This window comes from Clarias gariepinus, chromosome 10 (assembly GCF_024256425.1).
Source record: "Clarias gariepinus isolate MV-2021 ecotype Netherlands chromosome 10, CGAR_prim_01v2, whole genome shotgun sequence".
NCBI lineage: Eukaryota > Metazoa > Chordata > Actinopteri > Siluriformes > Clariidae > Clarias > Clarias gariepinus.
Genome location: NC_071109.1, coordinates 30,173,688 through 30,462,045, shown reverse-complemented (window position 1 = coordinate 30,462,045; position 288,358 = coordinate 30,173,688). Strand labels below are relative to the sequence as shown.

General features: G+C 39.1%; 7 protein-coding genes across 12 annotated transcripts in view; 2 read left to right on the top strand and 5 right to left on the bottom strand.

The window, feature by feature from the left end:
• The window catches only part of si:ch211-266k8.4 (carabin), a 61,049-nt gene extending 15,247 nt beyond the window's left edge, over positions 1-45,802 (top strand). The window contains exons 11-16 of the mRNA XM_053505211.1: positions 14,933-15,025; positions 18,371-18,465; positions 20,946-21,029; positions 23,573-23,670; positions 29,152-29,361; positions 44,958-45,802. Coding sequence (XP_053361186.1) covers positions 14,933-15,025; positions 18,371-18,465; positions 20,946-21,029; positions 23,573-23,670; positions 29,152-29,361; positions 44,958-45,045 — 668 coding nt within the window. The 3' untranslated portion in view covers positions 45,046-45,802. The remainder of the gene's footprint in view (positions 1-14,932; positions 15,026-18,370; positions 18,466-20,945; positions 21,030-23,572; positions 23,671-29,151; positions 29,362-44,957) is intronic.
• Positions 45,803-67,834: 22,032 nt separating this feature from the next.
• rassf10a (Ras association domain family member 10a) lies at positions 67,835-69,450 on the bottom strand. Its single transcript, XM_053505083.1, has one exon. It carries the CDS (start codon positions 69,305-69,307, stop codon positions 68,009-68,011), a length of 1,299 nt encoding a protein of 432 aa, XP_053361058.1. The 5' UTR covers positions 69,308-69,450; the 3' UTR covers positions 67,835-68,008.
• A 6,226-nt stretch (positions 69,451-75,676) lies between these two features.
• Positions 75,677-129,328, bottom strand: tead1a (TEA domain family member 1a). Of its 3 annotated transcripts, XM_053506076.1 has the most exons (13): positions 129,142-129,328; positions 128,652-128,805; positions 108,332-108,584; positions 90,584-90,648; positions 90,363-90,425; positions 87,507-87,641; positions 85,084-85,124; positions 84,198-84,253; positions 83,969-84,093; positions 81,542-81,715; positions 78,348-78,488; positions 77,834-77,986; positions 75,677-76,757 (listed from the first exon to the last, which is right to left on the bottom strand). In XM_053506076.1, the coding sequence occupies exons 3-13, from the start codon at positions 108,531-108,533 to the stop codon at positions 76,644-76,646; spliced, it is 1,269 nt and encodes a 422-aa protein (XP_053362051.1). In that variant the 5' UTR covers positions 108,534-108,584; positions 128,652-128,805; positions 129,142-129,328; the 3' UTR covers positions 75,677-76,643. The 3 variants fall into 3 exon arrangements, with proteins under 3 accessions (XP_053362051.1, XP_053362053.1, XP_053362052.1); XM_053506078.1 differs by lacking the exon at positions 87,507-87,641 and having other exon boundaries at positions 129,142-129,326; XM_053506077.1 differs by lacking the exon at positions 129,142-129,328 and having other exon boundaries at positions 128,652-129,106.
• A 13,952-nt stretch (positions 129,329-143,280) lies between these two features.
• On the bottom strand, positions 143,281-158,296 carry parvaa (parvin, alpha a). Its single transcript, XM_053506338.1, has 13 exons — positions 157,984-158,296; positions 152,875-152,964; positions 152,407-152,477; positions 151,438-151,540; positions 150,302-150,442; positions 150,092-150,207; positions 148,605-148,663; positions 148,262-148,281; positions 147,148-147,209; positions 147,000-147,068; positions 146,276-146,377; positions 145,068-145,140; positions 143,281-143,894 (listed from the first exon to the last, which is right to left on the bottom strand). The coding sequence occupies exons 1-13, from the start codon at positions 158,111-158,113 to the stop codon at positions 143,818-143,820; spliced, it is 1,113 nt and encodes a 370-aa protein (XP_053362313.1). The 5' UTR covers positions 158,114-158,296; the 3' UTR covers positions 143,281-143,817.
• A 2,780-nt stretch (positions 158,297-161,076) lies between these two features.
• mical2b (microtubule associated monooxygenase, calponin and LIM domain containing 2b) lies at positions 161,077-225,545 on the bottom strand. Of its 4 annotated transcripts, none has more exons than XM_053505408.1 (37): positions 225,374-225,545; positions 212,001-212,367; positions 204,685-204,892; positions 204,004-204,120; positions 202,781-202,882; positions 200,301-200,456; positions 199,830-199,930; positions 198,370-198,627; positions 197,991-198,106; positions 194,767-194,893; positions 194,579-194,669; positions 192,831-192,978; positions 191,238-191,437; positions 190,352-190,449; positions 189,959-190,024; positions 189,730-189,858; positions 187,953-188,072; positions 187,444-187,818; positions 186,984-187,082; positions 185,661-185,783; positions 185,143-185,244; positions 183,354-183,458; positions 183,040-183,072; positions 181,400-181,580; positions 180,442-180,506; positions 180,235-180,313; positions 174,081-174,201; positions 172,985-173,061; positions 172,429-172,497; positions 171,750-171,850; positions 169,603-170,434; positions 169,416-169,501; positions 167,010-167,096; positions 166,818-166,911; positions 164,176-164,275; positions 163,532-163,605; positions 161,077-162,258 (listed from the first exon to the last, which is right to left on the bottom strand). In XM_053505408.1, exons 2-37 carry the CDS (start codon positions 212,262-212,264, stop codon positions 162,074-162,076), a joined length of 5,289 nt encoding a protein of 1,762 aa, XP_053361383.1. In that variant the 5' UTR covers positions 212,265-212,367; positions 225,374-225,545; the 3' UTR covers positions 161,077-162,073. The 4 variants fall into 4 exon arrangements, with proteins under 4 accessions (XP_053361383.1, XP_053361384.1, XP_053361385.1 ...); XM_053505409.1 differs by lacking the exon at positions 225,374-225,545 and adding an exon at positions 216,394-216,537; XM_053505410.1 differs by lacking the exons at positions 183,040-183,072; positions 183,354-183,458; positions 185,143-185,244; ... (2 more) ...; positions 187,444-187,818; positions 187,953-188,072 and having other exon boundaries at positions 161,079-162,258.
• Positions 225,546-228,819: 3,274 nt separating this feature from the next.
• dkk3b (dickkopf WNT signaling pathway inhibitor 3b) lies at positions 228,820-242,398 on the top strand. Its single transcript, XM_053505143.1, has 7 exons — positions 228,820-229,055; positions 230,261-230,341; positions 232,729-232,806; positions 239,865-239,957; positions 240,069-240,213; positions 240,828-240,978; positions 241,579-242,398. Exons 1-7 carry the CDS (start codon positions 228,867-228,869, stop codon positions 241,634-241,636), a joined length of 795 nt encoding a protein of 264 aa, XP_053361118.1. The 5' UTR covers positions 228,820-228,866; the 3' UTR covers positions 241,637-242,398.
• A 1,509-nt stretch (positions 242,399-243,907) lies between these two features.
• On the bottom strand, positions 243,908-277,911 carry far1 (fatty acyl CoA reductase 1). The gene is made up of 12 exons (XM_053505919.1): positions 277,771-277,911; positions 266,654-266,868; positions 265,183-265,358; positions 264,400-264,579; positions 263,711-263,888; positions 263,581-263,625; positions 262,408-262,535; positions 262,012-262,079; positions 257,308-257,479; positions 251,841-251,970; positions 250,690-250,817; positions 243,908-246,420 (listed from the first exon to the last, which is right to left on the bottom strand). The coding sequence occupies exons 2-12, from the start codon at positions 266,840-266,842 to the stop codon at positions 246,258-246,260; spliced, it is 1,557 nt and encodes a 518-aa protein (XP_053361894.1). The 5' UTR covers positions 266,843-266,868; positions 277,771-277,911; the 3' UTR covers positions 243,908-246,257.
• Between the last annotated feature and the right edge of the window lie 10,447 nt (positions 277,912-288,358).

Sequence of the window (288,358 nt, the reverse complement as noted above, 5' to 3'; positions counted from 1 at the left end):
AAAAAATTAAATTAAACTAGGAAAAATAGAACTAAAAATAAAAATAGAAATATGATGTACATAAAAATAGAAATATACTGTACAAATTGAAATATACTGTACTGGGTGTGCAAATATGCATAGAACAAAGTGTCTTTGTGCAGAGGTTATTAAAGTGTCTTTGTGCAATGGTCCAGGATGTAAACGTAAACATGTAGTGTATATATGAAGGAAGGTGTGCGTGTAATTGTCCATAGTGTCCATGGATGTAAAAAGATTGATTGATTTGATCAATTTTGAAAAGATTGTGTTAGTTCTGCATAGTGGTGTGGTTTAGATTTTCTTCCTAACAAGCACATGTTCAATCAGCCTAAACGTCTCAAGTCTTTTTTTTTCTTCTCTTTTTTCTCCTGTGCCAAGAAATCATTAGCAGCTGAATTTAGTTGCGCATTTTAGATGCACTTTATTACACATTTGGGTTTATAGCTGAAATGTTAATGTCTTTAATGCTAATAAACTGGAGCTAGACTTGCAAGACTAACTCATATGTAACACATTATAAACAGCATTGATTTATTTAATTTTTAAAAACTGATCTGTAATAATGAGTGATTTGTAGTTAGGAAGATTTTTTTTATTTAAAAAGTAATTGTTTAATAATGTTTAATAATAAAAAGTCAACTGAAACACCTCCTATCATTTACTTATAAGTTACTTTGTTTGCTGTAACACGTTTAATAAGTTTAAGGACAGAAACTGTGATAAACTCACTCCAAAACATCAAATACTGTATACATATAAAAAAAGTGATTTTAAAAGTGTAATATTACAGTTTTTGATAGATAAAAAATTTACAGTATTTGGAATAAATAAGGCTAGCTTGCATGATTGCGTGACGAGGGGTGTTCAAGTCAAACCAGGACTCTTGCTATCTAGAATAACAGAATGCAGTTATGAGAGTTAAAACCTCCCTTTTATTTCTCTATATAATCCCCTGTTACACTAAGGCACTTATCCCAGTTTCTCACTAGTGCTTGGATACCATCAAGGTAGAAAGTTTCTCAGTACGTCGCAGCCATGATCGGACTGCCTGTCTGAAACGCTGGCCTCCCAGGAACTCCTTTAATGGCCCAAACATGTGGAAATGGCTTGGAGCGAAGTCAGGACTGTACGGGGAATGTGTCAATAACTCCAAACCGAGTTCTTGTAATGTACAAGTGGTGTTGGTGAATGATTGTGTGTACAGTTCACACGGACAGATGCGTCTCTTCCCCAAGTTGGGGGACAAGTTCTTTATAAAAGTCCTTTATCTTAGGAGCTGTTTTAAGGGCCAAGATGTTTCGTGAATCATTTTAAATCTTTACTAAGATTTAGTCCTACATTTAAGGGAAAATTCTAATAAAATGTCATAATTCTAAGATAATTAGAATTTCATCACTGAGAGCAACTTTTAAACTTAAGAAGCTTTGTGAACACGAGCCCAGGTGAATGTTCATATGAACATCATTCATGGACGTACGGCCTTCTTTAACACGCTTGCACCGTTCACATGTTTTACTGTGACTACGAGTCTCATTACCATACTGTGCTTGGTCTTCTTTAAATGTCGATCAGTTTTGTGCCTTCATTCCCCATAAATGTCATCACAATTCGAGATCAATATTCTAGATCACCTGATATGGTTGTGACACTCCTGTCCCCTCTATTTCTTCTGCTTGTCCTATCGATCGTTTTTTTGTTCTCTTACTGCAGATTATTTTTCGGTTTGTTTTTATGCAGTCAGCGTTTCATTCCTGTGCCGCTCCAGTGCACACTGCTTCGTCTTGTCCCTCTTTTGTAATAAGATACAATCAGAATGTTCGGACTCGTATTTCTGGCATCAGGTGGATATGTTTCTGCAGCGTCTACTGTCAATCTGGAAGATATTTCCTTATGGCATCGCCCTCAGAACTGCTTATTCACGCTGAAATTATCTGCCGTCATCCACCTTTTTGTTGCTTGGTGTATGATGGATCAAAATCCGGGAAATATCTGGGCTTGCTCTTACATTTATTTATATTTGCATATATATATATATATTTTTATAAGGTTACCATTTTCTCAATTTCTTCTTTTTTTTGTATTAAAGATAATTTTTTTTATTAAATACACAGTATTTCCAAAATGAAAAGAGAATAGCATTTGCAAGGTGCAAGTTGCAATGTAACCAGAGCTTTAGGCCTAAACTTAGGGCTACAAAAACGTCATTTTTTTAAACATCATTAGAAGCAAAGTTTTAATTTCCTACTCGCTACGAAAAAAACAGATAACCGTAATTTATTTGTTATTCTCAACCTGACACGTCCATCACTCTGGAATAGGGTCAGTCTGGACTCATCAGGTCACATGACTTTTTTTCTTCTTTTTTTCCATCGCTCCATGGTCCAATTTTTATGCTCCCTAACAAATTCAAGCCTTTTTTCTGATGAGTCTCACTGAAAAATGATTTTCTTTTGAGCACACAGCTGTTTAGTCCCAGTCCTGTAAGTTCCCATCCCACAATGTCAGGAAATACTCTTACAGTACTTTCACTATTAAACAAAGCTCTGTTTTTTTTGCTGCAAAACAAGGACGTGTTTTTTTTTACGATCATCTTATCCCTCCAGGATTTGATACTGTGTTGAAGGGTTCATTTCCCAGTTCCAGTTATTTTAAATCTTCTTACTGTAGTTGTTTTGTTTTGTTTTTTTTTTTGCCCCATAATTTGACCATTCTGAAAAGTGAATTTGATTTGGCCAATTATTATTATTATTATTATTATTATTATTTAATAATTTTTGGCTTTCTCCATACATTTTAAAATGTAATCTATTTATTTATTTAATTTTTTTATTTTGCTGTGAATTTGTTTTTAAAGGCCTACAAGATGAAATAATTTGAAGTCGTTCAAATCCTCGTAATCCTATTAGGATTAAAAAAGTTGCACAAAACTAATCTATACTTTTTAACACGAGAAATTTCATTTCTTTAGATGAGCTGTAAGGACGAGGTCATTAAGCCACACGGCCGACATAATTCCACATTTTAAATTCTCAACGATTCTTAATCTCTCAATTATGCGACATCACATCATATTTTCCTTTTATTCTGTAAAGCTGCTTTGCAACAATGACCGTAGTTAAAAGCGCTATATAAATGAAATGGAACATGACTTTATCACCCATGAGTTGGCTACACAGTAACTAACTTCTGCAAACTTTCTGCAAACTATCAGTTTATCACCCGAGTACCTACAACACCTTATGATTGGCTGTTGAGTTGAACAGCTATGATTCCACTCGAACCCCTTTTTAATTTACGAAGACTTGCTGTTTTTGTGGTCATGAACTAAATAATAGGCAATAATAACTGAATAAAAGGCCACCTACAGTATTTCCAGAGTTTTTCCTTCCTGTCATGGCAGGTCACCTGTTTACAAGGACCTGAATCTCCCTATTGTGTTCATCCTTTTTTATTCGCATATTAAAATCCGGATGGTGCATGGTGTCATGTCATATATACTATATCTCAGCATACAGTAAGTATATGACTGAAACTGAAAATCGCTTCATCCTCCCTATTTAAGCACATTACTGTACATTCTGTACATTGTTGGCGGGGCAAAAAAGTGTCCTACAACCCTACCTAGTGCACTACGTGTCAGTTTATCTGGAAGCTGAGTCACTAAACTTCTTTCTTGTTCATTTAAAAACATTCCACTACTCATCCAATTAGCTTCTTCATTCTAACAAGGAAGAAGTCAGATTCCAGGTAACTTCACCTTCTCGGTATTTGCGGTGAGCCGCGACAAACTCTGACGGACTTCTTGACTATGTCCCTAGGATGTCCTACAATCTCAAGATCACACGAGTTTGGGATTAAATTCGGGAATGTGTAAAAAAAAAAATCCCTTTAGTCACCAGTCTCCACGGTTATTGTGATGTTCAGACTGATCTGTTGCTGCTATTCTGAGAGCTGATTTGGATCCCTGACACCGTGAGATTTGCATTTAGGTCTCGCCAAGATCTTATCACAGAGTCTAGCCAGAATCGAGTTACGTACTTTATCTGTGTGTTTTTGCATAACCTTTAGCACATGGCTTTTCCTAAGTACGTTCTCCTCACAGACGTCTGTAGCAGTTTGATGTAAGATTGCACTTGTAAAGCAGCAGTCCGGCTCATTGGGAGTCTTTTAATGTGATTTTTAGTTTTATTAGTTAATCTAAGAAGATAAGATCTTCTTACTTTTGAAGCATGGGTGGAAAGTGAGATGTTCGATTGCAAAATGTGTAAATAATTTGCATAGCCGTCTGGTTAAGATACTGGTTCCTATTACTGCACTGACGGAGTAACATAAGACTGAACGTAATATTAGGAAATAAGAGAACATGAAATGTTGCAGAGTTTAGATCAAAATCGAGAAACATTTTCCTTTTTCTTACCTTTTTTTTGGTCTGTATATAAACATTAATACTGTAATAATTAGTGAATGAAAAACATCCATCACTATCTTAAATACCTGCATTGATGATGATTAAAGAGATAAAAGGTTAAAGCTGATCAGCTTTAAAGTAATTTAATAAGTAATAATCTTACGCCTTTTTTTCCTTCAAGTCGTACTTCTGTATGTCGTCAGCTGAGTCCACGCTCTTTTCTGTAATCGGAGAGTGAATCACAGATGAGAAAACTCCGTGCTTATCCAATCTACTTTTTTACGACTACAAATCCTACAATAACTGAAACGAAAAAGATATCATCGAAAGAGTTTAAACCAATGTAAAGACTTAAACATGTATATAGATGATGCACTACGTGACCAAAAGCATAAGGACACGTAACCATCACACTCTTATGTGCTTCTTCCACCAACTGTTGCCAACAAGACAAAAGCACAAAATTATTTAGAAAGTCTTTGTATGTTCTGGCATTGCAATTTTCCCTTCGCTGGAACTAAGAGGCACAAACCTGTTCCAGCATGACGATGCTTCCGTGCACAAAGCTCCTGTGCACATCAGCGCCTGAGCTTATTACTGCTCCTGTAGCTGAACGAACACAAAATCCCAATCCATGCCACGAGATATAGTGGAAAGCTTCTTCTTAGAAGAGTCGAGCTTATTAGAACAGCGAAGGGAAGAATACATATGAAATGGGATTGGGTGTTTAACAAGGATGTATAGGTGTAGTATTTATGTGTCCACAAAATTTTGGACCAAAACAGTGTCCACAAAAAAGTTATGTAAAGTGGTTTTTGTAATCTTTAAAAAGAAGTTAATTTTCTAGAAAATATCTTAATAATTAGAGCAATGCAGAAATTAGGAAAACTAATTAAAGGTCATGTTACACAGACCAAAGGAGGTGTCCTCAAACTTTTGGACCAAATGAGGGGTTGTGTCTGCAAACGTTTGGCCAAAAAAGCGATTTGTCCGCAATTTTTGCCCCAACGGGGGGGGGGTCCGCAAACTTTGGGACCTGTGTGTGTCCCCGCAAACTTTTGGCCAAAAAAAGCTGTTTGTCCGCATACTTTTGGCCCAAAAGGGGGGTGCCTGCAAAGACCAATCAAATAATTTTCCAGACCTTCAATTGGTTTTCCAAATTCCTGCATTGCTCTAATGATTAAGCTGTTTTCTAGAAAATGAATTTCTTCTTTTCAAAGATTATAAACAATACATTTGGTATGACTACATTTAGTAAGCAGGTCAGTGGTTTAGGTTGTTCTATCGATCAGAAGATCACAGGTTCAAACCTCCAAGCTACCACTGTTGGGCCCTTATCACTCAACTGCTCAGATGTATAATATAAAGGCCGGTAAAATACATAAATATAAAAGGAGATAAAATACAAGTCACTCTGGATATGCCGTTAATGTAAATATGTCCACGGTTCCAGTTCAATACTGAAGACGTCTCAAGGTTGGTCGCCAGGCCTACATTTCTTGAAGAACATGTGAAGTGTGATTGCTCCACAGCAAAAGAGGGCGTTGATCATTTGTTTCCGTAAGGGGAAAAAAGGTAATTAAAAGAAAAAAAATGATCAAAAAGGCAGAAGTGGGCCAAAAAAAAAAAAAAGGATGATGATTAAAGAACATCACAAATCACATAAAAAATGTCAATAAAATAAATGGAAATAAAGATTGACCCATAAAACCAGCATTTATTAAATATTGTTGTTATTGTGACCACCATGGATCATATCAAATGAATGCATCATACATCAAAGCTGGACTTTTGATTAACAGAACACAGTTATAAGAGTTAAAACTCCCTTTATTTCTCTATAGAATCCCCTGTTACACTTATGCAAAGTGTAAAAAGGTTTTCTCAGTACGCCAGAGCCATGATCAGACTGCCTGCTTCACCTTTGAATGCACCTCGTAATACTCGTGCTCGTTGTGTATTTCTGTCACACATGGTTATTGGGTTCGTCGGGTTTACTGATAGCGCTGCTCATGCTTATACCCTTTAAGTGCATTTAGTTCAGTGATAAAGCAGCACTTAGGCAACATACGATAACAAATCTCAAACAACAAAGCTTCCGCTAACACAACCGACATTAAAGTTACAACATGTGTGTTATCCGTGCACACTGATGTTAAACACACTCCTCTTTAATGGGCCTAAATTACACGCTGCTCTCGCCATACGTTGTAGTGAAGGCCGTTAACTAAACCTATGTAGTACTGTTTATAGTTTGTAGTTGAATGCTTCAATTGAATCTACTGCATAGTGTTCGATTCCCGCCTCGGGTCTGTGTGCGTGGAGAGTAGACATGTAGAGTAGACTAACTGGCGTTTGCAAATTGGTAATAGGGTGTGTCGCCTGAGTCCCCTGGGATACGCTCCAGGCTACCTGTGACCCTGTACTGGATAAGTGGTATAGAGAGTGAGTGAGAGAGAGAGAGAAAGCACCACACCACACCCCCCAAGTGGTATAAACCCTGCTTAGAGATATTTTGGACGCATTTGTCTTGATTTTTCTTGGTCCAGATCATAAGGAAGGTGGTTACATGGGCATTTTCTGTGCATTTTCCTAAACCAATTCAATAAATAAGCTCTCAATTGTCATTTTAATAGTCATGGAAATGCTGATACAGTTGCCCTGCGGTATACAAATTTAATCTGTTCCGCAGGTGCATCTTCGTATTGCGAAAAGCATTTTCCCATAGGGAATAATGTAAATGCAGATAATCCGTTCCAGCCACCCAAAAATATTACGAATATTACCAATGTCTAACACTATAATCATATTTTGGCATATTTTGGCATAATATCTGGCACGGTCTGGTCTGTCTATTTTCCATGACTGTATTTATCCTTATCTCCTGCCACATGAACTCCTGCTACACTCTTATCTGCTTCCATGTATTCCAGGATCTCCGGTCTTTTCTTTAACTTCTCTAAAGTGCAACCAGTTTTACAATCATCTCCGAACATTTTGTAAGATATAAGAAAGATTCTCTAATCTTGCTCCATTTTGAAATAGCTTGTTGTATTGTAATAGCCGGGTCTCGTCTGATCCCCAACTTCTGCTCACTCAATGGGGGCAAAGACCACACGATCATAACACACTGCAAATCTAGACTGGCACGGTGGATTAGCTCACATGAGTCTCTTTTAAACTTAGATGCTGAATTGTTAAGGCGGTGCTCACCCTCTAACCTGCTGCGTGTATCTCAGATGAACTCGATAACTCTTTTATGTTTTATCTTTGCCTCTTGGCCTGAGAGTCCACTTCCAGATTAACCGTCTGTGAAAGCAAGATTGAGCCCCATACAAATTAGAGTCATTTAATAGACAATTGAGTTGATTTGAAGGCACTGGAACATGGACGTGCTCCAGGAAAAAAAGAGAGAGTTTAGAAGCCACAGCTTTGATGTTGATGGCCTACTGATTGTAAGAGATCAGTCACTCAGGTTTAAGTAAGTTCACTCAGGGAAATTTTGGTTCCATGAACAGTTTTAAACTTACTGAGATTCACTGGAGCTCAACTTCATTCTTGCTCATCTGCCCATTCGGTGCTAAACGAAGCTCTATTGTCTTTAAGTAAAAAGGTGCAAAACTTTTTAAATCAGGGTTTTCCCTTAAAACCGAACGTGTTAGAAACTCTTTACTCTCTCATGAAATGCTCCACATCTTACCTGAATTGGTTCTACTTTCAAATCCCTAAGAACAATTTCTTTCTATTTGCTCTTTCTTCTTCTTCTTCTTCTTCGCTCTGGGCTTAATCATGCATGATTGCAGGGTCTACTCGTTTGCTAATCTGTCTTCATTTGACCTGAGCATGGGTGTCCTTATCTTCATTGGTCTTCATGCTGGTCGAGCCGTCGCTTCTTTGGCCATCCTAAGGGCTGAAAGTCAGCTCGGTTTTGGCTCTCAAATTTTCGTTGCTTCGGATGACGTTTCTGTATTATCTTAGTCTTGCTTCCTGCATCTTTTTCTTAATTAGCACACTTCATATTTATCTGTGAACATCTACATTCATAGTGTGGTGCCTTATCACCTGCTCATGTTTCAGTGTTGTCGGTCAGTAATATGGTCTGGAGTGAGCAACTGGGCGCACAACTGTTTTGTAGATCTGTTTTGAGGCGATTGGGCATCCAGCGGTCTCGAGGGCCCCTGTAACTCGTTGCCATTTCATCCATGGAGCCTCTCGCTCGGGCATTGGAAGGAACATCACCATCTGTGCTGATGATGCCAATCCGATACTTGATTGAAAGTGCGATATTTGCGAAAGACAAAGACGCTTTATATTTTTTGCAAAAGCTGTGGTTCATTTTTTTATGGAATTAAGGAAACTGTTTTAGATCATTTAATGCTTAAATGTTGTCATAAATAATTTAAAAACTGTAAATTAATTCATCGAAACAACCAACAAAAAAAAATCTAATTAAGATGTTGTTTATGCTGGTTAAATTATGCTTCAGTTAAGGCAATAAGATGAACATTGGTTTATGCATTTGTTATTTATTAAAATTTTGTTATTTATAAAGTATATATATATATTAGCAGTTTGTAAGTAAATTAAAGATGGTTTGTAGTATTCTGTAGGTGGTTTGCGTCTCTTCGTAAGGGCTCAACAAGTCTAAAGATGTGCCGAATGTTGGAGCTTTGAGCCGTCACTAATGGAGAAATTGTTAAAACCTTTCATACATGGGTGGAACGAATTTGCTAAAACTAATTTTTGCTAAACAGAAATAACCAAATAAATAAAACCTGCGCTCTAAACTACTAAATAGAACCCGCTAATAGACACCACACCGTGTACAGTATGTCGAGGTTTATTAAAGAAGTGTGCGGCAGATTCATAGCTTTTATAATAACGGGTGTAAGTTTATAGGCTCTCCTTAAATCTCTGGCACAAGTTCACCTCACAGTCAGAGGAGATTACTGTAGGTCAGAGCATTCAGTATCTGATGGGTAGCCAATTCAGAGGTGATGTAAAACATGTGCAAAACAAAGGCGAGCGACCAAGAACAAAGTTACAATTCAGCACGCTCAGTTTAACTGGAGGGGAAAACGGGCTTTGATGACGGTGTATGTGAAAAGGACTGAGCCGTGTGGGTGTGTGTTCGCATGCTTGGCAGCTTGACCCACAAATCTGCTGGATGTGCACACACCGTGTGATGATGGGGCGGTATCGCACTCAACGTCTGTTTGGCAAGCGGTCAGTGGCTGAGTGTGCATGAGGCAGCATATTGGGAGCGCAGCTGATAATGCGTCCTTGATTTGTTTGAAGAACACACACACACACACACATACACGTGGGTGACCCAGCCAAAGGCTGTGTTTCTGGGGCAGAAATTATTAGCATCAGCGGCAGTGTGTGTAGTTTCTGAGCTCGGCGTTGCCTGACCTCTGAGTCATGTGAGTGTGTGTATGTGTGTGTCATCAATTTAACTCATTTCTGAAATTACAGGGTTTAACTAAACAGCAGGGTCTGACTTCAAACAGAATGAGCCATGGGGAGGGGGGGGGGTTCTCCTGTCCAGAAGAACGATGCCATTTACAGAGGCAGTAAATGCAGCAGATGCCAGCTGCTGTAAAAAAGAGTAAGAAGGGCGTACTGACGGTCGCACATGCTCTGCAGTGAAACACCAGTTTTGCACAATTAACGAGTTCTTCTTAAAAAAACAAACAAACCAAAAAAAACACAAACCATCTAACCCTCACTTACAATTTTGCCTAAGAACACTGGCATGAATAAAGAATGGTACAAAACATCCTCCAAGAGCAACCTCTCCCAACCATCCAAGAACATTTTGGTGACAAACAAGGTCACCAAAGCATGATGGAGCACCTCGCCATAGAGCATAAGTTGTGACTAAGTGGCTCAGGGAACAATACATAAAAATTTGGGGTCCATGGTCAGGAAACTCCCCAGAGATGAATCCCATTGAGATCTTGTGGTCAATCATCAGACAAAACCCCACAAATTCTGACAAACTCAAAGCATCGATTATGTAAGAATGGGATGCGGCCCAGAAGGTGATTGACAGCATGCCAGGGCAAATTGCAGAGGTCTTAAAAAGAAGGGTCAACACTGCAAATATTGACTCTCTGCATAAACTTAATGTAATTGTTAACAAAATCCTTAGACCCTTACAGTCGGACAAAAATGTATTTAGTCAGCCACCAATTGTGCAAGCTCTCCCACTTAAAAAGATGAGAGAGGCCTGTAATTTTCATCATAGGTATACCTCAAGTATGAGAGAGAAAATAATAAAAGAAAATCCAGAAAATCGCATTTTTTAAAGAATTTATTTACAAATTATGGTGGACAGTAAGTATTTGGTCAATAACAAAATTTCATCTCAATACTTTATATACCCTTTGTTGGCATTGACGAAGGTCAAACGCTTTCTGGTAGTCTTCACAAGGTTTTCACACACTGTTGCTGGAATTTTGGCCCATTCTTGTTGATGTTTTGGGGCTGTCGCTGGGCAACACGGACTTTAAACTCCCTCCAAAGATTTTCTATGGGGTTGAGATCTGGAGACTGGCTAGGCCACTCCAGGACCTTGAAAGTCTTCTTACGAAGCCACTTCTTTGTTGCCCGGATGGTGTGTGTTTGGGATTATTATCATGCTGAAACACCCAGCCATGTTTCATCTTCAATGCCCTTGCTGATGGAAGGAGGTTTTCACTCAAAATCTCACGATACATGGCCCCATTCATTCCTTCCTTTACACAGATCAGTCGTCCTGGTCGATTTGCAGAAAAACAGCCCCAAAGCATGATGTTTCCACCCCCATGCTTCACAGTAGGTATGGTGTTCTTTGGATGCAACTTAGCATTCTTTTTCCTTCAAACATGACAAGTTGAGTTTATACTATTTTGGTTTTATCTGACCATATGGCATCCTCCCAATCCTCTTCTGGATCATTCAAATGCTCTCTAGCACACTTCAGACATGTACTGGCTTAAGCAGGGGGACACGTCTGTCCCTGCAGGAGGTGAGTCCCTGGTGGCGCAGTGTGTTACTGATGGTAGCCTTTGTTACTTTAGTCCCAGCTCTCTGCAAGTCATTCACTAGGTCCCCCGTGTGGTTCTGGGATTTTTGCTCACAGTTCACTTGTGATCATTTTGATCCCACAGGGTGAGATCTTGCCTGGACCCCAGATCAAGGGAGATTATCAGTGGTCTTGTATGTCTTCCATTTTCTAATAATTGTTCCCACAGTTGATTTCTTCACACCAAGCTGCTTACCTATTGCAGATTCAGTCTTCCCAGCCTGGTGCAGGTCTACAATTTTGTATCTGGTGTCCTTTGACAGATCTTTGGTCTTGGCCATAGTGGAGTTTGGAGTGTGACTGTTTGAGGTTGTGGACAGGCGTCTTTTATACTGATAACAGATGCCATTAATACAGGTAATGAGTTGTGGACAGAGGAACCTCTTAAAGAAGTTGGTACAGGTCTGTGAGAAACAGAAATCTTGCTTGTTTGTAGGTGACATCTGTGACATCTCTCTGTCTATCCTGCATCTGTTCAATGTTGTCCAATAAATCTGACACAATAACCTGTTTTTGGTTTGAAACCGTATCGCAAAAAAAAAATCTTCAGTGTCATGACCGGATTACGGGCTCATTTCTGATCCTCCGTGATTACAGCGGCACAGGCGCGGGGGAACGTTTAGCATCAGTCGCTAATCTGTCCTGACTCCAGATGTCACTGTTAGGAGCGTGCTGCTTTAGTGCATTAGCCTCTATTTCCACCAACAAACCACGAAACGCCATAACTGTCCTCTAAATTACTGATTTCAGGCTCAAATCCTGGTTTAACAGGCAGAAACTCTACCGTATGTCCTCACGGTGACCCCTTTCAATGTACAGATGGTCGTCATCTCCTTGTACAATGAACAGAAAGGCTTTCTGCGTGTTGATAAATCAGGTATGAGGCTGTCAGGAGAAAATACAAAGAGGAAAGTCTTTTTTCGGGAACGACTTTGTCGCGAACGTGACAGGGTGAGGCATTACGCCCTTCAGCGCACTCGCAAGGGGCGTGTCCGTGCCTGCGATCTGTTTGAGGTCGATTTGAGACGGATTGCTGATTTATGGCTTCCCTTTAATCAAGGCTTTACTGTTCGACTCTGCAGACCTTTAATGTTGACTTATGTCATTTGCTTAATTCGTGCTCAGATCAATCATTGTGAAATGACATCATTACCCTGTTATTCTTCTCTAAACTGTAAATCTGTGGGTGTTTTTTTTTATTTTTATTTTTTTTTTTATTGTAAGTGCCTGTCTGATTTTGAAATATGGGTCAAATATGCCCCTTGTTAAAGCTGCATAGGTTAGAATTTCGGCTACAAAACTATAAAACATTACTCATCTTGTTTTACTCTAAATTTATCTTTAATAACATACAAGAAAATACTGCATTCAACTAACACTAATCTCTAAAACTAAACTCTGTATATTCCCATCCCATTTACAGTATTTCATACATATATTAGATTTCTGTATTAATTGTGCAATATTTACCCGTGTTCTTGGGTCATATTAAGTGTGCAGTGAGATAATCAAAAGTTTACAGTGCAATTTATAAGTAAGTAAAACTTACTGTTTTAGGACTTTTTTTATTTTATTTACGGTATTACTTTTTCCTTATTTATTACTTTTTCCTTTCTACTGGATAACAACCATGAGCAACTGTAACCAACAATAAGCAATTTCCCCTCTTGAATCTTGAATCTTATCAGGGTTAAAAGAAAAAAAAAAAAAAAAACACTATGCAATATTATTCGGCTTCTCTTCAACAAAACACAAATATGTAATATTTAAAAATATATGTTTTTTTTTATCTGCATTGTACTGTAGCTAAAACAAAATTATAAATTCACTTAATCCAAAGTTACGACTTTCAACTTCTGAAATTAGCCAAATTTGAGAAATAAAATATTACTAAGGCTTGTTTCTAAGCAGCATCAAATGTTCCTTGAAGGTTTTCTTCTTCACCAAGCTGCTGAGCACAACATCTACTAAGCATTCATAGGAACTCCTAAAGCCCCAGTGAGACCTGTCTGTACATAAGGATTTAGCAGGTACAGCTTTAATTATAACTGACCTCTAAAAACTGATCATAAAAAATGAACAAAATGGGCATGACTGCAGAATGACATAAAGAATGAGAGACGTATCATAACCCTGGTGGTATAAAAAAAAATGAATGTGGTACAAGGACATAGAGAATTAACATTGGAGGATATAAATTATGGACATAAAACCATATCATATTTCCATAAGGAAAAAAAAAAACATTGACACGGACTAAATTTATTTTATTGTTATCTATACTATAAATAAAAGGTTTTGTTTGTACAGTACAATGGACAGAAGTCGCTCAATGATATCTTTAAGTTGCACACACCAGAAACAAGTCTGTATGTATGTCTGTCTGTCCATGGACAAAATATATAAAAACTTTGGCAGTTCTTGGGTATTTGCCTGAAGTTAAACCTGTAACACAATAAATTAAATCCAAATATTGTGTACAAGGGAAGTTATAAGCAGTTATGTGCCAGATTGTAAACTGCAAGTTTTGACATTGCGCTGTGCATCTCTCAAACTGTGGACGCGTCTTAAATCGACCGCTGGACAGAATTTATTAAAACTGTTGCAGTACTTGGATATCTGCCTGAAGTTTAATCTGCACCGTAAGTGAAATCAAAAGGTTGAATAAAAGCGATGTTATGAACAGATATGTTTTGATTTCTAATAATCTACTTTAAAATAAGCTACTAATGCGCTTCTTGCTCAATGTAAACAAAGACCTGCACCAATTAGAAAAGCCAAACTGAATATACAGTATTTACTTTGATTAGTTCATAGTTTTCACGTTCGTTGAAATAACAGCGCTTAAGTGGTATAAGTGAATTGAAACGTGCTGGAGTCGTTTTGTGACGAAACCTAAAAATCTTTATCCGATCAAATTTTTGTTAGATTTCTCATGATTCACTCACCAATTACCCAACAGGGAGTGTATTTGGCTGACGAGGAAAGAAGTACAACTTGGTGTAAATAAGGTGTAAGGTACTGAACCTTACAAAATTCTATTTCTTTGTGTTAATAAATCAGCCAGATAAAGACAGAGAGACCTGTACAGTACGTGGGCTTCTACTTAAAATAATATAACCTCACGATATAATAATAATAATAATAATAATATATTATATATATAATAACAATAATAATTTAGCCTTTAATTTTAAACTCCTTCTGCAATCTCTTTTACCGTCAACGATGAGTACTTACGCTTGTTAAAAAAAATCAATAAATGTGAGATATTGTTACATTTTAGATTAGTGGAAAAAACTAAAAAAAAAAAAATTAAGCTGTCTAATCTAGCTCTGGATTGCCATGTCTAATACACAAAGTAATCCTTATTGAAATGGATATTCTGTCTATTTTATTAACACGTGTTCTATTTGTAACTTCATTTTCAGAGGAACACTGCGAGAACAGTGCTGTGTCTCTCGGTGGTGAAGGAAACAAAGAGCAGAGAGCTGACGAGGACAGGAACGAACCTCCTGGAAAAGGTCAGACTGCTGATTTATGAGACACGTTTCCACGACACAAAAGTGAATTAATAATGAGCACGGTGAAATACGCTAAACCACCACGTCGAGGCATCGCCTGGATTCTGTTAAGGGACTGAAGAAAACATCTGGGAGATAAATTAAGAGTGCTGGCGACCAGCCCGGAAACCGATAACAAAGAAGTCTATAATACACTCGGCTTATGGGCTTAGGTGTGTCACGCCACCGTTCACACTCGGAGCTTTCCTCCACACAGAAATACCTCCGCATTTCAGCTTCCTCCTTCCTTGTCTGGTTTATTCATACACGGTATAGAAGAGATGATGGGAGATGGGGAGGAAATCAATTCAGTTATGTCTTGTGGTTCTTTTGTGTTGAAAATCCATGTATCAGGCCTATAGTGAGGATGCTTTAACATCTCAAAAAAGATGATTTTGCAGAGCGTCGACAGTGTGGGCAGAAGTGTGCGGACGTGCATCGTCACGCATGATCACGTCGCCCTTGGATATCAGTCCTTTGCGTTTATTCCCGAGTTCAGGCTTCAGCTCTTCAATAAGCGTCTCGCTGTAACGAGCACTGGTAATGTTCCAATACTTCTGGTCCCTGAGAATCGCAGAAAACTGTCCAAGCGTTGATGGATTTTCCAGCTGTTGGTTGTGTTTTGAACTTTTTCCTAGCCTGTAATGGAGGATGTTTCTGTTCCGTTTACTCTGCCTTTTGCTCTGAGGCTCGTAGTGATGAATCGAGGTCTCGTCACCAGTAATGATTCTCTTTAAGAAACTTTCATCGTCCTTAGAGTATCTAAACTAGAATTTATTTTGCAGATATCCAAACTCTTCCGTTTTTGCACTTCCGGGAGTTGTTTCAGCATCAGGTACAGCCTCAGACCACAAAAAAAAACAAAAACTGATGTAACACACCTGCACAGCGGTGCCTGGGGAGACGGGAAGGGTCAGGGGTTAGCTTAGTGGTTAAGGCTTTGGACTATCCAGAAGGTTTCAGGTTTAAACCCCACCCCGACGTTATCCCTGATCGTTCTTAACCTTCACCTGCTCAGATGTACTGTATAATGAGATAAATAAAAGGAAAGTCACTCTGGATGAGGCCAAATGCCGTAAATGTAAATGAGACAGTGGCCTTGTTAGACTAGACTAGTTTTATATTTATTTATTAATTTTTTTATATAACTAAAGTGCAAATCATTTTTTTACTCGTAAACCTCTCTCTATACCTGTGTGCTATTAGGGCAATGAGAAATTCAGGAAAACAGGAACTTTTAGGCGTTTTAGTGAACAGGAAGTCCACAACTGTTGACTGAAAACTGCTCGACTGCAATGCAATTCAACTCTTTAACTAAAACAATTGACGAGACTACAGTTATGAGCCGTTATACTATAGCGAAACTATTTCACCTTTAAATGTGCTCCATTACATATATAAAAGTGACTCGACTGTACCCAGGCCAGAGTTCTGCAGAGGCTTTGAAATGAAACACGGCCCGTATTTCCTTGTCTAGTCGACTTGTTTACTCGCGGGAGGAGATCGGATCGGTGTTTGAAGTCTGTCGAGGTTTGGCATCACATGACTCTGTCTTTGAATAGCATGCAGGCACCATGTGCAGGAACAGCGGCGATCAAGTTCACACTGCTGAAACAGGACCCGTGTGATTTATTTAATTATTTATTTATTTTTTAATGCCTGGATAATTTCAGGTTGAGTGTAAAATCTGGCATATTGATGAGTGGGAGAAGAGACATGTCCCTGTAAAAATAATACCTGGTATCCTTGATACAGTACCTGACAGCTGTGGTCTTATTCAGGATGACTCTTAGGACGCCTTTAACTATATGGTACCAGGGGGCTCTCACAATCGTATGATGGAGATAAAATGATTTAATGGAGCTCTGGTTTTAATACTCTAGATCTCAACCCAAATTCTGATGTAAAAACATTTTTAAAAAGCAGCTTTAAGATTTTTTTTTTCTTTTCTTTAAAGTCGCCATCAGATACAATGTTATCAGGATACCTACAGTAGGTGTTGATTCCATTGATATTGCGATTCTGTAAGTATCACGGTTTTATAAATATCCCGATTTGATATTAAGTTTTATTTTTTGATTTTGTTGCAACTTTAGGATGTTAACCCTTCAAAAAATAAATATATATTGTCATAACTTAAAACTTTTTATTTAAAAACCAAGTGCAGCATTTAAACAATACAAACTAACTTCAAATGCAAGAGTTTAACATTTACCTTCAAATTAAATTAAAAATGCAAGCTACACTGTTACTGAGCAGCACATACTGTATGTCTTTCATACGCCTTAATTATTATTTCTGAACAGACGTAGCAAATGAGTCACTTCTACCACACGGGATGTCGAAGTAGTAATAGTTTAGAGTGCGCCACCTGTAGGTTGATAAAGCAACCGTGATCTTTTACTGCCTCAAATGACTTTAAAGTCACATGCTGCTTCTAACATGGGTGTTTTAAGACTAATTAGTGCATGTGGTGTTTTGAGACTGGTCTAAGCATGTTTAAGGAGAGTGTTCACTCACACAATTTTGAGAAAAAGGAAAATTGTGGGTTTTTATTGCACAAAACTTTGAATAATATTATGCAATAAAAATGTGCTTTTGTTGGAATCTCGTGCATTTGGCACAGACTCGGTTATGTCCAACGTGATTCGTCATGGCTAATCCGGTTAAAAAAAAAAAAAACCAGCCAATTCTGGTCACTGGCTGATCGACTGCATCTCTATTATAAATGCAATAAGTCAAGTGTGATTTTGGAGTCAGTGTGGCGATATATGACTCGGCACATGAAAGAATCACAATTTATAACTGAATCAATTATTTTTCTCCATCTCTAATATTTAATATCAAATTGGCTTTGAATCAGGTTTTGTAATTGCCAAAAAAAATTAATCACTGTGATGTAATATAATTTATGTTGTGAAATGTATATCCTGATATTGATGTTATCATTTCACTGTTCCCATCCGTACACTGATCATAAATCTGTCAGACTTTTGAGCAATAAAACCTTAAGATTTAATAATAAGGATAACATACGAGATAAGAGTGCACGGAAAATAACCTGTAGAGAGAAATAAACACGCGTATATCTAAAGAGAAATCTGAGAGCGTTACTCGTTTAACAGGTTTAAAAACACACAGCGTCTAAACATATATTTAGGCAGGTCGTATAGTTTTATGGAGTCGACACTTTTAAACAGTCTGTATGATTCATCTGTTTGTCTGGAATATTGAATTCCAGCTGTGTATTTCTCAACTCTCTCTCTCTCTCTCTCTCTCTCTCTCTCTTTCTGTTGATTTTCCCAGAGGCTGTAGGCTCAAGTGGGAGAAATGTGTTTGCACGCATGCTGAAAGCGGCACAGCGCTACCTGGCAGAGACGACCAAGCAGAACACCGCCAAGGTACCAACATGCGTTAATAATAATAATGAGAAATCCGCTCCAAGAGGAGACCTTGGTAAAACCCCTGGAAGTCCCAGAATGCAACGCAGTTACAGTATAAGACAATGTTGTTAGAACTCGGCTAGTTAGTAAACTATGAGACTACAGGTGTGGAAGTGAAGAGGACGGGATTAGATGCTGGTATATGGAGTAGATGGATGATGAAGTAAGGCAGGTGGAGAGACTAAACGACTAAATCTCTGCCGTATCGCTGCTTTAACTAGGGCTAAATTCCATTGGCACTACCACCAGAACTGGGATGGCAGGGTTCGAAAGGTCCCAGGTTCAAAGCCCACCACTACCAAGTTGCCACTGTAGGGCCTATGAGCAAGGCCCTTAACCCTCACCTGCTCAGATGTGTAATGAGAGAGAAATACTGTATAAGTCGCTCCGGTTACGGGCATCTGCCAAATGCCAATTATATAAATGTAAATATAGAACTGCATTGTGGGATGTGATGTTGGAACCTGTTGAACAAACTGGAGAGAAATGTTGACCTTTAAGTTGAAATCCTGTGATGTCATTTTTGATGTCTGTGGATTATTATTATTTTTTAAAATAGAACTTATGCTCCATTAAATTTAAAATAAATAAATAAAGAAAATATCCACAGATGCAAGCACAGCTCCGAATCAACTGTCATGGACTGAAACTCTTGTTAAAATAGAATTGTAATTGTGGTGTGTTTGTAGTGTGTGTGGTGTTTCGGAAAAGCTTTTCCAGATGCATCCTGGATTGCAGTGATTCATATACATCAAACACACACTGACAAACCACATGAAAGCGGGAATCAGGTGCACTGATGACGAGCTTTGAGGCAAACATTCTGGATATTTTATCAGTTAAAACTGCACCCAGATAAATCTTGGAATTAAAATATGATTAATTTTCCTGATGAACTGAATTACTTACAACTTACAAATTCTGGAAAATCCCAGCCAGTAGCTTCAGTTAGAAGCTATTAAAATGGGGGGAAAAATAATCTCCATGATTTTACCCATGGCATGGTTGCTGGCGTCAGATGGACTGGTTTGACTATTGCACTATGGGTCAAAAGTTTAAATCCTGATTGTTATTAATTTCTACACTGTAAAACAATACCAAAGGTGTCAAAAATATATAATAATCTTCTTTGAACAGTTGATGTTGATATTGAGATGTATCTGCTACTTCTGCTCTGTAAAGCTTCATAACGCCTCTAATCTGAGGTGCTGTTTGTTAATTGGTGATTTCTGAGGCTGGTGACTCTAAATGAACTTCTCCTCTGCAGCAGAGCTTTTCAAAGTTTTGGTCTTGCTTTCCTGGGAAGGTCTTCATGAGAGAGACTTTTATCATGGAGCTTTTACAAAGGGTTTTGCAAACGCACTTCCAGAACATTTGACCTTCGTGTCTTAAAATGAACAGCTGACTGTTGTTGTCATTTCATAGTTTTGAAATCTCCAGTATTGTTCTGGAATGTAGAAAATACATCACTGAACAAAAAAAAAAGAACAAAAAAAGAAAAAACATAATTATAAGGTGTGTCCAAACTTTTGACTGGCACTGTATGTGTGTATGTGTGTGTGTGTGTATGTGTATGTGTGTGTATATATATATATATATATATATATATATATATATATACTGTATATACATACAGTACAGCACTAGTCTCCTAGAGGTAGACACGCAACAGTTTCTCATTATACTGTTATGACTGATTGGTTTACTTATACAGTTTTTGTCAAAAAATTGGATTATCATGGATTTGTTTATGTAATTCAAAAAACAGCAGCTTAAATATTCTGGATTCACAGTGAAGCTGTGAGGAGTGAGGCTGGAGTCAGTGTATAAAGAGCCACCATGCACAGACATCTTCATGAAATGGGCTACAACTGTTACATTCTAGATCAGCCAGTTCTGAACCAGACACAGCGTCAGCTAAGGAGAAAAAGAGCGGGACTTCTGCTCACTGGTCCAAAGTCCCCTTTTTTTTTTGGGGATGTAAGAAAGTTTTGCATTTCATTTGGAAATAAAGCCCTTAGTGTCTACAGGAAGAGTGGAGAGAAACCAAATCCAAGTTTCTTAAAGTCCAGTGTGAAGTTTCTGTGATCATTTGTGGGCGTGTCATCTCCTGGTGTTGATCAACTGTGGGTGTACAGTATGTAATGATTCTAGATATGACAGGTTGATATTTTTAATTAAATTACAAAAAAAAAAAAAACGTCCACATTCTTCTTTTTTTTTTTTTAACGTACTTTCTCACTTACATACTGTACTGTGCATACTTACTGAAATATTCTTTAGACTTGATATTTAAGGTAATAAAAACAAATATCTAATGTTCCCCAATGTGTCTAACACAGCATGAAATATGATTCATTATAAAAGTGTTTAATCACAAATAATAAATAATACACAGATATCCTACACTTACTCACTTGTCGCTTGCACACCCTCAGGCCAGGGCCTCTCCTGGAAAAAGCAGCCCGGCTGTAGCTCGCCTGCTGAGGAAGAGATCGTCTACTTCCTTCAGCCTGACACGGGTATCATTACTTTATTCTTATTTAATCATCATTATTTTATCATCCTGTTTCTCTAAAGCCCAGATACTCTTCAGTATTTTTAATAAAGTACCTCTTATACAGTAAACGACAAGTTCTGGTTATCCCAGTGAATTAATATTGCCAAAGTTACCAGGAAACAAAACTATATTTGTGATTTTATAAATATTAGACAAGCAGGAACAGTATAAAGGTGTGTAGAATTAAACATAAATTTAATTTTAAAAATCTCATTTATGTAATGTATAATTTATTCTGCTATTGATATTTATTTTAATTAAAATGTAATAATTTTTATTAATTTTTTTACCTGCTTAACTTGCAGCCCAGACATGGTTCCAGTGCTACTGTATAAAGTGTCTCACCTACTGTAGCACAGATTATATTATTTATAACACTTAATTTTTATAATTCACAATCATGATCCATGCTTCATTTTTTGTAAATATGTATACAGTTCTATTTTTATATATATAAAAAAAAACACATTTGCTAAATACAGTTTCATGCCCTTTTATGTCCGTAGTGTCTGTTACTTTTGAATTCAAATCTTTTAACGGTCTTAACTGTCATTCTTATGAAACTTGGTCCATTTAGATTTCACATGAAAAGTCCTGAACAAGATAACAACAAACCTGAAAAAAGTAGAAAGATATTCCAACTTGAATTTGACATGGTTACGGACACTACAGATTTTTTGCTTTTTAAGCTTTTAACAAGAACCAATTTAAGCAACAATTTTTACAAGTCATATAACTTCTAGAAGCTTACGCCAATTTTAGTATCAATAGTCATGATTGAAATGATTATTGTTCGAAGCGAGACAACATAATGCAAAAAAAAAATGGCCATTTTTTCCAAAACATCTGAATTTACAGTAGCAATTTGAAATTTTTAGGGAAGCAAATCGGTCACTTCCACGTTGCAGACACATTTTCTGTATTTTATATAGAGAGATTTTCATGTTTTGATATTAAGTTTGTTAAATTTCTTAATAATTGGCACTGCTCATGCAGTATGCATTATGATCCTGCTTGATTGCAATGATTATCCCTTTTGTGTTACAATACAAACAATGATAATTGGTTTACAGTTGAGGCGGATCTTGTTGAAGGGCTTGTACAGTCTCTCACTTTGGATTCATGTTTTAATAAAAGTAATAATAATAGTAATAATAATATCAGAGTGACATTAATATCTAATCTTGGACTTTTTTGATGTTTAATGTTTTAAATGTTTTTAGCAAAGCGTTGGTCTCCATGTTTTTAATCATTAGCGCGTTATTGGATTTTAGCAGACCGTCAAATGCAGTCTGTCCTGTAAAAACAAGTCTTTTGAGCTCTTTGCGTGGGTGAGCGTTACAGTATAAGCGCCTGGGCTGTATTTACTGCTAATTGTGCTGAAAAAAAAAACACAGTGCATTTGTAACATTTTTAAAATACCATACAGCTGCCAATAAGGACACCCTGCTCATTCATGCAGTTATCTAAGCAAACATCAAAGTGTGTAGAACAAAAATAATAATGTGATGAGTGACCGTGGCATAGACTTTTTCTTCCAGCCAAGATGCTTTAAGCATTTCATAAACATCGTCTCCTGGAATTTCTTACCAAAACAGGTTCGGAGCTTTACACGGAATAGCGTGAAAAATGTAATCAAATGGAAAAAAAATACAAAAATACTGGTGCAAAGGCCTTCAGATGATAAGGGGGTAGTCAGGGAAGGGTGCAGTAATTCAAACCATCACTCTTTACAATCATCCTGAGCAGAAGAGCATCTCAAACCTACTGTGTCACTGTAGTGCCCGATGTGTCTTGTGCCCGATGTGTCTTGGCTGATAGGAATGAATCCTGATGTGGTCTTCTGCCTTGTTGTGCTTTTCTGCTCATCACGGGTGTAAAGAGTCATTATTTGTGTTTTCATAGATTTCCTGTCAGCTTAACGCTTTTTATGCCGTTTAGAAAAATGGGAGGGTTCCGTCAGGAAGGACATCCGGTATAAAACCCGTGCCAGTGTGTGTACGCATCAGGTGGTCCGCTGTGGTCTTTTATGGTTAAAGGAAAGTTTAAAAGAGAATTAGGAAGCCTTTGTATTTTATGAAGGCTCTGGTAACTCCTGTACAGTATATTTGATTATTTTTAGTGTTCCTATACATGCAAAAAGAAAATCAATTTAACAAATTTTATAAAATATTGTTTTATTACCATTAGCATTATCATCTGGTTTCATTGAAAGGAAATAAGCGATATTTTATGTGTGGTGCTGCTTATACAGCTGTAACAACTGCCCTTAGACTTTCATCATTATTATGAGTTAATAAAGGTTTCTCTTTTTTTTTTTTTTTTTTTTTTAGAAGAAGAAATCCATTCTTTTATAATAATGTTTTATAATAAAACACACTGGAAATAAAATAAACAGAAATTGGGTTGGAGTATTCCTTTAAGCTGATGTCACTTAATACAGCAGATTAATGTGTATTTGTGTATAATGGATCTGATGATTAATGTCTACTTATTGTGTTTCAGAGAAGGAAGAGTCAAAGCAGGCAATCCCAGAATGCAACTGTGGCTAAAACAGAACTGTTTAATTTCCAGGATGCTGATGGCAATGGCAAAGAGGACAGGTGTGTGTATGTGCACTTATATGATTGTACTGTATTATGAATTGGATAAATACAGTGTAGGATTAATGAGTGCATAGGAATTTTATTTCTTTATCTGGATAGTGTCTGTGTGTGTGTGTGTGTGCGCGCGTTGCTGATTCAAATAAGTATACGATATAGAATTTAAATAGGTTTAAAAAGTCAGATGGACAAGTTTGTTTAAAATATAATAATAAAAATAAAAGATCCCCTCTAAGCTCTAATAAAAAAAAAAAAATGTTTTTGTGCCTTTCTTGTTCATTACTCGTTTGTTTATGAAATCATTTTCAAGTTAATATGTTTAAATGTTACAATAATGATAATTTTAAAAAAGGTGGTTTGTGTGTGTGTGTGTGTGTGTGAGTATAAAAAATTTCACGTTTCACCAGTGCTTGTATACAATCAAGCTAGAACATTTTCTCGGTACGCCGGAGCCGTGATCAAACTTCCTGCTTCATAATTGGAAACGCCGGCCTCCCAGGAAATCCTTAAATGACCAAACATGTTGAAATGTCTTGGAGCTAGGCTATTGCTTGATCAAGTCCTGGTTTGACTTGAACACCTCTCGTTTTTGTGTGAATTTTTCGTGTGTCTGTATTTAGGTGAAAGGAATGGATATATATATATATATATAAAAAAAAACAGAGAACACCCTGACATTAGTTGCTCACACCCCATTTAAACGGGTCATTGTGTTAATGAAGAGATGCCAGTAATGACTGCACCACCTGTGCCCCGGCACCATAATCATTAATAATCGCCTGTGCAGAGCCTCCAGCTCCACAACAGGCCCGACTCCTCTCATACCTGCGGGTTTGGATGCGGATGTGTTACACATCTGTCGTTAATCAAGTCTGTGCCTATTTAATTTGTTTTTTAGTTTCAGTAACTGGTCTGATTTATTTCTTTTTAACCGAAAGGCCTGAAGCAAGTACTCAGGCTAGTCACGAGCTGTGGGAATTAGCCGAGAGGGAGACACTCCTCCGGTTCTGCACGGTGTGTGTTTGTTTGTGTGTGTTTTTGCCCTGCGCTGGAAAATCGAGTTCATGCAACATCCAAATGCCGTTTGTCTTTTACACCCTTTGTCGTACAGTATGGTAGTGAAATGCGTCATGGGCGAACACGCCTTTTAGGAGCGTGCATGTTTTGGAAGAATTTATTTATAGCTGTTCCAAGTGACCTCAGTGTTAATAGTCAGCTTTAGTGCAGGTGTCAAAGGTGTTGACATGTCTGGTGTTTTAGAGGGAATTAAAGTCTGGTGAGGAAAAAAAAAAAGGAAAAATAGTGTTTTGAATTACAAATGACAAAGTGCAAAGTAAAGTTCTTTAACTGTACAAAAGATTAAATCAGTACGTGTTTTATATAGAACTGATGTGTTTTGTATGAGCAAATAGTTACTAACTGATTCGAGATCTCAGGAAGATGCTGCATTGACTCAAGAAATCATTCTATATAACCGCCGTGAAAAGAAAAGCATCACAAAACACGCAACAGGCTAAATTTTTAGCCGAATTCTCTACAACATCAGCAATCTAAATGCTTCAGCATACCAAGACATCTTGGGCAATGCTATGGTACGCTTCCAACTTTGTGGCAACAGGTTGGTGAAGGTCGTTTTCTATTCCAACATGACTGAGCCCCAGTGCACAAAGCAAGAACTATAAAGACATGGTTTGATGAGGTCGGTGTGGAAGAACTTGACTGGCCCTAACACAGGTCCCTGTGACCTCAACCCCATCGACCACCTTTTGGATGAACTGGAACGGAGATTGTGAGCCAGGCCTTCTCGTTCAAAATCAGTGCCTGACCTCATAAATGCTCTACAGGATGAATGGGCACAAACTCCCACAGAAACGCTCCAGAATCTTGTGGATGGCCTTCCAAGGAGAGTGGACGCTGTTACTGTATAGCTGCAAAAGGGGGACCGACTCCATATTGAAGTATATGAATTTGGAAACAATGTCATTGCAGGGTATTGGCCTGCAATACATTTGTCCATATAGTATGGCTAACTAACTTTTCTTTTTCTAATCTAATTTGTGCAGCCGCCAGTGGCTGAGTTAGATTAGCTAACGTTTGTGGAAAATTTGTTTTATGGTTTGAGAAGATAACTACTGAGAAGATAACAATGTTATCTGAATGAAGTTTGATGAAGTCAAGCTAGTTTATTATCAGCTAGCTAGTTGAATAGCTATTTGTGATAGTTGTAGGCCACGGCTTAAATCGTCTTTAGGCTTTAGAGGGAAATTGAAACCTCTTGTTGGAAGACGTATCAGTATCACATGCACTTGGGACCAGCGAGTCACTAGTTTTGTTATTCATGGTTGCCCCTGGGGACATGTAGGAACAGTTCTGTGGGAAAAACAAACAAACAAACTATTTACAGTATTGACTTTTAGTTTTAGTGTTTACACTGACCGGCCACTTCATTGGGTACACCTTGCTAGTACTGGATTGGAGCCCAGTCTGAACCATTGATGCATGGCAGGATGGATCCATGCTTTCATGTTGTTTACGGCAATTTCTGACCCTACCGTCCAAATGTCACAGCTGAAATCGAGACTTACAGTATCAGACCAGCAAGGGTTTTTTCAATCTTTTGTTGTCCAGTTCTGATCAGCTGATGCAAATTGTAGCCTCGGTTTTCTGTTCTTAGCTGACAGGAGCAGCAGCTGGTTTGGTCTTCTGCTGCTGTAGCACATTTGCCTCAAAGTGTGACGTGTGGCATCAACAAACATTAGTAAGGCTTTTTCAATCATTTTCAACTAACATTTACAATTTCACTCCTTTTAATCTACAGTTTTAACAAATTAATTTTATTTTAATAATTAAAAAACATTTTCAATTTACAATTATACTAATCTTCCCTTTTTCAATTTACAATTTCAACAATTTCATTTTTTCTTTTAATAATTTTAAACAAACATTTTAATTTACAATTTCAACAATTTCATTTTTTCTTTTAATAATTTTAAACAAACATTTTAATTTACAATTTCACTTTTTTCAATTTACAATTTCAACAATTATAATTTCTAATAATACATTTTTAGAATTATACCTTTAGCACTACATTTTACATTTAAATTTTTAATTCTTAAAAAAACATTTTCAACAAACATAATTAAGGCATTGTCATGCAGAAAACTGCCCTTACTGGATACTTTCACTTTTCCAGATCATTTTCTATAAACCATAGCTGTGGTTGTTTGGGAAATCCCAGCAGGTCAGCAGTTTCATAAACACTCAGACCAGCCCATCTCGCACCAACAACCATGCCAGGTTCAAAGTCACTTAAATCACCTTTCTCTCCCATTCTGATGCTCGGTTTGACCTGTAGCAGATGATCTTGACCAGGTCTACATGAGTAAATGCATTGCGTTGCTGCCATGTGATTGGCTCATTAGATGTCAACAAGCAGTTGAACAGGTGTACCTAATGAAGTGGCCGGTGAGTGTATGTTCATACCTAATCCGCTTCATGGTGACTTGTGACATACCTCAATGCTGTAACTGTGAACTGCTCTTAGACCTAATGAACAACCTTCCTAACATAACAGTACTGTATTAGCCTGGTACATTAAATCTATAGATTTTTGTTCAACACCGTTATTAAATATCCTACACAGATGAGATCTAAATTTTAAATGAAACATCCTTTTAAATAGTTGTTTTTGGTCTTTAAAAACCGCCTCACGGCTGCCTGTTGAATTCCCGTCAGTTTGTTTTTGTGTGTTGATTCACATTTTGAGCAGTGTTGGGGAAACTCTGTGAGCAGGGGCTGATGGGAAATCGCTAAATACCGGTCATTCCCCACTACTCTCACGTTAGTGCCAAGCAGCTGAAAGCACAGCATTGAGGTGGGGGGTCTCCAAGGGTCACCCGAGGTCACTGCGGGGTCAGCGTGAGAATTATCCTCATTAGAAAAAATACGACTTTGTGTGAGAGCGTTGTTCTTCGTCTCTCAGCAGTAAGCTGTCTAACTGGTGGAGAGACGTTCGGTGTTGAACAAATGCATGAATTGAGAGTCATTACATCTGAAACACAGCCAACCACGCAAGCTCGTCATAGATCATTACATAATCATCTAATTGCAGTTATTTATGTTTTATTTAAGCATGAGTTTGAGTCCTAGTGTGTTTCTTCATACAGTATAATTCTTTTTTTATTTAATTGCTTTTATAACACAGTAGGTATTTAGTGTCATTGTAACGTAGGCTATTTCTATTGTTACGTCCAGATTTAAACACTTGGGCTTTGTTCACATTACCAGCCTGAAGTGACTCAAATCCATTTTATTTTAACTCGATGTGACACACATCAAATTTTTTTTATGGCTTTCTGAATGCACAAATTTGATGAATTTTGAAATTGGATTGAGTCAATTTTCTATTTGTTCCTAGATCAGGTACGTATATACACGGCCATGCAACTTGCATAAGAACAAGCAAAATTCTTGCGACTTTTTGCCTCTTTTAACCTTTTTGTGCATGGGTGAGACGCTAGCTCAAATCATCAATCGCACCAACAGTAGCAGTGCCAGCAACAGCTAAATAGAGGCTTTTTCTACTTCTGGACCTAAACAAATATAGCTGACTAGCTTTTTGTGCTCCTCCAGAGCAAAACCCAAGCATACTTTGTCTAAAATTGCAACAAAAAAAATAAATTGAATTGAGCTTGTAATATGACTGCAGCCTTAGAGGTGCACCATCAATGAAATTGATTATTTTCCAATTACAGCATGCCTCAAAGTATTGTATTGCTCTTATTAAAGGAATCTGCAAACAGTAACACAATTAATTTATTAAAAAAGTGACACATTGTGCAAACATCGGGAAAATAAAGTTAGTCACGACTTGTAATGGCAGCTATAAACAAGGAAAACAATCCCCTTACCAGAGGACAAAAAAAATGAATGAATTAATTAAGAAAAATTTAAAGAAATGGTTCTACTTCCAAATCGCTGACACTGGAGACTCCTTCCAGAGAAAGCTTCTTCATACTTAAAAACTTAAAAAACAAGTAAAATGTCTTAATATAGACAGACATGACTACTATCTAGGCTAGTCCAACCAGAATAGACCAACCAGAATAGAAAATTCCAAAGTGCTCTGGTTTTCCACAATTCAACAGATGTGTGTGCTTTTCTCTCAAAACTGACTATTTGTCTCTGCCGCACTTATTTAGAAGTTAGTGTGAATATGGCGGCGATGTGACTGACATCATGTTGTGAAATACTTTAGTAAGTCAGTGCACATGGGTCAAGGGTCAGTGCGTCTCTGATGTCAGGGGTCAACTAACTGAATGCCACTCCGGGATATAACATTTTGTATTTTAGGCAGTGATACCTGCAGGTGCTTCATGAAGAGAAAGAGAGAACCATTAATTGTATTAGAACATGTATGGAAAGTTGTGTTGTTTGGGAAAATGTCGCTGATAATCTGCTCGTGCTTGTTCTCTGCAGTTCCCCGATGCCCCTCCGGAGGCTGCGTTCGGGCCCCGTGGGTCGAGCGGCACGCAGACGCAGCGGTAACCGGTCCACCCGGGTTAAATCTCTCCAGTACCAAAGTCGCAGAGGGACATCTCAGGGTCTCGCCAGCTCCGTCCCAGACTCCCCCTGCTGTAAACCCGGCCACATCGAGGCGAGAGTGGAACGCCGGGAATCCCCAGACAGGTAAGTGGAGATGTACGCGGCTTAAAGAATTAGGAAGGTCAATAGTTGCATAAACGTTGCATTCAGTCTGTGGTTTAGTGTTAAAGCTCCAGTCACTCTTCATGAGCATCATTTGCCGGTATTTAGGCTTTACCCAAGGCTCAAACACTCAGGGTGGCCTCTTTAATAGTAGCTGCTGTTGTCAGCAGGACTTAAACATCGCCTTAGGCACTTTAAGTTCTCATTGTCTTGGGCTACGTGTCGTCCATGCTGAAGGCTGGGTTGCCGGAATAATTAAAGTTTAATTTCAGCCTCCTAATTCTACACATTTATCAGGAATAATTGTATTAGTCTGTTTTTGTGGAGTCTCCTGATTTTATTCTGTTAAATCAAACCCTTTGATCTTTGAGGATTAGATGTTCATTGTAGTACAAATGTCAGGGCTGCGACCCCGAGCCTCCGAAGTTCACCTGAGCTTCAACACTTTTAGACCTGCAGGACTTTTTCACTCGTATGTGAATTAAAAATATCATCATGAACCAGTTAGGAGAGACTGTTGGCTAACAGAGGCAATTAACTCCACCACACTACAATGAACCTTTTGATTATTATTCTGTATGAGATTTTCTGATCAGCAGTTTGTCCATTAGCAACCACGATGCTGGATGAAAATTTATTTATACATTACTGTGCAAAAGTTTTAGAAAAAGCTGTAGATTAACGATGGCTTCACAAAAAACAAATTATAATTCTAGTACCGTAAATGCTTTAAAGGCCCTTTAGTCTGAGGTAATGTAATGTAATGTAATGGATAAAACATGGAATTGGTGCTAAAAAGTTTCACCTAGGTAAAAAAGTGAATTTTCAGAAACGATCATGTAAAACTATTTTTCATAATACTTAATGCTTCTTTTTAAGAAAATCTGCTAAAAATCCAGATAGAATCTGGATATTTATAAAATTGTGGCACAGAATCGTATCCGCACGTGGGATCGTATCATATTGAGGGATTTCTAGTGAGTCTCATCTCTAGTAAATATGTTGACAGATGCCAGTTAGCTGTACATTATGAAGCCTGTTCATGTCAGCCCTGATTTAAGACAAATCTCAAACTAATATAAATACTAAGTAGTAAATGAGCGTGATGCACTTAAGTAAACAAGTGAAGCTAATAATAAAATTCGGCTTATATACCAAAGTGGAAAAAAATTATTTCCTTGTTAAATCAGTGATTGAGAAATGTTTCCTGGTTGTGTTTCAGATCAAAATAGAAAAGTGTGATTTGCTTACGCATACCGACTTTCATGATTCCTTGCGCATGAATCAACGGTTTAAATTCATCTGCAGTTAAAATGAAAACGTGAGTCATTAACGAGATAAAGATTTGCAGCTTTACATTTGTTTCTCTGGAGTTGTGTTTATTTACGGTTCTAATGAACGAGCTTTCATTTCCACTATCCGCCCTGGTGTGTGCACGCACACATTCTGTACATACAGTGTACACACACACACACACACACACACACACACACGCGACACACACGGGGGTGGAAAAGCTTGTAGGTGTGGAGGAAAGATTAAAGAAGCCCTGCTTTCTGTTTATGACAGCAGTCATGTAAAAAAAAAATAGATTGTGTTTAAAGCATTAGTATCCTCCGCCTGTCCCGAGAGGCCTCATCCCTGACATTTACACGCATACACACACACACATTTGGTGCAGCTTGGAAACACTTGGTTTTGTACTAAATACTCGCAGGAGCCGTTATGCAGGTGTTGGAGGATTATGTGAATTTTTAACATTTACGTTTTGAGCTTGTTTGTATTATTTTTGAAGCCAACATAGTTATGGTTTACTGTGTCTCATTTTACTGAGTTTCGTGCGGGAAGAAAGAATTGCAAAAGTGCGGGTCTCTTTGATGTTGGGCCAGCTTAACCTACAGTATTGTGCACAAGTCTTGAGCCAGCCCCTGTTTTTTCATATTAAAGTTAATTAAATTATGTATATTTAAATAAAAATAAAAATAAAAAAAGTTTTACTGTGACGGGCTGCAAAGTGTCTGTCTGTTTATGTAACAGCCTCAGCAGCGACCTCATTTCCCCCCCTCATCTGTTTCAACCACTCAGCATTCAGCATCAGCAGTATACTAATCACTGGCCTGATTAATCATCTGTCATCGTCTGAACTGTGTAAATGTTTTACTGCGGCTAAGAGTCTCATCCAGAAATCTAACTATTTATTTACAATTAAAATTTAATTTAATTAAATTACAATTTAAGTCCCAGTTTGACTTGAACGTCCCTTGTATTATTATTATTATTATTATTATTATAGGCTTTATATATACCTGTACCTAGGCCGTACCTAGAGACACCGAGTCATGTACAGTATTAAAATTTTTTCCCCCACAAGATTTCTTGATGGCTAAGATATCTAAACTATTTGTAGTGAGATGTAACATTAGATATTACTTCGATGTTGGTTTGACGCAGAACATTCTAAACCCACTAAACAAGTTGTGCAGTAGTACAGTGTACAGTGTCTCGTAGATTTTAAAATGATTCAACAGTTGCGTGTGTAAAGGTTAGAATGTTAAAAATGTAAAAATGCTATGTGGTTGCTACGCTAACCCAGTTGGTTGTTAGGATGTTGCTATTTGGTTGAGAAGAATGGTTGGTTAAGAAGCCAATTCACTATCCGGGAAAACATTTTCGATTTATGTTTTAATAAAAAAAGAAAAAAGAAATGAAACAATGCAATCTGGAGCGTTGCTATGGAGCCATTTTGGTGACATCTGTAAAAAAAAAAAAAAAAAAAAACATATTTCTGGCCACGACTTACTAAGGCTTGGAAACGGCTATTATATTATTATATACTATTTTGTTAAAAACACATAGGAACGACTTAAAAATACACGAGAATGACATAATAAAACACATGTCCGAGAGATCTGTATACACTTATTATTTAAGACCAAACCTATTTTTGATTACACATTTATGACTAAATGTTCAACATTTTTTCATGGCCGCCCTAATTAAGCCTACGGTACGTGTAGATTCTAGTAAAGACATCATTTTCCACAATTTCTCCCACACATGCTCCAACCCTGCAAATGTTTAAAAATAACAATGAAGAAGAAGACAAAGTGGACAGTGAAGGTGGGTTTTACTTTTTCGCGTCAAATATAAAATTTATTATTGTTGACAAGGAGTTAAAATGTAAGTTAAAACCACAAACTGTGGTACACTTAGCAGAAATTTACACAGCTTACATTTGTTCTAAAATTGCTAATTCAAATGCTAGCTGTGGGTGGTTTAGCATGTGGATTAGCATATCTAGGTAACTAACACTTGTGAGGTTTTTATGGTAAAAATCAGTCAGCTGGCTACAGTATTATTATTATTATTATTATTATTAATATTATTATTATGCTTTTTTTGTAAATAGTAAGTTAATGTTACTGCATGATCAGTTTTTGAAAACCAGTCGTTTTATCACAGAGTGTTCAGTATTTAACAGTAATTTCCAGAACATGTAACTTTAGACACATTGTTAATTATATTCTATAAATAAAGACCAATTTGTTTGTTTGTGTTAAGGTTATCTTGGTAATTATATACATTTTACATTAACTGGGTTCTTTTCAGAAGCATGCCACCTCAGGAGACCAAGAATGCAGGAGAATGTTCCGGAATCTCCATCAGCACCACATCATCAGTTTGTATTTGATCTTTGTCAGGTTGGGTGACATTTTGTATCATTTAGTGTCTTAATTTGTCAGATTTTGCTGGTGTCTGTTAGTGTGAATTGTAAATTAATTACACTGTATGCTGTCAACTGAGGATTTTTGATATGTTTAATAAAACTATAATATTTCTCATTTGTTTCATGTATCTCATTTATATCTGATTATGATCTTGTATATGGCTCATTTGCTTCTTCTTCAAATGCAGTTCTGTTTCTCATGTACATCTCAGATTTCTCAAATGTTTCTCAAAAGTATGTCTCGCTTTTTGTCCCAGTTATGTCTCTTTGTTTTCTCCTAAGTGGGGTTTAGGAGAAATAGAAAAGACAAAGTCGAGCTCGTAATGAGACAGCTCGATTCAATCTCATGAGACAAGAAAAAGCTCATTCTGAGCAACAACATTTTGCTATGGGAAAGCCAGGTTAAAGATCCCAACGCTGCATGTTAATCTTATCATCATTCATAGTTTCTGATTCATGTCTTTAGTATGTTGTTGTTGTCTTTCACACAAATTCAGTGGTCTTTTCCGTGGTTCTTGTCTTAACACCTGAACTACAATCTTAGTTCCAGATAAAAAAATAGTGGTCTGACTAGATATTCCAGCATTCCTGCTGCAGGAAGAGGAAAGGTGGTACTGTGTGTGTTTATCATGAACAGACAGGTCATGAACATGTGTGTGTGTGTGTGTGTGTAACTCGAGCTGAATGAACTGCAAGCGCTCTCAGTGTTTCAGCGGGTGCACATTGCACTCGTTTTTTGTGGTTTGTGGTTCGTCACTTTAAAATAGTTGAAGATCTTTCTTCGACAGCTCGTATCAGGCGTACAGGGTTCCATCGGAACAGGCGTTATGTACATAAAATAAACCTCAGGTGTAGGTTACAAAGTCAACAAAAATCTTATACATTATCTGCCTGGGATTTTTTTCCCCATGTGTAGGTAATTCTTGTTTTTAAACCTCGTACTAGTTCGTTAAATATATATTATGCAAAACAATGTATTTCCATTAGCCAGAATTTTTAAATTAATTATTACTGCTGTTATTTTTAATCTACTGTACTTAATCACAGTCATGCCATGTGATTAATCACGATTAATCAGTTTTAAAATAAAGTTTACATACTGTACGAAGTTCAACCACTGCAAATTGACATTGAATTCAACTAGTTGTATATATTTTTTTTTATTAGATTCATAGATGTGAAGGATAGTTATTGATCCTAAAGTAAATTTTAAACAGCCAGTATCGAGGCTAGCAACATATTAGACAATAGACAAGTACGTAGTTACAATACAAATCGTCAAGGTCAATCCTGTGGTGGAAAAACCTAATTAAACAAGTTGAATATTAATCCTGTTTCTACAACTTTGTGTTAATTTCAAGCTTAAAACTATCTTAATGTTGTTGTACTTATTTATATTAAATTTAATCTTGAAGCTAGTAAATGCACTATATCCATAAAAGAATATATTAGTCTTGTATTTTATAAAATATTCTCCTAATTAGGAAATATTAAGCTATTTTAATGCTCCTTTATTCAAGATAGTTTCACTTGTCCGGTCATTTTTTTTTTCACAGTGAAAGTTTACGGGGGAAAAAACCTTGTTTTGCACTTTTTAACAATAGGTACAGTATGGTGACTAAGCAGCATTAGAAAAATCCCTGTCTGGCTCAGTTACAATTTGTCAGATAAATCATATGATGATTTTCAAAGGTATCTCTATGATACAGGAGATGCGTCATGATATAAAGATGTGCTAACAAGAACCCGGCAAAACAACACCGCTGTATTAAATATGCCTTTTAATGCATTCTCCTCTGACCTCTGGCATCAACTAGGCATTTTCACTTGGAGGACTGCCCTCACTGGATATTTTCTTTTTCTCAGACTTTTCTCTGTAAACCCTAGACATGGTTGTCTGAAAAATCTGAGTAGATCAGCAAATTTGAAAATACCAAGACCAGCACATCTGGTTCCAACAACCATGCCAGTTCAAAGTCACTGTGGCCGGTGAGTGTATACAGGTCAAGCCCGAGATTATTTATACCCCCGGCAAATTCTGACCGAGTTACATTTATTCAACCAGCAAGTTTTTTTTTCTAGATTAGAAATGACGCATGAGTCTCACTTTTTGTTCAAATGTAAATAAAAGCTGAGATATACCTATATATTTTTTTACCATGATGCTTTTTATACATCATCTTATTATCTTTTGGGTGAAGACTGTAATTTTCCGGTCAACCAAAAAAACTTTGCTTGTTCAATAAATAAAAGTAAGTTTAAGTCAGAATTTGCAAGGGGTTTGAATAATTTCGGGTTGACTGTATATATTCTATTTTTGAAATAAATTAAAAAAAAATAATAATAATAATGTTAATAACTGCTCCCCTAACAAAGAAACTGTATTTTAATTTAATTTGTAAATATAGCTAATTTTACGTCATTATCTTTGAGTAAAAATGTTAAAGCCTGTAAAAGTTTATATTTTCAAGTATTTGAATTAGGAACCCACGTATCATAGTTTATAATCAGTGCTTAGCGACTAGTGTAACTCCTGTACTTAGTGCATATCTGGCAACCCTACCAGAACCAGGGTACGTACTGCATTTAAACCACTTTGTATTAAGCGCCTGCATGCTTGCACATCCTTTGTGTGTGTATAAAAAGCAATAGCGAGCATAAGGGTGCGCAGAGAGGTGACGGTCCTGCATGTCTCTTATTCTCCCGCATCCAGACGGAAGTCGTCATGATAAAGCTGGTGTTTAGTCAGTCATTTACTCAGTCAACTCTCAACCAGAACAACACACAGGAACCCACAGAAATCATCCTGAGAGCAGACAGACAGACAGAACTTTTTCCCCAGGGAATCATCAACACTTCACTCTCACACACCACACAACTCCAATAGCGCTGATTTATTTATTACACTGGTCTGAATTTCCCAGCATTTCCCATCTGTTCTTTTTTTTTTTCCTCCCTCCATGATTCGCTACTATATGGATATGTGTTAGGGCTGTGTATTTAGAACCTGGTATTTAGTAATTTAATATGAAGCTTCAGTAGGTAAGGACTGTAATCTGATCTTACTTTAAAATGGATATCACCAATCGTTAAAGACGTGGTGATTTTTTTTTCTTCACGCTTTAGGCCATGAGTATAATGTAGCTTAGTTTCATTCATAAAAGACACCCAAAGGCCTTACATAATAACAGTTCATGTATGTGTTCCAAATAATATTAAAAAAGCATTCTGTCAAATAAAGGTGAAAGTAGAACTATACTTCCATTCACAGAGGGCTAAGGCTGCTAGGCAACGTCCAGCAATTTATATATAACAACTTAAGAAGCCATTACAAGACAGGTCTTGTAGGCAGTTACAAGAAAAAGAAAACGCAGGTCACGAAACGCAGTCAATGCAGAGTGGTTGCGGGTTGGTTGGTTGGTTGGTTGCCGGTTGATTGGTTGCAGGTTGGGTGGATGGGTTGGTTGAGTGGGTGGGTTGGTTGCATCGTAGTTGGTTGCGTGTTGGTTAGTTGCATGTTGCTTGTTTGGATGGTTGCAGGTTGATTGGTTGTGTGTTGATTGGTTGGTTAGTTGTGTGTTGGTTGGTCGCATGTAGATTGGTTGGTTGCGGATTGGTTGCATGTTGATTGGTTGGTTGGTTCATGTTGATATGTTGGTTGGTTGCATGTTGATTGGTTGGTTGCGGGTTGGTTGCATGTTAATTAGTTGGTTGCATGTTGGTTGCGTTTTGGTAGGTTGGTTGCGTGTTGGCTAGTTTGTGTGTTGGTTGGTTGCATGTTGGGTGGATGAGAAGAGAAATGCAATTTAATTCATAACATTTGTATCATGTGCTTTTTCTGGATTTTTGGTATTCTGTCTTAATCCTTTACCATAAACCTATGATAAAAATTATAGACCCTTCATTTCTTTGTAAGTGGGCAAACTTAGAAAATCTGTAGGGGATCAAATACTTCTTTCCCCCAACTTATGTTGATTGATTGTTTGCATGTTATGTGTTGGTAGGTTGGTTGCGTGTTGGTTATTTGTTTGCGTGTTGGTTGGTTGCATGTTGATTGGTCGGTTGGTTGCGTGTTGGTTGGTCGCATGTAGATTGGTTGGTTGGTTGCGGGTTGGTTACATGTTGATAGGTTGGTTGCGTGTTGGCTGGTTGCATGTTGATTGGTTGGTTGGTTGGGTGTTGGTTGGTTGGGTTGAGGGTTGGCTGGTTGGGTTGCAGGTTGGTTAATGGCATGTTGATTGGTTGCATATTTGACTGGTTGTGTGTTGGTTAGTTTTGTTAGATGTTGATTGGTTGTGTGTTGGTTGGTTGGTTGATGGCATGTTTGTTGGTTGCGTGTTGGTTGGTCGCATGTAGATTGGTTGGTTGGTTGCGGGTTGGTTACATGTTGATAGGTTGGTTGCGTGTTGGCTGGTTGCATGTTGATTGGTTGGTTCGTTGTGTGTTGGTTGGGTTGAGGGTTGGTTGGTTGGGTTGAGGGTTGGTTGCATGTTGACCAAGGGTGTTGGTTGGTTTTGTTGGATGTTGATTGTTTGTGTGTTGGGTGGTTGGTTGATGGCATGTTTGTTGGGTGGTTGGTTGCATGTTAATTGGTTGCGGGTTGGTTGGTTGGTTGGTTCCGTGTTGGTGGGTTGGTTGGTGAAATATCATGTTAAACTTTGGGACTGATAAAATTCATTTGATGAGCGATAATGAACCGAAGCAATAAAGTTTAGTGAATCACCACCTCATCCACCTTCTCCTGATCATCCTCATCAACATTAAGTTAAATATGTAATAAAAAAAGTAAAAAGGTCCCAGAGTTAATGCATGACTATAGGATATGGGGACAGAGAAATGGTACACAATGAAAAAGTGGTAAAATTTTTTTTGACCAAGTAGCTCACAGTTTGGGGTTTAAAAAAAAAATTCAGAAACTGAGGCAGCAAGCCCCTCCTCCTTCTCCACATCATTATCGTCATAGTTAAATGTAGTTAAAAAGAATAATTTCCTAGTGTGAAAGCAGGCTAATGGGAAACACAAATAATAATCATTAGTCAAGTCAAATGAACTGGTCATTGTGTTCTCCAGTTACATGTTTCCTAGGAACCCTATTGAATTTGGTGGTAGCTAACATAATGTAATAGTTCATGGTGAACCAGCTACTGTATCTTGCTAAGCAAATTAATACACACTATAGAAAATAAACACTTTCGCAATCTTGATGTAGCATGTCATGTGTACACCTTGGCACAAGGTTTGGCATGGACCAGGCATGGTTTATGCTTACATTTCACATATATAAATTCTTAATTTGTCTAACTGTGACATAAAACAGGAGAGTTATAGGACAGTCACAGGTTCGTCAGCATTTCCTGATACCTGTGCCTTCCTCATTCTGAACAGTTCATCTGTCATGCGTAGTTAAATCACTGTAGTAAAAATGTTCTCGATCGATGAGCGTTTTGAAGAGCATTTAAGTATACACACACAACCTTGTTTTTTTTTTTGTTTTGTTTTTTTGCTTAAACATAAGGTTGCTCGTCCCGGGGACCTACGCTAGTGATGTGTCCACTTCTGCTAGATGAAATTACTGACCTTATTGTGTCTTGCACTAAAAAAAAAAAGTACTTTAGTTGAATCCTGCATAATTCAGCTAAACTATGAAGTTTGATTCTTGTTTATAACTTGCAGGAAGTCACACCAAGTCCTAAACCACAGCGTCAGCCTTGTTGGGAACAAAAAGCGGAAGACAAAGAGGATTAAGGACATTTTGGTAGTGGGTTTCTTTAATGTTTTTATCCGGACTTCTTTATTTATATCCAGGCTTTACCTTGTCTGACTCCATCAGTCGGAGGTAAAAAGTAGAAAAGCTTATCACGGATCAGCTCTAGTAAAGCTACACTAAAGTGTGTTGTTATAAGCCGTTGTTTCTCCTGTTGAGGATTAAAGCATTTTTCACGAACTTTGTCCCATTCCTGAGGCTCCTTACCCACCCACGTGGGTAGAGCAAATGTTTCTCACTGAATTTTTCTCACACAATCATTGTGCTGACCTGAGTTTCTTTAAAGAAATGCGCAGCTGCAGCCCCTTCCTAAATTTCTGCATCTCCGGCGTGGTGAAATCTCACCCGGCTCTCCCGTGATCTTTAGAGCTTTTTACTTCATCAGATACAGTGGAGCAAAAATACACTGAGAACTGGACATGATTGTTCTTTAAAAGGCTCTCAAGCTGTTCGAGTCACTGATTTTGAAATCAAATGTCGCTAGTTTGTTTGTTTCGGCGGTCGCTAACCGTTTTAAATTCGTAGCTTAAAGGTTTTTTTTTTTCTCTAAACAGGTTAAAATTAAGGATCATCATTACAAAGTAACACTCTTATTTCAACACACTGTGGATTTGTTGCGTCTAAAAACACATGAAATCGGCCTAAAAAGTTTCGCAATTCTCTTGTGCATTATTATTACTCACTTAAATTACTACCTCGGCATATGAATTTAAACCGTTTCTGAAGGTGAAATTTCGTATTGTGAAACGCATTTTCCCATAGGAAATAATGTAAAAGCAGATAATCCGTTCCAGCCACCCAAAAGTATTACCAATATTACCAACTTCCAACACTGTAATCATATTTTTGCATATATAAAAACAATCAAAACATTTACATGTAAATAAAATAAAATATGAAATTAATAGTCATTAAACCTCAGTTAACTTTAATTTATGATTCCTCTTGGCACCGGCTGCTTTAAAAAACAAACTGAAAGCGACTCCCTTTTCTTTTTGCTACCGTCCTTGCTAACATTCTTGCGACCCATGGTGCTATATCTTCACTGAATTTTGCACAAAATGCAAAAAACCCACAAATTTTTTTTTAACTGGCTTTGCTTGGCTTTCCACTGATGCTAACAGGTTTTGTACGGCTCCCGGACGTAAGCGCAACTTACCTGGCTTTCAGTCCAACATGGTTCGGTCACTGGTATGCTGAAAATGTTTCATATGCCGAGTCAAATTTCTTGCAAAATTTCAGTTCTTAAGGCGAAAATTCTTAATGCGTAAGTTCATATGTTGTGTTCTGAAGATTTCTCCTGTTTCAGCATGCAATACAAGCTATCCACTGTTAGCATAGATAGACTCAAAAACAAGTTTAACAGATAACTTAACAGTAGTGACACGTACAGCTTCGGGATTTGATGTCGAGTCCTGAATCGCCAGACTTTTGCAAAACACATGAACTTCTATACAAAGGCTATGGAAACATTACATCGTAAATACAGCATAAATAAATGGTGGTCTCTGCTGCTGCACTCAGAATGAAATAAAATGGATCGGCAATTTTTCCTTAGGAGTTTTGTAAACCTCACAGATAACAGACGATTCTGAAGAATGAGAATTTTGAATGAAAGTTGTGCAAACTTAAACAAGACAAAATGGACAGGATGTGTTATCCTCCCGCAGTAGAGACCCATGAAATTGAATTCTGCGTAATAGCCCCCTCTTTAAATGTCTGTGAATAGCCTGTGTTTGTGTGTGTGTGTGTGTGTGTGTGTGTGTGTGTGTGTGTGTTTGAGCTACGTGTAGCTTCATGTCTTCAGCATAAAGCATGGTACTTTTTGTACATTTTTGTACAAAGCTCTTTAAGTACTAATGTGTTGATAAAGCTCCAATTCTGTGCTTTGTGATTCACAAATTACACGTTTCCACATGTGCAATTACGATTATTACAGTTATCTTCTATTTGTATTATTGTTCGTAGTGCTACTCCATATGCAACACATAATACTATAATACTATAGTGCTGGACTATTCCTAAAGCTGTACTGTAATTATTGATTATGCTGGCATTATGTTTGGTTATGTACAAGTACCGAAGCTCTAAATCAAGAATCTTTTCCCCATATTTTTAAATTTACACATACTATGATCAGACACGATGCTCATTTTATGATCAGATTTAACTGTATGCAACAAGTGAAGTCCAGTTCATGTGTGAAAATGGTTCCTCATTCTGATGCCGTGCCATCGGGGGAGATGTGTTAACCTGGTCATTCAGTACGTCATTCAGGTCGTCAGCTGACTTCATTTTATTGCCACATAACGTTGGTGAGTCTCGACCTGAGCAACTCGAGTAACCCCAGATCATAACACTGTCTCCAGAGGCTTGTACAGTGGACACCGTGCATGATGGGTTCATCGCTTCATGTGCTTCCCTTCTTACCCCGACGCGCCCATCACTCTGGAATTGGCTCAGTCTTGCCTCATTAGACCACATGAACCTTTATCATTGCTCCAAAGTCCAATCTTTATTCTCGCTAGCAAACTGAAAACTTTTAATATGACGATTCTTAACTCCATTCCAGTCATTTCAAATTTGCTTCCTTTGCTTAATGCAGGTTGCAAAAACATGATCCTTCTGAAGCTGCCAAAATATGATGAAATCAGATGAGTGATCAGTGGGAAATCGGTCTACGGTGATTACTCTACCGTAAATAGATTTATTGCAGCGTAAATGTACTGTTAAGTGAGCTACAAACTCAATGCTTTTTGATTATTTAACCAAACACAAGTTGCCATTTATATTATACTAATGAGTGAAAAATGCGGCGGTGTTAAGGCTTTGAGTTATTGATCGGTTATTGATGTCCGCATGTCTGGACTACATATTAACTTAAACACATCTCCTGTTAAACTGAACTTCCAGCCTCCTAACACACAGTATGATGGTTTCACCTGTTGAGTCTGGTTCCTCTCAAGGTTTTGTCCTATTACCATCTCACAAACGTACATTAAATAGTTCTTTTGATTGTGTAAAGCTGCTTTGCGATAATGTCGATTGTTAAAAGCGCTATAGTAATTAAATCTTATTTAACTGAAGCGGTTCGTGCCCCAGCTCCCCCAGGTTGAGCCCTCGATCAAGGCCCTTAACTCTTCAGTATAATGATTGACTCCGTGCGGTCCCTGACCCCGGCTTACTTACAAAAAGCTGTGATATGCGAAGAATGAAGAATCCCACTCTGCAGTAATGTACATGTAATGAATAAAGGCTGAACGTAACTTAAAAGTACTTAAATATTAAAAGATCTATATATTTGGAGTCACAACGGATGAGGAGCTGCGCACCGTGAGAGAGAGAGAGAGAGAGAGAGAGAGAGAGACGGAGAGTGTGAGAAAAGTCAGCCAGAAAGAGGTATAATATAATGTCACTTCTGTTTTCGCTCATCTGTGCCCACTTCAGTGCCAGATTAGCATGCTTTCTGTCAAACAACATTAACCTTCCTCTGATCCCATTTCCATCAACCCTCCTTAATAATCCCCCCCTCCCTCCCCCTCCTGTTTATTCGCCAGGCCAGGACGCTGTCACTCAGGATTAGCTCTCGGCGCAGCTCTAAGCGCCGGGCCTCTCTTTACCCACAGCCTGTCTGGAGCTGATGTCTCCACACGGCTCAGGCTTTTCTCTTTTTTTTTTTTTGGACGGATTGTTTTTCAGAAATAAAGCTGTGATTGAGTGTTAGGAGCATCTTACCACGCTAGCATAGAACTTGAATTCAGGATGCATGAAGTCTTTAAGCTGATCTCCGGCACACAATCACAGTGTATGGGACAGCTGGCAGACCTACACACACACAAACACACACACGCATACTGCAGATCCAGGTGTTGCAGAGCCGGAACAAAGCATGTTTTAATCTGAGAGCTGGTATAATACATATGTTCTTTATACCTCAGTGCCTTCCAATTGCTCTATTCAGTGCTGATTGGTCAAAAGGTGTTGATTTAATTCTCTACACGAGTTCAAGCTGCAATGAAAATAATGTTTATATTAATATGAAGGTTCTAAATTGTTGCTATGGTAACGTTTTACACGGAAACCGGTACAGAGGACGTTTCACATAATTTAATGTTTTAATACAGTGAAGTTTTTTGTAAGAAGTTGTTTATATACAGTTAGATTTAAGGAAGGAGTCTCCAGTTCCAGGAAAATCACCAGATCAGGACTTCAGCAGGTCGCTCTGGTTTAACAGTTCCAGGTGAAAACAGTGACTTGTTTTTTGCATCAGGCCACATCACCCGATCAAACGTTGATTATTTTTCCTGAACAACACACCCACAGGATGTGGCATGCTGGTTTAGTGGTCCGGGTTCGACTCCCGCCTCGGGGTCTGCGTGTGTGGAGTTTGTATGCTCTCCCCGTCCTTGCTGGGTTTCCTCCGAGTATTCCGGTTTCCTCTCACAGTCCAAAGACATGCAGATTAGACTAATTGGCATTCACAAATTGCCCGTAGTGTGTGAATGTGTGTGTGTGTGTGTGCATTGGGATGAACTGGCATCCCCACAAGTGTTTTATTCCTTAAATAAATCCATCAACACTAAAAACTCTATTTGATTGAGACATTAAAGGTGAAAAGAGTAATTATTAAACACAGTAGCTCTCACAACCCATCTTTGCCAGATCATATTCTTTGATTTAAAATGTATATTTCATTGACCTTTTTTTTCCTCCCCATAAGTGTGAAACTCATGTATACTGATCACTGAATTAACTGTACATGCATTTGCATACCTAATAAAACCAAAAATCTAGTTTTTGGATAAGGTTAGCATTTTTTTTTTCTTTCATTATTAAGGTGCTCTCGAGACATTTACAAAAGTGATTTGTTAAAAACGTTTTTTTTTTTTGCTCTCAGAATGCAGGCTTTTAGGCGCATGAATGAACGAATCTGAGACGTTATATTGGCTTTTTGTGTGTGTGTGTGTGTGTGTGTGTGAACCTGCTGCATTAGCACAATGGTGTATCCTGTGGTTACATTAATATTTATTATTTTGAAAGAGAGCGAAAGTGAAGCCAACAGCGGAAGAGAAGGGGAGGCCTGTGGAAGGAACACTCGCGTTAGCGGAAGCCTTCAGAGAGAGTTTACTGCTTTTACTGCTCACTCGCTATTGTTTAAAACGAGTCGAGTCACCAATCAAAACACATTTTACGTCTGTTTAGAAGGACCTTAAACCCTGAAAACATGTAGCTGCGGAAGAAACCCTGCAGAAGTTCTAGCTTTGTCTTGGCAATGCTGATCTGATTTAATTTTCTTTCATGTTTTAAATGGGAAAAGATTATAAGAGGAAACAAGTTTTTTGTTTTTAGAGGTTTAAGTACCCAGGGTTCGGGTTCGATTCCTGCCTTGGGGTCTGTGTGCATGGAGTTTGCATGTTCTCCCTGTGCTTGGTGAGTTTCCTCCATGTGCTCTGGTTTCCTCCCAAAGACGTGTAGATTCAGGACGTTCCCAAATTGCCCATTGTGTGTGAAATGAGAGTGTGAGTGTGTGCCCTGCAATGGATTGGCACCCTGTTCAGGATGTACCCTAAGTCTTCTGGGATACGCTCCAGGTCCACCTGCGACAGGATAAAGCGTATAGAGGATAAGTGACAGAGCGCGTGAGTGAGACTTAAGTGCTCAAGCTCCTTTACTTAAGTAAAGCTACAATAATTACTTAATGACTTTTGTAGAAGGAAGATCCATGAAGATAATCACCTGCATACAGAGCTCGTACATAAGCATAATAAATATGTTTATTCTGGGGAAAGAACTTCAGATTAAAACAATTATTATTATTATTAATATATAATTATTAGCTCAGTGGTTAAGGTGGTGGACTACGGTTCGGAAGGTGTCAGGTTCAAACCCTTGAGCAAGCCCCATAACCCTAAACTGCTCAGATGTATAATGAGATAAAAATGTCAGTCGCTCTGGATAAGGGGTGGATAAAATCTGTGCTTGTAAGTTCAGACTTGTGTAGTTAGCACCCGTATCTCATGCTGTACACTATCTAATGATCTAGTGTCTCCATGGTGAACAGTATTCTTCTGTCTTCTTTCCCTCTAGGATCCCATCTCCAGGACGCACTCCACTGACCGAACTTATCGCTGGGACCAGTCCAAACACTGAGATACGCGAGTCTCAGATGATCTGAGGGACGTACTCTAAATGGATGAGTTTTAATCACCTCTGAGTGAGCACTAAACCGAGTGATGCTGGATTTTAAACCCTTGATCCGGGTCTGTTTATGGAGCACCAGGGAATCTAAAAGTAATGTTTTACACAGTTATATGAAGTTGCACACTGTTATAATCACTACAGTATATAATGGTACACACACACACACAAACTAAATGTTAATCTGAACACTTGATCCTAATAGCATCTGTAAGTTTTATGTCACTTGTTGGTTTAATGGTTTTATAATCATCTTTGGAATTAATAAACGATAAACAGACCACTTTATGATTCATAAAAAGTTCAGGAATGTCTGGATTTAAACACGTTTCAAACATTCAGTTTAAAAAAAACATGAATTTAATCACAGATAAAGTGTGTTAGCGTTTTTTTGCATATAAAAGTTTTTTCCTGACAGACTGTATTTCGTTTTTTAAATGACTAACATGCTTTGAGTTTTTAGGATAAGACTAGCAAACAAGAATTGTTCTTAGCCAGCTTATGACAGGTATTAGTTACCTTCTAATGATTCTAATCCATCTCATGTATGACTAATAGTTATGGGCAATGAAGTAATAATTTTCTTTAAGTTTATAATTTGTATAACAGTGTTTCAACTTGAACCTTTCATGCAGTATCATTAAAAATAAAAGTAAAGAAACAGGGCTCGGACTTTTCTTCTACCTGTGAACATTAGGACGTTTGGATGGTGATGAACATGTGACAATATTCTAGCATTTCTTAGGGGAAAAAGGGAAGTTTGATATTTTTTGTAAATGTGAATATCAAAAAGAAACTTTTTTATAACGTTAAACTGGGTATTTCCTGGAAAATGAAGTTACGGTTAATTATGATTAAAATGTTATATATTTTTAAAGTATTGTGTAATTTCTTAATGATAAATTATTTTACCTCCTCTGTTTTTGAATAGTGACATGCAACACTTTGCTTAACCAAAAATCTAGGAATAATAATAATAAAATGTAAACACAATTTTTAAGGACAGATATATAGAAAACACTTACTCTTCTTTACCGCTTTATCCTGTATTCAGAGTTGTGAGAGCCGTGGAGCATATCGCTGGAGGCTTAGGGCATTAGGCAGGGTACACCATGGACAGGGTGCCAATCCATCGCAGGGCACACACACACACATTTACCCACTACGGGCAATTTGGGAACACAAATTAGCCTAACTTGCATATTTTTGGACTGGGGGAGGAAACTGGAGTACCCGGAGGAAACCCACCAAGCACGGGGAGAGAACATGCAAACTTCATGAACACAGAGACGGCAATCGAGTCTGGCGAGGAATCGAACCTGGACCCTGGAGGTGCAAGACGACAGTGTTAACCACTACACCACCGTGCTGCCATATAGAGAACAATTGTGCTTTATTCTTAGCTTCAGGTCTGAACCGGATGTCTCTTCAGTTCAGAGTCTGGAACACTATTAAGAACTGTTAAGAATAGAACAGAACATCAGAAAACGGTTATAAGAGTAAAAACTATCTTTATTTCTCTATATAATCCCCTGCTACACAAAGGCACGTATAGCAATGTTTCACTACTGCTTGGATACCATCAAGGTAGAAAGCGCTCTGAAACCCCGGCCTCCCAGGAACTCCCTTAATAACCCAAACACATGGAAATGGCTTGGAGCGAGGTCAGGACAGTACAGGCGATGTGGCAATTATTCCCAGCTGAGTTCCTGTTATGTGCAAGTGGGATTAGTGAAAGATACAGTGTGTGTACACTTCCCACAGACAGATGTGTCTCTTATACAAGCTCCACAAAGGATCACGGCAGTGGGTTCCGAGCCACCTCGGCCGGGATCGTCATTTACAGACGTACTGCATTCTTTAAAACGTTCGCACCATTCAAATGTTTTCCTGCAGCTAAGAGTCTCATCACCGTACTGTGCTTGAATTTCTCTGTAGCAGAAGAGCACTACTGGAAGCACATGTTTTATTAACGTGTGTACAAGAGAGAGAGAGGGAGTGTACCAAGAGTCGAGGCACTGTAATTACCAGCGGTAAAGGTTACACGCAAACATGCACGAGCTACATTCATTAAAATCGGCAGAGGAGCCGGTTTGTGTTCTTCACCCACCGTTTCTCCTCTTATCTCATCAGGTAGAGACGTTTATCTGTCTCAGCATGTTGATTCGTTTTTGCTTGATTTCCTGTTCACTTTGCTTTCTTTCCCACAGTGGGAGATGGAGAAGAAAATAAAAAGGTTGAGATGCTACAGAGCTGTCCTGCTTTTTAATTTATGAATCATTTCTGAGATCAGCTTCACTTTCTCTCTCTGTTTTCAAATCATGCAGTACTGTACTGTATATTTCAGTAATGACTTACACAGTATAGGTGTTTACTTACAGGTGTGTGTGTGTGTGTGTGTGTGTGGCATTTTTTCGCGTGCTGCGTTTAGCCACGGTACACAAAACACCCTGCTGTTAATTACTTTAGCTACATGTGTGAAATGGTGGTCATTAGCTGAAGTAGAGCTGACCACGTAAAGCCTTGTACCTGATCGGCGCTAAATCAGAGCTAGCCATGCTCACTCGCTAGCTTACTGATTATTGTTAATCATTTAACCTTACCTCCCTTTTTTCAAACTTAGTTTTGTTTTTTTTAATTACTTTTACTTTTTCCCTCCTTGTGTTACAATGTCTTGCAAAAGTTTTGACACCCCTTGAACTTTTCCACATTTTGTCATGTTACGACCACTAACGTAAATGGGTTTTTTTATGTGGTAGACTAACACAGAGTGGCACATAATTGTGAGGTGGAAGGAAAATAATTTAAAAAAATGATGAATAAAAATCTAAAAAGTGTGCATTAGTATTCAGCCCCCTTTACCCTACTAACTAAAATCTAGTGAAATCAATTGCCTGAGTGTACAGTAATTGTCCTCAATTATGGACTTTGTGTTGGTCCATAACATAAAATCCCAATAAAATACATTTATGTTTGAGGTTTTAATGTAACAAAATGTTGAAAAAGTTCAAGGGGTGTGAATACTTTTGCACACGGTCCCATATGGAAACCTGAAATCATTATTAGTCAATAGGAGTGAAAAACAGTCATGTTGTTGTGCAGGAAAATCACTTTCGGAGACTTTTTGCCGAGTTGAAATCTGTATGTCTGACTGTTGTAAAGGCGCTGAAACTGGAGACTCCTTCCATAAACGCTAAATCTCCTTACAGTCAACTTTAACACATCATCAGTTAAATGAATTTTAAATCTGTGTATGATCGCACTGTTAATTTATAAACCAAGCGGGGACCTGTGCACATTATAGAATATATAAACATGAACATATTTAAATCTGTAAATTATTGTTAACTTAAAAAGCTGGAGCTTCTGTCAGCTGTGATTATAGAAAATTAATCAAAATGAAGAATTTGACAACAATTTAGGATAATCTTGCACGCGATTGTACTCGTGCCTCAGAAAGTTCTGTAGTCCAATTGTTGCTGTTCAGTCCCAGTCCTGAGAGAGTGTGTGTGTGTGTGTGTGTGTGTGGAAATAAGAATTTAAGTGAGCTCTGATCGTGCTCATTCATAATTTTTTTCCTTGATGCAGGCCAATACCTAGGTTAGGGTTGGGGTTAGGGTTTCCAGCACTGCTCTGGTTCCTAACGCTCTTTGGTTGATGTTTGACCCAAATGTCTAATGTAGCAGCACAGCGTTAACATTTGTTTGTGTGTGTGTGTGTCACAGTCACATTGCTTTAGGCTGTTGTTTAGACTGAAGTTTTTTTTTTGTTTTTTTGTTTTTTTCATTTGTAGCCCAGTGTGTTCAATCCCAGCCAAAGTCATTTTTTTTTGTGATTCACAATTTTTTTTTATCTAAAATAATTCTACGTATGTTTTTTTTTTAAGAAAACAATGAATCACCAAAATAAGAAAGAAAAAAAAAGTCAGGTGTAATGAGAAAGAAACCGCAAGTGTTTATGTCTAAAACTCAGGCTAGGTGGCTGTTGCACGAGTTCCTGCCTGGGAGTTGAATGACTTATCTGTTGCACTTTCCATGTCAGAGGTCGGGTTTTTTTCCCCGAGTTCCTAAGAACAATAGATTGCAGCATTTACAGTAGTTTCAATAATTATTAATAATTATACAGTGGGGTCGGGATGTCTAACAGCAAGAGTGAGAATGCTATTATTATTATTATTATTATTATTATAAGATAATTATTATTATCTTATTTACTGTAACATCATTTTAATGTCATTAATCATTTCAGTGGTTAAGGTATTGGACTACGGTTCGGAAGATCCCAGGTTCAAACTCCGCAACCCCCAAAGCGCCACTGTTGGGCCCTTGAGCGCGGCCCTTAACCCTCAACTGCTCAGATGTGTAATGAGATAAAAATGTAAGTCGCTCTGATAAAAATAAGAGCGTCAGCCAAATACCTTAATGTAAATGAAAATATTGACCTTAAAATTGAACAAATACACTTACATTTACAAATAGACCAAGAAATAATGCAGAAACTGTATATTTAGTGCTTAATTGTTTATTATATGTTAAACGGATAAATAAATAAATAACGCTAGTCACTTTTTTCCCCCAGGTGTGTCATGCGCATGGTTGGCGTGTCTTCGCCCCTGACTGATCTGCCCGTGTGCCATCCTCCCTCTGCACATCAGCCATTAGTGTAGTGACCTATTAAGCTCAGGAATGCTTTGAGCGAATTCGTCAGACCTGGTAACGGTTCAGAGACTCTAGTTCACGATCAAAGCCGCTCATGCGCTGGGGCCCGGAGAGAGGCTCGTACAGCCCTCCAGGTAACGAGGGAGGGGGGGGAAGAGAGTTCAGACGGGACGTGACGGGATGGCTCGCTGACGTCAGACGCCCAGGTTAACTTTTTAGACCTCCTGAACTTTCTAACTCGTGTTAATCAGTGTCAGCGCACCACTCCTATGGCTGAGTGAATGAACTCAAGGTTGTTGTTTGTTTTTGAACTCTGGATCGGCTTCTCAAAGCAGCCAGGTGTTCATCCTGCACCCATGAGGCCGTGTTGAGAGATCCGCGTGTCGTGCTTTTCAGTGAAGCTTTTATTGTCAAGGGATTTGAGCGACATCCAAGCGGTGTACAGCGTGTCACATGTGGAAATGGCCGACATACAAGTTCCAGCTTGACCGTCTTTAAGAGAAATGCAGCGTTGCGAGATGTGCCATGTGTACAAATGATGTTTCCTTTCTTGTTTTTCTGCCCTTTTTTTTTTTTTTTTTCAAATTCCATCTCCTGCATTCAAACTGAAACTGAGGGTGAAACATTAGCTCACTGTGTTGTTCTCTGGACCTTTTCCAGACAGGACTGCTGTTTCCCAGCACTGCTCTTGTTCCTAACGCTCTTTGGTTGATGTTTGACCCAAATGTCTAATGTAGCAGCACAGCGTTAACATTTGTTTATGTGCGTGTGTGTGTGTGTGTGTCTGTGTGTCACAGTCACATTGCTTTAGGCTGTTGTTCAGACTGAAAACTGTTTTTTTTTTTTTTTTTTTTTTTTTATTTTTTCCTGAGATCATTTCTGGCCCAGTGTGTGCAATCCCAGCTAAAGTCTTATATATATATAATCAAATATTTCTACATATGTTTTTTGAAGAAAACACTGAATCACCAAAAAAAAAGAAAGAAAAAAACGTCTGGATCACACAGACAAACGTTTAACAAACTGGGTCACATTTCATCAAATTCTCTTAGGGTGGTCCAAGTTGTTGGGTTCATTTCCTTAAAACATTTTTTTTTAGTAACACAGCTGTGCTGAATCATGATGTATAGGGCTATAAATAATTATACAGCAATACTCTAGTGCTATTAGAGTAGCACTAGAGTATTAAATGCTTAATGTTTTTATATGTATAAAAATATTAGAAATTAAAAGCAAAAATCAACCAAAAATAATCTTAATTATCGTAATACACAATAACTCATAATCTGTATATGAAAACGTAAAAACATTATTTGCAGACTTTTAAAAAAAGTGTAAAAAAAAAAAAAAACATTACTGTGCGAAAGTCTTAGGCACCATATTATTATTATTAGTACAAATTTTGTTATTTATTATGTCTGAATTATTACGTACAAAACCATTCACCATTTCCAAACATTACTTAACAGAATTATTCATAAATAACATCACAGAATTATATTTGCATACCTGTAAAGAAAGCAACGTTGTACTGTACATGACAGACCAGTTTTCACATAGGATGAAAGAAAAGACAAAATCTAAGCCTAATGTACACTCCTGGGTTTTGAATAAAAATAGAGAGGAGCGAGTGTGACAAAGTTACCAGAAGTAACTCATATCCTCCAGCACGCTCAGTAAAACCTAACAGCTGTTTTACTTACAGTACAGTGCAGAAAAAAAATTATTTATATATATATATATATATATATATATATATATACAATTTAAATCCTTAAATTTGCAAAGATGCATTTGAAAACATTTCTACAGAAAAAAAAAAAAAACCTCTTTAAAGAGCACTAAGGGGTAATAAAAAAAAACTGTCAATATTTAATGTGGAAACTCTTTGCTTGAAAACAATCAGTAGTGTTCGATCCAGATTTGTTCAATTTTATGAAAGATTTCACTGGAGAGCTCTGCATAACCACACACTCTTCTGTCTCTCTAAAACAATACATGATGGTAATTTAGCATTCACAGATATGTCAGTGTTTTCACGTCCATCATATATGAGGTTCGAGTGAACAGATTCTCAGAAAAATGAAAAAAAATCCCTACGTTTGTGTCTGGCGTAATCACAAGTCAAGCACAGATGCAGGGAGTAGGGAAGTGTTTCTGTTCCTGTTAGTCTGAGCGTGGATGGCACAAACATCTGGTGAGAGAGAGGTAGAGAGAAATATATTTTTTTCTTTTTCATCACCAGCTCCATAAACAAAGAAAGAAAGAGAGAGTGTGTGTGTGTTTACACCAGGTGTTAACGCTCCTTGATGGTACCTGTATAATTGATACGGTGGTTAGAATGAGACACGGGATGAAAAAGTTCTAAGACACAAAATCATGCAGATTAAACACCTGAGGATGTGCTGTTGGAGAAAAAAGATCGGTGTCAAGGTGCCGTGATGTGACCCGATGCAAAGCAAATTCTGTAGGCGGCATGGTGGCATAGGGGTTAGCACTGTGGCCTCGCACCGCCAGTGTCTGGGTTCGATTCCCACCTTGGGACTGTGTGCATAAAGTTTGCATGCTTGGTAGGTTTCCTCCCACAGTCCAAAAACATGCAGATGAAGCTAATTGGCAATAATAAGTGTGTGTGTGTGCCCTGCGATGGATTGTATCCCTACTCATGACCTATGTTTCCTGGGATAGGCTCCAGGCCCCCATGCGACCCTTAATACAGGATAAAGCAGTTACACTGTAGATGATGAGGGTGAACATTCAGTAGCTCTGCCTGGAATTTCCTTTGGAATCGATTAAGTATCTCTCTATTTATCTATTTCAAGTCCTCTCATCAGGTCACTCACTCACCAGCATCTCTTTATTCCCTTTCTTGATGTTAACACATGACAGAAACCCTAAAGCAAACCCCAAATCCTGATTAGAGCTTTACATAGAGTGCTATAAAGTGCTGACACTGGAGACTCCTTCCTTAAACGTCTAATGTTTATCTCCTATCCTTATACAAACACAAGCAACGAAGCCACAAATAATGTTTGAGGATAATAATCATACAAAATTATCAGTGTGCATTGTGCAAGAGGAAATTCGAGTGAAATAAATATGCAAAAAAAAAGTAAGTAGCTTTATAATAAAATCTGTTTATTTTTTTTTTCTTCTTTCTTTTCAGATTGGAACAGACCCAGGTTTAAGCCTGGAACTGACAATCTGTAGGAGATGTCCGATGTACAAAGAGACAAAGTATATTGTTAATCAGTCTGAGAGTGAACTGACCTCAAGACAAATACGTAGTTAGGAAGCATGAAATCTTCTTTTCTACTGTTATCAGAATCTCCAGATGTCTTCAAGCTCGAGAAGAACAACGCTCTTGTTCTATGCAATTGGACGGAGTTAAACAGTTCTCGCTCAAGCATGTGAGAAATGTTGGTGCATGCGTTTTATTTACGAATATGAGTGTTTACAGTATTACAGTATTTACTTCCTGCAGGTCTGTGTGGAGTAATGTGGCGTACAGTGATATTAACAGTGTGTGTGTGTGTTCTCTTCACTATCGTTAATCTTGGTGGAAGAGCTTGCATTGTGGGAACGGAGTTCAGGGCAGGAAGGGGCAGAGGAGCCATCTGCTTCCTGAGATTCGAGCAGGGATGTGGGACAGAGGCGTGCTGTGAAAATGAACATCCGCCATGTGCGTGCGTGTGTGTGTATGTATACTGTATGTGTGTGTGTGCCAGATTTCCTGAGAAAGATAGCACAGTGTGAGTGGTTTGTAGCTGTGTGATGTGTGATTACACCTGGATACCTGTGTATTTTTAAACCTGTTTGTTTCAGTTGGGTTTTCCACTACAACTGAATAAACTTTTTGTTTTTTATGCGTTACCTCTGATTGACAGCGTTGTACATCTTTCACCATGACCTGTTGCTTTGCTTGAAGTAAGAGTGCTCATATGATACCACTATGTCATATCATCTTTCTTCTCTGATACGCCTCCTCCACGTTAGTCTATCAAGTATGTACTTGTGTACAGTCTATGCACTATATGGTCAAAAGTATTTGGCCAAACCTGCAATGACATTGTATCCAAATAAATAACCAGTACTTTAATATGGAGTTTTTCCCCCTTCTGCAGCTGTAACAGCTTCCACTCTTTTTGGAAAACTGTTGAATTCCAGTTCATCCCAAAGGGTGCTCGATGGGGTTGAGGTCAGGGTTCTGTGTTAGGGCCGGTCAAGTTCTTCCACAATGAACTATTCAAACCTTGTTTTTATAGACAGTCAATTTGAGGTAGAAAACAAAGTTGGAAGCTTAGCATTGTCCAAAATGTATGACCAATCAGAATCAAGAACGCACTATAAGTTCAATAACATTAAATTCATCACACTTTTCATGATCATGCATCATGCTTAAAGATATAACTAAAGGGGGTGTGGCCTAATTTTGGTGTTGATTTATTGCAGTGCTGATTGAAGTCTCGCGGCGTCGAGTGGTACACGCTTCTCTAACGTGTGCTGCTGAACATGCTGTTCTGCGCAGCTGTTCTGACTCGCTCTGCACAGAACCTGTTTGGTCGCTCTTTGCTTTAACTACATGTGACACACACGTTCTACCAATTCTCTGCTTGTGGGTGTACAACTTTGTTTGCACAATTATTATACCACTCAGTCACAGTTTTTCCCCTTACATGAGGTACTGACAGCCGATTTCTGAACCTGTAAAATATTAAAACTGCTGCGGTGAGACTCAACTTTTGTCCTCTTTGCAGTGAAACTGAGATTATAATTATAATTTTTAAGCAAGCGTGTTTATGCAGTTAAGTTTCTACTTGAGAAAGCTCCATTGCAGGTTTCTGAGAGTTTTCCTAAAGGTCCACTTGTAGTGCAATTGCAGGACCAGAAGCATCCGGCATATTTAAGACTGCTCTCACCTCATATTTCACATCTCATATCATCTTCTCATATCTCATCTCATCCTATATCTCATTTCATATCACCTCACACTGCACCTAATTTCATCTTATCTCAAATAACATCTCACATCTCATTTCATCCTATATCTTACTGTATGTGATTTCATATCTGATCTCATATTATCTCCCATTATCTCATATTTAATCTCTCATTTCTCATTAAGTCATCATAAGTCCCATTTCACCTTACATTCAATCTCTGTTTCATATCTTGTGTCTCATCTTGGCTCATATCATAAATCATGCCTCATGTCATCTCACTCATTTCATCTTACATCTTACATTTCATATCTCATTTCGCCTCATCTCACCTTGTCTCATCTTATGTATTTTCTCTCATCTCAAATAATCACCTCATATTTCATGTCAAATCTAATCTCATGTATCATGTCGTATTTAATCTCTTGTCACATTTCATTTATCATCTCATAGCTCATATCTCACATCTCGTTTCATCATGTTATCTCATATAATATCTCATGTCACCTCCTTTGTCATGTCATATTTAATGTAATGTCACTTTTAATCCTATCTCATTTCATCTCATGTCTTATCTCATATGTCATTATATCACATTTCATATCTCATGTCCCAAATCATATCTCTTCATATCTCTCATCACATTTTGTACCTCATTTCTCCTTTGTCATGTCATATTTAATGTAATGTCACTTTTAATCTTATCTCATTTCATCTCATGTCCCATTTCATATCTCATATCTCATCTCATATTTACTTAAATCTCATCTCATATCTCGTCTCATATCACATCTCATGTTTCATCTCATACTGCATCTCCTCATATCTCATGTCTCATCTCATATGTCATCATATCACATTTCATATCTCATGTCTCAAATCATATCTCTCATCACATTTTGTACCTCATTTCTCCTTTGTCATGTCATATTTAATGTAATGTCACTTTTAATCTTCTCATTTCATCTAATGTCTCATCTCATATTTACTTACAGTAAATCTCATCTCATATCATTTTGTCCCATCTCAAATCTCCTCATATCTTATTTCATATCACATTTCGTATCTTATGTCTCATCTCATACTATATCTCCTGATACCTTGCCTCATATCCCATTTTATATCTCATGTCTCATCTCATATGTCTTCATATCACATCTCATGCCTCATCCCATATCTCCTCATATCTCATCTCTCTGCTCATATCTCATATTCCAATCTGCTGCTTCAGCTGCACACACTCCACTTGTGCTGAGGTTAATCTCAACAGCACGGAAAGTCTCAGGACTTTTGCTAGTCTCTTCGCTGCCTACCGGAGTTTGTTAGAGATTACCTTTGGTGCGCCTCCAGCATTTCTTTTGAAGCAATTTTAGAATCCACCAACCCTTTTTAAGATCCGCCCAAAATTATTTCCCAACACACACCATTGTGTAAGATGTGTGTTTTTGTGTTTCCTTCCAATGTATCTGAAACTATTTGTTTAACAAAATGTTTTCCTGATCAATGGTATTTCCAAAATTCGTATATTTTTATTATATTATAATCAGGGCTAAAGTAAAGTCCCACCAGTATACTGTATTTGTATCTATACTGTACATTGCTGTAAAATATCTTCGGAAACAAGTGTGTACAGTAATTCTGCACAATTTGGCCATAGTTACATTTTTTTTTTCAGTTTTGTGTATATGATTTCTGAACCTTCTCTTTACCTTGCTTAGCAATCGAGTGTCAATCATTTTATTTTTGATCACTGTAAACGTCTTAAGCACTTCTTGTCTTTGTCCAATATTCTCTGACTGGCAGGACGGGATTCTTGTTTGACAGCGCTGATATGAATCATAACAGTTTTGTCAGCTGGTCTCAGTATTTTGTTTTGTTTTGTGGAAACGAGATGAAGCTACGGAATTAGCTCACGGCTGCCTGTCAGCGTTTCATCTGCTATACTGTATATGAGAAATATGAATAGAGTTATGGGTGTGAATAGTGACTGAGAGCGATACTTTAGCATTGCCTTTGACAGCTACAATATGGAGTCTGACGGTCAGAAGGTGTTTCTCCAACAGTAGCTCTATCGATAGTTCTAGTTTTGTGGTCTTCTTGAAATATTGTTCCCTTTCTCTAGTAAGAGAGGACTTGTACGGTGGACACGCAACATAAGGAGACTAAAAAAAATTATTTGTGTAAATTCTATTTGAGAAGATATTTATTTAAAAGTGTGGAAGGAGTCTCCAGCGTCAGCTCTCTGTAGCGCTCTGTGGACGTGAGAGGCTTCAGTGCAGAGTAACATGCTCCCTGGTTTTTGATGTTTTTGTCTAAAAACATAAAAAATCCATTGTGACCTCATATGGCAAGAGACCCGCCCTCATCTCGATGCTATTCTCTCTTATGCCATTCTCTAGGCGCCATTTTGAAAAGCTACTTTAAATAATGCTAGGCTAGCAGCTAACTGATAACCTTCATCTTCTTCCTTGTTGTTCATTGAATCCAGTAGGTTGCATTACACATTATAGAGATTACTTTTATTAGCCTATTTTTTAAGGCATTTGGCGGACAACCTTATCCAGAGCGACTTACATTTTTGTGCTGGCATTTGAACCTGAAACCTTCCAAACCATAGTCCAATGCCTTAACCACTGAGCTACCCCTTCGGCACTTGTCTTTCTTTTTTAAAGACTATAATATGTGACTTAATTAATTATTGTCAAATTACTGACTTCTGCAATTGAGCATGCATGAAAGCATTTTTGTATCTCCAAAAGTTTGTAACTTAAATGTAAAAGTCTTATGCAAAGTTTTTTTTTTTTTAGGGAAAAAAGAATATAATATGTGACCTTTTATAAATGAGAATAAAATTTACTTATGAGAACATAATTTTAAGTATTTAGTAGTTTTATTGGCAATTTCTTGCCAGTTTTCCTGTAGATAACTCATTCATTAGATGGTTATATTTAGCGTTTTGGTGGATGCAAACTTTGGGACTGAGTTTGCCCCGATTGTGGTGTTTTCCCCTCTGGTTAGGATCAGAGGTTGTGTAGAGAGTAACAGTTCCCATGTCAGCATGGAGCTGTGTACAGGAACACGCCGCCTCCCCGAGTCCATTTGTCTTTGGCTGAGCAGGAAAGGTCAAGGCAGCGAGCCAGATATGTTTGCTCTGGTCAATGTATAACTCACACTGTTAGATTCCAGTCACTCCTCACAAATCACTGCTCCGAGGAATCTACAGTCTAGCTGAACGGGACCGCAATATATATGAAGTTGCACCTCTTTCTCTCTCTCTCTCTCTCTGTCTACCTCTCTGTATCTCTGTAACACAACTCATCAGTCAGCTCCAGCTCCATGTTTAGCCAGTGTTAGTGTCTGGACATAAACTGTGTGAACTGGTAACCATTAGATTAGTGCTCCGTCTTGCTTCATTTATTCTAACTCTGTCAGTCTCGTCACAATCCATTAAGCCTTATAGTCATTTTCTGCTCATGTGAAGTAATAAATCAGCCAGGACACACTTCCTTCCTGACACTAGTACAAGAGCTACGATATTAATGATGAGGCTGAGAGCTAACAGTTACAAGTGGTGGGCAAAAGTACTAAAACAAAAATGGAAGTCAATGTTTTAATATAGTTCTCAAATAAAAATGAAAAAATAATAATAATGATAAACACGATCATTAAAGTAATTAGGTATTTTATGCAATGGAACTGCTAAACAACAATCGATATTTACTATAAAATCCTTTATTCTGCAGAACCGGGTGGTCAAAAAGACGTCTACAGGCATTTCTTGACTCTTGACCAACTCTTGACCATTGTCCACAGTCCCGGGACCTTGCTCCAGATTGTCCCATACTGTAAACACCAGGCTATCAGGATTCTTAACTTAAATGGAGAAGCTGAGCGATATAATACATACAGTACACACCATGTTTTAGAGGAATGGCTGCACTAGGACACCTTAGACTATTTAATGTACATTGTGAGAAGTTTAATGTACAATATGTTGATCATTTGCAATACCACATATACACATACACACACTCACTTATGCATTTACATACATGCATACATACACGTGTGCTCATATATACACATATCAATACAAGTTGACCGGCTTTTCTCATCCAAAGCTTTTCATTGTACTGTTGGCCCTGTGTTTCCATGCATATGACACTAAACTAAGCTAAACTTTTTTTTTTTTTACAAAATTTTCAGTTAATCCGCACAACTAATTCAAAACTAATCTTAATACATTTATGTTCCCATGCATCTTGGAACCTCTGCGGTCCAAATAGGGGCCAGTGGTGACCATTATATTTATTTCCATTTTTACGACCGTGGTGGGACCTCCGGTCAGCATTCATGCACGTATTCACACACTACAGGCAATTTGGAAACACCAATTAGCATGTCTATGGCCTGTGGAAGGAAACTGGAATACCCACCGAAACCCACCAATCACGGGGAGATCATGCACACTCCATGCACACAGACCCTGAGGTGGTAATCGAATCCAGAACCTGAAGGTGCAAAGCGACATCGCTTACCACGAAGCTACCATGCCGCAACTTTTGGCCCCCATTGTAGCTAAAACATTCCTGGCATAACCACCTTGAGCCTGAATCAGTTTCTTGACCAACATCAGATTCAATTTTGTTTGTCGTTTACATTTTCAGCATTTGGCAGATGCTGTTATCCAGAGCAACTTTTATCTCATTATACATCTGAGCAGTGGAGGGTTAAGGGCCTTGCTCGAGGGCCCAACAGGGACAACTTGGTGGTCATGGGGTTTGAACCTGGGACCTTCCTGAACCGTATTCCAATGCCTTGACCACTGAGCTACTCCTGACCCATAAGTACTGTATGTCCAAAAGTATGTGGACGCATGACCATCACCCTTTTACAGTATAAGCAGTTTGGACAATTTAATTACAAAATCATAGGCTTTAACAGAGAGAGACACTTCTTCTCTGAGAAGGTTTTCCACCAGGTTGTCGAGCGTGGTTGTGTGAGATTTGTGTTCATTCAGCTACAAGAGTATTATTGGGAACAGGTGCCGGTTTTGGGATGTCTGAGGATCCAGTTCATCCCAGAGGTTTTTGATATATTTATATATGCTGTATGACGATGCAAACGTGTGTCTGCATGAATTGTGTGTGAGTGGGTGTGTGCATCTGTGTTTGTGCATATGCATAAGTCAATGCATTATGTATGTATGTATGTGTGTGTGTGTGTGTGTGTGTTGAGCTGTGTCTACATGAGTACATATTACCCTAAGTCTGTGCTGTGTGAGCATCTGTGAGACAGTTCACATGTACAGAGGCTACACACACACACGCACACGCACGCACACACACGCACGCACAGATGTAGAAGCCTGGAGATCATTAATCCTAATCATTAACCCTGAGCAGAGGCTGTACACCTGAGCAGAACTCTATTTACTCCTCTAATCCCGGCTTTTGTTTAAAAAACTCTTAGGAAGGAATTGTACTTTCACAGGAATGTGTCTGGGATTAGTCGTTTTGTTAACAGTGGGATTACTGCTGCAGGAAGCGGGGAGACAAAGTAATTAGCTACAACACACAGAAGAACAGGTCTCGCTGCTATACACACACACACACACACACACACACACACGCGCGTGTGCATGCACTGAGCTGTAGGGTTTCGTTTGAACAGTGCATCGAACACACCTTGCTCTAGAGTACACATGCTAGGCTAATTACTTACTAACATCACACAGTATTTGAATGAAGAGTCTTAAACATTCAATGGGAGAAGGTTTTTTTGGTTCTTACATGTACAAATGATTAGATTAGATGCAACTTCATTGTCTTTGAGCTTGCATGTATAAAGCCAATAAAATGCAATGGAAATACCGTGGAAAGGGTTGCGGAACATATTCAGATATGAGGGTTAAATCCACGGCCGGGTCACAAATCTGTTGGGATTCATTCACTCACTCGTTCATCGTCTCTACCACTTTATCCTGTAGACAGGATCACGGTGGGCCTGGAGTCTTTCCCAAAAGACTTGGACAGGGTGCCAATCCATTGAAGAGCACTAATCTGCCTAATCTGTCTTTGGACTGTGGAAGGAAAACCAGAGTACCCGGAGGAAACCCACCAAGCACGCGGAGAACGTGCAAACTTCATGCAAACAAACCCCGGCCCACCGTGGCACCTGAATAGGGCTCATGTCAGTCACGTTTTAGCCCCTCCCCTAAAGTGCTCCTTCACGCCGCCTTTATCTTAGTCTTAATCAGCAAGCGCACAGTACAGCCGGATAATTCTCCCATGACCATAAAGTCATTCTGTGTGTTCCAAAGAAGCACAGTTAAAGCTAAATCACTAACACTAGGCGCTGACGGATTCGACTTTTTAAATTTCAAATGTGGGCATAAGGGTTTTATAAACTGACGTACACTATATGGACAAAAGTCTTTTGCCAAACATGCAATGACAGTGTATCCAAATACATACACTTCAATACTGTATGGAGTCGGCCCTCATTCCGCAGCTATAACAGCTTCCACTCTTCTTAGAAAGCTGTCCACATAATTTTGGAGTGTTTCTGTGGGAATTCGCTCCTATTCATTTCCGCAGAGCGTTTATGAGGTCAGGCACTGATGTTGGACGAGAAGGCCTGGCTTACAATCTCCGTTCCGGTTCATCCCAAAGGGTGCTCAAAAGAGGTTGAGGTCAGGGCTCTGTGTTAGGGCCAATCAAGTTCTTCCACACCATTTACATTACTTATTACATTACTTATCCAGAGCGACTTACATTTTAATCTGGTTATACTGTACATCCGAGCAGCTGAGGGTTAAGGGCCTTGCTCGAGGGCCCAACAGTGGTTGTCGTGGGTTTTTTGGAATCTGGGATCTTCTGAACCGTAGTCCTATGCCTTAACCACTGAGCTACCTCTGACATCAAACTATGTCTTTATAGTCCGTGCTTTGTGGGACTGGGCCTAGAGTCCTGTCCAATTTTGCATTACTTTCAGTACAGCCCTTGTGTAATATTTAATGTTTAACTGTCCTTTTCCCTATACAGTACATAAAAATAAATAATTATTTGATTTCTTACATAAAGTGCTTCAAAGTCACACAATGGCAGTCACCACTTGTGGCTAATGCTAACTCTACTATAATTACATCATTGAGTTTTGTGTGGGGGATTTAACTCCACCCACTTAACCACTACACCTGATTTTAGGTTTGCACAAAACTTAATTAGATTTCTTTTAATTCAAATGCATTAAAAATTCTTTAGGATAGTCAGTAAGAGATGGAGGTGTAGCTACTTTTAAATGAATCGATTAAGGTCAAACTTACCTTAATGAATAGATGACGTGAGGAATAAAACCCTATTAGAGGAAAATAATCAACAGTGAAGTGGCTTAGCACTGTCGCCTTCACCTGCAGGGTTCGATTCCCGTCTCGGGTCTGTTTTTACGTTTGCATGTTGCATGCAGATTATGTAGATCACGTGTGTGAGCATGTGTGCGATGTGCTGGATTGGCACCTCATCCAGGGTGTACCCTGCCTCGTACCCTAATTCTCCTGATTCTCCTAGGATAGGCGACCCTGTATACAGAATAAGGCAGTATAGATAATGAGAGAGTGAGTGAGCACAACTCAGTGTTTTATTTATTTTATTTTTTTTTACAGTAGGGCAATTAATAAATAGGAAGAAATATCATTAAATGTTGTCCATTTTTAATTATAATTAATGTGAGATCGCTTCTGTTATCGCTTTACATTAAGTAGCCATAAATAGGCATTCTTATTCTTATTCTAAGGAACATATTAGAAACAGCATATTAATATAAACTCGTCGCACTCAGAACTCTCCGAGCAATCCGGGCTGCTGTTATCGAGAACGAATCAACACATTCTGACCAATCAGAATCAAGAATTTAACAGCAATAAAAAAAACAATAGGTTAGCAGGATCTTTCCGCGCTGCATGAACTGTAGCCGACTGAGATTTGGACAAATAAAAACCACCATCTTTGCGGTGGGTTTAATCCGGATGTTTAGTCAGTTTTAAACCGTAAGACCACACAAGCTTCATTATTTCTGTGAGATTAAAAAGGAAACCCAAACACACACACACACACACACACACACACACACACAGACATGCACACACAGCTCATTCATCACCATAATGATATTTGTGTTTAGGGAGACCTCACAGTAAATTGGTGCTCTTCATAAACTCTGTGTTGAATCTTTAAAGTAGCTCGGATAACATAATTTAACGACTTAATTCTTGGCAGGTTCATTACACACACACATACATAATCCACTCGAAAGTACACGTATTTGGAGGTTATGATCAAAGTCGCATCGCTCACAAAGCCTTTAAAGTGGCTACACGATGCTGAATAATGAAACAGCACTAACGACAGATAATACGTTCGTTTTGGACGAGCCCGCTGAGTCAGAGTCGCTGCTTCATTAGAGGAAGTGATGCGTGTATGAGCAACGTCCAAATGATGACATACTGATGGGAAACACAAACACTATCAAATAAGATCAAAGCCTTGATCAGGTTAATAGCTGGGTCCAATCGTGTGTTCCGAGTTCGAAGATTGGTGAGGATTAGGGGTTCAATTTGCAAAGATCTTATAAAGGCCAGTGTGGAATGATTCATCTGGGGGGTATATAAGGCTATATGAGAGGTGTTCGAGTCAAACCAAGACTTTTAATTGTGCAGAATAACAGAACACGGTTATGAGAATAAAAGCTCCCTTTATTTCTCTATATAATCCTCTGCTAACTAATGTACTAATACTATTTTTGCTTTAATACCATCAAGGTAGAACGTTTTCTCAGTAGGCCAGACTTGCCTGATTCACATCTGAAACGCTGGCCTCCCAGGAACTCCTTTGATAGCCTAAACATGTTCATGCTGCTAAAAGTCTCATCACCGTACTGTCCTTAAAGTCTTCTGTAAATGAAATTTCATCACAAGTCCCAGTTTGACTTGAACGCGCCTAATACATAAAGTTTTCCGATACCAATTCTAAAGCTTCATAATGGTTTTAAGACTAAAAAAATTTAATAAGCTAAAGATAGCCTTCATATAAACATCACTTTAAATACAAGAACAATAAAAAAAAAAGATTAAAAATAAAATCAGGTTTCTTTATACATATATAATATATATATATATATTTTTTTATTGATTAGAATTTTCAGCTAATAATATCGGACTAAATGAGTTATTGGATGATTGGCTAAGAATTTTTATGCATATGCACTAATATATTTTATAGCCATTACTGGCCACTTTATTAGGAACACTTGCTCTTTTTGCTTTTTTTTTTTTTTAATCTAAACGTCAAATCACGTGGCAGCGGCACGGTGCATCGGATCATGCGGATACAAACAGTACAGGGCTTCAGTTAACGTTCACATCGAAATGGACTGAATGATGGGGAAAATGTGATCTCTGTGACTTTATGGTTGTTCATTCAAGGTTGGATGGTTTGATTATGTACTTCAGTAACTGCTGATGTCCTGGAATTTTCACCCACAACACAATATGGTGGGGAAAAAAACAAAAAAAACATAGTGAGTAAGTGAGTGACAGTATTTTTTGATGAGGGATATTAAAGGAAAACGGTCAGACACGAGAATGTATATACAGTATGTACATTATGTAATATAATCACTCTTTGCAACCGTGATGCGCAGAAAAGCATCTCAGCATTGCACATGACATCAAACTGTAAGGTGAAAGAGCTACAAGAGCTGAAGATCACATCAGGTTCCTCACCATGCCAGCCAAGAACAGGAATCTGGTGCTATCATGAATGCAGACCCACCCAAACTCCATCTGTACCGGTGAGTAGCACCAGATCCCTCGTTCTTGACTGACTGGAGAGGAACCTGACGTGACCTTCTGCTCTTGTGTCCCATCCACCTGAAGCTCTCACCCTTGTCTCTGCATGACTTGTTTGTTTTTTTTCTTGTTCCCACGTGATCGTCTGATAAGATAACTGTGCGAACGTGCAGGTGCCCAGCGCGTACAGGTGGAATAACGCTTACGACTTGATGTTGTGACCTGGCGAGCTGCCGTGCGACTCCGATGCTGATCTTAATTTGTTTGTCAGAAGGCGTGACGAGAAAATGAGAAGGCATTAAGGGGATTAAAGACGTCGTGCTGCGTCGCATTCCTGAGTGTCTGCAACCGAGATCATATTCTCTGCGTTCGGGAAAACCTGCACAAAGGTGCTCTTTCGCAGTGTTAATTCATCACGCATCACTTCCTGTCTCGCTGCTTTCGTAGGCATGGGTTACAACAAGGGTTTCTAACAGACACTATAGACACGAAACAGAAAACACGACTCTGGGTTTCGCTCTGAATGTCATTTTTAATTCCACAACGTGACAAACAGACATCTCACACAGACGTCCTGTGCAGTCGTTTTGTGTGTGTGTGTGTGTGTGTGTGTTTTTTTTTCATAGAATAAATAAGCCTAATTTATTGACTCAGACATTACGAGAGTCTTCACCATGTCTCTCTCTCTCTCTCTGTAGATCATACACACACAGGAAACAGTGAGTTACACATCAGCCTATTAGAACTAAGCTCTTAGGACACTGGACATGATCTTAGTCTCGTTAGTTAATAAGCTATTTGGCAGGTAGCACAAGAGTAACTGTGGTTTCCCTGGGAGGTGAGCTGTGTTAGCAGTTTAACAGTACACACACATATACACGGTACACATTTCACACGGGATTCTCTCGTGTCGTCAGATAATAGCGCGTACAAACCATCCGTTTTCCTGCAGGAGCGTTTCAGGAACTGGGAAACATTTTCCATTGAACATTCGTGCACTTGACACCAGAGGAACCAGTGTCCTGGGTCAGAGTTTCCAGGATGTTTGCTCGACTAAACAGAGTGATGTACAGTAAGCGATTAGATCACAGGGGGGTTGGGTGTAAACAGCAACGTTTCTGCACTGCTTTTGATTAAAAAAAAAAAAAAACATTAACCAGGTCATACGGAAAAGCTTTGATCCAAAAAGTGCTTGTTATTTCACCAGATCCTACAAATGCTAAAGTAAAACGGGAACTCATAAACTACTGTTTAGTAGAAATGGGAGAAAAAAATGTATTTAGTGATTTATCGTGATGAAATTGATTGATTCTTTGGCTATTTATGTATCGGCACATAGACTCCTAATTATTATTATTATTTTACAATTTTTTTCTATTTTAAAAATCATTTAAACTTCTATTTTAAGTTTGCATTTAAGATGGTTGCCATTCTTCTATAATCCTACAGGTGGCGTGCTCTAACCTATTCACACTTTGGCATTCAGCACTGCATTCTTTGTTGCATCCTAAGTTAGTTTAAAATAGGAACAAATTGAATTTGGATTATTATAATATTGCGACAGTTGTAGAATGGCAATACAGATGGAATCAGAACCTAGGTATCGTGATAACATCGTATCGGCCGATCCCCGGTGAATCAAATCCCTACCGTTTAGTTCTCAGTGGAAATGTGAACCAGGTTTTATATTCGTTCCAGGAAACTTTTCTGTACCTCCCGGTCAAAGCAGATGCAAAGCTACACTAACATCACTGTTGTATTCCCAACACCCCTGAAAGCAAAGCAAGATCACTTTACATGCTTGTTACTTTACATGTTTACATGACAGTGTTTATCATCCTGTTTAGCTACAACTGATTAAATCAGAGGTGGTTTGGCATGAAAAATCCTACACTACATCCATGTCGACATCTACAAGAGCTTCTATCTAAGCACTGGTTTGTTGTTTCATGGTTACTTTAGTGTGTTAATACGGTGAAGCGGGAACTCGTCTGGGAACCGCATAGTCCTGAAAAAAGTGTCTAATTTCCCCTGTGTAGTGCACCTATATAGGGAGTAGGGAATAGGGAATCAGCCATGGTTACATTCCTCCCCTGAGCACCAACTGATCAGTAGTGATGGGTAAGAAAACTAAATCGGTTCTTTCAAACAAAGTGAATCGAACTACATCCTTCTGATTTGCCTGATGCTCCCGAAGCTAATGTTTGTTACAGTATATAGTTAGCAGTCTGTTGGATAGTGTTTCAGTTAAATGCTAGTATAAATAATACAATAGTATTAGAAAGCACTACATTGTAGTATATGCTAGAATTTCAGCCTCTAGATTTAAAATGTTACTTTTAATGTAACTGTCTATAGAGTGGTGTTAGTGTATACAGTACTGTATGATATCTAGTGTATACGCATATTTCATAATTTAGCAATCTGGTTTAATTCCTTAAACTTTTTAAATTTTACATTATTTAGTTTTTAGCTATATTTTTATATTTTGCTTCATAGTAACATACTCTGGCATGTGCATTTATATTTATATTTTCTCAGACATTTCATACTGATTTCCCTCATTTTCTTTTGATTCTGGAAAGCTGCTTTGCAACAATGCCCATTATTTTTTTTTATTAAAAGCCCTATATAAATTGAATTAAATCGTGTGTAATGCTCTCAATCCTTACCTTTATACCCTGGCAAAATCATCATTATCATCATCATCATTATTATTATTAATTAATATACTCTGCTGATGATGACTTTGATGTAATTTCTTTGATGTAACTTTAATGTTTTCGTGATGCAGTTATGAATGTGCATGTTCAACCTCTCTGGAATTGTCCCAAACTTTAAGTAGTCTAGATCCATAGCTGTCAATTTAAGGTCTGTGTTTAATTGATTGATTGATTGATTGATTGATTGATTTTTATAGAAGTAAAAACAACAACCAACCATTATTAACATCATCACAGTTAACCTTTAAATAAAGTCACCTGAAACTATTTTAACTACTAAAACTAGGTTCTGTTAGGATAAACATGGACTTTTGTACATTCTTTGATCTACTGTGCTGTACATTTTTAAATAACAATCCTAATTGTGCTATAATGTTACCGGGTCTAACTGGTGTTTAACAACTACATTGCTTTGCTTCTTCGCATACAACTGCGGGTGAATTTCATGTTTTATGACAGGTAACGTCTTCGACTTTGTAGAGTTCATCTAAGCCCTTGAGTCAGAAGTAGATATGAGTGTTGGTTATTAAGAAGATCTAACTCCAAAGCAACTCCTACACGCTTGGCGCCCATGCCTTCTAAACAAGTTTATCTAACTTTTTGGTTCTGATTTGTTTAATTTTCTCAACAACAACAAACAAATTAAACCGACTCTTTGATGACACACTCCTACCCATCAGTACTGTTCATCTGGAATCTGAGACCCCTTCTACCTCACTCCTCACTGGGCCTCCTGCCCCTGGACTCTTGTCCTTCTCCACAGCCTCAGCGCTCAAACCAGCGACTCACACACTGCTGCGTTATCCGAGTCCTGGCTGTGCATGGAGCTCAGTCCAGTGTCCGAGTCATCATCGTTGCCACTCGGGTTAGATTTCGAAAGTCCCCGCGCCCTCTCCACCCAGCAGTCACTGTGATCCGCAGAAGGAGGAGGAGGTGGTGGTTGTGATACTGGAAGTGGAGTCTGCGCGTCGTCCGCGAACACAGCGTCTCCATCTCCTGCGTCTTCATCGCACGAGTCCACTCTGTCCAGTAAACCCCTCAGCTCGTGTTCTTTGGCCTCCCACAGTGCCAGACTGGCCTCCAGCTCGCTCTGCACCGCCTCCAGGTCGCTGTTCAAACGCAGCCCGATGTACGAGCTCGTGTCCAGCTGCGTCCTGATCCTCTCCTCCTGCAGACGCGCGTCTTTCTCCGGCGCGGCGCTCTTCTCCTCTCCTTCCACCTCCTCCTCCTCCTCCTCTTTCTCCTCGGAGTCTCCTTCTCGGCGCCGCGTCATCCACCGCATGTCGAGCTCGTGCTGGATTTGCCCGGTGAGTCTCTCCACGAGCGCGTGATGCTCGGTGAGCTGCTCGTGCAGCCGGATCACTTGGTCGCACCGCGCCATCGCGTCCGCGTCCATCGGCTCCGGTGGCGCGCTCGCGCTCTCGCTCGCGCTGTCCACCAGGTAAGTGTCCTGCACGTAGTTGATCCCGTGCCGCCTCATGCGGTCCGAGTGCACCCTGGCCTCGTGCGTCTCGATCTCGCCGTCCAGCTCCCGGATGCGCTGCGTCTGCTGGCGGATGGTGTGGTCCTGCGAGAGCACGAGGTGCACCAGGCTCTCCATCCTCTCCGCGTGCTCGTCCGTGCACGGCTCCTCTTTCGTCCTGGTCTTGATCTTTTCTAGCTTGCGGAACGCCTTCCGGACCACGCGGCGCCGTTTCTCCTCGGACGGCGCGACGGCCACCGGCGGCACCGGGTCGCATTTCTCCCTGCTGGCGATGACGCGCGCCTCGGCGCTGCGCGGCCCGCTCCCCGGCAACGACGCGTCGCTCCTGACCAGCACGAAGCGCACGTTGTCCTGCTCGCGGCCCCACGCCGTCCACAGCCGCAGGATTTTCGTCCGGTTCGGCAGCACGCGCTCGAACCCGCGCCACTTCTCCACGATGCAGTAGGAGTGCGCGGAGCGCGCGAGCGCCGGAGAGCTCCGGTCCTCCAGCAGCACGCGCACCACATCCGCGCAGCTCGTGCGCCTCGTCACCCCCGACACCAGCTTCTCCTCCCGGCACACCCACACCGAGATCTTACCCTCCTCCATGCCTGAGCCACACTCTCAGCTCTCACTTCCACACCATCGTCCTAAATCCATTAGTTTGGGAAATCCCAAGTAATATTCCAAAGTGTGTGTGTGTGTGTGTGTGTGTGTGTGTGTTTATCTCCACTGCGTCCTGCGTCCTGTCATCCTGCGCCCTGCCACTAACACTGAACCTCTGCCTTAAACCACACTCTGTTACACGCGCACATCTAGGTCACGTGACACAACATTTCCCTCTCTCTCTCTCTCTCACACACACACACCCATCACTAAGCTTACTCACCGACTCCAACCACAACCTGTTCAAGTTTTTATAGGAAACACGTCAGCACACGTTCATCATCCTGCCACTCTCACTTTTTTTTAAGAAAGAACTATGACGTCATAGTGTGCCAGGGCTTCCCCAGAGTACATTACTGCTATACTGATTTAATGATGATCTGATACCATTTGCTGTGATTGTGTGTTATTAGTTACCTTGTGATTGTGTATTGCATGTGTAATGTGTTACAGACTTCTAACTTTCTGTATAAAGTCTGATCTAAAGCTGAGTAACTTGTTCAAGCACAAATCATTATACTGAATTTAATAGCAATAAGAAAACAAACAAACATCAAACTGCTCTTAAAACTTTGCTAAAATACTTTCTGTTTAAAATACAGTCATAAAGTGTCCATCGATAAAAACTTTGATGTTTTTTATTACATAAAAAAACTAATAAAATATGTTTTTGTTATCCCGAAACACTACTTCTATTATTACTACTAACTTGAAGAATTACTGCACAGTCTCCTTTGTTTACTCTTTTTATTTTTGCACACACGTCAGATTCCTTATTGACCATACATAAAACTAAATGTATTTTTAACTTTTAATTCTAAATGATATTGTTACATTGTATGAGCTAAACAGGTGCAAAAAAAAATACATAATTTATCAAATAAAGCAAATATTTATTTTAAAAAGATGTATAACATGGCTAACAGTTCAATTTCTCCTCCTTTGTCTTCTCCTCCTTCTTCTCCTATTACTACTGTACTATAAATTTTTAAAAAAGTGTTATTTTGGCTCTGTTTTGTATGCTTATAATGCAAAATGGATCTGAAATTACCCACTCATAATTTTCCTTCAAACCTTTAATCGTTTTTTATGCAACTCTATATACAATTTTTTATTGATTGATTGATTGATATAGTCTGGATATAGTTTTTGTTTGTTTGTTGTTTTAAAAGTTTGTTTAAATTAGTTCTGTAAATTCCACAAGCAAAACAAATGCACAGAACAGCAATTTAGTCATATGTTAAGCGACAAATTTAAAAAAACTTATTTCTTATTGTTATTAATGTTAAGTTAAATTATTTAATTATTTAATAATGGCCAATATCTTAAGAATTTATCTGAAGATTTATTGAGCTCACATTTGCATAACACATACCCAGGTTTGAACATAGATTCATGATATTTACATCATATTAAGCACATATGCAACAGCTGGTAGAAGATATTTTTCTTTTTTTATTACACCACAGCACCATCTTGTGGTGACACGTAGGTACTGTATTACTGTCTGATGTTGGCTATATGAAAAATAGGTCATGTTAAATAAGATATAAATGATAAATGTGTATGTTATTAATAGTAAATAAAAAAAACTAATGACCCAAATGTTTTCTTATGTTTAAAAGGATACTAAATGTTTGCATCAGATTTGCATTTATTTACAAAAAAAGACTTAAATTATATCGCAAGATCTTAGGAAAGCATATTGTGGCATACTGTACTTTACTATCTAATAACGATATATGCTGTCTGGACAAAGTTTTTTAATAATTATTTTTTGTCTGTTTGTTTATTGCTGTACAGCATAGGCAGGTTTCTAGCACTATGTGCATTCTGGCTTTATACAGCAGCCTTACTGTATTTTTTGCAGTGTAAAGTTACTGTTTTAATGTTTCAGTAGTATAAGGTTTGCCCTGAAGCAATGTGGTATACACCTTTACATTCACCTGTGCAATGCGGACAGTTCAGCTGCCTGACTAACAAAAAATAAATAAAAAATCATAAATTTCAAGCATTAAAAAAATTCAGTAAAGGCAAAATGTTGCTAAATGAAAACTTAGAATCTCTTTACAGCTGTACAGTTTCCATACAGCAGGGGCTCTCACACTTTGTGTACCATTTTTCCCTTAAAAATCCACACATCTGGATATAATAGATTTATTTCATGGACATTTAAAAGAGTAATAACCATGAAAATAGATAATACTTTAATATTGACGGTGGTAACATATTTCGTGTATACTTTACTTGGGAAGTTTTATTAGAGGATACTTTTTACTTTTACTCCACCACATCGTACGGTAAATATATGTACTTGTACTTTCTGCATGGCGTTATGTTAAATAAGTTAATACAAGCCCCATATTTTTGATTGTTGTTGTTGGCCTTTTAGTTGCTCCCGGCAAGGGGTCGCCACAGCGGAATACCCAGTCCACACAACAACCTGGCATTTTATACCGAATGCCCTTTCTGGCGCAACCCTCCGATTTATCCGGGCTTGGGACCGGCACTGCGCCGAGTTTGCCTAGGTTCCAAAGACTCAGTTTTTAGATGTAAGACTTTAAACATTTACAATTGGGATATTTTGAAAATGTGGAAATTTCATTTGCTGCGTTTGTAATCGTTTGCTATTGTGGCAATAAACAAATAAATCAATTAATTAATCAATTAAAAAAATAATAACAAAAAAAAATCATAGTGTCTAAAAAGTGCTGCTTGATCAAGTTTAATCATGATGGTGCGTCAAATGGAAACTTCTTTATTTTTTAAATCTTATGCTGTTTGTTGTAAATTTAAATTAAAAACTTTATCTACAAACTCTATTTTATTTAAAGAAAGCATTCCAGGACAAAACAAATGTCTGAACAAAAACAGTCTGATTTCTAAATTAACCTTTGTGTGACACTTTTTCATTTCAGTTGAATGTAATTTCGCGCTCAGTGACATTCTCTGGACGAGAAACTGAATCAATTTACGTTGTTTTTTCAGGCTGATGATCTTAGCATTAATGTTACAATCCCAAATCTATTACAGTTATAGAGTAGTATATCTTTGATTTCCCTCTGAATGACATTTTACAAAAACAAGTTTAAATCATTTAACATCTTGTTCTGCTGCTTTGTGCCAAGGAAGATCTCAGTGAATGTTAAAGCTCATAGTGTCTCTTTAAATGTTGTAGATCTAAATGTAGATAAAGCTGAGTGGATGAGATTCATTCAGATACAGATAACTTCAAGCTGTGGTTAGCTGTGGCGTTCCAATTCATTTTTGGTGGACGGAGGACGAGCATGGGTAAGCATGGGGACAAGCACTAAGTTAATACCTCAAACAAACACAGCTTACTACATGAATGCACCTTTCATGCATTAATTACTTATAAGCATAAACTGTTTATTCAGACATTTTTTGATCATGTTTAGGAAAAAATGATAACATAAAGAAAGGTAGAGAAAGATCTTTTAATGAAAAAGAAAAAAATATTTTAATGTCCAAAACCAGTTAATAGTTATTTCTAATATTGACATGTAAAAAATATGATTTATGAATATAAAAATTATGTAATGGTGTGTGTGTGTTTGAGAGATAGACAGAGCTTGTGTAGCAGGAACTCAAGCCTGATCCTGGGATCCCCCTCATCCCCACCCATGACCGCAGTGTGTGTTTGTGCAGGAGGAAAAGTCTAAAATGTCCAGGACAGAGAGGATTCAGAGAAAAACAGTACCCAAAATGATCACTAGGGGGTGCTTCTTCCATTTCATTTCTAAGGGTTAATTTGCCACAGTAAAGATTTAAACTTATCACTTAACGTGATGGTCGGCGTCAAAACAAGAAGTGCATGCGTGATACGTGATACTTAGTACTCGTAAACCAAGACTTGCTCATTTTTTAAAGTCAAAATTTATTAAAAATCTTTGCTTGTCTTGCGGAACACTCGCAAACCGCGTTACTCGTAATCCGAGGTGTCACTGTATTATACTTTATTCATTCCTTGTAGCATGAACAATATGGTGAAAATTCAGTCTGATTACAAAAACACTACTAGAAAACATGCTGTATAAAGTAAACTTATTAAATTCTCTCATAAACACCACTCGGCCTTTTTGTCATTTGGGATTCTAATAACCTTTACATTTTATTTATTAAAAAGCAGCTGAATAACTAAGCAGCTTATATTTATGTTTATGCATGTACTGCAGTTTCTTCTGTTTAACATCTACTTTTAGTGTCTACTTTTTTTTTTTCTTAAAAATAAAAATCACTGGATCAAGGACGAGACTAATGCTCGTTATCCCTAACAAAGTTTGTTTGTCTTTAATTCTGCATCGTCATTTCCTTTCTTCTCTTCTCAGAGCCTCACTCCAGTGACACACGGAAATTATGTGACCAAAGGAAATAAGCTTCAGGAGAAATCAAGGACGAACGGAACGGATGCTGAGTTTGAGCTCACTCACCGAAGCATCATGACGACGAACACTTACTGACTGTGTAAAATATTTGTATACAGACGACCCACTGTAATGATACAGCAAATAAATATCATATAAAACATGACTGTACATGCGTACCAAGGATGTTAATTAATAATCATTAATTATGTGATGTAATTGGTGTAAATAATTGAACTGATTAGAATGTGTAAACAGATAATTGTTTTGCATAATATTTCTCTAGTGCACGTAGCTGTTGTACAGCACTGTACACCACAAGAGGGCGCACTTGCAGCTCAGGTGATGTACAATATTAGACACAATATAGATATTTTCCCCATATTTCCCATTAATTCCTGAAGCACTGTGCAGATAAAATGTGACAAAATGTTTCCTTATAAACTATTAATAGATTTTTAGATTAACACTTTAACTGTTGGTTAAGAAAAATGAATCATAGTGTTTAAATCATTTTTCTTTTTCTTTAAATCTTACACATTGAGTTTGATTTAGCCGAGCCATTGTTTGTAATGTCGTACTACGTACAAATTCTGATTAATACATTAGCTCATATCATATGATTCATTGTGTAAACATGTTTCCAGTACAGTATCTCCTCCTTCGTAAGAACTGCTCCTTAAACATGGACTTTAATCAGGTTCTGCTTTACAAGCTGACTGGTGTGCGGTTCGGGACTTGAGCAGGAATCACCTGTGGGGTGAAGACACAGACTCGTTTGTGTGTGTGTGTGTGTGTGTGTATTGCTGTGATAACTGAAGAACTGAGAGTGACTGGTCACATGATCCAAACAGGCCAATCAGCCCATTAGCTTCATATAACACCTAATAATCCGGAACCGTGTAATTCATGTGTCGAGTTAAAGATAAATTTAAGATGAGTGGATGATGAGTGGATGAATGGATGAGTGGATGATGAATGGATGAGTGGATGATAAGTGGATGAATGGATGATGAGTGGATGAATGGATGATAAGTGGATGAATGGATAATGAATGGATGATGAGTGGATGATAAATGCATGATGAGTGGATGATGAGTGGATAAATGGATGATGAGTGGATGATGAGTGGATGATAAGTGGATGATAAGTGGATGAATGGATGATGAGTGGATGAATGATGGATGATGTGTGGATGAATGGATGAGTGGATGATGTGTGGATGATAAGTGGATGAATGGATGAGTGGATGAATGATGGATGATGTGTGGATGATAAGTGGATGAATGGATGATGAGTGGATGATGAGTGGATGATAAGTGGATGAATGGATGATGAGTGGATGAATGGATGATGAGTGGATGAATGGATGATGAGTGGATGATGAATGGATGATGAGTGGATAAATGGATGATGAGTGGATGATAAGTGGATGAATGGATGATGAGTGGAGGAGGCTCAGGTAACTGAAGCAGGTTAAAAGTCTGGTTCTGGTTCTGTAGTCAATCTAACAATCATTTGTGGTTGCGCTGATATCGGACCAGGTTTTAGACTGGATTCAGGATATTTGCTGATCTAATCCTCTGATTAATGTTTTATGATGATAAAAATAATGATGATGATGATGATGATGGACAGCAGACATGCGAAATGACCCAAAGGTATCATCAGTGATTTTACAGCTACAGTATTAAACCTTAACCTCAACATGATAGCCTCCAAAGGTCACACCCAAAACACACACACACACACACACAATTTTTCTCTCTCTCTCCCTTTTACATACACACACTCACTTTTTCTTTCTCTCTCTCACAAACACACTCGCGCTCTCTTTCTCTCTCACACACACACACACACATTTATTCTCAAACACACACACAAAATGATTGACAGGGACACAAAGACGCCAGGTTGTGGTATTTTGGACAGTTTAGTCCATATTAACTGTTTTGTTTTTTTTTTAATAAGTGTTTTCTTCATGTTACAGATGTAGGGGCGTCACAGAGACCAGAGTTTCTCCTCTGATCAGATATTTTTTATTAATGACAGCTAACAGAATTTGAAAAAAAAAAAAACCATCAAATATTACAAAGAATAAAAATCACACTCTTTAAAGCACGTGGCCATCAGACCCGACTCGACATTAAACGCTTACGTGGATTTTTGGCTCATCTATAAAACAACTTTGTTGTTATTCAAGTGAAAAAAACATTTAAAAAAATGAAAAATAAAAGGGACTTAGCAGGCTTATATTCCTAAATAGTTAATAATCGTTAAAAAAAAAGCCGACCTTCGTTGGATTAAAGTGTGTGTTGGACGTCGGAAAATACAAAATCCATTTTCCACATCCAGATCTCTTCAGTGTTAACTTCAGACTAAACAGGACTACGATTCATTTAAGGAAAACTAAATGAGACACTGTCCTTTAAGAATAAGGAGTAAAATTTGTTTTGTACTAAAAATATTTTTTTGTACACAATATTCTTCAGTTACATTAAAAAAGGATATCGGTATTCGATGAAAAAGTAACAAAACGTACCTCCGTTTCATTGTCACTCCCTGCACCCGTGCAGATCGAGAAAATACAGAACATTTAAGAAAAAAAAACAAAAAAAAACCCGATTGGAGTCATTAGAGGCAGCGTCCAGCTGTGCCCGAGTGAAGCGGAGGGTTTGTAACGCACAGAGGCTCAGCCGCTTCAGAGTTACGAGATCATCACCGAGTGGAAAGAGTCTCTGAGCCGCTCAGGACATCGGGTCCATGAGGACACAGGAAGTGATGCGCTCGGGCTCTCTCTGACCAGCAGGGCAGCAGCTCAGTGTCTTTAGTGTGTGTGTGTGTGTGTGTGTAAGAGAAAAGAAAGAGGGACAAAGAGAAGTGATCATCGCGTCTCATTCTTTGACCAGTCTGTAGATGTGATGCTGAGCTCCGTGCTCGCTGTTGGACACCTCGAACACACACGCCATGCACAGCAGCGTCTCCTGAGTTTCTCTGTTCGACACCACCTGCAGGACACACACCAACAGCAATACATCAACACACACACACATTCTGTTTTTAAATCAAACATCCAGGCTTCAATTCTATACTGGCGCCTTCGATACTGACGCCTCCGTCTCTCAACTGCTCAGACGCTGCTGATTTATTCTCCATAACAGCATTTATACTGTACCATCACACTCGCCCTAACATCATCGCCTCCATAGCAACTAAGAGAACTGGACACTGGACACGAGTAATGATACCTGATAAATTCTAATCATAAATACGATTCCAGCAGAACAGACTGATAAAAACAAATAATTCTAACCTGTAGTAGGAACACGCTTAATTCTAATAAAAAAAATATAAAATGTTGCATGATTTATTAAAACATAAAAGGTTTTTAATTCTTTTTAGTAAAAAAATTATTTATAAGAGTTCATTCAAACATTTATTTTAAGTTTGTTTTAGAATTTATTACAATCTTTTTTTCTACTTTTCTCTGTAAAGTTGTTTATTATACTGTATATATATATATAAATATATATATATTTTTTTTTTTTTTTTTTTTTTTTTCTTCTTCTTCCCTCCCCATAATGTATCATTACTTTACTTTTCGAAGTGTACGAAGGAGTGAACATGAGAATGAGAGTGAGGATGAGTGTGAGAAGGAGTGGAAGGATGAGAAATAAGTTGAGAGTCAGGATGAGAGTGAAAGGCCAGGGGTAGCTCAGTGGTTAAGGCATTGGACTACGGTTCGGAAGATCCCAGGTTCAAACCCCACAACCACCAAGTTGCCACTGTTGGGCCCTTGAGCAAGGCCTCTTAATTCTCAACTGCTCTGGATAAGAGCGTCTGCCAAATGCCTAAATGTAAATGAAAGTAAGAATGATGACGAGGATCAGAGTGAGAATGAGAACGAAGAAGATAAGAACGGGATGAGAGTAGGGTTGAGAGTGGGGATGAGGATGAAAATGTGCGTGAGAATGAGGACGATGAGAGTAAGACTGAGTGAGAGTGAGGATTAGAGTGAAGATGAGGATGAAGAAGATACAAATGAGGATAAGAGTGATGATCAGAGTGAGGATGTGGACGTTACCAGTAGGATGGTGAAGTTCTCTAACACGCTGTTCATCATGTACTTCTCAGGCAGGTGCTTGAGCTTGTGGATGAAGTTGATCATGTATTCGCACATGGGCGAGCGGTTTATTTTGTACACGAACCGGCCATTCTCGAAGCGCGCGTACTCCGTCTGTAGGGGAAAGACAAAGAGACAGAGAGAGGGGAATGATTGCAAAGGAAAAACTTGATGAGTGCTGGACAAGAAGAAGAAGAGTAACAAAAACGCCAAATATGAACACGTTTTTGGCGCATATGCTGAACAGACTAAATTTGTTTGCACTAGACTACAAGTTTGTACTTTAAAGATTTCCATAACACTAGAATTATATATATATTTTTTTTATGGAATATAATAATTTAAGTTACATTTATTACGTCTTCATGTTTCAATAATCCTCAATAATTAAACGCCCATGATCAGATGTTCTCCAACCTAGAAGAGTTATTTTGAGAGTCATACACCATCCACGTTAGAAATAAACGTCTCTCACCTCCACTTTCTCTACCACCTGCTTCCCGAACGAACACACTTTAGTAGAGCAGGTGATGGTCATGTTATCTGGACTCTCGTACTGACTGGTCACGCCGTAGAACGAACCCGAATCCTCCTGGACGTTACAGTTCAGATCCGCCTGCGGAGATCAAACACAGGGTCATGGAGGTGTTCCAATAAGTTATCTAGAGCTTACTGAACAGAAACATCTTCCTTTTGTTTAAACTAAACAAAATAGACAAATATATTGTAAAATAAAGGTGTCTGTGGTACAACCTCTATAAGTTTTTTTTACACCCGTAAATATGGTGGGAAAAAAAAAAACACACTCTTGTATGCAAACTGTGGCAGCTTTTACAACTCGAACCTTCTGACTCAATCATCCCGATTATATGGATAAATTATTGCTAACAAAGGATGAACCTGAAGGCGTCCATGTTTTAGCTTGAACGCGCTGTAATTTCAAGTCTCGACTTCCCGCCTTGAGGCGAAGTCGAACCCAGTGTTAGACGTTTCTTCCGCATGTAATGAGTGTGAATCTCCAGAGAGAGGAGCCAGAAAGCAAGAAAACCATCAAAGAACACAAAGGGAAAAAAAAAGAACAAGACAGGAGAGATAGAGACGTGTTCGTGTTCATGTGTGTGTGTGTGTGTGTGTGTGTGTGTGTGCGCGCACATGTCAGTCTCCAGGTCCCTCATCTGTAGCACCTGTGGCCCAGAAAGCCAGGTGTTTAAACAGAGTGTGTGTATACGGCCTACAGTGTGACGCCGGCAGCTCTATACACAAACACACACACACACACACACACACACAAGCTGAGTACGTACTGTTTGCACACCAACAATTCCCTGATACAGTTTGTAATTTCATTACAATAGTTTAAAAAAAGGAGGTACAACAGAAAGTACATGGACTTGTATAGAACTGTAACATACGATGGATGTGCTGTTATACAGCACAAGATGGTAAATGTGTCCTAGAACATTTTAAACTGTTATACTGGACTGTAGAATTCTCCATGCTAAATGATCAAAAGATGTTGATTAAAAAAAATGTATAAATAAAATAAAAAAAAATAAATAAATAGCTAAACATTTATGGAAGGAGTCTCCAGTGTCAGTATGATTTCTGACACAGCTTTGTGGCTTCTCAGGAAAAGGATAAATTGCATATATATATATATATATATATATATATATATATATATATATATAATTTTTTAAATAAAAAATAATTAATTTAAAAAAACCATTAAAATAAATAAATAAATAAATAAATATGCAACCTATCCTTATATATATATATATAACTTTTTTTTTTATGGTTTTTTAAATTAATTATTTTTTTATTTAAAAAATTATTAATTAAAATATATATATATTTATTAGTGTGGTGGAAATAATAATAATAATAACAATAATGATAATAATAATAATAATAATAATAATAATAACAAAAATAATTATAATAATAAGTATAATAATAATAACAATAATGATAATAATAATAATAATAATAATAATAATAATAATAAATACATTAAATAAATATATTAATAAATTAATAAACAGAGAAAGACACAGGTAGGAATAACTGGTTTATCAGACATTCCTCAACAATACTTGTAACTATAAATGGATTTTTAAAAAGTATGTTGTCGCCCTCATAATGATAAAAAGCTGTTTGTGTTTTTCTTTTCCTTTTTTTTTTATTGCTGTGGCATACGAGAAATAGAAAACACTTTGTTGCATACCATTACAGAAAAAAAAAAAAACTTTCGAGCAGTAAGAGTAACTTGAGAGAAACTGTAGTTGATTACTTTCCATTAACGGACACACAGAGCTCCCTACTGTAAGACACCGAATGGAATCCACTGATCAGCCATAACATTAAAACCACCTGGGCACCCTGATAAGTTAAAGGGTAGCTAATAGGTTCAATTCAATTTTCAAACTCAATTTATTTGAAATAAATTCATCTAACAACTGTCACTTCGCAAAGCAGCTTCACACCATCAAAAGAAATTATGGAAGTTTGTATGAAATGTGAATGTGTATGAATCAGATTGTCCCTGATGAGCAACCCGAGGGCGACAGCGGTGAGGAAAAACCCCCTGAGATGGCAATAGTTAGAGAGGAACCAGACTCAACAGGGAACCCGTCCACAGCTTTTACTCTTCAAGACATAGACTCTGTCAGACCTTTGAAAGTGTCTTGTGCTATCTCGTACCAAGTCGTTAGCAGCAGATCCTTTAAATCCTGTAAGTGGCGACATGGAGCCTCCATGGATCTGATTTGTTAGTCCAGGACATCCCATAGACGCTTGATCAGCTTGAGATCTGGGGACTTTGTAGACTTTTCTGTCATGTTCCTTAAAACATTTCTAAACAAGGTTTTGCAGTGTGTCAGGGCACAAAATCCAGCTGAAACACGCCAATGCCTGCATCAAATACAGTTTCCATGTACTTGGTAGGTAGATGGCATGTGTCAAAGTAACATCCACATGAATACCACAACCGAAGGATTGACAGCAGAGCAGTGCCCAAAGCATCACACTGTCTTCACTGGTTTCGCTTCTTTCAGGTAGATAATATGAAGGTGTGCCTCTATCGAGGTGTGCCAGATACCAGTGAACACCTCAAACGGTCTTGTGGAGGTCTTGCCTCAATGGGTCAGAGCTGTTTTGGTGGCACCCAGTGGAGGTGGGAGCTAGAGCCGTCACCACGCCTCCTTCGAGGGCATAGAGTTCCAGGGAGCCAGACTCTTCTAGCAGAAGAGGCAGAAAAAGCAAGCTTCTGGTTGTGGATGAGATGAGGAGATACAGTAAGACATGGAGAGCAAGCAACTCATGAAGAAGGTTCAGGAGTGTCAGCGAGATGTCCCTGAGCACTGCCTCACCACCAGGAGATGTTCTAGGCTAGGGGGGGGATTTTGAGAGATGGTCCCCAGCTGATGACCAAGTAGGAACTGGTGACGGTGCAGCAGGTTTAGTGCCAGGTAGGATGGAGAGCTACGTGTACCTGTACAAGCAAATCTGTACAATATGGCAGATCAGTGCGTCAAATAATCTACTAATGACTAGAGTTATGATGCCTGTGATTAGTACTGACTTTTAAATTGTAAAGAAAGATTGTAAAGAGTTTTGAATCAGACTGTTTAGTGCTAACATGCATAACACCATTACTAGACTCACCCAGAACTTGACTAAGAAGAAGGCATTCTGTGGTCCTTTCCCAAAAAGCTCCTTCAGTCCTCCTTTCTTCTCGGGAAACTTATCGTAAATCTGGCGGATGTCCACCGATTCCAGCAGCGGGTCGCTGTACGAGTAGCTCGTCTGGCCGATGTGTACAAAAAGGTGTTTGTTGTACTGCAGAGAAGAAATACACTGCTCTCAGACTCGCATCGTGGACCATATTACTGTCAGTTAATTAATTAAGTGTTATTGCAGGGTCATAATGTTACATAAATGATCAGTGCCTTTATAGCAGGTTATTGATCATTAATATTTTATTATGATAAATAATATCACATTAAAATTGTCTGAGAAATCATGAGCAGTTTCGATTTATTATTATTATTATTTTTAATCGCTACAAACAGAAATGGCATTTTCATCAAGGTGAAAATTTGATAAGTTTTTACGTTAATAGTTTAAAATTTATTTTTTATTTATTTATTTATGATTTTTATTTAAATAAAAAAAATTAAGTTAAAATGGTAAAAATGCAACTATATATATATATATATATTTTTTTTTATTATTATTTATTCATTTTTTTTATTAAATTAAACATGCTTTCATTTCAAACTTTCATTTAAATACTTATTTTTTTATATTTTGTAAAAATAACCAAGCTTGATGTTCTGTTTTTTGGACTAAAATTACCATGTTGTGAGAATTAATGTGGTCCGAACATCATATTTCAAAACACAATATGAAGTAATTATCTACCGCTTCTGTTTTTTTTTTTTTTTTTTTTTCAATCCTATATTCAGATAAAATGATTCTGCAGGCAGCGATTACGCCTCGGCTTTGACTCCATGTATTCAGACTGAAATGTATTGTTGTAACGTGACAACTGAATCGTGAATACAAATCATTTTTATTTTTCTTCTGCGCGCGTTAGATGAATAGCTGCTGTCTCAGAAGATCAGAGTGGAAAAAAAAATGGGTCATAGACGCGCTGCCAAAGTGACGGATCACTCAGGTCTGCTGCGGGAGAAGGAGGAGAATGAACAGTACTCGCGGCACAGAAACACAAAGCTTGTCGATACACTAGAATCCATGCTGCAGTCATGTGATAGTATACTTAAAGCACTGCGCAGTCAAATTTATGACCTTATTACAGCAGTTAGTGCTGTTCCACCAATTTGATTGGACCAGTGGCGTTCCCAGGGTGCTTTTATTTATTATGAGTGCACAGAGATGTCACACTGCTTGTATGGGTCAGGGGTAGCTCAGTGTTCAAGATGTTGGACTACTGATCACAAGATCACAGGTTTAAACCCCAGGACCACCAAGTTACCACTGTTGGGCCCTTAAGCAAGGCCCCTAACTCTCACCTGCTAAGATGTAAAATTATCTAAAACGTAAATCGCTCTGGATAACGACGTCTGCCAAATGCGGTAATGTAAATACAAATCACTCGATTAGAGTTCACCATGGAAAACTCGAAGTCTAGCAACAGTCCTACTCAAAGCCAACCTGGCAAACACTTTTTAAACAACTTTTGACCTATAATAAAAAAGCACATTTTAATAATATTAATAAAGCACAGTTTCCCTACATCAACCTCCGGTTCTGAAAAATGAAACCAACCTAGACGTAGGGTAGGCTATGGCATAGTTAAAGCTATGGATTACTGGGTTACTGATCAAACCCCAGCACCACCAAGTTGCCACTGTTGGGCCCTTGAGCAGGGCCCTTAACCCTATCTGCTCCAGGGGTGCTGCATCCTGGCCGACCCTGTGCTCTGACCGCAGCTTCTTAACTTTGCTGTAAGGTAAATGTGACAACTAATTGAATTATTATTATTATTATTATTATTATTGTCAAAATGTGCAGTTCCATGAATGGACACTGGGGGCAGGCTTCAAAAGCAAGTCTATCTCCAAAAGATCATGTTAAAATGCACAATTGTTGTAGTTTATGGTACCACGAGAGTGAATGGTATGGGTGACCGCGTTCAATCATATGCAAAGTAACGTTAGCGCAAAAATGAACATTAGCCACCTAAACTAAAGCGAAGCTCACTAGCTTTTGCTAACTGAGGTTTGTAAAAATGTTTCAATCAAAAACCAGGCTCTGTTTGCTCCACCCAGTTGCCTATTCATGCATAAACCAGGGTTCAGACGGAGTGATGTCCTGCTCTCCAGAGAACCTATTGAGGCTTTGTCCAGTTCTTTCTATACAGTCCATGAGCAAGCACAATATGTTATACTGTAGCTAGCACATGGACTGGGAGTGGGCATGGCTTCTTAAGAATCTATTTCTAAAACTTAAAACGTTTGGCCATCCTGTGTTCAAAATATTATTGTACTCGATATTAATCACTTGTTAACGGAAATGTTTAAATGCGTGACTTGTCATCCATTAAAGCAACCTTGCGAGTGAACGTACAGACTCTGGGTCTCTCTCCTGTTCCAGGAACGAGGAGAACTCGGTGAGTCTCAGTTTGCTCGTGCCGATGGAGCGTCCCTGCCACGCCGGCGGAGTGGCCGCAGGAGCTCTCGGAGGCTCGTAACCTGTAAGACAGAAACACAAAAACTGGTAAGCATCCATCATCATCATCCTTTTTGAGACACTGATTTACAGTGTGATGGATTATTAAATGTTTGTTGAAGTCTACCTGATAAAGCTGTGGCAGCCTGAATGGGGTAGGCCTGCTGCGAGAACGGCTTAATGCTGTGGAAAGAGACGACACGGCGGTCAGTACGTCTTCACCTTCGACTGAATTACGCTCTGAATAGGGAATCATCACTAATCGTTTGTAGTGGGTTTTTTTTATTTTTTTTTTATAAATTTAGTCCTGTCCAATTCTTTTTCCCCCGTTTTTCTCCCCAATCTAGTCGTGGCCAATTCCTCCCCGTCACTAGGGGGCTCCCACACACAGCAAGGCTACTACAACCACTCAGTCGGGAGGACGAAAGCTATCCCGTGTTTCCTCCGAACCACGTGACGCGAGCCGACCGCATCTTTTCGAACTGCTCGCTCACGCACCGTTAGGGGCGGAGTAACACACTCGGAGGAAAGCGCTAGCCGCTCCTTCTGCATGCGCGAGCTCACAGACGCCCCTGATTGGCTGTAGCGCCGTGACTAATGTGGGAGCACAAGTACCTCTCGTCCCTCCCCCCAGCTCTCTCTGTGCCTCCGGCTATGAGAGGAAAACAGCATCACCCGGGGTTCGAACCAGCGATCTCCGGATGATAGGGCGAGCGCTTTACCACTGCGCCACTCGGAGGCATCGTTTGTAGTGTTAAGCATTAACCTTAAAAAGTGATTATAAAATGTGAATAACATTTAACCACAGGGTTCAAATCTGGTCAGGTGGTGGTTTATTTTGTTTTAGAATTTATCATTATACATCAGTATGAAGCTTGGAATCTCCAAGGCTAAGGCTCACCAATATGTCGCGAGTGGCCCGAAATTCAATCCACATAATCTACGTACGCGCCTGTTCTGATTTAAGAAGACACATGATGTTCTGCGGGTTAAGATTTAAGGTCTCTACTCACTCTTGTGAGGATCCAGGATGGCCCGTCGGCAGCTGCCAAAACTACAAGCGGAACAAACAAACATAAAAAAACAAAAAAAAAACAGTCTCAATAAACAAAGCAGCAGAACAAAACCTGGCTCTGCTCTCAAAGCAGACGTGCCGTTATTTATCATGTGGATTCTCAGTGGAAGTACAGGGCTGGAGTGTAGACGCTTTGTGCTGCTGGGCTTCTGGGCAGAACTTTAAACGAAATACTGGAGTGTTAGTCAACCGAATCTCTCTTCATTGCATCTGTAGTGTATATGTGATTACCACAGACACAAATTTTAGCACGATTCTCAGAGGGGGAGAAAACAAACCAAAAACCTCTTCACTCCAAACTCAGTTATATCGGAAGTGAGAGAGCAGATGTAGAAAATATTATGAAATCTTGCTACGAGGATATGTTTCAAAGTGCATACTTTAGGAGATACTGTTTTAGAAATTGGTAGATCACTGGAAAGCTTCAGAGCTGTAGAATCAGAAACAGGGATCTAATCATTGCCAGTGACCTCAAATGACCAAACACAGATCACAGACTATTGCTCTCAAAGACCAATGAAAGATGACTATTCTGAATGACCAATCACATATCGCCACTGTTCACTTTGACCAAACAATGACCATTAATATGGAAAATGACCAATTGCTGATCAGATTTCCCCCCCAAATACCAATCACAGATCACTATTGCTCTCACAGATCAATCACTTATCGCCATTTCCAATGACCAATCATTCATAATCACTGATCACCCCCCCAAAGACCAAACACGAATCACTATTGCTCCCAGTGACCAACTGCTGATCATTATTGCTCTTAATGACCAATCACTGATCAACACTTTTCCCAATGACCAATCACTATCACCATTGTTCCCAATAACCAATCACTGATCACTATTGTTCCAAATGACCAATCCCTGATCACCAATCACTGATGACCACTGTTCCAAATGACCAATCACTGATCAACACTTTTCCCAATGACCAATCACTATCACCATTGTTCCCAATAACCAATCACTGATCACTATTGTTCCAAATGACCAATCCCTGATCACCACTGTTCCAAATGACCAATCCCTGATCACCACTGTTCCAAATGACCAATCACTGATCACCATTGTTGCAAATGACCAATCACTGATCACCATTGTTGCAAATGACCAATCACTGATCACCATTGTTCCAAATAACCAATCACTGATCACCATTGTTCCCAATGACCAATCACTGATCACCACTGTTCCAAATGACCAATCACTGATCACCACTGTTCCAAATGACCAATCACTGATCACCACTGTTCCAAATGACCAATCACTGATCACCATTGTTGCAAATGACCAATCACTGATCACCATTGTTGCAAATGACCAATCACTGATCACCATTGTTCCAAATAACCAATCACTGATCACCATTGTTCCCAATGACCAATCACTGATTACCACTGTTCCCAATGACCAATTACTGATCACCATTGTTCCCAATGACCAATCACTAACCACCACTGTTCCCAATAACCATTAACTGATCACCACTGTTCCCAATAACCAATCACTGATCACCAATGTTCCCAATAACCAATCACCACTGTTCCAAATAACCAATCACTGATCACCATTGTTCCCAATGACCAATCACTGATCACCATTGTTCCAAATAACCAATCACTGATCACCATTGTTTTAAATAACCGATCACTGATCACCATTGATCCCAATAACCATTAACTGATCACCAATGTTCCCAATAACCAATCACTGATCACCACTGTTCCATATAACCAATCACTGATCACCATTAATCCCAATAACCAATCACTGATCACCAATGTTCCAAATGACCAATCACTGATCACCACTGTTCCAAATGACCAATCACTGATCACCATTGTTCCATATAACCAATCACTGATCACCATTGTTCCCAATGACCAACCACTGATTAGGAGTGTTTCCAAAGACCAATCATTGATCACCTCTGCTCTCAAAGACCAAGTACTGACTACTGTTGCTCCCAGTGTCTAATCACTGATACCACTATCTCTAAAAGACCAATCACTACTGCACCCAATGACTGATAACTGACCATCATTTACAACAACTCATCACTGTCACCACTGGCCCCAAGGACCCAACTGATCCCAACTAGTCACCAATTTTCACTAAATGAATTCAATAACTGCTCTTAGATATCAGTTACAACCCTTTTATTAGTTCTTATCGAATTACATTGAAACGCTTGTGAAATTCCATGCATGGACATGAAGCTGAAACAATGGTGGAGTATTGCCCAGAAAACACAGCAGCACAGAGCTTCTTTAAATTCTTGTCCACCGTGTTAACATTTTAAGATGTTCTTATGAAGGTGTTTAGCGTGTTTTGGTGCCTTTTACCCCCGGCGCTGCAGTGAAGTTGGGCTGAGGGAGGCCTGCCAGACCCAGCTTGCTCTGAATGGCCGTGGCTGACACGATCTGAGCAGACGACATGGCTGCCATGCTCTGGAGCGCTTTGTCCTTCACACTTTGATCCTACAGCAGCATAGGAAAAAGGCTTCAGCCAGACCAAGCAAGCGTGTTTGTGTGCGTTTGTGTATGTAATGCCGTGAGGGGTGCAGCAGAAACAGCTATCGACAGAACACACACGCCGCATGCAGAGACAGGAAAGGGAGCGGGCATGCGTTCAATTCACCAGAGGGCCAACTCAGCACAATTTCATACTGTTCCCAATAACATCTCTGCTCTGTCTCCAAAAATACAACCCGTGAAGGATTTTTATATATGAATAAAGACAGTTCTAGTCGTGTTGGAGGATCGCTGCACTGAGTAATACAGAACAGATCTGAACCGCTGAAATGGATTTCAAATGCGGAGAAAAGAAAAAACCCAGCCGTGCTCAGACAGAGGCATGCACCCTAAACCATTACAAAGAGAAAATTCAGCCATTCATGCGTTCCTCTTTATTCAGCTGTAAATGCCTGACAGTGGATGGTTAAGGCCAGAGGTACTTTAGTCCATTATCGGTGAAACTGAGTGCAGCCTGGTGTGTTATACAGACATTAAAGCACAGCGCAGACAGCTGGAGCACATCACGGCCATCAGGAGAAAACCTCAAAACTCACTTTTTTATTTAATTTTTTTAAAACAAAAGATAGGTACTATTGCTGTTTTGTTTCTGTTTTGACTACAGTCAGTGAACTTCTCATAGTAAATCTGTTATACTTTAATTCCTGACAATAATAAGTAAAGAATAAAGCAGGATTATATGAAAATAATTACAAACAGGATGCTGTGACGTGGAGTTGGGTCACTTTTATTGCATCACTGTCTGGTACTGGACTGAGCATCACTAATATGTGGAACAACTATTTATATATAAATTTAGAAACAATACTGGTGTTATAAAAATTCTACCGCCATCAGAGTTAAGCTCCGCAGTTGTCTTGTGTCTGATGTGAATTTTTTACCATGTTCAAGGTCCAAGGTGGTGAATGAGACGCCTACGTGCTCAGCTTTTCTTCAATCTAGTGAGCTAGACCGTCCATTTGACTTTTTTTCCAATTTTTGCGCCTTTGTGATTTTCTATTTGATTCACCAGCACTAATGTTTATTATCTGATTTGTCTTAGTTTTAAAGCATTACAATCTCGTAGAAGTAGTAAGAAGTAATAAACACTGAAGTGCTGTGTTGTTGATGGTTTAATTGTCATGCCCCGTACAAAATGATAAACTTTTTTTTCCCCCTGCCAGTCATTTACTCCACCCTCCAGCCCAGTAGGTGGCGGCATTGCACCAACTGCGCAAAAACTCTGAAGAAGAAGTGCTAATCTCACAAAACAAAACTATTTTATTTAAGTACTTTGTGGAAGATTCAATCATGTTGTGTTATATTTTCGATTTTCGACAGTTTAAAGATTTTGAGTTTACCTAAATAATTTTACAATTGTGAACTGATTCAGAATTGAAAATTGTTCCGTCAATTCACAAAGCACACATTTCTTTTAAATTTATTGTCAAATTTAGTGTTAAATTGGTCAACACCCAGAGTGGCTGAATTCCCCCGTTTGATAAACTACAGGCCACGTCCAGACTGTTCCTTAAGATAATTAAGATAAACCTTCTTCATATTCCACTAATAAACGCTTCAACAAACCTGGTGGATTACTACTACTACTAATAAAATATATATATTATAATAATAATAATAATAACCGATATAGGTATACAAATAAACACATTGTTAACTTAAACAAATATACGTTTTTTTTCAATTTCGTTGCAAGACTTTAAATAACTAAAAATTATTTGTAGTTATTATAATACTAACGTACTCGCATGTACTTTAATTTATATGGGTATCGCAGCTACTATTTCTTATATTATATTACTAACAGTATTTTAATATTCCCTCTTTTTTGCACTTTGTAGGTTTGGTGCTATACAAAGGGCTGGGATTCCCCAGGGATCGCCCGATACGATATTATCACGATACCTAGTTGCCGATTCCATCTGTATTGCGATTCTGCAAGTAACCCGATTTTTATAATGATCCTAATTCAACATAATTTTATTACAATTTTAAACTAACTTAGGATGCAACACAGGATGCTGTGCCGCGCGCCAACGTCTAAAAAGTTTAGAGCAAGAATAGCAACGAATTCAAACATGTATAACTTTAAAGATTCGTTAAAAAAAATTATTTTGGAGTCAACATTCCGATATATAAATCGCCACTCGAAAGGATCAAAATAAATCACTATAAATTATCATTACTATTATTATTGATTGCTTTTAATAGTAGTAGTAGTCTGCACATCATAAATATATTTTCAATATTTCCTTCGTCCTAAGTCTGACTGAAGTGTAAAATAAAATGAGGTTTTCAGCTACTGATGATTTGGAAACGTCTATCTAAAAGCATTTCCTCTTCCTGCAAAGATTCCCTGAGCAACTTTCCTTCTTTCTTTCTTTCTTTCTTTCTTTCTAATTGGACCGAATTCGAGCACACGGCTGTCCTCGTGTTTTACAAACGGGCTTTGACGCGGTAAGCAGTGTTCGGGTTAAAACAATCCATTGAGTGTGTTCTCACAAAGAGCGGCTCCCTCCAAAACAAACACACTGTTATACAGGGCAGGAAGGAAGCAGAGGACAGACAAACATGCAGGAGAAAAGAGGTTAGAGCCGGCTGAGTGCATTCTGAGCAGCACACGTGGGGGCACACACACACACACACAATAGATGGAGATACACACACCTTAAGTTTAGTGTGAAGCTCTCTGGATTTCCGTCGAGCCAGAACCTGAATGTGACTGGAAACCTGGACACACACACACACACACACACACACACATGAGCAGCTGGATGTCGTTTCGATTTGTATATTTAGAGAACCTGGACTTAAATGCGTTTTTTTTTTTTTTTCCGACATTAACCAATTTATTTTTTGGTGTTAATTCCTTGAAGAAGCGAACCAACCTGTTTCCTCGTCCGTGTCTTCCCGGTCCTCAGTTTGATGTACCTGGCTATCAGTTCATTCCGACCTAAAAAAAAAAAAAAAAACAGAGAGAAAGAGGAAAAAAAAACAACATCAGCGAGAGCTAAGTGTAAAGTTGTGAGTTGTGTGTACAGCTTCCCTGACTACACGTCTGAAAGAAATCAGAGTTAAAAGCGTCTCTCGTCTCTCACACCATCAGGACTGGTATATTCTCAAAGTCCGACGGCTTAGAAACAGACGATCATCATTTAAAAACCGCTTCATGACACAGCAGCTAAAAAACCCAGCCTCTACAATTAAAAAAATAAAAAAATAAATAGAATAAAATCAAAACAACAACTTGTACTATATGGTGAGTCAAAATTTATCCGCACTCTGGCTGTAGAATTTGTTTTGATTAACGTTTAGGAAAGACAAATACATGTGCTTTTCAATACACTTTTAACACACTTGGTTCTGGTTCAGTATTGTTTCCATAGTAACAGGTAATTCACAGAGGTCTACACGATAAAAAAAAAAAAAAAACAGTAGACAAAACACTAAAAATGTGTTTAACAGTTGTGTAAGGAGTCTCCAGTTTCAGTACTTAAGAACAGTCGGCATATTTTTCCGCCATGGGGAAAGTCTTCAGGACACTGCAGTCTAATGTGTAAGAAGCTACCGCATACGTCCTGTATCATGGATGTTCCTTAATAATATCTATCTGTATAAACAAAAGAAGAGGTTTTGTCTGTGCATCGGTCAAAAATCACTCCATCAATGATATCTGTACGTTTTATATATTGGAGGACTCATAACTGAAAATTGTCTGTCTGTCTGTCTGCCTGTCTGTCTGTCTGTCTGTCTGTCTGTCTGCCTGTCTGCCTGCCTGTCTGCCTGCCTGTCTGTCTGTCTGTCTGTCTATCTGTCTGCCTATCTGTCTGTCTGCCTGTCTATATGTCTGTCTGTCTATATGTCTCTGCCTGTCTATATGTCTGTCTGTCTGCCTATATGCGTCTGTCTGCCTGTCTATATGTCTGTCTGCCTGTCTGTCTGCCTGCCTGCCTGTCTGCCTGCCTGCCTGCCTGTCTGCCTGCCTGCCTGCCTGCCTGCCGAGACAGATTTTGTCACAGCATCACGCAAAACTGGCTACACAGTTTTTAATGAAACTTTGCCAGTCCTTAAGTATTTGCCCAAAATTAAACCTGAGCCATAAATGGAATAAGTTATAAGCAGTTATGTGCCAGATTACATCACAGCAACCGGCACTTTTTGGGAAGAATGTATGTAGAAGAAACAGAAACAATGCTAACGCACCCGAAAGCTGGCAAAATCCTCAAAACACACACACACACACAACGTGACTCATCATGGCTTGCTCCATAAAAAAAATAAAATAAAAAAAAAGGCACGTACACTATGAAAACTGGACCTTGCGCCATGAATTAAATAAAAATGTTAAGTAGAGGGAAAGTTACGAGCAGTTAAATGCCAGATGCTGATCAGATTATTCTTAGCTTTAACATTTTAACTATTTCTACTCTTAAACTCTTGAACTGAACCACCCACACACACACTTGCAAAGAGAAATCCATCACAGGAACAACTCCATAGTCTCACTGCGAGTATAAAGACTCCCAATCAGGAGCTTTTCCTCTTTACTGTCAGTTAGTGCAACCCAGAAACTCTCTATTCGTTCTTACACACACACACACACACACTCTGTGTACACATAACGTCACAATACGGGTATTCATGTGTGGCCTGCACGCAGATCAAAGGGCCACCCAATGGCCGGCTGTAAGCATGCTTACTACTGCATAATTCATTCTTTTCAGACGCTTAAAAACAGCCTCAGCTGGACTTGGCACGACCGCGGAATAACTTACACACACAGTGAGAGAGAGAGAGAGAGAGAGAGAGAGAGAGAGAGAAAGAGGGTGAGAGGAGAGGGTGAGCTGGAAGTGCATACGAGAGAGAGAGAAAGGAAGAGAGAGAAAGGAAGAGAGAGAGAAAGGAAGAGAGAGAGAGAGAGCAGTTAAAAGAGTGCCATGTTCACCAAGAGAAAAGAAAAAGGCCAAACGCACATCATCAGATCCTCACTCGCATCATTGACTCACCGTGCAGAGAAAGTGTTTCAGCATGCAAGCGTTACTTTGGTTCATTAAATAATAAAAAAAAAAAAAAAAAAAAAACACACACACACCCTTTATGTGGTTACGTTTTTAAACAAATACTGTAAAAGTTTTCTGATGTTTCTCCACATCGTGTGCATCTCAATCCCCCCCAAGATCTAACATTTCTCCAACATCTTTTCTTTCTTTTCTTTTTTTTTTAAACGTAAAATCGTTTTAACATTTCGTTATAATTCTAATACCTTTGATTACGAACATACAGTAATTCGTTCCGGAAGTGGACTTTCAAAGCGGAGCAGAGCGTATTTCAAAACACTCGTAAATCAAATCGTATTTTCCCATAAGAAATAATGGAAACCCAAATTATTCGTTCCACAGCCCCGCAAAAAATACATAAAAATAAAATAAAAATGAAACAATTTAACCTGCACTTTACCTTTAACAAAAAAGTAAAAATCCCGACAGGTAAGTGTTTCCGTTTGTGCACGCAGGCGCTTTGTTTGTGTGTGTGTGTGTGTGTGTGTGTGTGTGTGTGTGTGTGTGTGTGTGTGAGAGAAGAAGCTAAAGTAAGGAGCCCTCCCCCTCTTCCCCTTTCTCATCTTACACGGTTACCCTTCCTCAACTCTTTTCACACACACATGCACACAGCAAGACTTGTTCGTTTTACAAGTCAAAATTTATCTAAAATCTTTTCTCGTCCTGCGGAACACTCGCAAACCGCGTTACTCGCAATCCGAGGTTTCACTGCACCAACCCATTATAGGAAAATAACAAAACAAGCCACTATTCAGATTTTTAAATCGCACCCAGTTACTCGGTGGCTCTTATTCAAATTCACTCTTATCAGCTTTTAAATTTAGCTTAAGGTTATTTAATGTCACTTATAAAGATGATAAGGATACTTTATTCAAAACAAGTGAGGTTTCCTTCTGCTTTCATACCCCTGAAACGGAAGATGAGCAAAAAGGAACAGCAATAAATATATCAAATCACTTTAAAGGTCCCACATTTGATCAATTCTTGATAATCCAGATCTCAGAGCTCCTCCTCAGCAACCACAAGTGAATGCCTAAACATGACTAAAAGTGAATTGTTTGCATAAAATGTGCCTTTAGTCATCTATTTATAACTACATTTATTTCAATGGAATGTCTTTCATTCCATGAATCCTTAGCCCGTGTCCTTCATGGCCGACTCATAAAAGTATTACGCAGAACCATAAAATAGAGTTATTAATCATAACCTGTGATAATACATACGTGATAATACATGATAATACATAAAAAAAAAACACTTGAACGACCCATCATTCATAGTGTCCACTGTTTCTATCTATCCATCTATCTATCTATCAGATTGTAAAGGAGTGGTTCTGGGAGGATGAGGAATCATTTTCACACATAAACTGACCACCACAGTGTGTACCGTAATCCAAACTAAAGGCGATTAAATGCAACCTTTTTTCCTTTGAGCCAGACAGTGTATGATTTTTTTTTTTTCCTTTTCTAAAACACATTGAAAATTTCAGATATACAACAAGACCAATAACTAAAACAAACCCTCTTCCCTCTTTAAAAGGAAATGTAGAGCTGCGGTGTATGAGGTATACACTACGGGTAAATATTATGACAAGAAACACTGGGTTTAAACACCATAAGTGTGTTACAGTGATATGTTTACACTCTGTAAATAACGGGCAGAGTTTTCGAAACGATTATTTTTATTTATTTTTTTTCCCCACACACCAGCGTCACATCCAGACAGATGAGTTGGGCGAGTTACTGGAACCTGCCGAGGGTCGAGATGACTCAGAAACCTGCTGCGATGCCAAACCCGTGCTAAGCACTTCACACATCTGGATGCAAGAAACCGAGGCACAGGGGAGTTCCACAGAAACAAAAGCCAGTGAAGGAGAGCGCCGTGAAACCGCTGGAACGGACTGGAGTTCATTTATGCTTGGGATTTGGCCGACGCGCTCATCAAATGTAGGGTGACCTGCATTTATCTTCTTATACGTTTGAGCAGGTGAGGGTTGAGGGTCACGCTCAAGTGCACCTTCTTGATGCCGGAGTTTGAACCTCATTCCAGTCTCTTAACCACTGAGCGACCCGCTCACCCTGAAAGTGCACGGTGAGAGAGTAAAGAGCCACAGGGCGAGACCGTGAAGGTGAAAGGAGGTCATCAGGAGGCGAAGCTCACGCTGATCAGAGCCTCAGACTGACCCTGAATGACCCGCAACTTACGCACGCAGTAATAGCCTGGAGGCTTGTACGACTTCATTCGGGCGAAGAACGTCTTTAACTGAATACATTTTTGCTTAACCTTTGCACATAAACGGATTTCAATTCTCTGAGCAACTTTTTCTCTTTCATGTGTAGCATTTGTAGTTTTTTTTTTTTTTTCAGCAGTCTCAAAACACATCTAAAGACCATTAATGGAAAAAACGTTCTTTTTACCATACGCTTTAGACTGTTGTCTGGAAACAACAAAATTTCGTTATTTCCTTTCTTTATTTAATTTTTGTTCTTTTTTTTTCTTTTTGATGTAGATAAACAGCAAAACAGAGTAACATGGTCCTTTCATCAGCCCCGTTTACACGGACAATATTTCTTCAGTCTAATCGAAATCATTCTGATGAGAGATTCCAACTTGGTTGTTTACATGGACGCTGATCTAATAAGATGTGTGTTTACATGCTCGAAGCTTTTAATCAGAATAAACTTCCCATTTTTTTTTCTCGGGGACATGAGCGAAGTTGTTCTACTCTCTGGGAAGCGTTAATCTGCTGGAAATAGAGGAAAAGAAGCAGATTTATTTCCCCAACTTTGAGCCTCTCATCTTTTCTTTAAAAAAATAATAACAATTAAAGTGTTTAAATGATGCGCTTTTATTCCAATTGGCCTATCATTAATCCCTTTAGAAAAAGGGAAAATTAGGTTACATGTAAAGTCATCTATTCATAACCATGGGGATGCAAAGTTTTGCACTTGAACACAGGTCCTATAATAATTTTTTAATTTTTTTTAATAAATAATACATTTTTTAATTTCTGCGCTATGATTGGCTACAAGAATTCTGCCTCAGCTACGATTGGTTAGATGCTTAACTATGTGTAAAATGTAAGCCAATCAATTCTTCCTCAACCAGAGACCCAGCGGGGAAAAAATCTAAACTAAACACAGGTGAGAGAGAACAAGCCATTTGTTCTCACTGAGTTTACTCATCAGGAATGGAAGCAAAATTTCCCTCCAGAAACTCATCACGTAATATATGCACAGAAGTGGTATATTTATTTGATCAGATCAAGTGTTTACATGGCTAATACATGCAAGTCCCCAACATATGAACAATTTCAACAAATGAACAAATATTTCTCCAGGTACTAGGATTCTAACACAATTGACTAAACACAGGATAAAACCATGATCTTGTCCTTGTTCTTTAAAATCGGGTCGATTCATGTTAAAAGAACAAGTCTTTTTTTTAACCTCGCTACATTCTCTCAATTATTTTCACTTTTTCCTCCATCATTATTTCTCGGCGCTTCTTAGAAGTACCAGCTTCATTGCAGCTGCTTTTACGCTTGCTTCCGAACATCGTGGGATTGTACTGCACTTGCAGATTAATGTACGCAGAACATATGATCTAACTTTCACGACTGAATATGCACAGACGAATGCAAAGGTTCGTAACTTGACCGTTCATATGTAGGGAACTTACTGTACTGTATTTACCTACTGAACTAATTATCAAGCTTTAACACACACACACACACACACACCTCAATATCAATTGAAAATTCATTCCAATCCGGCTGGATCGGTTCAGACTGCTGTTCTGGGAAAAGAGTTTAAATTATGCATTTTGATTTAGTTTAGCCTATTATTATTATTACTACAATTATTATTGGATAATAATAAAAACCCGATTGTGCTTCATCATAGCAGGACGTGATCTTTCTAATGAACTAACAACTAATAAAAGTTTTAGTAATCTGAAAAAAAATGAAACAATAAAAAAAAAAGAAGAAGAAAAAAACCTAACAGCTACAAATCAGGTATGAAATACAACATGTGCTTGTGGTGATTCATGACTCCATTCCGTCTTTAGTTCTGAACAGCGGATATTATATTTTCCGCCCTACTAAAGGGACATGACTGTGTAATTCCACTTCGCTTCATTTACACACACAAACCGCAGATAATTTCCTCGTTTTATTCCTCCGTTTAAAAACTTTACTCCCCTCATTAACTTTGGCCTCTATGCATTTTCCTAATTACCGCTCACAAACCTCTTATAAGTCTTAATCAACGCAGTCACGATCTCCACAATCGCATCGGAATTCACAATTAATTGTGCGGCTTTAAACTCGCATCTCCTGCATTACCATCAGAAAGACTTTGACGTGGTCAGATTAAAACGTGATGTGCAGTTGGCAAATCCTAGCCTGAGGACACACTGATAACATCTACCTGTTGATGAGCCGTGCAAATGGTCCCAAGCGAGAGAAAGTTTGAAATGCCACATGGTTTTAAAAGTAAAAGGTCACGATCTAAAAGCAGATGGTGGTGTGAACAATCGCCCTGCGAACATCTCCACTCCCACTGCAGGTGTTTCCCTCCGAGCGGGACTGAGGGGCGAGGACTGCCAGATAAAGCCCTTTTACACACACACACACACACACACACACACACACTCTTGCATCTGATTAGTGCTAAGCAGCTGTCCTTTGTGAGTGCTGGAGCCAGTAACATGATGACTCCCCTCCGTCCGCCGGCCACCATAATCAGCCAGATGGCACGAAAGCGTGACGGAAAAGTCCTCGGTGATCCAGCGAAATCCAAAAAATCCCACAATGTTCGAAACTTCCGCATTTTACGCAGACACGTTAGAGAATTGTAGTATTTTCCGAGGCTATTATATAATGGATGACCCTGCGCTCTGACCCCAGGCTACTAAAATAGTGATGGGTCGTTTGTGAACGATTCGTTCTTTTTAAACAAATCTTACACGTGACTCAGAAGAACGAGTAGTCTCAGGGAGTAAATCGTTCTTTTTGCACAAAGCATCGCAAGATCTCCGTAGGTTATGTACAGGAAACAGAATTAAGTAGTTACCTTTAAGTCTTTTGGTCCGAATCGTTTGTTCTTTTGTCACGTGACTCCCAGAGACGCTATGCAGTGCAGTACACAGGAAACAGAATTGAACGCTTCTTCTCAATGAGTCTTCAAGTCCTAGACGTTTGTCCTTTTTGTCACGTGACAGCCATAGACACTATGCAGTGCAATAGATTCAAAAGAACGAAAGATTCAGACCAGAAGATATGAGAGGTGAGCTACTCTTTCTGTTTATTATAATATGTCCTTAGCTGCTTTGTAATATTTATATTACTGGAACTATAGCCAAAATTTGTGTATGTAGACGTGTTGGGGGTCTGTTTATTAAAAATGTAATATTTTATTTTATTTCAGATCAAAAGAACGAAATGAACTAAATGACTCCAAAAAAAGATTTATTCATCTTGATAAACTGAAATGATTTAAACTTCCCATCACTTCTACTAACAATAAGCTGGGATAAGTGAAGAATAAAGAATTTCACTGTGCAGTGATGTATATCTGAAGAATAAAGGCAGATTTTTAGAACTTTAAATCTGGACAATGTTAACACCAGGAGAAAAAAACAAAATAAATCATCAATCAGGCTAGTTATGGTGAGGGGCAGAGACTAGTTTTAATAGTCATGCCACCTAGGTACTGGACCACAACAGCCTCCACCAGTAAAGCACCAGTTTCCTCCACAATGGGTAATTTTCCCCTAATTTAATCTCGACCAATCCCAACCCACCAGCCAGCTCTCCTCCAATCACACTTCCACATAAGGAGATCGCAGAGACCCACGATTGGCTGGTGTTGTGATTGACAGGGGGGGAGAGTACAGTATGTCCCTCCCACCTAGAGATCATGACCAAGTTCACGGTAGCAGTGTCGGGATTCAAACCTTTCAAGGGTTCTTTACCTTTTATTATAATTGTTCACGGACTAATAGCACTGTGGGTTTAAACCTCCAGGGTCTGAGTTCGATTCCCGCCTTCAGGTCTGTGTGTGCTTGGTGGGTTTCCTCAAGATTCTCCGGTTTCTTCCCACAGTCTAAAGACATGCAGATTAGACTAACTGGCATTTCCAAGTGTGCGAGTGTGTGTGCGCTTGAGCCACGTGGTTAATCAACACCCTGTCCAAGGTGTACCCCACCTAAGTCCCTGAGTCCCCTGGGATAGGCTCCCGGCCTCCGTATACAGGTTAAGTGCTATAGAAAGTGAGTGAGAGAGAGTGAGATATAACATGTTAGATTATGGTTTCACAAACATGCTGATCTAGTCTGGAGAGAATGTGAGTTCAACGCCCCTGCCTCAGAGAGAAACAGAAAAAAACTCTAATGCATCGGTGGACGATTGTGAAAAACAAAAACACGCAAAAAAATAATCCCATGTTTTGTTTCCTGGAAATTTGATTAAACAGTAGCCAAGACAATGTAATAATATACAGCCAGATAGCTGATAGCTAGAATAATATATAACCACCCACTTAGGGGGCAACCCGCTCATTAACTGCTCTGCTTATCTAAAAAAAAAAAAAAAAAAAGATGCTGAAGTTGCATATCGTTGTCTTATGTGGAAACTTGTATGAGTCACCATATGACGATATCAACTTCACCATGCAGGAAAGTCCACGCATGGTCAGTCAGGTTCTTGAACAAGATTGATTAGGTTCACTTCCTGTGCGTGTGTGTGTGTGTGTGTGTGTGTGTCCTTAGATGGCACTCTCGGTGGAAAGATCACACCAGCACGCTGGAAAACCCGAGGACGACTCTGTGCCGATTGTGTGTGTTTTCGCGGAGGTATGGCTGTAAAGCTTCTAAAAAGAGATTATAATGAAAGACTGAAGGGTGAACATTACAAGACCCGAGGGCATGAACCCTATTTAAGGAGGAGGGCATAAAACCTAAAAGCCCCTGGTATCAGGAACTATGTGAACCACAAAGTGCTAAGATTAAAAAAGATACGAAAAATTATGGTTATTGGGGTACGTCCTCCATCTTTTATGTCTCTGTCTGGAGGGAAAGGTGCTGTAAATCTGGATCCAGAGCAGAGAAAACGCTTTGTGTGTGTGTGTGTGTGGTCCTGTTATTTGACCACTGTGCCTAAAATGAAAGAAAACAGGGCTGTTAAATGGAATAGAGGCCGAACTGAGAGTCGGCCATTTGCGAGTCATCGACACGTAATAAAGACAGAGAAGTTTCAGATATTAGTTTCGAGTTCAGTCAGCAGCCCGCAACGCAGACGTCCACATCCAGCTGCTGGTGGGCGTGAAGAGGAGGGGAGCAGTCTCGCATCTGATCACCCCGGCCTTCTGTTATTACTGTACTGCTGATCAGACCCACAGATAGACGCGTGCTTTCGAAAGTCAGCAGTTGTCTTGCAACACTCGCACTTTGTTCTTCCAACAAACAATCAAACAACAACAACAACAACACACTTCTGAAGAATCAGTCACGGAAACTGATCTTAGTTTTCCCATGAGAGATCAAATCCTCAGAAAGATGTAGCACAACCCACGAGAAATATTGGTCTCTACCAGAGTCGACTTTACCGAAATCCAACACTGTAAAAACCACGAGTTGAGATGGCAATGTGTGAATGTTAGGGACGGGTTGACCAGGGGACAATCGATACCATATCAAGGTGTCGATTCGATCCGTATTACAGTTTTATAAGTATCACGATATTATATGTATGGTTGCCATTTTGTGTGTGTGAATAGTTTAGAGAGCACCACCTGTAGGATTATAGAGGAATTGCAGCATTTCAGCACCTTAAATTTAAATGCAAACGTATAGATAAATAAACAATATTTCTAAGAATTGGCACACAAAACAGTCACTGCCCATTTTATATATATATATACACACTGTATATAACTCTTCTTCCCATCTCTAGTGATTTTATTGCTCCAACAGGAGGACAGCATGGGGTAACGCAAGGCTCCTGAGACACCTGCAGAACATAAAGACGCTAATGCAAATGAAGCATGCTAGAACATCGAACATATCTTCACGGCTCACTCTGAAAAAGTAAGTGCTTCCACGAGCCTGTTTTTTAGCGCAAATTTTCTACAATGTTAACAAAAGCTAGTAAAGTTCTTTAATCACAAAGTCGTTACTAGAGAATTGTCGCTTTCACCTGGTACTGAAGTCAGCCAAAATTGTTGTGATTTGTTGCATTTGTTTTAAAGTTATATAACATAATAGTGATTTAGAATCTTAGAAATTTATAAAAAATTTTACAGAAGTGTCATATTGCTTATCATTAGTGTCCTTTTTAAATTTAAACATATTTTTAATATATATTTTGTTAATATTATTTTATTGCTAAAATTTATAAAAGTTACCTAAATAAAAAATATATATATATGAATAATAAATTCAATTTAGCACTTGTGGAGTTTGATTTATTGTAAAACTATTTTTACAATAAATAAATTGCAAAGAAATAAAGAAATAATAAAAAAGTGTATAATATTAATAATATATTAATTTTATTTTTTATATACTGATATAACATTAAAAGGAAAGAAAAAAATGTTTTCTTTCTGGGTAAATATTGTATTTAAATTTGACAATTAAATCAACTGTATCTAGCCTATCGACAAATTTTTTTATACGATATGAATACATCCATGATGTCTCTAAATTTATCACAATAACAATATTATATTGTCAATATATCAGCCCTAGAATCTTTACTTCGATATAAAACTGCTATCTAAAATCAATAAATAAAGTAAATTTCCATAGGTTATTTGTTTTCAATATCTCTGTCCTTTAAAAACAGCTGGCAGAAGTGACCTAAAATGAACAACTGTTATTTTAAATAAATAAATAAATAAATAGTAAATAAATAAATAAAATAAATGAAAGAATAGCAAAATAAAAAGACACAAGAGAGTCTGGACAAACCCAGCACTCTGTAAGTTCTTCCTCTATAAGAAACCTGACATTTACAGGACATCCAGATTCAGAGAATATGTCTTGGAGAGTTTAAAAAAAAAAAGAAGAAGAAGAAAGAAAGAAAAAAGGATCCACGAAAAAAAACTCTCACCCCCCACCTGACCCCATTTTCTATAACACAAAAGAATCAAAAGCCAGGCATATATAAGAACACAAATATATTGAATATACAGTACATAGGGTCTGCAGTGATGGCTTCGGAGGCCTTTGTGAAAAGTGAAGACTTCTTCAACTTTAGAGAAACGGCGGTCTCTGGGGCACAATACGGCCCTCATCAAAAAGCAATTCAGCACGCATTCTAGAAAGCACTTTCTCCCATTCTGTCCTGCCCAGTGAGACTCCCGCTTTAATTCAGCACTTCAAAAAGAAGAAGGGAAAAAGGGCCTGGTGCATTTTTCCTGCCAGAGGAAAATAACTTAATCTTAAAATGCTCTATTTACCCTGTCTTCACAAAGCATACATAAAAAGTCTGTTATTTCTCTTACTTTATATTTAAAATGGAAAGAAGTCATTTTGTATTGAAAAAAAAAACTATAAAGAATAAAATCATACACAGCCTGACCACCATTCGGGTTTAAATAAGTGGACACGTAAGAGCTTTTAATTAGATAATTGCCGCTGTGTTTAATTGATGAGTTTCAGCTGCAACAATCCTTTTAACCCGAACTGACGCAGTGAGGAGCTTCTTATCGCCTAAACGACTACATCAGAAGTTGTATTCCACCGTCATGGAAAAAATATCGATGTGTTTCTGAAACGTAAAGTGTGAAATGATGATCAGGGGAACAAAATATAATAAAACCAAAAACAATCCTAAAAAAATAAAAATTACATTAAAAATCTATGTTTAATAGATGAAAAAAATGGCCATGTTTAATGATGAAAGTAAGAGCATTTCCATTCTGGGCGTCCATAAGAAAACCACTTTTTAATGAAACTGATCAGAAAAAAAATGCTTCAGTGCTTGTTGGGAAACATAAAGATTGAATTTGGAGCGATGGAAAGTCACTTGAACTTTCAGCCTGAAGCACATGAAGCGATGCACCCATCATGCATCGTGTCCACTGTACCAGCCTCTCTGGAGACGCAAGATTTTTGTTTCTAGTGATTTAGAAGCACATTAACAGACGGGTTAACTTATAAATCCAGGATTGGTCCATGCTTGATCACAGTTAGAGGCTTCGTCTATCCACTCGAGACAATCAGCCAGAACTCCCTTTCTTGTCCACGCCCTGTGTGAACCTGCTCACCCTCTGACGAGGCTCAGGTTTATTCCCAACCACATAATACAGAACGTTAAGCCCGACATTCATACACACGCACACACACACACACAACTCTCGACAGCTACACTGTCCTAGTTTCTCAAAATATTTCTTGCTCATCGATTCGAAGATGCTCTGGTTCGCGAGATTTAACAATGAATATTGATGGAACTCTCCGGCTCGCTGAAACGACGTGTCGCTCACGTTCTGAAGTGAAACATCGCTCGCCTCTGACCTCAGGGACTCTTATCCATACATTTAGAATTGATCACCGCCATTAAGTCTTAGGACACCTTCACACAAAGCACGATTGATTGAAACAACTGCCTAAAGCAGTGCTCTCGCGTACCTTGCTGCTTTTTCTGCCATGTCTATGTAGGTCAGAAGATGAGATCAGCGCCTGCTACGCGCACACAGAGATTCCAGAGCTGACAGACGGCACTGATGACAGAGGTCTACATCTGCTTTCTGGTACGACTTGCTTCCTTATCTGATTCGTACCCTGCACCGTGCTCGACTCCACCTCTTCCTGCACGCTCGGACATGGATCCTGACCTTAGGGTCAAGTGTTCTCAGAAACGATACGGGGTCCCTAATGTAAAAACGCCCTTACTCATCTTCAGAGTATTTCATAGGGTCAGGTCAAAACATCTGGATGAACTGTTTTTTTTTTTTTTTAAACACACCCTTTTTTCTTTACACACCCTGTCCTGGATCTCATTTCTTTGTAATTATTAAAAAATAGACTTTTTTCGAAAAATAATTGTTTTGATGTCCTGACTCATTTCCGTCCTCCAAGAGGTATAGTAAAGGTACAGGGGTGTTCAAATCAAAGCAGGACTTAAAAAAACTGCCTTTACTTCTCCATATAATCCACTGCTACAGTACGCTAATGCACTTACAGTATAACAGTGTTTCACTAGTGCATGATCAGACTGCCTGCTTCATGTCTGAAACCCTGGCCTCCCAGGAACTCCTTTAGAAACCCAAACCTGTTGAAATGGCTTGGAGTGAGGTCAGGAATGTACGGGGGGGGGGGGGTGGCGATAACGCCCAGCCGAGTTCCTGTAACCCGCGAGTGGTGCTAGTGTCACGATTCCGTGTACAGTTCACACGGACAGATGCGTCTCTTTCTTCAGAAATTTGGCGATGAGTTATCCGTTGTTTTCGAGGATCAGATGTGCCACTCGCTGAAAGTTCTCGGGACGTGATCGTCATTACCGCCTTGTTTAAAATGTTTGCGCTGTTTCTATGTTTTTTTTCGTGCTTAAGAGTCTAAGGCGCTAGGGGCGCTCCTGTAAGTTTTCTGTAAACGTCATTTAGTTTTACATCTTCATTGAGCAAAAATTTCATCACGGGCTAGCCTTGTACAGAATAAACAAACGGCTGTTATAATAGAAGAGAACGCATGTTTCTTTAGTATGACTGTAACCTGATCATTGACTAAAATCTCCATTATGCTTTAGTTCCACCCAATAAAACTGAACGCACAGTCCAGCTGATCCCCGACTCGCATTCTGCAATCCTTTTTTTTTTTTTAAACAGGATCTGTCGTGGCCCGGTTGAGGCTCCTTTGAGGGCGGTTCAGTTTATTGATTGGAAGATTAAATCAGTCCTTTATCGGCCTCAGTAGGAGACTGTCAAATCTAATTAAAGCATGTGCTCTCTCTGCCCGGGTTAATCACTCAGGAAAACAAGACGGCGCTAGTTTCCGATAGTAAAGTCGACAAAAAGAAATGCGCTTGCCCCCCCCCGACGTGGGCGGAAAAATCCTCTTGACGCGCGTTCCCGACTCGAAGACAAAAGGCTGCATGCGGGTTACAGGAATAGAGGAAAGCAGCAGGCAGGGCACGGAATGAGGAGAAAAGAAAAGCAAGACGGAAAGAACGAACTCTGCATTTGTGAGTGACGTTCGCGGTTAGCTAAGGTTACAGGCTGTGAGGGTCTGGAGCTGGCATGACTCTGGGCCTGACGCCGTATCAGGTACACGGAGAGACAAGCTCGACCCCTCAGGTATAAGTGAGAAGCCTCACTACAGCAGGGTATGATGGGGAAGAAAAAAAACCCCAAACAAATAACCAACAACAACAACGAAAAAAAAACCCTACACACAGTTTTGAAGTGAGAGCCAGTTGCTATAGCGATGGTCGCTAATTATGCGCGCTGGAAGGAAGGGCACTTATGAGCATGAGCTCCACTGTGGAGGAGTACAAACACAAACCCGGGCCTTCGCCCAAGACCCAGCGCTGAAGGGAACTGTGATATCCCCAGATTAAGATAAGAAGTAGTATTAAAAAAAAAAAAAAAAAGAGAGAAGAGAGATGAGAAGAGAAGAGAGCCGGACATTTTGGAAACTTGTTCCCCTTTGTTCGTCACCATCGGATCGAAACGTTCATGATTTTCTCAGGCTCCAGGCGTCCGACTCCGCTGCCTCGGATGTGTTTCTTCAGTTCAAAAACACATGCTTCAACTTACAGACGCCTTGATAATTAGCAGACGTCTCGAAAGCGGATGTGTTGGAAGATGAAAAACGCAACTTTTCAGAGCCGTGAGTCCCCGGGATATAAACTGTGAACTGCTGTCTTACACTGCAGCTGTTTTCTGCACTCGGATGGAATATTTTAAAGACGCGTCAAAAAAAAAAAAAAAAAAACGTTACCTGCAACATAAAATAAACAGTTCTCGTACTTGGTTGGATTCAGGATCTGAACAGGGCTAGAGTCGGACCTCTCTGATCAGCGGCCCGTAGCTCAAGCCTGTCCTGGGAACACTGGGACACAGATCTTTGTTTAATTAATCGAGAAACTGAAATGAGGAATAAATAAAAAAAATAAAAAAAAAACAATAAAACTGACTCTACTACACCAACTATAGACCCTCCAGACTCCATCAGCCAATCAGGTGCTGCCTTTATCCCTCCAACACTACACACCGATCAGACCAGGTTTTGGTGACGCATTTAATGTCGAGACTTTTCCACACTGAGTTATTTTCTATCATTTGTCAACGGTTTAACTCGGACCAGGATAAAATCCAGACTTCCACAAACTTTCCAGAGTAAAGCCGAGGCTCTTTGCTCAGCGTTCCGCAGAAGTGTGCAGCTTCCAACATCGCATCACCGAGATGGAGAGAAAGAAAGAAAGAAAAAAAAGGAAGGAAACAAATAATAGAACATAACACATAAACGTCAAATATATAGGACAAGTCAAACCGAGACTTTCTGATCAATTTCTCATTTCTCACAGTACGGCGACGAGACTCTCATTTGAAAACATTTTAAAGAAGACCCCTCCATTCGTAAGTGCCGATCCCGACCGAGGTGGCCTTGAAAATCGATGGATCACTTTCGACCAACTTGCAGAAGAAGCGCATCAGTCTGTGGGAACTGAAGACATAATCATTCACCAACACCACTTGCACGTTTTAGGAACTCTTAGGAAAACTTTTAGGAGTTATCGCCACATCCCCCGTACAGTCCTGACCTCGCTCGAAACCATTTCCACATGTTTGGGCCAACATTAAAGGAGTTCCTGGGAGGCCGGCGTTTCAGACGTGAATTAATCATGGCTCAGGCATACTGTAAAAACTTTCGACCTTGATGGTGTCCAAGCACTAGTGAAACACTGGGATAAGTGCATTTGTGTAGCAGGAGATTATATAGTGAAATAAAGGACGTTTTGAATCTCGTAACTGTCTGTTCTGTACAATCCAAAGTCCTGGTTTGACTTGAACACACATTGTAAATGTATACACACACACTCATACAAATATACAGTTGTGTGTGTGTGTGTGTGTGTGTGTGAGGAAAGAGATATCAGGGGTAATAGCAGCTTTCCCTCTTTCCATGACATCATCCGGGTGGGAGCTGAGGAGGAGAGAAGGAAGCGCAGCTGCTGCGAGTCGTACGACCATCTGCTCCTCCTCACTAATGGTTCACACGCGCTTTACACAGCACGCACACACACACACACCGGGACAGCACACGCTCCAAACACACCGCTCACCGAGACACAGTCATGGCCACTCGAGAGCAGACGCAGGCATCGGCTCAGTGCTGATCTGGCATCAGGTTCCCTTTCATATGCTAAAGAATGCAGTTGTGTGGAAAAAGAAGGGATCTAATCTCCATCAGGAGTCCCACAGGGAGAGAGGGAGAGAGAGAGAGAGAGAGAGAGAGAGATCACCACATCTCTCTCTCCTGCTCTTTTCCCTTTATGTATTCCTTCTCTCCGTCCCTTGCACACTCACTCTCTCTCCCCTACTTTCCTTCACTCTCACTCGTCTGCACTCTTTTTTTCTTCAATCTATCCCTCTTCCCCCTGACTTTCTCCATCCATCACTACTTCTCTGTTCGTTCTTTTCCTCCTCCATCCAGTCTCCCTCTCACTGTCCGTCTCTCCTTCACATTCACCCTCACTTTTGCTCTCTCGCAGCCTCGCACTCCGTCTCCCCTCACTTTCACTTTCTTTCTCGCATCCTCCCTCCATCTCTCTCTCTCTCCATGTTTTTCTCACTCTCTTCAACACTTTGTCTGTCTGCCTCTCTCCCCTTTTCTTCTTCCCATAATCTGTCAGCGTAAGAGGCGTGGCCTTGCCACCTGTCAGTCTTGGTGCAGGAGGCGTGGCCTTGGCACCTGTTACCCTGGGATACTCGGGACATTTCTATTTCATTTTTGCACCTTTTTGCACATTTATGGTTGTTAGAATTTACTTTGATGCATATTTGCACACTCCCCGGACATTTCTATTTAAATTCTATTTCAATTTCCACAACAGTTTCTATATTTCCCATATTTGTACTGTACAGCCAAATCATCTATATTGTTTTTCTATATTTTATTTTTATTTTATTCCATAATTTATGTCTTATTTATAATACATTTTTTTAAGGGTCACAGGTGATTGACCCTAAAAAATTTCTTTTTGTGTGACTAAGGTATATATATATATTTTTTTTTTTCTTACTCTTTTCCTTTCCTTCTGTAAATAACTGTAAGCAATTGTAACCAAGTATGAGCAATTTCCCCTTTTGAGTCTTGAAATTACATTGTAACATATTGAATCAAAATTGTAACTGGCATCAAAGAACCGAATATTACGCAACATCATATCGTCTGAAACACCAGAGCCATTTCTGCCATCACTTGCTTTTCTCTCTCCCTCATCCTCTCTTTCCCTTAAATCCAACATGATGAATTGATCATCAGGTGCCTCGGCTTACCCGACTGTAGCTCCAAAACAGAAAGCAGCTAAATCCAGCAAAAGGAGACCGGACGGAGACTCACCGTACATCTTGCCTTCGTCCGAGAGGATGATCTTGCGGCGGCCGCAGGGCGGGTAGATGGCCAGCGCCTCCTGGAAGCTCTGCTCAATGTCGGGGCTCCACACGCCCTCGGCGTCGTTGTCGGTGGGCTTTTCGTTCGTGTCGCTCATCCTGTCCACATCCTCCCCTCCGCTCTCACTGCCGCTCCAGCTGCCTGCGTCCATCGAGGCGTCTGGGACCCGCAACCGAGTCTGGCCGACGACTGACACGCGAACCTGAGAGAAGAACCATATCAATAAATTATTAAAATTTTAATTAAATGACGCACAGATTTATCAGTCAAAACTGTTATTTCATCATCAATAATAAAAAAAAAAAATGATAAAGATGAAAACTATCAGTAGTTAAAATGTACAGAAAAGAGTTTTTATATTATTATTTAAAATGATATATAATAATATGGAGTATTAATATATAATAATATGGAGTATTAATGGAAAAGCAAAGTATGTGAGACAAAAGGAGAAAAGGAAGAAGCAGGATGCAGAGTCTGGATTCATCATAATAAAAGCAACTTTTGGCTCTCAAATACTGCAATGTAAAAACTCTGATGTTATTAGCAAGTAAATTTTTTTACTTGGAAGAGCGAGAGGCTATGGGGTTAAAGCTGAAATGCTTTAAAAATGTAAAGGCTACGAAATTAGCAATTAAAATGACATTTTCAGATAATGCACTGGGTTTCCAAGTCCAAAACCATGCATCATGTGTACTGATTTAGGTTCCTCATTGGTTCCTCAGTTTCTGTTTTAGTCCTGCCTCTTGGAGGTGTTCCATGATGTTCCAACCCTTGATTAGCACACTGTTTGCTTCCCTCATTAACTGCAAGGTTTCTATCATACTTTATTGTTTTCTAGTTCTTGAAAGATTACTAGACCGAACCACAGCGCAAAAATAACACCCGGATTTGACGCTGTGGGTTTAACATACTGCTCCAAGGCTCCTAAATCCAGAGGTGGAACTCTACCCCTGGCACAGGGACCAAATACCAAAACCTCCGTCTTTTTATCATTAAAATAGTAAAGTAGCCCTTCTTCTGTTTTAACAGGAGATAAACCTGACTTTGATCTGCATAGCAGTGAAAGGAGATGCCATGTTTTCTTAGGCTATAGCCAAGCGACAACAAATACAAAGAAAAAAGAAAGGGTCCAAGGACAGACCCCTGTGGGACCCCATAAGTCAGGACTGCGCAGGGGATTCAGCCATGTTAAGTACAATTCCAAATGGCAGTTAGCAAGTCTACGCTATGATCTAGGTTAGATCGTGCACCCTATGCCGTACCCTATGGCGTAATCCCAATGTGCATCGCCCCAGAAATGTAACTACAAAACCACATCAAGGCAGAACACAACAACTGTGATTGGTGCAGCTTTTTTTTCTACGCTTTCATTTCTTAATTGAGTCAAACGTCGTATCCTAGAACGATCGCTGTCTCAGACGTCTTCTCTAATTTCTGTGTTGCAGCAATTTTAGCTAAAGTAACTGTTGTTCAAAATCCGTCAGCTCCAACTCCAACATGATCAGATTAGCTTCACTCGGCATTGTTAATAGTACATGAAAACTTATCAGAGAGTTAGGGTGAGGGGTAGCAGCATGGTTAAGGTGGTAGACTGCTGAGACTGTAGAAGGTCCCAGGTTCAAACCCGCCCCCATCACCAAGTTGGTACTGGTTGGCCCTTAAGCAAAGCCCTTACCTCTCAGATCAATAATGAGATAAAAACATAAGTCCCTTTGAATGGTGTCTGCCAAATGTCAAAAACATAAAAGGTGAAGAAACTGGTTTGGCGGTGGACGCAGACACACCAGCGCACGAGTACACTGTAAATGCTCAGCCACCTACATACATGTAACTCAGCCGTTAGTTTTGACACCCGTTGCAAAGTTTATGCACTGATTCCATGACATGCAGGTTCCACCATTAGATGTTATAATGTTTTTCTCCCCCCACAATAACAGAAGAAGACAATACTTGGAGCGCAACTGTTTATGATGCACAATAATGAAATTAAAGTATGTCATAACGATAACGCCCAGCTGAACAGTGGAAACAACAGTAAGTATTCATCCACGTTCAACTTTCAACCCTTCTGAAACTAAGCCCTGGTTCTCCTTTGTTCATCTTCAATACATCTGAGCAAATCTTAACGTAATCTTAGAGCTAATTGAGGAGTGGCGGTGTACACAGTAAAGCTGCAAATTCCACAATTAGTGTGTTAAATCAAATCCTTTATAATAAATCCTGACATAAAACCAAGGGTTGATCCAGAGGGCAGTTGTTGTTGTTGTTGTTGGTGAATGATTATGTCTTCAGTTCCCACAGACTGATGCGCTTCTTCTGCAAGTTGGTCGAAAGTTATCCATCGATTTTCAAGGATCGAGCTTTCCCACTTGCTGAATGTTCGTGGGAACAACTACAGTGGGCTCCGAGCCACCTCGGTCGGGATCGGCACTTTTAGGAATGGAGCGGTCTTCTTTAAAATGTTTTCAAATGTGTTACTGTGGCTAAGAGTCTCATCACTGTACTGCGCTTAAAGTCTTCTGTAAATGTCAAGTCTCGGTTTGACTCGAAAGAAAACAAGTATAGTGTACAAGAGGTCAGTGAACTTTTAATCTTGCTGCATGCTGGAGTTGCTACATATTAAAGACTTGTAAAAATATATATCAGTGACGAGAAGCATTTACTGTGGATAAACAAGTAAAAACCACTTTCAGTCATTTAGATCATGCATTACAGTACGTACAGCACAGAATCCTGGTGCGATTTGTTCAGCGAGAATCGAACATCATATTTTTCTCATTCAAATCCAAATTCAACTGTGAGATTGAAAGCAAACGTGTGTCTCAGCTTTGTTAAGTGAGAAAGTTCTGTATGAATTCCACATGGCGATAAACCTTGACATTTACACACATCCTGTTTGAAAAGATGTTTCTCTTTAGAACGTCGAGCTAAATGACGAGCCAAACTGGAAGAATAAACAGATCTGACAAGCAGAAAGTACCAAGGACCTGTACACAATCCCAGAGCGTAGACTCTCCCACGTCTGGACACATTCTTTAAAAAGAATACTGACGTTAACAAATAAAAAAAAAAAAAGACACTAAAGTTCATAGCTGACTACTGGCACTAAGAATTCCAGTGGAAACGGTGCAGCCTTTTGAAGAGCTCTGTGTGTTTCCTGTGGTTCTACAAGTGTGTGTGTGTGTGCCTGATTTGTCTTTGCTGTAATTATTGCTTTCTGTACAGTACGAACTTGGGAATAAGCAGGAAAACACGAGTGTGCTCCAAACCGCTGAGCTGAAGTGTGTATCATCTTCTTGACTAGAAGATGAACTCAGATGATAATCACTTCCAGCACAACGCTCTGTGTGTGTGTGTGTGTTGTGGCTTTTGGCCAGGACCCTTAGCATGATGTTGAGTTTTCCAGCAGATGTGGAAGAAGAATCATCCAGATGCGTCAAACAAAAAGAAGAAGAAGAAAAAAAAGTGTTGTTTTGACAAACAGAAAAACTTTCCAGTTTGCCTTACAAACATGCCGTTCCGGGGTGTTTATAAACTGTAGAAATGTTAACTAGGAGCTCTGCTGTCATCACGCTTCTCCCGTAATGAATTCAACAAGACGCACACGATGCCCAATCGGGACTGTGTGAGCGCGACAGAATTATGAAGTGCGCCGTGATTGTCATCAGGTTTATTTCAGTGGAAGATCAGTAGGTGCACCTGGGAGACGAGGCAGACTCCGTGTCCCTGTGTTTTGGTTTAACATACAGCATTATCGGATGTGTCATGGTTGCGCCCAAACACTAACTCATAATACAAGATGTATCCTGCCAATAATTCAACAAGATGAATCTGAGTTGAAGCAGAGGTGAGGCAAAAGTGACTGAATTTATGTGACACACAAATGCAAGAATATGTATAGGGTACATCATCACTGGGGACTGGCACTGCAGTGTGATTGGTGATTGTTGCATTGGAAGTGAAGGTTAGTGGAAGTGATATTAGGATGAAAGAACTATGGCCAGGTGGCTTACAGTAGTACTGCGAGAAAAACAATGCTGTCCTGTTGGTTATAGTGGCATTAACGGTGAAAGCTGGAGTCTGATTGGTGGCATTAATGGTGAAAGCTACAGTGTGATTGGTTACGGTGGTATTAAAGGTTGAAGCAGCATGGTTCACATACTTGCTTGCATACTATTTGCAGATTTAGAAGATTATAGGCTTTGTCCACAAGCCAGTCAGAGCCAAGACCTGATTGGCTACACTGGCACAGAGGAAGCATGACTGGTTACAGTGTTAGTGGTGGACAGAACTGCAGTTCAAGTGGTTCCAGTGGCATTAGTGGTGAAACTAGACAAAATTATTTACCAAGGGTGTATGTAGAAGGCATTTCTGTCAGACACCATGCATAACTATATAATCGCCATACTGCCGTATACTTGTCCTATCATCCATAATTTAAGCTGAGGAGCACCCCGATATTTTACCCTATGCGAGGGAAGCATCTTCTGCATATTTTAGGCAAAGCAAGTATAACTACGGTGACTGAGAAATGCAAAACAAATAACAAAACAACAAATCAGAAAACAAACATTCTGTCAAACCGAAAAACTTAGGTGTGGGTTTGCGAATGGAATTCTTACCGCTGATCTCGAGTGGCAGATGTCTCATCCAATCAGCGATAAGAATTTAATTCACATTCATAATAACTATACCTACCTACCTTGTCCGCTTTGACTGAATTGTTGTTGTTTTTTCTGATTTCGTATTTTGTTTCTGGATATGTTATTTGGCTTTCAAATTTATTTTGTTTTCAGTTTAGTCTTTTTTTTTTTTCAGTTTAGTCATTTTGTTTTTGAATTCATTTTGTTTTCAAATTTGTTATTTTGTTAAAAAAATTATTTTGTTTTTAAATTTGTTATTGTTTTCAGTTTAGTTTTTTCATTTTCAGTTCAGTTATTTTGCTTTAGAATTCATTTAGTTTTTTAGTTTTGTCATTTTGTTTTGGAATTTGTTATTTTGTTTTTAAATTTTAGTTTTTTCGAATTTGTCATTTTGTTACAAAATTTTTCATTTTGTTTTCGAATTTGTCATTTTGTTTTCGTTCTGTTTTGTTATTTAGTTTTCGTTCAATTTTGTTATTTTGTTTTTGTTTTTCGTTATTTCGCTTTTCACATCTCGGCCACCATATATAACCCCCCTCTAGCGATGCAAAGAGAAGATCTGACATAGTCACAGGCATGAAAGATGGATCACGCAAGTACAGAAACGTTAATTACAGCGCCTGGTCCGGCCGTCATCCTCGTGCGTATCCGATACCTGGATAGTGGAGGTGATCAACGTCATGTTCTAGCACGAAGCACGTTTCAAGCCTTAGTGTTAATTTACACAATATGATTTTAATCCAGGTCAAAAACAGGCCTTTCAAGTTGGCGAAAAGCCCTTCGATTTAAGACGAGAGGTTTATCAGAGGCCCAGCCTTGACTGTAGATCTGAGATGAACAGGATCTCTCTGTCTGACAAGGAAAGTACAGGAGACTACGAGTGCTTGTAGGGCTTAATATAATAAACATGTTTTGTGAGAAAACACAGCTGTAAAGCGACTGAAATTAAACAGCTGCTCTAAGAGGTGTGTTTTTAACTGGTGTGGATGCGAGATGATTAAAGAGAGGCCTACGATGATGGCTTAATCTAGACGAGACAGCTGTAAATACACTTCACACCCTGTAATTTACCACAGTTCACACTTCAAAAGAAAGAAAACAAAAAGACAACAAGGAGAAAAAAAAACAGAAAAATGAGCGAATAAAATAAAAAATAAGTAAAAATCTAAACATTAATCACATGATTTTGATTACATGGTTTTTCTTTGATGTGGAAAAAGTAGAATTTTTATTTTTTAAACGCTCATGTAAGTATCTTCTTGATGCAATGATGCTTCTTCAAAACCTGGTCCAAAACAAGCGCGATATCTCTCCTTCTGAGTGGAACTGTTGTGTCTAAAACCTGAAACTCGGATTTTCCCGTCTGTTTAACCAGCAAACAATTTGCCTGCAAACAAATCGCTCTGCCACGCTGAACCGTGAGAAATCCGCTGAATCCGTCCAACAGCAAATCCCGCCGTTTGGTTACGAGTCCAAACGAGTAAGTGTGCATGATTCTGAGCTCAGGCGTCGAGCACACACTCGGCTGCTCTCCCGCTGCTGACTGAAGCCAGGACGTGGAGCCGGGTGCTGGTTCGGTGTGTGTGTGTGTGTGTGTGTGCTGGGGAGCACAGGGTGTACTGAGCAGCAGATGGACGACAGAGATTAGTCATGCAGCAGTGTACTGCACTTGCACTTCACTTCAGCTTCCAGGAGATGATTTCTTTGGCCAAGCGAGGGCAATTCGGCCCAAACAGGGAGGCGCGTGGACACTCCGGGCAGCTGCTCTGCTCCCGCTGGCCGCTGCTGCTGCTGCCGCGTGCATTTGTGTGTGAAGCCTAAGGCCAGGACGGTGCCAGGCAGCTGTAATTAAATGTAATGATATGCATTTATGCAGTGTGTGTTGAGATCGTGGTTACGCTGTCAGCATTTCTCACTGTCCGAGTGCCACAGCGTGTTTACCTTAAAGAACTTTACAGGGTATCAGGCTTACTGGGTATAACATTTACTGGTTATCAGACCAGACAAATGCACATGACAACTATCCATGTCTGTGTTCAAAACTTCTTCTTAAAAAGTAAATCACGTCCTCGGTAAAGTTTCATTCTAATGCAGTGACGACGCTGATATTAAAATCGTAGCCAGCCATCTACACTTTCTACTGAATACTAAAACCTCAAGGCTGATCTTGGGCTAATTAGAAAGTGGTCGTGGATGCAGGCTCCCCAGGGTTTTAATTAACATGAACCTGCATTAATAAAGCTCCCAGTGCATCATGGGACTAAACTCACGGACAGAACAGAACGTCAGGTACTGACTCTGTTCGAGGAGGAACTCAAGTCAGGAAAACTAACTAACAAAATCGAACAAACAAAAAAAAAACTAAATGCAACTTATAAAAAAAAAATTACAAACAAAACCAAACAATTTTTTTTTAAATAAAAAACCACAATTAACTACCTAAAGCGAAATAAACAAATTAGTTCAAGATTCTGGCAAACAAAAAGCTTATACTAAATCAAATAAAAACAAAAACCAATAGGTTTTCAAACTAAATTAAATAAACCAACTTAACTAAGACTTAAAATTAATTATAGTTACAAACAAAATAAATAAACTTAAATAAGCAAACAATCTAAGTAACAAAAATTTTAACTAGCAAAATAAAAATAAAAAAAACATTACTTTTTTTTTTATTCTGAAACAAATTACACTATTAAATTATAACAAGTACAAACTTAAACAACCTGACAAAAAACTAGCGGACAAACAAAATAAGAAGCTATTTTGAATTTTTTTTTGTTGTTGTTGTTCAAAACAATCCAAAAAACAAAAAACTAAAAATATTAATGCAGTTTATTTCATCAATTTTGCTGAACAATACAGAAGAAATTTAAATAAAATTTAATGGGAGAATATTGTTTTTGTTGTGTGTGTGTGTGTGTGTGTGTGAGATTATCCACGCACGTTCTCTTTGCCGCTTAATGAGAATTTACATAGTACACAGGCTGCATTACACACAGCGTGTTCAGACATCCATGTTTCATCAGTGAGGAAGGAAAGACAGATGCAAATGTAATTACTGTACATGTCTCACCGCCGTCTCCTGGTCTTAAACAAACACGTTAATCCTGTTAGCCGTGTTCTCGGTACATTGTTAGGAACGTTTCACTCCTCGCCATGAATATTTGATTAACTGGCGCTGCGCTGCATTAGCGGGAGAACATCCCGAGCCTTCTGGATCGGCCCCGTGCTGCGCTCGGCAGACTGCGGGAGCAGGAAGTCTCTCCATCTCACTTCATTACCAAATTAAGTCATAATCGAGCGACCGAGCTCTCCGTCCACGCGTTAGCCGCAATCTTCTATTCGCGCAAATCCCACCGAGACAAAAACAAACAGCGCAGGTTTCAGCGTGACCTCGTGCTGCCGCGGCTTTAATCAGCCATGAGGGATCAGACAGCGGCTTCGTGTACACAGAGCTCGGAAACGCTTTACGGTTCAATTGTATGATGGTCCATGAAATGTTCCAAAATTTAAGGATTAAAAGATTAAGCAACGTGCATTTTTTCCTCTATGAAACTACAAGCATAAAACATTGCTACAAATATTGAATATTGCTAACAAAATGCACTACAAGTTAAAAAAAAAAAACTTAAAATAAATTAATGTGTTTATAATTTCCTGCCCTCGAAAATGGACTGAACATTTAGACACAAAGTGGGCTTTGAAAAGATCGACTGAAACATCATAACCTCAGCTGCAGAAACAGAGCTCCAAAGTCGGCTAAACTGTCCGATCGCCTCCGGTCTTTTTTTTTTTTTACTAAGGTTCTCAAGAGCAACTTTTAACTTGATTGCATAACAAACAAAAAATACTAAAACTTATAATTAAACAATAATTAACCTAAATGACTAAACAACTAGCAAATAAAATAAAACAAACTAACAAACAGGTCAACTGATAAAACCAAAGTATCAAAGTTTTACTCGCAGTAAAAAACAAAAATAAATAAATAAATAAATAAAATCTCACCAACAAAGCAACAAAGAAAAGCTACAGTAAATTAAAGCAAATAAAATAAAAACAGTAAACTAAATCGAAGTAACAAACCAAAACAAAATACATCTCATCTTCTATACCGCTTTATCCTGTATTCAGGGTCGCGGGGACCTGGAGCCTATCCCGGGAGACTTAGGGCATGAGGCAGGGTACACCCTGGGCAGGGTGCCAATCCATCGCAGGGCACACACACTCATTACGGGTAATTTGGGAACGCCTGTAGGAGAAACCGGAGTACCTGGAGGAAACCCACCAAGCACGGGGAGAACATGCAAACTCCATGCACACAGAGACGGGAATCGACCCCGGACCCTGGAGGTGCAAGACGACAGAGCTAACCACTGCTTTACTCAAATAAAAAGTGCATTAAACATCACAAAGCTAACGGTCTAAAAAAATATTTTAAATAAATCCTTGTCTGTCTGTAAATGATGGCAGAATGGCATGGGCGATTATTTACTGCAGTGGTACCACAGGCATGACGCGCTCACACTCAGCGCTATTAGTCTCAGTATAAGACGACCATCAGGAAGCAAAATTTAATCAAGGATGACCTAAAAATCCCTTTTAAGCTTTGAGAGAAAGGCTTTCGCTTTTCATCGGAGCGGCGTTCTGTTCCGAATGTCTCGCCAGCATTTGCCTACATGACACCATTTCCTTTTATCTGTCAAAACTACGTTAGAGAAATAAATCACCACAAGCACGCACTCTTTAGAAAAATTTACAGACGAGTCAGTACAGTTACTATTCGAACCTCAACTGTCTGGAATGTTCTGCTGGCGGACCTTGGACTTATTGGAGTTATTTTTGCGCACACATACAGTACATACACCGATCAGCCACATCATTACGACAACGCGGCTACTACTGAGCAGGTCCCCTGTTTTACCACCAAAACATTGATGACGTGTGTGTTCTGACATCTTTCTAATCGCAACCCGCATTAACATTTCCATTAATTTTATTTATTCCTTTTATTTCAATTTTTATGTTCCCATAACATTAGCTTCAAAGAGAAAACGTTCACTTTCCGCTTATGATATCCCACCCATTTCCAGGTGCTATTGTAGCAAGATATCGTCACTGTAGCTACTGTTAATCTGTTCCATTCACTGTGGACGGAGCACAAGAGAGTACAGTCCTCTGAAGTTTAGCCTTCAGCTCGTCAATAAGCGTCTCACTGTAACGAGCACTGTTGAGTGTTGAACCTTTTTCCTGATGGCGTTCCAATACTTCTGGCCCCCGAGAATCCCAGAAAACTTTAAGCGCTGATGAATTTTCCAGCTGATGGTTGACTTTTGATCTTTTTCTCAGTCGGTGATGGAGGATGTTTCCGTTCTATACTCTGTCGTTTACTCTCAGGCTCGTGGTGATGAATCCGTGTCTCGTCACCAGTAATGATTCTCTTTAGGAAACTTTCCCCTTCCTTAGAGTTGCTGCAGCACCTGGCACATCCTCAGGCCACGTAGCTGTGTATTTTTATCTGCGGTTTTGGCCTTTCACATCCACATGCAAAAACAGTTCTGGTCGTTAAAAAACTGAGCTTTTGGAAAACTCCATCCAAAGTGAAGATTTTCCAGAACTCGCGATTTCGGCTTGTTGTGACGTCACCTTGTGTGCCGATGATGTCCCTTTGTGTCCGTCTCCTTGATTTGACGGCAGCTTTGTTTAGGAGGATATTATGTGCAATGGCCAACTTACATAAACCAGTGATGTGTTAATGTTGCTTACTGGACAGCGATGGCGGTTTTGGACATGACCCCATCGGACTTCTACATGGCGAAACCGGTAATGATGTTTTGTCTAGGCTTCTGATTGGCTTTACAGTTTTTATGTGGACAAAGACATTTTTAACACATAGGTCATGTGGACAGAATTATTAAAAAAAACAAAAACAACAACATTAGAAAAATTTCTGTTTTTAAAAATACCTGGCTACGTGTGGAGATGGCCTCAATCCACAAAAAACTAATTACTGAAACACTGCAAATCACAAGTACGGCATTCCATTTTTGCTGGCTCCACAGTTACAATCAAACTGATGTAACATGTTCACACCACGCGCACAGTAATAATGCAAAGTTTGGATCATTTAAGTGACTGAAAATCTTAGAAAATAAATTGTTACAATGTCAATAAACAGACCCCCAACACATCTACAATCACAAATTTTACATTTACATTTACATTTAGGCATTTGTCAGACGCTCTTATCCAGAGCGACTTACTTTTTTTTTTTCATTACACATCTGAGCATTTAAGGGTTAAGGGCCTTGCTCAAGGGCCCAACAGTGGCAACTTGGTGGTTGTGGGGTTTGAACCTGGGATCTTCCGAACCGTAGTCCAATGCCTTAACCACTGAGCTACCCCTGACCCTGAATTTTGGCTATACTGTAGTTCCAGTAATAAAAAAAATATTACAATGCAGCTGAAAACATATTATGATAATCAGAATGAGCAGCTCATCTCTCATATCTTCTTGTCCCAATTTTTCGTTCTTTTGTCATGTGACTCCCATAGACGCTATGCAGTGCATTACACCGGAAACCGAATTGAGCGGTTCTTCTCATGAGTCTTCTAGTCCGACTCGTTCGTTCTTTTGAATCTATTGCACTGCATAGCGTCTATGGGAGTCATGTGACCAAAGAATGAATGACTCGGACTAGAAGACTCATTAGGAAGAACCGCTCAATTCGGTTTCCTGTGTAATAGGGCTGTAGCTATCGAATATTTTAGTAATCAAGTATTCTACCAAAAATGTAATCAAGTAATCGAGTAATCGGATAAAATGTACTTGTGCTTAATTAACAGCAATGTAAAATATATAAGAGAAACAAAGGTTTGCTTTTATTTAAAAAAAAAATTCATCAAAAACTAAAAAAAAAAAAATAACTAAGGCACACACGAAAAATAAATAATTATACAAAAACACAAAAAGTTGTCCAACTTTAATTTGAGAACTAAAAGTTTCTAAACTTACAGCTCAGGCACAATTGTGCTGTGACACACCAAACAAATAATTGCGCAAAAACATAACGCAAGCTTTTAAAATTAATTAAAAGACGCTTCGAGGCAGAAGATTTTGCCTCAATCATTTTTTGTAATCGAATTATTCGAGTTACTCGATTTAGACCTACTGTGTAATAAGAGTCATAACAATGAACGATTTGGACCAAAACGTGCCAAACGGACCAAAAAGACTCAAGAGGTAACTACTCATTTCTGTCTTACTGCACATAACTTATGCAGGTTTTGCGATGCTTTGTGCATGCACGTCCAGTAGCCAAAGAATAAATCACTCTCAGAGACGACTCATTCTTCTGAGTCATGTTAAAGAGTCGTTCAAAAGGAATGAACGACCCATCACTAGTAGACAGCAGTGACTAAGGAGCCAGTAGGCTTGAACAGAAAGCGCTGATAAGACAGTGCGGCTTTAGTTTCAATATAACTGGAGTGCTGATAATGTTCGACTCGCCCTCTGATTTTGATGTACAGTATGGTCTAACCCTAGTTTTAGAAATGATACTTTTAAATGCTGGATCAGCTCTGTTACACTGTGCTTACTGAAACCAAAAACTTCTCAAAAGTCTCTTCTGGCAAATGATTTTTAAAAAAAACTCTCACATGTTCCGTGCATTCCTAAAGCATGGAACGTAATGGAATTCCTGGCTCCATCTACACATTCCTCTCCTCCTGACGTCTCTTAAACCCCAAACACCACTCATTCCATTCCTTTCAAATGAAATGCGCTCCAGCTCTCCCGAGCGAAGCACCCGCAGACTTGATTCAGCCGCTTTCATTTCAGCGAGTGCGGTGTGAGAGCTACGCTGCCAGAGACCCTACACAAAGTGCACTTCCTAGGCATTGTACACACACACAATCCCGAAGGAGAGCCACTTCCTCCGCTCTATTGTGAAGCCGGCGTATCCCACGAGCGCCGTGCCCGCGTTCTGTCGAGTCAGGGCGAGGGGGTTACTGTTGCTCGGCCTGTAGCTCCGTCGTACAGTTCCTCCTCCAGGAAGCGGAGGGGACGCTGCGCAAAAATAAACATGACCTCCGGAGAAGCAGAAGCGGCAGCATGCTCCATGGCTTGTAAAAAGTGTTCGAACAAACAGAGGAGTAAAAGGAGAAATCTGGCTGTGGTGTCTGTGTGGGAGGGGCATACGCTTACTTTCCTGTGACTCTGGCCAATCGTAGGCGTGCAAGAGCTCATGTATCTGGAAGATGGTGGATGGAAAGTTTGAGGAGGAAGGAAGGATGTGAGGTATGGATAGATTCTAAAGTAACAATAAAAGTATGAACCGTCAGGTTAAAGAAGATCCCGTCATTGGAGGAACTACTGGATATGAGATTTCCACATCTTCAATAAAGCTATCAGTATTAGTAAAGATCCGTCTCAACCTGGTACAATTATGTTCTGCAATAAAGTGTAATACGTCATTCAATGTGCAATATGGGTATAAAGTTGATTTGTGTTATTTGTGTTAAGTTGTAATATGTGTATCTTGTGTAATTTGTATAAATCACCTAATTTCATTGGACACGCCCCATGCTATATACTGTAGATATTCTGTTCTATCCGTCAAACTGTCAAAACAAAAATGGTGCAAATGAAAAAGTGCTTCCTTACATCATACTCCTCCTCATTGGTTGGATGTTGGTGGTCAAAACTCAAATCATATTACACCCATCCTGAAAACTCATCAATAATCTGGGTAACAGTCACGAATCATCAGAGATTCCGTTATTTCTGATGGGGAAATTCGCTTTGATATACGAGTGTTTTGATGTACAAGCATGCGGCCAGAACAAATTATGCCCGCAATCCAAGTTCTTTACAGAGCAGAAGTAGCAGAAACATCTCACCATTAACTGTTCAAAGGAGATTAATGCATTTTTTTGCTGCCTTTAGCATTCCTTTACAATGTAGAAAGAAATAAAAATATTTATACATATATATAAATATAAATGTGTGTGTGTGTGTGTGTGTGTGTATGCATATATACGTGTAAACATACACAAAGCCTAGTGGGGAGTGTCAGCCTTTTCATTCGTGAGCTTGTGAATGAAGTGTGTGTGTGTGGTGTGTGTGGTGTGTGTGTGTGTGTGTGTGTACAGTTGTGCCGAGAGCACAAAGGCCGTGTCATGGCTGCGTTGAGCTCAGAGAGGAAATCGTTGAGTGTGTGATTACTCTGGCGGTTAGCTGGAACACTAAGGCTGAGGTTTACTGTGTCTGGGGAACTGAGTCAGACTCTCTCTCTCTCTCTCTCTCTCTCTCTCTCTCTCACACACACACACAAACACACACACACAAACACACTTTGAAACTCGAGCTCAGAGGTTTTTCCTTTCAGCTGGAAACAGACCTCCGGCTGAGGAGAAGATAAAAAAAAAAAAAAAGAAATAAAAAAAAAAAAACGCTATTGAGAGGAAAGACATTAAATCTCGCTCTGCTACTTGACGTTAACTCTGACTAACGCTGATGTCACACACACACACACACACACACACACACACACACACACACACACACCTCAATATCTTTGCTTTCACCTCCCTCTCTTTTTTAATCACACACTCCTCTTTTAACTCTCTCTCTTTCTGTTTCAGTGTTTCTCTCACACACACACACACACACACACCCTTTTGCTCTTGCTCTGTCCTAGTTAGATGTTAGCTAAGCTACAAACTCACCCTCTCTCATTGACATGTAGCAGATCGAACGTCAGGACAGAAGTGACGCTCTGATAAACGATCCGTTCTCTTTATTCGTCATCAAACAGATTAATAATCAATAAGATTTTTAAGTCACGTGACATTAAGAGATGAGCAGAAGCCACGTTCTGATAGGGAGGGGGGGGGGGGGGGGGGGGGTTATGGGGTGAGTCCCCTCCCTTAAGCTGTGTGTGTGTGTGTGTGAGTGTGTGTGAGTGTGTGAGTGAGTGTGTGTGTGAGTGAGTGTGTGTGTGAGTGAGTGTGTGTGTGAGTGAGTGTGTGTGTGAGTGAGTGTGTGAGTGAGTGTGTATCTCATTACTCTGACTAAGAACAAGAGAATAACAGCTGCTGTAACATAAGTGCTGACAGAAGCAGACAACTCCAACACTACAGATCCTGCAGAGGTGAAGTGTGTGTGTGTGTGTGTGTGTGTGTGTGTGTGTGTGGAGTGTGTGTGTGTGTGTGTGTGTGTGGAGTGTGTGTGTGTGTGTGTGTGGAGTGTGTGTGTGTGTGTGTGTGTGTGTGTGTGTGTGTGGAGTGTGTGTGTGTGTGTGTGTGTGTGTGTGTGTGTGTGTGTAGTGTGTGTGTGTGTGTGTGTAGTGTGTGTGTGTGTGTGTGTAGTGTGTGTGTGTGTGTGTGTGTGTGTGTGTGTGTGTGGAGTGTGTGGAGTGTGTGTGGAGTGTGTGTGTATGTGTGTGTGTATGTGTGTGTGTATGTGTGTGTGTGTGTGTGTGTGTGTGTGGACTGTTGTACTGTGTGTGGAGTGTATGTGTGTATCTCAACTGAATGTTTGTAAATGTCTATTTGTAGTGTCAGAATACGTGTGTGTGTGTGTGTGTGTGTGTACACACAGTGTTGGGTTATGAGTGTGTGCACATGTTTCAAATGTCATTATGTGTGTGAACATCTTTTGTGTGTGTGCGTGTGTGCGTATATGTCTGTGTTACTGTGCATGTGCAAGTGTGTGTGTGCGTGTGTGCGTGTGCGCGTGTGAGCATATAGAGATGAGTTTTGTTTGAGTGTGTGTGTGTGTGTGTGTGTGTGTAGGGTGGGGTCATGAGTGTGTGTGTCTTTGGAATGTGTGTGTATAACTGTCTAGTTTGTGAGTTATGAGTGTCTAGTGTGTCAATGTGCATTGTAGGCATGTAAGTGTGTGTGTGTGTGTGTGTGTGTGTGTGTGTGTGTAGTTGTCAGGCTGCAGCCTCTTTGTCACTGTGAGCATGGCGTGGGCCTCCTGTAGCTCGGGGCCGCTCAGCGCACACTATTGTTCCTAATCTCCGTGAACAAAGACGGCCACCCATGGCCCTGCCACACACACACACACACACACACACACACACACACACACACAGAGCTATTGTCATGCTGACAAACGGCCAGCCTAAATTTCATATGAATCTTCTCTCTCTCTCTCCTTGCTCTGTACCTTGTTTGCTGTGTGTGTGTGTGTGTTATCTCGCGTGTAATTAATGATTCTCTTGCTACATTGTTTCTATTCTCATATGAAACGTCTTTGTTTTTCATCTAAGATGTGACGACTCGAGTCCGAATCTGTACAGCGCTACTTCAGCGCTAATCCCAAGTGAGGCTCGAACCCTGCGGCTGCGGCGACGAGGGCGGTGCAGACTCCATGCACCTGTTGCTTTAAAGTGGCTGTGTTTTATGTGTGTGTGTGTGTGTGTGTGTGTACACGCATGTGTGTATTAACGGCTGGTGGACTTTTTCATTTGGATTTCATCTGAAGTTCAGCATCAAACGGTAACAGACACTTTGCTTAACCACACGGCCTTCAGACATCCTCCGGCTTCTCACTTCACACACACACACACACACTTTATAAAGATCTGTTTCGGTACTGTTACTGTAACAAACACAGTCGGCGTCTTACAGATAAGTTTAAAAGAAATGCAGAGTCGGATATCGAAAAGAGAAGAGTGTAAAAGCACAAACCTGATCCGATCCGGTTACAGCTGGTCTGGAAAGCGACAGGTCATGTGTGTTAGGAATTAGTCGGGAATTTATTATACTTTTACTTTATTATATTATAGTAATTTTGTGCAAGAAAGAATTAGAGACGACGCTTGGAAAAAGATTGGAAACGTTTTCAAGTAACTGGATCGGAATTTCTTCTAAGACACAATTTTTAAAACTTTATTTATGATGTCATTTTTTGTGTGATAGATTTTTCATCTTTCTTAAGCGCCTCCCCAAGAATAGTACAAAAAAAAATAATTAATTCCCATTAAGAATTCAATTGATTAAGAATGTATTAACTGATAATGTTGGTTTTGCATAATATTTCTCAGTAGCTCAAGTGCCTGTAAACTTGTAGGCCACAAGAGGGCGCACTTCTATGTCATGCGTTGCTGAAGCAATTGTACAGACAGTCAAGAGGAGCATCATCGATTTGGCTAGTGCAAGACCGCCACCTGCTGGACTGGTGTCTGGAGATGACGATTATAAATTATCGCTTTGTACGAGACACAAGTGACACAGTGTTTATTAGATCTTTTAAGTAACGTTTATTACAACAAACGCTGTAAGAATTACAGCTAATTAAATTGAATCGACAGTGTACCTACGATCCACACCTCTGTTTGACAGTGTAGGGATGGGATCACCAGCGACCAGCTGATACGATATTATCAAGGTGAAGATTCGATTTGTATTAGAATTTTATAAATATATTTTTTTTTTAACTAAAACCACACAGGATGCTGAGATACTAGCCAATGTGTGAATAGTTAGGAGTGCACCACCTGTAGGTTTATAGAGGAACTGTAACATTTTACATTATCAAAAGCAAGAATGTATAAATAATTTTTAAAAATCATGATAAATACATTTACAATCGGTGTTACGACATACAAAAGAGTCATGATGCATAACTGAATCGATCTTAAGTGGTTTTTTTTTTAATTATTATTATTTGTTATGGCTGATCAGTGTAGAGTTCTAGTACGCAGGATGTTTCTACCTTGATGTAAAAGCAGGATGAAAATGATTAGGGAATGTCTTTGTTTCAATGCTACTCACATAGACAGATAATTAAATCTACTCCATATTAAATAAACACTGATGTTATCGATAAATCCACATCAATTACTCTTTTGGCTAGTATTAATATTCCTAAGAGATTAGATTTAGCAAACTGATCTGATCTGAACCAGGACTTATATTCAATCAGCCGTGGTGTGAAACTCAAATCTGATGCCTTTAACGCTAAGTGGTCAGGACAAATGGGTCAGGTCTGTGGGTGAGGGGTGAAAAAAAAAAAAAAAAAAAAAAAAACCCGCTTGGAGAAAATTTAAGCTTAATATTGCAATATTACACAAAAGCGGTGTTAGATCCTTGGGTTCGACTGGACAGGAGGCAGGAGGTGACGACACGGGCACATCACGTATAGGGATTTTCTAATCGTGTACAGTATACTGTATCTGCTGATGTATGAAAAGATTAAACTTTAATATTCAAGTGAGCCGTCTCCATTTTTTATTATAAGCACTGTTTTGTCAGAGGAATAAAACACCAGGACGTGCTGTTACAGCAAAAATAAACTACTTAAAGCACACAGACGTATCTGTTACACACAAATTATATGTTAAAGGGTATACTCGTACAAATAGTTAAAAATTTCCTTTTTTTTACCCCACAGCTGTTAAATAAAAGCAACGAAACCTGTTTTTCAGGAACATCTTTCAAGTGACACTCCTCTATTTTAGACATGCGGTTAGCTAAAACACTGACCGTTCCACGTTGTACATCGTGTGCATAATACATTGCCGTGTTGCCCATTAAATATCGCGGCTTACGGTATTTGAATGCTTGGCTTATGGTTTGCGTGCTCGACATACACTTGTGCAATTGGTATCTGTCTAAAGCAAGTCTCTGGAAAGGATTTCCATGCCGCGCTTTCTGCGAGTCTTTAATCACAAGATCTGAGATAATTCTGCACAGGTACAGACTCTGTCAGAAATTTCCAAACTGCTCTTTGGGTTTTCAAAAGTGACTTGTCCTGCCTTTCCACACACACACACAAAGATGTTAAAGAGAAATAAACCATCATGGAACTGATAAGCTAAATTACCAGATAGCATCGAGTCACACCATCTGGCACTTGCACTCCTGACGCCTGTTGCTGGCGTGACAATATGCCAGGGTGCCACACACACGCACACACACAGAACAAACAAGTCTCTTCTCCGATCGGGGAACAGTACGCTGAACACACACACACACACACACATCGGCGTCGTTTAGCCTACAGGTGCGTTTGACACTAAACCAGATGTCAGTGGTAGAATAGAGCCGGCTGTGGAGCGATTCAGACCCTCAAAGCTCAACAATGAGGCCCCCTTTTCCCCCTCTTCTTTCCTTCCTCCCTTCCTCCCCCCATTTCCCACAATCCCTTTCTCCCACAGGGAGTCCCATTGAGGGAGTACGGTGCCTTTTTCCTCTATTGTTCTGTCACTAAAGTTTGTGCTCTGTGAATCATTAAATACTTTGGGACAGTACGGGTTCAATGCACTAACCACGAGAAGCTACAGGCTGTACATATTTCTGCATTAAAAAATATATATATATATTTGTCCTATTATTACTATATGATCTGAAAATGCATAAAGATCACTTTAAAGTCACACAAACACAACCAATATACCAATACACAAGTTTAAACCACACTCTTTCCTTTACTGGGATAGATTTCTCCTGGTTTGCAAAAAATGCTTATATCTAGATTTTCGAGATTTAAAGTGATTAAACAATATGTGAGGGTCAGAAAATACTCCTTATAAATTAAATTAAGGTTTCTTCCCATTTCGTATTGCCATCTCAGGGAGTTTTTCCCTTGCCACCATCGTCACGCTCATCAGGGACAATTGATTCATACATACTTTCTCACACATTTCATACTCATTTCCATAATTTCCCTTTTCAATTCTGTAAAGCTGCTTTTTTGCGACAATAACCATAATTAAAAGCGCTATAAAACATTATATAATATTCTGACTTAAATATATATATCCCAAGCAATGGTGGTGATAGATGATATAATTTAAACTTCAAATTAAAATTTTTTTTTTTTTTAAAGAAGTACAACATAACAACAACAATAATACCAACTACTGTATGAAGTAACTGAGGAAGCTTTCACAACCTTTGCATTAATGATTAACCAAATCCCAAGTGTGGACTTTCTCCTTACACACAACCCTCAAAACCTTCCAGACGATGAAAGAAAAGAAAACACCAACACCCAAGTTCAGAGGTTTAACGCACTAAAAAAAGTTATATGGGTTTAAAACCAACCAACAAACAAACAAACAGCTTACTTAGCTAGTCAACTTAGTTAACTGACAACAACATGGTTTAAGCTCTTATGGTTGACCGACTAGCAGCTGTTGCTAACTACCCAACAACTTCTCCTGCGTGTTTATGCGGGTTTAGTCTCAGTAGAATCGATTTTATGGGTTAAAACTGGGATTAGGTTAAGTGTAGTAGCAGTAAAGTTGCTTTAAATGGTGAAGGTGAGGTAATAAAAGTGTTTTTTATTTGGTGGAAGTTTCGAAGTGAAACGCTGAGTTTCTCAGGCATCGATACACGGGTGACTCCGTGTGTGTGTGTGTTCAAAACACCGTCGTGTTGTTGTTCAAGAATTAAAACTAATAAACTGATCTATTCCGAGCAGAGAAGGTTATGTTTGTTTTTTTAGGTGGATGTTTACAAAATAAGAACCCTGAAATACACAACAGCGCACTTATCGCCATGATGGATTGAGGGATCAAAGGAAGGATGGATACAATGTAACGTTCACAGAGCTACAATGTAGCCGCTCCGGTTCTTACATCAAAGACAAGAAATAAACTTACAGCAAAGGAGAAATCGCAGATCAATCCTCAGTCAGGGGTTCTATGTATCCAGTTTACACGTCGATGGAGGAAAAAAAATAAAATGTCCAGAAAGTGAGATAAACCCGGCGATGTTGCTTCTCTGTCACGTTACGTCCTCTTTAGGTTAGGTTTGCTAGGGAGACAGAAAACACCAATAAAACATCAGTTAACCGCGTTAAAAGTGATCGGTCGAGCTCAGGGCTTTTATTCATTCTCACTGAAAAGCTGGTGATTTAAAAAGGAAAGGATATAGAAAGTAAAACAAATAAAAGCGACAAGCAAATATAAGTGTGTGTTATCATTAATCAGTGTCAGACATCCAGGATAAAATGCATAAACAGCCGGATGATTGGGGAAGATATCAGTAGAATCATGAGAAAGTCGTAAATAAATAAATACTACGCTGTAGAGACAGCTGTGAGTGGAAGTCAGTAAGTAAGTAAGTGAGCACTTGTGGAAGAGCACTTACCCGTAAACCCCTTAAACATGAATATCTGTGCTTTTTGGACCTGTTTGCTCAAGATTTACTAGAGAGAGAGAGAGAGAGAGAGAGAGAGATGAAGCTGAGAAAGCCGGAATACGAGTTTCCCCGCCAGCGCGCGCGCGCACACACACACACACTCACACACTCAAAGGACCTGCAGCAGAAACACGAGCTGTAACTCCAGCGATGTGAGGTATGTGCGGAATGAGGGCAGGAATGATGTGAACGCAGAGAGAGAGAGAGTGTGTGTGTGTGTGTGTTCAGGCGGGGCTTCAGACAGAACAACCTCTCTGTCCTCTCTCTCTCTCTCTCTCTCTCACACACACACACACACACATGCAGTATACAGTACATATATATATATATATATATACACACACACACACACACATGTATATATATACTGTGAATATATATATATGTACACATATACACAGATATACAAATGTGCGCACACAATTACACACATACCACTGTAACACACCCCCAAACATACACACACACTACCTTTTAAAAGTTTTAGAACACTTTCTAACTCCATGATGGTTCCTGATTTTTATTTTTTCCTTCATTGTAAAGGAATGCTGAAGGCGTCCAAAAAATGCATTAATCTCCTTTGAACAGTTAATAATGAGATGTTTCTGCTACTTCTGCTCTGTAAAGACTTCATAACGCTTCTAATCTGAGGTTCTGTTAATTGGTCATTTTTCAGGCCGATAACTCTAAATGAACTTCATGAGAGCCAGTTTCATTATGGTGCTTGACGGATTTCGCAAATGCACTTGACAATACTGTTCTTGCAAGAACTATTACAGAAAGGCCGACCTCTGTGTCTTAAAATAACAACTAACTGCTGTTTTTGTTGTTGTTACGTAATTACCTAATCCCATATGTGTTATTTTATAGTTTTGAAATCCCCAGTATTGTTGTAGAATGTAGAAAATAAATCACTAAACAAAAACAAAGAAATTTGTAAGTGACACCAAACCTTTGAACGGTAGTATATATACACATTTCCTTAACACACTTTTTAACACACATATACACACATACTGTATATACAAATGTGCACACACAAACACATACACACACTTATACATCTATATAACTACACACACAAACATGCCTGTATACATATATACACATACAGTAAAAATATGCACACATTACTTACATATACACATATATACACATACACAGATATACAAATGTGCACACACAATTACACACATACCCACACTGTAACACACACCTAGACATGTACATAACTATACACTCATGCATGCACACATATACAAACATACAGTACAAATATGTACACAAAATCATACACATATACACACACAGGTGCAGACACATGTACACATATACAAACATACAGTACAAATATGTACACAATATTATACACACAGGTACACATAAACACACATACATGAAAATCTACACACAAGTACACACTCAAAATCACACATGTACACACATACACATATACACACATACTGTATATACAAAAATATACAAACAGTTACACACATACCAACACTTATACACACATACACACACATGCATGTTTACATATACAGTATACACATACAGTACAAATATGCACACAATATTACACAAATTCATGTTTCACGTTTAATTGTCATATGCACAGAAAGGAAACATGCTCCCCCCTGTACAATGAAATTATTCCCTTCATGTCCCCCTCATAAATGCCGCTAAAAAGGTAGAAAATAAGCATAAAAATAGAATAAAATATCAATAAAAATATAAAATAAATAAATGTGGGTAGAAAGAATAGGTATATGTAAAAAAGATATATATCAACATAGAGTTAGGGCAGAATATGAAAGATATGCAAAAGTATGAAATTAATATCAAAATATAAACACTGTAAAAACAGACATAGTGTAAACATATACATATATACAAATGTGCACACTTAATCACACACCTACCAACACATACACACACACACACGTAAAAAGTATATAACCAGATACACACCAAATTACACACACATATATATATATATATATATACCAACACATACACACACATACACACATATACATAACCATATACAGAAATACAGTACAAATATGCTGTATGTAAATACACATATACAAACAGGCACACACACACACACAAACACACACACATATATATATATATATATATATATATATATATATACACACACACATATGTATACATGCACATATATACAATGTGCACACATACAGTACAAATATGCACACATTACACATTCACACAAACATATACACATACATACAAGTACGCACGCACATTCACAGATATATAAATGCGCACACGTAATTACACACACACACAATATGTGTACATGTATGTATATGTGTGTGTGTGTGTGTGTGTAATTGTTTGTGAGCTTTTCTATGTATGTGTATATACACACATTTGCATGCACACATATACCATACACATGCACACACATACCAGGTTGTCTTACTTCCACTGACATGATTATTAATGCAGCAAATTAATTTTCTGTTTAAACCTTAAACCATATTTTAACCTTAAGCTCGGCAGCGAGGAGCTTTCTATTTATTCATTCATTCATTTATTTATTTATTTTTCGCTTTGTTTCTGTTTTTTCTATTTTTTTAATGCAGTGTTCCTCATGAGGACACGCCAAATGTCCTTGTGGGGATGCCAAGACACACACACGCACACACACACACACACACACACGCACACACACAAATTTCATAAAAATTGGACACAGGCCCAGACTTATAGTTTTGGCATTGTGCTTAAATCATTCCTGGTGGTTTTTAAACCCTTTAATTGACAAAATGTAATAAGACAGTCTAAACTAAATACTGTAGGTTAACAAACAAACAAATCCTCTTGCTACTTCTTAAGTAATAAGAGAAAAACCTTAATTGTTATTTATTTATTTATTTATTTATTTGATCTGGCTACAGTCATTTGACAACATTGCCAATTTGAGATATATATATATATATATATATATATATATATATATAAAACATATTTTTTTGGACGCCTTTAGCATTCCTTTACAATGTAGAAATAAATAAAAATCAGGAACGATCACGGAGTTAGAAAGTGATCCCAAACTTTTAAACGATAGTGTGTGTATGTATATATAAATAAAAAAAAAAAAAAAAAATATATAATTGACTTTCTGTTCTGTTAAAAAGTCTTTATGTGCCCAGATGTTTTACTATTATTATTAAATGATGAACATGATAGCAGTGATTAGAAAAAATGAAAAAATTCTACATCGAAAATCTTATACATACTTGTACTTCATACTCAGTCATTTTACCATCTCAGTGGCATCGACTAGACCTGTGATTTATCATAGACACCTGTTGCAGTACATATTATCATCATCATCATCATCATTATCAGCAGCAGCAGCAGGGACTAAAGAGTATAGCAGTGAATGTATTAAACTTTGATAAAAAATGTGTTCCTTTTTGAAATATTCCTTTCTGGGACTTTTTGGAGTTTTGCTCTTAAGGCATTAAATGAAAGAAAGGCAGTTAGGTAACAGTTTAACTTTAAAAGTCTGCTTCTTAAAATACCCCCATGTTCAAACACTTTAAATATCTTTATGTTTGAATATTTCCTGTGCTAATTTATTAACCAGTGCTGTTTTGTTTTCTTTCTGTGAGAAGTTCATGTGTCGTTCATGGACATTGTTATTGCAAGCAAAAGTAATGTCGAGTAGGTAAAGAAAAAAAAAATTCAAACATAACATTCTGTCTTAGTGTCTTAAGGCTTAAAAGTTTTTATCACTCACCATTTTCCAGCCACGTCATATTAACGAGAACTCCAGCGTAGCAGTAGTGGAGATGGTGCTAGACTTACAGTACCACAGTGCCACGCAGTTATAGGAGGAAGTTACAGCAGAGATTTGACTCAACTACTTATTGAGGAGATGACGAGATTAAAAAAAAAAAAAAAAGCGTTGTTCTTTAATTAAAATTCACAGTTATAGGAAAACAATGACTAATAACTTGAGTGGTCAGAGTAGTTCACCATGTTCATCATCGTGGAGATCATATTGTGTACACGGTAATGCTAGGACTGGTTTGGAAAAGGTGCGAGTGTAGAAAAACTGGAGCGCTACGACACACAAAGACGTCCTGTACAATCGTGTCTTTCCAAGAGTTTTTGGAATGAGTGTGATGGTCATGTGTCCACATACGTTTGGTCACAAAGTGTATTTTAGTAATAATAGGCCTACACAGTACAGTACACACTACTGCAATTTGAATTACGTGTTGGGATATTTACACGCAACCTTCTCAAGACTTTCAACTGCAGTACAGGAAAGAGCATCAAAGATTTGTTTTTTTCTTGTGTACTTTATTATAAACATTTATATAATTAAATAAAAACAATACTACTACTACCAATAATAAATCAATAATTAAAATAAAAAACTATCAAAAGTTACATCATCAATGTGCATTTCAGAGCTTGGAAATAAATGAGTGAGTCTGAATGGTTTATAATAATAAAGAAGTTTGGATACCAAAAGAACATCACCATCTCTGCTTTGTAGACATAGACAAATGACTTTAAGATATCCGAATAAAGATCCTGTGATGACCTTTTCTTCTAAAGTGGAGACTCCACAAGTTCCTCTAAAGGTTTGCTGTGGTATCAGTCACCAGCAACACACCTCCAGTCCTGTAAGTTGCAAGCTACGACCACCATGGTTCGAACTTTTTTGTCCTTGACATTAAATCAGACTGAGATCTGAAGTCAACACCGTGAGGTTTTTGTCATGTTCCTCAAACCGTTCCTGAACATGGTTTGTACAGTAGTGTGTCCTGCTGAAGGAGGCCTTTCCCATCACTTTTCCCAGGGTGTGTGAGGGAGTGTAAATAGTCAGAAACAGCCTTCAGGTAGGTGAGACGTGTCAAAGTAACGTCCACGTGAATGGCAGGACCCAAGGTTTCCATGAAGAAGATCTTTGCTCCAGAGCTTGCCCTGCCTGGCTTGCCTTCTTCCCATAGTGCATCCTGATGCCATGTTCTCTCCAGGTAAGCGATGCACATGCACTCACTCATCCACATGATGCTTCTTCCTTGGACCACTTTTGGTACTGTATGTACTAAACCCTTGCCTACCTGGAACACCTTAAAAGATCTGCTGAGACGCTCCGACACAGTCGTCCAGCCATCACAATTTGCCGTTCAAGTCCTTACGCGTGCCCATTTTTCCTGCTTCTTTTTATTTTATTCGTTTCACCTCTCGGGGTCTAATCAGTGTATGTATCACAGCTGTACGTTATTACGCTAGAGTGAACCATCTTGTCATCGCATCCAGCTACTATGGTAACACGCCATAAACTCTTATGGTGACATGAGATCCTACACGGCATGTTTATGACGGGCGAACGTCAGCCTCATGACGAGTTCAGCAGAGTAAGCATACACGCCATGCATGCTGTCGTTTTCCACCGCATGAACACACACCAACACACACACACATTAGTTTGATCAGGCAATAATCCTTCACTTTCCCATATGATGGAATTAATTCTTCTCGGACAACAGCGAATTTACGGTTAATGGGGCCTTTCGGTAGCTTTTTTCGAAAGGGCAAATAGGATCTGTGCGTGAATGATTGCCCCCCTGTGGTCAGAGGCGGCCGAGGCTGAGAGCAGTAAATAGGATGACCGAGGATGATACAGCAATGCACAGCATTAAAATGCTTTCAAGTAACTGTCAGCCGAGCCGCTGGGATTCAGAAATCCGGTTTAGTGCCACGTTGACTGATACGCTCCCATAAGGAGGCTTTTATTTCCTAGAGCATGAATTCACTTATATTTCATGTTATTCCATTACAGTTATTTGTTTTGAGGTTTTTCAGACTGTAATGCATGTGTAATGCAAGGAAGGATCGGCGCAGCGGTAAATCCTTCTTTTTTTTTGGAATCCATTAAACTCCAGCAGGTCCACGTATACATTCCTCACATTGTTAGATTCACTACTGAGTCATGTACTCTAATTTCAAATTCAAATTTTATGTCACAGACGTAGACAGTACGATATGCAGTGAAATGCTTAAACGACCGGCCATGACCTTAAAAAAGATTATTAACAGGAAATAAATATGGAATAAAATAAGAAATAAAATATATTAAAAACTTTAGCAAGGGAAAATATAGCTAAAGTAGATAAAACAAAATATAAAATATAAGAAAACCTAACTTTACAAATGGGGTGGGGGGGCGGTTGTACAAATATAGAAAACTTTAGTGTGGAGATGAAGTGCGATTTAAATAGAAATGTCCGGGGAGTATGCAAATATGCATGAATGTGTTTTTGTGCAACGAGCAAAAATGAAATCGGAATATGTGTAAATGTGCATGAATGTGCGGGTATGCATGTCCATAAGTGTCCATGGTGGCCATGAATGTCCAGAATGAGTGCAAATGCAAATGCTAAAAAAAAAAAATAGGTTTAGTCCTGGGTGGTGTTCTGATTTAGAGACCGTCTGTCAATCCTCCTCTGTAGTCTAATCAGGCGGGAGTTTTAGGGGTTACAAGACTTGATCTTAGAAATGCAATCCAACTCATTTGGATTTTCACATCCCGTGAAAAGTCAAAGTACCAGTCAAAAGTCAAGTTCCAGGCTTTATTCATCACATACACATTACTGCACAGTGAAATTCGTTATTTTTATTCTTCGCATATCCCAGGTTTTTGTTTGTAGGCGAGGGTCGGAGCGCAGGGTCAGCGATTATACAGCAGACAGGGTTAGGGGACTTGTTCAAGGGCCCAACAGCGTCAACCTGGCGTTTGCTGGGGCTCGAACCGCTGACCTTCCCATCAGTAACTCGAAGCCTTAACGCACTAAGGCAACTGATTTGTATTTCTTTCTACACTGTAAAACAATGCTAAATATGCAATAATCTCCTTTGAACAGTTGATATTGAGATGTATCTGCTACTTCTGTTCTGTGAAGCTTCATAACGGCTCTAATCTGATGTGCTGGTTGTTAATTGGTGATTTTCCGAGGCTGGTGACTCTAGATGAACTTCTCTTCTGCAGCAGAGGTAACGTTGTGGTCTTACTTTCCTAGGAACGTCTTCATGAGAGACAGTTTCATCATGGTACTGCACTGCGGACCAGAGGGGGTTTATGAGTAGACAAAACTTCTTGATACTACCTTACAGAAGATTGTTTGCCCATAACAGCATCATCTTAAGAAACCACAGTGATTCGCCAACAGTGCTCTTTGATAAAGAATGCAACACTACAAGATGGCACTCCGGCTTGCGAGTTAGCACTGTTGCCTTCTGGAGTGGCGGATTAAAAGTCGCCTTCAGTCTGTGTGAATGAAGTTTACAGTACAGTACAAGCTCTCCCTCTGCTTGGTTTCCTTCCATTGTCCAAAGACACATGGTGTATAGGCTGATAGACTGATGTTTTGCGTGACTGTGCACTGTGAGGCGTTGGTCCCCTACCCACCTTGTGCCCCCCTGACATCCAGGCTCCAGGTCCACTGCAACTCGACACCGGATCAGCGGAAGAGGTAATGGATGAAACTACAATCTCGACTTGTTTCTGATACGAAATGTCCAGGAAAGCGGTTCATTCTCCTTGTCACTTACTGTATAGCAGCTCTAAAGTCAACAAGACAAGAACTACTACTCAGAAACTAGAAAACTCAGTTCCTTATGCATGTTGGGAAACTTACACATCTTTATAAACTACTGAAACTGGAGACTCCTTCCAAGCAAAAAACATTCTAACAGAACAATCTCACATGAATTAAAAAAAATGATCATTCTGTTCTTGTGAAGTAACAGGAACATGTTATGTCCCTAATATAATTCACTTTACTCATTTTTAGACATGCTTGTGGGTCTCCAGTCGGAGTGAACACAGGAAAAAATAGGCATTTCCTGCTTTTCGTCCTTTTCCCATTTTAGTTTTGGTCGGTGCTTAAACAAGTAAATCAGCTTTTCCCCATATTGTGACCTCATATACAATACATGGAGACCCTCCCACGGCTCAATGCTCAGCTTTGCTCACTAGATGAGTGCAGACACTGAAACAGCATGTTTGGAAAAGGAGGAATACGGAACGAAAATCAAGCCAGGATGAAGGATCTGAGTTGTATTTCTGCTGGAACATGAATATACACTATATCTATAGGATATCTTAGACTTTCGGAAATTTGTTTAAAAAAACGACATATCCTGTGGTCGAGGCAAAGATTTTCCTCTCTTTCAAAAGGGTCAAACTGTTGTCCTGCATCAAGCAAAGAAAACAACTAAGGAGAAACTTAAAAAAAAAAAATAAAGATAAGAACTGTAAAACGTATTGTTAAAACTTTTAGGGATAACACTCAACCGTTATCTTTGAGGAGACCTCTGTCATTTGGTCTGATGAGTCCAGATCTACTCTGCTCCAGAGCGATGAGAGCATCAGGGTAAGAAGAGAGGCAGATGAAGGTCAAGCCACTACTAAAATATTGTACATAAAAAGCATTAAATGGTTTCGCGCCGCAGTATCTGTGTGAACTGCTAGTGTCTTACGATCCGCCACACCTACTTCGATCAAAGGATGCAGGCTGCTTGTCAGTACCGCGTATTATTAAAACTACAGCAGGGGGCTGATGGAATAGTCTTCCAAATAGTGTTCGGGACTCAGACACAGTCTCAGTGTTTAAGTCCAGGCTAAAAACCTATTTATTTAGCCAAGCATTTTTATAAATAGATTTGCCTTAGGTAAAGGAGCAGATCTGGGGGACTCATGGACGTAGAGTATTATGGTGAACTGGTATGTTTGGATGCTGTCTTCCTCACTCTCATTGATCACTCAGGTTTGTTTGACGGTGAGGTGATTGTTTGCTTTACATCTCAGGAAGCCCTCATGTCTGTGTTTCCTTCTGGCTCTCCCTTTTAGTTATGCTGTCATAGTTAGTCCTGCCGGAGTCCCTGCTTGCACTCTACAGTTAATATACATTCACATTATACATTGTGTGACTGTGACCATACCTAACTGTTATCTCTCCTCTTCAGCTCTCCTTCCTCTCTCTCCCCCTCTCTCTCTTTCCCCTTTCTCTGTCGAGGTACACATGTCTTTCCTGACCTGCCAGTGATCCAGACTCCCTCTGCCCTCCGGACCTGTCTGACCCATCCTGGTGCCCCGCTTCTGGTTGAAGATCTCGTCACATGGATGCCCCGCGTGTCTCTTTGGGATGCGTCTGGTGTCTGGGGACGGTTTCACTCTACCATTAAGACGGTTCTGACTTTGGCTGATGTTGACAGCTGTTACTCTGAGGACTTGACTTGGCTGCAGTCGCTTGATAGTTCAGGACTGGAATTTCCTACAAGTCTACCCGAGTCTCCAATAACTACCTGGACTCCATATTAACATCAACTGTTATAGCTGAACTGCCTGCCACCAAACGCACAGTATGGATGCAGATCAATTCCTGCTCTGTCTCACCCAAATGAGGATGGGTTCCCTGTTGAGTCTGGTTCCTCTCAAGGTTTCTTCCTATTGCCACTGTCCCCCTTAGCTTGCTCATCAGGGACTATCTGACCATTTTGATTTCTACACATTCACATTCCATACAAACTTACATAATTATTTAAATTGTGTAAAGCTGCTTTGCGACAATGACAATTGTTTAAAGCGCTATGGAAATAAAATTGAACTGAATTGAATGATGATGAAAATGGCCATCTCGAAAGGAAGTCTAAAACAATCCAAAGATTCGCTTTATACAACAGTTGAAAAGCATCTCAGAACGCACAGCCGGTCAAACCATGAGGTTGATGGGCAACAAGAGCAGAAGATCAGTACATCTCACAGGATCGGGTCTTTACCGCGGACGCAAACGCACCCAGACCTGCACTGTTGAAGACTGGCACACTCGTAATATCCGACAGGCGCTATTTGAATCATAATGCAGGGCCACATCGAGAAACCGAGCAAATATTAATTCTGTTACTTTGCCTGAATGATTCATGGAATAAAAGGACAATGAGCCGTTTTTGTGATGGAAGCCGTCATGACGTCCCGCGTTGTGAACATCGTGAATGCACTGTGACATTTATTTTCAGTTCGTTTCTGCAAACGATTCTGATAGACCTACACAATGTCAAATGCGCTCCAGTATAAAGACGTCGGAGCGATTCAAACGGCTCGTACTGCTGCTTAAAAGGCGGTTGACAGGACGGATGTGCGTTTCATAGGAATCTGTCAGAAATCCGTCTGATTTCATTTGTGCTCTTTAAGCGTACAATAAAAATAGAGAGAGAGAGAGAGAGAGAGAGAGAGAGAACGGGACTGGTCGGGATAAATATGTCGCGGCTCATTGTCTACATTTGGGATTGTGTAGATGTTTTATTTCTGTCTGAACCCGTCGCTGTGAGTCGGGAAAGCTGCCCTCCGGGGACTTTAAGATTGCTGGTTCGAATCCCATGAGCAAGAGTCGTATCCTGATCTGGACACGTGATCAACCTCTGTCACTGGACGGGAACGACGTGTAAAGGAACAACGTGGTGGCTGTAGGCTTTCGTTCCAACCAAGCACGAGTCACGCCTGGTTCCGCTTGTTAAATCAGTTCATCACGGTCTCTAATTAACCCTCAAGTTCACCTCCTGCCGTGCAGAAATGAAAGCCTGCAAGGGCACAGACTTACTCTCAAAAGTCAGTACACCCCGCACATTTCAGCAAAATACTATAGAAATGAGACTCGGATCTACTTTAGAGACGTCGATGTGCAGCGTGTATAGCAGTACAGATTTACCGTCCTCTAACAATAATTCAACAATTTTCTAGTTTCTACTTCTCCAGAAGGCATCTACCGCTCAAACCCATCATTTGTCCACCCGTGTGTTTACAGGCTACATTTTGTCCTCTTTGCAGTCATTTCAGAGCCTTTACTCTAAACCCTGGCCCGCTTTTCTTTCTGTAAATCCGAACCTTTTAACACATGCTAACCTTTGTTGCACTTGCTAATGCATTCTTGAGTCGCTTCTTAACGCTCGTTTCGTCCCGTAGTTCCTGCTCACATACAAACCCAGATGATAAGTTTTTTTTGTTTTTCTTTCAACCCTCCACGGCTCGGTTGCGTGCCTTTTCTTCAAAACGTGTGAACAGCATCCTGCAAATGGTTCGCGCGCGTCTCGACGCCACGTGCTGCGCATTCAGTGGGAAGCTGGGTTAACGAGTTAACAAGGCGGTTTGTTGCTCATTCTCTAGAGCCAGTTACACAGGAGATTAATTGCACACCTTCCGTCTCTGAAAGCAGCCCTATCGATTTTTCTGGGCTTTTCACATCAAGTCAGCCTTCGCAGAGTTCATGCTGTTGATGGATACACACGTCAGGAGTGTGCGATTGTGTGTCTCACCATGCTCCTGGAGAGAAATATGCCATTTATTAGCCGTAACAACAACTAGGACGGAGCAGGATGGAGCTCTTTATCCGTGTGCATTATCCGGGATTTTCCTGGAAATCCAGTTGAAGTTCACGGCTGAGGTCATGGATTTGTTTTTCATGTGCACTAGGATTTAAAAAAAAAGGCTCGGAATTACAGCCTTATGCATATAAGACTTTATGGAAAAAAGAAAAGAGTGGGTGAGAATAACATAAGGAATAAGTGAAAAAATTAATATACACGCTTTTTGTCTTCATTTTAAATAATCTCAAATCGGTCTGGAAGTCGGGACCAAATATTTAACAGAGCTTCAAGCGTTTCATTTTTTATTTTACAAAGACGTTTCTCGTAAATGCCTCTCAAAGCTCCGATGGCAAAATGTGGACACCAAACATCTTCAGTCTTCATTTACACCATTTATATCAAATCTCTTGCCATAACATACTGTATATCAAACACTTTAGATTAATATTCTCTTTCTAATACCGTATGGTTTCTATAGTAACTGGTACTGTATATAGCTGAGACGTATTTAGTGGATGAGTTTAAAAGCATCATGTTAAAGCTCACACACAGTGAAAAAGTCACGCACTAATATCACATTGGACCGCCTTTTGCTTTGATTACTTTAATCTTAACCGGGTATTCCTAACCTGTTTCTCCCTTAACAGACATTATGTGGGATATACTGCAGTGTAACACAGACCCAATAGACCACATGGAATACAAATTAAAAGACGTCACATGGCAATCTCACGGACACTTTCTCAGGTTAAACGCCCGTTTAAGACTTAAGTCACAGTGATTTGTTCTTAATTTTGAGTTTCATTTCTATAGTATCGTCCCTTGAGAACATATAATAAAGTGGTTTTGCTGAAATGTGCGGGGTGTACTGACTTTTGAGAGTAAGTCTGTGCGCTTGCAGGCTTTCATTTCTGCACGGCAGGAGGTGAACTTGATGGTTAATTAGAGACCGTGATGAACTGATTTAACAAGCGGAACCAGGCGTGACTCGTGCTTGGTTGGAACGAAAGCCTACAGCCACCACGTTGTTCCCGTCCAGTGACAGAGGTTGATCACGTGTCCAGATCAAGATACGACTCTTGCTCATGAAATTCGAACCAGCAATCTTAAAGTCCCCGGAGGGCAGCTTTCCCGACTCACAGCGACATATTTATCCCGACCAGTCCCGTTCTCTCTCTCTCTCGCTCTCTCTGTTTTTATTGTACGCTTAAAGAGCACAAATGAAATCAGACGGATTTCTGACAGATTCCTATGAAACGCACATCCGTCCTGTCAACCGCAGAAAGCCTTTTAAGCAGCGGTACGAGCCGTTTGAATCGCTCCGGCGTCTTTGTACTGGAGCGCATTTGACATTGTGTAGGTCTATCAGAAACAAACTGAAACTAAATGTCACAGTGCATTCATGATGTTCACAACGCGGGACGTCATGACGGCTTCCATCACAAAAACGTCTCATTGGCCTTTTATTCCATTAATCATTCAGGCAAAGTAACAGAATTAATATTTGCTCTGTTTCTCGTATGGTTGTATAGAGCGTTCATTTCTATGCAATGCACCCTGGATGTTTTTTGTTTTTCCCACTATTCTGTGTAAAGTGTAGAGATCACCACCATCCCACCAAACAGTAATCACAGTTTATCCCCCATTCTGACATTAACACTCACTCACTCATTCATCATCTTTATCCTGTATTCAGGGTCGCGGGGGCCTGGAGTCTATCGCAGGAGGCTTAGGGCACGAGGCAGGGTACACCCTGGACAGGGTGCCAATCCATTGCAGGGCACACACACATACACACATACTCACTCAAACACTATGGGCAATTTGGAAACACCAATTAGCCTAACCTGCATGTGTTTAGACTGTGAGAGGAAACCAGAGTACACAGAGGATCCCATCAAGCACGGAGAGAACATGCAAACTCCATGCACACAGAGACGGGAATCGAACGCGGACCCTGAAGGTGCAAGGCGTCAGTGCTAACCCGTACACCACCGTGCCGCCCATTAACAATAACTGAAATCTATCCTGTAGCTGCGTGATTTCGTAAACTGACTAGCTACCACTCGATTGGCCGACTGGATAACTGTATAAATTAGCAAAACAGTTCAGTTAGATATGATCCCAGTGGATCACTAGTGCTTGGATACCATCAAGGTAGAAAGTTTTCTCAGTACGCCAGAGCCATGATCGGACTGCCTGCTTCCTGTCACTGAAACACTGGCCTCCCAGGAACTCCTTTAATGACCCAAACATGTGAAAACGGCTTGGAGCGAGGTCAGAACTGTACAGGAGACGTGGCAATAACTCCCAGCCGAGTTCCTGTAACGTGCAAGTGCTGTTGGTGAATGATTGTGTGTATAGATGCGCCCCTTCTGGAAGTTTGCGACAAGTTACTGGTTTAACCGCCTCAGCCTCAACGGTTATTTAAAATGTTTGCACCTTTTAAATGTCTCATCACCGTACACTGCTTGAAGTCTTCTGTAAATGTGAATCAGTTTTACGCCATTCATACAAAATTTCATCACAAGTCCCGGTTTGACTTGAACACCCCATGAAAATATTATTTGTCTTAAATTACTTCATTTTATTTTTTTTCTCATGTGGAAAAAAATGGATAAATCTTAAAAAAAAAAAAAAAACTGAGACAAGAAAAAAAAAAAAGAAGATGAATTAATTTGTTTATTTATTCAGTCAAATATGATCAAGTTTATCCCAGTACTCGGATTAATAAAGATGACAGATTTACAGATGAACTACCTGCACAAATATCTACATTGACAGAACAACAACAAACAAAAAAAACGAGCAAACGTACATTTGATCTGGATAGACTCTGGAGCTTAAACGATGGTTCACTAATGCTAGAATTATTCTGCAGATCAGTTAGCTTTGTGAAATAAAGCAATAAGGAAAACAAAGGATCTGAAATGTTTCTCGGATTAAAAGACACAAACATTTGCTCAACCGTTCTCATGTAGAAGAAGAAAGCCGGCACATGATTGTCCATGATCGATCTCCCACCCAAAAAAACAGAACAACTGCTGGTTGTAAAGCTATTGGATAGCTTACGGTCCACACACAAACACACACATCATAACACAGTGGTCTCAACAACACAACACGTCCACGATAAATCCCCTGTAGTGCTGATTTTCCCAAAGGGGCCCCGTGAACCCTAAGGCACGTCAGTGTGTCTCATCAGTCCACGTGTCTATATCGGGTGAAGAGGTTGTAGAGAACGCGCAGAGTCGACTTCAGGTCACAGTTCACGATATCTGAGAGAAGAAAACCATGACTACTGTAGGTTATATAATATCTTTTTTAAAATAAAAAAGGTAAGATCTTAAGTAATGTTCATTTATTCATTAATCTTGTATAGTGCTTATCCTGTATAGGGCCGCTGAGGGCCTGGTATAGTGAACTAACTTTTTGTGTTTCAAGAGACGTTTCAGGGAAAGTTTTTGTGTTTCTGAAAAGGTTGTGACAACAATCTCGAAACAGAACAACAACAAAAACGTTGTTGTGTTTTATGTAACGCTTTTGTCTTTCGTAAATGTTGTTGCCTCCTGGTAAACATTGTTGTGTTTCAAAATCGTCGTTGGATTTGGAGAAACTTTCTTGCATTTCAAGAAAAGTCGTTGGGTTTCAAAAAATTTTTGGTTCATAAACGTTGTTGGATTTCAAAAAGATGTTTGTTCGTAAAATGTTGTTGAGTTTCAAAAAATTGTTTGTTTGTAAACATTGTTGTGTTTCAAAAAGATGTTTGTTCGTAAACGTTGTTGGGTTTTAAAAAGATGTTTGTTCGTAAACGTTGTTGGGTTTCAAAAAAATGTTTGTTTGTAAACATTGTTGTGTTTCAAAAAAATCTTGGTTTGTAAAACGTTAGGTTTCAAAAAAAAGTTTGTTAGTAAACGTTTTGTTTTAAAAAGAAGTTTGTTCATAAACGTTGTTTTTTTTAAAAAAAATGTTTGTTCGTAAATGTTGAGTTTCGAAAAAAAAATTTATTCGTAAAGCGTTGTTGGGTTTCAAAAAAATTTTGTTCGTAAAGCGTTGTTGGGTTTTAAAAAAAATTTTGTTGTTGGGTTTCAACGCACATTTTTGCGTTTTAAAAAATGTTTTGGGTTTCAAAAAAACTTTTTTGCTGCCAATGTTGGGTTTCAACAAATTCTGGGTTTTTTAAAACAGAAGTGTTTTTTTTGTTTCAAGAAATGTTGGGTTTTGTGACCCGTTGATGTGTCAACTCGAAGGAAAGCGCTATCCATCCCTTCCGCTTGCATGAGATTACAGGTGCCTGTGAATGGTCAGTTTGGCTATGATTAATGTGGGAGTGAAAGCATGGCATCCCTCCCTCCAGGACAGTGTGACCAATCGGCTCCTTAGACTCCCAGCTATGAATAGTTACGAGTCATGGTGAATATTTAATGACTGAATGAGAGGTCTGGGTTTACCCTCTGGTCTGGGTTTGGGTCTTTCCAGCCCTCCATCCTGCATCAGCTCGAAGGCGAAGGATACGTTATGGACCTGGAAGAGAGACACACAACAACAACATCGACACAGACCCAGATCATTCACAAAGAAAAAAGTTTAAGTCAGTGAATCAGTGCGACTGGATCAATCAATCAATAACAACTTAATAGTCTGGTTAGTAAAAATAACACAACAGTAAATTTCTATTAAAAAGCCATTTTTCTCCTGTAAATATCTGCGTGCCTTTAGGCTTGTTTATTTCCACTGGATTCCTCTCTTGACTTGTCCTTTAAAATGCGCTCTCCAGCTGTCTCACATTCTCTCCGTCTCCAGCTGGACGCTAATCTCCGTGTCACTCTTCCATTTCCTGTGCAGAGGCAGATTAGAGCCGTGCCCTGCTGCTCGGTGCGCTCTTGGCGTGACGTGTTGGATGCGAATCCGAACACGCTGGCACTGAGGCCGGGCCTCGGGACAGCACCGTGCCCCGGAGAGAGAGAGAGAGAGATGCAACACTGCACCGCATCATCCGTTCATACGCACGTAATCCATCGTCATAGGTTACAGAAATTACAAACATAAAACTGGAAAGGTACAACCCAGAAACCTTACACCTCATTTTGTTAAATTTAACTGTAAACAGTCCAAAACTCTTTTATTCATCATAATGTATGCATTGGTTTTTTTTGATCGCCCTCTTTCATGGCATTATGATGACACAAAGCTTTCATAAAAATGTGAAACGATTATTATAAATTTGATAGCATGATCTGTATACAAAATCACAGTAACTCAGACACAAACAGTTTTAACCTAACCAGCGAGAACTTTAAGAATGCCACATTTCTTGTGTAAATGCTCCTGCTAGATGAATTCAAATTAAATGACTTCGTATTTAGATATTTTTGATAACGAGCCTCGTCAACTCTGAACTGACTTAAAAATTTACAAGTCTTCCAAAGAAGATGTGTTGCCTGCACACTGAACGGCATAAATCTTTAGATAAAATAGCTAGCGAACCTCTCTTCCTTTTTTAACATTCATGTGACTTACGTTAATTTCTAGTTTGTTCTGAAAAATGGTGGCTGGTCAGAAAAGGGTGCTAGTGGAATATTTTTAACTTGTTAGCAACAAACAAATATAAATGTGGCCTAGACTCTAAACATTGAAATGTAGTAACGCAAATTCACACCTTTTGCTCAAAGTTTTCAGGAGTGAGGAAGAAATTGTAGAGCGCTATGAAGTATCCCTCTAGGAGTCCCATCAGAAGCACCAGGTACACTCCATCTGCAAACTGAACACATGCGCACACACACACACACACATATTTTATATATATATATATATATATATATATATATATATAAACACACACACACACAGTGGAACCTCGGATTACAAGCATAATTTGTTCCAGAAGCGGGCTCATATTTCAAAACACTCGTAAACCAAATGAAATTTTCCCATAAGAAATAATGGAAACTCAAATTATTTGTTCTAAAGCCCAAAAATATATTTTATTTTTATATAATAATTAATACAAAATATAAAGTAAAAATAAAACAAATTAACCTGCACTTTACCTTTAAAAAAAGTAAAAATAAAATCCCGACAGATAAGTCTTTCTGTTCAGTCTTGCACGCAGGCGCTGTGTGTGTGCGTTAGTGTGGAGCACTGTGTCAAATTATGCGCGCGCGCACACACACTCTCGCCTTTACAGTAGGGATGCACCGATACCACTTTTTTGGAACACAAGTACTTCCACTCGCCGATACCGATACCAAGTACTTAATAAAAACATGATTTAAATTTACAGGTAACAGCTTTTTTAACAAACAAAAAAAACAAGGGACTAGATAACAGTAAGTGTGTCAAAGTGTGTTTAAAATGACTTCTGCGTAGTCTCATCTTAGTACCTGCGTGTCCAGCTCAGCCACCTCCAGGTTCAGCTTGTTCAGGTGTTTGTTGACGAACGTGATGAGAGTCTGTACAAAAATCAGCTCAGTGAAATCAGAATGGATTTCTGGCCATCGATTTACAAAACGCATGTGCGTGATGCTTTACCTTCTTCACCACGCTGAGTTTGTCAGGGGCGTGATCGAACAGAGTGTCGAACGCATCACGCTCTGCAGAGAGAGAGAGAGAGGTGTTAATTTAAAGAAACACCTACGTATATATAGAGGGAGATAGGACTGCAACTATACTCAGTGTCAGTGTTAGAGGCTGTACTGACAATTTACATTACAATTTAAGTAAAAGTACAAATAAACAGACAAACTTCTGAAGTACTTCTTGCTTCCCAAAAAAATTTAAGTTCAAAATTTAATCTAACTTCAGCTGTTTTAGAGATATGATTTTATATGTGCCCCAAAAATGGTCATTTTTCAGCGTTATACTGTCTCACTTTAAACATCTAATTTAAATGTAAATTATTCATATTTCTTTTTAAGTATTGATACTAAAATTTGTGTAAGCTTCTAGAAGAATAAAACCTGTAAACAATTGTTGCTTAGATTAAAGGATTTTAAATAAAAATAAATCTGTAGTGTCCGTAACCCTGTCAAATTCATGTTGCAATATCTTACCAATTTTGCATTTTAAACTTATAATACACTTTTTTTAGGTTTGTCTTTTCATGTAAAATCTTAATTGGCCAAGTTTCATCTGAATGACAGTTACGATCGTTGAAAGGTTTGCATTCAAAAAGGTAACAGACACTACACCTAGGTTTTGCTTTATGTTTTGACCGACTGTATGTTGAGTGTCTCGTTATGTTAGATGTTGTGTCTTAGCTATACAGCACTTTGGTCAGCTTCAGCTATCAAACATGCTTGAAAAAAAAAACTGAATTGACCTTAATTTGTACAAGATATGACATTTAAAAAATACACAGCATTTCAATACTTATTAAATACCTCAGTAGTTTTTATATTTTAAATCCTGCAGGAACAATATAGATGCTTAAGACAGATCTGACAGTAGACATTAGTGCTATTTAATTAAGAAAATCACAATGCTTAAAAGAAAAAAAATCTACTCACTTAGCGTTAATCAACTAATACTTGGGACGGCTTTTTTAGGACCAGTTAAGTAACTGTGCCAGTTAAGTTACTTGTAGAAACTTAATGCAAAAAAGTGACTAAAATCATTAAAGTTTATACATTCACATTAAACGTACCGTGTCTGCCGGATAACGCCCTGTAAAAAAGGCAAAGAAAGAGGAGAATAAAATCATAATAAAGCACAAAAATCGAAAAATATGAGTGAGAAAAAATATTCGCAGCTATAGTGTAAGGGATCAGTTGTTGATTAGTTTCCTAATGTTGATTAATTTACTTATAACAGTACAAACAAAAGTGTTTAATTGTGACTTTAGTTTCTCATTCACAACTGATTGATCAGTGTGTGTAGAAACCTTTCCCAATCACCCCCACCTCAAAACACACACGCACATACTCTGAAGGATGTAGATGGCATTAAAGTGTGCAATAACACCAGCGTAGTGAAGCTGAAAGACTCACTCTGTGTTGCCCGTGATTTCCTCCTGAATCTGACGAGACTGCAGGATTCCCTCCCGTTTCTGACAGGAAAAACACACACATGCACACACTCATTACTGAACAAAGCTCTGAGGTTAGACAGGAAACATCTGGACTGTCTCATAAACGTGTCACCCTGTGGACGACACCCGGTCACTCTGGCAGAAATAAACATATAAACATGAAATAAAAGTTACAGACTAGAAGTAGAACTAGAACTCGTCATGTACACAATATAACACACTGCGTCCGTTACACAAGTTCACTAACAGCGTATAGATCGTTTACTGCATGAGAAATTATTGCGCTTAGGAGGTCACATCCTGCTCGACACGGCCGAAAAGGCGGAGCTGGGACAGGACACATGTCTCTCTAACCAGAGACACGAACACAATAGTAAAAAAGTTGGCACGTGATGTCTGTTGTAATTTTTATAATGTTAGCCGTCCACATAGTGTTACAGACACTCGGACTGTTAAAGGTCCCATATGTTATGATTTCTTTAACAACCTAATATATGCATCAGAGCTCCTGCAAAAAGTATTGGATAACACTCCAGCTGAAATACTGTAGCTGAAATGTTCCTTTTTTCTTAACTTGCTTTTCCTGCCATTGCACTAGTAACCCCTGGTCAGGTCTCACATATGTGTATACTGACTATATGTAAGATATACAGTGTGCTTGTGTGTTACTGTCTCTACTGCTGCCTAACATCTGGAATTTCCCTCGGGATCAAAAAAGAAAGACAGAAAGTAAGTAAGTAAGTAAGTAAACAAGTAAGTCAGTGAGTAAGTTAATATGTAGGTCAGTAATTAAGTAAACAAGTAAGTCAGTCAGTAAGTAAGTCTGTAAGTTAGTAAGTATGTAGGTCAGTCAGTCAATCAGTCAGAAATTAAGTCAGTAATGAGTGAGTCAGTAAGTAAGTCGATATGTAAAACAGTAGGTAAGTAAGTCATGAGTTAGTATGTAAGTAAGTCAGTAAGCAAGTAGGTCTGTTGATCAGTAAGTAAGTCCGTAAGTAAGTCAATGTGCTAGTTAGTATGTAAGTAAGTCATGAGGTCAGGATGTAAGCAAGTTGGTAAGCAAGTAGGTCAGTCAATCAGTATGTAAGTCAGTAATTAGGTCAGTAAGTAAGTCAGTCAGCGAGTACATCAGTCAGTATGTGAGTCAGTAAGTCAATAAGTCAGTAAGTCAATGGGTCAATCAGTAAGGAAGTAAGTAAGTCAGTCAATATGTAAGTCAGGAAGTCAGTAGGTAAGTCGGTAATTAATTCAATTCAATTCAATTTTATTTATATAACGCTTTTAACAATGGTCATTGTCTCAAAGCAGCTTCACAAAAAATTTAAAAATGTATTATTATTTTTTTTTTTTAGAAAAAAGTCAGTAAGCCAATCAGTCAGTATCTCTAAATGTTGCCAGATTAAATAAAATGTCCCAGATATCCCACACTGTCTCGAGGTTGCGTACCTGAACCACCACCACCTGAATGGAGACGTGCTCGGGGAGGCGGATGGGAGCTCTGAAGTGCTGAGACAGCGCCACCAGGAGGTGCAGGATGGCCACCATGCTCTTAGCATGAACAGCTAAAACATTAACAGAGAACATGGCTATAGCTTCAGTACAGTGTGCTCAAAGCGATGGTCTTCACTCACTGCCAGAACGTTCCCACAAACTTACAGTCGACGTTCCACTTGGTGTTCCTGCTCGGGACTTTGAGAACCTCATTGATGCGCTCGAGGACCGTCTGGAGCTTCTGCTTCTGAGCGATCTCTGACTGCGTCACCTCCGCCACGTTCAGCTTTTCTCCCTCCAGCTTCTCTGCAGGACCAGATACAGATGATGAGAAACGAGGAGGACAGAGAGATGGAAATGAGAAAGCATGCGTATGAAGGGCGACTGTGAGGAATTATCAAGCTTAACCTTTTACTATCAGGATGAGAGAAATCGAACATTTTACAAAAGTCGATTAATTATAAGTAAACAAAAACAACAACAACCGCCTGATCACAATATAATGTTAATACTCTAAACACATATTTACAGAGTCAGCCAAAAAATTGTAAATATACTTCAGGAAAAGGAAAAAAGTATAATGTGTATTATATTAATATATTATTAATAATATTATAGCAATACATTTAGTAAGTTTATAGTAACTTTTTTCTCTGCTTAGTTTATATATAATGTTTCCACTTAGTCAATATTTGTGTCCTTATGCTTATTTTTTTTTAAACTTTTTTTCTCATCCTTCTTTATTTTATCCTGTGCATCCCAATTCTCTTTAATTAAATTTCTTTATTACGTTATTGTATCGAATGTACAAAAATTCTGTAAAAAAGTTAGAGATATTAAAAAGTTATAAAGATTGAGATAATAAACCAAAATTTTTCCCCAAACCACCGTACTCTTTACTGACCAGGGGTGCCAATAATTTTGGTGCTAACAATATGTTGTTGTTGTATTTGTTCAATCATTTTCAGGATGAATGATTTCTGCAAATGAATGGAAAACAGCTGAAGCAGGACACAAACACACAATTCTTTTTTTTTTTTAATTTCAATTCGATTTACTTTATGAGGAATCAATAAATAAATCAGGTCAGGCCTTTCATTGTATGAAGTCGATTTATGTTTAAGTATTTATTTAGACTCTGATCATTTTAGTTTTTCATTTAAGTTTCATTTTAATTGTAATACACGAGGCAGCCTGCAGAGGGCCTGGAATTTACGAACCGCTCCTTTACACTTAAAGAAACCTGAACTGATCATCACGGCAGCGTTGAAGCTCACTCCTAAGGTACTAAAGATGCTCACCGAAAAGCTTCTGCAGAACCTGTCCATCGTACAGATCCTCTGCCAGGTCCTTGACGATGATCCGCTCCCCGACCAGCACGTCGTTGATCCAGTCGATAAGCACCTGAGTGAAACAGCATCCTTAGGCTACGTTCACATTACAAGCCACTTTGTTTTTGTTTTGTTTTTTTGCGCGTCATGATGGTTCACATTCTCAATTATAAGTGACTTTTCCCTGACGCTAACGTGAATGGGTCTGTCTGCCTTCGAGTGACGCAGTGGTAAAGTGCTCGTCCTATCATCCGGAGATCGCGAGTTCGATCCCTGGGTGATGCTGTAACCTCTCACAGCCAGAGGTCTAGAGAGAGCTGATTAGCGGAGCTCTCTCAGAGGGGAGGGATGAGATGTACTTAGTGCTCTCACATTAGTCAGCGGACAGCACTGTCCTCCGAGTGTGTTACACCAGTTCGAAAAGATGCGGCCAGTTGGCGTCACGTGGTTCGGAGGGAACACGTGTTAGTCTTCGGCCCTCACGACTGAGTGGAAGTAGTAGCTTAAAGTGGGAGCCCCCTATTGACGGGGAGGAATTGGATACTACTAAAAATTTAGGCGAAAATTAGGGGAAAAAACAAAAAAAACAAACGCACACGTACGAACATGGATACGTCTTGGCTCGCGCCGTCTGGGATAAAATCCGTCATATTTGTGTAACCACTCATTCATTCTAATCAATAAATCAATAATTATTCAATTATTGCACGGATTTCGATCTGGCCATTCTCATTCAAGTCACATGACCGAACAACGAATATATATATAATCTGGGGCTACATATGAAAGTGACTCATATGAAAGTAAAAAAACATCAGATTTGTGCGTTCACAAAGCCCTAAAAAGATTTGAGCCACTTGAGTCAAGCTGTTGATGTGAACGTGGTCTTAGACAGTAAAGCTCGATGATGAATACGACTCAGCTGCTCCTCATCCTTACCTTCATCAGGTCCTGCAGTTTGCTGTTGTTTTTGGAGTTGGGGTCCACCATGGTGCGAACCTCGTTCTCCTCTGTTTGAAGAAAGTTGCATAAATAAAGGATGTTAAACGTGCGCATGTTGCTCTTGATCATGTCCCCAAGGCAGTAGGCAGATCACAAGGAACTGGACCTCCTGCTAATACTTTACTTTTGGTTATGGTCAATACCCCTCACCGGCCAGCCCTCTCTACACTGTCACACAACAGCTACCAATCAGAAAGGGTGAAGGCTAAAGCGTACGCTCTCTGAGACACATCGAACAGCAGCGTAATACATGTACACACCTGGAGGACGTTCTAGAAACCATAGCACATTACAACAAGAACATACTAGTGTAATATTTATTATTTATTTTTGCCATAAAAACCCAGCTATAAAAAACTGATGTGTTTAAATGTATGACTTGAGAAACAGAGTAAGGAGACGTACCCAGCATGGTGTCCTCTGGGTGCAGCTCATACGGTGTGGGGCTCAGGGGCAGGTTTATGGCGTTCATGCCCTCCTCCTGCAGCTCCGACACTACAGGACACACGACAAGAAAAAAAATAAACATTAATGCTAGAACTCAATAGCACTTAATATCTGACAGAATTTATTCCGTCCCCATCTTTCCTCCGTATATAAAACAAAATCTAAAACAAGAAAATAGACTTTAGCTTAGTACTGTGTAGAACATATAAGATGTGGGCCAAGTCCATCCTGCCCCGAGCAAACAGCAGAAAATCAATTATTATTATTATTATTATTTAGAAGTTGTACACTCGTTACAAATATTCTGATTTTCTACCCTTTGTGCTGCCTTAAGGAAACTAAAAGTGCATATTGCTAATTTTGTGCATTTTTCTGATATCAATAATCAATTGATTAATCGTTAATAATTAATGATAACTTCCTCAGTCAATCAAAATAATAATAATAAAAAACATCAAATTAATGAAATCAAACAGAATTAAAAACAAAACAACAACAAGTCTGTGAAAAACCAAGTCCAACACCTGAGCTGAAATTAATAGTCAATAGACACGTGAGAAATATTATGCAAAACAAATATTATACAACACTTTTTCCCTAATTTCGTTAAGTGTACATGATAAACCATTAACACCCCTAATACTGATTTTGTTAAAATGTACATTTTATTTGTTTTTTGCCTTGTATTAAGAAGGGTTTTAGAAGCACAGGGAACAACAAGAAGCGTAAAAACCGTATGAACGATGCTAGCTAAATTCTTTTTTCTATCTTTGCTAACTTCACGGAATTGAAAACAGATCCGGTCATACTGTTTACTAGTTTGTTACTGGTTTTACCTTTTATTAATTTGTTTATTTACAGAAAAAGTACAATATTTAATCTATTAGGAAAATAATAAGAAATAATATTCGCTATTTCGACCTAGCATGAACTGTTGTCTTTCCGCCAATTAAGATGAAGAATAAACAAATATAAATATTACTCAGATATTACTGAGATAATTTTTGGTCAGATTTTAGGATTAAATCTAATTTAAAATTAGATGCACGCATGAATAAACTGAATGAAGAGGAAAGGTAGCACTGTTTTTTGTGTGTGATTTGTTATATTAAAACTCGAACAATCATCATGTTAAAAACACCCATTCGTGTGTGTGTGTAACTCCTTATAATCAATATTAAATAGTGGATTTTTAGAAATGCCACGCCCTTCTCATTCGCCTACTATACACTAAATGAGCTTCACTCAAAGGAAAGCAGCTCTCCGCATTATTAACGTCACTATTTTAAGCCGGGTGTTGACAGCAGCTTCCTGCCAGTAACACTGTGCCGTGCGCCTTTCACCCCCGCCACGACCCAGCATGCATTCCTGCACACCCCACCTCCAATAGTGATGTCTACGGAGCGAACATCCTGTGCTGGATCGCAAGACTCCATCCTGGCGAGCACGACAACCTCGCAATCAACACCATTAACACAAAGTTCGCTCTGAGACTGGGGGAAGAATGCATGCGTGAGGCGCGGGTTGTTGTCATGACGACAGAGTGACGTCCCGTGACGACAACTCGAGCAGCTCGACTGTATTGTAATAAAACATTGTAGTAAATTTTTATAAAAAAAAAAACAAAACACGGATCTGAGAAAAAAAAAAAAAGAGTTCCTTTAGCAGCTCCAACAAACAGATGATGTTGTGGCTTTCACAGTTACATCGACAGGGCGGAGTTAAAAAAAAATTAAAAAACAGGAAACGATGGAGTTTGTAAAAAAACAAAAGAATAAAATAAAAAAAAAATCTCAAAACAACATGATGCAGTGATTTAGAAAATACAACGGACTAGATTATACATAGTAAATAATAAATACTTATGTTAAATTAATGAAATACAGGACCTTTAATTAAAGGACGAGTGGGCCGGAGCTTAAGAAGAACCGCTAAAGCAAGATTTGTTTGGCTGTTGATTTAAAGAAGGTTTTCACATTAGCGCCATGGGTAGCTTAGTAGTTAAGGTAGTGGAAATAAATGTACCCTGGATTGTTTACGAGAACACTTGACAGGTTCGTTTTTAATCAGCGTGAACACAATCGTTCCGCATTCGGGACCCGTACCCGTGTCCGCTCTAAAAGGTAGTCTTTAGAAAGAGATACGGCGTACTCGGGCACGGATCGAATCGACTTTATTTGTGCTGTCGGTCTCCTCCGAAATCTCCGTGGGTGTAGCACGCGATAATCCCGAGTACGGAGCTCCAAAATGACGTGAATGCTGTCCAGCGAGGGAGCGGAGAGAAGGGAGGTGAAGCCAATCGTTCCTGGGCAGGTTTGTACGAATCACATCGTGCCAAGGGTGAAAATACCCTAAACATCAGCAACATTTCTCTAATTTAATCAGAGAGTCCTTTAAGCGCATATATCTGTAATGTTGTCTTAATGATTCCTGACTTCTCAGCTACATCTCTGTCTTCTGGATGGTTAAAGAATCCCAAAAAGTGTTTTAAATATACCTTACACTCTATAACAGTCTTATTTATTTATTTCTTTGCTAAAAGTTTGGGATTCTCCAAATGATTTCTGAACATGTTGCTCGAGAAGACGTTTCCTTAAAGCAGTACACAGGAGTGGTGTAAATGAACAGCTGTTCTGTGTAAAGCCTGAGCTCTGAATCATCGTCTGTACAGTACGCTCAGCTTTACCCTACATGGTTACGACACACCGCAAACACTCCTTACACTCCTCATGAGTGTGCTGGAGCTCATACTCGAGATGATTTGCGAAAGTGTTTAAAGCAGAGCAACACGCAAAGTAAAAACGGCTTTACAGTGTAGTGATGCACTGCGCTCATGGAATGCCCATCATTCCATCCATCCATCTAACTTTCTGTTCATTTGTTTGCCTACCTATCCATCCATTTGCCCATCTGCCAAGATTCCAACAAGTCACTTTTTAAAGTCTGTTTTTTCCATCCGTTCAAATATCATCCAAACATCCATCCATTCACTCGTCTCCTGTCTGTTTATCCATCCATCCATTTACTACATACCCATCTATCCATTACCTCATCCAACCACTTTCTCTTCTCCACTTTTCCATCCGTTCATCCACCCCCTCCAGGCTCTCCACCTGCACATCCAGCCATTCAATCAAAAAGTATGTTCATGTTTCCCATAACCCATCCATTTGCCTGTTCATTCATCTATCCATTCATTTGTTGGTTCTTTAATACATACATCTGTCCATCTTTCCACCTGTCCACCTGCACATTCATCCAATAACTCATCCATCCTCCTCCAGCCTGTCCATCTGTTCATTCAGTGAGTAAATGTGGATTAGTAGATGTGTATTCTCCTACCTGTATAGGTCGGTCTTAACAGTCAAGGTGACGTCACGTCATGCATCCTGCCACCCATCCATCAGTCTGCCCATCTTGCCATCCATTTGTCTGTTCGCTCGTCTGTCTATCTATCTGTTGGTTTTTTAATACATGCATTTGAACATCTGTCCATCCATCTACCTCTCCATCCAGTCATCTCTTTCTCTTCTCAGCTGTCCACTCACTACCTACTCATCTATTTGTTCATCCATTCACTTGTTCACTCAGCACCTGCTCGTCCATCTGTACATTCAGCGAGTAAAAGTATATTTACACATTTGTAATTAACTCTCTATCCTTCCACCTCTATCAGTAGCTCTTAACGGTAACAGGTGACGTCATGTCCATCCATCTTTGCATTTGTTGTTCTTCTCTTTATTCGTCTACCTACCCATCCGTCTGTTGATTCATCCAAGATTCCAACCAGTCACTGTCTAGTCTGTTTTTTTCCCCATCTATCCCTTCACTCATTCATTGACTACCTGCTCATCTATGCGTTCACCCATTATCTCCTCCCCCCTCCTCCATCCATCCACTCGTTTATTCATTCACTCCCCACATACCCACCCATCCATTCATCCATCCATCCACCTGTTCCAGCAATTAGTTGCTCTCCGGTGTGTCAGGTTCAGCAGCAACAATAATAAATGTTATTAGTATTGTTAGTGGTGATATACATGTATAATAAAAACAGTATAAGTGTTTTTTTTATGTTAAAGTTTTTTATGCATATAATACAGAAAACGTGTGTGAGCCAAAGAAGCTACTTCTGAAGTTTATGCAACATGGAAGTTTGCTAAGTTGCTTTAGGATGTTGCTAACTTCAGCCGTTTTGGAGACGATTTGTGCCCCAAATCATGAGGGTGATGTGACACAAAAATAGCCATTTTTCAGCGTTATACTGTCTCACTTTAAGCAATAATACTTTTTTTTTTTTGTATTATTCACATTTCTTATTTACGAGTATTGATACTAAAATTGGTGTAAGCTTCTAGAAGCATATAACCTGTAAACATTTGTTGCTTAAATCAAAGCATTTCGTGCAAGATTTTTTTCCAAAACAAATGAAGGGAAGTCTGTAGCATCTGTAGTGTCCGTAACCGTGTCAGATTCATATTGCAATATCTTAACAATTATGCATTTTACACTTATAACAAACTTTTTCAGGTTTATGTTTTTTTTTCTGGTGAAATCTAAACCGGCCAAGTTTCATCTGAATGACAGTTAAGACAGTTGAAAGATTTAAATTTTAAAAAGTAACTGACACTACAGACATAAAAGGGCATGAAATAAAAATATAAACGTGTAGCATATTTACCAAAAAAAAAAAAACCTGATCTGCAGATAAAAAGTATTAAGTGTTATAAAAAAAGTTATGTTATATGATCCTGTCTGAAAATTCACTTTTTCATTTACTGTAGGTGAGACAGTTTTTAGCAACAACACCATTTAAGCAAACTGTTTTCTTTTAGACTTTATTTCACGTGTGTATCTGCAGGTTGTGTTTCTGGTGTATTTAACGTGATGTTAAATGAAGATAGCAGGAACGAGTCTGTACTCGCTGTGTTTCAGCTCCAGGACTCTAAACACTAAACCCCACAGTAGGGAGGAACCCAGTCTGACTGGGAGCTGAACCTGCTAGTTAGTTAGTTCTTCTTGTTGTTGTTTTGTTTGTTTGTTTTTTTTACAGTTCAAACTTTTTACCTTCTTTTGCCTTTTTCCTTCTAGCCAAAGTTCCTCCGAGTTTTCCGAGGAAAGTCTCATCTTTCTTCCTGAAGCTCGGGGACAGAGGAGTCGGGGAGGACGGAGACTTCTGCGGAGAGGACGCCATCATTCCACGGTGCGTCTAAAAAAAAAACACCAACAACAAAACAACCAAAACTCGTTTTAAATCTCTCGATCTCTTCCTGTCGCTCTCGTAGGATTTGTGAAAAATCCCTGGAACGGAAATGGAATTCCAGATATTCAGTCCTGCCCTCGGGAACATGGACTCTCCCTCCCCCTCCCCCCCTTTAGACTTTCCCCAATGGATTCGCCTGACTTCTGGTTGCACCGCCCACTTTTTGCAAAGTCCGTCTCGCGCTCCCGAATGCAACGTTTCATGAAAAACCTTTTCTCGCGGGAATTGGGTCTCCATAGGGATGCGCTGTTACACCGAAAACGGTTGGTGTCTTAAAAGAAAAAAGCACTCCGCTTTACGGCCGACTTTACGACAAAACATGCACCAAGTGTAGAATTAATAAATTATTTTAATTCATTTTTTTATTTTTTAATATGGATGTTGCATAGTTTGTCTCAAAAGTATTGGCACATCATCGATTCCAGTGTCTTCAAAACTATTGGCACCCCTTTTCAACATATGTAGGTGATTTGTAATACTTTCATATTTCAGACCAGGATGTATTTTATGTATATATAACACATTTTATGTCATAAAATCAATACTGTATCATCATCTTGAAAAACAATTAACATTAAAAACAGGCCAAATCCAGCTCAACACGTGGTTGTACTGTATATGGGCATTGGGTCTCGAACCAGGGACCTCCTGATCAGCAGTCCAACACCCTAACCACCCCTTTCCTAGAGTAAGTACTTTAGCACATGGTATTTTAACAAAGCTGGTGATTTTGCTTCTTTTTAACAAAAAAGATCTCAAAAACATTATAAACACTTTTATTTCAAGTCGGCTTGATTATTGCGATGTCCTCTATATTGGTGTTGGTCAGGCCTCTCCTGCACGGTTGCACTTGGTCCAAAACGCTTGGAACACGTAAGCAGGAAAACCTAACTCCTGTCCTGGCATCCCTACACAGACTCGCTGTACAGTTCATGGTCAAGTTCAAGGTCTGGTTAATCACCTACAAAGCCCTGAATAATCTTGCACCACCGTATATTTCTGTCGTTTTAACGCCGCACTGTCCAGCACGGCCTCTCGGGTCTGGGGATCAGCTTTTACTTACAGTTCGTAAATCTATGTTGAAGAGTCAGGGATATTGCGCCCCTAAACTCTATGAATGAGCTGCTCCTGTACATCAGGCAGACCTTTATTTATTTTATTTTTAATTCTCACCTAAAGACCTTTTTATACACTTCAGCATTTAATACAGTCTGAGAAATAGTTAATATTGTCTTTATTGGTTTCTTTATTATTCAGTAATTTGTTTTAATTACTTATTTTATGCAATAAGGGCAGACCTTAGTTTTTTTTTTATTGGATTCGACTTGATTGTTATTGTCTGGTTTTATAGTCTCTTCTATGTCTGCACAAGCTTTAGGATTGTACAGGACTTTGGCCAACTGTGTTGCTTTAAATGTGCTTTATTCAATTTTTTTTAATTACTTTTTCTTATAATCTCAGATTAGTCTCCAGTATGCTTGAACACACACCAAAAAACAAAAAAGATAAGATTGCTCACTATTGTGACCTTATATACCAATGGTCTCCTCTCTGTCTCAATGCTCAGCTCCGCCATGTTCTGCTGTTCTCTGAGCCCCATTTTAAGGAGCTACAGTAAATAAGACCAGGGTAGCCAAGCCCTTCATTAGCTCCTCAAAAGGCTAGGTTAGTTACTAGCATTTAGCAGTTAGCACCTAACTGTTAACAGCTAACCATAGCATTCTTAAGCCCTTAATTGTTTAACCTTTTACTTAAGTGAACACTGAAGAAGTCATTGACTCCTCAGCAGTGAGAGTCCTGACTAGACCCAGAATATACAAGGAGAAGTCCCTGCTTGCACTCTACACTAAATATACATTCACTTTATTCATTATGCGACTGTGACAATACCAACTGTTATCTCTCCTCTTTTCTCTCCCCTCTCCCTCCCTCTCGGTCGAGCAACACGTCATTCCTGAGCTGCCAGTGATCCAGACTCCCTCTTGACCTGTCTGACCCATCCTGGTGCTCCATGTGTTGGAGATCTGTTCTGGTTGGAGATTTGCCCCATGGATGCCCCGTGTGTCTCTTTGGGATGCGTCCGCTGTCTGGGGTTCTGGCCTCGACTGATGTTGACAGCTGTTTCTCTGAGGACTTGACTTGGATGCAGTTGCTCAATATTTCAGGACTGGAATTTCCTATGAAGCTACAATAACTACCTGGACTCCATATTAACATCAATTAACATCAACTGTTATAGCTGAACTGCCTGCCACCTAACACACAGTATGAATGCAGATCAATCCCTGCTCTCTGTCTCACCCAAATGAGGATGGGTTTCCTGTTGAGTCTGGTTCCTCTCAAGGTTTCTCCCCATTACCATCTCAGGGAGTTTTTCCTTGCCACTATCGCCCTCGGCTTGCTCATCAAGGACTATCTGATCATTTTGATTCATACACATTTAAATTCCATACAAACTTAAATAGTTATTTTGATTGTTTAAAGCTGCCTTGCGACAATGACAATTGTTTAAAGCGCTATGGAAATAAACTAAAATTGAATTAGATTGTAAAATAACAGATATTTTGTCTTTTATTTTGTTCGTCATATATGCTGGCAGAAAAAGGCAAAAAAATAAAAAAGGGTCGGAAACACATGATAATATTCTGAACGTTCGGACATTTTCGGTCCCTGGATCCTGATGTTTAGACCGACTGTTCATTAACAAACGAATGTGGGGGGAGTTTACTGTGAGGAGACGCACCTATGGAAGGAGTCTCCAGTGTTAATGGAAAACTTTACATTTTGAGGTTTCTAAGGAAACCAGGCACTGTCAACAAGGGAAAACAGGAAGTAACTCGTTTCACAACATTAACTCTAACTGTAAACCGACTAACTAAATAAAGCCTAATGTAGAGATTATCATTAATCGAATAGTTAAGCACCATGGCACGGTAATGTTGCAGTGTGTAGGCTTCTGGTTCAGTCTTGATCTTGGGTTGCATTCAAGTTCTCTCGCTTTCCATGTGGAGGTCCTTCCATGTTTTCTGGTTTCCCATATATTCTGAACTTATACACTCGCATCTTTTCGGGTCTGCACACCTTCCACATTTAATCGATGCTATAGAATATAGAACTAGACACACTTTTAAAATATCCATCAGCAAACAGTGTTTGCTGTCTTTATTAAATTAAATTAAATCAAATCAATCCATGCCTCGTCGGGCCGTCTCAATCATAAATTAAACACAGGACAGATTACAGGACATGACAAACAGAACACAACGTTAATGTCGCTAACATGAAACATGTTCCAACGGTTAAACTTTTACGTTCACGCTAACAAAATCAGAGCTTTAACGTTACCGTACAGCAGTAATACACCCTCGTGAGTGCACTTATTCACAAACACAGTAGTAGGCAGTTGTAGTGTTTCAGTGTTACATGCATTTTTTTTCTTCTTTTTTCAGTGTTACACAAGTGTTAAGGCTGTGACTCGCTGGAAATGAAGCCGACTGTAAGTAAATCTACCCGATAAGTAATTTTTTTTTTTTTTACGGCTTAAGCTGAGGCACGTTTTTCTTTTCTTAAAAAAAAAATCAGCAGTGATGCAGCAGGGGGTTCAGTCGGAGTTCGGGAAGGCTGCTGACGTCATTCTGCATGGAGATATAACGTGAAACGACACGTAAAATCTTTACAGCAAGTGGATGCGGATTTTTTTTTATGCATATTGCAGATCTAGGATCTGTGTGTGGTTTAAGATTAGTGATTGAGGAGTAATCCTTATACATGTAAAGCTTTCACAAGTGCTAGAATATTTCCCTTCTTAGTCAAGTTTGTGTTTATCCTAAATCAGCATTCATCTCGTTCTCGTCTCTCTATACGTTCAAGTGTGTGTGGTCAAGTGTGTGTGGGTCATGCCCAGTGAAACTGGTATCTCTTGGAGAGGATGAGGCTCTCGAGGTCGCGGTCCTCGGCTTTCTCCTGAAGCCGTTGTTCCTCGAGCAGGCTCACCAGCCGATCTCTTTCCTCCACCACCTTCATCACCTCGTCCAGCAGGGCCTGTTCCTCCGCCAGCTCCGCCGCGCTCTTCTTACAGTCTGCAAAACAGGATCAGAGTGACATTTAATGTAGATTATCTATCTATCTATATCTATCTATCTATATATATATATATATATATATATATTTTATGCTGTGCTTCTTTGATTTGGATTATTTATTTTGGGCCAAACGGTATTGAAAAAAAAATCCTTCATCAGATTATCAATTAAAAGTTTACAATATTGTGTGTGTCATATGCACTACTGCTTAAAAGATTGGATCACTTGTCATTTCTTTGTTTTTGTTTAGTGATTTTTTCTTGACATTCTACAGCAATACTGGGGATTTCAAAACTGTGAAATAACACACATGGAATTAGATTATTATCTAGGAACAACAAGGATAACAGTCAAGGTGGAGGTCAGTTGTTCTGGTACAGTACTTGCAAGTACAGTATTGTGTCAAGTGCATTTACAAAACCTATCAAGCACCATGATGAATCTGTCTCTCATGAAGATCTTCCCAGGAAAGAAGTTAATTTAGAGTCACCAGCCTCAGAAATCACCAATTAACAACCAGCAATCTCAAATCAATATCGACAGTTTAAAGGAGATTATTGCTTATTTGGACGCCTTCAGCATTGTTTTACAGTGTAGAAAGAAATAAAACCTAAAAACGACCATGGAGTTAGAAATTGATCCCAAAATTTTGAGCGGGAGTGTATATGGAAAGACATTAAAGAAAAAATCTGTAGTGTTATTGACAGTATTATTTGGCCTTTATTGTGATTTAGTCTCACAATAAGTAATATCACATTATTTGAACTCATTATCTGAACAGCTGGGATTCAGTCTAGGTGCGAGGCTATGGGATGGCGGGTGGTTACTGAATTCATTTTTAAATTAATTTAGTTCCCACCGCTGGATAGAGCGCAGTGCGTTGCCATGACATCCCACAGTCCGGCTCTCAGTAAGTCTTAAAGTGTATTAAAGCCCATTTCTCACTTTTACACATTTTTATACGAGTTGCTACACATTCACAGTGGATACGCTGGGATCATGGCTTAGCGGGAGGTCTCGCTGTGACACGTACAGTACTGATTCACAGCTTGTCTGTGTGGGGCGCAACATTATGACTCGTAGGTCTGTCACAGGTCTGCTGTCTGTATCCGACCGAGGTCAATCGTGGGCAGCCACAACGGCAGGATGGCATCATATAGTGTGAATATACTACATACACACAGTAGAATAATGGCTTGATCATAAGTTTTTAGATTGTTGATGAGCTGCAAAGGATTCAGACCCGGGAGGTGAGACTTGGTGCCCTCACCTTCAGTGGCCATCCTGCATCTGAGATCCTGCTGCAGCTGACTCTGTCTGTCCTCCAGCTCCAGCTCCTGAGCACTGCATGACACAGACATGTTCACGCATTAGACACCAACCTCAGACTCGCATCTTACTGTTAAATAATAATAATAATAATAATAATAATAATAATCCAAAATAAAGTTTTAGTCATTCTAAGACATTTGTAGTCTAAAGTCTTCTTCTCCTCCTATTCTCTCCACAATTTGAATATCTGTCTTTTCCAAAAGTACCAACCGGACCTCCTTATTATTATACTACAACTTAGTATTACGTTTCCTCTAAAGATGTCAGTAATCATGTGACCCTCAGTAGAGAGGCATAATCGGAAATCACATAACTGGATATTTATGTTGCATGTAAACAAAAATGAGCTACGGAGAATGACTACAAAATAAAAGTTTTTGCTTCACTTATATTTGTATCAAGGTAGTAATAAGTTATATTTATGGTACTCCAGTTTGAGCCGGAACACTGTATACAAGTTGTCTTACAGCTGGGCCATTAGTTTACATATTTTGGAGTTTATATGTGACTTTTAAATATGATATCCTTGCACACACAGATATAGATCTGCGCCCATTTCCTATACACAGCACGGGTTCTTACAAGATCATGAGCTCTGATTCATATCTGGTCAGCTTGTTCTTGTCCAAGACGAGTTTAAACCACGTTTGCAGCAGTTCGGCTTCATCTACTGACGTTTCCTCTGTAGCACAAAACATATCAAATCAGATGGGTCTCCAAAAGAAGAAAGATTGAACAAAAATAAGCATTAATAAAAAATAAAAAAAAAAGAATGGTAAGTTAAGTACAGGTAGTCCCTGACTTACAAACGAGTTTCGTTTCATGGGAGCATGTTTATAAGTCGGATTTGTTCTTAAGTCCGAAAAAGTGAGTCTTGTACACAAATATATACAATGTAAAGCATATCAATCCACTTGATTGGACTAAATATTCTCCTTCCCCACACTGCCATCATGTGGGCAAAAACCATAACTGCGCCTAAGAACATGAATCTCACACGTCATACTGTTGCATAACAGTATTGTCTCTGCGACTTTAAATTGCGAGGGGAATTCCGGATGCCAGATCTAGTGCAGTGCTTTTTTTTTGTTTTGTACAATACACGTGAGCTACTTCCATGATTTGTTCGCATCTATAAATGCTCGTAGATCCGCGGTCTGTCCGGAAATTCGTAACTCGAAGGTCCGTTATTTAGAAACTACCCGTACAGTAAAGTACATCTGAAAAAAAAACAAACTCAATAATAAAAAATAAACACTATACAATTAATGACCATATTCTCGAACTTTTAATTTTTTTTTCACACAATACAAGCTACACTTAGAAACCAAGATTTCACTAGAATGCATTTATTACACATTTACATTTAGGCATTTGGCAGACGCTCTTATCGAGCGTCTCAAAAAGTGCTTTAAGGTACAAAAAGTGCTTTCTACACATAAAGAAGTGCGTTATTAACCCACAAAAGTTTATACAATGTAAAATTGTTTGATTCTTATAGTGACAATTTCCCGTCCAAAGCGAGCGCACTGTCCACCACCTCGTCTTTCCATTTATTACAGACTGTTTATGTCGCAAACAATAAAGCCATTCAACTCCCCAATCCCTCGGCTCTTTCAGCAGATACAATGATCTACACAGATGAGAAAGCACTAAGGACAATAGCGGCCGGAGTTCATCATTCGACTCTGCACTTATTCCCCACTGTCCAGCGCCTGCGCTCAGTCGGGACATCTGCTCAAAGACGCTCCTTTAAGTCTAGCCACCGGTTGAATCCATCTGCATCTCTTCCAAGAGCCCTTAAACAAACAGTCACGTGACTCGTTTAAGTGAACATGTCACCTCGGAGATGTATAGAGCTCAGAACAATCTCAGAACCTCCACAAGGCATGCAGGAGTGGTTAACAAACATCATAAAGGATTTCTTAAGAAGATTTTCCACCCTTCCAAGATGTTAAAATTCAATTTACACAAACGCAAATAACACACGCTGACTTTCAGGCCTGTGATTATAAACTCATTATCCATCCAGGCACTGTTCCCTTTTTTTTTTTTTTTTTCATCCGGAAGAATGGTGGGGCTTTAATAACCCTCACGTATATAAACATTCGCCAAAATAATGAAACGTCAGACCATTTTGGAGCACTTTTCTGCCTTTCCAGGCTATTTACAGGACCCATTACCTCTGCAGTCATTTCAACATAATTTACGCTCTAAGTGGCTATTTGGTTTGAATGCAAATCGCTATTATTTGAATGGCTAATTTCGACCCTCTTACAAAAAACCTCTCACGCCGAGACGCAGATTGGGGATGAGGACGGCTAATACGGCACGGCCGCGAAGCGACCAGATGAAAGACGAGAAGGAAAAACGTTTGCCGTTCACTGTGAACCTTTTTTTTTCCCCCCAACAACTTCACGTAACGACCTTGCGTTCTTTTTTTTTTTTCAGTCGAAGAAAAGCCACAAAAAAGTAGTGCTCTCACAATGGACCAACAGCGCCAAGGCTGCGTGTAGGCCTCGGCATTCAAGCGCTCCAGATTCGAACGGTTCAGTCTTGTAAGCCCGCATTCCTCAAACCGACTCCTTTGAATTAGCCATAGTCCGTTTTTGAATGAGCATTGAATTAACAAGAATTAGTGAAGAAAGGAAGGTAACTTCAGGGTCGCCGTCGGCTGAAATGATACATTAAGGATGAATACGCTGCTATACAAAGACGGCATATTTCGCATTTAGATACATTTTTCATTTTTTGTAGGTTACATATTCATTCATACATTCATCTTTATGAAGCGTTTTTTTTTCTGGTCAGGGTTGTGGCGGATCTGCAGCGTGTTCTTGAAACGCTGGACATGAGAACAAGAAGACTACGGCTCGTGGGACCGTTTTGGAGGATCCGAATTCGGATCTGGATTCTGTAAATGACGGTTCGAATGCGTGTTTCCCGCGGCAGATTAGACGATGATGAAGATCCTCTGAGGTTAGACCTGCGGTTAAGGGGAAACGACTACACACTGGTTACATCATCTCAAACAACACAAGCATTCATCAAAATGAGCATCTTTGCTCATGACAGATGTTTTTTTGTTTGTTTTTCTTGTTTCTTTGATCGTTTTAATCATTTGAAGTCAACATGAATTTCCTACAAGTGATCAACCCTACAGTACAACCAGCTAGGTTTACAGTTTATTCACAACTGCAGCACATGATGAAGGTAAATTTTACCGCTTTCTCCTCTGAGGACCTTCTCCAGCGCTACTCCCTTCTCTTCCAGAGCTCTTTGCTTCTCCTCGACCTCCTCTAGCTGCCTCTGGATCAGCTACACACACACACCATCACAAACACACACTGTTAGAGCTACAGAACACTCAAAGCAAAATCAAAGGTGGTCATGAGCATGTGTGTTCCTGATCGTACCTGAGCCCTGTGAAGTCGTTTCAGCTGCTCTCGCTTGGTTTGCATGACTTCATGCTTTCTCCGTCTCTCAGAGTGACCTGATTCGGACTAGAAGCAACATAAAAATAGATGGATGAGCATAAAAAGTCGGGTAAACTCCTTCTGTCTGTTAAATAATGACCGACATCACTGTAGCGGTTTTGTTGGAACTTAAGTTTTACCAACACTGTTGAATTCTTGTTCATGTTGATGCGGCACATAATCCAATCCTAATGATAAACTTTCTTAAGAACGTTTATTGGTAACATTAGCAATGTTCATATCAATTAATTAATTTCCATATGTTATATATTCCATATTATATGTTTTGCATAATATTTCTCCGCTGCTCAAGTCCCTAATCTCTATAACCCCCAGGAGGGGGCGCACTCGCAGTTTGGATGATGCGTGATATTAGACATTGCATATTCGTCCGCAGCGTTTCGAATAAGAACAAAGAGGCAAGAGCAAAACATTTAACAGCCTTATTGTTCTTTTAGTTTTTTAAATCCTGTTTTTTTAAACTAGTTGAGCTTTATTACTTTGTAATACTTCTGTATTTACTTCCGTTTTCTCTGGCGTTTAAACCAACATGGGGTGTTGATTTTATATACCGTGTTTGATTAGATGTGTGTGTGATGTGATTTTAATTAACCGTCTTCTTATATTATTTTATTATTTACGTCAAGCACTTTGGGGCATTCTTGTTGTTAAAGTGCTATACCAATAAAGTTGAGTTGGGTTTGAGTTGAGTTGAGTCTCTCATCACTGGTTTGTCCGAATAACATCACTAGAACTGTTTAAATCAATTAACCTCAGAAGAAAAATGTGTCTTATTATTATTTTGTATTTATTTGCAACCCAAACGTATGGAAAAATCTACATTTTTGTCCATGATTATCTTCAAGAATGTCAAATGTGATGTCAATGAAATTTACAAGAGGTGTTCAAGTCAAACTGGGACTGATGAAATTTCAGGTGAACGAAGGCATAAGCTATTGACTTTAAACACAGTATGGTGACGAGACCCTTATCCGCAGTAAAAAACGTTTGAACGCTGCTTTTTACACATCCTGGCCGACGCCACAGCAGTCGTTTCTGGAAACTGATCCTTTTCTTGTAGAAGAGATTCATCTATCTGTGTGAACTGTACACACAATCATTTATTACCACCAATTCCATGGTCCTGACCTCGCTTCAAGCGATTTCCACATGTTTTTGCTATTAAAGGAGTTCCTGGGAGGCCGGCGTTTCAGACGCGAAACAGGCACAGGCAGTCCGATCGTGGCCCCGGCAGACTGAGAAAACTTTCTACCTTGATGGTATCCAAGCACTAGTGAAACACTGGGATAAGTGCATTAGTGTAGCAGGAGATTATGTAGAGAAATAAAGGGAGTTATTACTCTCAGAACTGTGTTCTGTTATTCTGCACAATCAAAGGTCCCGGTTTGACTTGAACGCCCCCTTTGTTTTGACCCTGAATCAAATATTCTACCGCTTATTCTTTTTCTTCATGTGTTGGCAAAAAGGCGCGCGGCGTCGTTCCGTTGCACTTCTGCAGCACTACACCTATGAACAGAACGCATGATTGTGAATAATAGACTGTACATAGATGTTCTCTAATCAAAATACAATACTGGTTCATTTAGTTTGTTCGGAGGTCTCTCACTGTTTTAGGGCACTCAAGTCTGAAAGGCACTGTTGTTTAAAGAAATTAATTTGTCGAACATCTACATCAAGTGGGTCACCTTTACTGTAATTAATAAAACGATGTAATCACTGACATATTGATGTGCTAAAAGAGGAATAAAAAGCATAATTCTAGTGCAAAATAATCAAGATGGTAACAGTAATTTGTTTGGTTCCAATTTGGCCATTTATAGAATCATTTTTTTTTTCTGTAGTGCTGCTACTTACTCAAAACAATTTTTTATACAACACTGCGGGGGGAAAAAAAACGAATCTGCTTTGAATTGCACGTATTTTGTGTCAGGATGGAAATTTTTTTAAAAAGTCATTATTCGTTCCATACTAATTTAAGATTAACAAACAATTTCCGGGTCTCGTCTCAGTAGTGCGAGTCTGAGCGGTGAAAGAGAGTCAGGATCTCTTTGGATCTGTAGTTCTCCTGAACGCTGGTCGAGGAAAACAGAAAAAGCAAACAGAAAAGCTATTCACTGGAGTGAATGCATGGCGTCCTTTAACTATGGATACAATATGGATATATTCATTCCTCGGCTGCTTTTCAGATATTCTGCCGCATTACGGAAATAAACCTCGCTTGTGCATACAGAGGGCAAGGCTGGTCTTTACTCTCTCCTGGTCTCTCTAATTATTACTGTATATATGGCAGGTTAAAGTAGGAGGAGAGTTTATTTCTTCTTTTACCCATTGTGTGACAGATTTCTGGTCTTCCTCACTGGATGAACAGTCCTCCTGCTCTTGCTGTTGCTGCTGCTGCTGTTGTGACGGTGCTACGGAAATATGGTACAAATAAATATATTGCAAACAAATAACCATAATTAAAAAAATAAATAAAAGTATAATAAATAAAACATCTATTCCTTGGTCGCACCGTTGTTCCTGAATTTGGACAGAATGTTCCAGATGTCCTTTGCCTGGTGGTCCGTCTTGCTCCCGTTTCCCCCTTCGTTCCTCTTCAGCCTCATCGAGGAGAAGAAGTTCAGCTTCCTTGGCGGCAGGGAGGCCATGTCATCTTTGGAAGCCCCGGACGGCTTGTTGCTGAGCGTCACCTGTTCCAACATGGCCGTGATCTCGCTCCTGCCTTCCGTTTCGCTCCGGCTTCCTGATCGATCTGCTCTAGAGCGCTTCCTCATTTCCTCCTCCTGGTTCTGAGCAGAGCCGCTGAACAGGAAGTTGAAGCCGAAGGAGCCCTCTGAAAGCGGCCTGGCACGGCGAGGGCGGTTTCTCCTGATAACTTTGGGGTTGTTCGCTGCTCCGGAGAAGGATCTCCTCAGCACGCTGGCCCACATCTGGAAGCCTGAGGGAGGAGGGCTGGGCTCAGGTTCGGCAGGGGCGGGATCCGGCTCTGGTTGAGGTTCTGGAACGGTCTGAGGTTTCTGCGAGTTTCCGGGTCTGGCGCTGTACCTTTCTGCTTTATCTATGGCTGCAGCCGTGGAGGAATATGTTCCAGGAGTGGACAGATCCCAATTCAGGAGCCTCTCCTTCTCAGACGTGGACAGAATGAGCTTCCTCTTCGGGCTGACCGTGCCGTGCTGGTGTGGTCCGGGTGTGGAGGCAGCGAGTTGCTGTGCAGTGTTAGATTTGGGGATGGGTGAAGTCCCGTGAGTGCGATAATGCGGAATCTCAACATGAGACGATTTGTCATGAGACGGTTCCTCCTGTAGCGGGTAGAGCGAGTCTGCAGCGTGATGTTCGTGTTTCCGCTGGGACAAATAGGCAGAACACAAAAATCCAGATTCAGTACGGCACAAACTCACAGCACAATATTTAAGCGCAATTAGCTGGCCAATAATAACATTATACTGGTATATTACATATCAAGGCACACAAGTTATTTTATAATTTGGCGTACTAATAAGGGTAACATTACACGAGGTGGAAGTACATTTACTTTGTTACTGTATTCCCGGTATTTGTACCTTACTTGAGTAGATTAATTGACAAATAATACTTTTTAATTTTACTCCACTACATCCTACTGAAAATATCAGTACTTTTACTTTACTATATTTCTGCATGGTGTTGCATTACATAATCACAATGGTGCTTAGTATTTTAAGTAGGAATATTAAGTTAACTTAACTTTTATTTGAATAAAAAATGTAAATGGACGACTTCTACAGTACGTAGATCACTACTTTTACTCAAGTCATTGATTTGTTCACTTTGACTTGATTTTTAAGTTTGAAAATTGTCATAATATTGCTAAATTTAGCATGTTCACATGTCCGTTTTTGCAACAATTTTTTTTTAAATATATAAAAAAATAATAACCAAGTTAAAAAACATTTTATAAAATTTATTTCAAAAGGTCATGACACTAGAAATACTATTTCAAAATGTGATTTTATTCATTTAAATAATAAAAAAATGTCCTAATGCCAAATTACTTATATTTAAAAAAAAATATTTTATTTATAGTAGCTCATTGTCATTAAGTATATTAATATACGGTTAACTACTGTATGTTACACCGTTATGGTTTACAGATTCTTTATGATTTTAATTAAATGATTTGTTCAGGTATGACATTAAATCTGTTCATGAAAATGAGAAATTGTCAAGCAGGCGACTGAAATTATGGCTCAAAATAAGGAAAACGTCAACGTTGTTACCCAGTAGTGTATATAATTAGTCATTATTTCCACATCATTACCGTCCTCAGTCTGTATATGTCACAATGGATCCACTTTCACTACACTTTAACTTCCGATGCGCAACACAAATGTGAACAGAACAGAATGACATCATAGGATGCGGGTCACATGGTCTCAGGACAAATCAGTTTTGCAGTTGCAGGTTGAAGTCGTCAGTAATTTAGTTGAGAAACTGATTAGAGAAACCATCCTTTAGATTTAAAATAAACTGTGCAGGTTTAGGCTTTACATTGCAGATGTTACACTCAATGATTTCACCAACATGAACCACTATTTGATTTATTGTTTTTGCACTCATGTGAAATTCATTAAAACTATATTAAATAAAAAAATTGTAATAGACATTTTGTCTCTGACATACTGGTGTATGGATTTCCTCGAAATCGGAATCTCCTTCTTCTATTAGAGCATCGCTAGATCTTCTCCTCTGGTCAAACGGCTTAACCAGAATCAGAGGCAACGCTGCGGAGACAGAATCATTATTACTGTTATTTAAGACTTGTTTAATAACTACAACAGATGATCACTAAACACAATAAAGGACGACTAAAATCATAGTTATGGTTCTGTGTAATATCTATATTTCAGTCATAAAACAAAGGTTTGATTAATCATGCAGATCTCCATATATGTTTAAGGAAGAAGGAAGTTATTTAAATTAAAGTGAATAAAATGATGAGTTTGTTCTTGTTGTAATATAAGACAGACCTACAGTGCCCTCTGTTGGACAGAGTAAATATGACCTGCTTTAATTTCATAAATTATTTCTTTTTTTCCCCCTCAGGCTAAAATTACATGGCTTTTAAATGATTTTCGACTGAATATAATGTGTTTTAATGCTCTTATGGCTAATACTGAGACTTAAAAATGCTTTAAAACGAATCAGGTATTTTATCTGCTATGAATAGATCGTTTGCTGCATTTGAATCCGATTAGGATTGACACAAATATTAAACAATTATGAGTTATAATTATTTAGTGCAAGTCTGAGTGAGCATGAACAGGGAGCGGACTACAAGTATGTGTGTGCAGACTCGTACTCGCTCTGATCTTCCTTGTCCAGCGATGGTTTCTGATGGTCACTTCTCCTCGTGTGTATGAACTCTCCACTGGGACCAAAAACACCATGCATCAATTAACTTCTCTATAAACCACTACACTGAATGTAATACAGTTACAGTATATCCCATAACAAACAGGCACTTATAAATAGTTTGTACATGTTTTGATTCCTATTCTGATTGGTCAGAAGGAGTTGATTTATTTTCATTAACAGCAGTTCTGAGATGACTTCCTGTCCTATAAAGCAAATCCCAGGTTTACGTGTTTCTGTAGTAACTGCTCACTCACTAAGACTTATAATGGTTTGACATGAACTTATTTGAAAAAATACAATATTTGAACATTTTTTTCAGGAGCCGTCTCCAATGCTGACGGTTTACAGCTGCTATAAACTTACTTGGAATTGTAATCACGAGGGAAATAAATCCCTGAGACATTGTGTTTTAGGAAAATACACCTTTTGACAATCTGCTGCTGTCCGTGTAACTGAATTCATACTGTACATGACCCTGAGCAAAACATTCAGAGACTCACCTTTGCTGAGCGGTGGAGAGCTCGGAGCGAGCGGATCGGATGCTGTGGAAGGATCCTGAGCTGAACACTCACCGTCCCTGATGAACAGAAAGACATTATTGTGTAAATGTTGATAACTGTGAGAAAAACTGAAACACATACAGTCAAAGGGTATAAAAGTAACAACTGGAATACAGAAGGACAGAGGATATAACATGGATTAGAATAATAAAAATAATAAAATTAGTTTTTTTTAAAAAAGGGAGACAGACAGACAGACAGACAGACAGACAGACAGACAGACAGACAGACAGACAGACAGACAAACAGTCTGGATAAGGAAAGACAGACAGACAAACAAAATGACTAATGGGCTAATGGAGAGACAGACCAATAAACAGACAGACAGAAACAGTAGGGTAGACTGACAGACAGATCAATGCACAGAGGTTCTAATGGACAGACAGAGAAACAAACCAATATCGAGACAACGAGACAGACTGACAAGTAAATAAACAAATAAGCATGCACACAGACAGGTCAGGAAACTAATAAAGAGACAGACGGACAAAATTAGTGATGGACTAATAGAGGGACAGATCTATAAACAGACAAACAAAAAGGGAGGGGCAGAATGACAGACAGCTCAATGCACAGCCAGTCCAACTGACCGACTGGTAAAGAAGACCGATAGAGCGAGAAACCGATGTACAGACAAACAGCATGATAGACAGATAGACAGATAGACAGACAGAAAGGTAAACTGACAGACTGAAAAAGTTCAGTTGGAAAGAACAATCATAGGGGAGAAAATGTGTGTGTACAGTACGTCGTTAACAAAAAGCTAACATAATTAGTAAAATTAATATCAATAATAATCAGGCTTTTTGTAGCCATGCAGCATCTTAAACTCTTCAGTACAAGTTTCTTTCTGAACATAGAAGTTGAACCTAAGAGAGAAATAGGAGTCCGGAGTGATGCTCCTCTCTCGAACCAACACTCAAACCTACACCTGATCTCTAAATGATGCCTTGCTTGACATATAAGACACAACAGCGAAAGAAATATTTAGAGAGTGAGCTTTTGGATGAACAGGAGGATGCTGCTGTGGATGAACCTGTTACTGTTGATGGTAGGAAGATCTGAGAGCTGTGGCTTGGTTGAACTCTCCGTATCCTGCAGAACTTTCTGGACGGGGTCTTCCTGTGTCTTGGACAACGGATTTGCACCTGGTTTGTCTACACAGAGAAAAAGATACATGTACACTGTAATATGGAAGGAAATAAAAGCAACAGATCATCTGATGGATATCCGGCCTTCAACACATAGTTAACACATTGGGTTGTCTTTACAAGCGCCAAAATATTTACACATTTCTGATCACAGCACAACTATGACTGATTAGAGGAAGGAGTTGAGATAATGATAATGGAATAAAAGAGTTCACAGAAGCAACCAAGAGACCAAGGGTAATACGGACCATGACGCTACCACCACCATGTTTTACTGTGGAAATGGGAGATTTGGGCAATTTTTGAGGAATTGTAGAGCTTTGTGCCAAGGGCAAAATAATTCTTGGTATCATTGGACCAGAGTACAAAGTCTCTACCAAGGTAATAAAAAAAAGTTATGCACATTTTTTGCATTAACTGACATAGCTAAATCAAGTTGGTAAAGTAACACCTTTTCTATCCAAAGGTGCTACTCAACATAGTCTTCATCACAAGCCGTGCAGTTAAGCCATTGTTGATACCAACCCTCAAATTACAACTTTTATCGTGGTTTGTCTTTAATGTTGGTTTCTGCTTTTTTTAAACATCACTTCTCTGTGCGTCTCACGCTCATCTTCTCCGTACACATCCTGTAGCGCACAGTAGATCATTAACTGGGACAAAAAGGAATTTTCAAAGAGGATCCAAGAGTTGGGTTAAAGGAAGGCACGAATGCATTGTTTGTGACAGAGACTATGTCAAGTAATACTTTGTATAGAGAAAGAGATTCTCTACCAACATGGGCAATTACTCTGTGCCAGTTTATAATAAATTTTTTAAAAATTAAAATAATAAATATGGCTACTTTTGCATGTTTATGGGCCGGCAAAGTGTAAAGTGCAATGTGTTTGTAGAGCAAATCCCAGCTCATGAAAAACAAAATGCAGCATCTCAAAATATTAGTATAATTTCTAAGATCAATTGTAAAATGTATTAAATGTCAAAGTTATGTAATGCATGTTAATTTATGCACTCAATACTTGGCATGGCATAGAGGCGATCAACCTACAGTGGGGGAAATAAGTGTTTGATTTTGACAGATTTTCTAAGTTTGCCCACTTACAAAGAAATGAAGGGTCTATAATTTTTATCATCGGTTTATGGTAAAGGATTAAGACAGAATATCAACCAAAAATCCAGAAAAAGCACATGATCCAAACGTTATGAATTAAGTTGAAGTATTTGATTCCCAAGCAAAACATGACTACTGGAAGAGAAACCCTTGCTGGAAAGCACAGTGGGAAGACGTTTCTTGTAGTTGTTTACCAGATTTGCACACATCTTGGGATGCGAAAATCTTCTGGTAGACTGCTGCATTGACTTATTAAAACACTGTGGACCACCACCAGCAGATGACATCACCACCAACAGTGGAAACTTCACACTGGACTTCAATAAACTTGGACTCTGCCCCCCGTCACTCATCCTCCAGACACTGTGACCATGGTTTTAAAACTAAATGCAAACTTTACATTCACCTGAGTAGAGGATTTGCCATTCAGTGGCAATAGTCCAGTTCTTTTCCTCCTTAGCCCAGGTATGATGCCCGTGTCTCTGGTTCAGGAGTGGCTTGATACTAGAAATGCAAGTGTATCTCATTTGCTAATGATGTCTGTGGGTGGTGGCTCTTGATGCACGTACTCCAGCCTCACTCACTCTGAAACTCCCCCAAGGTCTTGAATAGGACCTTGGGATGATCTTTTGAGGGCTGCGATCAATCCTCTTGCTTGTGCACCTTTTTCTATCACACTTTTTCTTTCCAGTCAACTTTCCACTAAAGGTCAAAGTTAAAACGTTTGAGAATTGTTTTGTTTACTGGCTTTAAGCCATAATCATCAGTTAGTTTAAAAGCAGTACAGCTTCAACAAATATCCAAAACCAACGAAGCTGATTTCTTTAAGACCCAGACTGATCTTATTAATGAGACATGTTTCGATTACCCCTATGTCCTTTCATCATGACCATTGGCACATTTTACAGAAAAGCCTGCACGGATATAAAAAAAAAAACGACATCGCTGCTCATTTCTCTGGTAAAATTTCTCTGTAAAGAAAGAACAGAAAAGAGCTGAAAGAAAAGGACCCAAACCCCCTTTGTGGACACCAGTGATGGAGCTGCAGTTGCAATGGGTCTAATGTATGCACAATTAGAGACTGAGCCTCGGGACGTTACTGTATATGCGGTCTGGACGTTAACTCGGACACGCTAAAAGTGGCGTATGGTGGAGAAAGTGCGGTCAAGATATTAAGAGAAGTGGAAAAAGTTACAGATGTGAACGTGAGATGTGGGTGTAAAAATGGCGGTGGTTATAGTTTTAAAGGCCAGCTTGTGTGTTACGTGAAAAGCTTCTGTACTCACAGATGAGGTTCACGTACTGTATGTGCATAAAATGTTAAAAACAAAAGACAGAAACAGAACTCGAGTTGAAATGGATTTATTTAATACTTACAGGGTTTAAAATGTATAAATTAAGAAAATATTAAGAATTTTTTTTATCATGTGCTATAAGCTACGAAATGTACAGACTTGAAAGGAAATTATAAATAGTGCTAAAAATGTACAAATGTAAAGGATCTGTGGGTAAAATTGTGTAAAACTAAAGAAGAATCCTTCATTAAGTGGTGACCTCAGAGCAAGACAGAGGTCTGCAGTGTGATTTGGACAGTAAAGCAGCCTCTGGAAAAGAGAGCAAAGCAAGGACGCACACAAAGAGAAAAGAAGAAGAAGAAGAAGAAATACAATTTAAATGCTTTAAAATACATATAAATAATAAAAAAAAAAAACATGCAAAAACCACATACGTGTGTGTGTGTTCACAAGCAGGCCAATCATGCTTATGTTTTCTGTTAGTGAGTTAGTTTAAGGGAACGATCGAGTTACGACGAACGAGACTAATTGACACGCTCATACAGAAGACCCATGGTGCAAGCGGTTACACGGAGATGCAGCAAAAAGCATGACCACACCCTGATCACCTGTCTCATGCAGGCCAATCGTCTTCAACACCACCATTCAGCCAATCAGGGGTCGGAGCATTGGAAACATGAAACAGACTAACGGGGTAAGGTGTGGAACAGGATGGGGGAATTGAAGGATGAACAGAAACAGAGGAAGGGGAAATTTACAAGTAGGATTTTAAATATTTGTAGAGTAGTCTTGTTGGCTACGTTCACATTACAACCCACATTGTTCGATTCAGTTTTTTTTTTTTTTTTTTTTTTCAGATCGGATCGGATTTGTATGTCATGATGGTTTGCATTCTTGATTGTAAGTGACTTTAATCTGACCCTAATGTGGACGCGTCTTAAATCGTCAATCGATACGTCTTTGCTCGCGCCAACTGCTTCCGCTCATTCGCTTCAAACAATGGATGCGATTTTTGTGAAAAAAGTAGGTCTGGAAGAAGGAAGAAGGTCTGGCTGTTCTCGTTTAAGTCGCATAACCATGTATTGGATATAGTATATCCGATCTAGGACCACATATGAAACTGACTCAGATCTGATCTAAAAAAAACATCAGACAGTCCCAAATTATTATTATTATTGTTATTTTTAAATCAGATCTGCTTTACAAACTGGACCGAGTCACTTCAGGCTGGTAATGTGAACGTTAGCCATTCAGACTAGATTCATAGTTATACTATACAGTACATCTAAAATGGCACTTGATATGCTGTTTTGCATTGTAAAGCATTAAAAGTGATACTGTTTGGCATCACACTGCAACCGGTGAGAGAGGATGCAAGTCTCGGACTACATATCATGCAGGGAACACAGCAGTCGGGTTAGCTCACCTCAGCATGGCATAAAGTGCTCTTTTGTGTCTTTGTTATTGGCCAATTTAAACATTTAGACATTGCAGGTAACACTAAACAGTGATAAATACTGTATATTCATAATAATAATAATAATAATAAATATTATTATTATAAATACTCCAACAGCACATGGGCTCAACCTGACTTTCTACTACCTGTGCAATTTCCACAAACTCTACTCAACACTTATTTATCTTATTTATAACACCAGTTTAAAAAATGTCCTGAAGTTATTTGGCCATTAAGCACTTTTACAGATATATTCTTAATAAATATAGTCTTCTATAAAGACTCAATTTGTAATTTTCTGCTTTACATTCCAACGCACTAGGGGGCGCTTTTGCACCAACCACAAGTAAACTCGAAAGAAGACGCGGTAATTCAGCAAAACAAGATTTTTCAGAGATGCAAGTGGGTTCTATTTTATACAAAAGCTGTGATATGATTATAAACGAATTGATTCTAGATCAAAAACCTCACCAACTATTCTTTTCATTGAATCGTGCAACAAGAGCTTGACTGAAATGCTCAAGTGATTGAATCGCACAGCTCAAGTGTAAAGCATCCCGTGTACGACATCACTACATTTTAATGCCGTGGATATAATTTATAAAACGCCATTATGGCCTGATTATCACTGCACTGCATGGTGTACAGGAAATGGTTTTGGTTTCATTTAAATGCTGCATTTCAGATACACTAGGGGACACCACCCTTCTCATTTGTCCTGTATTAAACTATTTAAAGAAGAATTTGTGTCAAAATGATGATCACTGGAAATCACACATATGACACAGTATGTATGTGAATAGAAATTAAAATAAAAGAATAATAAAAAAACAAAAACAAAAAAACACTGGAGCATTCCTTCAATATAAAATCAGACACACTCTTAAACCTTAAAAAAAATGAAAAGTACAGTAGTGTGCAAAAGTTCTTAGGAACCTTATTATCTTTAGGTGTAAAAAGAAAAAAAAAAAAAAGTTGTGTTTGCATTACCATGTACAAAAGCAGTTTATACTTCCAAACGTACCTTAAAAAGTAATAAATCATTTACATAACGGAAATACTGTATATTTGCATATCTGAACAGTTTTCAGATGGAAACAAAAAAACGTAATGTAGGTTTCAGGGTTTTGCATGAAAATAGAAAGGGTGACAAAGTTACCAGAAGAACTCTGGCTTCCCCAATTCTCCAGCACACTCAGTAAAACCTACCAGCTGTTTTAATTATAAAACTGTACAAATCTGTATCTTTACAAGCAAAAGGTTTTCACACCGAATATTGACTGTTTACTTTATTACTCTATAGAAGTTTCTGTTACATAGAAACGTTTTCAAACATTTGCACGGTACTGTTAGTAAAACGGCGAGTAGGTTTTACTGAGTGTGCTGGAGAATAGAAATTCTTCTGGTGACTTCGTCAGACTCGCTCCTTTCTATTTTTTCTGCAGAATCCATCAGGCCATTTGTTTCCATCTGAAAACACCATTAACGCTGCTTTCTTCACAGGCATGCAAATGTTCTTCTGTACTGTTATTCATTCATGAATTTTTTACGGTATGTTTGAAAATAGTGAATGGTTTTGTCATAATAAACATGTATAACAATTTGTATTAAGGATAATATGGTGACTTTTGCACAGTGCTGTATTGATTTCCTGCCTGGACTTCACATTTGAACGCTTTCACCCACCTGACTCAGCAGATTTGCTCATTAACAAACCTTTAATGAGTTCAAACTGGTGGAAAAACGTTACCGTGTTAAGTGTCGGAGTGCAAAGTGCTAACACTGCTATGTAACCAAAAAAAAAAAGGAGGGATATGTGCAGATTTGGCACAATTAGGATTCGGATTTGCGGTGCAATCAGCACACGTTACTTCATGCCTCTGAGACACAGCCGAGGCTATACAGAATTAAATAAAAACGCGGGGGCGGTCTTCGACACACATCTCACCCTAACACTATACTCGTGTTTAGGAACTTCTCCTCAAGGCTAATCTGTGCTGTTGTCTCATACAGCGCCAACAGCAGAGGGATGCCCAGGGCCAGAAGTTCAGTAAAGAAGGCATAGTCGTCTCGATGCTCTCTGAGGTGTAACCATAAAGCCCAGACCACGCCATGCATCCAGCTGACCAGCCGGCTCACGTGCTGCCTTTTCCTAAACAGGGAACTCGAGGTACCTGAAGGCTGCCTGCAGAGGCTCCCGCTGGCGGAGTACCCGTCGGTGCTATCTGATACGGGCGCGTCGCTTCTGCGGACCTGGAACACAAACACACACACATACGTTTGTAAAATACCTGTTACTTTAACAGAGACTTCTGTGGTGATAATAATCAAATATAATAAATAATAATCAAAATGACCTCTTTAACTAATTATTAAATTACCTCTGGCTTTCGAAGCCTGTTGCCGGTTTTGCGCTGGGAAAAGTGTAGCTTGCAGTAAAAAGTGCCTGCAAAATGCAACCGGTTCAAATGAATCGACATAAAACATACAGGAAAAAACTTTCAAACTACATCCAATAGTAAGAACGATTATTGTATGCTGAGATTATACAAAGATGAGGAAGAGCTGGAATTAAGACTCGGGATTAGGATGAATAAACAAAAACATTTAGAGACGTGCGCTTACAGAACATTAATTAATTGTTCGGTAGTATAATGCTGTCGGAAACAATGGAGAATACAATAATATCATGTCCTGGATTGTTTTACTCCTTTTTAAACCACACGAATTAAATAACAATGCATCATATTTTCTACCTACACGACCTAAAAAAAGTTTGGGATCACTTGCAAATTTCTTTTCTTGTTTTTTAAAGAAAAACACATTTTCATGCAACAGGACGTTGGACTGAATAAATTAATTAAGCCTGCTACTGGCGTTGCTATAGCAATGCTATTGTTTAAAGAATGAGTGCACTAACAGCTCTTCTTATTTAAAAAAAAATATATAATAAATTAATCAACACCTTCTGGTAAGAATTGAACATGGATGTGGAATAAACCTTAATATTCGTATGAGTGCCGAATATCTAGATTTCTAAAACCTCAATAAGCTGCCATAATTACACTCTCCTGGGTAATTAAGTACCATCTATTGACTAACCAGAATTCAACAGCGCTGTGTGTATCCCTATGTAATTGAGTACGACTTGACTTAGAACTGTGGTACAAAATAAGAGAATGTCGAGAATGAGACAGAGGAAATAAGACGGCAAGACACTGTCTCCAAGAAATGACCTCCTTCTGCTCCTGTACGTTTACTCTTCCCGTATGTACATGTTCTCTCTGTATCTACGGCTCCACTGATGGACCCGTCGGATGACGCGTCTCCGTGTTATACCTTGGTCAAACACGTGTCCTCCCAGCCTCAGGGTGGCGCTGCAGACCTCACAGCGGAAACATTCCCGGTGGAAGAAGTAGCCCTCTGCGCTTAATCGCTCCATCACGTACACACGCTTCTTACAGAAGTGACAGGTGTCGCTGCCGCCCATCCCGGGCGCAAACTCCTTCCGCAGGTTAACCTGAAACATAAACACACAGACACGGACGTTAAAAACCACGAGTGCAGATTCTAAAGGAGGGGATTATTCTAGTACAGATGAAATAATCCAGTACAGATTATAGAGGTCATGCAAATTAGATGAAGGTTGTATTTAGAACATGAAAAACCTGGTAGTAAAAATTATTATTATTTTTATTATTAAGTTAATGTACATCTTGGAGCTTTGCAAAATGTGTGATAACGTTTCAGATGAATAACACACGCCTTCCTAAAAGGGATTTCAAACACCTTTGAGTTAATACTTCCTTCACATCTATTTGCGGAAGTGCATTTTTTTTAGCCAATCAGATTGCAGGAAATGGGACTGGAAAAGCAGAAAAACATGAAAAGGTGGCTAGAAAGTCTAACTGGAGGAGGAGGAGGAGGAGGAGCTACGCAAAGCCCCCTCACTGTTCTTTTTGCCCAGAATGATGTCATACAAGGCAGGACATTTAAACTGCCAAAAATAAATAAATAAAAGGTATTGTTTAGCAATATTATATCTCTGTATTTACACACACACACACACACACACACACACACACAGTGAGAGAGAGAGAGAGTGAGAGAGAGAGAGAGTGAGAGAGAGAGAGAGTGAGAGAGAGAGAGAGAGAGAGAGAGAGAGAGGAGAGCCATGTGAATGTCCAAGTAGGCAAGCAGAGAAATAATGAGCTGACACACAAGTATGAATAACCATTTTCAGCTCTTGGCATGACAACGATATGACTTCAATAAATGTGCATATTACTAAAACATGTAGCTTCAGAATTTCTCTTCGTGAAGTAATATTAAATCATCTACTAAAGGGCTGATTAAGATAAACATAGCCGTTAAAACAGATGATTGCTGGTTTGGTGTGAATATAAACAGAAGGTTAACCAGCAATATCGGTAAATGATGAAGTCAAATAAATTACTATAAACAATTGAAATATTGGATGGCAATGCCATGGAAAAATTAATGCATGATGCCTGTAAATATAATGTCAAATATTTGAAAATAAAAGTTTTGTTTTTTTTGTGGATCCACGAAACATAACTGTTTGCACTTATCTTTTTGTATAGTACTCAGTTAAAAAAAAAAAATGATGTGTGTTAATCTGTTTTGTCTCAGCTGATTAGGGTCCTTGGTTGGCTAGTTAGTTTTTGTTAATTAAATGTTTGTATGTTGAGCCTTGGTCCAGCAGGAACGCTGTTACAAGCCGATATTATAAAAGCCGACTTGACTGGACTCGTCTCGACATATTCCCGATGAAGTCTCTTTCAGTAAGACAACAAAAATGTGGAAAAGTGAATACTGGCATTGCAAAATGTTCCTCTAGACCAAAACAACATGTTACATAAACCAGATGATGGCACATGAGGGTTAATCCGCATGCTGATTAAACAGTGAAATACACAAAGCAGTTGTTATGCAATTCAGCCAGTTAGTTCATTTACCGAACCAGACTCCTGGCATCTCCTGGCCTCAGTCTGTGAACGAGAAATGCAAAGAGTTCAAATCAAAAGCCACCTTTTAGCTTGGAAATAAAAAAAAAAAGTAGCTACATCTTATCTCATGAACACTGCACCGTATGTTCTTACAGATATAATCACTCTGATAATACGGCTGGGATTACGTAAGTGACGAAACAAAGAAACTCCTGACAGCACTCCAAGAAATTAGCAATAGATCCTTCCTTAGTGAGAGAAATCCAACGAGACACAGGGGTAATGCCAAAAAAAAAAATAAATGTAACCCTGTGAGTGCTTACCAGTGAGACGGTGACGGGGTTGTTGGGTCTGTGATCGGTTTCGTAAAGGATGGCCAGAGTGGCAGCTTTAACACCAATCACAGAGGAAACCTTCCCCACTGTCCTCTAATCCATCACAGATGAAATAAAACGGAATAAAAAAAAAACAACAAAAAAAAAAAACAGGAAGGCATAAAAAAAGAGAAAGTCATGAGAATCAAAGATAAAAAGATACAAAAGCAAAGGAGAGGGATTAAAGTAGTCTAAAAGACTTAAGAGACATGCATAAACCCATACAAGGCATGCATTCACACCAGATCAAAACCAGATCGACCTTTGCAACAAATTAATACATTAATTAAATAAATAACTTAATAAATCTGCTGTCCTGAAGTTCCCGAGTCTATCAGGCATGCACATGAAAGGGGTGGCGGGTCTGTGAAAACATCTGGAGCCGAGCGGGTGAGCGAGGGAGTGAGCGAGGGAGTGAGCGAGGGAGTGAGCGAGGGAGTGAGGGAGTCAGAGTTTTGTGTTTCCATGGAAAAGAGTGCACGATGAGGTCAGCTAGCATAATGAAGTGTTTCCTTGTGATTTTTAGGAATAACAAAAAGAGCAAAACCACTAAAGTCAGAATAAAGCTGATGAAGGTTTATAATGTGTTTCCATGAGTCTAATCAAGCTGATCTGGCTAAAGATAAAAAAAAAAAATAAAAAAAACATAAAACAATGTGATACTATTTTGGAACATGGCTTATATGATGTACATTTTTAGAGCAGACACCAAATGGAGAAGGTGTTTAAATTAAAATGTCAATTTAAATTGAACTGCAGGCAAAGTTTTCGTTCCTTATCTTATTTTGTCTCCAGACCTAATATAAAAAATGTGCTTATGTGTATTACAAAAAGTTATTAGAAAATAATGTACCATTAATTTTGTATTATACAATTCATTCTGTTTTGCACTACTTCGATACTTATGGCGATCGAGCCTGATGAGTTGTTTCTATAAATGACATTTTGTCTTCATTTTTCTTTCATACAGTACTTTATTGGTCTCCGAAAAAAAAAAGATTTATGGGTGCATAAACTTTTCCACTTAAGAGACTTACTGTAAAAGTGTTCTTAATGCAGGTTGTACCACTAAAGAATGCAAATTAGTGCATCAACATTTCAATCTCCTTCAAATCACTATTTTATCAGTTACAAAAAAAAAAAAAAAAAAAAAAGGTTAAAATTCGAGGGGCGTTCAAGTCAAACCAGGACATTTTTGGTGAATGATGTAAACATGATTGACAATGGACTTGTCAAAAAAAATGTTCTAAACGACAATCCTGGTCGAGGTTTTTATTTATTTACTTTTGCTGGCACGGTTTGGCTCTACGCCCACGCCTGTGCTGCTTCTTTTATTATATGTTAAAACCTTTCTATCCTGGTGGGCGTGGCCTTTTCCAGCATGACTCCAACAACCCTATCTACTGTAGATCTCGACCTGATTAAAGACCTATTTAGAGATTGTAGCAGGAAATTGAGGTTTACCCGTGGCTCCGCCCACATACAGTACATGTTATGAAATGCTGCGTATGATAACAGTTGAAGATGAAGATGTTGAAGATAAAGATGTTTTTAAGTACTGTATGTAGATAGACAGACAAACACACAGACGTGTTAGACTGCTCCACACACTTGTTGAATCTATGACAAGGTGCATCAAAAAAACCCAAAACATTAGGCATGCATGCAAGCTGAGTATTAGGATTGGGAAAATGCGGTTGTGACCAAACGTGCCAAATCTTTAAAAACAATGAAATACCTGTCTGGAAGGATCGAGGCATTGTGCGCGTTTGATTTCGGATTGACTTTTCTGCCCACGGTGATCGTGAGTCACCTCCTCTGACTCAGAATGTCCGTTACACTACAATCAACAGGAAAGCTCACTTGACAGCTGATACTATAGAGCATGAAACCTTCTGCTTATTTAGATGAGTTTATTCACGTTTGATTTTAACTTTACTCCAGGATCAGGGAGACGCAACATGAGAAAGAAACCGTAGCGTCTTGTGGCCTTGGGGTCGGTGAGGGGCAAACAGGAGCTGCCAGGTGTTCAAGCAGCTCAGGTTTGGGAGGTTGTTAACAGCACACTGATCTCTCACACACCCAACTCGGTGAGAGAGGTTTACACTCCTTGATAAGAACCTCGACTTCCATCCAACAGGGTTACAGAACAATACTCAGATAGGAAGAAACTTATCTTACAGAGGAAACGTTAAATAAAGCACTCTCAGTGGTTCTCACACACACAGATATTCGGGACAAGGTTGATGGTGTTACCTGCGTGGGCGGAGCTTCAGGAAGAGGAGACAGGACACAGGAAAGAGCAGAAGGCTCAGGGAGAGAAGGGCATGAGAGAGGTTTAGGAGGAGGAGAAGCAGGAGCTGGAGAGGACTCAATCTTCTATTAAATAAAAGAAAGAAGGAAATAAAAAAAAAAGAAAAAGAAAATAAAAGGAAATAATTACTGAAATAACTTTTAAAAATAAAAACATATAAAATAAAAATAAAAACATACAAAAGATATAGAATAGAATATAGAAATACAAAGTTTGTCCTCAATTAAATAAGTAAGAAAATAGAAAATAAAGAGAGACAAAAATCAAATGAAAGAAATAGAGAATTTTATTATTTGAAGATATAAAGTAGATATAAAATAAAAAGTCAAAGGAATAAAAACAGAAAAAAGAAAAATAAGATACAAACAATTGAAAAAAGATAAAAGGAAAGAAAGAAAAGTAAATCAAAAAGAAAAACAGAAAAAGCTAAATATAAATGTTTAAAAAACGGGAAGAAAAAGGAAACAGGGAAATAAGGAAAAAGAATATCAAAAAGCAAAGGCAAATAATGCAAGAAAGTATGAAAAACAAAAAAAGATTAAAGACAACAAAAACAAAAAAAGGAAGAGAAAGAAAAAAAATGATGAAGGCACAACACTGTTGCGTGGTTGTGTTGGAAACAGAATTATACTGTTATATGTAGCGATTCCTAAATTGCAAAAGTAAACTACTCAAGTCTAAAAAAAAATGTTTTTTTTTTAAATATATAAATAAATAATAATAATAATAAAAAACCTCCCACAAAAGATGGGGAGTGTGTGAGAGAGAGCATGAAAATAGGTGTGATGTGATGGAGCAGCCATTCTGAAACTGGACCGCAGTGAGCTTCGCCAGGAGAACGATCACACACGCGAACACACATGCACACACACTTTGAGAATTGTGGTAAAGATTAACTAGGTTAGAAGGTAAAAACGCGTTTGCTTCAACATGACACAAACGCACAAACCACTCCGTCAGCCGTGTTAAAAAAATGCATTTGTGCTTAGATAAATTTACACGCTCGGACAAAAAACAAACAATAAAAAAAACAGCGTGCAACAACAAACTGGAGAAATTGGTACGGCAGGAGTTACGACCTTCCACACAGTGAGCGTGAAACAGCAGAAAACTGTGACGGTGTTAGTCATCTCTCGGTCTGACTGGACGGAAGCACGACCGTACCATCTCACTCTTTAATTAGGGGTGAAGCGGCAGGACAGGCAGGATTGTACCACAACATTCCAGAGTGAGGTCGCAGAAAGGTTGCAGCATCTCTCCATCACCTGCGACGGCGTTCCAGAGAAGAGGAAGCTCAGCTGCTCGGCTCGCTCCCTGATACTCTTTTTGCTGAACTCTCGTGCGCTTGGAGTCTGAACTTTATTCTGCACCGAGGCAGACGGGAAGCGTGTTCGAGGGGAGAGGGGGGAAGAGAGAAAGCAAGGTTTTCATCCACAGTATCTTTGCAGAAGAAACGTTTTCTTGTATGCTTTCTTAAATTAAAATTTTCTTGAATGCCCTCTTGTTATAGTACCTGTGATGTTGGCTATTGTACTTCTGAAAATTTATGAAGCACGCTTAGAAATGGTACTGATCTGAAACTCAGATCAGCAGCAAGGATCAGGGCATCCCTTTTAGACTTACACATGATCATGCAAATCCCATCTACCCCATGATGATGTTCCTCAACAACCCATGCAGCATGGAGAAGCGAGTCTGTATATTTCGCAAGGTAGCTACATTCACCTGTGTGATCTTGTCCTCCAGGATCTTTAATCGCTGCAGCATCCCTCCCAGAGCAGGTGTGGAGAGCGAAAAGGTATCCGAGGACTTTGAGCTGATTGAAGGTTGCTTTTCAGGTCTGAGGACGTGCTTCAGAGTCAACAGCTGAGTCGCCGAGACCGAAATGCATTGAAGGCCGGGTCGAGGTTCAGAAGTGGACTGATGGCGAGACCAAGCTTCTGTTGTTTGACACGTGAACTGTACCTCTGGAGTCTGAAACCCTGACTGGTTATCCATGGCATGGTAGACTGAGTGAAACTGAATGTCCTGGGTTTCCGCCTGTCCATGTTTGTGACCAGGCTGCTTTTGAGACTCAAGGAGTCTTAAGTAAGGGGACGGCTGGAAGCGGGCATACAGAGCAACGTTTAGCAGAAACCGAAACAACTGGATGGGATTCACACATGGATCGTTCGTTCTCGTCATGGAAGCACGGTACACAGATTAATGTACTGTACATGCTGGACTGAGCCTACCTTCCACTTGGGTTTGGGAGAAGAAGGAGGGCATGAGGACTGGAGCTTGGGTTTGGCGAACCGAGGGTTTTCAGTCATGTCCAGAGAAACAGGCTTTTCAGAATACGAATCGGATGCTGACTGATTTGCAGGGACCGAGCAGAAACAGAGGAGAGATGAAGAAAAGGTGATAAACAGGTTATACACTACACCTGGCCAAAAATAAATAAATAAATAAGTCACACGCCAATATTTCATTCGACCAACTTTAGCTTTGATTACAACATGCAATGTGGTGGCCAGTTCATCTGTGAAAATGATTCCTCACTCGTTCACTATTTGAGTCCTACAATAAACCCCGTGTCATCCATAGATGTGATAATCTGGTCCTTCAGTACATTCAGGTCGTCAGCTGACTTCATTTTATTGCCACATAACGTTGCTGAGTCTAGACCTGAGCGGCTGAAGCGACCCCAGATCATAACACTGTCTCCAAAGAATTGTACAGAGGACACTATGTATGATCGCTTCATGCGCTTCCCTTCATCACTCTGGTATACATTCACGATGAGTCACATGACCTTTTTTCATCATCGCTCCAAAGTCCAATCTTCATGCTCCCTAACAAACTGAAGCCTTTTTCTTCTGATTAGACTTGGACTAATAAGTGGTTTTCTTATGGACACACAGCTGTTCAGTCCCAATCCTGGGAGTTCTCATCATATTGTGTGTGTATATAGAAATGCTCTGACTTTCACTATTAAACACAGCTCCGGTAAATCAGTAATCATTTATCATCATTTAACCTAATTTGTTCAAGAAAGTTGAAAGTTCAGGCTCTAATAAATGTTTTCCGCGAATCTTAAATGACGAAACTTGGGGAAAGAAACATTTATTTGCTTCTTCAAAGCAGGCCGATAATTTGACCCCATTTGAAATGCCAACTTTTTTTTTTTTTTTTTGCAATGCAGTGTAAGAGAGAGAGAGAGAGAGAAAAAAAAAGAGGATGCAAATCAATTGCTTATATTTGACCACTGATAACCTCAAGTCGTGAGAGAACAGTTATAGTATTTTTTTGGCTGAAATAAAATGAAATGAAATGCATGAAATGTGAAGTTTAGTTGGAAAAAAAAAAGATAATAAAAATCGGGTTTATCTAAGACAGAGCACGTATGCAGTACACCCAATAGAATAAATACGTAAGTAGTTTTTCCAAGTCTTTAAATGGACATGTTTGAAGACAAAGCTATGGATTTTAACCCAAACATCACACTGGAAGCTGTATTCCTTTTCACATTAATTAATGATATCATTTACACAGAGATCTTGAGATAATGAGAGAAAACGAGACGGTCCGTCTGGCCCAGCGTGTCTCACTACACAAAGAGAGGTATTTAACTAGGATTATGGCGACAGCTAAGAGGCGGATTCTGTTGTCTCTTGTTCACGGCTGTATGTGCACAACTCTGGTAAAGTTTCCATTTTACTATCGGAAATAAATGTCAGTGGGACACCAAGAGCCTCAAATGGTCTTCTAATGCCAATCTGACCAGAAATGAGATCCGCAAACCCTATCTAAAAACAGATTATCATCATTATCTTTGTAACACAAACTATCAATAATGAATAATATGGACATTCAATAATTTGTTAAATAGGCAACCGAACACTAAGTGCAGGTAAAGAAGGAAAGAAAGAAACATGTCCTGCACAAACGTACCAAACTTTTGGCATCTAGTGTACCGGGCTCCGTGCCACCGCCCGCTGCGTGAAAGCACCCTGACTCAGAAAGTGTTACCTGTCGACGCCAGACGTAGCCGGGAGCGTTCTCCTCGAACTTGGCCTGAAGCTGAGTCGCCATGGAGCGCACTTTATTCTCCTTTTGCTCGCCCTCCTCCACCGCAGTCGAAGTGCTCTGTTTGGAAAGCTACAAGACATACGGACATCGCTCATGATTCGGAGACAGCGGAGCAGGGCTGGTGCACGGTGCATGTGTAGGTAAAATACAAACGTTTGCTTCAACACACCTCTTCCAGGTAGCTGATGGCTTTTCTTCTCTTTTTGTTGTCGTTATCTTCAACAATTTTCTCATCCTTCGAAAGAAACAAAGAAATGCAGAACACTTAGTTTTTATGATAAACAAACATCGATATAATATTTCACTCATCATTATATGACCTTAAAATTGATTATTATCAATTATAAAAAGGTTTTAAAGAATTAATGAAAGGCTATAAAAAAAAAAAGTGAGACGCGAAGCTGTGACGGTTTCTTTCTAGCCCAGAGTGTAGTGTCACGCCATAATTGGCCCTATAGTACATCATCCTTATCTTCCCATCAATCAGAGCAAACGATAGCCAAAGCAACTTTAACCTTGAAAGCATAAAATTTCCATTTAAAAAAAAAAATAATCCTGCTACCTTTGGAATCCGTTTCCTGTGCAACGCAAGGTTCGTTAAGTTGCAGACAGTATTATTGGAATTGGATGAAATGTCCTCGTTGGTCTCCCACGGTATTCCTGCAAATCAAGGACATATTGTAAGTCTGTTATTCTATTAATCTCATGCAGGTGTGAATAATACCGAAATATTTATATTACTTAAAAACAAAACAAAAAAGGATAAATAGTTTTAACCTGCTCATTTTTGCAAAGTTTCATAAAGTTTACAACTTTTAAAGTTTTAATTTTTTGACAACTAAAATAAAGATAATAATGCATATATATTTTCTTTATCTTTATGCTATTTATAAAAAATAAATAAAAACTACTGTATAGTGTGTTTCATTTATAAAATTAATGCACTGCCACAGAGATCACAAAATTGTATTTTTGCATGCAACTTAAAAAAAAATAATATATATTTTTTAAATGTGCCGTCATTCTTTAATCGTGTGTACTGGAGCGAATTATTTTAAATGTTACAATTTCACCATAATCTTCCACCATAATCAAATTTAGAATTACATTTAAAAATGAAATAAAATTACCTTAAACTAGAAAATCATTATTTATTTTCCATGAAATTAAAGAACCAGTGGAGCCGCGGGTTGCCGACCCCTGATCTAGATGATTTGTCTTTGACCATTCGAGTGACCAAATAAACAGGCTGAATCTATTTTATTTACATAGCATCCAGAATATTACACATCTTTCTTTCAAAAACAAACTGAAAATGTATTAACACACCACTGTAAAACATTTTTTTTCACTGCAAAAATGGCTGTGTATCACTTTTAAACAGACAAATGTGTCTGTATCTAGCATTTCCATTTACAGGATTGAAATAAGGTGAATGGATATCCTACCTGAAGCAGGTGAGGAGGAGTTGCGGAACATCTCGTGGAACTTGGACAGGTAGAGCACCATGACGAGTTTGTCGGGTTCCTTCTCAGCAGCCATTTCCTTCCCGGTGATGAGCGGCTGGATGCCGAACGCTTTCTCGGCTAACTCAAACGCAAGCTGATTGTTCCTGGCGCTGTCCGCTTCATTCAAAGAATTAAAATCACTGGGAGTGGGGAACAAACAAAAAATGTAATTTGTGATTAGAGCTGTGGATCATTGACAGTCGATTTGATTCAGTTTAATTTGGAGGACATTGAAATGTTTTATTTAATTCAAATTAATAGCACCAATGTTATTCTCAAGCAGCTATACTTCTTACAGGTTTTAAATTACAGTTGAACCTTCGTACGCGACGATAACTCATTCTGACAGTGTGCTTGTACATCAAAGCACTCGTATATCAAACTGAATTCCCCCAAAAGAAATAATGGAAACTATACGTTGACTATACGTGTGACGCACATGCACTGAGACTGAGCAAAGGAGACGATCACCCACAATCCCAGTGTGAGCGAGAGAAGAACAATTGGTTCAGTTGCGATCATGTGACGCTCTGCAGACAAAGCGTATACGTACATTACTAGTATGTCAAAACCTCGCTTGTTTATTAAGTTAAAATTTATTTTAAAATTCTGCTCATCTTGCAAAATGCTCACAGACTGAGTTACTCGCAATCCAAGGTTATGATATTAAACAATAAAAAGTATCCAACAAAAATATTCAATAAACATATCCAATAAATATTAAAATGTTGCGTAACTTGTGTTTTTGATTGCGTAATTTTTTTTCCCCTTGCACCACATTCCGGTTCAGTAGGTGCTTCAATTGCAAATAAATTCAAAAGAAGAAGAAGCAGCATCAACGAGTACTTAAATCGAGTATTTGAGAAAGATTTAATTATCTGAATCTATCAATAAAACACTGATTGCACAGTCAATAAAATCACAGCTTCATTAAAATATACTTGATTTTAAAATTTTTAGGGGAAAAAGGAAGTATAATTTCTAGATAATTTATTATATAATCAAGTATTTTGAAATATTAAGTTATAAATATGACACAAGTCGTAATTTTAAAATGCTTTTGGTATTACTATGAGCCGGTACCAAAATGTGTGTACAGGAACAAGTTTACTCCACCAGTTTTGGTGTCTTGTACCAGAACTATGGTGTGTAAGAGAACATCTCGAAACATGGTGACTCGCAATGACAAAAATTACGATTCATAATTTCATAATTATAGATTAAAGTCTTACAATTAGATGACTTTCTATCTTAAAATTATACCTTAGTAACTCACAATGATGAGATTGTATGTCATAATTAGGACACATAATTATGTGTGTGTCGCCTGGCATCCCATTCAGGCTGTATTCTTGTCTCACACCCAACATTTCCGGGATAAACTCTAGACCCCGAGCGACCTTGACCAGGATAAAGAGCCTTACTCTACGCGTGTGAGTGAGAGTGACGATGTGAAACCGGAGGAGGTAAGCATGCATGTACATGAACTGCTGATTCTTGTGTTAATTCTATGCGTGTGTGTTTCTCTCTCACATGAGGTCTGGCCGTTGGTGGTGGATGAGGGCGCATAGGGCGAGTCCACTTCTCCAGGATGTAGTGAGGTCGGTAACGTTCACTCCTTTGTAGCCTTGCGTCTGTTTCTGACACCACAGCAACAAGCGGCTGGGCCGCACCTCCGACTCTGGCAACACACACCAACACACTTTTTCAATAATTTATATAATTGTAACCCCTGACTTGCTAAATATTGCCATTCCTACGCCCTATCGCCAAGTTCAGTAACTTACAATCTTCAAATAAAGTGGTAGTTTTTATAGGGATTTAAACACTCACACACAAACATCTTCACTGCAGGTCCATTTACTCACGAAAAAAAAAAGCGCTCGCATGTTAAACAAGGCTCAATAAAGCAGAGATGAATTTCAAACCAATACAGGTAAGCAAGTGTGTACTCAACGTCAGGGCCAGGAAGACGTCAGCACGGGGTGTGGAACTGTGAAAAAGCTATTATTCATTTCCACACTAGCGGCTCCTTTAACGCAAACATTCAGTAAGGACGAGAGGCTGGAATTTGACTCGGCTGGGAAGCGATACGAACGTTGTGACCGCTAAAGAACGTGAATTAGAAGTATTTTGAAATGTTTCCAGCACAGGTGGACCAATCACTCACACTGGCACATGGAACAAGCTTATTGTTGTTTTTTTAAAACTCCCAAGTGCCTGACCCACAATTAGGATCGCCACATGTATTTTACTGAAAAGATTTGTGTGTCACAAATACAGATGAGCTGAAGGCTGCTATTGAAGCCACCTGGTCTTCAATAACATCTCGAGGGTTGTCCCTCTAATTAATTAGTTCTTGATCCTATCCATCCTTGTCTCTTCCAAAGAAAACCTTAACATCTTCAGCACTGCTACCTCCAACTCTGCCTCTTGTCTTTTCTTCAGTGCCACTGTCTCTAAGTCATAGAGTATTGCTGGTCTCACCACTGTCTTGAACACCTTTCCTTTCAATCTCGCTGATAATATTTTATCGCACAACAAACCTGACACTTTTCTCCACCCATTCTAATCACAGTGGCACTTCATCTGACATCCTGTCCATCACCATAGCAAACAAAAAGGGGCTCAGAGCCGATCCTTGATGCAAACCCACCTCCACCTTGAACTCTTCTGTCACACCTACAGCACATCTCACCGCTGTCTTACAGCTCTCATACATGTCCTGCACCACTCTAACATACTTCTCTGCAAACACTGATCATCAATTATAGGCCAATGAACTGTTGACTATTAATCTATGCCTGTGGAGACCAACGATAAGCCCTTCCAGTCCAATTCCACAGAAAAGCCAATGCAAAAAAAAAAAAAAAAGAACAATGCTGGCCGTGACAGAAACTCATCAGTACACCACAGTGTGCCGGGCCCAAGGCACAGCAGGTAAAAGTCCTGTTGTCACTACCCTGGACTCCAAACTCCCGAGATCCCAATCAGAACATGAGCACACAGGGGATGCATTGGACAAACAAGTCCGATCCATAAAGGCCCCGCCCTACGACCCACAGCACACAAAGGATCCATACCAATGTCATGGTGCCAGTCACCACAGCGCACACAACCAGAGGTCTATAGGAATCATGCCACACGGCGCCAGAGCAGCACAAGAGGAAGCTAAACAAAAAAGTTTTGTGTTGTGATGTTATGGTTGATACGGTATATACTGTACACACAAAAGACACACACAAATACAAGTAGTGGTCAATTAGGCTAACTCGTCTCACCTTTCCTGGAGATATTGACAGACCTGCGTGTAAGTCCACTTCGCTCCAGCATACGCGAGTTCTGCTCCCCATTGATGTAGAGATGTTGAACCTGATGCAGCGATTGAGAGAGTCCGGTCACACGAATATGTTAAGACTGTTTTAACAGAGTATTGAACAGCGAGCCGGTCAGTGTGTAAGAGTGTCACCTGGTGCGGTCGGACGCAGGTGGAGTTGAGGTTGGGGTAGCGGGTTGCAGGGTCGATGGTGTACTGCTCGAAGTTCTTACTGATGTTTTCTGCTGTGGTTTGAGGCAGCAGCCTGTAGATGCTCTCCCTGTCACGTACAGTACAGGACCAGGAACGACTTTGTTATTATCATCAGTGACAAATTGGAGGATGTGTACAGAGATAAAGATTTTACATAACACTTCCCAGAAATGGAATTTAAATAAAACAAACAAAAAACGACATGCAAAAAGTTTTTTAACTATTAATGTTTGGTGAAGTTCGCTTGCCTATTACAAACGAACCTGAGCTTGATAAGTGAGGCGGATTTAAAAAATAAATAAATAAATAAATAAATAAACTTTCCAATTCACAAAACACTGTCTAAACCCAAGAGTTTAATTTCCCCATGACTTGATTTAGAACAGTTTTATGACATCCCCTCTTTCTCACCGCCACATTACTGAGGCTTAATCGCCCAATCACACCATTTCTGCAGGTAGCATTTTGCGCTTGTTTTTCGCTGTGTCCATTTTCCCAGATCATGTTTCTAGTATGATTGAGTCCACGTCTGGATATTTCCTCTGGCTGTCATCTTCAGGATTTAAAAGTTGTTAGAAATTTGATGATACCAAGACGAACGGAGGTTTAAAAAAGGCAATAAAATCCACCAGAAAGTATATTATGGTAAAAGGTAAATCATTTAAATCAAGACTGCTACTATTATGAGGAAAATATAACAATTTGGGACAGATCTGTTTATCTAATAAAATAAAATCATAACGAAAATTTCCGTTCCAGAAGTGTCAAATTATTGGCCTGCATTAAGCAAAGTAGAAATCATACTGTAGCTACGTTCAATAGTAAAAGTAAGAGTATTTCCACATACACAATATGATGTGAATTGGACAAAACAACTGTATGTCCATAAGAAAACCACTTGTAGGTAAGATCATCAGAAAATAAGGCTTAAATTTACTAGGGAGCATAAAGATTAAACTTTGGAGTGACGGAGAAAGGTCATGTGATCTGATGAGTCCAGATTGACTGTATACCAGAGCGATGGGCGTGTCAGGGTAAGAAGGGAAGCGCATGAGGCCATCATATATAGTGTCTACTGTACGAGCCTCTGGAGACAGTGTTATGATCTGGGGTTGCTTCAGTCGCTCAGGTCCAGACTTAGCAACGTTATGTGGCAGTAAAATGACGACGTGAATGTACTGAATGACCAGGGCTGGGTTTCTCGAAAGCTTCCTATCGCTAAGTAGTTCATAAGTTGCATCTTTTCTCTCTCTTAACGTTAAGGCGCATTTCCGGAAATGTTCGTACGCTAAGTATCTCTTAGGTAAGTCACACGTTCGTAAGGTTGGTCTGGACCAACCTTAACTCATTCTTAGCGTAGTTTCAGCTTAAGACGCTAGTCGCCGCCACTGAGCAGCAGTGTATGGAAGCACATTATGGCACGTTATCAAAGTCATATTAATGATGGAATATACTGTAGGCCTGTTTATGAATTTTTTTTTATTTAATATTAGAGCTAGTAGAGTGACTTTTAATTAGCCTATTTCATAATGTAAATATTGCAAAATTGATGATCACTTTTAATATTAAACAGGTGGCAAACATTTTGGCAGCGATACAGCGTGGTGTTGTGTTAAACTGAAGACGGCGCCGTCCGCGGAGCCGTGTGCTTCATGTACATTTTTCCTTTAGACAAAACTTCAGCCCTTTCCATATTTTCCCCAGGGTCGCTATTTAAAAGAATAAAAAAAAGGTTTTGCCTTCCAAGGCAACAGATTATAAAGCTTCTTGACCTGCTCAGACCTGCACTTGCCAGGCCAACGCGTTGGACTTACGCTCCACATCCCGATTTCCATCTGATTGTTGCTTTTTGTTTCAAATATGTTTTATTGATCATTAGCTATTATCCATAACTGGATGGACTTTTCTTTTGACAGAAAATAAACTTGGGAGTTTCAAATCCCCCATCCATTCATTTTTTTCGAGTGATTGTAATGCGTAATACACCTATCTCACCTATGCGGTTTCGCGCAGTGGGCGTAAGTACGGTTCAACATGAATTACCAAGAAAAAATAAACGTTCCATTTTTTTGGGGCGGTTCTCGTGGAAGTTTGCAGGCCATGCAGAACATCTCGGAACATTAGCGGAACGTCGGCGGGCAATCGCGGCAGCTCACGGTGCCCAACACCGCATCTCACCGTGAGTCAAAGCACATAGAGCCGCCTTGAGTGCCCGCAAGACGTTTCGCGAAGATCTGCAAAGTCCGCGAGAGTCCGCATGTTAAACATGTTTACTTTTTTTGCGTGGTAAAATGGAAACGCGCCAAAACTCTCGCTGAATCATGATGAACTGTACTTACGGCCCCTGCGTGAAACCGCGTAGGTGAGATAGGGGTATTAAACCTCTACTTTGCCATCTCATCGTGCCCAACCACTGACATGCTTCACATTGTTTCTGAAGCTGGTGAAGAGTGTTGTCAGCTGTTTGTCAATCAACTATGATTGTATACCTGGTTCGTTTCACCGCCACTACAGGTTACATAAAAATATTAGCGACAGTTTGGTAATTTCATTTATATATTTGTCTATTATGGCATGCTATTGATAAGTTAACCCATGTCGAAATAAACGTTATTAAAAGAATTTATTGCCATGTAATTTGCATAGAAAGTGCCTTCAAGGAGTCAAAAATCGATTCCTGAGCAACCGATGTCAGCTAATTCAGAACCCTCACTGTAGGCAGCGCCTTGTAACGTCGGACGTGAGAGGCAGCGACTTAAGAAGACTCCTAAGGGACAGTTCGAGAAATACACTTAGAAAAGTTATCACTTTACGTAAGATGTATCTTAAGAATCTTCTTAGCTCGCGAATAATGTGCGTTATCGAGAAACCGGGCCCAGGTTATTACATCTATGGAGGAGTTTTTCTTCCCTGATGGAACGGGTATATTCCAGGACACAAATTGTAAAACAGAGTGGTTCTGGGAGCATGAGGAATCATTTTCACACATGAACTGGACACCACAATGTGTACCACGATCAAAGCTAAAAGCGATCAAATCAATATTAGTGTGTGCGAAATGTTTTTTTTTAGCTGGGGAGTGGATTAGCATTCCTACTTACACTTAGCAGAGACACATGCACATCTTTTATGACCAAAGTATCAGCTAGGGGATGTGATCTGACCTCTCAGACAGCACCTCCAGAGGGGCCTTGCCCTGAGCCCATCCCTGCACCATCCACACCGTGTCAAACGCTGCCAGGAAGCCTCGAGCACATCCTGTTCCCATGGGCCAAAACGGCTGAGGGAGGAACAATACAACACACATACACGAACACACACACACACACACACACTCAAATACGAGAAATATGACTGATGGTAGAATGACTGGAACCAGTTTCAATTCCAAAATTAAATGTAATTAAGGTAATAAAACACATGACTTGACATTACGTAATAGAAAAATACGTGTTACAGTATGAGAGGAATCAAATTTCTATAAATATCAAACACATTCGGGTCTATTTTATGTCGGCTGAGATGTTAAACCAATCGTTTTACCTCCAGAAGGCTATCTCCAACCAGAGCCACCAGCAGCTGGTGTCCGTTCTTCTCCCGGATGACCGCAGCGTTTTCCGACGCATACATGCAGGTGAAGTCGAACATGGCCACGTCGGGCTGCGCGTAGTGGTTCATGGCGTAGTCCAGCGACGGCAGCTGGTAGTTGGTGCCGAAGTCGGCGGCCTCGCGGGCGTAGGAGAGCAGAGCCTCCTGATTGACGTTGTCGCTGTGCAGGAGTCGCTCTGTCTCGATGTAATCCTGATAGAGGAAAGAAAATAAACTAAAGGATTTAGATTAAAGGCACATTTGGATTTTCTAAAAAATATGCTCAATTTTTAACTGGTCAGACTATTAAATACAAAAAGTAGTGGGTCAGAAGTGACTGTTACAGTACACAAGAAACAAACATGTTGGCAGGTGTGAAACTTTTTTTGGAGATCATTTCAAACATACTTTACACAAACTTAAACTTATTAAAACCTCTGTGAGTGATCAGCAAATCAGGCCTTTCTACCGCTGTTGTCTCATGTTACTACGACTTTAAGATTACCAGTTTTCAAAAGAACGTCTACAGTTTATATACATATTTGTTTTTTCTGGTGAACTAAAAACATTCTTGTTTACTTCTAAACAGAAAGTGTTTCAGTCCTAACGTCACAAGAGTAAAAAAAAATAATAATAAAAAATGATGCGCTAGTGGAAATTTCACAACAATAAAGCTAATTATAAAAGCATGGCGTTTTTTTTTTTGTTTTTTTTAAAGGTCTTTTTTAAATGAAAATAAAAGAAAAAAATTAAGAAAAAGACGATTAAGATGGAGAAGATACAGCAGAATAAAAGGATGGAGATGAAGTTAAAGCAGAACAAAAAGAAAAAGGGTGGAGAAGCAAAAATTAAAAGATTAAGAAGACAGAGCAAAAAAATTGAGAGATGTGAAAGATAAGGGTAGGAAAGATGGAGGAGAATAAAAAGATTGAGAAGATGAAATAGGAGACATATGAGGAAGATATACTGTAGGAGATAGATGAGAAGATAAAGCAATAAAGTTGAAACTTATTAAAAGTTTTCACTACTGTTGAAAGATTTTATTCTGTGTGTGAGTGTGTGTGTGTGTGTGTGCTGTAGAGGACTAGCTGGACATTGTCGTGCGTGTATGGAAAAGCGGAGCCGATGCACTTCAGTGCTGTTCCTGATAGAGTTACAGTCAATAACGGAACATACTCGGAGTGAGGACACCATGCCAGGGACATGAGACAAACCGGGATCCACTTTTACAACAAACACACACGCGCACACACACATTGCTGTAGTGAGTGATTTGTCCCTGAGGGAAGAGTAATAAAGCGTGGCCACAAATCCCAATACACTACACTGCACTCAGTCCCACTTTAAACACACACACACACACACATATACATACATATATATATATATAAGCTGCTGTATGTATGTCTACTTACGTGAATAATTACACCTTTATCCAGCAAACTCTGCTTCTTTGCGGTCATGACGAAGTAGTGTGTGTTGTCCTTGTAGTACACAATGTTCTCCAAATCGATTCCTGTTTAAAATACATATATAAGAAGCTATCTCATGGAGATAATGTTTGTTTCATAATGAGAATACACTCAGCTCCTGACTTTAGCTCTTAGATGAGAATTTCCCATCTAATTATCACCCGAGCGTTAGCGCTATCGATAAAACAATACACGACAACAAGACGGCAGAACTCAAGATCAACTCAAGTGTGACCCTAATTCCTTAATTCACTCCGTTTAAAACTTCAGCATAGTTGCTTAAAAAAAAAATAATCACGTAGCTTAGAAAGTAGACTTTTTTTTTTTTTTTTTTTTTTTAAATACGCAACATGCGAGCTGATCAACAGGACAGAGTGAAAACGATAATTAGATAATGAAGGGATGAGAACTCGCCCGTCTCTTCCTTAAGCTCCAGGAAGAACTTCTGGTTGAAGATGAAGGCCACGCCGCTGATCTCCTCCACTTTGGCCTCGGCCGTGGTGTTGCGGTTCACGAAGTTGGCCGTGATGGCGATGGCGAGCTTGCCTCGAAACTCCTTTCTTTTGAAACCTGGAGTCAAGAAGAGGCAGAACAAACAGGAACGGATTGAGGAGGGGAAGAAAGTATGAAAACGTGATGTATTTTCAGAAGGAGTCTCCAGTGTCAGTGCTTTGTAACTCAGATAAAAATTAAAAGTCGACTTTTATTTGGTGACATGCACAGTCATACACAGAAAGAAAATTTGAATTTTTATCTGATGGTAATGAAATGGTGGGAATGCTAAAAGGAATGGAAAAGTTTGTGTTTTTTTGGTTTCTCAATAAAGCGTGATTAGAGCTGTGTTAGTTTTTAAAAATTTCAAGAAATAGATAATAAGAGGTTGGTGATGGGAACGCAATTATTTCATGGACTCCTACACGATTTACAAACACACGGTATAATGGTTAGCACTGTCGCCTTGCACCTCCGGGGTCGGGGTTCGATTCCCACCTCGGATTGTGTGTGTGCGCATGGAGTTTCTCTGGTGTTCTTCCTGTGCTTAGTGGGTTTCCTCCAGGTACTTCAGTCCAAAGACATGCAGATTAGACTAACTAGCGTTCCCAAATTGTCCGTAGTGTGTGAATGACATCAAGCCGGCAACCCGACCCCTTAAGTAACTGCCACAGAAACAAGATGTATACGGATACGTCTCCGAAGTGGAGACTGACTAAACCTCGACACCTCGTGCCGGATGGTTCGAAGACGGACCCGATTCCCAATACTAAATTTAGATACTGTATGGACAGACCATATGTTTATCATTTGCCCATCTCCCCTAAGCTGCTTATCAATTATTTCTATCAGACATTGGAAGCACTTGACCCCCCCAGACCCCCACTGCCAGCACACACGCAGCCCCGCCCCATCAACTTCCCCTCACCGCGCAAAACTATTTTTCATTCCATACAGGCCTAATCCTTACTCAATTAATACCATTAACATAATATTATTAGGGATGTAGCGCGGGGATATAGTTTAGTGTTTGCTTATTATTACGCAGACTCGAGTGAAGGAAACGAATCTACAGTAGATTCCCTGTTAATCATTAGCTGACTCAATCAAATATATACTTAACCTTTCAAAATGTACTTGTGCTGCAGCTCGCACGATTGAACGATGGGAATGTTGTCGTCCTATAACTCATCGATTGAAGTTTCTCCAGCGGTCGTTTTTCTCCAGATCTGTTTTTTTTCCAGATTGAAAAAAATTTTCACCATCCCTGATTACCGTTACATTAAAAATGCATTTTTCTTCTAAGGTTTTATAATAGGATGTGAACTTTCCCATGCCTCTGTGCTCATAAAACAACTCCCTCATTGTGCTTCCTGACTCCTTATGTGGTCACACTTCCTATAGTCCGAGCTGAGATGAAAATACACACAAAACAGTGTCTGCTGGAACCCTTTTGTTTAACCGGAGAAAATGCAAATGTATTTCCTATCTGTCTCTCTATGACGTACGTGACACCTGGACAAAAGCTTAAATAAGATCCCTTTGCTGATATCGGAGTGTGGCGGACATGAACGAGCAAAAATTTTTCCTTCTTTTTATTCATCTTAAAACTCAATTTTTCTTAAACCTAACACTAATTAATGATTAAATTCCCGTTCGTTAAAGAACTGGACCTGACCGTGAAATAAATCATCTCTATTATAATCTTTCCTCCGTCATCTCCACACACACGTTTAACTGTGAACCTGTCGATTTCAGCATCGTTCTCGTGTTCCGCGTTTTTTTTTCCTTTTATCCCACTAGATCAATTGCTCTCAGAGAAGTGACCTTCTCACATTCCCAGAATGATCGTGTGGTGAGAACTCGTCAACACCCTGCGATATGCGACTCGACGAATCATTAAGCTTCCTCTGGCTCAAATGTGCGCGGCTCGTACAATCCTGATTGCTCATTTTGTCCTGGGACTATTCTGGGAATCCTCCACAAAACAGGAAACTCATTTATTTCATGGGCCTCTTTTTTATCTCGGTAGGAGATTCATGTGAAAAACGGAGCGCTTGTTTATCCAAATATGTACCTTAAAGGCGCAGGAGGACTTCCTGTAGTTCTCAGTGTGCAGTTTTTTTTTTAATGTAATTAAGAACTCTCAATTCCTGTGAATGCCGTTTGCTCTTTTTAACTGGACACCGTATCGACTAACCGGATCAGAGAAGCCGAGTTGAGACCCACAGCACTTTGAAAAGGAGCATGTAATCTTTATGCTTGATATTTCCATCCAGGGCTGTTAGATTCCAGTAGCAGGAGAGGCTGATGATGATTATCCACTTGTCAGAAAATGCAGGATGGAGCCTAATGGCGCTTAAAATCACCTCGTGAAACTTTCACGAATTCCTGTTTCTCACCGTCTAGCGTGCTTCTCCGTCCGTCTGCCCCTATTAACACGTCGAAGTCATAATCAGAGACTGGGTGACTAGCAGGATGCAGTTCTGCTCTCCATCCAGACCCTGCAAAACACACACACACAAAAGGTATAAATGACTTGATTTCGATCTTGGTGTGTTTTTTTTTTTTTATACAAACACAAAAATGCCTGACCTCAGTCGTTCTCGAAGGTTGCATAGCTAGATGTTCTGGCGCTCTATATATAGCAGAGCTGTAAGCTTATCATCTGCACACTATGCAAGCGCTGAGTGGCAATGACGCAAAAACCTTCTCAGTAACAAGGTAACCCAGCCGCACTGTGTTCCTGTGAAATGTTCTCCAGAGCCATTAAACGCCACGGTTAAAGTCCTTGATATGGATTACAAAAGCTAAGGGAACTTCTGATCTAGACGCATCCCTGACTCCGTACACATACTGTCCTCATCGTGGTGTAACTAATATTACAAACATAAAGACGCCAAAATGACGGAGGACGTGTACAGGAAAGGTCTGCGTCCATCTACAGTATGTTCATCAATATCATCAAGCGTCTGCTAGCTTTGTTTATAGTGGACATGGGAAAGTCTCACACAATGACTTCGCATCAGGATGTGTACTTTTTATATCAGATAATGCTCTTTAAGAAGATATTGAAATGCAATCTTGAACCAGATCCTCTGATTGCTCTTTTTGGTATCACTGGAGAGGAAGATAAGTGTCTAACTTCAGCTAAACGGCATTTATTGTCTTTTGCGACACTCCTGGCCAAACGTTCTCTTTTTTTGGCTGACGTCTGTCTGTCTGTCTGTCTGTCTGTCTGTCTGTCTGTCTGTCTGTCTGTCTGTCTGTCTGTCTGTGGAGAAGACTCACTACTCAATCCATCATTCAGACTTGAAACTTCAACAGGTGGGAGGGGCCTTCCTTCGCTTTTTCCCATATACATTTATAGTTTAATTCCCTTCCTATTTAATTGTTTAATTTGTGTTAGTGTGTTAATGTTCCAGCTCAAAGTTTTTTCGTTTCTCTCCTTTCATCTTTTTTAAATATGCCTGGCGTCTAGCCTTTCTTACACATGTAAAGTTGGCTTGGAGTCAGGGAGGGGTGGGTGGGGTGGATTGGTATGGGGGTTTATAAAACGTGCATTGAATCAATAAAAATAAAAAAATAAATAAAAATAAATAAAAAGTGATCTAAAAATCCTCACCATCGTTCTTCTGCTGTTCGGGAGGCTCGCGGAGTTTGAGGAACTCGACGTTGACGTGCACCTCCACCCCGACAATGAGGCTCACCTTTAGGAGGATCAGCTGCAGCTGACGTATACCTAAAGGTACAAGAACGTCACACCGCGTTAATGATACATCGACATCAGCTGATAAACGACAAGCAGAAAACCTGTGATGAACGCTCATAAAAAAAATTTAAACGTGTAAATAGTGGGCGTGTCTGTCTGACTTTATTAATTAGTCACAAAAGCAATGCATATCGCCGGAGTATTTCTGCTCCTACTTGCCGGGAGCATACAGTATTTTTAGTTCTTTGGTTTTTAGGGCGTGGTCTACTGTAATCTCTGCATGGAAATACAAACCTGTCAATCACAAACAGGTCAAAAACAAAGAAAGATCTGATCAAACAAAATACCATAAACTAATAAAATACAGTGCCTACACAAGGTGTTTTATTCCAGACTGCTTTTACTTTTTTACAAAGAGCATCACGGGAAAGCATGCTAACACGAGATAAATCCGCATAAAATCGCACACAACAAAAAAGTTTGAGGGGGGCGAATATTTATGCATTACCCATTTCAAACTGCACGTTCTTGACGAAATACTGCACATCATGTTTTTTTTTTTTTCTAACTCCACACAGCCAGGTGGGCACTTACTGATATGGTCTATGGCTCCGGCGCAGAACTTGCCGTAGAACTTCTTAGCACCGAGGTTCCTGAGGTCGTGGATGGTGTAAGGCCAAAGATGGAGGACGTTGTTCCTGGAGAACGAGTCCCTCTTCTCGATCACCACCACTTTGGCTCCGAGGAGAGCTAGCTCTATGGCTGTACGCAACCCGCAGGGGCCTCCGCCGATGATCAGACACTGTGCACACACAAACACGAAGACAAAGTATTCACAGGAATGAACGAGTCCATCAGACATGGCGGGTTCAGTTGATGCTAACGAACGCTTAACGAAGTAGCTCAAATCTAACTGAAGTGGTGGTTCTCATCTTTTTCCTCAAAAAAAAAAAAATATATAACCCACTCCACAGTTAATCCACCCTTGAACGCTAATTTTAAATGACAGACAGCAAGATCAAAGATGTAGAATAATTAACAATTCACAATTTACTTTCTCGGTACAGGTTTAATTACAGCCCTTAGAAAAAAACTGTTTAACCAAATACGCACAGGCCAATGGGAAAACCAATTACAATAACATACTGTAATAACTGTACCTTATCCATCAGACTCTGGGATTAAATTACGCTCACTTCGCTAAGGTAATGAAGTCTCCAGGCAACCAAGACATGAGGCCCACTAGAGCTTTCACTTCCACAGCAACCGAGCTCATGAATCTTTCATAAAGTGGTCCAAACCGGACCTTAATATTCCACAGAGGATCTCGGGTAACACACTTGCACTTATAACTCTACAGTGTAGTGTACCGTTTAACATTCCACTTCTGATGGAAGAACTTATGACCAGGGATGGCAGATCATATAATAAATATTTATCATTTTATTAGTTTAGATTAATTGTCCATGTGCAAATTGATATTTAGTTGAGAAGTAAATAACCAATAACGTTTGTTTTGCATAATGATACTCCGTAGCTCATCTCCTGTATTTGTCAACTTGTTCATCACAAGACGGCAGGCTTACAGTTCAGGCCCCGCACAAGACTGGACATTAACATTTTGTTTAGTAGCCACAGTTTTACGTAAGGACAAAGAGACAAGGACAGTATTTTCACCATCTTAGCAGTTTAAAAAGAGGTCGCAATATACTGTAATGGTTGTAATTCATTTGTCTCTTTTTTTTTTTGTCTGGGATTGTGCCACCAGAAAAGAAAAAATGTGGTTCTTGTTACCATTAACAATTAAGGATTTAATCAATAATTAATTGGTAACATACTCAACTATCGGTTAGATCGACAACATCAACAAGATGTGCGAAATTTTAATAGCCTTATTGGAAACACCAGCGGTCCAAGTATCACAGTATTAATCACTGACCAAGTCTGATATTGGAGAAAACATACCAGTAGACTGTTAAAGAAATAAAAAAAACCTAGATATCCCATAAAAATAAAGTTAAGTGATAAACACTGTCTAAAATACAGAGGAGAACGAATGACATCACTTTTATGGGCAGGTTTTAATCATAAGATCAGCTCCAAGCACCAAATTTAGACATGTCTGTGTTGGTGCACAGTATCGAAACGTGTTAAACGGTTTAACCTTTGGACCGACTTTTGCACCTGCGACACAAAACAGTACAATACAATCTTTACGCAAGCAAGCCGTCTCCTCGAACAAGACTTACTTGGATTCTTTTACTATTTTACCCTCTGTAAAATTTACAGCTCCACAGTGTGTGCCCTTAAAAGGAGTCAAGTGTTAAACGCAATCTTAAAATGGTGTGTGATTAATAAGCGCATGTATCAGAGCACTCATAAATCATGTTTAATTTTCGAGACGGTAACAGCTGCTTCATGCGAGTCTGTAAGCAGGGAATAAACACCTGAGGACGATCTGATCTGGACGGGGAGCTACGATGTGGTCTGATGAAGAGCCGAATATAATACGGTGATCCGTCATTATTTTGTCATCGGGCGGGTGTGGAAGGCATGAGTGTTACACTAAAGATAAAAATATAGACACCACGGCTGTAAAAGCTCCTGACCTCGGTCTGCGGATTGACGTTACTATCCATGGACATGATGTGGCACGAGTTCTGCTATCTCTTACATTCTGGAATTCCAAGGAAGATGGCCAAAAAAATATATAAAATTTATCATAGTACACCAGAGGAAGTTTATCTTCATCACAGTAGCTGATTTTCCTGGTGGTAACAGGCTTAGATCTCCTCCAGATCTCAAAAACCCACCCTGGGTCGGTTTCCAGCGAGACGTGCCAGATAGAGATCTTCTAGGAGCTGATCTAGTCAGGTCAAGTATGCTTTTATCGTCACTTCAACCATACACAGTACAATTTAGTACACAGTGAAACGAAACAACGTCCTTTCAGAACCATGGTGCTACATGCAACGTAAATTTACAACATACATTAACAGAAAGACTAACTAGCTAACTTAGAGAACTAATTAGCTGGCTAGCTGGGAACGATCTATGTTTTTATTCAGAAGAGACAACATAAAGTGCACGTGCAAATGTGCAAACAGTACCACGCCACATCAAGTGTTTTCTCTCAAAAGAAAACACTTGACGTGCTGCAAAGCGTCCTTGAAGAACTAGCAACAAACAGCAATAAGTAAAAGCAATCTTATCTCAATCTGTTTTGTTTACCAAAACCTGTACCTACAATACATCATGAACTGGACTAAACAGAACAAACAGATGAACGATGTTCCTAGAAACATAAAAGGAGTGCATGACGAGTATCTGCTGAACTCGTCGCCGATATCGCCGAGTCATCGTTTCTGTTTCCAATCATCCAATGTGCAGAGACGTTGCAATCCTTCTATTTACCTACTGGTGGTGCGTTGGACTCTTCACGGATTATGTGTGTTAGGGGCAAATTATTGGTCAAGTTTGTTATGAATAACAAAATCGAATGATATTTATAAAATTGCAATACAAATCAAATATGCACCTACAGTAGCTACACTATATTGTCAAAAGTATTTACTTGCCTACCTTCACATGCATATGAACTTAATCCATAGTGTTTATTATGATGTTGGGCCCGCCCCCTTTGCAGCTACTGTATAACAGCCTTCTGCTAAGGCCTACCACAAGGTTCAGGAGTGTGTTTATGGAGATTTTTTACCATTCTTTCAGCAGCGCATTTGTGATGTCAGACACAGATGTTGGATGAGATGTTGGCCGAGATGTTGGCCTGGCTTGTGGTCTCCGCTCAAATCCATCCCAAATGTATTCTATCAGGTTGAAGCCAGGACTCTGTTCAGGCCGGGCAACATCTTCCACACCAAACACGCTTTTTCATGTCTTTACGGACGCACTGGTGCGCAGTCGTGTTGGAAGAGGAAGAAGATGTCACCAAACTGTTCCCACAAAGTTTGGGAGGATGAAATTGTCCAAAACTGAGTTCATTTCACTGGCGAGCCCAATGACTAAAAAACAACTCCATGCCAGTTCCAACATGACTTCATACTAAACCCTATGGATTAAGAATTGGAGGTTACTCAAGGAAGGCGAGCGAATAGTTGACAATTGAGAGTGTTTAGATGTTGCATCTAAACACCAGAGAAAGCTCATCTTTATCACAGTAGCTGATAGATTTTCCTCTGATTTCCGTGGTGGTAACAGGATTAAATCTCCTCCTAAGGTATTCTCTTCAAGGAGACGTGCCAGATCGATCTTCCGGGAGCTGATCAAGAAACCTGGATCACGCCAATAAGTGTTTTCTCTAAAAAAAAAAACAAACACTTGAGATACTGCAAAGTCCTTGAAGAACTACGGAACAAACAGCAATAACTAAAAGCAAGACATTGTCAATACATGATGAACTTTATTAAACAGAACAGACAGATAAACGATGTTCCTGGTTATTATAAGAAACACAAAAGTAGCGCATGACAAGTATCTGCTGTACTCGTTGCCGATATCCAAGCCATTTTGTGAAGGTCGTATGACTAGCCTGTTGTGAATAAAACTAGTAACACCTTAAATCTTCATCATATCACTCTGAGCAATAAAACCAGCCTTTCTCTCTTGCAGCCCAAGGTCTTCCATGTTCAGGTACAATTTGCTTTTATATCAGATTCGATCCATGCCGGAGTACTCCGTACCATGCCTGAGCCCATCCATCCCATCGGACTCGGGCACGGTTCCAGAGCCTGAACGATTGTGTTCTCGCTGATCAAAATGTACCAGATTATGTGGCCAAGTGTTCTTGGGAAAAGATTTGGAAACGCCCAATGTTTTCATTTCTGTCTCTTATCACGCGGTATAAACTCCTGATCAAAGCTTTGGGAAGAAGTTACACATCCACACAGTGAGTGATTACAGGCTCTCCAATCTACACAAGTATGAACTACTTCATCTCCCCCCACCCAATACACATGATTATCAGATCCATCAGAAACACTTGGATCTGGATTAAAAATGTTGTGCATCTACAGCCAAGGTCAAAGGTTTTGAGAATGATACAAATAATAATTTTCAACAAGTCTTATGAGTACCAAAGGCTTTTATTGACAGTTCCAATATGTTTATGCAAAGAGTCAATATTTGACCCTTTTTTTCCCAGACCTCTGCAATTTGCCCTGGCGTGCTGTCAATCAACTTCTGGGCCACATCTTGACTGATGGCGCAGCCCATTCTTGCATGATCAATGCTTGAAGTTTGTCAGAATTTGTGGGTTTTTGTTTGTCCACCTGTCTCTTAAGGATCGACCACAAGTTCTCAATAGTATTAAGGTCTGGGGAGTTTCCTAGTCATGGACCCAAAATTTTTATGCTGTTTTCCCCAAAAGACTTAGTTATCACTTTTCCCTTATGACGAGGAGCTCCATCATGCTGGAAAACCATCACCAAACTGTTCTTGGATGGTTAGGAGAAGATGCTCTCGAAGGATGTTTTTGTACCATTCTTTAGTCATGGCTGTAGGCAAAAGTTTTGATTGAGCCCACTGAACGTTTACGTGGTTGAGAAGCGACTCCACACATGATGAATGGTCTCAGGATGTTTTATTGTTGGCATGACACAGGAATGATGGTAGTGCTGACCTTATCGTCTTGCCTCAAACAAAAATGACTTTACCCCATCCAGCCCTCAGCAGTCCAGTCCCTGAACCTTTTGCATTATGTCAGTCTGTCCATGATGTTTTTCCTGGAGAAAAGTGGCTTCTTTGCTGCCCTTCTTGAAATGTATGAAGGTGAGCATTACCGTCAGTCCTGGAAGTGGACAAACAAAACTCTGCCAAAAATTCGGACAAACTCCAAACATTGATTATGCAAGAATCAGTCAGGGTGTGGCACAGATGTTGACTGGCGGCACGCCATGGCGAAATGCAGACGTCTTGAAAAAAGAAGAACACTGCAAATGTTGAGTTTTTGCATAAACTTAATGTAATTGTCAATAAAAGACACTTCAGTAAACCAGAGTAACATCTGATAAGCAGCAGACTTTGTGTAAATTTACATATATTTGTGTCCTTCGCAAAACTTTTGGCGTTAGCTAAATCATGTTGATGAGGAACAAGCATCTAGTTAAAAACTAGTTAATTAGATAAAAAGGAAAAAAAGGTAAGCTCTATAGTAAACCAGGGGTGTCTTGAGGTTTCCAACGATCTCAAACAGACATCAAAAATTTTGGGCAGCCAAGATTTTATGACCTCCCGAGACTCGAACGTGTTTTCTTTCGAATTCCTTCAAACAGGAAGAAGTTTGTCAAAGAAATAATCCGAAAATGGTCTTCATATGAGGGAATTACAAAGGCATACACACACTGAGTGTAGTTGAGAGGACTTATTGATGATCTCATATGAGGTCAATACGGTCTCAGGTCTTCCGTATTATTCACTCATTTTATTACCTAACGATATGGCAATAACGAGTGCGCTTGTGAAACGTTATTAACCATCACGTCTCCTGATTGAACAACAGTGTGATAAGCTGATTATAGTTAAAATATCTTAAATATTTATTTGACCCTGTTACACATGCTTGTATAACAGACCAGTCCAGTTGTGGTGTTGTAGGCAAACGATCCACGCCCATGTGGTGTGATGCTGTTCAATGTGAAGTGAAGACTTGAGGAATGCCTGTGTGTGCATGCATACTGTACATAAAGCAGCTTTAACATGTTTACACACGCTTGCTTAGTTTATGTACATCTGGAGAATTAAAAAACGGCTTTTCTCTAGCTGAACACCCCTGTCCGTCAGGTTTCCGAATCAAACCGTAAAAACATGCTCTGAGACTTTAAACACATCGGCCGCCCTCAAAACATCACGCTGTCGTTATAAGCTTTAGGACTTCAACCATATATTTTAAACGCTTTACTAATCTAGAAAGGCTGGTACATTAAACATACCTGAGGATGGGTTTGAAAGCATGATGTGAGGTTTGTCAAATTTTATTAGGAAAACCGGGACTTGTGATTAAATTACTGGAAAAAAAAACGTCAGTACGTTGATGAGACTCTTAGACGGAGGTAAGAGATTTAAACGGTGAAGACGTTTTTTTAAAGGACGTCCCGGGCTGAGGTGGATTGAAGCCCACTGCAGTCGCTCCTGTATTTCATATTTTATATCTTTCTTCATAACTTTGAGGCAGCGCGAGTAAGCATTTTATAATATTACCACAAACAATCCTTTAACATTTTCAACATTATTCTGGTTAAACCTCCTCTAATCGGAGAACCGCACACCTTCAGATTCAGACACTTTCTAATTTATGAACTCCGTCCTTTGTCCTGGAAGATTAGGCTGCGTGGCCGCCGATTTGAGATCTGCACAATCAGCCCGTGTTCTCAGGCAGGTCCTTATTCTAATCCTAATCCTAATCCTGGGCTTTTATTTTATAAGCTACCTCATGCATTAGTAAACTTCACTATTAAAACAAATAGGACAAAAAAAAAGTGTTTAGTTAATGATCAGCGTCAGGAAGACCTAAATAAAAAACTTGAGAAACCAAAGTAATCCTTCTCTGGACTTCTTATTCATTTAAAAAAAAAAGAAAAATAGTGGCAAAGACGCTGACGTGTCGGATGTGGGTCTGTTGAACCACGACGATCTGATTTGACTAACAAATGGAGATGAAACGAAGTTATTTGACTGAAGATGCTCATTACATTTTGACTTTAAACTGTCTGTGCTTTGAGACAGCAATCTGAGTTTATGTTACAGGTTAAATAGTTCACTGTTCATTGTCAATCAGCATCATCACTAATCCAGTCAACCTTGTTAATATGATGCACTTCATTATTTTCTTTAACTTATCTTTTTAAAGATATTTATCAAATACTGTATGACCGCTGTATTTTCACTTCTTCACTCACCCTGATATCTGTGCATGCTCTGCCTTTCTTGTACTCCTTGTGATTGGCTCGTTTGTCCAGCTTAGTCCACAGCGCTTTGGCCTTCCAGGAGGTGACCGCCGCTTTCAGGTTGCCGTAGAAGCCTCGGTGGTCGGCCGGGTCGAGCTCCAGCTGCCTGCACAGCAAGCCGAAAGCCTGGAGTGTGCCTTTACACGTGGAGGCCTGAACGAAGTTCTCGAAGAGCTGACTAGCCTGAGAGCTCCTCTCTTCATCCGTTTCCCCCATCCCTTCTGTTTCCCCTGTCCCTCACTCCCTTTCTCCCCCCCCTTCGTCGGAAAAGGGAGCTAGTTTAGGGTGAGGCTGCTGCGGGCATCATCTTGTACCAGTGCTGAAAAAAAAAAAAAAAGTGTCATACAAGTATCATCATCTTAAAATAGCATTACAACTGGTTTAAAGTTAGTGCCCTCTGGACCGCCTGGACTGATCTAGGAACAGCCACCATGCACAGAGTGCAAAAAAGAGTGTAATGTGCCCCATCAAAAAACGCACGAGAGCCAGCCAGCTTGGCGCAACACACTTGGAGGAAGGTGCTATCCGCCCATTTCCACATGCATGATGGTTAGTGTCCCTGCTGAGGGCCGAGGCATCAACAGGCTTCGAACTCATGACCTCTGAATGTCGCTCAAAAGCCTAAACAGTGGCATAAAAGTACACCACCAGTCAAAAGTATGGACACACCTAACGCTTTCCTGGGCTGGTGACTCTAAATGAACTTCTCCTCTGCAGCAGAGCTTTTCAAAGTTTTGGTCTTGCTTTTCTGGGAAGGTCTTCATGAGAGAGAGTTTCATCATGGAGCTTGATGGGTTTTGAGCAGATAAACTTAACACTGTTCTTGCAAGAACAGCTGACCTTCATGCTTCACTCATCTTAAAAGAACAAGTGACTATTTTTGTTGTTGTTAATAAATTACTTAATTTAAAAAAAAAATAATAATAATCCAGTGCTGTTCCAGAATGTGAAAATAAAACCAGACCTTTGACTAGTACTGTATTAGTACTGTACTGTCAAGTGCATTGTCTTATTTGTCGTCTTGTGTTTAAAATACATTTTGTTTGGGTTTTGAAGAGAGTGTAATATTGACATTCCTCATTTCACGACACACTGTTTGGCCAAACTAAATATTCACATTCCGTTTGAAGTGCATTACCATTATACTCACTTCTGACTCCGCCCCCTGACTCTGGGCCACGCCTCCTACTCAGACCTTACATGTGGACCGTTTTCGACTGTGGGCTTTGGCATGTTTCTGTTTATTTTTGGAAGATGAAATTTGATGTGTGATTTATACGTGTGGTTAGCTATAACTTTAATTGTTAGATAAACGGGTACAGCAAAAAAATATATATAATCACGGTTTTCAAGGACAGCTGTATAATACGGTAGATAGAATTTTGTCAACAATTTCCAAACCTTGCAAAAAAGGTTATTTAGCAAATAAATATAAAGAAAGAAAGAAAGAAAGAATAAATTAGGTAAATTATTTATACTGTCTGTCATCTTCCTAAAACAATTTTTTCTAAAAAGATTGACAAACTCAAAAAAAAGTTTCATGAAACTTACAGCATGAAACTTTTGTTAAAGTTTTATAAAAATCAATATCCATAATTTTTTATATATTAAAAAAAAAGATTAAAGATGAAACTTTATCAATACCCATGATAAAGATTAATACAACATCGATATTGTATCAAATCACATCGCTGAGCCCTAACAGTTAAATAAACCAAAATACATTTATAAGTATAAAACGTAAAATATATTTACAAAAACAACCAAAAAAAAAAAAGTTTACAAAACTCTACACTTCTGCATTCTTAAGTTTTTTTTCACCTTTAACAGAAATACATCAACTAAAAATGTGGATATATAGCATTCTGTTAAATAATTTGTTATATAATAATTAATCGGTAATTTGTTTTTATGATTAAAGAGTTAGCAGAAAGTAAAGCCGTGCACCTTTCCATGTAAAGAAATATATATTTAAGGTAGAAAAGGTGTGCCTTTCAAGTTCCCACCCAAGTGAAACATAACACAATTCAATACCTTTTTTTCCCTCATGAGAAAAACAAATGTCACGCATCCAACGTTGACTTTCATACATATTTGTATCCGAGGACGTTGAGGTGTTTTAAACCTCCTGTTGGCAGCCCAACTCCGAAATACAGTACAGCCTGGCACTCTTTCACTTTCAGCTCCTTATCTTATTTCTCGAAGCCCTGGCCTCGTACCTTTCGCGCTTAAGTTAACACGGAACATGACACAAAGTCCACGTCAGCTGGGGATTCACACCACGATCAACCGCGAGATAAAAAGTCCTTGACCTTGAATGGGAGGACCGAGAGTGGGGCTATGGGAAAGCGGCGGTGGAGTTTTCGCGCCTGGGAACGTGTTTGCACGGGAGGGTCCGTCTGCAGGATGTTTGCAAACAGCAAGCGTGGGGTGAGACCGGCGTAATCGGAGAGAGCGCGGCTCCGAAGTGAAGTGTGCTGGTTTATGGGGGGAGGTGTCCGATTACTCAGGCTTGTAAGGGATAGCCTGGAGCTCTGAATAGAGTACAGCACAGGCTGTAACCTAGTGAATAAGAAAAGGGAGATATGCGTCTTGCTTTTATTTTTAACCCTCACAGCTGGTCAAATATTTTACCTGAACATATTTTTGAGAAATGTATGTCTCCAGCATTCTCTCTTTGCAGCAGAAATCAATCTAAACACAATTTCTGCACTTCACTCACTACACATCGCCTTTATGTAATTGTATTTTTTACCAGATTTGACTCATGGTGGTTGTGGAATTGTATTTTTTTTTTATCCCGGCACAATCTGGCAACCCGGTCATGTTTGCTGCCCCTCCTCCTCATGCGGCAGACCTGGGGCAGTGAGAATTCTGCCCCTGCTTCTATTAGCACTTGCTGCTGTTCTCAAAATATCTTTAAAGTCAAGTGCGTTGCCATACTTGCATCACATCCATCACTCTTTCATTTACAGTAAAATGAGATTATTTGTTTTGCTTTTGTACAGAGTATTATCAAATCTATAGACCGATAGAATCTAAATCGATAGAATTTGCTGGAGTTCTGCCCCATCTGCTCTTTTTGGCCTACAGTTTTTATTTTTTATTTATTTATTTTTATATAAAGAATGTGCAGTGTTGTCATAAAGAATTATTAACGTGAGAACGTGAGAGTTGCCATCACAAACCCTGCAATTATACCTGAACACGATCTCAATATAAATATGGTGTTATTTATTATGTGCCCCTGCAAGGCCACTAAAACCACAGCAGGAAAAGAAAAAACGAAAAGAAAAAAGAAATGAATAAAACACATGTTTGTTTTCTGTGTTGTGTTGAAATCTTTTTTGCCCAGCAACATGAATGTGCTCCAACATAGGGATTTAAATTTGTATTTAAAAAAACATGAACCAAAAGAATTAAATGAAAAAAACAACCACATCATGTGGGCAAAAAAAAAAAAAAAAAAAAAACACACAAAAAGATAATAATAAACCATTATAACTTTTACATTCCACAAAAAAATTGTTATTATATTCGAGGCTTTTGTGATTTACATTCAGAAAGATAAAGTTTTACGCACTGCTTCTCAGGATCTCTATAGTTATAACACACTACCGGCGCTACACACACCTGCCAGGTGCTTAAGATTGGAAGTGTGTAGCACCCTGCCTCATTTCTTCACACTAAATTCAATTAAATGACGTAGATTAAATTAAAGAAATGGGAACAAATGCTTTACTGTACCATAAACTAACAATTTAAAAATGCTCAACAACCTCGGCAGCGACCTCGTTTCCCCTCTCGTCTGTTCAAACCTCTAAGCATTCGGCATCAGCAGTGTAACTAATCAGCTGCCTGATCATCTGCACCTGTTTCTCACTGGTTCATGTCTTACGCAAGATGTTTCACAGGTCACAGTGTGGCTTACCAAACAAAAAATTCCTATGAAACTGCTCAAAAAACTGACATTAAATACAAAAGATCTTGTAAAAGCTGCTGATGTTGCACAACAGAACTCCGTACAGAACAGTCCAGGTGATATGGTCTCACAAGTTGTTTTGTTTTGTGGGATTTAATTATTCAAGGCAAATCCAAATAATAATAATAATAATAATAACAATGATTTTGAGATAAAGACACGGGGACTGGACTGAAAACGAAAAGAGCCTCGAGAACTACTTCTCAGAACTACGAAAAAAAAAAAATACAAGAATGTCCAGCTCTTTGGAAGAAAATATGAAAAAAATTTAGCTGGGAGGGGGGGCAAGACTTTTGCCCAGTACTCCACTTCTGTGAGGGAAAACAATTCAAATGTCATGGACAAGGAATTGCAAACACTCACCCACTTTATCGAGCATGTTCCTGGCTTATTTTAGATAAGATAGAAGATACGGGCACAAACTGGCACAGAGCAGTGAAGCTGGATGAAGAAGAGGGTGGGGAAAGGGCGCGGAGTCTCGCCACTGGTCACCTTAGATGAAAAGAAAAATAAGAACCTGAACAGTAGTGATAAGTGAATTTGAGCTGCCCGTGTATCCGAGTCGAGTGTAGAAGACGAGCACGGCTGCCGGGAGAGAACGAGACACAGGAAGGAAAGGAGATAAAAGCGTCATTCCTCTCAGGAAGAATATGAAGGGAGACGTGCTGACGAGTGCCTGCTGGGGCGAGGGCGGGGGGACGGGACAGGAAGGTCTAAAATGTGTGGCTCAGCTGCTAACGTTTCATCTCAGGAACACGAAGATCATGTAGGACCTGCTGACGTTGCGCAACAAAACGCTTCTTGATAAGTTTTCTGGTTTCATATAACTCCGTACAGAACAGTCCAGGTGATATGGTCTCACAAGTTGTTTTGTTTTGTGGAATTAGATATTCAAAGCAGTCCAAATAATAATAATAATAATAACAATAATAATAATAATGAGATGAAGAAGACATCTAGCTCCACATGAAGGGAAAACTTTCATGGAGTAAAAAACCGGGAGAAATTCCTGCTCAAGCTGCTCGTCCGTCCCTAGTTTTGAGTATCTCTTCATCGTGTCTTCTGAGAGCTGGTCTAATAGCCGTTATTTGTTGGAAGTCATTTCCTAAACGCCAACAACCCCCTCCTAGTTCAGTTGTCTGAATGGACCCTCCTTTAATCTCCTGGAAGGAAACTCTGAGCAGATATGAGATCTGCAGCTGACTGTTCGGTGGGTTTCACATCCAAGGAAAAAAAAAAAAAAAATTTTTTTTAAAGATTTCAAAAATCTTCTGAAAGTTCTAAAAATAGCTAAACTTAAACTTGCTGAACACGTCGTTCACTGGGACAGATTCCCAGTCTCTCGTTCTTTGAGCTTTGTTCACTTCTCATCTTGTTTGCTCGCTACTTGTGTTGTGTGCATCCTTTGTTTCTGTGGATAAAAAATAAATCACTATTCTAAAGGCAATTTCATGGTCAAAGCCATCCCAGAAAGGCTAGACGGGAACTTAAAGGGCAACGTCTCCATGAAAAGTGCAGTGGCGCTTGAAGAAATGGAGAGGAGGTTGTTTGAATCAACAGGTAACGCGTAATAATTCTTAATTGTGCCTTATTGCCACAAGGTTACTCATCTGTGTCTCTTTGTAGTCTCAGTTTTTTAACACAAACACAAAGAGAGAGAGAGAGAGGAAAAGTGTGGTACAGCTTGGGAGACAAAAACACACAGACTTGGAACGGACGGATCAGTTCGTGTTCTGCATTTTTCCCCAAAAAATCTGCTGTACAGCTGAATAAATGTGAGCTTAAGTTCGTCTCCACACACACACTCGTACTCTTACACCAATAATAGATTTTTTTTTTAAATGAATGAATAATTTATATACATTTGCATTGGAGGTGGTGAAATGTTGCTGTTTCTTTATGATCCTGCACATGGCACACAATACAGCATCCTGTGTGGTATGAGCAAATTAGTTACAGACGTTTATTAAAACAGTAAAAAAAAAAAAATAAACAAATACAAAAATCGCGATACTTACAACATGGCAATACAAATCAAATTGGAAAACTGCAGTATTGTGATAATATCGTATCGGGTGATCCCTGGTAATTATTTTAAACTAGATGTTCCCGTGACTTTATTCTCATGAAATTTAACCGCACACTCATGAGCACGTTTTAAAAAATTGTACAGCGCTATCTGTTGAATTTTTTAATGAGCAAAATGTGTGGAATAAAGCTGTGAGATTGCGTTTATTATTTATTATAAAGTAGGTTTTAATTGCACACTCATAAGCTCTTATAAAAAAAACGTACATCAATTAAATTTTAAAATTAACTAATTTTTTTCAAGTTAAAATTTTTTATGATGTAAAGGCGTTTTCCATTTCAATTTCAAAGTAGCATATCTTCTCTGCCTGTGGGCCAATTGCGAAGAAACAAAGCCTATATGTTACCTCAAGCTCAGCCAAATACATCTGTATAAACCTCTTTAAAATTCGTTCAGTAGTTATTACATGATGCGTGCACAAACAAACAGACAAATTTTATCTACTACTTTTGATCTATTACTCATCTTACATCAGCACAAATCATCTTTTCACAAATAACTTCAATGTACAGACTTTACTGTTTTATTATATGTATAGATCGGTCTTATTGCAGCGGTACAAAACGAACGGAATGCCCTCATTTTGCAAACATTTGTGCGTCTTGTTTGTTTTTACAAAAACCTGATCGTCTCATGCTTAGACTGATTGTCTGCTAAATGATAAACGCAATGCACTGTCGTTACCGTTGTGTTGCTTTCTTGAGAAGCTTTATGTACCCACACTTTAAAAAGTTTGTACAAAGCAGCACAAACATTTGACCTTGCTGTGACCTTGACCCTGACTGAACCGATTCCAAAACCGACTTAGAACAGAACAGAATTCTCTCACAGACTCCGCAGACGTTCCAGAGCTCATTCCTGAGGTAACTCGCTAACAAGAATCCAGGACAGCTCTGTGTAAGAATTGACTTACAACCCAAAATTATGATCCCCTCGCCTAAACCCCACCCCACATCCAACCCCCGTTAAGGGTCCCTGTTTGACAGCTGCATAAAACATGACGCCGGACAAGCTGATGGCAGGGCTTTTACACACCGCTAAGGACGTCTACGGTAAACATGATCTACGGCCCCATCAGCGATTCCTCACCTGTTCCCGGCGTTAGTCGTATCACCGTTTCTGTGATTCCCCCAAAGTAAAAAAGCTAGCGCTTGGCACGCCGCTGCTCTTCCCTCGATTCCTGAGCGCGTCTTCTTATCCAGGTTTATCCGGCGCTTTCAGATGTTCTCGCTGCTCAGAATAGCAGAGTTTCGGGTTTCAGTTTCCAGGAGGGTGTGATCGCTCGCGCAGCGGGCCGTCAGGTTACAAAAGGTTAGGCCACCACATGAAGGGCTTTTAATAAAAGGACACGTAGCCCCTGAGGTAGAGAAATGATTGGCACTTTTGTTGCATTTTTAACAACGTAATGAACGAATTTCATTCAGGTTTACTGCACTTCACTTGCGAGTGCGCCTGCAAATTCTGAGCGGTGAGCGATAACGTCCGGCTAATGCGTTTTTTTGCGAGTTTCCACGCCCAACAGGAAGCTGGAAATTATGCATCTCCTTCTGCTTGAATGTTGATCATGTGCAGCAGCAGCAGAAAAGCTTTCTAAACGGCAGGGTGGCGACGATGGAAAAGCCACTTTTGTTTACTTTAGATTTAGCCTTTTTCCGGTATGCCGAGACCGTTTCGAATGCGATCCTGCTAATTCTGCATGGGATAGACGTGGATTAGAGCTGTAGCGTTCTCTAGGGGCAGCGCAGCATTAATCTCCTGCACTCAGACGGCGAGTTACAACTAAATGAGACGCCCTATTTATTCAAATTTTAACCCATATACTCTAATTTCTAAAAACGTGCATTTCGAACAGCTGTGTAGGTTTTTAAGATTTGTCATCGGTGCCTCGGGGTTCGCGATTCGATCTCGAAAGATGATTATCTTTGTTTACAGAAGCTAAAAACACATGCATATGTGCAGACGTGTGCAAAAGGATCACGTTACGGCAGCCTGAAGAAAAGTGCTGAATGCACATGCTTGTCAGCCATAACATTATGAGCACCAGTCTAACAGCGAGTAATTTCCCCCCCTTTAGCTTCAAAAACAGATCTGACCCGTATGAGGTTTGGGCTACGTTCACATCACCAACCTGCAGTGACTAAAAGCTGATTTTTCTTTTTCCCCTCAATGTGATGCAGATCGGAAGGGCTGTCTGAATGCACTTTCATTCAGTTTGTGGTCCTACAGATGGGATACATCTCTGAAACATGGTCATGTGACTTGATTGAGAACGGGCAGATCGGAATTCATTCAACTTTTTGCGTCTTCAGAATGAAAAATCCCAATCGTTGGAGAGCTTTGTAGTTTTACACTTGTTGTAGGGAGGAAGGGAAAAAGGCTGAGGATTTTTAAACGCAGAGAAAGTTCGAGATCCGTTAACATTAATTATCGCCATGCCGTCCCGAACTGGCGGCCACGCCCCTTCATACACAGCAAGCAGCCATGCATGACTCCTTCCCATCAAAACCAGCATTAACTTTCTCTCCAGTTTTCTTTTCTACAGTAGCTCTTCTATTGAATTGGACTTGCATTATTGAGCCTTGACCACCCATGACCCCGTCTCCAGTTTACTGGTTTTCCCTCGGTAGACCACTTTCGGATACATCCTGACCCCTGCAGACCATGAACATTCCACAAGAGCTGCAGCTTTGGAGTTTGGAAAACTGAACACACACCAGATGGATCAAACTCCTCTGTCTGATTGACAGGTTAAGTGGGCGTGGCGTGTAAGCTTCAAAGGCAAATATACTCGATCCAATCGTATTTATATAGCGCTTTTAACAGTGGACACGGTCACGGTGCATGCAGTTCCTCTGTTCTGAAGACTCTCATAAAACGGAAAACAAAGTATGAGATTGAACGTCAAAGCAGCAACAATAAAGTCATCGGAGCCGTGTACTGTCGTTTAAAAAGAATCCTACACAAGAACGTCGGTCATAAACTACATAAATCTTTGCACAACAGAAACAATTATTAATTTTCATGATTGCTAATCATTGTTAATCACGGTTCAGAATTGATCGGGTAACGTTTAGCATAATGTTTCTCACATGTCCGTCTATTACATCACAAGAGGCCGCACTTGAGAATCAGGTGCTGTGTAATAGTGGACACTTTTTAATTTAAGCGTCTCCGTATTGGTTTCGAAATGGACATTTTCGACTGAATTGCAAGCCTAGCGGTAAAACTAGCAGCTGTGATTTGAGTTACAGAAGGAATTACTGGACTCTCCGTTATTACGAGAACAATAATCAATCCATCAACGCTGCCAGACCAATCGGAATGGTGCCGTGGTATTGAAGCTCTTTGTCCAGCACTATTACAGAGCCATGTTGATGTCCTCATGTGTAAGCTTATTACTAAGAGCATGACAAATGACTGAGCGAGAGAAAGGCCTGAACTTAAAGCCCCCGAGCCTCCCACAGGAGCGTATTTCTTTCTGCAGATGACTAGCGCTAATTATGACATTCAGCTCAGAGCCAGATCTCTCCTTCTCCCTGTGCTTTGAGCTGTCAAGCTCTCCTTCATGGCTGAGCTGAAACGCTGTAGATGCACCGGGTGAACTTCGCCGGACTTGACCGGGAGGCCAAGTATTTTTGACATCCTTCTGTGCTGATACGCAGCACGGCCCATATAAGTCAAAGGTACGCTCCTGGAAACGGCTGGTGCTTGACTATGACGGAAAGACGGTGTGTGTGTGTGTGTGTGTGTGTGTGTGTTTGTTGGGGGGGAAGTTCAGATTAAAAGAGATCTGTTGCTAGGGATCCTAAGAGTAGGACTGGGATTTTAGAATTAAAAGAAAAATGACTAGGACAGCCTTTTATTTAAACTACGCTACACGGCCAAAAGTATGTGAACGCCTGACCATCGCACCCGTGTCTGTCAAGTTTGAAAGCACACAGTTGTGCAGAATGACTTCATTCATCAATAATCGGCGTCAGGGATTTAATCGGTTCGAACATTTTTTAAGCGCAGATGTTTGTTTTGCGTAATGTTTCTCACGTGTTTATCCCGCACTTGCAAGTGTGTAATAGTGGACATTTTACATTTTAAAGGGTTCTTGTTTTTGTTTCTGGAATGAGACTGCCTTATTGTCAGGTTGTTTATTTAATCTAATAGGCCTTCATTAATTTGTTAATTAATTTGTTGAGACGTAAAAGGGAACAACAAAGCAAAAAATCTAATTTTTCATTTCACTAAAGCTTATTTCTGCAGTACTACTGTTGGTTTTTTTTGTTGTTTTTTTGGCTCTGTTCCTCTACCAAAAACAAAAACAAACAAACAAAAAACAACCATTATTTTTGATACTTCTGCCATCCGGTCTATTTACGCTAGGGTCGCGGTGTGCTGGAGTTCGTCCCGAGGCGGACCGAGACCACCTTGCTGGGGGCGGCGTCTAGCCGGTCTCTTTGGTTTGTACCCAAGTATAAGCGTTAGCAGCGTTCTCACTAAGAACTATTCCTAAGAGGGAAAGCTCTTTAAAACGCCTGCAGACTCGTGCCGCCGGCTTATGCAAAAACTCACAGGTTGGATGAAAGACAGTTTTGTGTTTGTTCAGCTGCATATCTTGTCATCGTGTTAGTCAACGAAAAATAATCAGCGAGCGGAATCATGTTTGTGCCTCCATGCATGTTAAAGCCATAAGGAAACTTTTCAAGCAGGTTTTTGAAAATATTTTCAACCTATTCCTGTAGTATATCATGTAAGCACCATGAAAATGTACACAAACGTAGAAAATCTCTGGAATCAGGGCTTCAAAAACACTCAGAGGTGGGCCTTTTGTTAGTGAACGCTGTCTTCAAGCTAGAGCTCACGTCAACCAAACATTATGCTCAGTGGTTTTAGCCACTGGACTGTGTTTCGGAAGGTCTTAGGTTCAAACGTATAAAACAAGACATTCACACAACCGGTGCACTTGCACCCCGAGATGTTTTTGTATTTTTTATGTAGTCTTGAGGAAAGGTTTTTTATCTAAAGGAAGTTTTTTTTTTGTTAGCTCTCATATTCAGTCCAGTCCCAGAGATTTTTGATTTGCTTGTTTGTTGGTTAAGCCACACAAGTGATCTCTAAACATTTAAGCAGAAACAAAACCCCGGTCATGAACCAGAGAGAAAAAGGAGAAACTGGTGCAGATTATGACGGATGATCGGGCCGTGATTAGCATAGCGTTGATGCTGAATGCTGAGTAGTTGGAACAGACGAGAGGGTAAATGAGGTCGCTGCTGAGGTTGTACAATCGAAATAAATTTTTTTATTGTACCTTTACGCACTTTCCAGCCAGTAAAAGGGTTAAAGTTTTTCATTTGAATGCCGTAATTATTTTTTTAAAACCAATTTCATATAAAGACACGAGGGTGACAATCTACTGTAGGAGATGAGGCTTTAACATCTGCCACCTGACATCATTCGGAAGCTGCCCGTGTGACGGCGATGAAGAACGATTTTGTTGGACTCTTGAGCAAAAGCAAATACTGAAATGTTTGCAAACTGGTCTGACTTCAAGACCTCTGTGATGGTTACTAATGTTGGTTGTGGCTTTAACCGTCATTAGTGACCGTCACAGAAGGTTTTTTGTGTCCTCAGAGTGATGAAGCCGGCAATGTGACGTATCCTACGTCTAAACAATGAATCACGTCTATAAAGTTAGTTTGCTAATAACAACTTAAGCTACATGAAATGACATGTACTGTACAAGCTACGATAAATTAAAATAACAGACTTTCTTTTATTATTAAAAGCTGCAACTTTTCAAACAAAAATCCACGTAGCATGTTTTTTAAAATGTTTAATTATTTATTACTATATGCATTCATATTACTCCCTTGCCTGTTTAATAACTTTTGTTATTTTATATATAAACTTGTAAATTAAGTGAGCACGTATTTCTTTATAACCCTACAGGTGGCGCACTCTAAACTACTTACATATTTTCGTCCTGTGTGGTAGGAGTAAATAATGCCAAACAAGTTTGTTTTAAAATAATAATTATTGCAGATGACATAACAGATACGTTCTGCCCATTGAAATATAGCATTTGTTTATTGTAATTTAAAGTTAAGTGTAGTTAACTCATGTGTTTGAAGTTAGTTTGTACTGTATTAATCCTGCGCTTGGGTCATATTCAATTCCGTTGTGAAGCCGTTAAACAAAGCAAAGATATGAAAGTTAAAATTGTAAAAAAAAAACTAATATTGTTGCGGGATATTTTTTTAGAAAATCGTGATATTTACAGACCTGCAATATAAATCAAATATGTATCTAGGTATCGTGATATCGTATCGTGTCTTCTGCTGTATTTAACTTTTGTAACTAACTTGAAGTTAGTTTGTATTGTTTAAATGCTGCGCTTGGTTGTAAGGTGAGAAAACCAATGTTGTAAGAAACAGGCTACATTTAATCAATCATTCTCAATACCGTTACTGAAGCTGTTGAAGCCAAGCAGTGTTAAAGCAAACGTTCTGAGTAATGTATCTTTTAAATAAAATTCTATTAAAGTTTCAAAGTCTTAACAAGAACGTAATATCCAATCAGATTATTTTTAGAAACATTGTGATACTTATAGAATCGCAGCATAAATGTAATCAGTATCTAGATACAGTATCATGATGTCATATCGTGTCATCGTCTGTATTTAACACTTGTAATTATATTGTAAGTTATTTTGCACTGTTTAAATGCTGCACTTGGTTTAAGTGAATAAAAATAATGTGGTAAGGATTGAGTTGTTGAACAAAGTGATGATATAAACTTTTCGGTTGAGTTTTATCATGAGGTTAAAGGCTTTAAAGAAAAATGTTATATTGAATCAGGATATTTTTAAAAAAAGGTGATACAGAAGTACAGAATGGCAATATGAGTCGAATCGGTATCAAGGTATCGTGATCATATCGTATCGAGGTATCGTGATCATATTGTGTGATTCCTATCCCCAATATCCCCTTATATATATATATATATATATATATATATATATATATAAACATACATACACATACACACACACACACTGTATTGAACTTTATAATGCCATAAAGTCAACCCAGCCCAGAACTAGGAATTAATATAATATTAAGAGATATATTTAGTGATATATTGAACATTACTGAACAGAATAAAGACTTATTGGACAAACTGAACAGGTGTTGATGAAATATTTAGAGTAACAGTAACACTCGATACGCAACACTACACTATAACCCCAAAGCTCACACTCACCCGCTTTATTTAACGTCCCGCTTCTTCCTAATCCACTGCCCTCTGTCTCCTCCTGATACTCCGGGTATAAATCCGTCAACTTTGTCGTGTGTCACCATTTAAAACTGAATGAACAGGAGAGAAATACCAGGATTGTTTACGTGCTCTCGCGCTCTATCTCTCTCTCCCCTTCAGCTGCTCGCAGCGTTACTTAGACACCGCGCGTGAACAGCTCAGCTTTTTATAGAAGAAGGCGGGGCTTCGATGTTCAACCGTCCAATCAGGAACAAGAACAAACGTGGGGCGTCCAATCAAAATCAAGGATTAACTTCCGAAACCGAGTGAACGAATAATGGAATAAAAAAAAATAATACAATATTGACAGTTATTATAGGTACACGTGTGTGAAATCATACATTATTTTTTAACAACATGTCCAACAAACTATTTTTATATATATATATATATATATATATATATATATTTTTTTTTTTTTAAGTAATGGGAAAATAAATAACAATAAAAATACTAAAAATACTAATAATTATATATGTATATATATATATATATACATATTAGTATTTTATAATATAATGCATCTTGCACAAACAAGCTTACTCAAGCATGCAGCTTTACAATAATATTATTAATTAATAGTGTATATATATATATATATATATATATATAGTACAGTACAATATATATACAGTATAGCTATATAAAATTCATTTTGCACAAACAAGCTCATTACATCTATTATTATTATTATTATTATTATTATTAAATTGATTTAGAAATTGCTGTATACAAAGTTTATCAAGAAATACATATATATATATACATTTTTGTATACAAAATGTATGCTATAAATACAATATTGACAGTTATTATAGATACACGTGTGTGAAATCTTACATTATTTTTTAACAACTTGTCAAACAAACAATTTTTATATATATTTTAAAGTTATGGAAAAATAAATAATAATAAAAATATTAATATATATATATATATATACAGTATATTGAGTAAGTCCCCCTATGCCACCAAAACAGTAATGCTTTGTCCATTTTGATACCTTTCTTTTGGAACCAGCCACTAATCAGTCAGTCATGACACTTTAGGCAGAACCTTTAAGTGTTATAAGTTGTGAGGTGGAGCCTCCATGGATCGAACTTGTTTTTCCAGCACATCCCACAGATTAGTGATGGAGGTCGGTAAACATTCCGTAATCGATCATGGCTACACAGCCCTATACACAGCATGCTGCCATGCATTGTGTGTTCTGACTCCTTTCTATCAGACCCAGCATCAGCTTTTTCAGCAGTATGAGCTACATTAGCTCTTCTCTTGGATTGGACTACACGGGCCAGTCTTCACTCCCCATGTGCGTCAGTGAACCTTGGCCATTCATGACCCTGTCTCCAGTTCACCCATTTCCTTTCCTTGAATCACTTGTGGTATGTCCTGACCCCTGCAGCCTGGGAACTAACCATAAGAGCATATACACACACAGGCACACATACAGTATACAGCATGCATTGTGCACAAACAAGCACACCCAAGCAAGCAGCTTATATTTTAGTGCATTTGCCACATACCAGCTGTCACAGAGAGGCATCGGTTTTCAGAGGCATGTCACATCACTCTAGGGCTAAAAACATACACATGACCCTTTGCAATTAACACCATTAGATCTAATCTAAATTTCATTATCATTTATTAAATTCTGATCTTAAATCACAATTATATATTTTAGACTATAATAAATTCACTTAAACAGTTTAAGCCTGGTCTTTACTTAGAGAAATGGTGGCTCAGTGCTTAAAACTGTCACCTCACACCACCAGGGTGGGGGTTTGAATCTCGCTTCCAGTCTGTGTGCATGGCATTTACATGCTCTCCCCATGCATGGTGCGTTTCCTCCGAACAATCTGGTTTCCCCTACAGTCCAAAGACATGTGCTGTGTAGGTAGTCTGCTGTAGTCTGTTGCCATCTACAGGACAAGGAGGAGTATGTTGAGTTCTTATTGAATGTATATCTGTAGTTTGACCATATTAGTTATCTGCTAAACTTCAGTAGCCACTGTGGTACCCAATAAGTACCATGGCATTCACCACTATATTGTGTAGTAATCTTTGTAGGTACTGTACCATGACAGTTTATGTTCAGGTTTTGGGAAGTAAAAGTGGTATAATGGTATAATGATACTATGCTAAACAAACATTACCATTATGGTAGATATATTTGACGGTATCCTGGTATGTATTCTAAACTACCATACTATAGTAAACGTTACTTTTTAATAAAGTATGTACCCAACACTGACAACTTGGTAGTACTGGGATTTGAACCTGTGACCTTCTGATCAGTAGCCCAACACCTTAACCACTACCCCTGGTACTTATTCATGCACCATATACAGTAGCTAAGAGTATGTGATGACCAAATTATGATACCACCTACAGTATGTATTTTGAACATTCCATTCCATATCTAATAATTGTACACTGTAATAACTGTAGTTAATATATACCTCTTCTTATTTTAAAATGTAAAAACCTAACCTGGGTGTGTTAAATCTATGTCTAACAACTTGTAATCATCTACATATTTTACTGTTAACCTTTATTTTGTCCACATGCAACTATGCTTCTTTCTATGAATGCTTAAAATTAGTAAAAAAAAAAAAAAAATCTGTAATTTACTGTAAACAAGGGAATGTTAATCTTAAAAACAGTAAAAAAAAATCTTATATTTGGTAATTATTGGTATTTGGTAAATATTTTGGTAAAAAAACTACAGAATATAACTAGATTATATATGCATAATGTAATTCAACTCAATTCAATTAATTCATCTTCGATACCTCTTTACCTGTACAGCATCACAGAGGGCCTGGAGCTGATCCTAGGAGACTTTGGGCATGAGGCAGGGTTCACCCTGGAGGGGGTGCCAATCCATCACAAGACACACACACTCTCACACACTACAGGAAATTTGGGAATGCCAACTAGCCTAATCTGCCTGTTTTTGGACTTTGGGAGGCAACCAGAGAACCCCGGAGGAAACCAACCATGACCATCAACATGCAACTCCATGCATACAGACCCCGAGGCGGGAATCGAACCCGGACCCTGGCGGTACAAGGGTATTTGGGTAACTTGTATTCAATACCACCTTTCGTGTTAAGTATTTAAACCACTAAACTGTGTACAAAAGTTATATTTTAAGGCAAGTATACAAGGTATAATGTTACTTTATACAGTATATTGTAATGTTGTATAACATTGTATTACAGTTTTAGTGCTCGAGCTCAAACAAATGGCGAATACTTTAAAGGAAAACAAGAAGGCTGCACTGTCGCTTTAACAACCCAGGCATTCACAAAGCCAAGAGAGGTTTTTTTTTTTTTTTTTTTTTGCCCAAGTTCTTTTTTTCCTCCCCTCCGTCAGTTCCCCTTCAATCCACTCTAAGATCAGACTGGAGGAGGCTCTCTGCTCCACCACAACGATGCTGCTCTTTACTCTCATGTCTCTCTCTATTAGCCTCGTGAAGGCAGATCAGAAGAGACCCTCGGATCTCGGCGAGACCCTGGGGGCACATGTGGCTCTGGGGCAATTAACTTTAAATGAAATGTTCAAGGAGGTGGAAAAGCTGATGGAGGACACGCAGCAGAAACTAGAAGAGGCCGTGCATCAGGTAGGACACGCAAAAACTTTTGCTTGTTTTTTAAAACCCTGGGTTTGATGAATAAGGCTGTAGTCCTTCAGATGAGCTTGAAGCCGGATGTAAGTCTCGAAAGAGTTAAGAGACAAATTTACCTTTGATGATGCCCAGTACAAAAGAATATTCTTTCAAAAAGATCATTCGATTATGTTGTGTTACATATTAAAGGTGCGATCTGTAATATTTTAAAATGTTCCCTAGAGCTAAAATACTGTAGTACTAGACTCCCAAGGAAACACAGGATGAACTGGAACACACTGTAATACAATAGATCTCATTAGCTACTTATATTTCAGGATCCTATTTACTGTAAATTAGCCCCGCCCACAAGAGGAATAATCCAAGCAAGATTTTTTTATGATGTTTTCTTTAATTCCGTATTCATAATTCCCGTATAGCTCTGGCTAAATGCAATGGAAATGTCATCAGAGTGTGTGACGAAGGGGAAAGACAAAAGCCAACGTTTTCCTTACAACTGTAATGAAACTGTAATCAGAGCAGCACATAATAAAAATTTGTTCGTGTCCAAGTCATTGCTCGATCTGGAGCCTGTCCCAGGAATCATGGGAACCATTTCTCTGCTTTATTTATTAGGGATACAAATTGAGAGCAGGAGTTAAGCTGCTTTGTGACAATGTCTGATGTTCATTTTATTAAATTGAACTGAAAAAAAAAAAAACAGACAAATTCTGATCATATATGAATTTCATTCATCATTCATGATTACAATTAAATGCATCATGGTAACTTATAGTATTATTCCTTTAACGAGTTTAAACTCGTATCTGAGTGTGTGTCCCAACACTGTGTGTGTGTTAGAATTCCAGGTGAAATACCCCTCAGATTATACCTTTTTTCATACATTCTTCTTATATGAGGTCATAATTGGGGACGAACTTAGCTGGCTTGTTTAACCCCCGGCCCGATACCGTCATGGGAACCCTGAAGCCTATCCCGCGAGACTCTAATTCATTGCAACCCTCCAAGCATGGGGAGAACATGCACATTCCACGCAGACAAGCCCAAAGCAGGAATTGAACCCTTGACCCTGAAAGTGCAAGGCCACGGTGCTACGATGCAAAAAAAATGTTTTATGTTTTTACATGACTCAAAAGTGAATTTTGCATATAAGGTCACCGTTAAATATTTGTTCAATAATGAGAGTTTATTATATTTAGATGGCGAATGAGACCTCCAGATCTCTATATGGATACCGTCTGCCTTTTGGGCACCCCAACGCCAATGTGACCGGCGCCAAGGTGGGCCTTCACCCTCTCACCCACAGAACAGAATAAATAATTGAATCTTCATTAAATATATAACTTTATTTTAAACATAAGATTTTTCTTCGCAGATTGTTTCACAGTGAATCAGACAGTAGTTCCTGCTTTAATACACACTTACAGTTATATGATATGCTATAATTTCTATAATAGCATACACAGGAAGGGTACGATAGACGATACACCCTAAAAACATACAGTATATGTACAGTAATGATACATCTTGATATTTAACAAGGCAAATTGTTGACGTGCTGAAATATTATGTAATGTTTTAATTAACATACTATATATGGATATATATGGATTTTGTAGTAGTCAGTAAATGTCAACATCGTTTAACATCTGCACTTGTTATGACTGCTGATATAACTATAACATAAACAAATATTTTATCATAAGTAGATTATGATATAGTTAATATTTTTAGCTTTGGACATTTATAAAAATTATTTATATGCTTATTAAATTGAAAAAAATCCACAAGTGCTGGCAAATAATTGTGGTATATGATGCATATAACGGACTTCCAGATTTCAGCACAGCACGCTATGGTTGATAAGGTGGACAAGATACGATGTTTTCACAATGCCCAACTGTTTTTTGTATTTTATAAATCCTGATACAATATTACATTTTTTTTTTTTAGATTTTGTTACAATTCTAAACAAATGTAAAAAATTATTTACTTATACCTCCTACAAGATTCTGCACTTTCTTGCAGTGTGACTAGTTTAGAGTGCGCCACCTGTTGGATCATAAAGGAAGCGTATCATATTACAACCTCAAATGCAAACATACAGGTGTTGGACAATAAAACTGAAACTCTGACCAATTTAGGGTCGGTAGTTTCATGGCTTCATTTAACCAGCCTGGTGGCCAATCTTCATTGATAGCACATTCCACCAGTAAGAGCAGAGCGTACATGTTTAGTTAGCAGAGTATTAGGACAATTTTAGTTAAGATACTGCAATGCACACAACATTATGAGTGACATATCAGAGTTCAAAAGGGGACAAATTATTGGTGCGCGTCTCGCTGGCGTATCTGTGACCAAGACAGCAAGTCTTTGTGATGTATCAAGAGCCACGGTATCCAGGGTAATGTCAGCATACAGTACCACCAAGGAGGACGAACCACATTCAACTGTGGACTTAAGAGGAAGCTGTCTGAAAGGGATGTTTGGGTGCTAACCCAGATTGTATCCAAAAAACATAAAACCACAGCTGCCCAACTCACTGCAGAATTAAATGTGCACCTCAACTCTCCCGTTTCCACCAAAACTGTTTGTCGGAACCCCATGGGGTCAATGTTCACGGCCAGGCTGCTATGGCCAAACCTCTGGTCACTTGTGCCAATGCCAAACGTCGGTTTCAATGGTGCCAGCACAAAAATCTTGGGCTGTGGACAATGGGAAACATATTGTTTTCTGATGAGAGGTACGGTGTGGAGAAGCCCCAAAGAAGCGTACCACCCAGACTGTTTAATGCCCAGAGTGAAGCATGGGGGTGGATTAGTGATGGTTTGGGCTGCAATATCATGGCATTCCCGTTGGCCCAATAATTGTGCTAGATGGGAGCGTCACTGCCAAGGACTACCGAACCATTCTGGAGGACTGTGTCCACCCAGTGGTTTAAACATTGTATCCTAAAGGCGGTGGCGTGTATCAGGATGATAATGCACCAATACACAAAGCAAGACTGGTGACAGAGTGGTTTGATAAACATGAACGTGAAGTTGAACATCTCCCATTGGCCTGCACAGTCACCAGATCTAAATATTATTATTAAACACTTTGGGGTGTTTTGGAGGAGCGAGTCAGGAAACGTTTTCCTCCACCAGCATCACATAGTGACCTGGCCACTATTCTGCAAGAAGAATGTCTCAAAATCCCTCTGGCCACTGTGCAGGACTTGTATCTGTCATCCTCAAAACGAATGGATGCTGTATTGGCTGCAAAAGGAGGCCCTACACTATACTAATGAATTATTGGAGTCTAAGACCAGGCGTTTCAGTTTCATTGTCTAACGCCTGTATACAGTATACATTAAATTTATAATAATAATAATAATAATAATAATAATAATAATAATTAAGAGCCAGTCTGGCAATCAGAGGTGGGCAAATTATACAAATCCTGTACTTGAGTAAATGTAGAGATTTACTAGGGCAAATATTACTCAAGTAAAAGTAGAAGTTCTCTATTTACATGTACACTCAAGAAAAAGGAAAAAAAAAAGTAGTCACCTTCAAATTTACTTAAGTATGTAAAGTACAGGGCTTAAATAACCTCACATTAGCACACCGTAGGGTTAAAGTAAAATTTGTTTTCTCCCTAAAAATCCTTTCTTTTCCTCCTCCAGGAGTCTGAGAGCGCGTCAGGAGAGGCACTTTCCTCCCCACTTCCCATCCCGGAGAGCCGCTGGAACGAGGTGGACCATGTGAGTGCACGCTATACGCAAAATCTCCGTCGTTGTTTGTTTGTAGGCCTTAGGAGTTTATTTCTAACCATTATTATAACGAAACGATTCCAGTCATATTTAATGGACGGTTTGAGACTAATAACATCGAGCAGCGGCCTATAAACCATTCAGCGCTTTTTATTAGGTGTGGACTGTCTCAGACATCATAACCAGGACAGCTGATCTCATATTGGAGACAGCTTTATTTACATTTCCAGACTGAACACATGATCTTCTGAAACAATTTGCTGAGAAGCAGATGGCACATGTTAGGGCTCGATCCACTTCTCTGTCACGGCTTGCATAACCCGTCTCCAGCGCTCCATGACTCACACGGCTCCTGATTCAACGTTTCCCCTGTCGTTTTTTTGTCTACTCATAAATCCTGCTTGTAAACTCTGAAGTTTATTGAGGCCCCAGAACACATGTTTTGTAGACTAGAAAACATTATTTTACTGCTAGGACTGTTGACACCAAAACTGTTTAATAGTTACTTTCTTGTATTTAGTATAAAATCAACCTTAGAATAGAAGAAACAAAAATCCAAGCTTTTCGTCTGTGTCATTATTATTATACAGTATAACGTCTGGAGTTAGGCTGTAACTCCAAGAGCATGTGACCAGGGTATAATTCCATGGCCAGGATTGCTAGCTCACCATTAGCGGTGGTGTTGTGGTATATCGCTGGCGGATTCGTGGAGTTTACTGTGATTAGGCAGTCTGGAAGGAATGCATGGAAAGCAGGGTTCAAGGAGTGTGGTGAAGGAATGAAGCGTGGCACCAATAATTCTGCCACGATGCCACGGCATGGTTAGCATACCGCTGCTTAGCAACCCATAGATAACAATAATTACATCATACAGGATAATAAGCGCACTGCTGTTGCTAATGCTTTCTGTGCACGTAGAGTAAACTAAATTTTTACTCATTGCTAGATGACTTTATCCAGCTGTTATAATGAAAGCCCTGGTTTAGATGAGGCAATCTGATTGGCTGGTGAATAAGGTTAATATAAAATGATGTTCTTTATGATTTATGAAGTACTTTAAATGACCTTAAAGATGCACATAGTTTAGCGCATGTTCCTGCTAGAACCTTCGCCACTTTGGGAAATCGCTCAAACACTAGAAGATATTTGATTTCATAAACCGTCTCAATAGTTATTTTTTATTGATTATTGATTTATTGCTATTTAGTAGCTTTTGATTGTTTATAATGGCCAAAAAAAGGTGCAATCATTGGGCTGCATCAAGCAAAGTAAACAACTAAAAGAACACTGAGCAGAATAAAATCTTATGACTTTTGGCTTATCTGAAGTCATTAGTAAGAATCAGATTCAGCCCAGAACTAAAGAATCGGAAAATCACCTCTGAGAGGAAGACCAGCAGCTCTATTTCTTTAAGAAATGTCCAATGTTCTGGTATTTAGTGTATATGCACGAGTACCGTGAAGCCAGAGGTCGTCACTTTGAGCAATTTGAGCAATTTGTACGAGGGGTGTTCAAGTCAAATTGGGAATTTTGATTGTGCAGAATAACAGAACACAGTTACAAGAGGAAAAAATCCCTTTATTTCTCTATTTTATCCCATGCTACACTAATGCACTTCTCCCAGTGTTTCACTCATGCTTGGATACTATCAAAGTAGAACGTTTTCTTATTACGCCAGAGCCATGATCACTCTGTCTGCTTCATGTCTAAAGCACTGGCCTCCCAGGAACTCCTTTAATGGCCCAAACATGCGGGAATGGTTTGGAGCGAGGTCAGAACTCTACAGGCGATTGTGTCAATAACTTCCAGATGAGTTCTTGGAAAATGTTAATGGGTTTCATTACCTTACTGTACAGTCTCAGTTTGACACCCATCAGACTTTTAAATATTTTTTTTTCCCAGCTATCCAAACTTTTTTTTTTTTTTTTACCAGCTTTTAGATCGATTATAATCAGAACCAGAATTAGAATCGGGTTTTATTAGCCAAGTATGCTGACACACACAAGGACTTTGGTTCCGGGTGTGTGTGACTCTCAAACTACAGAGTGCAGACTACCATAAAAACACAATACACAGTAACATTCAGTAACTTTACAGATTAAATAGGGCGAGTGGATCCTGAGTATGTGCAGTAGTACATATAAGTGATTGTAAGGTAGGGCAGGTAGCCCTGTGTGCATCATATGTACTATACTAGGTAGTGCAAAAAAGCAAGTAGTAATGATATAATGTGCATGTAGAGAGTTGTTGCAGGCATAGCGATGCTTTTACACAAAATACAGTACGATAAGAGATGTTCGATTTGTGCAAAAAACAATGATTTAAAGATGGCTGTACAGTTCAAGATCCAGTTCAACTGTTTGTGAGGATGATTGCTTACAGAAAAGAAACTGTTCCTGTGTCTGACCACCATATAATCACCAATAATAATTTTTTTGTTTTTTTTTGTTGAATATAACGCTTCGGTCGCAGAGAATAACATTATAGTAAACGCACTACGGTTAAATTTGACTTAAACAATGTTTTATCAGGACTAGTTTGTATTACTGCAGATCACACTTCAGCAATTCTTTTTAAATAAGTTTTTTAAAATCCACCTGTGCGTCATTAAAGGAGAACAGCAGAGCGTACAGTACTGTATAGAGCGGTGACGTGCAGGAAATGTTTTCCAGACTAGAGCCGTCCTGGAGTTTGGAAAAGACTCCCACGCTAGTTCGAGTGTGTAATGAGGTGGTGAGCTCAGAGCCTATCCTCCCTCTAACTGCTTTCTACTTAAACTTTTAGCTGAAGCACTGCTGGGGCCGTTTAACTCGATCTGTTAAGATCTGTAAAGGGAAAAAAAGACATCATATCAGCTGGGTAATGAGACCTCAAAGACAAAAGCTACACATACTTTAACTCATGTTTCTGCTAGAACCTCCAATTCCGAGCCGGATCATTTGACTCAGCCGAGCAATAAGTGTCGTCTCTTTCAGCTCTTTATTTAGTCCTACTGTACGTCTGGGTTTTATCATTCAGACAATGGTACTGTATGTGTGCACCTATAGCACTTAAATTATTTAGTGTAATTATAAAAAACCTTAAACACTTAAGAATACCATTATTTTACCTTGTGTCTGGTAAAAAAATAAAAATAAAAAACATGTGCTATTCAGTTCAGTTTTATTTATACTGAACTTTATAAATTAGTGTTTATTTAAAAACTATAATGGACAGTATCATTATAAAAAATAAATAAATAAATACAGTAAATACACTGTCTGGCCAAAAAAAAAAGGTCAAATTCTTGATTATTAAGCAAAGAAAACAACTGAGGAGATCATTATTTCAACACATTATCAAAACCGTGAAGAATATTGCTAAACCATTGACTTTGTTGTGAATGAATGGACATCACTTGCTGAAGTTGCATGGTAAAAAAATCAACAGTGGGAAAACCAGAGCCATGAGAACTTACATGCTTGGGACTAAACAGCTGTGTGTCCACCACTTGTTAATAAGACTTACAGTAAAATAAAAAGTAAAGGAGAGGATCATGGGAGAATGGGAACGCCCTCAAATGAACCAGCTATTGGCAGAAAATTGACCTCAGCATTTTGATGTTTCACTTTTCTTCAGGAAAAATGAGACACCTTGATTTATATAAGACTTTGTTTACTTCAAAATACTACAACAAATTTTAAATTCAAATTCAAATTTTATTTGTTACATACACAGTCATACACAGTACGATATGCCGTGAAATGTTGATAAAAGTTCAAGTTCAAGTTGGCTTTATTGTCACTTCAACTATATACAGTTAGTACACAGTGAAACGAAACAACGTTCCTCCAGGACCAAGGTGCTACATGCAACATAAACTTACAACATAAATTAACAGAGAAGCTAAACTAGCTAACTAAGAGGCCTAGTTAGCTGGCCCGCAGAGACAAGACAGATAGTCCTAACATAAATTACAACATAAATTAACAAAAAAACTAACTAAAACTAACTAAGGAAGACTATCTACAGGTTTTACAGACAACAGACAACATAAAGTGTCGCTAGTGACCTTAAAAAAAAAAATAAAAACTTAAACGCAAGAAATAAATATGAATAAAAATAAATACAAAAGAAAATAAATTTAACCAGTAAAATAAACTGTACAAATAAGGGCATGGTAAAAATATTACAAAATATAAAAATATATATATATATATAAAAAAAAATTATATATATATATATATATATATATATATATATATATATATATATATTTAAAAGTGACAATGTTACTGAGGTAACTGGAGACTGACAGAACATACTGACAACATGGATAGCTACAGCGCTAACTCTGTGATTTAGATTAATCCTTTTCTTGTTTTTCTTTCTTTTTACCTCAGAAATGTCTTATTTTTCTCAGAAAAAAGTTTAACCAGTGGCCAATTTGAATAAAACTTAAATAAAGTATAAACATACCACAAAAAAAATACAGAAATATCAAAGTTTTACTCAGGTATTTTCCACCCCTGCTAGCTTGCTGTACTGTACTGCTAGCTGGAAGAGATTAGCGCCTCAGTGATTTCTGTTAAATCGATTCAGACGATCCCTTTTCTACAGTAGCTTCTCGTCTTTGTGAAGTGTGTCTACGTACAATGCATTTGGACACCAACCATTACAACACTCATTTCACTGGACATTCACTGACAGCCTTATGACATGCTTATGTCTGCTTTATGACACAAGCTTTCAAAGTAAAGTGTTACCCATAAAAGTGGATCATTCCTTTAACACAATTCATGGTTTCTTCAGGTTTTGGAGAAGTGTGTGTGTGTGTGTGCGTGGAATTAATCTTTTGGAATTTCCTGGCCTAGGAGTACACACACACACACACACACACACATACACTTCAGCTTTTTACACTAAATGTTCCCATAAGTGGTGTAATATAAGGACGCCAATACATTTTACTGTATCCAGGAGAATACTTAGAATAGTGCATTGTGTTCCTCTCTCTCTCTCTCTCACACACACACACAGGGAGAGAGAAAAAAATCACTCCTTGTTGAACAAAGCGAAAGAGTAAATCTAATATTTACAAATTCCACCACAATGCATTTTAATTTAGGTGCCAAAACTTTTGTCCCAGGGGTCTTATAAACTTTCCTTCCCTCCCAGCGTTCCCCCAAGTGCAAGCAAACATGATACTGTGGCCTCTATGTTCAACCATGATGAAGTGCTCTGTAGATGTAGCCTACATGCCAACAAGCACAGTGATGTTCCCTCTAGGGTTTCCATCCATGTGAGGAAACAATAAAGTGCCCTCTAGGGTTGTTCTACAAACAAGGTGATATGACATGATATATACATATTTGTAGGATTCACTTGAAAAAAAAAGTGCCTTATATTAAATATTCCCCTGGAAAACATGATGTTGTGCCCTCTAGGGTTCACCTACACGCAAGTTAACATAATGTAGTGCACTCTAAGGTTCCCCTGCATGTGAGGAACCTTGATGAAGTGCCCTTAAGGATTCCCGTACATGTGGAAAACATGATGTTGTGCCCTCTAGGGTTCACCTACACGCAAGTTAACATAATGTAGTGCACTCTAAGGTTCCCCTGCATGTGAGGAACCTTATTGAAGTGCCCTTAAGGATTCCCATACATGTGGAAAACATGATGTTGTGCCCTCTAGGGTTCCCCTACACGCAAGTTAACATAATGTAGTGCACTCTAAGGTTCCCCTGCATGTGAGGAACCTTGATGAAGTGCCCTTAAGGATTCCCGTACATGTGGAAAACATGATGTTGTGCCCTCTAGGGTTCCCCTACACGCAAGTTAACATAATGTAGTGCACTCTAAGGTTCCCCTGCATGTGAGGAACCTTGATGAAGTGCCCTTAAGGATTCCCGTACATGTGGAAAACATGATGTTGTGCCCTCTAGGGTTCACCTACACGCAAGTTAACATAATGTAGTGCACTCTAAGGTTCCCCTGCATGTGAGGAACCTTATTGAAGTGCCCTTAAGGATTCCCATACATGTGGAAAACATGATGTTGTGCCCTCTAGGGTTCCCCTACACGCAAGTTAACATAATGTAGTGCACTCTAAGATTCCCCTGCATGTGAGGAACCTTGATAAAGTGCCCTTAAGGATTCCGGTACATGTGGAAAACATGATGTTGTGCCCTCTAGGGTCCCCCTACATGCAAGTTAACATAATGTAGTGCACTCTAAGGTTCCCCTGCATGTGAGGAACCTTATTGAAGTGCCCTTAAGGATTCCCATACATGTGGAAAACATGATGTTGTGCCCTCTAGGGTTCCCCTACACGCAAGTTAACATAATGTAGTGCACTCTAAGGTTCCCCTGCATGTGAGGAACCTTGATGAAGTGCCCTTAAAGATTCCCGTACATGTGGAAAACATGATATTGTTGCCCTTAGGGTTCCTCTGCATGTGAGGAAACATAATGAACTGTCCTCTAGAGCTCCCCTACTGTACTTGCAAGGAAACATCATGATGTTGCCCTTAGGGTTCCTCTGCATGTGAGGAAACATAATGAACTGTCCTCTAGAGCTCCCCTACATACAAAGAAATATAATGTAGTGCACTCTAGGGTTCCCCTGCATGAAAGGAAACATGATATCGTGCACTCTAGGGTGCCGCTACATGCGAGGAAACATGATGTAGTGTCCTGTAGGGTTCTCCTACATTTGAGGAACCTTGATGAAGTGCTCTCCAGGGTTTCTGTACATGTGGAAAACATGATGTTGTGGCCTCTAGGGTTTCTCTGCATGTGAGGAAACATGATATAGTGTCCTTTAGGATTCTCCTACATGGAAGAAAGCACAATAACCTGCCCTGTAGGGGGCGCTTCCCATGGAGAATATGTAAAGGGTGCAGTTTAGGGTTTCATGTGAAAACATGAAGTGCCCTTTAGGTGTGTCTTTGTGCAAAAAAAGTGCTCTTGGGTGTTTCGTTATAATAGGAAAGAATTGAGGTCTCGTTTTTGTCCCCTGCCCATCCAGTACATTTTTACAGAGTGTGTGTCTGTCTGTTCACACAGGAGTGTCTGATTGATGAAGACTGTGAGAAGGACAGCTTCTGCCTGTACAACATCAGCAGCTCTAAATGCGTCTTGTGTAAATCCACAAACATGGTGAGAGATTTCTTCACCTCACACTGACCTCCTGATGTTCTTCTTGTAAGATGACTCTCTCCCACTCAGGCTGCTCTCTCTCTCTCATGACGTCCTCCCTCGTGTTTGCAGGAGTGTGTGAAGGATGAGGAGTGCTGTGGAGAACAGCTGTGTGTGTGGGGTGCGTGCACGCAGAACAAAACTCGAGGAGACTCAGGAACGATCTGTCAGTACCAGAGTGACTGCAGCCCTCTGCACTGCTGCGCCATACACAAAGGTACCAGGGTTCTCAAACACAGGGTTCTCAAACGATTTGTAAAAATTTTAGGATAAAAGATTTCTAGAAAGAAATCTAATGTCAATTCATTGACAACTACTGTAGAAAAGAAAATTGGAAAGAAAGAATGAAATTATTTAAAATAAAGAAGTTAGAAAGGAACGAAAGAAAAGAAAATAAGAGAAGAAAGAAAGAAAGAAAAAGAAACAAAAGAAAGAAAAAGAAAAGAAAGAAGAGAGAATAGAAAGAATAAAAAAAAGAGAAATGAGAAAGTAAAAGAAAGAAAGAAAGAAAAAGAAGAAGAGAGTGGAAAAGAAAGAAATCATGATGTAAGAAACAAACTGGCAGAAAAAAAAGACAATCAGCAAGGACAAAAAAAGACAAAGAAAGAAAAAAGAAAAAGAAAACAAAGGGAAAAATAATTTTAAATAAGGAAATCAGAGAGCTTTTGTAAAAAGCAATAAAAAGCCAGAAAAGTAAAAAATTTTTTTGTAAAAGAAGTAACGTGTAAAAAAGACGTGACTGTGGAATAGAGGTACATGCTCATATTATGATATCCCTCACTTTCAACCTGTCCTGAGTAATCATCTGTGTGTGTGTGTGTGTGTGTGTAGCACTGCTGTTCCCGGTGTGCAGGCCGCGTCCTCTGGAGGGTCAGAGGTGTCAGGAGCAGCCGAACGAGCTGCTGGAGCTGCTAATGTGGGACGAGGAGGCTCCTCATGAACACTGTCCATGTGCTGCAGGCCTGCAGTGTCAGCTACTGGGGTACACACACGCGCACACACACAAACACACACACACACACACACACAAACACACAGACACGCACACACGGTACAGATAACAGGTCTTGCAATGCCATCCAGTGGTAAACATCTGTATTGCTGCAGTGAGCCTGCTTTAAAGATCAGTGTTCTGTTTAGTTATAGATAACAATGGTCCAAAAAAAATAAATCATATCATATCAGTAATTAAACAGCTTTGTTATAAAAAAAGCAACAACAAATATTTAAACAACCACAGCAACCTTTATAATAATAATAATAATAATAATAATAATAATCACACCACCAACAATGGTAACAACAACAATAACATTCAGAATAACAATAAGGATCATTATCACACCACCAACAACAATAATTATAATCACAACAACAGTTTAGAATTAGAATGAAAAATAAGAAATTTGTTCGGGTGACAGAAGCTTCCAACAAATACAATAAATAAATAAATACAATTAACAAAAAATGAATGAATGGTTTAATTATTGCTATATATTTTTTTTTACTTTTGTCTTTTATTTAAAGGAGTAAAATTGTAAACTGAACATTTTGTATATTTTTTCTTATTATTATTTTCTAGTAAAGAGTCGCTGTGCCTGAAGCAGAAGAAGAATGTCCATACACACACACGAGGCTGAGAGATTTCCTTTAAACGCTGTACAGAAGATTGATCTCTTATTTATAACAGTCACTTTTTCCATCAGTGTGTGGATGTAACATTAGATCCATGTACTGTATATCCATATGTATGTATCTTGTTAATGACGTTCACGTTCTATGTAAATAACTGCTTCAGTTTGATTACACACACTGCACTACATGTTATACTGTATATACTGTACCCGGCCGAGCAAAGTGCACTTCTATAATAAACATTTATTGACTTAAAAGGAGGTTTGTTGATTGGGATGATGAGGAACATCTGGGAAAACTAACTCAACTGGTGGAATACTGTACCTGCCAGATGTTCAGCTCCTTTCATGCTGCTGCTCCTTTCCTGTCACCCTCCTTCATGTTTTCTTCTCCTTCTGGTCTTTTTTGTTCGTTTCCGAGGGACGACCTGTCCTTAATGAAGTCCCCGTGAAACCATTTTTTCCATTCATTTATAGACAATGGCACGACATGGAGTCCCAGATATATTCAGTACAGCTAATGTTTTGTAATCTCTGTTGTTCCCCTTGTCCTGATCGTCCTGTACTCGCTTTGTGAGGTTTTGGATGAGATTGCAATGATTTTATTCAGAAGTTAAACAGGAAACAATTCCCTGGTGACTGATGGACGATAATTACGTTTGAACATACTGTAAGTTTAAATGTGATATCAAAACATGGACACTCTTACTGTATGCACTTAATGTATATCGGTTGATTGTATAACAATAAAGGTTTGGAAATATATTAGATTTACCCTGGTGTCATTATTTTTTAAACTGAGGGTTTGTACTGTATGTACACTCTTACTGTAATAGGGAAAAAAGTTAAAAGTTACAAAAGGTGTTGCGCTTCAAACTATGAGTTTAATTAACTAAAAACTTTATTAAGATTTAATTATTTGCCAGCACTTTTAAATGACTTTCTCAGGACACAACGCCACTGGAGCGGATATGGCTGAGGGGTTTTGCTTAATGGTGAAACGGTGACTTAACGGAAAACAATTATTTAGCTGTAGCAGGAGGCAGGTTGTTTGCTGAAGGCCCGGAAAGCGGAGAAACACAGCATCATGCAATACCACTGACTGGAGGCGACTAATTGGACCTGAATCTTTTTTTCATCAGGTCAGATGAATGTCATTAGGAACTACTGAAGCGGAGACGATAGAACAAAGAGTCCTTGAAGTGATGGTTTGGCCCAAACAGAGCCCTAATCTTAACATCATCAAATCCATCTGGGACAAGTATTGTGAAAAGACGGAAAGATTTGAGGCAGCCTACTGTACATCCACAGAAGATCTGCCTTTAGTTCTCCAAGATGTTTGGAACAACCTGCCTGCGGAGTTCCATCACAAACTGTGTGCAAGTGTCCCTAAAAGAACTGATCGGCAAGTGAGGTTTGGCGGTCACACCAAATACTTATAAGATGATTCAGATTTCTCTTCTGTTTATTCATGTTCCATTTTGTTAATTGAATGTGGTGGAAAAGTTATTTATATATTTAAAAAAAAAAGTCATCAGAGTGCTCTGTGAGTAAGAACTGATGTTTTATTTAAAGCAAACAGTTGTAACGGGTCTCCAACTTTCTTTTTTTTTTACAGGTGCATTATATACAGTATGGTGAAGCATTTTTTAAGGTTATTCTCAAAGCCGTCTCAGTTCTTGCAAGAACACATGCTCACACTCCTGAGGTCAACCCTGAACTCCTTACCTTATCACTTACACAGAAAGGCACAATTAAAATTTTCCATCACGTGATACAAAAACATTAACAGCTCTAATTTGGAAAGCATTTTTACTTTACAGCATTAAAAAAAATAAATAAATAAAAATATTGCACTGGGCTGTACACCAATGTTCGACAAATCAAATGCTTTTATATTTCTTTAGGATTTTCATTTGTACAGTCGGCATTGCTGAAGGATGTGTACAGTAAATTCCACCTTTGAATTAAATTAACCTAAATTCCTGACAAGTCAAGACAAATGTACCGCTCTGTAGGACGCTCTGGATAATAAAGGATTTTTGCAAGATCCTGAAAGCATAATGTGTTTTTATGGCCCCTAGAGGGCAGCATTCTTCATACACACATCATGCCCAGTAAGTAGGACACCATACGCCTGGATTAAATCCCACTAAAGCATGTGATGACCATGACTAACTCATCAGGATCTATTCTGGTCACGACCCTTTCAGTATCTCATACTGTACACATTCAAATCATGTACAAAAAAAAAAAGCACGTAACACATCTCAGGCATGTATTTGAAGTCATTTATTCAGGTTTTTTTTTTTTTTTTTTGGTTTACAAACACAAGGCACCCGTTGTGTTTCCCTCTTCCCACCCCAATGACATCAACTGTGGCATTTAACGATTCTCAGAGAGAGAGAGAGAGAGAGAGAGAGAAAAGGAGAAAGAGGGAAAAAAAAAATTCATACAGCCTGATAAAGAATATCAGTAACTAAACAGCTTTTAGGAAAAAATTCCTTGTGACGTCTCAGTCCAGGAGGCGATAAGGCAAATCGGGCTGATGACTGCGTGCTGGCTTGGCCGAGGCCTCGGGATCAGATGTGCCTCGACAGCAGGAGGGAGCGCTGTGAGAAGATCACAGCTGCGAGACGCCCTTTGGAAACGAGAACGTGACCCGAGCAAGCGTGCACACGGAGGAGTCAGTGTAGAGGAAAATTCTGACGTTAAAGTCTTAAAGAGGAATTTCAACCCGTGGTTCGGATTTAAAACACGACACGTGCACGTACTGTAGTCGAGGATGAGCGTGACAGATCCTGTGCACAGACAGACACGCTTATTAGAAGCATGAAATAATTACTAGAGGAATGTTCAAACTATTATTCAATTCTACACTATATTCAATGGATCTGTAATTTATTTATAACAATCTACGTGCTTTGATGTTTCTGTCCATGCAAAAGAATGACTAACTTTCCTAACATCTTATTTTATTTTGCTTATAAATATATACTTCTGTTATTATTTATTTATGCTACTTTTAACAGCAGCTGAGTCACATGATCATATTCAAGTGCTCATCCTACTACATGTTTTATGTTTCTATAGTAACAGCAGATTCACAAGGACTCGTTTAGCTCAGGCTGTCTAACTAAAAGACTTTAGAAAATTTTAATGTAAGGAGTCTCCTTTTTTTTCTTTAAACACAGCTGATGATGTCGTGATGTGTGACGAGTGTGTAAAGCTGCTAGAACATGAGTGACGGATGAACATCGTGAGACATCATGTGCCAGGTTGGTTAACCAGCTGAAGGTGAACGAGGCTTCCGTTCTGTTGCAGGAGAAGAAATTCACTTATCCTGAGTGGCATCGTGGATCCGGTCACATGACCCTGTTGTGGATTGTTTTCCCGTTCTAGCTCACCTTTATGTTTAAGTGTTAGAATGATGGAAGCGCTCTTAGACGTCCACTGCGCATTATCCCCCATAAAAATGTTTATATATATATATAAAAAAAAAAAGGATGTTGGTTACGGTTTTTGCGATCGTTTTTTGAAAAAGTAATGGCACCCTACAGACTTCCACCCGGGTGAAATTCCTCTTGGGCTCAGCATGACTGTTTCAGTGTTTTTCCCAGCTGCTGTTTTCTAAAACATTTCACGAGCAGCAGGAGGAGGAGGAGGAGTATCGACCGGAGCTTTACAGACAGCACTAAACGCCCGCACTGTAAACCTTCGCCAGCGCGTTTGACCGCCTTCCATTCAGAGCAACGTGATCCGAGCGGGCCAAGAAATGACCGAGTAACATGAAGCGGCTGTAAGCTGACTACATTATACATTAGAAGTCTATTTCCGTCATAAATAAATACCCCCGGACTCTAGAACTCGAGGTACACGAACGCTTTGGAAAACCAAGAACTGCTTGGCGCCCTCCGTGATTGAGCCCTAGTGATTAGTAAATCTATTTACATATCTAAAAGGTGATACCTGGATCTATACAAGCTGTGTTTAATGGAGGGGAAAGATTTTTTTTTAATAACCCGAGACAGCCCGTGCTGTGGTCAGGTGGAGCTTCTCATCAGGTATCATTCTCAAAAAGAAGAAGAAGAAGAAAAAAAAAAAAAAAAAACTAACAATATGTCTTGATGCAAACTTCCTTTGATGTTAGTGTGCTAGTCTGGCTGAAAATGCAACGACGTGCGTAACCTAGCGACTGTTAGCATAACAACCTGCTATTCATTCTAGTCATAAATACATTAGTAAAGAAGAAAAGAAATAAAAGCACATCATAAACTAGGAAACAGGCACCGAGCAATGAACGAGACATCGCGTCCCTATCCTCCTTGTCCTCAATGTCATGAAGGTCGGGGAGGGAAGGAAAAAAAAAATCCCCACAGAATCAAGAACGTCTGTAAACTGTCACAGAGAATCATTTTTACTGTGCACGGACTAGTCTCGAACCCTGTCGCGGCGTGCGTTCTACAAAGCAGCTGTTGGTATCTGACCCTAACAGCGGGGTGGTGGCGCTCTGAAGGCCAGAGCTAGAGCGTATGCATAGCTATTGTCGAAAAGAAAAAAAAAAAAAAAGGGAATATGAGAGAAGGAGAAATGGAGAGGAGGAGAGGACGAGAAAGAGGACGAGGGTTCAGTATCTCATCGTGCTGGACGCCCTGAAGTAGGACAGGAACTTGAAGCACATGCTGACCACGAAGTACCAGATGTTGCGCGCCATCTGCGAGCGCGCGATGAAGACGCGCCAGATCAGGATCACCAGGACCGTGTTGAAGGTGTAGCGGATGTTTCGCAACCTGGAGGAAAAAAACAAACAAAACAAAAACAAAAAACAAGTCCATGATTTACATTTTGCACAACAGTTACAATAAAATGTTTGGTATTAAGAAACAGTAACTCTTACTCGCTCGATCTCTAAAGCCCTTATACAGGGTGATGGAGGCGCGTACACCATGGACAGGGTGCCAGTTTGTCACCAGGAACAAGCACACACACAAACTATGGACACACCAATTGGTCTAATTTTAAACTGGAATTATTGACAATTTTTCCACTGTCCACTGAAGTTGGACGAGAGGTGCTGGCTCACAGTCCCCCTGTAATTCATCCTAAAGGTGTTCGATCAGGTTTAGGTCAGGACTCAAATCAAGTTCTTCCAAACCAAACTCGCTCATCCACGTCTTTATGAACCTTGCTTTGTGCACTTTTGCGCATTCATGCTGGAACAGAAAGGGGCCGTCCACAAAGTTAGAAGCATGTCCAAAATGTCTTGTTGAGTTTCTTTCACTGGAACTAGTTCCAACATGACTGCGCACCAGTGCACTGGCAAGAATGGTCAAAATGTCCATAAACGCACTCCTAAACCTTGTGGAAAGTCTTCCCAGAAGATTTGATGCATACCAAGAATTGGATGCTAATTAGATTCATATGCATGTAAAGGCAGACGAGCAAATACTTTTGGCAATAAAGTTTGGGTTACCAGCTCTGCACCCGATTGTCATTAACACACTACAGGCAATTTGGAAACAGCAATTAGTCTAATCTGCATGTCTTTAGACTGTTGGAAGAAACCGATGAAACTTGAAGGAAACGCACCAACCACAGGGAGAACATGCAAACTCCATGCACGCAGATCCTAGGTGGGAATCGAACCCTCGACCCTGGAGGTGCGAGGCCACAGTGTTAACCACTAAGCCATCGTGCCACCGCCCCACCCAGAGGCTGGCCCTCTAATACTATACATCTCACCTACAAATGGCTAGTGTTGTTGTGATTGACATAGCAGACAGAATATGCCCCTCCCACTCAGAGGACACATATAAAGCCACTATCAAAAACTCCTGAAACGTTGGGATTTAAACTCACGATCTCGTTTACTCCTCGAGTCACTCACCTTTTTTTTCTTTCCAGTGTTTTTTCCCTCACAGTGAACTTTATCCCTTCATGTTTTTTTATGTAACCCTCTGAGTTATTTTCCAGCTTCTATAACATCAGAAGCTGCCCCTGTACTGCACTTTGACTTATAACAGCACCGTCAGTTAACAAGCCTATCAAATAACCCTGGGTCCGAAACACAGGAGGGCTCCATTATGTAAAGTTAGTGGTCAAAATCAGACAGCATAATGTCACGCTAGGTCTTTCTATGTTGTACTTTCCCGTTTTATTCTTGTTTTTATTCAATTTTATTTGTTTAAGCTTTATCAGTGCTTCATTAAGCTTTCAGGCATATTATTTTTCTTTCTTTCTTTTATTTAAAAAAAAAAATTCTTATTCTATACAAATTTTGCGCACAAATAGTCCCGTACTGTTTGTGGTAGACCCATGAAAATCGTGCGCCTTAGGCTGGAATGAAAAAATCTTAGGCACCTGCAAATAAATGTTATAACTCAAGCATTATAAAAAATCAAACAAATAAAAAAATCCTTGTAATCGATGAAACAAAGTCAGTGTTTGGTGTGACGACCGCTTTGAGGATGCTTTAGTCTGAGGTACAATTTAGCAATTTTATAAGGAAATTAGCTACAATGTTTCACTGAAAATTCCGCAGAACCACACACACAGTTCTCCTGAGGAATTTGCAACCTTTTTTTTGGCATGCAAAATCCAGCAACTTCCTTTTTTTATACATGTTTTGTTTATTTTTGTGGTGGAATACTGATGTTTAAAAATCTGAAATGGTTTGTACTGACTCAATATTAATATTAATATTAATAATAATAATATTAATAATAATAATAAATTAGTTGCAAGCAACAATGAGCGGGTGCCTCCCGGGCGCACCGTACAACCTGTGTGTTAAGAACTACAAAAAGCCATCGCCACCCGAGGTGCACCCGTTACACACTATATAGGACTGACAGGTCAGCTTGGGCCCTAAGTATTTGTCACATCAACTGTGTGTGTGTGTGTGTGAGTGAGAGATGTTTGTGTGTGTAAGTGTTAACATTTGTGATGTATGAGAGTGTGCGTGTATGAGTGTATGTGTGTATGAGTGCGTGCGTGCGTGATAGAGATGTATGTGTGAGTATTAACATTTGTGATGTGAACATGTGTGCAATAGGCCACAGATGCTGGGAAAAAAAGCACCACCCTATGATGTTCCTCAACGTGATGTCACTGAACGCGTCACTGAATGTGCCACTCAATATAAGGCCCCACAGAAAGTTATTTATCATTTTTCAGCACAAATTTAAGGCATCGTCACGACTGACCCGTTTGAGATATCAAAAATCCCTTTACAATTTTGCATCCTCAATGTCTTTAGATCACATTGGCCTGCTTTGGTGGCGATCGTATAGATTTCCTAGGAGGAGTATATCAAAATCCATCGGCTGCATTTTTGCGAATGACCCAAAATAACCGGCCTCCTGTTGAGTTGGGCCCAGGACATGCGACATAAGCTCTAAATGTTTATAGAGTTTCTTGTGCAAGTATCTATGAGCTATGCAGAAAAATCTCGTGTAGGGGTCCCTGAGGGCCCCAGGCCACGCGACTCTCAGACATCCTGATGGCAGCAGATTCCAACCAGCCTGCCAATTTTCATTTTAGAGTTTTGAGCATGTTAAGAAAAAAAGCCCCAAAAACCGTAAAAAAGTGAAAAAAAAAAAGAATTCTTAGAAAACAAGAAGGTCCTGCACACCCTATAGTGCTTGGGACCTAATAATAATAATAATACACTTAAACCTTGGATTGCAAGCATAATTAGTTCCAGAAGTGTCCAAAGCACTTGTATATATCAAAGCTGATTTCCCCCATAAGAAATAATGGAAACTCTAATGATTTGTTCCACAACACAAAAATAATTCATATAGAAATGATCAAGACAAAATATGAAGTAAAAAAGAAAAAGAAATTAACCTGCACTTTACTTTTAAAAAGAATTGTGGCTGGTGTGAGGAAGACGAGAGAGAAAAAGACTTTCACCATCACTGCTATCTGTTGGCTAAACTGTATCTTTCTCTTTTTGTGTGACTTTAACACAAGGTTCTGTTCTCTCTACAGTACTAAAAAATGTATACAGTATTATATTATATGGAAATTTAGCTGAATTTACATTAATATTTATGTTACAAAATTAGTAAATTATATTGTTCACAATAGCATTAAATATACATGAACAATAGGGAGCATTAAAATACATAAAAAATTAAATATGCAAAAATAAGGCACAAAAAATGTGAAGGATATTTGTGATTTCTGTAAAAATTGTGTGGGGTTTTCGCGAACGATTATTAGTTAGGTTCTAAGAACAATCTGATGCACGATTGAGGCCGTGAACTCTGAGCCATGACTTAGCGGGGGTCGACTGTAATTCGTAAGGGATGTTGTAAAAACCCTGAGTGATTTTATTGACTGTTTATAAGCTGTCAACTCATTCTGTACATTTTAATCAGATTTTCAACACAGCCTGTAGCCGCAACCTGTTTAAACAGAACTTCCAAACAGGTTTGTTTATTTACAATTCCAGTAAAATTTTATTCAAATGTGATGTCTAAAGTCCTAAAGGTAAAAAGCAGAATCACGCTTAACAATTCAACTTTGTACAGAAACGATAAAACAAAACAACACCCCCAAAAGTTTGGAAATGGCTGAGACATGGGTAGTATGGCCTGTGTGTTACATGCACTCGTGTTGACCTGATCTCACATGGAATTGTGGAAAATCAGACCTCGGCGCCAGATCGTCACAGGTTCAGGTGATTAATCGGCTAATAATGATCCATGGCTCAAATAAATCTGTTAAATGTACAGGATGCACACCTTAGCCTCCAGCCTCACTGCCCAGACGTGGTCACGGGACAGAACTAAACTGAACGGGAGAAATGATGCAACAATGCCAAGTTTTCTGTTAGTTATCTACGCTAGTGTGTAATTAAAGTCTTAAAGTCAGTTGTTTCTGGTTGATTTGAAGCAAAAACCAAAAAAAAATAAAAATCATGATCATTACTTAACCCTACTGTAACCTGAAAATCAGAGTAACTTTATAAACATGAATGGATAGTATAGTTGTGGCTGGTAAAGGGTTAAAATTTAAAGGTTACTGTTAGGATTCAGACTCATGCTTACTTGTTGAGGTGTTTGCGTGCAGCGGGAAGGCCTGACATCTCCTCGTTCAGCAGATACTGCTTCGTGCCCATGCAGTAACTCTCCATGTATTCGGCCCAGTGTAACTGTCTGACGTCAAAGTTAAACACCTACACAAAGGCGGATCAGAACAAATTCACACATCATTAATAATGCAGAAGCTGAAACTTAGTATTATCTTAAAAAGAAAAGAAAAAAACACACACACAATGGGAGTGTGTGGTTTTAAAGTACACGATCTACGTACATCTACTGTACATTCACATGGGCTACATTTTGCCCACCTTAAACTCTGCACACTGTTCTGCTCATGACTGGACATTACCTTTCCATTTCAATTCTATTTTTATTACTTGTACATAGTGTCAATTTACAGCAAAGTTTTCTATGTTGTATAATTTTTATTAAATTCCTATTTCATATTCCTATTGTATTATTATATTCTTATTGCATATTATTTGTTATTCTTTATTTAAAAATTCCATTATATGTATTTATTATTATTATTATTCAGGTCATAGGCGGTTGAAAAAGCATTTCACTACATATCATACTGTGTGTGTCTGTGTGTGTGTAACAAAAAAAAAAAAGGATATAAAAGATTCCCATCAGATTAATAATGAAGTTCCAAGATCATGGTATTATCATCATATTAATAAAAACCTGTTTGTGATTTGCATTACATTATTTTTACAAGCCGCTGGAATACAAAGCTGTATTAAAACTTTCTGACCAATCAGATTCGAGCAATCACTTCTTTAAGCTTTAATCAATCAGTAAGGATTTTTAGCTGCTTAAAAAAATAAAATAAAATTGAGAGTCATTTTAAAGCCCTTTATGTAAATAGATACAATACTGCAGTCCACAAACCGTCCAAAAAACAGACACACACACACACACTACTTCATGGAATTTCAAGCATGGTGCCTTGGCTGTGTGTGCACAAAGCCTCCATTCAGAGCTCATTCACCACAGACATTCAGTCACACAATAACACACTGTACGAAAACGCGCACACACACATATAAACAAAATATGTCATGCGCAGCCGATTGAATCAATCCTCCGGTTAATTCTGCACATATTCATATATAAATATATATACACGTGTGTGTGTGTGTGTGTGTATATACCTTCCTGTCCTCAGGCCCGAGCTGGTTTATGAGCATGGTGACGTTGTCTGTGTTCCACACCCACGAGTGGCTGGTGAAGTACTCCAGCACCATCATGGCCTTGTGAAGGCGCGTGATCGTCTTCATCATCCTGTATCACCAGGGAAACGGTTTTAGAGGACGAGCGGAGGTTCTTCCCCCCCACACACATAGTCACACACACATGCCTAATGTCACAAAGAGTGTCATTTATGCGAACTGACCTACACCAAGTGCCATCAATAACGCAGCATTTTGCATTTTGAAATGGCCTGGCCGAATGACACGTCACCTCAGTGGCCTGTGTTTTTTTTTTTTAAACACACTAGAAAAAAAGACGCTCACATTTCTCACCAAATCCATTTCAAAGCGCTGCGTTCAAGAGTTCATGATCAGTTGAAAATTCTTTCAGTCATCAAGTGATCGAGAAGCTGATTTACTCGAGAGGAGGAATCAAATCAAAGTGAATCATTTCCAGAGCATCATACTGATTGAGGAGGTACAGTAATTGGACTGTTGATGGGACAATCAGACAAAGTGTGTGTGTGTCTCGCAAAGAACCTGGGTTTGGAAGAAGGAATAGAAATGATTGAGCTTTTAAACATATGCGCCATCTTTCATTCATCCCATTTGTAGTTGAGGTTCAAGAGCCATTCACGTTGAGGCTTTAAAACTATATATACTGTTTATCTCTGGGCCATACAGGTTTCCTTAAATGCAATACATTTTATTTTTGCACATGTCCAAGTACGTTTTATCGTATTGCTTCTTATTAAAAGTGAAATTTAAACTTGTTCTAAGCAATTGTAGTATACGGAAAATTCCACTTATTTCCGGCCAAAACATGGTATCGGTGCTAAAGTGTCTCACCTGAGGTGAAAAAATGAATTTTCAGATAGGATAATATAACACCATTTTTCATAACACTTAATGCTTCTTATTTCCTGATCCATGCCTCGTTATTTAAATTTTTTTTTAATTTACATACACATTTATATTTTTAATCAGATAAAAAGAAACACATTTGCAAAATACAATGCCGTGCCCTTATATGTCCATTGTGTCAGTTACTTCTTTTTTAAATTTTTTTTAATTTAAATCTTTTAACGGTCTTAACTGTCATTTAGATAAAACTTGGCTTATTTAGATTTCACATGAAAAGACACAAACCTGAAAAAGTGTATTATAAGTGTAAAAATGCAAAATTGGTAAGATATTACAACATGAGTTTGACACGATTACGAACACTACAGATTTTTTATTTTTTTTTGGGGGGGGGGGGGGTCCTTAATTTTGCGCAAAATGATTTAATTTAAGCAACAATTTTTACAGGTCATATGCTTTTAGGAGCGCACATGAATTTTTGTATTTAATTCGTAAATATAATTAAATATAAATAATTTGCATTTGAAGTTATGTTTAAAGCGAGACAATATAACGCTGAAAAAAGGCCATTTTCAGGGCACATACAGTATAAAATAATCTCTCCAAAAGGACTGAAATTTTTAGGAACACAAGATCGGTCAGTTTCATGTTGCAAAAAACTTCAGAAGTAGCTTTTTTGGCGTGCACGCATTTTCTGTTTAATACGTAAAATGTAAAAAAAAAATTAATGCAATCAGCACCAATACTGTGTTTTGGCCTTGAGCAAGATTGCGTCACATAATACATAGACTGACTGTTTTACCCAGTGTTCATTAAAATGGCTCCTTACAAAACTAGGGTTAAACAGTCAATAAAAATATTTTGAACATGATTCAGTTAATATATGTTCATGATTTCTTACATTTATAGGGGCCAAATTACGTTACACATAAGACAAACATAATAATAAAAGTCCCATGCAAAGGTATTGAGCCCCTGTTATTTCATCTTAAATGATGTAGATTAAACTAAAGAAACTAATTTTTTTTTTTACTGCGACAGGCTGCAAAGTGCCTGAAGATACAATTAAAAAATTGGTTGTTTATGTAACACCCCCAGCAGTGACCTCATTCGCCCTCCCGTCTGCTCCAACCCCTCAGCATTCAGCACTACCAGTATACTAATCACCAGCCTGATCATCTGTCATCATCTGCACCTGTTTCTCACTGGTTCATGACTTACAGTGGATGTTTTTTTTTTTTTTTTTTTTTGCTTGAATGATTCACAGGTCAGTGTGTGGCTTTACAAAAATTCCTCCGAAAATACTCAGATACAGGTTCTGGACTGAAAATGAGAGACAAAAAAATGTCCTTCAGGAAGTCTGGAGAACTGCTCTTTAAGACTAAAATATAAAAAGGTCTCTTTGGAAGCAAAATATGAAGAAATGAGAAGGGGCTCAAGACTTCTGCCTATGTAAGATATAACTCAAACTACAGTTCCTTGCTACGTAGCTACATTAGCCTCACAGCTCCAGTGGTGGTGAAACACACACTACAATTGGGAAAATGAAAAGAAAGGTTGCATGATGTTTTATAGTGCTATTATATACTGTGCAGTAGAAGAAATAACTCAGTTAATAAAGCTGTATTATCAACTAAAGTGAACATTACTCTACCCAGGTTCTCTTTAAGACATACAATAATGACAAACAACATGCATGACAAACATACATCATGATACGAGAATGAGGAGACAAAGAGACATCCATTCTCTTCGAAGGAATAAAGCATTAATTTTACAAAAAATAAAAAAAAAGTCTTTGGGAACTCTTTGAGCTTAAATCAGATGTTTTCCAAACCAAACAAAATCCAATGTCAATCATAGCTACAGTCATTATTATAAAGGATTAACAAAACAGTTTGTTCCTGATTCCAAACATACGCCATACGTGGTGAAGAGAAGAAGTATAAGCTTGTTTATCTTTTTGAAAACCTTTACGCTCATTATGACTAAGGGTGATTCTAATGTATGGTGAAGTTTGAGTAATAATGGTTCTCTAATCACGGGCTGGCGGGACTGTTTGGTATCTGGTGCGTTTTTACCTGATGTAAGCTCAGAGAGTTGACTGAAATGTCATTTGTGAAAACTTGACATGGCTCACCAAACATTCTCGACCCATGTGCTTTCAATTTAAAAACCGTAAGGATTTATAGTAGTGTGAAGTCAAGGCAACTGGTGAGATGTTTGTAGAATTTATTCTTTTACCACTTGTCTGATAAAAGCTTTACCCACTTAACATGGTGCTGGAGGCTAAATCAATCTAAAGCTAAGAATCACTAAACTCAAGTTGGAAATAATCACCAGCATTTACACTAATCACTGTTGCAGCATTGGAAATCTTCAAACCTTGAATTAAGAAGCCACACATTTAAAACAAGTCAGTGTTTAGACAGTATCTGCTATTCTTTTAATAAACAGCTTTATACAACAGTTAGGTCGAACTGAGCAATCTGATTGGATAAGAGACATTCCAGGAGTGATGATAATGTTTGTTTGGTACTCCCACAACCCTCCTTCCAGTGTATGTCCTTGGATGCATGCGCTAGTAAGCAGCCAGTGATCATTAACTCGCAAAACAACAGATAAATTTAACATTTCATTTTTGTAGTTTTTTTCAAAGGAGTGAAAAGTATTCATTTAATGTTAAATATTTCCTGTTTCCCCTTTATTTCCTTTTAAAACTCGCCCTGTGCAGCGCTAACTAAGGAGATTGATGTGAGCTATCTTAGGTGGTTGGCTAGCCAAAGTTACTCAGCCATATCTACATTGGATAAAATCGATATAGAAACCCAAGTCTACCTGTAAAAGTTCTAAATTCATCCAAGTTGGACTCAGTTGGTATTAAGCCGGAGCTTGTATCTACGATTCCAATTTAAATCAGCATGGCTACAAGAGTTCTCATGGGAACATTCTGGAAATGGTTTAGCTCTGACTCCTAAATATTTTAGGTTTTGGAGCCAAACCCTCCTAAAGATTTATCTTTGTCCAGTGGAAAATTATGTGAAGTGGCAAAAAGGTACAATACCACTTAAAAGATCGGGATCACTTTCTAACTCCATGGTCTTCCATAATTTTTATTTCTTTCCCCATTGTAAGGAAATGCTAAAGGCATTTGAAATATGCAATAATCTCCTTTGAATAGTTGATGTTGAGATGCATTAACTACTTATGCTCTGTAAAGCCTTCATAACGGCTGATCTTTGGTGCTGGTAACTGTAAATAAACTTCTCCTCTGCAGCAGAGGTAAGTTTTGATCTTGCTTTCCTGAGAAGGTCTTCTTGAGATCCAGTTTCATCATTGTGCTTGATGGGTTTTGCAAATGCACTTGAAAATACTGTTCCTGCAAGAACTATTCCAGAACAGACTTTCATGCCTCCATCCATCCTTTCATCTATCCATCCATCCTCAACCGCTTATCCAAAACCTGGTCGAGGGGAAGCAGTTCCAGCAGGAAACCCCAAACTTCCTTTACCCAGCTGCTTAAGCTAACTGACTAGGGGATCCTGAGACATTCCCAGGCCATTGTAAAAATATTAACTCCCCATCTAGTCTCTGGTCTGCCCCGTGACTTCCTTCCAGCTTGACAAGGCCAAGAACACCTCCCTAGGGAGGCACCCTGTTGACATCCCTTACTGGATGCCCAAACCACCTCATCTGAAACCTTTGCAGGCAAAACTTCATGTCTGACCTTCATGTCTTAAAATTACAACTGTTGTTGTTACATAATTCCCTGTGTTATTTCATAATTTTGAAATCCCCAGTATTGTTGTAGAATGTAGAAAATAAAACAAAAAAAATTGCAAGTGATCCCAAACTTAACAGGTTGGCTGCTAAAACCAAAACCGACTCCAGCACCATGAGGGTCAACACTGTGTCGTTTTGAGTAAAACATCTTTACGCCATCACACCAGTCACCTTGACCTGCAACCACTACTTCGATTCAATGAGACTGAACCAAAAACCTGAAAAACCCAGATGTTCATTGACTCCCAGCGGCTGGAAAAATCATGCCACGCACACCATGCAAGAAGCCATCAGGTGGAAAAGAGGTGGTGTAGGTCCAAAGGGCGTGGCTTTGAGGACCTTACCTAGGCTTCTGCCCCGTGAGCCAAAGGTAGGCATCGTAGAGCAGAGCCGGGATGGTGTGGCTCACCGTCGTCCAGTACTGATTGGTAAATGGGTTAGAACGCAGGTTAACATTGGGCCGCCTGAATGCCTGCTCTAACGGGTTCGTCTTGAACGTCATATTAATACAGTATTCTGCAGGGAGGCATACATACGCATAGACACACAGAAACAGGACAACGTTTTAAACGGGTCCTCGAGCGGTAGGATGGGACAGGCAGAGAGAGATTGATAGAGTAAGAGACAGAGTGAGGAAAGGAGAGAAAGAGAGAGAGTGCAGAACCCAGCAGGCACGGTCTGGCTTATGCATTCTCCCAGGTTCTGCAGTGGGTAATGTCACATGGGTTTAGACTGAGCACAAGGGGAGGAATGATCGGGACGGACGAGGGAAGCGATTTACCTGGGCTCCCGTCCCGTTATCCTGAGGAAGAGATCATAGAGGAATGCTGGCGCCTTGTGGCTCACAGCAATCCAGTACTGATTGATTAGATGATTGGATGTGAGATTAACATTGGGCCGCCTGAAAGCTTGCTCGAGGGGGTTCCTCTTGAAAGTGGATATAACATGGTGTTCTAAGAAACAAAAGTGGGGATTCAATTGGGTGAATTTGCACAGCAGGAAATGATCCTTAAAAGAAAAAAAAGAAAAAAAAGAAAAAAAACATACATACAACTTGTCGTTACTGACCGATATATCGGTTCAATCGACAATGCTTGGGGGCTCACAGAAGGAAACGCTGTTCAACAGCTTCTCTGCGAGCTTGCTATAATACTTCATGCTCATTTACATTAGTCATGCGATAGATTACAAAAAAACAAACAAAAAAACAAACAAACAAAAAGAAATCGGGAAATATGAGGGGCGTTGAAGTCAACCCGCAACTCAAGATGAAATTTCTGGTGAATAAAGGTGTAAATCCGGTTGACATTTAACAGAAGCCTTTAAGCACTGCAAGGTGACTTTTTCTTCTTTGTCTTTCCATACAGGAGTCGCCACAGCGAATCATCTGCGTCCATCTAACCCTATCCTCTGCATCCTCTTCTCTCACACCAACTAACTTCATGTCCTCTCTTATTGCATCTATAAATCTCTTCTTTGGTCTTCCTTTAGACCTCCTGCCTGGCAGTTCCAACCTCAGCATCCTTCTACCGATATATTCACAATCTCTTCTCTGAACATGTCCAAACCACCTGGTCTCTCTGACTTTATCTCCAAAACATCTAACATGGGTTGTCCCTCTGATGAACTCACCTTCTTTACCTCTGCTCCCTGTATCCTCACCACTCCTCTTGGGTTCCTCTCATTTACACACATATTCCATCTAACTGCGGCTAACCTTCATTCCTCTGCTTTCCAGAGCATACCTCCACCTCTTCAAATTTTCTTTCACCTGTTCCCTGCTCTCGCTACAAAGCACAATGTCATCTGCAAACATCATAGTCCATGGAGACTCCTGTCTAACCTCATCTGTCATCCTGTCCATCACCAGAACAAACAGAGGGGGCTTAGAGCCGATCCTTGATGCAGACCCACCTCCACCTTGAACTCTTCTGTCACACCTACAGCACATCTCACCACTGTCTTACAGCTCTCATACATACTTCTCTGCCACTGCAGACTTCCTCATACAACACCACAGCTCGTTCGCCTTCTCTAAATCTACAAAGACACAATGCAACTCTTTATTACCTTCTCTGTACTTTTTCACCAGCATTCTCAAAGCAAATACTGCATCTGATGTACTCTTTCTAGGCATGAAACCATATTGCTGCTCACAAATGCTCACCTCTGCCCTTAACATAGCTTCCACTACTCTTTCCAACAGCTTCATTGTATGGCTCATTAGCTTTATGCCTCTGTAATTGCCACAGCTCTGCACATCTCCCTTGTTCTTAAAAATCGGCACCAATACACTTCTCCATTCTTCTGGAATCCTCTCACTCTCCAAGATCTTGTTAAACAAACTAGTTAGAAACTCCACTGCCACCTCTCCTAAGCACTTCCATACCTCCATAGGTATGTCATCAGGACCAACAGCCTTTCCACTCTTCATCCTCTTCAATGCCCTTCTCACCTCACTTTTACTATTATACTTCCTGCTCCACAACAGTCACCTCTTCTACTCTTTGTTCTCTTTCGTTTTCCTCATTCATCATTCATCCTTTAAGCACTGTACAGCGACCCTTATTTTCGCAGTATAACTAGAGGCCTGTCTGTCTGTGAATGATGATCCCGGCTGAGGTGGTTCAGAGCCCAGATGTCCCTGTGAACTTTTAGGGAGCACATAACTGTTTTCTGTACAATCAAAAGTCCCGGTTTGACTTGAACACCCCTCTAACTTAAACAAAAACAGCTTTAAATGTAGGAAATGTTTTGGGGTAAATAAAAAAAACAACCTCTAATTAGTAATGTTTTTAGGGTGAAGTGAAGACTTGGCTTGCATGCTATGGCCTGTTCAGACTGGTGGTGCTTAAATGCAATAACAATAAATTATTAAATGCAATAACTAATAGGGCATTTGTGTCATTAGCCAGTAATCTGCCTAGCAAATAAGCAGATAAGGATGTGTGTTTGTTTTCTCAAAATGTATTTGGGGGAGGGCTAAACTTCTGGTCACTCTTGATGTGTGTAATTTGACAGATTTGTGATTTTAGCTTCTTAACTACAGGTAGTCCCCGACTTACCAAGAAGTTCCGTTGTTGGTAAGTCCTATGTTCGTAAGTCAGATTTGTTCTTAAGTGAGTCTTGTACGCCTTTGACCCGAATATACAATGTAAAGCATACCAACATCATCATCATGTGGCGAAAAACTTAAGGAAATTAACCTCACATTAGAAAAGTAAGTGTCGTCTCTGAGCTGTTTTCCACTCTGAACTTTTTTTTTTTTTTTAGTTTTTACAAAATTAGGATTATTCACCATCAGGACAGATTCACAAGACAGCCATTTTCTATCATCGTGCTCCCGGACTGATTTGATGAAACTGATAAGGCCTATTCATTTCTCCTGCACTCCCACACAGAAACATACAATATCCTGGACTTAAGACATTTTATACATTCACTTAGAAACTGAAAATATTGTATATAATTGTAAATATTGGTATCTGGTGCACTGCAGTGCCCTTTTTTGGTACAGTAGCGTGAGCCACTTCAGTGATTAAACTGGAAGCAAAACCGTGGTCCATTCGTATCTGCAAAAAATTTGTAACTCAAATGTTTGTGAGTCAGGGACTACCTGTATTTTAGATACCTTTCTAACATACACCATGTGGGTTTTTAAGTTCTTTTATAAATGCAAGGGTCTTCTTATTTCTCGCTGATCTATGGGAATCTAGATTTCCAACTCCACGCAACCTACATATACAGTAAAAACTAAGATGTTATTACTCCAACAACACTTAAATCTGAGCGTCAGACTTGCAGCAATTACTGCAGTGGTTCTTTCCACCGTATAGACAGCTAACTTGCATGTAGTTGACAGCGTTTTTAAATGACCCCGGATGTTAATGGCTCCCTGGGGACACACTTTAGCTCTCTGAGCTCTGAAATCCAGAATGCATATCTATTTATAAACTGGTTCAGAGGAACAGGAGAAACGTTTCAATAAAGAATTTATTCAAATAAAGAATGTCTGATGCAGTGAACTGGAGTAATCAGAAATCAGACTGGTTAAGCTGGTGTAAATAGGCTACCAGTAATAAGACAACAATATAAGGTTTTGTTTTTTGGAATTCAAAAGATCACCAGATCAACAACTATTTATAAATGTTTGGAGTTTTGTGGAATCAAGTAAGAGTATTACGAAGGGCTGGGGCCCAGTGTTGCCAAATTTAGCTGGTGTTTTTTTTAGGACTCTCCAAAATGCACACAAAACTAAAAATATTCAACAGATTTGCTGTACCATGCGTAATATCTTTGCACAGCAGCAGGCAGCCAAAGTTATGAAATCAACAGCGGTACGATGAAAAACGTACAAGGGGGGGCGGTCATAAAACAGTTATTATTGCTAAGAAAAAATAACAATGAAAACAAAGTTTGGTCATGAGCTTATTCCCTAAATACTGTATCCTCCACCTAAGGTGACACACTTCTTCAAAAAATGGATGAACTGGTGAAGTAGGATGGGGATGAGGCAGAATTTCATACCTCAAGTAAGTTTCACCGTTTCATGAGTTTCCTGAATGGGCCGGCGTGTTGTCGTGAAGAAGGCGGCGCACTTAAATTTTTCAACCCGGGTGCAGCATTTGTGTTCCCCCTTTAGTGCCATTGTGTAGAACTATACCGCAGGTTTTTATAAAGAAAAGGTAATGTTCATGAACGTACTGATTTCCGGAGACATAATTTGGGCAAATATTCTCCCTTTCTTTTATATGATAATGCGCCCCTTTTATGACCGCCCCTCATACAACAACGCAAAAACACTACCTACTGGACGAGAGTGTCGGCATGGCATGGGAGCCTCCCTTCAATCCTTCAAAAAAACCATCAACAACGACGTATGTCTGTCTATTAATGTCATGGTGATTGACTGGCTAGAGTACTAGACTAGAGTGCTTCCCAGGTTTTATTTCAAATTAGCATATAAAATGTAAAAACGTGTAAATCTCATCTTAAACCCTCCCAAAAATTCCTTACTCTACTATGTACACAAGTTTAGAAAATTTATAAAAATCAATGCTTAATCTGGCAACACTGGCTGTGTGGCTGATTTCTTTTTAGTTCACTATGTAGAATCATGTGATCTATCAGGGATGAGTGTGAGTATGACACACACACGATCACTAGACAGTTTTTTTTTTCTTTTCTTAAAATTACTTTGCAGGAGGAACTAAAAGTAGACAGACTACTTGTTCTGCTTTGAAAACTTGCTATCCTGTGAAAACAAGACAAGAACCCAATAGAATTATCGTCTTGAAACACTTTGGGGGTGGGGGGTCCGAAATGAAATTATAAATGCACCTTTTTATCAGACTTTAAGCGTGTTTGTGTATTTATAGCCTCACTTGTAATATCACCACCAGCCACAAAATTATTCTGTCTTCTAGCATGGAAATGTGACTTATTGTAGGACATTGTTTCAAAAACAAAAAAGAATGCTTCATACCGACTTCGCCCCAGTGAAAAGGATTGATTGAGCCGGTTGTGCAGTTGTACACCAACAAACTTTTTGGCCTGCAACCAAAAGAAAAAAATTTGTCAAACAGGGTTACAGTTAGTTAGTAGTACTGTCTGCATGAATATCGTTCTTTAAATACTGATCATATTTCTTTAATACACACAAAAATGATGTGTTAAAACAAATAATTTCCCATGACCTACTTCAGTCAGCTAAATGTTTGAAACGTTTCTTGTTCTAATCGCTGTCTAGTGCTGTATACATAGAATACACATACTGATATTTGAAGCAAGCGTGAAAAAGATGGAATTGCAAACATCTTGGCTGCGCACCTAGAGTCTGTTTGACCTCTGTATGATTTATGTGAGCTGTCGTCACACTGACCTTGTGTGTCCCTGCGAGCCTGAATGCCACGCAGCAGCCAGAGTCGCGTTTATGACCACGTCGACTGGCACCAGGTCAGCCACAGCGCTGTTTGAGGCTCTCATGGTGCGCAAGATGCCTTTCCCTGCCTGTTTAAAACATAAAAGCTTCACCATGATACCAATAATGCAAACATATGTCATAGCAGAGGGATTTTTTAAAATAAAGTTTATACTAACAATGATAATGATGATAGACGAACTGCATGTGGTGGCAATAATAAGTGGTAAGTTATGGTGATGGTTGTGATGATGTTAATGGCCATGGACGGTGATGACACAATGATGTCCTTAATAAGGATGAGGGTGAAGAAGATCATTATGATGGTGATGACGGAGAAAGCAATATTCATGATTTTGTTAAGGAGAATGATTAAATTAATGATCATGACGACAACGATGATTCTTACAAATGCTGATGTGAAATATGATGGCAACGATGTCGGTGATGACGATAAAAAATTGGATTAATGATAGTAATGATGGTAATGATAATGACAGTGATGATGATGTTGATGATAACGATAGTGGTGATACTGAGCCCAAAGATCATGAGTATAAAGGTGGCGACGGCAATGACGATTAAGATAGTGATGGCAATGATTCTGACGATGAACATGAAAGTAAAGCTCATGATTATGGTCATGGAAGGATAAAGATGATCTTGATGGTGATTTCGATGATGACGATGACGATTATGATGATAAAGTGGTTGATAATAGTGATGGTAATGACAGTGATGACGATGATGGTAGTAATGATGGCGAAGGTGACTGATTATTTTAATAGTGATAATTGTGATAGTAAAGACAGTGATGACAATGTCTGCAATAAATGAAGTCAATCTCATTAGGATTATGGGAGGATAACATGGTGATAATGGTTGCGATGTTGGTGATGATGATTGTGATGATGAAAAAATTAATTGTAATGATGGTGATGAGAGTGATGGCAGCAATCATGATGATAATGATGGTAGTGATGATAGCAAAGGTGACAGTGATGATGATGTAGACAATAAGGAAAGTAAAGCACATGATTATGATAATGGGAAGATAACGATGTTGATAATGTCGGCAATAATACTGATGGTTGAAACGATAGGTGATAACAATGATGACAAAGATGCACTTACAGCAATGAATATTCCACTTGGCCCATTGAAATTGTCTATCCAGCCCTGGTGTAGAAGACAGTTGGTGAATCAAAATGCAACATCATACCAGCGATGAGACAATATTACACTAGTAATGAGAGATGTTTACAGGGAAGGGCTCTTTCCAGCTAGCTCCTACTATAGAAGGGCGGACGATAGCCACGTTGAGGTTCCCGCACTCCTGCTGCACCAGGTACTCGGCCAGGGCTTTGGTGAATGTGTACGTGTTGGGTCGCTCACCGAGAAGCCTAGGGGTCATCATACTGACCAGTTTATCGTCCATCCACCTGCACATAAACGTGACACAACGAGGCTTCAGGTAACGTCCCATACTACCGACATGTTCTTATACTATATAGTAAATGTTTAACATTAGGCTATAACACAAAAATGTTATGTTCGCCAAAGCTAAAATTATTATTTCTTTAACAATGCCCCTTTCAATAACTTTTATCAATTTATAGTTATATTTAATGTTGCTGAATATCATCAAAACATGCTTATTCTGGTAATCGTTTTACATTATAACAGGAACAAACCATTTATCCACCAACTTTAATCTTCTCAACCAAATAGACAAACATATACATGAATAACATTGTTAAGTTACTTAGAAACCATGAACCTATCTGTCCTTAAGCATTTCCTGGGCTGGAAAACTTTCCAGCTGGATCTACAGAGTCAGCGCTCCTGTTATGGAACACAACCAGACACTTTCCGACCGATCGGGATCAGGAATTCGACAGCTCTGTGGTATACAAGGCTACAGTGATGACATGCTCATTTGATAATACTTACTCCAGCGTGTCGATTAATTTCCTGTAGTCGACAGGTGGCGGGTAGACGAGCTCCTCGATGAGCTCGCGGTCGCAGTTGGCGTATGCCGTGGAGATGTGAATGAACACCTCTAAGTGCTTCATCCCGCGGGCCAGACTCAGCATCTTCTGTGTGGCCAGAACGTTCAGCTGCATGGCATCCCTGATGGACAAGTGTATACGAAGATGTGGGTACTAAACATATCACATCAAGCAAACTGAATGATCACGCACACAACAGGACCTGAGCGAATGTTTTGACTTGATCTGCCTGCAGGTGCAGGCTGTTTAAAAGTACGTGGAATAATGAAGACTAAAAGAGAGTCAGATTTTTTTTGCTTTTACAATCCTTTGGTAAATAGTTTCTTTTCGGGTTAGCATCACCGGCAGTAATGTATTGCAATTCTTTTGTTTGGCAATTCATGTATCACCATACTGACTCCAAAATATATATTTTAAAAAAATTACTAAAGATTTTTTTTTTTTATCCGGAAAACTCTGGAAAACTATTTCCATGGCACAGCATCCTGTGTGCTATGAGCAAATTATTTGCTAAACTTGTTTGGAATTATAACAAAATCAAGATTAAGAAATTATTAACAAAATTAAGATTAATATCAAATCAAGATAAATATTCAGATTGGTGGATTTAGAAAAAACATTTAAATTATTATCAAATATGAAGCTTTTTTAATATGTTGCCATCGGTAATCACTACATTAAAAATCTTGCACCAGGTGTTTATATTTATAAATATAATGCCTACTTAAGCGGCTCGTTGAAGCGGATAGTGGCAGCACAGTGGAAGACGACGTCGATGCGCTCTTTCAGCATGTCCTGGTCCTCTTTGCTGAGGTTCAACTCTGGTTGCGTCAGGTCACTGTTTACCGGCACGATCTTCTCCGCAAACCCTGGCTGCTCTTCTCTTAATTTGTCAAAAAGCTGAAGCAGCGATACAAAAGTGAAAGAATTACATGGACAACTCTGATGACATATAGATGCACAATTCTGACAACAGTAGCATAACGAGTTGATTCAGGCCATTCAGAGATGGGGCGAAAATTCAGATTCAGTAATAAATCGCAATTCTTTTGTTTGGTAATTCATGTATCACCATACTGACTCCAAAACATATTTTTTAAATAAATTACTAAAAAATGTTTTTTTTTAAATCCTGAAAACTCTGGAAAACTATTTCCATGGCTCAGCATCCTGTGTGCTATGAGCAAATTATTTGATAAACTTGTTTGGAATTATAACAAAGTCCGATTAAGATTAATATATATTTATAAATTCCTGATACTTACATAATCACAATACAAATAGAAAATATCAAATTCAAATTTTTATTTGTCACATACACAGCCATACACAGTACGATATGCAGTGAAATGCTTTTTCGACTACCAGTGACCTTAAAATAAAAACTTAAACATAAGAATAAATATAAATAAAAGGTAATACGGTAGAAAATAAAGTTAACTGGTAAAATATACTGTACAAGTAAAAATAAAGACATATTGCAGTAAAAGAAATATTGCAGGAAAATGAAATTAACTAGTAAAAGTAAAAATATACTGTGCTACCTAAGATAAAATAAGAATAAAAATATAATGTACAAATAAGAACAAAATATATATAATATATATATATATATATATATATATATATATATATGAGTTTTGTAGACATATAAAGTTCACCACATTTGCAAGATGTGTCAGAACATATACCCCGCAAGAGGGTATAAGTTGTACCCCTGAGGCGCAAGAGGTGCCCAAATGTGCCCTATTGACTTTGACGAGTGCTCACAGTTGCATTCCCTGTTATGATAACTTCCATAGGAACGTTTTAAAACTGAACCCAACTGTGGATCCCGTCGTCGTAGAGACATGGGGGTGGGCTTATTTTACTCAGGCAACCAACCAGTCTCTCAGGATGATTGTGAGGCTGTCAAGCCACGCCCTAGAGCACCTTAGCAAAGGATTCTGTAGACTGTCGTTATAAAAGGCCCGGTTTTGCCATGGCAAGCACTACTCAGAGATTTTCTTCAAAATATGTACCTGTGTAGTTATTATTATTTTTATTTTTTTATAATTTTTTTAGACTAAATTAAATGATTAAATTTAAGAAAATGAAATATCTTTTATTAACCGCAATGCAGAAAAACGTACCACCAGTATTTATTTATATTTTTTTTTTTACAAAGCAGCACTCTCAGGCAACCCTGAACTCACTCTGCAGTTGATCATGTCAGCGACGCGCGTTTTCGGAGATTGACCCGCTTTGGGTCGCACGAGCACGTAGGCCGCTCTGACGCCGGGGCAGGAGCGCAGCAGCTTCTCCAGCAGCACCTTTCCCATAAACCCTGTGGCGCCGGTGATCAGCACGTTCTTCCCCGTGTAGTATTCTGGAATGGTGACCATCCTGAGTCTCTGCAGTCTGACTTTACCTGAGGGAAAGTCACAGGAGAAAAAAATTATATATCTATGTACACACACATACAGTGCCATAAGACCACTAGGGGTTACCGTGTCTCCGCCCACATACATCCACCTAATGATGATCTGGTTAATGGAATAATATACTATTACCTCATAGTACGACATAAAAGATGTGATCAATTTAATATATATTCAACCACAAGTTCATATATATTGGAATCAGTGTGATGATACTTAAATTGTGAAAGCCCATCCTTTTACTTTAACCATTTTTCCGACAAAATCATTATGAACGTATTTTATTTCTAAAGTTGGTTTGGATTAGTATTATTTAATACGTTATTAAATGACACACTCAATTAGTGTTGATTTCGTCAATGAAAATGTTGACGAAAAATATTAGTTGACGACCCTTTTTTCTGTGACTAGGACGAGACGCCACGGATATCCATGAACAGTGACAAAATATTGTTGACGAAAAAAGACGAGACTAAAATGTAGTTTAAGAAAAAATAAAAACTAATAAAACATCTGTCTTTATTTTCGTCGATGTATAGGTTTCTTCACGATCCACTGCGATACGGGGTTCATTCATTAGTTCACGCACGCAGTGACGAGATGTTACAAGCCCAGCCATCTTCAACTCTTCGTCGTCACATCAAGGCATACCATAATAATCACATTATCATTTTATTTTATAGTTAAATTGTAGCCAAACACATTAAGCTAATACGTTAGTAAATGATTGTGACCCGTAGAAGTACAGTATCCCTACAACAGTCCAAGTGTGTAAATTCATATTAAAAAAAGTTTCAATACACTGTTCATACTGTTCCTATCGTTTTGTAGTTAAAAACAATATTTTTAAAGTTGAGCAACATAACTCATCATTTACTTCACTATGCTCTTTGTAATTCCCTTTTTTTTTCTTTCTTCTTCTTCCTTGTGATATTCTGATACCAAACCCTGGCCGCTTCGATAAAATTCAACAAAACTAATCTGCATGAAGCCTGGATGTAACTACAAGGAGTTGACGTCCTACAGAGTTCTGAGTAAGAACAATCAGCCTGCTGCATGCTTGGCAGGTAAAGCGAGACCCTTCTGCCCCGTGGCGATTCTAAAAAACCGGTACGAGGAGTTTGTGCAAGGAAGGAGCTGTTACGTGCTCTAAAGCCAGTTAAATATTTGATTGGGTAAAAGTTCCTCAGGCGCCAGGTCAGTGTGGGTTTGGTTCACGTTTCTAAGGAGAGTTGCGAGAGTTAAGAGTCTACAGGAAAGACAACTTGTTCTAAATATTAAAGGCTCAAGGAAATGCATCATCAGTCAGTTAGTTATTTATTCGGTCGCAGGTTTCCAGCCCATATCTCTATTCCGATTCGATTTCTATCACGATTCGTTTAGTGTAATGATTTTATAAGAATTAATACTGCATTTTTTTATTTTATTAAATTTTTTGAAACTCTAACCACAAATGCAAACAAAAAAATCTATACATATAATAAAACAGTTAAGTAGGTGTGTCTGTACATTGGAGATATAAAAAAAAAAAAAAAAGAGAGAATTGTTGTTCTAACGTAAGATGAATAATAGGTCACGTCTTGATGTTTTTTGGGGAAGTTTTGTATGTCTGTTTTTAAATGGAAAGCGACGCTTATATCATATTTAAAAATATTAAAAAAGAAAAACGAATCTATATATAAATTTGTTCATCTCAAAATTTAACAGATGGCGTACAATTATTTTTATACGCGCTTACGAGTGTGTGATTGAAATCTACTTAATCAACACGACCTCAGACCGTCATTCCGTGCACTTCCCGATATCAAAACTCAACAGGTGGCGCTGTACATTTTATTTTATTTTTTTACACTGGCTCATGAGTGGGCAATTAAAGTTTTTTTTATTTGCTTGTTTTTTTTGGTTTATGGTATAATTTACCATAGAGTACATTGCACATTTTAGAGTAACGCACCAGAACAGTTTTACCAACTTATCCTTGCTGCACATTTTTTTTCTTGCCCAGAACTCTTACAGCGCAGCTATGTCGTATATATATTCACTGCGTTCTGAGTTTTAGCGTTTGAGGGTGGAGTTTTCTTTCAAACAACTTGCTCCCACATGACGATCTCTTCTGACTCGGCTGTTAAAACTGTAATTGTACAGTAAATACAATATAATTATACATAAATATCACAGATTCTCCTGTGATGCGTGTCCGCCCAATCTTTTTAGCTCATGGGAGCTTTTGGCATGCAGCCTCTACTTTAACAGGTGCGTGAAGGGGCTAAACCTAGCACGGCTACCGTGAAATTATTAGTTAAGGACCTCTGGCTTTAAAAGGGAGGCTTTGAGTTCAGTTGGCACAACCTTAAATTTTTTTTTATTCCCTTTCTTTATTCATTCTCCTAAACTCCATTTCTTTCCTTCAATTTTCTCAATAGAAATGCAGTTTTTCCATAAGACCTTGCCTTGTTTCTGTGTGACTGTCATGCTCCCTGAGTCAATAAACTACATTACAATTTACTTATCGTTCGCGCCTCGGCTAGAGATCTGGGACGAAGCTCAAATACAGTATTTGCATAAGAGTTTTTTTGTTTGTTTGTTTTGTTGCACATCCTTCAGCTTAGCATTTTTAATCGTAGGACATATTATGCTTAAAAGTTTTTCAGTGTAATGTCCCTACACAATTTATACGCTTTATACGTCATTTTTGACTAGTTAGCACCTGCTGTGTTTAGGACTTATGTAATAAGTGGATTTGAAACTAATTCGCTCAGTTTAAAGAAAAAGACAGGGTGTTTAAAAGTTTACATTTTTTAAATCAAGTTATGCAACACTATAGAACAAATTTTCTCCATTGTCAGTGAGAATCAAGATTCTAGATTAAAAATAGCATTACAGAAATCTGGCGAGAAATTTTTTAATGAACCAAAAATAAGCCCAAATCAAATCTCCAATTGAATAAACTTACAAATATGAATTTTTCTTATTAGGATATATGTTTTCAATATATGCTAAACTCAAAAATCCACTATAAATCATGTTAAATTATTATTAATAATATTATTATTATTATATTAATGTGATATACATCATACTATTTTTTTTTTCCTGAAGTGTGTATACATTCTTCTGTTAACTCTCTCCCTGTCTCTATCTATCTACCGGATAAATTTATTACTACAAGGGTTAAAAAATAAAAACAATTGCATGTCCATGAGCTAAAAACAATATAATCTAATCTCTCCACACTTGAAACGTATTTGGGTCAGCTACAACACACACACAAAGTCTGTTAGAAGAAGGGCCAGTGCTGTGACCAACGCCACAAGAAGTCAGTGTGTACACTGTCGTTGAGAACTACGCGGAGAGTTAAAATCATTTGTTTTTACAAAGTAACAGAACAAAAGTTATGAGGGTAAAAACCCCCTTTAAAAACTCCCAGTTATTGACCTCGCTTCAAGAACATTTTCACTTGTTTCTGGGAGTTTCTGGGAGACCGGAGTGTGAATTAGACAGGCGGTCCGATCTGGGCTCTGGTGTACAAAAGATTATATAGAGAAATAAAGCTACTTTTTTTCTCATATAACTCCCATAACTGTGTTTGTTCTGCTCAATCACAAGTCCCGATTTGAACGCTGAATTGATCACCTATAACATCAGATTTATTTTATTTTTTATTAATTATTATTATTATTATTATTTTTTTGACAAACTTCTTCCAGGTCCAGTCTGCACAAGAGGCGTTGTGGGTAATTCTGGTTCTGGAAGCCGACTGGAAATGTGCTGCTTTTGCAGCTTGCTCTTAGTTGACGCAGCAGTGAGTGTGTTATTACTGCAACAACACCGGCGGTTGGTCCTGCGTCAGGCTGGACCCCAGGGCACATGCAGCGTGAAGGTGCATGCAGGAGCACTAGGGTGTGTGTGCATTGATGTTTAACACACACACATACACAACACTTAAACACAACACAAGCCCAGGTCCTAAAAGTGTAGAGCAAGGAAACTTGTAAGGAAACTTTGGACCTATAAAACAAACAAAAAAAAAAAACTTGTGTGCACCTCAATTTTATTTTAAGACCGACTTGAAGAAAGAAAAATCCAAACTATGCCTTTAAGTCAGTTCGATCATTACCTAAGGTGAAACTGTACCTGGGTAAAAAAATTAAAAATCTAAACGTTCAGAATTAACCTTGTAGAGCTTCATTCTTCAACCTGATTATCCCTGAAACACTGCACTTAAATAAATGCTGCTTGTAAATATTACTGCCTGCACGAAGAAGATGCTTTACAGATTTATTCACCCTCTTCCATACAGACGAGCTTAGAGATGCCTGTGATTGGCTAGTGTCTCTGTGATTGACAGGTTGATCGAGTAAGCCCCTTCCATCCAAAGAACACGACCCGTTTTGCACGCTTGGGCTCACGCCCACAAACGGGCGACGTCTGACTTTTTATTAAACCTTTAAGCGTATTTTAAAATAATTTAAAACTGATTGACTGCAAGTAAGTGATCTGCTTCGCTGTTAATATTTTGTACGTAAAATAGGGCTGCGACTAACGATTATTTTACTAATCGATTAATCTGTTGATTTTTTTTCCCGATTAATCTAATAAAACGAAAAACAAGAAACGCATTCATTTCCAACCCTTTATTCAAAAACAGAACAAAAATCTTTAAAAAGTGCACTAACATGTTGCTCCTTGAGCTGTTATTATAATAATAAAATAAAATAAAAATAGACTAACACAAAAAACATAGACATGTATGCTTTACATCTGCCAAATAGACATAGTGGAGCCTTGGATTACAAGCATAATTTGTTCCGGAAGCGGCTTGTATTCCAAAACATTCAAAAAACAAATTTAGGTTTTAAAAACACACTAACGGTATCACTGCTGTAAAGTAAAAATAAAACAAATTAACCTGCACTTTACCTTTGAAAAGAAACACGACGAGAAGTGTTTCTGTGTAGAGCAGAGAGAAAGAGTGTGTGTTCGTGTGTCTGTGAAGGTAAAAGTAGGAGGGGTCTGTGTGTGTGAGGCACGGTGTCCAATGACGCGCGCGCACACACACACACACAGACTTGCTTTTGCTTTACACACGCGCTGTAGACACACGCATACAGACACACAATAAAATATGTTTTATGCGCACACATGGTCACCACGTGCACGGATGTTGATTATACCAGTAAGAGATGCGCACTAGGACCGAGCAGCCTCCGCCATGTATCCTTTCTCTGCCCCGTCTGTGAGGCGCCGAACTCTGCTGTCATCAGTGCGCGAGATCGAGTGTGTTCACTCCGCTCCACGCTTAACTGAAGTTTTTTTTAAATAATCAAATTTCCCTGCGTCGCGACGCGTTGTTGCAGCTCTAACGTAAAGTATTTGAAATTGTAAAACAATAACATCACCTGTACAGGTCACCTAAAGTTTAAACATCCTAAATTCTAAATGAAAACTAACTTACTATAGATTATTCAAAAAAGGGGAATTTTTCTACATATAACCACTAGTTATACTAAGCTCCTTCTGCTTGCATGAGCTCACAGACACCACTGGTTGACTGGGTGGCTGTAGAGTCGTGATTAATGTAGGAGCACTAAGTACTTCTCATCCTTCCCTCTGAGAGAGCTCGGCCAATCGGCTCTCTCCAGACATCTGGCTGCGAGAGGTTACAGCATCACCCGGGAATCGACCTTGCGATCTCCAGATGATAGTGCGAGCACTTAACGACTGCGCCACTTGGAGGCAACCTATTTAAATTTTTTAAAGATAACTACAAAGTTCGGCATACCTTATAAACAAAAATGGCTACATTTTACATTAGATATAACTAGCATTATATAAGTAGCCGTCATTGATGGAAATAGAGTTTGTAGAAAAAAGTTATGTATTTTAGAAACATCTCTAAGTATTCTGATATGATCTAATAACAGTCAACTTGGCTTTTAAAGACTTTTACAGCTTAATACAACAAAACAAATTAGTTACAGTAAAACCTTGGATTGTAAGTAACTAATTCTGTGAACTTGATAAAAGAGCCCAGTTTTACGAAACGAGTAAGATGTTTATGCTTTATTTGCCGAGTGTCACATAATCACAACTTAGCCAAAGGTGGTTCTCTCCCTCTCTTTCTCTCTCGCTGTGGAATCGTGGGTAATCATCTCCCAAGCTCAGTCTCTGTTCGCGTGTTGAGCCTTTATTCGTCACACATACATTACTGCATAGTGAAATTCTTTATTCTTCGCATATCCCAGCTTCTTGTTAGTAGGAAGGGGGCCGGGGCGCGGGTTCAGCCAATTAACAGCTCCCCTGGAGCAGACAGGGTTAAGAGCCTTGCTCAAGGGCCCAACAGTGGCAACCTGGCGGAGCTGGGGCTCGAATCGCCACTCTTTCGAGCCATAACTCAGAGCCTTAACACATTAATCCACCACTCCCCGTCAATCGTATAGTCAACATCCATGCGTGTGTGTGTACTGTTTACTATAGTGCAGGTCTATTAGGGCCCAAGGACCCTCTTGTTTTCCAAAAGATAATTTTTTTTTTAATAATAAATTCCACCCTTTAGGTCTTTTTGGGGGTCTTAACATGAAAATTGGCAGACGGGTTGGAATCTGCTGTGATTAGGATGGCTGAGAGTAAATTTTATTAATTTCTCATGAGGTTCAATGACTTTGTTTACACATGGCACGTGTTCCCGGTCAAAAATTATCGTCATTGAAAGTGAATGGCTAACACTACCTCTACCTGACTTAAACACGCAGGAGGAAGAGTCAGAGGGTGACAATGACACAGAGTATAACCAGAGAAGAAAAACTCTGACACTGATGAGGATGAAGTTGTGAAGCTGAAGTTGTGGTCTCCTTTCGGTCCAAAAATGAAACCAAACCCTAAAACCTACCCATAACATTAAACCCTAGCCCCTAGCATTTTTATGCTACAATATCTTTGCAGACCTTCCATATCCTGTCACGTGTGATTCGCTTTGATGACAAAAGCAGCCCGCAGTCAACAAGACAAGCTGGGAAGTTCAGCACCTGGCATATACCAGAACCTGACATCACTGCTGATGAGCATCTCGCTGGCTTTAAGCAGTATATCCCAAACGACCCATCTTAGTATGGTATAAAGTTATGGGCAGCGAAGACATGTTATGCCTGGAAGATGCAAGTGTACAAAGGCAAGAGGGGGGAGGGGGGGAATCCTAGAAATTACATTAAGGCTTCTTTATAATTATAAATATGGTCATACAGTGTATGGGTCAACCATTACATTCATAATATAGTTTTCCCTGTGTACATTTGGGCTTTTGTTTTCAACAAAATTATACCGCTGACCAGCGAACAAAAAAAGTTATTTTGTGCCACAGTCTAAAAAAATGTAACTTGTTTAAAAAAAGTGACTTTAATAAACATTTTAGTAAAGTACTTTGTGATATAAATGGTCCAACAGGTTTCACCTTAGTATTTATTATAGTCAAAATAATATCTATATAATGTGAGTTTTCCTAAAATATGAGTGGTGTAAGCTCAGGTAAAATAAGTTCAAAACTTGTAATGTTCACAAGAGCTGAAATTGATAAAGATCTAATACAACATTAGGTGAAATATGTTATATATGTATTATTGTGGATTGAAAATGAATGAAATAAAATTATCCGGTCAAAAGTGACTGGGAACATAATGAGTGTGACCCACAAAGGAGCACAACATGAGGGTTAACGTAAGTTTAACACACACATTCCCATCTCTCACTCTCTCTTGCGCGCGCACGCACACACGCACGCACGCACAGACAGTTGACATGACAAATATTTATGGCCCATGCTGACATCGGCCCTATTACATCATATTGTGTGAAGTGTCCAAGTTGTGCGGTTCACCCGGGCTGTCATGGCTTTTTTAAGGTCTTTAATACGCTCAAAAGACAAACAGGTTGTGCGGTGCACCTGGGTGGCGATGGCAAGAAAGGAAGAAAAAACAGAAGAAAAACACAGATAGCTATAACAAGAAATAAAGAAAGATCAAGTAAGATTTTTCTTATTTTTAAGGGAGGAAATAAATTTAAAAAAAGATAAAAAGGGAAAAAAAGCTGTTTAGATAGATACATAGACAGATGGATATATATACAGACAGACAAATAGACATAGATATACAGACAGACAGACAGATAGATAGATAGATAGATAGATAGATAGATAGATAGAGTCATAACACTGGATTTTCTGACCGGTGAAGTAAAGAAAGTGTGGGATATATTAGGCAGCGAGTAAACATTTTGTTCATGAAGTTGTTGTGTTGAAAGTAAACAAAATGGGCAAGTTTAAGGATTTGAAACAAATAAACTGACAAGCGCAAAATTGTGATGGCTGAACACCTGGATCAAAGCAACTTTAAAACTGCAGGGATGTATTCCAGTTATCATGACCTACCAAAAGTGCTCCAAGAAAAGAAAGCCTTGTTAACCTGTGACAGGGTCAGGGGCAGCCGAGGGTCACTGATGTGTGTGAGGAGGGAAGCCTAGCCCGTGTAGTCCGATTCTACAGAAGAGCTACTATTGCTCAAATTGCTTAAAAAGTTAATAGTGGTTCTGCTAAAAAGAATTAATAATAATAGTTTAATTTATTCTGGCTGTTTTGTGCAAGTATTTTTGATCAAGTATAATTAAGTATTGTATCTATGTTTGCTCTAATATTAGAGTTTTACATGATTTATGTATCTGTTGTCTGTGTAAGACCAGGTGAAGATTTAGAATATTTTGGTACCAGATTCTGATAAGGAGATAAAGCTAATCATGTATCTGATGAGTTAGCGTTTTACCATATTCTGTGTGTGTGTGTGCATGTGTGTTTGTTTGTGGGTGTGTATGTACAGAAGGTTGCACATAATGAAGTGAAGTCTTTGATTGTTTTCCAGAGTCTCCTTTCCAAAAAAAAAAAAAAAAAAAAAATATATATATATATATATATATATATATATTATAATAATAATTTGATATGTTAAAATATATAAATAGTAAATAAATGAGAAATAATGAGATACTAATTTAAAAAAATAATAATTTTGCATGTAAAGGTCTATTATTACCATTTTATTGGCTGAGTGTGTTGAACGTGTGAGTAAGTAAATGTATAATGTTTGGCATACAGTGGCCAGTATGCATTGTAGTGTCCAATATTCGATATGTAGTGGACAGTGTTTGTTTTTCAGTATTCAGTGTCCAGTATATAGTGTCCGGTATTTACTATTTGGTGCACAGTTTTCATTTTTTAGTATTCAGTGCTCAGTGTTGTCTTCGGTTTTTGATCTTCAGTGCACTTCAGTTACATTTACATTTACATTTAGGCATTTGGCAGACGCTCTTATCCAGAGCGACTTACATTTTTTTTTTTATTTTTATTTTTTTATCTTATTACACATCTGAGCAGTTAAGGGTTAAGGGCCTCGCTCAAGGGCCCAACAGTGGCAACTTGGTGGTTGTGGGGTTTGAACCTAGGACCTTCCGAACCGTAGTCCAATGCCTTTACCACTGAGCTACCCCTGGCCCTACTTCAGTTTTCGATGCTCACTCGTCAGTGTTCAATTCTAAGACTGTTAGTCCTCAGTATTCAGTATACTGTCCTTAGACAGTATTTAGTATTCAGTAATCAGTGTGCAATTCTCCATCTTTAGTCTTTAGTAATTCATTTTAAGTTTTCAGTATACAGTACTCGGTCTTCAGTGTTCAGCCATTAGTATTCAGGGTTCACTTCTTAAACTACAGTTCTCAGTATTCAGAGTATTTACCAGTATTAAGTATTCAGTATACAGTGCTCAGTCTTTAATATTGTCTTTGGCATTTAATGCTCAGCATTTAATTCTCAGTGACCAGAATTTAGTTTTCAGTGGTCAGTCCTTAGTAGTCAGTATTCAGTATACAGTGCTCAGTCTTTAATATTCAGTTAGTTGGTGTGAGAGAAGAGGATGCAGAGAATAGGGTTAAATGGAGGCAGATGATTCGCTGTGTACTGTCTTCGGCATTCAGTGATTAATATTTAGTTCTCAGTTCTAATGAATTTAGTATTCAGTGGTCAGAATACAGTATTCAGTACTGTCTTCAGCATTTAGTGCTCAGTATTTAGTTCTCAGTGACCAGTATTTAGTATTCAGTGGTCAGTCCTTAGTAGTCAGTACCCAGTATACAGTGCTCAGTCTTCAATATACAGTATTCAGTACGGTCTTCGGCATTCAGTGCTCAGTATTCAGTGGTCAGTCCTCAATAGTCAGTATTCAGTATACATGGCTCAGTCTTCAATATTCAGTACCGTCTTCAGCATTCAGGGTTCAGTATTTAGTATTCAGTTGTCAGTCCTCAGTCAGTATTCAGTATAAGGTGCTTAGTCTTCAGCATTCAGTATTTAGTTCTCAATGACCAGTATTTAGTATTCAGCTGTCAGTCCTCAGTAGTCAGTCTTCAGCATTTAGTATTCAGTGGTCAGTCCTCAGTAGTCAGTATTCAGTGCACATTGTTCAGCACACAGTGTACAGTATTCAGTTCTCAGTACTGAGTGAGACAGTAAATCTGAGGGGAAACTCCGTTACACTAAGAGAAACTTTCTGCACGCACTCAGAGTGAAACACACACACACACTTTACACTCAGTCTCGCGCAATCAGTGTGTCCGTTACTGTATTTATATTTCACTGAAATCCTTCAGAAATGAACTTCGAGTCGAACCTAACAGTGTGTGTGTGTGTGTGTGTGTGTGTTTCTCAGCAGCAGTAGATAGGCGTCGCTTTCTTCTCTCTCTGCACCACTGCGTTACAGCTAACCATGCTAACACGCGCACACGTTTTTAAAAACTAACACTGAGCCAAAAAAAATATGTCGATGTGGAGCGCAGGAGTGTAAAAAATACCCGTTTACCTTAGATATGTGGTACACACACCGGCCCTGATCTCCTGACTGGATAAACTGCACCACCGGCGCTGCTCCGCTCCAACACTGACGTCTCCTCACGCATCCACGGCGATGCTACCGCTGCTGCTGCTGCTACCGCCACCGGAGCTCCAGACTTAGCGTTAGCATTAGCTTCGGAGAGCAGCGCCGGGTTGCCAGGCAATGCAAATCAAGGCGGGGCGTGACGTCACACCGCCACATCCATACCCACAACTCAAAAATGAAATTATTATTATTAATGATAATAATAATTTTAATAATACAAAATATTATTATTAATGATAATAATAATATGTGAAATTAAAGCATATACACAACTTCAGATTTTTTTAAATGTAATTTTAAAATTTAAAATTTAAAAGATTTTTAATTTTTTAAAATCATAATTGTACAATTATTTTAATATCTCAATTTGTAAATAATTAAAATAATGTATTTAGCCAAAACTATTTTTCTATTATGAAAAAAATCCTAAAAATGCCTACATTAAAATCAAATTTTAATAAAATATATATTTTTTAAATATATATATATATATATATATATATATATATATATATATTTTTTTTTAAATAACCTTGCACCTCCAGGTTTTGAGTTCGATTCCCACCTCGGGTCTGCGTGCATGAAGTTTGCATGTTCTCCACATGCTCGATGGTTTTCCTCCAGGTTATTCAATTTCCTCCCACAGTCCAAAGACATACAGATTAGGTTAACTGGCGTTCCCGAATTGCCCATATGTGTGATTAAGTGTGTAAGTGTTGTATATGTGTGTATGTTTGTGCCCTGTGATGGATTGGCAGGCAGCCTGTCCTGGGTGGACCCCGCCTCATGACCTAAGTCTCCTGAAATCGCGATAAATACAATAATGTAATAGTCTCCTGTATACAGGATAAAGCAGATACAGTAATGGGTCGTACATGAATGATTAGTTTTTTTTAACGAGTTTTTAACGTGACTCAGAACTAGTCTCAAAGAGTGATGCATAAAGCATCGCAAAACCTCCATAGGTTATGTACAGGAAACAGAACTGAGTAGTTACCTTTTAGTCTTTTGGTTGACTCCCAGAGACGCTATGCAGTGCAGTACACAGGAAATAGAATTGAACGGTTCTTCTGATTGAGTCTTCCAGTGCGAGTCATTCGTTCTTTTGTCACGTGACTTCCATAGATGCTATGCAGTGCAATAGATTTAAAAGAACGAACGACTCAAACCAGAAGATATAGGAGGTGAGCTGCTCTTTTTGTTTATTATAAGATGTCCTTATCTGTAGTGTAATATTTTCATTGCTGGAACTATAGCCAAAATTTGTGCATGTAGATGTGTTGGGGGTCTGTTTGTTAAAAATGTAACACTTCATTTTATTTCTAAACAAAATAACAAAATGACTCGAAGACCCGAGTCATTAAAATGATTCAAACTTCCCATCACTAGTATAGACAGTGAGTGAGTGAGTGAGGACTCATTTCTAATAATTGCCGAAATAAATTCTGCAAATAAAAAAAACTAAAGTTTCAAGGATGATTCAATTAAATTGACTTTCATTAGTTTAACGCATTTAATAATGAGCCTTGTCACAAAACAGCTTTACAGAATTTTACATTTATAGAAATAAATTAGAACGTGTATGGAAAAAAGTTTTAGTTATGATGTCATAGTTAGTCCTGTCGGAGTCCCTGCTTCCACTCTGCACTAAATATACCTTCACTTTATACATTGTGTGACTGTGACCATATCTAACTGTTATCCCTCCTTCTCTTCTGTTCTCATCTCTCCTCTTCTCTCTTTTCTCCTCTTCCTCTCCCTGTCTCTCGTTCGAGCTATACATGTCGCTCCTAAGCTCTCAGGAGCGTCTCAGTGATCCAAACCCCTTTCTGGGCCTGTCTGACTCGTCCTGGTGTCCCGCTTCTGGTTGGAGATCTCGTTGCATGGATGCCCTGTGTGGCGTCAAAAATTCTGTAATCAGTTACGGCTTTTCCACCAAAGTGAACCAGGTGCTAGTTCATTTCTGTTGCTAGTGCCGGTTCAAATACGAGGTGGTATTTAAAAGTTTCGAGACTAACATGCTACAGAACCAGCCGATTTCACCGTACAACTTGTTTTAAATGCTAGCAGCAAAAAAAATTGCTAACAGCAAACACAACAAAAAGAATGGCAAACTTTAACATGGCTTTGCGAACAGTTCTCCTGGCTTGATCCCTACTGGAAACCACTAGAGCTGCACATCGCATATTAAGTCCATTTTTTTAAAGATAGTGGTCACAAACGTTTAGTTGGTAGTGATAATCCTGCCCCCAGCCACTGACATAAGTGTCTTTATAATTTTTTTTTGTTCTAGCCCAGCAAAGTGTTTGTGTCCCCATGAATAATTTTTTTTTGTCTTTGTCTGTCTGAAAATGAAGAACTGGTTTGAAACTTGGCACAGGCTCCAAACTAGCTCTGGAACCGCCTTGGTGGAAAAGGGGTAAATGTAGAGTTTGCGTAGGAAGGCAGTTTGAAAGATTTTTAGGAGTTTTTTATAAATCAAGGTAAATAAATAAATCTTTAGCGGCAATAGGCGGCATGGTGGTGTAATAGTTAGCACTGTGGCCCCGCCACTCAGGTCTGTGCGCATGGAGTTCGCATGTTCTCCCAGCGCTTGATGGTTTCCTCCAGGCTCTTAGGTGGCTCATGTCTTTAGCAAGAAAAGTGCTTTATTTAGAGCAAATGGAGTGGAGTATTAGTTACACAACCTGTTCATATTTACATACGCATCAGTCCATCAGTCAGGTTCGGCAATGTTGCTCAAATATGACTTCTTCCACTTTTCTCTCTCACTTTCTCTCTCTCTCGCTCTCTCAGGTTTTTCAGCTGTAATTAGGGTTTGTGGTTTCAGTTGCTATGCATGTGGGGGAAAAGATCCCAGGACCTTATTGTAAGTAGAACAGCCAAAAATGCAGCCTTGCTAATCTACAAGCTTTATATATTATATCATTAAGGTATATGAACAATTTAGTTTTGTAAATTCCTACTTTCCTAGTGAAGCAGAGGTAACGCACACACACCTATGATCCAAGGATCACGGGTTCGATCCTGGGCAGATACTCCAGCCATCCGTGGTTGTATTCGTTATTGTGGCATAGTGCTCACACACCTCCAGGATCGAGGGGTCGAGTCACTCAACATGTAAAAATATGCAAAAAATGTTGAACTAATCGTCCTAATCTGGTACAGTATATTTTTCTCGACATTTCCATTAGACTTCCTTTTTTTGCTCTGTGAAAACCTGAATTGATGAAATGAATGTTTAAATGGAGAGGAGTGTTTCAAATGTTAGATCAACAAACGATTAAACAGCATTGTAAAACACCTGGTTACCATGGATACAGTGGGTGACGAGGTCACAGCAGACATTTGCAGAGTATAAATATGACACACTAGAAGATTCTGTGATTCTGTATCGCAATGGCATGGTTCATTTAAAAGCATGAAGGTGAATTCTTGAGTGAGCCACGTGCAATTAATCCTCCATATACAGTAATGTGTAACATTGTTCTTCTGAAATTGATAAATGGTGTAAACAGCATGCGGCTTTGTGCCTTTTGGTCATCACATCTCAGCTGTAGTTTTGACAGGAAATGACTTGGAGAGTACTGTACACTGTTACACAGACATGATGACTAAGCCTTGTGACTTCCTTGTTCACAAACAATGACAAAGGGATAACCTTCAGACAATGAAGTGAAGTAATGAATAAATAAATCAATAAAAATATCCGCAAACTAGACATTAGATGGTAGAATGCTGAAAAATGATGGCTGTCATAAGTCGCTTCTTTTCAGAGATAAACAAATGACTCGGATCAAGTTACAAGCTTTTGCATTATATCCATGGAATCCCCTCTGTTGTGCTGTTTGTACAATTTGTTTTGTGAAATGCACTTACGGTTTTGCAAATTTCAAGGATGATTCAATTAAATTTGACTTTTATTAGTTGAACGCATTTAACAATAATCATTGTCGCAAAACAGAATTTAACATTTATAGAAATAAATTAGAAAGTGAATGGGAAAAAAGTATAGACTATACAGTAGCTATCAGTTTGTCCCTGACAAGCAAGTCGTCAGGGTACACCCCGGGTGGGCGCCAATCCATCCCAGGGCACAAACATACACACGCACTCATTCACACATTACAGGCAATTTGGGAATGGCTGTTAGTCTAATCTGCATGTCTTTGGACTGGGAGGAAACCCAGCAAGCATGGCGAGAGCTTTTATACAAACCCCAATGTGGAAATCAAACCCGGACCCTGGAGGTGCAAGGCGACCGTGCTACTCACTAATCTACTATGCTGCCTGAATATAATCCCTTTTAGTTATGATGTCATAGTTAGTCCTATCTGAGTCCCTGCTTCCACTTTGCACTAAATATACCTTCACTTTATACATTGTGTGACTGTGAACATACCTAACTGTAATCCCTCCTTCTCTTCTGCTCTCATCTCTCCTCTTCTTTCTTTTCTCCTTTACCTCTCCCTGTCTCTCTGTCGAGCTATACATGTCGCTCCTGAGCTCCCAGTGATCCAAACCCCTTTCTGGACCTGTCTGACTCGTCCTGGTGTCCTGCTTCTGGTTGGAGATCTTGTCGCATGGATTCCATGGAGGCCCATGTGGTCTGTTTGAGATGCTTGTGATGACTAGGGACAGTTCCACTTTTCCACGGAGACTGTCCTGTCCTCGGCTGATGCTGACAGCTGTTCTCTGAGGACTTGTGACTGCAGTCGCTCGATAGTTCAGGACTGGAGTTTCCAACAGTCAACCTGAACTTCCAGTAATGAAATGGACTTTATATTAACTTAGGCCATGTCCACACGTAGCCGGGTATTTTTTAAAATAATTTCCACAGTTTTTCGCCTTTCGTCCAAACGCAAATGCAGTTTTTATCATTGAAAACAGAGCTTTTGGAAAGTGAAGATTTTCCAAAATTACGTTTTCAGTGGTGTTGTGTGCACACGGTGAAACAGAAATTTCGGCTTGTTGTGACGTCACCTTGTGTGCCGATCTCCCTGATTTGACATCAGCTTTGTTTATAAAGGTATTTTTCTGCAATAGTGAACATACATACAGTAAACCAGTGACCGTGTTAATGTTGCGTACTGGACTTTTTACATGCGTGTATATACAAGCGCAGTTACTCACACATTATGTTATTGAGGTGCCTGAATGTACTACAAATCTCACTGCTGCTACATACTATAAAAAAAACTCTGACGACACACAGACCCCGCAGACAGCGACAGTGGTTTCGTACGAGACCCGTCGGACTTCTACAAAACGCAACAGGTAATGACGTTTTGTCTAGGCTTCTAGGGGAAACGAAGAGGGGGGGGGGTGGTTTATAGACATGCATGGAACAATAGGAAGTGTTGTCATATAAAAAAAATGTGGAAGAACTGAACTCCTTGAGATGAGGGGAAGGATGATGCAAAAAAAAAAAAAAAGAAAACTCATCATGTGAGAAAGGGGTCATAAAATGTACAAAACCTGATTAGAATGAGCTACACCCATAAACATACTGTAGTTCCACCCCTGTAAGTCAACAACAGGAATCCCAGGCTACCTAACTTGTTCTTGGCAGACAGGAAAAAAACCTGATGCAGTCTTCTACAGTTGTTAGGTTTTGTCAGTTCTGAGTTGCGTTTCTGCTCATCACGGTTACACAAATTTCTTATTTGTGTTACTCTGGGATACTTGTCACTCTGGCTCTTTAAGATGTTTTTACTCACATGATTTTTCGTAGTTTTTTGCCATATTTTGTATAAACCATAGTACAGTACTCTAGTACAATGAAAATCCCAGGAGACCAACAGTTTCTGAAATACCTAAACCCAACAATCAATCCATCCATTTAGGAACCTCTGTAGTCCAACTAGGGTCCGTGGAGGAGATTGGTGGGATGATGGAATTGTAATGTGATGACATTAGGACGTTCTAGGACATGTTTCACCTTATCCATGAATCTTAATATTAACTATATTGATAACAACAACTTTATGAAGTATGTTGCTCCTCCATGCAGTTCACTCATTGAAAGAACTAAAGATTTCCAAGTGCTTCTTTTTACAACTCCACTTTAGGTCGAGTTATCCTTATCCAGCAGTGTAATTAGAAATGAACAACAACATACTGTAGAAAAACAGAATTATATAGGCTAGAACTATATAGATGATACAGCTAAAATATATTTGTGTCTCATGTTTCACAGTATAATGTAGTACGGTACAGTATTTCCCATGCGGCTTGTCAAACGGAGAAGAAAGTAAAGCGGTGTAACTGCACACTGATTAGACGCAGCCCCCGGAGTCAAAAGGGCGGTAATGTCTGCAAGAAATGTCAGGTTTTTTTCCAGTTTGGCAAAGAAAATGACTGCAGTGAGAAAGAGAGAGAGAGAGAGAGAGAGAGAACAGACAACTACTCAGCTCCTTTTCTTAGAAAACCAGACAACGTTAAAAAGTGTTAAAGTTTCTGTACGCGTCTACAACCCCTAATCTGTAATGTAGAAAAATGTACTAATATATGTATGTTCCAGTTCATTTCAAAGGTGCTTGATGAGGTTGAGGTCACAGGGCTCTATGTTAGGGCCAGTCGAGTTCTTCCACTCCGAACTCATGAAACCATGTCCTTGCTTTGTACACTGGGGTTCAGTCATGTTGGCCAAACTGTTGGCAGAAAGTTGGAAGCGAAGCATTATTCTATGGCGTTATATTCCTGCCACAATTCTGAGCGCGTGGTTTGACATTTTGAGAGCAGACAAAGCACTCGATCCGCGTGCAATGTCTCCACTGCGCGCTCAACAGCTCGATTCTGCGCGTGCAATGTCTCCCCTGCTCGCTCAACATGTTCTCCGCGCGCGCTCGACTCTGCCTGCACGCGCGTGCAACATTTATTTTCTGTGCGCGCTCGACTCTGCCTGTACACTCGCTCAACTTTGACCAGTGTTACAAAACTGCCACAAAACCAGCCAATCACAGACATCCACACACTACTTCTGATTGGCTGTTTCTCCTCCAATCAAGTGGCACTACTATCGACCGCTTAACGGAAGCATTGTAAATAAAGTGTGAACCGAGTTGTCTGATTTGAATTTTAGTCGATGTAGTCTAATAATGAGCTATATGGATAATTAGATAAGTAAATAAAAACACACAATGGACAAACGAAACTGGTATATATCAAATTCAAATTTTATTTGTCACATACACAAACATACTTCATTAAATAAAAACAAATACTATTATATTTGTTTATAATATTTATAAATAAATGCAAATTTATTTACATTACTTCCCTTATATAATTTATTTTCATTTGTATATAATTATATGTAATAATATAATTTTAATTTCTTATTATTTTCTTTTGATTTTGTAAAGCTGCTTTGAGACAATGACCATTTTAAAAGCACATATTGCCAGCTGATAGAGAAGGAACAGCCAATCAGAAGTAGTGTGTGGAAGTCTGTGATTGGCTGGTTTTGTGGCAGTTTTGTAACACTGGACAAAGTTAAGCGAGCGTACAGGCAGAGTAGAGCGCGCACAGAAAACAAACGTTGCACGCGCGTGCAGACAGAGTCGAGCGCGCGGAGAACATGTTGAGCGAGCAGGGGAGGAACTGCACGCGCAGAATCGAGCTGTTGAGCGCGCAGTGGGGACGTTGCACGCGCATAGAGTGCTTTGTCTGCTCTCAAAATGTCAAACCACGCGCTCAGATTTTTGGCAGGAATATAACGCCATATTATTCAAGATGTCTTTCTCCATATAGAAAAGTATCTAAAAGTATTTTTATATATACACTTCCTTTAGCATGCTCGAGCAAGAGAGCTAGAACGAAAGACTAAGTAAAGAGCCCAGGCAAGCACAGGCAATGGTAGTGTCTATAACTACTTCGAACTCTAACCACAGATCTGTGAAAGAGCGGATGGTGTGAAACATGTGACACAAGACTAAGTCTCATCAAATCGACCACATATGAGTGTGAAATAGTTTGAGGAAGTACTGTTGCACAATGGCTAAAGGAAGTGCTCAGTGCACAATGGCTAAAGGAAGTGCTCAGTGCACAATGGCTAAAGGAAGTGCTACATACACCAAGCTTAAAAAAAACACCAATACACTCTTGCTAACAGTTGAGAAAGGCAGCGATATGACAAAACGTCGCCGGAAAAAAAAAGAATCCTCATTTTTTTAGCCTAACGTCAGAGAAATATTTGAGCTGAAGTTTGACAGATGTGCATTATATCAGCCCTCAAGCTTCTGGTGATACTTCTTTGAGATGGTCTTTCTTTTTAGCCCTACGGTACGTGTTGTCTGTGGGATGATCTTTGTTTCTTTAGGTGTTCCTAAAGCTCATAATTATGGCGGTTTACGGATGTTGCCAGGCAACGTCGTCATGGAGATTCCACTTGGATTTGGTTGCACAGTAAGCTGATCATTATTTACTCTGAGGTGGCTAATGCCACGGTTAACATGGAGCGTTTGAACAAACAAAGCGGTTTCTTTAGAGCGAATGGAGTGGAGAGTTGGTTACACCACCTGTTCATATGTACATAACCATCTGTTCATCAGACAGGTTGGGAAATGTTGCTTAAATCTGACCTCTCTCTCTCTCTCTCTATCGTGTGTGTATTTTCGGCTATACAGTAATTATGCTGTGAGCTTTAGTTACAGCTGCTGCGCATGTGGGGGGGAAACAAGAGCTCCTTATAATAAGAGAAAAAAAGGGGTTAAAACAGAGTTTAAAACAGGAACTAATCAACAAGTTGAGGTATATTCATGATTCTTATTCATAATTTAATATGTATGTTATTAAAATGTGCGGCATAAAATGGCTTAGTGGTTAGCATCATCGCCTTGCACCTCCAGGGTCCAGGTTCAATTCTTTCCGTGCTTGGTGGGTTTCCTCCAGGTACTCCGGTTTCCTCCCACAATCCCGAAGACATGCAGATTAGGTTGATTGGCGTACCAAAATGCCCGTACTGTTTAAGAATAAGTGTGTGTATATGTGTGTGCCCTGCGATAGATTGGCACCCTGTCCTGTACATGTAGTGTATTGGTTAGCACTGTGGCTTTGCACCGGGTCGAGGATCGAGGGTTCAAGTCCTGCATCAGGTCTGTGTGTGTTGAGTTTGCATGTTATCCCTGTGCATGGTGGGTTTCCATGCAGATTAGGCTGCTTGAACTTTCCAAATTCCCCATAGCGTGAGTGTGTGCTTGCTTGTGTACCCTGCGATGGAGCGGCACCCTGCCTACAGTAGTACCCCTGGGATAGGCTGTATAGGAGAAGCTGAATAGAGTGTGAGTGAGAGATTCCTACATACTGTATATTTTCAATTCATTTTCAGAAATTCTTAGGTCCATCAAACATTCATTCCTGTCAAAGTTTTTTTTTTCGAATACTTTAGTTAATTAACACAGCTTTATTGTAGGGATCAAGAGTGCACTAATGATTCATTTACATCTCATACATAAATGAAGTACATTTACAAGTACAAAACAGGAAAAAGGCTTATAGGAGACTAATTTATTACAAAAAAAATGCATATGTTTCATCCACTTTATTATGAAGATGTGTACACCTCCACGTTTGTGTAGTTACGTATTTAATCAGCTCATCATGTGGCGTCAGCAAAATGTAAAAATCCTGTAGATACGGATTAAAAGCTTAAGATAAACTTTACATCAAACAGAATGGGGGAAAAATTCTGATTTCAGTCACTTTGATCATGACATGGTTGTTGGTGCCAGATGGTCTGTTTGAGTATTTCAGAAACTGCTGATTTTCACACACCATATTCTCTAGAGTGTTCCCAAGACTATGTAGATGAAAATGCCCAGATTGTTCCAAAATGCCAAGAAGAAAAAAGTATCTCTTAGTGTGCAAGCAAGCGTGATGAGCAGGAAGGCACCAACAGGAATCTGAGGCTACCTAACTTGTTCTTGGCGAACAGGAAAGAAACCTGATGCAGTAGCTTACCTACATTAAGTTTAAGTAAAAACCCGATTTGTGTTACTCAAGACGTCCTTTAACTTTGAAGAAGACTGGTGATTCTCCTCTGATCTCTCTCATCAACAAGATGTTTTAGCTGCAGATGCTCCACTCACTTGGAAGTTTCGTGGTTTTCGGCCCATTCTCTGTACACTCTAGTACAGTTTGGTAAAAAAACCAAACAATATGATATAATGAAAGACATAAAATAAAAAAATAAATCATGCTTTTTCTCCATTCTGATGTTTGGTGTGGATGTTTCCACGGCATCATTGTGCTACTGCCACTAGATAACCGCGGTTCAAGGTTTAAAAACATGTTATACCTACTATTGATTGGAGCAACCATACTACAAGGTGTTCAGATTTAGAGAAAAAGAAAAATTTCTTTGCCCATGGACCTGGTCATAAAAAAAAAATTGTTGCAGATGATTCTCATTCCATAAATTCTAAATAAGAGACTTCATTAAATCAACAATTACACACTTAGGAAAAATTTTCATGCATTTAAAAAAAAAAAAAAAGACTGCCATGCC

What these genes read in the sequence shown, in the direction of transcription:
- mical2b (XM_053505408.1), bottom strand. Translation starts at nt 212,264, where the DNA reads ATGGGGGAAACGGATGAAGAGAGGAGCTCTCAGGCTAGTCAGCTCTTC. An exon ending in ATAAAGGTGTAATTATTCAC is followed by an intron (nt 198,628 to 199,829) that starts GTAAGTAGACAT and finishes TTCCTCTATCAG; the next exon opens with GATTACATCGAGACAGAGCG. An exon ending in GTCCAAATTCAGGAACAACG is followed by an intron (nt 169,502 to 169,602) that starts GTGCGACCAAGG and finishes ATATTTCCGTAG; the next exon opens with CACCGTCACAACAGCAGCAG.
- tead1a (XM_053506076.1), bottom strand. Translation starts at nt 108,533, where the DNA reads ATGGACGCAGGCAGCTGGAGCGGCAGTGAGAGCGGAGGGGAGGATGTG. An exon ending in GGACGAAGGCAAGATGTACG is followed by an intron (nt 90,649 to 108,331) that starts GTGAGTCTCCGT and finishes TTTTTTTTTTAG; the next exon opens with GTCGGAATGAACTGATAGCC. An exon ending in ACTTCACTGCAGCGCCGGGG is followed by an intron (nt 85,125 to 87,506) that starts GTAAAAGGCACC and finishes TTCCGCTTGTAG; the next exon opens with TTTTGGCAGCTGCCGACGGG.
- dkk3b (XM_053505143.1), top strand. Translation starts at nt 228,867, where the DNA reads ATGCTGCTCTTTACTCTCATGTCTCTCTCTATTAGCCTCGTGAAGGCA. An exon ending in TAGAAGAGGCCGTGCATCAG is followed by an intron (nt 229,056 to 230,260) that starts GTAGGACACGCA and finishes TATTATATTTAG; the next exon opens with ATGGCGAATGAGACCTCCAG. An exon ending in TGTGTAAATCCACAAACATG is followed by an intron (nt 239,958 to 240,068) that starts GTGAGAGATTTC and finishes TCGTGTTTGCAG; the next exon opens with GAGTGTGTGAAGGATGAGGA.
- far1 (XM_053505919.1), bottom strand. Translation starts at nt 266,842, where the DNA reads ATGGTCACCATTCCAGAATACTACACGGGGAAGAACGTGCTGATCACC. An exon ending in GCTGGAAAGAGCCCTTCCCT is followed by an intron (nt 263,626 to 263,710) that starts GTAAACATCTCT and finishes CTTCTACACCAG; the next exon opens with GGCTGGATAGACAATTTCAA. An exon ending in GCACGCAAACACCTCAACAA is followed by an intron (nt 246,421 to 250,689) that starts GTAAGCATGAGT and finishes TTTTTCCTCCAG; the next exon opens with GTTGCGAAACATCCGCTACA.
- parvaa (XM_053506338.1), bottom strand. Translation starts at nt 158,113, where the DNA reads ATGATGGCGTCCTCTCCGCAGAAGTCTCCGTCCTCCCCGACTCCTCTG. An exon ending in CACCAAGTGGAACGTCGACT is followed by an intron (nt 150,208 to 150,301) that starts GTAAGTTTGTGG and finishes TTAATGTTTTAG; the next exon opens with CTGTTCATGCTAAGAGCATG. An exon ending in GGCGTTATCCGGCAGACACG is followed by an intron (nt 147,210 to 148,261) that starts GTACGTTTAATG and finishes CTCTCTCTGCAG; the next exon opens with AGCGTGATGCGTTCGACACT.
- rassf10a (XM_053505083.1), bottom strand. Translation starts at nt 69,307, where the DNA reads ATGGAGGAGGGTAAGATCTCGGTGTGGGTGTGCCGGGAGGAGAAGCTG.